Raw genomic sequence first — 243,793 nt, forward strand, 5'->3', positions numbered from 1 at the left:
GTCGCTGGCCTAAATGCACGACCCTTCTTCAACAGCTCAAACCTCCCCGTATGCTTCTTCGCACAAGCACAGCTCCAGTTCAACCATCTCTGTGCGCGATCGCTGAGTTCTGCAATGAGCTCTGCATCTGGTTCATCCTCATGACGAGGAGACGGAAGATTCGCGTCGAAATTCCTCCTCCCACATGCCCAGATAGTCCCATCATTGCGAGCAGCAAACTCTAGCTTCTCACCAACAAGACTGGCAAACGACACGAAAGCAGTGGTGTCCTGAGAAATGGGGCACGGGTTCTTGCAAAGGATCCAATCTCCAGCATCTGTGGTTCGGTGCAGGTCCAACGGTGAAGACGGGAACAGTGTCTCATACACTGACGGGGTCCATGGTCCGCACGCTAGGAGCACTTGCGTACAGGCGAGACCTGTCGTGGTCTGATCGTCGTGTCTCCAGAGAGTCACTCCTCGCACTTCGTTCTTTTCCGAAAGATTGACGGCCACGATTTTAGAATTCGTTTGAATATCGACTCCCATCGTGATGCATTGTTTCTCGACCCATTTGCCGATGCCGGCAGGGTTGCTAGAAGCAAGGTTAACAAAACGTTGGCTGATCAAGCATTGGGTACAGGGACAGAACTAACACTGTTGCAGTTCGAGCTCCAAGAACGCCGGAGTCCACATTCCATGAATCATCCTTGACAACCCAGTCCGGCAGCAAACCAAGCCCTTCGCCGTTGCCCCGGTATATCCCGTAGGAGGACTGGGCCCTATAGCCCGTGGTTGATCTGAAGCCCGGGTGTGCGAGCTCAGCCTCCCACAAATCGAAAGAGTATTTTCCGAGGGGTAGCATCGGTAAGAGAGTCTGGTCTGTGAAAGCATAGTGAAAGCAGCCGGTGCAGTGCAATGAAGACGCCGTGAAACACGCGTCCGAAGCCTCTATGACGATGATTTCCCGTTTGCGAGGAGACTCCAAGCTCTTTTTCGCAAGTTGATAGGCGGTTGAGAGACCGATCACTCCTCCCCCGACAATGACAGTTCGTTCTTCACCTCTCAAATTTGACATTTTAGTGACAGGATGTTGGGACAGTGGAATATTGCTTTATCGACGAAAGATTGCTGGGGTTGTTGGTTGATTACCCCACTTGTTGGCTGTGACTTTTTCTTATAAATACCATTTCTGCTCCCTGTCACGGGGAAAACAGAGGCAAGGCAGCTGTCCTCCATAAATCAACTACAGTTAAGTCGGCGCCACGTTCTATGTCAGGGAGAAGCTCTAGGGGGAAGTGAGAAGAAGACTGAGGGTGAATGGGCCACACTGGATGACCAAAGCAGAAGCCCGTGGGGTCCCCAGTCACCGGAAAACAAAAGTTGCCCCTCCCCCCCACACTCAAGTTTTTTTAAGATATAAATACTACCAACCTAGACAGTTAAGTAACAAATTTATAGTAGGCTCTTTAAAGGGGAGTATTATTAATATAATAATAAAAGGACTCTATTTAAATGAAGATAATAAGTATTTATGGAAGGAGCCTGATCCGGCCTGGCCATACCTGAACCGTTGTGGAATGGTATTCAGGGTTAGGGCTGTATTCGTTCATGATTCTGACACCCATTGAAGGAGCGATTAATATGCTTTGTACTGCCTCACATCCGGGCAAGCCGCAGATATCGCCGCTATACAACATCCGCGGCCAGCCCCCAAAGTACTTAGCCAGCCGGAGATATCTGCTACCGAGTGATTGAGCCCCCAGAGCAAGTTGGAATCGACGCTGGCAAACATGGTACCGGTAGAACTCGGGCGAACCATTCAAGTCCCCAAAGCCCGGGATGACCGACACGATGTGCCAACATCGTTGAACTACTACCCCATTGATGCTGGCCCCCCGATACCTGTTACTGTGGGAAAGTAGGCGATTCCATTGCTTCAAATACCTGAGTGAAGTCTTAGACAGCTTCATATGTTTCGTGGGAGCTGACGTTGCGGGCGCATGTTGAAGGACTAGCGTCAATAACAAGCGGCCGTCCGTATCAGTCGATGTCATTGTGCAGGATGTCTCCGGCCATGAGGACCGATTCACCCTCGACAAGAACGGGTTTCAGTTTGTCCAGCACACTAGCCGAGAGAAGGACTTTGACGACGAAGAACGAATCACCGGGATTTATTATTCTGAAGTGGAACAACTGCTTAAACAAGTGTAAGTGTCAAATGGTCTCTGGGCGGTGTATTCCAACTTGGGTCGCCTCCGTCTATCAGAGGTATAGAGCTGAACTGATCACATGATACAGCACTGGTGCCTCACGAGTTGTTATTTTCAACCATAGAGGACGCAGAGGACCATCAGACTGGGCCAAGGCGGGGCTAGACAACCGCTTGAACGCAGGACCGCTCTTCAAAGTCCACATTGATCAGTCATACGACGGCGCGGAGCTTCAATTGCGGAATGTACTTCCCGATGAAGCGGATGAGCTTTTGAAAGGCAGATACCAGATAATCAACGTTAGTGTGCAAACCTCTGGTCTACGGGAAAGTCGTCTACTGACCGCTGTCTATGATTACCCAACAGGTGTGGCGACCGATCGAGACGGTACTCCGTGATCCTCTTGCGATCGCGGATGCCTCGACTGTATCGGACTCAGACCTTGCCCCGGCTGCTGTAATCAAACCAGACTCGAGATCTGAGACATGGTCTGTGAAGCCCAACGCGGCCCATCAGTGGTTTTATAAATACAGACATGGACCAGACACGGCTGTACTCATCAAGTGCTTCGACTCTGACACGTCTGTGGCAAGGCGTTCGCCACATTCTGCTTTCAGTTTCAAGGACAATGAGAAAGACCCAGATAGGAAGAGCATAGAGGTCCGAGCCTTAGTATTCTACTCCTGATTTAGTAATGTAGATCAGAGCCAGATAATGCCCCGAATCATATATTGAAATCGTCTTCAGTATACATCGAGTTGCTCCGTGCCTGAGGCTTGAAGTTAAATAGTGGAGGCTAAGGCCTATAGGGTTACTAGCGAAACTGCATCTTCTATTCTTAGAATTTAATAAATTACTAATTACCTAGTTAGTGAAGAAGGTAGCTATTTATATAAAGATAGAAGTATTTATATAGTAATAAAATAATTTTAATATTATTATTATCCTTTATTTCTTAAAACATAAAAGTTTAAATATATTAAATACTTATATTAGTGAACCTCCTGCCTAAAGTAGGAGATCCTGTATCCTAGTGTGGGCCCCTTTTTCTTTTAGCCTTGAGACACGGTAGTAATGATAGTTAGTAGGTAGTTATATCTCTGTTACTCCGGTTGGTGGTAGTGCTGGCCCCTGCTTCCATCGACATTTTGCCGAATTACCTTGCATCATACAGTTGGCACAAACAGGTTTGCCGTTAAGTTTTTCGCCCGTTAGAGGCCTCGTATAACACCCCTTCCAGAGGCCAGACCCTTTCTCGCACTTATCACAGGCTTCGGGCGCGGCTGTGCCCGCGATTTGCGTAAGAGCAGCGACAAGATGGTCGATACGTCTTGATGAACCGACGTCATGTATGGTCCACGGTTTACAGCGTGCCCTGCGCATGGGATTGTCCAGCAAAGTGTTGACGGCAGGTAGATCGAGCTGATTCTAAATTAGCTCTGGAATTTGGATAAAGAAGAACTACCAAGGACCTACCATGGCCATGACTTGACGATTCTTTGGGAGCTCTCCCGCTCGAAAAGTCAAAGCAATTTCTTCAGGGTATTTGGCCACAAGAACAGACCAGGCAGTACGCGGGGCGACCCCATTCACAGGGTCCATGGGAGTGTGATTCTCGTGACCGTCTCGGGCTTCGCTTTCACCGTGTCTGGAGTGCATGGATATAGTTCGGTCTGGAGAGGGTGATTGACAATTGGCCTCGACGTAATCCGAGTCGTGCTCACCATCTGCATCAGTATCCTGTTCTTCGACTTGACTATGGGTTCTCTTTCGCCCACGCCGTCGTCGCAAAGAACGCGGAGATGACTGGGGCTGGGCCGGAGCATCCGACGAGCTGTTGGCTGTACGGTCATCATCTATAAACGTGACCTCTGAATCTTGGGCGAATCGAGTCTCAGACTCAGGCGCTGGATCGACATTTTGAGGCTCATCCGCTTGTGCTTGTGCTTCGTCTTGGTTTGGGGTCCTTTTGCTAGAAGTCGCTGCAGACCCGTTCGCCCAAGCCTCTAGATCCTGCTGGGAGATGTTGAAGCCGAGAGTCTTGCACCGTTCACGCAACGCTTCGATCTTGCGGATCTTCTCGTCGCGGATCCTTCTGCGCTCGAGCTCTTCCGCCACGGCCTCAAGCTTGGCTGCGATGATGTCAAGTCCTTGATCGCTGAACATAAAATAAGCACTTCCGTCTCTGCTGTCTGTGTGATTTTCATGGTTTGAACTCGCGGTCGCGTCGCAATGTTCAGTGTTTATTACTGACGGCCCCACGCTCCTGACAGTGTCACGTGGTCGAGCTTCAGCAGCACCACCATTTCTGTGGCCAATTCTTTGTTGACTTCGGAATTGGAAGCTTCGAAGTACCTCATCAGGCAAAGGAGGATGGGGCGACGAGTTTGCTGATGAAGAGGCGGGAGAGTTTGAAAATGACAGCATTCCATCTTGAATCGCCACAGGATCCGGCTCAAACCTTGGGGACATCATGATGTCCTAGAGGGCTCGGTTCGGTTGGAAGAGGCAATCAATGCAACCAAAATGCAGTTTTGAACTGAAGAGGCGTGCCTTCATGATTTGAAAATGATAGAGCTCGTGCATGCTTGTCTTGGCGTGTTGTTCCAAGCTTCTGCTACCGCATGGGAACACTGAAGGAAACAAAATGAGCTACTGCCCAGCAGACAGGGGCACATGCACGTGATTTAAGCTTTGCCCCACCATCAATAGCACGTCCCAAACTTGAAGCACTTTAATGTTAGCTCATACGGAGAACAGACCCATGCGCAAACAGACTGCAAGAGATATTCTGACTGGGAAGCGATAGGTAATCAACCTTGGAATGCAAAGCACGAGTTGCGTAAATTGAAAGCAGTGTCTATGCTCCGCTTTTTCCTCATTATGTGGATCCCATCAGGCACCCATTCCACCATTTAGGACCTCTCTGCAAACATAAGTACATACCTAGACAAGGTAGTTTAGGCAGTCATCTGAGTTGACCTACCGAATACACACCGGCTACACCACAATTATGCAGATATGATAGACGGTACGTATTCATTGGCTGTTGTAATATCCCTAGCTCGGCCCACAGCGACAGGTACAAATACCTCGCTCGTCCAGGCAGGCAGCTCCTAAATTGCGCCTCCTTTCTTAACTCGCCCCCATCGTCGCTGTGCACATCAACATCGCCGAAGGATCAACATGGACCCCTTCATCAAAAGGGACGCCCAAGACCACGTCCTAGACGAGAGTTTTCCCAATTTCAACACTCCAATCTTGCGTCTAACCCCTGCCCTCCGACGCCGCATCTATCTAAGTCCATGGCTGAATGTGCTTGTGCGATATCCGACTCACGACGGAGAGATCCATGACGTTTTGAACCTCAGTGGAAGAAACTATCAGCCCTCACTCTATCAACCAAACAACCCTGCACACAAGCTCGGAATTTATGGCCTCCTCGTCTGCTGCCGAACAATCTATGCTGAGGTCTCAGCCCTGCTTTACAGCTCTAACAGATTTGTCATTAGATACTGGGAGAAGCAGTCACTTTCACCTCTGCTAGCCTTGACCCCATCCTCTCTATCTAGCCTAACACATGTAAAGATTGTCCTCAGACAGGGGTCCTGCCATTCCAGAAGCTCCCCGGCTAAGCAACCTGAGGATTACCGGGGTTTTTGTGATGTCTATAGGAATGCCTCACCAACCGTGCCTGGAAAGGCTGATCCGCCTCTTGATCTCCACCAGGCCAAGTCAAAGGCTTTACTCGACGAATGGAAGTCAGCCGCGGAGCACATTTCTCGCCACATTGGCACTGATAGACTCGAGCTATGTATAGTCTGCGATATGGGCCCAGATGACCTGGAGGGCGCCAAAGAAGTGCTTGAGCCACTCAAGCTCTTTCCACGACTACGCAATTGCCACATCCGACTTTCTCGAGATCCTTCACCTCAACTCCAGCGAATGGCCTACGACATGGTACTCAAATCTCGAGGCCCACTTCTGCCGGATGAAGTGGAGGGGTTCTCTCAGACCAAGCCCCGGATAGGGAGCCGTCTTCTCGCGCTACCTCGCGAGTTACGACTCCATATCTTAAGCTACACCGATCTTATCACGCCATGGAAGGAAGTTGAATGGAGTAGGGAGTGTAATGATGATGGGAAATACCTTGTGATTTCCCCAGGCTGTTCGGCTGTCGAACGAGGGCCTTGTAACCCACGTCTGCACCATGGATGTCAGTTCTGGGAATGCTGGTGGGCCCATAATCGGCTTTCAAAGCCCGGCATTGGTTGCTTTTGCAAACTTAGGCACGCAGCTTCCTCTTCGACCTGTATTTGCTGGACGCCACCGACAGCCTTGTTTCTAGTAAGTCGTTCCTGAAAATTCTTGACGTCTTCACTTGCTATTTCTATTACATAAGTGGATCAATGCAAGCCGCTTTCGACTTGTTCAACCTGTTTTGCGAGCAGACATCATATTGAAACCTCCTTCCTTGTACCGCAACCTTGGAGAGCTAAACATAGACACTACAGGTCAACCGCACTCTCCTTCATGATGCGCAGGTCGTGTTTTTCTCCGGAAACCGCTTTGTTGTACATGACTTCCAATTCAAACTTCCCTGGAGTACACCTGGCCGTTCTACACACGAATGGCAGGAGCTGGAAGAAGACGAGAGCGGGATTCAGCTGGAGGGGCCTGGATTGTCCGAGTACCACTCAGATCAGCTTGCACCGAGCATGTTCCTACGAAAGAAGGTCCCGCATCAAATGCTCCGGGAGCTACGTGAGCTCGAGTTTGTCTTCCCACCATACGTGCCCACCGGCTGGCCCGGGGAAGGCCACCGAGCAATAGCCGACTGGGCTGAGACTCTCTGCTGGGCGAGGGATAAGTTGAACCTCCCCGTCTTAACACTTAGTCTTGTAATGTCAAACGCACAAGATGATAGGGATTCACCACTAGGCCGTAAGGAGATCACAAGCGACCAGGTCGAAGCTATACTGTCGGCGTACCGCCGCATCGCATCGCCAATCACTGTACTGGCTCAGACCAAGCCTAGCAAAGATATTACAAAGCTGCGTGGCTTCTATGCTGATGTCACTTGGCCGTGGCACTCGTACTGGGTAGACACCAACAGGTACATGCAATATGGAACGGGGTGGGTGTGGGATCTTTGTAGGAAAGAACACCGAGAGCTAAGTGAAGGCATTGAGCGCTTGGTTTTGGGTAAACGGGATAATGAAACACACACGAGCAGCAGGGAGAAACCATGGATTAGTGTCTGGCATGACTTGTATATCGACAGACTTTGATGATGAAGATGCCAGAGGGGACAGATAGAACCAAGTGCCAGTGACGACCGGGGACATAAGACCAGAGAGGCCTCAGGAGAGAACCTTATATAGAAAATGAAGGACATCGACTAGAGAGCACTTCAAGTTAGATATGTCGGGAATCTGACGAGAGTACCATTCCTTCTGGGTAAAGAATAAGCACCGGACGGACGCGCGTTTAAGTATCGATAGAATCGCGTGTAATGATATAACTGTCAGTGTCTTTAGCGATACGCACTCTAACCCAGAGCCCCACGTTATTCTCTTCCTCTCCCTGAATCGAAATATAAAGGCACTCATAAATTCTTTTTCAATTTAGCGCGTCAGACTGGCTTGCATATTGAGTGCTAGAATTCTGCTGGTACTTCTATATAGGTAGTGGTAGGTCCAGTAAGTCGGTGGAATGGACAAATACATTCCACGCGTGGTACCACAAGAAACAGCCTAGTTCTCGTACGGTGTTAGTACGCAACGGCGTGCGTGAACAACGGTTCAGCCCAGGCCAATGACAAGATTTTATAAAAGACTGTTATCGCGATTTGTCTTACTGGGAACGACACTAGTCTCGGTGTTGAGGCTGCAGGAGAACGTTGGCAGCAAGCATTCCCCAATTCTAGAACAACATCATGGCCACCACGAGATCTAGGACATTATGTGGTCCTGATACTGGGTTTTAGGAAGATTTTGTCTCCAAGCAATAAACACTAGTGTTACTTTATTTCGTCATGCTTTCACTGCTTGGAACGGTCGTGGGCTAAGCAGCCCGTCAGGGCTGGACTACGCCATTTCCTTCTGCAGCAACAGTGCCTGTCGATCATGAGAGCCTCGGACCCTCCATTCCTGGCAATCAGGATCTTTGGAATGTAACAACCTCTCTACGGTCGCGACATGTCGCGGTCGCGATATCGTACAGTCGCGACATGAGCTCGCGCCGGCAAGCTCGAGAGGCCCTATATCAAGAAGGCCAAGGCTGAGATTATGTTTGGGAACTGCTGAATCTTGGCTGCAGTGTCTGCCTTGATACGAAGACAGAAAATCCAATGGTAATATCCCATATTTATTCAGCAAGCTAGGTCTGATCACCAAATGACTTTGGGTCCCCTGTCCAAGATGCCCTCGGTGGCACTCGCACTTTTGTGCTACTGCGTCGTGCCGGCCTTTACTTCCAAGGTGTCCATCTACCATCAAGGCCCGATTGACGGACAGCTTTACTCCGTCACCAACTACAACCAGCAGATCTGGTCCAGCGACTCCCTGGTCGGCAATGTGACCCTCGGAAATAGCCCAACTGCGGTGGCCTACCAGGGCAACACTTATGTCTTCCACAACACTGCACCAGGCTCTGTCAACATGTCTTACCTGGTCGTTGAGACGGGTGAGCACCTGGTGGTGCCGAACACGACATTTTCCCAGACGCCCTCGGCGGTGATCTACAACGAAAGGCTCTTTCTGTTCCATGCCAGCGGAGAAAACAGCAAAGAGCTGTGGTTCAACGTATACGACGGCGAAGAATGGGCCGAGGATACGGCATTGGGCACCGCGACACTCGCGGGCAGTCCGGGTGCTGTCCTTTACAACAGCTTCATCTACGTCTTCCACCGGCTCAGGAGCCAGCTCTGGTATACCGTATTCGATGGCGAGAACTGGCTGGAGGACAAGCAGGTCCCCAGGAGTAGGTCGACGGCTGCCCCGTCCGGGGTCGTCTACAACAACAAACTCTATGTCTTCCACCAAGGCGGCCCGAACGGCACGACGCTGTGGTACAATGTCTTTGACGGATCAAGCTGGGACAGCGACAAGCAGGTCCCTAATACGTTCTTGTTGGACGGACCGACGCCAATTTCGAATGGGAAGCAGCTTGTTGTCTATTACCAGGGAATAGACGGCTTCCTTCACTACAATACTTTGGACGCTGGCGGTTGGGCCGGAGATCTTGTCGCGCCAAATGTTACGATCGGATCCAAACCGGCTGTGGTAGTTACCTAATAACTTCGAAGGTATAAACAGGGAAGCATAAAGCTTGGAACCTGTGGGGTAATACAGGTGGATTCAGAGGGGGGGCATATCTATTGGAAATTAGAGGGTTCAATATCAGGCGTGGAAACTTTACTGTTGTACTTAACATTTTTCCTCAGGGTCTATATTCGATTCTATGGAGAAGTGCCCCGAGGTATGCCACAGGTCAATTTGTGGCTGCAGGCGCCGGATTATCAAGAGAATTGAAAACAGCTGTTCATGCCCTGTTGACTGAAAGAAGAAGATTTGAGTTTGATAACTTTGGTCGGATCTAAATATCAATTTATAGTTACAGTCTCTCGCCCTATTCCAACAAAGCTCATGAATGCCTGCACACATTGTAAACCCCCTTCGATACCTAGTGCCCGCCTTGTCACGTAGTACCAGTACCGGCATGGAACATTCGAAAGCACTCACCTAATAAGTGCAAATCCACACCTAGAAGCAGCTCTACTCGCACTCTCCCATTTGTTTGATGAATCATTGATCATTCAAGGTTCTCCAGGCGTCAATATTTAAGGCATACTATTTCTCAGCCTGTCGAATCCTCCGTGACTCGGCTCAAAGGCAAATTTAACCATAGAGAGCTCACAATGGAAGAATCAACATCGGTAACTGACGATTCTAAATCGTAGAAACTAGTTTAAAGAAGGATAAGAAACGATTCGCATCTCAGTTTGCCAACAACCCCTCGCGCTCAAGGCCCCTTCCCTGAAAAGAGGCACTCATATCGTTCATCGCATCGCGGGCCCCGTGATACTCGTCCAGCTCGGCAGGAGTCATTACTGCCGTCTCCATTCCAATCATCACGCCGATGCTCGCCAGCCCAAAGCCCTCCCATAGCGGGGTCCAATGGCGGCTGTGAAACAAGTCGCCAGACTCGACCTTATCGCGGGCCGTCTTCGCCCACGCGTCCTCGTCCTTGGGCGCCCATCCCATGGGCATGGGAGGCGAGGCTTGGAAGCAGCGGTAGTAGTACTCCCGCTCCGTCTTCAGAGCGCGATAGTATTTCTTCGCCTCTTCCTTCCCTTTGGCAGTGAATTCCACCTTCAGGCTCATGGCGTTCGGCGCGGGCCACAGTAAGGGTGGGTAGGCGACGTCCTGCGGGCCACTACTCTCGTCTTGTGCGCGAATGTTTGCCCAGTGCTGCTTGAGGGCGGTCGCGCGAGGGCCGATGTTCAGGGTATCGATCTCGGGAGTGTCTTTCACAAAATCCTCGAGGTGGCGGAGGGCGCGCTCGTACTCAGTGTACTCCAGGACGAGCTTCGTGATGTCGTGGCGGGTCTCCAGCGAGGCCAGAAGCTTTGAAATGCAGCTGACATCTCCAGTGCCGTTGTCGGGGGCGGTGGTCTTAGACAGGAGAAGACAGATATAGCCAACTGTCTTGGTGTCAGGACGCATTCATGAGTTGGGACGAGGATCTGTACCAACCTTCCTTGACTGCATCTTCTAGATGCGCCGGGGGTGGGCCATAGCTCGGAGGAATCCGTGGCCAGTAATCCTCGGTGGCATTTTCTGTCCCTGTGGATTCAGACCCGACTAAATTGCCGAGGTCAACTCTGCCGCCCAAAGGAGAGTCAACCACGTATCTCGGAAGACGAGCCATGATTGAGTCTGTCTTTGTTCTTGTATGGATGATTGTGCCTTTTAAAGCAGTCTGTCGCAGCCTCACCGTTGACGTGGCCACGCGTAGAGAGAGAGGATTGAGTCTTCGGAGTGTGCCCTGAAGCATTTTCGACTCGTATATTTTGTATCCCGTGAAGGAAAATCTCACCCGTTTTATCATATACAGAAGGGCAGGCAGTTAGCTTTAAAGGGGAATAGCGCCCAGGCGACCGTGGTGTTTAGTGCAATCTGCCTAAATCCCGCCAGGCAGAATCCCCGTGCCAACAACAGTTTGAACGGATGCCAAGCTAAGCGTTGGCACTATAAGAAAATAGAGTACGTTATCGGGTTCCCAGACACCCCCCCCTTTTAGATATAATATTACCTTTTTTCTCTTTCCTCCCTTTTAATTTTAAATTATTATAACTTTATAAAAGAATTTTTTTATATTACTAAATTAATATTAATAATATTATATAACTTTAAAGAATATTATATTAATTTTATACTTAATAATATTTATATTAAAAAGTTATTTTTATATAAAGTAATTAAATAATATAAAATTAATTAAAATATATTATATAACTATTTTTAAAATAGAAAGTTAATAAATAAAGTTTATAAAAGTATATAAAAGTTATTAATAAGGTTAAAACTATTAATTATATAATAAATTTTTATAAAAAACTTATTAATTATTTACCTTTAAAATTATAAGTTAAAATCTTTATTTTTAATTTTTATAAACTTTTAATAATAATAAATATATTAAAAGTTATAAATTAACTACTTTTTTATAATATTTAAAAGTATAAATAAAAGTTAATATACTTTTAAAGAATAAAAACTTTTATTAATAATAAAACTTATATTAAAAGTTTTTAATTTTTAATTATATAGTTTTAATTAAAAGTCAAAATTATTAATATTATTAATATAAATAAAATTAATATTATTAGATAAAAGATTTATTATTATTAAATATTTAAAATTACTTAATTTATAAAAGTATTTTTAATAAATATTATTTTTAATAATTAGTTTATATACTTTAAGGTTATTATTAATAATAGAAGAAAATTAACTTTAATAATAATATTTAAAAGAGAATTTTTAAATTTAATAGTTTTTAATAAAGTATTTAATTAAAAGTTTTTAAGAATAAAAATAAATAGTTTATTATTTTAATCTTTTATAAATAGTTTATAAAAGTTTATTTATTTAAAATTATATTTATAAATAAATTAAAATAATAATTTTTAATATTTAATAGGTTTTTAATTTATATATTTTAATTAATAATAATATAAGTTTAATATTATAAAGTATTCCTTTTATTTATTTTTATATATTTTATACTTTTATAATTATATAATAAAAGTTTATTTTATCTTTAAAGTATTATTATTAAAAGAAATATAATAAGGTTACTTTTATTTTTAATATAATATTTATTAATAAACAATTAATAATTAATTATTATAAATAAGTTTTTAATAAAGTTTTTTATAAAGAAATATTTTAAATAATTTATTTTTAATTAAAATAATCTTATATAATTTAAAGAAAGTCTTTTAATATTTTTAATTATTTAATAATTTAAAAGAGAACCTTAAAGTTAAAAAAGGTTATAAATATTATTATTTTAATTAAAAATATTAATTAACTTAATTATTAAAACCTTTTAAAAGTTTAAAACTTATTTATAATAAATAATTAAATTATTAATAATATTAATTAAATTTAAAAGTAATTAAAATATTATTAGTTAAAATAAATAAAAAGTTAAATAATTTATTTAAAGAAATAATATAATTTAAAAATAAAAATATTTATTTAAATATTTTTATAAAGAAATTAAACCTTAAAAATATTAATAGATTATAAGGAATTTAAATAAAGCCTTTTATAAAATAAGTAAAGTTATAAATAAAGTATTATTACTATTTTATATTAATAATTTCCTTAAATATAAAAACTATTTATAATAAAGAAAGTTAGTTTAAATATAACTAAATTTTATTAATATAAACTTAAAGAAAAGTTTTATATTTAAATTAAATTTTTAATATAAAAATTAAATATATTATATTTATTTAAAGTTTTATAGTTAAATTAAAAAGTATATTTAATAAAGGGGGGTGTTTAGGAACCTAATAATATACTCTATTTATAAATAAAGCTGGTTAACGCTAATACGAAATTTCGAAATGAGTCAAGGCTATCCTCGCAAAAATTAGCTACAGATGACCTTAGAGGCTTAGACCCAGTCACGCTTCCGATTTCTCTCCCGTCTCGGCCGCAGGTGGCATGACCGCATCCTTGAAAACAGCAAAGCTTGACGGCGTTTCCTCCAAGACGGGAAAATGATATTCACACTGCGGGCACTGCTCCCGAAGCACTTCCTGTTCTCGAGCCAGGTCGTATTTCTTGTCCTGGGTGTGGTTGCACACGGGACAGATACGAAGCAGCCTAGTTCCGACAAGTTCAAAGTTCGTGATCAGGTCCTCCATTATGGCGCCGTTCGCCGCCCAAGTTTTGCAGTACTTGTGGTATGTGTTCTTGTGCCAGTCGTAGAGAGCACCGCGGCTGGTCCAGAAGCTGCACTCATTATACCAGCTCCGGTCGTCAGGGTGTTCCCACCATGTCAGATGCAGAAACCCCGGAAGTGTCATGAGATGGCGGCGTGTGTCGGCAAAAAGGACTTTGAACTTCTCGTAAGCATCTGGGCTCGAAAACCGCACGCGTTGCATGCTCAGGTAGATAGGCATCGTGTTGGGATTGAGACGAAAGTGAGGTTGAAGCTGTCTTGATGGTTTATCAATTCTTGATAGGTGTGAAAAAGAAATAAACAATGAGGGCTGTCTATTGTTCTACACTTATGACACTGACAGCAAGCTTGATACAACTGGCGACGAGAATAAGTAGACTGCTCAACTTCTTCAAAGCCGAGGAATTTCCGTCCCCTCAAACTATGAGGCAGCGGGTGAGCAATACCCGAGCGCCACATCGTCAGCCTTCCTTCTTATCTACAACGACAAGGGCATGATGAGGCACCGGGTGAGCAGTACCCGCCAGATCGTCAGCCTCCCTTCTTATCTATAATGATAAGTCAATAAATAGGCACCCAAGACACGTGGTAGGGTGATATCAAAGATTATCGTACTTGGGTATACTCCCTATCAGAGCGGTCGAGAACCTGTCAAACATGTGGCTTGCATGGATGGAACGAAGCCTCCTAGAGCTGACAATTGGTCCCCGCCTGATACGCGAACTCTATTCATGATCGCCAGCTCAAGTGACCTCTGGAGCTTGTCCCCGCACTCCAAAAGGGACTACTATCTGTTATTGCTACCCTATCCTCACTTGTGTCTCCCTTGAATGGTCCAATGGAAGAAGTCCCGATAATCAAGAGGGGACTAATACGCATACATGAGTTTTCCAGCCTCGGGGTTCTACGAATGCCGTTGGTGATGGAAACCGAGGGAGCTGAAGCTAACTAAGATGAGACCGGGTAATCAGGATAGCTACCTAGGTACTGAGAGTTCATCGGAAGGCTTTCTGGTGTGTACTGAAATCGTCTTAGTGTTGTGATTGTGTGCCTATAAGTAAGGGTCAATCTGTCCTTGAGATCTCGCAATGGATATTTTCAGCAAGCATCCGTTTCTGTCGACTTGGATCATTCAATTACAACACAATGGCTCAGCCTACAACTCACACTGTTCATGGTGGTGTCCAATGCCCACCCCAGAATGAATGGAGCGCCTTCGAATGGACGGAGCCAAAACTTGGACCGCAGACATTTGGCGAAGTGACCTATGCGCGCACATTCGGTGTCAGCGGCAATCTCACATCCGGCTTCTGGCGGATGAGTGCCTCGTCTCCAGGGGCGAACCCGGACGGGTCCGGCAAATTAACGTACTCGTCTCCCCTGGGCGATGAGACGGCCTGTGTTATTGACGGCACGGCAACACTCACCGTCGTGTCAACGGGCAAGAAGTACACCGTGGGCCCTGGATCAATTATCAGCTCTCCGAAGAACCTCGAGGTCCAGTGGGAGATTGACGCCCCTTTCTTCAAGAAGTACTGGTGTATCTGGAACGGGACCAAGCCAGCGCCCTCACCCCCGACAGAACTTCTGGTCAATCACGTCGCCGACGACCCAGAGTGGACTGATTACAACTTCACTGAGCCTAAGGAGGGTGACCTCGTGGCCGGCGAGCTATATTTCATTCGCAACGGCGGATCGACCGGCACAATGCTCAGCGGGGTGTGGAGGTCTGGCAAAGGCATTGCTGGGTCCGATGTTGATGCCAACGGGACAATGACCACTCCGTACACTGGGGTGCTTGGAGATGAGACTATACTACTCCTTCAGGGTCAGGTTGACATAACTGAGACTGAGACTGGAAAGAAGCATACATTCAAGGAGGGCGATGCAATTGGGTTAACATCTGGGATGCACATTACATGGGTCTCCAAGGGTCCGTTTTCAAAGAAGCTCTGGGTGATCACTCGAGACTAGTTGCCTCGGGGCTGATGTATCTACCTGGGTGTCGTGGTGATATTAGCAATTCAACTGTTCTCAACTTCTATATCACACTCCTAGCAAATGTAATGAGAAGTCATCACTTGAGGAGATTCCTCCAATGTTCAGGGTCGAAACGTCTGGAATAATGCCAAGGCTTGGTCAAACCACCTAGGTATCCTTGAGTTACATGGCCTTATACTCATAGAGACCTCAGGCACAGTAAATTTCACCTTCAAACCGAAAAAGGACGTTAAAGATACCCTTGGGCCGGTGTATGCTCCACATGTCCGGTATGGGGAGTGTAGCGCGCTAAAATACTTCAACTTGACAACCATCAGGGCATCATGTGGCCTCCCTTGCAAATGTCTATTCACGCCCCTAGATATTCATTCCGAAGGCTTGAAATCTAGTGGAAGGGACAGTGACGTTTGCTAAGACTCCAAATACCCTAGTTGTTTTGAACAGTAGGTCGCTATCTGGGTATGTGTTGGTTGAGCACAGTCACTATCTTTTCGTATACCGGTCAACGAAGTTGAAGAGCATGTGAAGTGATTTGAAATTTTGAAGAACGTGGCTGGTGCTATTTCCATTTAAGAACTGAACCACGGATCCTCCAGGATCTCCTTTGCCTGCGCCCTAGACGATGGCTCGAATTTCAGCATTCTTGAGATGAGGTATCCGACCCTCTCAATATCCTGCTTAGTGAACCCAGAGTCACGGTCGGGATTGAAATAGACCTCCTCCAACCATTCCTGTAGAGTGCAGGGTGGGTCATCACTGGGCTTGATTTTATTCATCTGCCGCCATTTCTCCAGCCAGAGATCTGGCAAGTCATCCTCGCAGCATTCCATCATTTGTGGAATGAGTGTGTCGGGAGTCACCATTATTGAATCGAAGGGTGGCTGTCCAGTGACCAGTTCAAACAACTAGGAGTGTCAGTACAAGCCGTCTTACACATTTGGGATGATAAATTCACCAAGCAAGCCATGCTCCACAAGTCAACACGATGATCCAGTCGATCGGAGAAGATACACTCCGGTGGCCTCACTACCAGCGGCGTATGAAGTTTTGTGGGTGCATTCGGCATTTGAAATGATTCGCCGAAGTCGATGATTTTGATATATGGATTCATGCGTAAGCCTTCACGGATGTGCTTCGTAAAAGAAGTAGGGCGGACCAAGTAAGGCGGCACATTAGGTCCAGGATCTCCTGATGCCTTGCCGTTTGTTCTTGTCACCAAGGCAGTTTCGGGCTTGCCAATCTTCTCGCGAAAATGTTCCTCGCTTAAATGATCAAGAACAGGTATCTTGAAAGCTAGATTCCCTGTGTGTAGGTCTGGGACGAGCCTTTAGACGGGGTCAAGTAAGCGCAGTTCAGTGGATTAGCTGGACCTACCACCATGTCCGATTTGGTGTGTTGCGAGGAAATCAACTCCTGATAAGGCTTGACGGGCGACTATTTTAGCTAGACGTGCTGGTAATCTCTCGTCGCTGTAGGATGAGTCGATCAGATCGGGTACATTTGGACCTAGCAGTTCCAAAACCAGGCAGTCATGTGTGCCATTGGGCCCTTTTTCTTCGAAATGGTCAAACATCTGCACCACATGGTTACGACCCGGGTGGACTCTGGGAAGCGCTGAAATCGCGCGTAGGATGTGCTGTTCTTGACTGTCACTCTTTTGCGACACCGAGACCTTAACAGCGACGTATCGATCTTCTCTACGGCTTGGATCAGTATAGGTTCCGCAGCGGGTCCTGCAAAATGACGAATATTCTTTCGATGCGTCTTACTTTCGATCCATGGCAGCCCAGGTGGTTGAATAGCCGCCCCATCCGAGTTTGTGCAGGATTTTGTATCTATCTTGCTTGAGAACATCACCAAGCTTGAGTGGGTGGTAGCCTCCTGCACAATAACGATGGAGAGGTTCTGCGTCGATGTCACAGGCATAGGGCTGGGGTGCCGTTTGTGAAACGTTTCGAAGGTATCGAACAGTGGTCCCAGAAACCCCCGGACCCCATCGGGCTGATAGAATAGCACTTCGAGATGTTTTGGAAAACATTGATCCATCGGCTAGGGAGTTTTCAGGATTCGGGATTGATTTGGAGACGCTTTGAAATAGATTGGGCGCGTTGGTGCCTGCAGGGTGCGGCTCGCCGGGAATACAGCGGCAGAGAGCTCACGACGAGAATGCCGCAGTGGGACCACATCGAGTGTGACTCGGCGTCACGTGCAGCAGTTTGCGGATATCATCAAAGTACCCTTATGGCGGCCATCAGATGGCTTTCAAGGACCAAAATACGGGCAACGTACTAGGAAAAAGAATTTCCAGACAGCATGATGGAATTTGATATGAATTTCATTCAAGAATGATCATCGCAGCATATTGGGTTGTCGAGATTATTCTCATGAGAATGACCACCTAATCACTGGTAAACCAGGAACAAGATGATGGCCCAAGTAGGCTTCGCGAATTCGTTCTGTGCAGCAGTACCGGCATGACTTGAATTGATCAGCCATGGGTTTGACGGTGCCAACTCGGAGCTTTGACATCGCAACCTTAGAAATCACCAATGTATTCTATTCACGTAATTCAACCGGTTGAGTAGCAGTGGCTGGTGCTGCCATATGGTCAGGGGTGGCAGACGTGATCCAACTGGGTGTAAATGAGCAGAGGGCCTCGACTGGATCTCATAACAGTCTTCCTGCACAAGAGAACATAAAATCCAGTACCTTTCGATACGCGGTAGTGTTCTTTTCTGAATGAGATGGGTTATTCGCACCCACCAAACCGGCTGGTACACCCAAAAATATACTCCTTCTAACTAGCAAACAAACCATAATTTATGCCACTAATTCACTACATATTCCACTAAAGCACATTTATCAACTATGTATGTCCTTATTCATCCTTATGCTCTTCTTACGAGCAAGGTTCTTAGTAGTTAAATTTACTGACAGTAGCTAGTTTACAGTTTTATAAGCCTTGTTTGGAGTCACCAATGTAATCTCACCCATCCGAGGTCACGCCAACGGGTCCTCGCCATATGGCAAGTTGCCCGCCTGGCTGACGCGCCTCCCGCCGTGAGCCTCGCGGTCCTCGGCCAGCGCCTGCGCAAACTTGCTCTTGCGGCGGATCACAGGGCCCTTCCAGTAGAACACGTAGACGGGGACGACAACCAGGCACGACAGGACGGCGAGGATGGTGCTGGCCCACTCGGTCGGGAACTCGCTGCCGATGCCCTCGTACATGGGCACCGCGAACATGGCCGAGATGCCGGCCAGGAGGTCCCTCGCGAAGGCGTTGCCGCCGCACGCCGACGCCGAGTACGGCCCGTACGCCGCGATCATGTAGTCGACGGTGGAGAAGTAGATGGCGTAGTTGGCGACCCCGATCAGGAGGCTGAAGACCATGGGCGCGGCCCAGTGCACCCCGTACGCGGGGCCGAGCGACGTCCACGCGAACCCGATCAGCCCGGCGGGCTCGAGGGGCGCCAGGAACAGGAGGATCTTCATGCGGCGCTCGGCGGCAAAGTCATCGCCCTTCTTGTGCCGCGTGCGCGTGTAGTGGTGGATCCACGGCAGGTAGGCAGCGTACGCGACCAGGTAGGCAACATTGATGGGGATGACGGCCCACGCGGCCTCGAGGGCCGAGAAGTCCCACGCCTTGTAGACGGCCGCGAAGCCCTCGAGGAAGATGAAGATGAGCGCGTCGGAGAAGCCCGACAGCAGCGAGAGGAACAGCACGATGGGTTCGCGCGCGAACATCTCGAAGGGCCGCGCCCAGATCCTGACGGCCTCCCTGAGCGAGATGCGCGGCGCCTTGAGCTCGTTAGGCCCGTAGATCTCGAGCCCCGGCGCCGCCTTGCGCCGCCGCTTGGCCTCCTTGTCGATGAGGATGGTGCTGCGGCACTCGGGCGTGAAGAAGTGGACCAGCTGGACCGCGGCGCCGAAGATGAGCTGGATGTAGAAGAACCAGTGCCAAGAGAGGTCTGCGGGTGCGGGGAGTAGGCCCGAGTGATTAGTTATTAGTCCATCAAGAGGCTGAACCGAGGATATATGTATGTGTGTATATATATATACTACTGCTCTTGTGCATACAAGGATTGGGACGTATGCTTACATTTTTGGATGGGCCCGCCGATGACGCCGCCGATAGAGGTCCCTATGCAGGACGAGAGCACGATGAAGGCCAGGGGCCACTGCTGGTCGTCTGGCTCGTACAGGTCGGCGATGAGGCCGAGCGTAACACTGCCGCCTGCCGTGGAAAGTCCGCCCTGCATGAATGAAACCGTCAGAGTCCGTTCCGAGATGCCACCGCCAAGATGTCAAGCACCAGCAGCAGCAACGATGACGAAAAAGAAGGAGAAGAAGAGGCCTACCAGCGCCCGACAGACCACAATAGTCCCAAAGTTGGGCGCAAAGGCACACGGCAGCTGCCAGATGTTGATCAGGAACATGCTCAGCTGCAGGACCGGCCAACGCCCAAACTCCTCGCTCCAGGGGGCCCAAAGCTCGCAGCCGAAGCTGTACAGGACCAGGTACACGCACTGCCCCACGCGCGCCGCCTGCTCGCTGATGCCAAAGTGCTCCGACAGCGGCGCCACCGCGCTGGGGAAGACGGACGTGTTGAAGTTCATCGACACCTGGATGGCGGCGATGACGCCCAGGAAGGCCCACTTCTTGCGGCGCGGCCAGCCGTACGCGAGCCTGTCGTAGCAGTCGTCCTCGGTCAGCTCCTTCATCCCGCCGGGGGGTTCCGGGCGGTCCTTCCTGGTGAGCCCTGCGAGCGAGCTGTGCCGGCGGCGGTGTGTCTTGGTGTACGGATCCGAGGAGTCCTCTTGGCCCTCCTGCTGCGCGCCCATGTCGTTCTCCTCGCGTGGGACATCCAGGTGGCCTTGTTCCTTGTCATGCTCGGCCTGGGCGCGGTGGTTGGGCGCCTGTGGGATGTTGAAGGGCGGCTGCTTGTAGGCTTCGGGGTCCATTCCGGGCTGTTGTTGCTCGCCCTTGGCCGGGTTCTGTCCGGCGACCATCTTTGACACGCTGGCTGACTGAGTGACCACCGGAGAGGTGGTAGGGAACTCGTGCAAAAGAACATATATAACACTACAAACTCAACAGCATTTCATGGCTTTACTGCACGGTATTATACCACCCCATATTCACAGTATGACGTATCCGGACCCATGACGAGATGTACAGATATGCTGCAGTTATTAATGCGCGTGCGTGTGGAGGCTCGGATTCGCACCTACTGTGCTACAGCAGAGGGATAAAAAAAAATGGGGAGTTTCCTGCGCTGGACATCGCCGCATCGCCATCCACGGTGTCAATCGAAAAAGGCAGGGCGAGGGAACGGCGAGTGACGCAATGCGGCTGCGGTCTTCTTCCCACGCGCGGCGGACGTCTGCATATTTATGGATCTGGGTAAGAAACTACGCATTGAGCTTTTTCGGTGGAGCGTTAAGTAAGCCAGTGTGGACATGTATGTGGGAGGCGTGGGATAGGGAGTCTCCCGTCGATCTCAAGCCCGGATTGATGCGCATGCAACATCGTCACATCCGGGCGGCCACGCACCAGGCACTCTCACACGGAGATAACATTGAACATGTGCTGGGTGTGGAGCTGTGGCAATTGGCTTTAGTAAAATCAATGTGGTGCCTTTGGTGGATCTATAAGAAGTGGGTTCGAGATCGTCCACATGGATTTTTTCTGTCCACCCACTCTAACCCCACCCATGAATTCATGGCTGCTAATAACCCGGCCTAGACAATTGAGCCTCAACCGAATTGTGTCTGCCGATCCCTCTGCTCCGTATTTTCGGCCTTAACACGGCGAAACATAGCATCGCATTTGGGGCCAGTATCGGCCGATATTACTTCCGCAGGACCGGATTTCTACTCGCTGAGACCAGCATACCCGCAACTTAAATATTTATTAAAATAGCTTTATAGGAAGTAGCAAGGTTTATAATACTTTAGAAAATACTTGAAATATTTATAACCTAGTTTTTATTACTTAAAATAATTAAGTATATATAAGACTTAAATTATAAAAGAGTGTGATACTTTTTTTATAATTTAAGTATATAATATAAATAAAAAGTTATAAAAGATTTATAAGAAATTATAAATTAAAAGATTAAAGGAATATAATAAAGATAATAAAGATAAAGTTTTTAAATAGAAAGATATTATTAACTTTAAGATATAATCTTAATCTCTTTAAGTTAAGTTTTAAAAGATAAGAGAGGTACTGTAGAACATGTGCATAGCTATTATATAAGTTATTATTTACTTTTAACTTTAATCCTAGCATCTTATGTAGAATGATAATACTTGACCTAATATGGAATAATTCGTTTTGGGTCTCTAATTCTTTAACTTTCGTTCCTAAATATTAAACACATTGTTTTTCTCTATAGTTGCATAACCTTTCTTCACAAAACGATAAACCTTTTTGTATCAGCTTGAGTACGAGTGAAGGGGTGTATTGATCTTTCGTAGTATCGTACTACATGTCCGCAGTTCTAGGGCTGACGAGAACAGGAAATGTGGTCTGCCATTTTGACTACATCGCAGATCCATAGTACGTGCTCCGCTGAGGTCAGCAACTGCCGAGGCAAGGCCATCACGGCGTGCGACATTGGTGCTGACATGCCTTGCGGGGTGCAGATGTAAAAGCGAACTTATTATTCTTCGCATTCGAAGTGCGAGGTTACATCGCGTCTACTTACCTCCCGACTCAGAGTGACTTGCCAAATCACAATCCATATGGTGGACTATAAAAGTGTAGTTCGGCATTATAGGAGCCCATAGTCTCTCTGTTCACCTGGGTCCCTTCGTCGAATGCACGAATTCACTGTACATGACAATGTCTACCAACAATGCTGCAACGGCAAACCGGTACAACTTCCTGATAGTGTTCCTCGTCACCTTCGGCTCCCTCACCTACGGCTACAATTCGGCGATCATAGGAGCAGTGCTAGGACTGAACTCGTTCTTCAGGTACTTCGGGATCGACCTGCATGGTCCAAATGCCGCTGAGAGCTCACGAATCACTGGTGCCACGAACGGCGTCTTCGCGGCCGGTGGCCTGCTGGGCTGCATCTTGATGACCTGGCTGGGCGACGCGGCCGGGCGCAAGGTGGCGATCCAGGTGACTTCGGTCTTGTGCATCATCGCCGGGATAATCCAGGCTGCATCTGTGCATATAGCAATGTTCCTTGTGGGGAGATTCCTGATGGGCCTAGGCGTCGGCATGGTCAACGTGATTACTCCATTGTATCAGAGCGAGATTTCACCGGCTCACCTGAGAGGGAGGATGGTGGGGACGCACGGCTTCATACTTTGCGTGGGATATGTGAGTACCTTTTGGCCCCGTCCGGCCGTGGTACTCTGTCTGTTCCGCTGACTGCCTATCAAAGGCTTTGGCTGGTTGGACGGGATTTGGGTGTTTCTATCTCTCGTCGCCAGACGCACAATGGCGCTTATGCCTCGCGCTACAAGTCGTCCCCCCACTATGCTTGCTCGTCGGATCGCTGTGGCTGCCTGAGTCTCCGCGCTATCTCATGCCATGGACCGCTACGACGAAGGCCTTCGGGTTTTGCAGGACTTGCACCGGCTACCTGGCGAGCAAGACGATATTCTGGCCCGGGAGGAGTTTTACCAGATTCGCCAACAGCTTGACCTTGAGAGAAGAGAGGGGTGGAGGCAGGGGTGGCTCAAGGGATGGGTACTAATATTCAAGAGAGAATCTTGCCGCAAACGGCTTCTGTTTGGATTTCTCACACTGTAAGTCCGCGTGATCTGGCGCATTCCTGTTTGTGCTGACAAATTCACAGTGCTCTGGTTCAGTCCACTGGTTGCCTTGTCATCAACAACTACCAGGTGCTTTTGTACAACGGCCTAGGTCTCTATGGCTCTGTACCTCTCTTACTGTACGCTGTCTGGGATAGCTGGGCCGCCTTTATGAATTACATGAACTCCTTGTGGCTTGACAAATTCGGGCGAATACCGACCATGGTAGTGGGGCAGGTATGCAATTCCACAGACAGTTCTCCCGCTACAAACTCATTGGAAGCTCACCATTTCAAACACGCAGATTGGCTGTGCTATCTCAGTCGCCGGCTTTACTGCCTGCTTGGCGAGGTATGGAAGCACGGACAACAAGATTGGCAACGGATTCGATGTTTTCTTTTTATATTTATGTCAGTTGCCTTTGGCTTGCCCCTCCCTCACAAGTCCGGGCTGATTTTGATGCTTCATCGGAATAGTTGTCACCTTCTTTGGTGGCTCTATGGACGCCACGTCTTATGTCTATGCCAGCGAGCTGTTCCCCACCTCCATTCGCACACAGGGCGCCGGCTTCAGCATATCAGCGCTCTTCTGCATGTCCCTCATCTACACCATGTGTGCACCTGTTGCTTTTACCACCATTGGCTGGAAGTACTATATAATATTTATCGTGCTTCCGATTTTCGGGGCGGCGATAATGTATTTGTTTTACCCAGAGACGAAGGGGCTCACACTAGAGGAGATTGGGAAGAAATTTGGAGATGGTGTGGCTATCGATCTCTAGGCCATGAGTGAGAACGAGAGGAAGCAATTCAACAAAAGCTTAGCTCAGGATGACGTTGAGAAATTAACGACATAGACCTGTATCCGAGGGCGAGAAGAAGGGTCTCAATTAGGCGGATGTCACTGATAGAGGGTAGGCCGAAATGAATGTCCGCTTGTTGCAATACGTAAAATCATTTACAAGCTGATTTGGGACTCGGCGTGGCTGTACATGGGGTATGCAACGCCGCCCCGCACGCGCGAATAAAGGTACACTGCTTCAGAGGCATGATCCTAATGGTTATGTGCGGCTAGCGAAAGTTGCCTTGCCATTCTAGGGAACTTACTGTTGTTTCGGCTTTTCAGGCAGGTTTGTGAGGCTAGTCGTCTCGAGTGAAACTGAGAAGTTCGGCTGCAGGCGGGGCCGAAGCAAATACTACGACACCCAGAGGGACAGAAAATATAGAGAACTTCATTGTTGAAAAGTGCTGAGGAGTGCTTGGTCTGTTAAGTCATGGAGAAAGTTGAGCTGGCTGGTTTAGAGAGAGTTTCTTTGAGTTATGATACATCTAGCTGGGTGTGTGTGAGCAGAGGAGCTTGACTGACTCTCAGTGACAGGCATTGGGCCGTCCTGCGCTTGAGAACACAAAATCCGGTGCCTTTCGGCCGTTGATGCGCGGTGGTGTTCGATTCCGAGCTGGGAAACATACACCGACAAACGTGTATGTCTTCGGACGTATGCGGAATAGAAGCGAAACCAGTTGGGCGTGAAGACTTGCTTCTATCCTGCAGCCTGGACACCCAAATGGCTTGAATCGGGCTGTAACGAGTCAATCATTAGTTAAAAAAGGAAAATTTGAAGTAAAAGCCCAGAAATTTCCCGGTGATTTGCAGTGGCAAAACACCCGGTCAGGTGGTGATAGCAGGGCCCAAGGATAAATGCTACGTCTTGGTTCACATGAAGCATCAATGCCAGGCTCATCACTGTCTCAAATCGTAGGACACCTACAGTCAAGGCACACGGATTGATCACACAGCAGCAAAGCACAAGAATTTAGAAGAGTCTATGACCACATGCGCCAACAGAGTCAACTTGTTGAGCGGCGTGAAGATTGATCTGCGGATCTAATTCTGGCTGTATGCATCCGTCGTCTACAATGGGGGTATCTCAGTGTGCAGGACCGTTCCAAATAGAAAAAAACTCATCAAGTGGACCTCGGGTCTCCCCTCCCCACTTGCCTGAACGCCTCCAGAGATGGATACTAAAAATGAAGAGAGAGAACAAAGGCAGGAAGGATATCTTTGAGTTGTCCAAAAGAGAAAAGCACACGCCCGTGCCATCCAGTCCTCGCTGTTAACACCGACCGGTTGGGCACCGCTGAAAAAAATACCCGCCGGAAAACAGTCCAACAACACCCCAAATCAAACAAAATAAGGAAATAAAACTACTCCAGACCCGGTCCCTCAGTCCGCGCTTGACAATGAGACGGATGGAATGGAGGCCATGCGAGCTGCGCCTGCCTTCAGTCCACGAAACCGATATCACCGCGCCAGAACACCACAAGGAAATCAAGCAAGACAGAACCAAAGTACCTCTTCACCAAACACCTTCAATGCAAACCCAAATAAGTCCTCCTCATGACGGTCGACAACAACAAGCAGATTGCAACCCTAATCCCCGTCCCCCATCGCTAGGACGCGGACTGCCAGCCGTTCTGCTCGTCATAGTAAGACAGATCCGTGCAGACCGCGGCGAGGTCCAGCGGCTCCAAGGGATAGTCAGAGTCGGTGGGCTGGAGCGGCGATGCTGCTGCTGAGGGACCAGGGTCCACCTCCAGGTATTCCCGCCGTTTCGGTTGCGGTTGCTGTTGCGGTTGCTGCTGTCGTTGCTGCCGACCGCCGACACCCTGCGCGGCCCCGACATCCTCGAGGCCCCCCTAGAGCTCCGGCGGTTGTGGGAACGTCAGGGTCTGGAGCGTGGGGTTGGCCAGGGCGTTCTGGATGGCCTGGATCTGCGCCTGCATCTCGCTGTTGGCGCGGCTCTTCTCGTCCAGCTGCTGCCGCAGCTCGTCCACCTCCTTGCGCAGCCGCTTGTTCTCGGAGCGCACGTCCTCGTCCGGCCGGTGGTCGTCCGGGTCGTCGCCCATGGCCTCGTCGAAGCTGCGCTTGCGCTTGATGGCGTGGGTGTGGGTGTGGTTGTGGGTGTTGTGGCCCGCTGCGTCCGGGGAGAGGCGGTCCATGTTCGCGGGGCTCATGCCGACGCTGGTTATGACGGCGAGAGCGGCGGACGCAACATCGCTAGTGCTGTCGTCGGTGTTGTTGTCGCCCGGGCTGTCCATCTGCATGGGGCCGGTGGTTGTGTGGACGCGGCGCAGGTGCTCGGCCAAGTTCTCCTGGCGGGAGAAGCCCTTGCCGCTGGACCTCTTGCAGTTCACGTGTGGGCAGAGGAGCTTCTTCTTGGGGCCTCCGTGTTTGCCGTGTACCTCGCGCTCGTGTCGCAGGAGACCGCCGCTGTACGTGAACCCTTGGATCTTCTCGCAACCCTTGGCGGTGCAAACATATGGGCGCTCGTGCTTGTCCATGTGTTTACTAGCAGCATAATCAGCAAACAAGACGGGCTTCGAGAGCAGACTCGGGGGACGAATATCAACTCACCTCCACTCGCACTTCCTCTGGAACTTCTTGACCAGCTCGGCGCAGCCCTCCCACGTGCATATGAACTTGCCATCCTCGCTCTTTGTCACCTCCCGATTTGGCTTCGCTATGGGCTTGATGCGCTGGGGCTGAGGCTGTGCTGAGCCGAAGGCATTTGGAGCCGCTGGCGACAAGTCCCGAACAGAGACATTGGTAGGGTCAACGTTGGGAGGACCGACAGGGTGTAATTCGAGGGCAGGCGAGGGCGACGGGTCGAAGACGGCTGGGGATGACTCGCTGGCAGGCTCGTATGTGGCAGCGGCCAGGTTTGCCATGTCGGCGACATTGGCCTCGTTGATGAACTTGTTCATGTCATGGTCGTTCTCGCCGACGGGGGCATATGGGCTGTCCTCGTGGAACGAGCGCGGCTCGTAGGCGACACTCATCGTGACGCCGGTTGGGTAGGGAGCGTCGCGATGGCTCGCGGGTGGTGGGGTGGGAAAGTCGATCAATCGGATACTTTTGGTCGGTGGCGCAGGGAGCGGATAGCCGCGGAAGAGGACGGGGTGGGTTGGTTGATATTTGTCGGCTTCGGACTCAACCGGGTATCGATGTCGGAAAAAAAGGTAGGAAGGGTGGGGTCTGCTCGTGTGACAGACGCGATATACTAGAGTAATAAATACGTGGGCGGGAGCCGCGGGTCGCAGGAGCTCGTACAAAGGCGGCGTTTGTGAGGTGATGGTGGTGATGCTTCGTCTGGGTCAGGCGGAAACGCAGTCCCAGCACGAAAGTTGTTGTGCTCTGCCGTTCAAGCTCCCAGTCGCGAGCCTTGGCCAACCAGAGTGCGTAGAAAGGACGGTCCCCGCTGAGTCAGTCGGGAAAGGTTGGGGTACCTGGGTACCTGGGTGGTTTGGTACTTCGGTACTTGGGTACGGGGATACCTGCAGCCTTGAGGCGGCGAAGAAGAGCGATAAGACGGCGATAAGAGATGGGGTGGAGAGACAATGCACGACCCCAGAAAATCAAGGCAAGCAACTCTGCCCTTTCTGTTAACAACGATTCTTACAGGCTGCAGCCGTGGTAGCTCTGGTTGTCGTCATCGTCGCAAATTGGTTTCGATGCAACACACAACGGCCCTCGAGAGTTTGGTCCGGCCGGGAACCCCTTTGTTCTTTAATAAGAAGAGGACGAGACAGGGAGAAGGTGACAGAGAGAAAGGGCCGCTAGGCAGAGATGACTCCTTCGAAGGCACTAACTCCGGCGTGGACGGAGTACCTGCTTAGGCACCTGGGCAGTGAGTGCGTGAGTCACTCTGCCTGCCACTCTGCAGTGTGCAGCTGCCAAATGGGCTAAATTATGCCGTCTCCGTAGGCAGAACTCGCGTCCGTATGATCCCTCCACCCGACTGGGGCATTAGCGATCACTGATCCTGCTGGCCCTTCAGCCTTCAGCCCTATACCTTTTTCTGGCATCTTTTATGCAGGGCATAAATCGGGTTGCCTTGGGCGCGCTTCAGAGTCGGGCGCCTTGGGTGCACACACACGCAGGGAGCGAATGCTGACGCTGCACCGCCACGTCGGCTGCCCCTGTGGAGTTTTTATGCCATGTGGCGGGCGGCCTGCACTCGCCGGCCATGGCCTCAGGGGCCTCAGGGGCTTCATTCTGGCGCTTGCCGACGCCCTCGCCGGCTTGTCTGTAAAACAAGCAAGGGACCAACGCAACGTGGCCCACTCCGTGGACCCTCGGAAGGATTGCATCAAGGCTTGTGCCAGGCACGCACATGCTCGGGCCGTGACAGCGGGCAGGGCTTCGGCAGCAAGCCACCACTGACCTCGGGGCCCAGGCCCACCCCCGAGGCATCACCACTCTCCGCAGACACCAACGCGCCGGGTGTTGGGACTGCCAACGGAGCCGCGCTTCGGTCATCGGGACAACAACATGCCGTTGCTCAGCCCGGGCCTGCGTTGGACAAGCGGGCCAGGCCCCAGGCGCACATGAGGCGCTGTCCAGGGCAAAAGTGTCGGCGACAAAGGTGTGCGTGGCAGCCTGGCTCAGCTTTGCCCTTTGGCGCAGCGGTACTGTACCGCAATGTGTGTACTGTACCATAGATATCATGATGTGTGTGCACGTAAAAACTGCACATGTGAGGGTGTGTGTGTGTGTGTGTGCCTTTGCTCGAGCGGGTGGCCACACCGAGTTCCAAACCAAGGACACCCAGGATCTCCGAGCCCCCGAGCCCCATGGTAACAAGGCTGGAGATGGAAGGTCATAAGCCTTGGGAGGCGGACGATTGCTGAAAGAGGCAGATCCAGTGTCAGTCTACCCAGTTTCTTCTGGTTCCAGAAAGATGAGCCCCGTATAGGTTACATTCGCGGGACGGGACGCTCGCCGAAGGGGAGGTGCTCCACCTGGACTGGAACTTGGACTGTGTCGACTCCGGCGCGGTTGACTTGATCTTTGCAGTTCAAGTACTCCTCTTTGGTGTGCCACAGGCGAGGACTCCATCAAGGCAACAGCCACCACAAGGCGTCACACGGACACTGCGCGTTGCTGTGGTGACTCAGCTCTGATGCTCCCGGGGGGCAACAATCACAGGCCAAGAACCTCGTGAAAGGGGGCTGGGCAGGGGCGATTGTCTCGCCGAGGATGTTCGCGAATTGCTGAGATTGGTTCATTGGCAGTGGCAGCTTTCGTAAACTGCCAGCTTGGCCTCGTAAGACGTGCAACGCGCATCTCAGCATCCAAGGGGGATCGACACACATTGCTGCCACGTCGAGAAGTGGTGCACTTCCCATGTTGTCGACACCTTGTGACCTGTACAATTGAGTGGAGTGACACGAGCAGATAGGCCTTGTCCTGCCTCGGTGTGGTCGAAATGGCTTGTGATGGTTGACGAGTCACCGGTGAGACTAATCTGAGTTGAGGACTTCAGGCGGGGAGCTGCAAGCAAACAGATGTTCGGAACCGTGGCCCAGGCATCACTGCGTTGTGTCCTGAAAAGCGAGGTTGTCACATTTCAGCCTTGTAGCCTGAGGCCCGAAACTGGGCAGTTGGATGGGTGCGACAGCAGTGACCTGGCAGTAAATTATATCCTGAAGCTGATGCAGAATTAAGAATCAAACACAATAGTCTCGGTCCATTTTATCTAGATTCGAAGACATTTGAACTAGAACTTGTCACCTCAGCTGGTGACTGATGGATGGAAGCATCTACAGAGTCCCTTACTTGGATCAATGGCAACCTAGACCAGGCCAACCACCTGGGCACCCCTCCCCGAGGTTCCACGACAACCACAACCCCAACCCTTGCGTCGCAACCTCGGATCAGATAAGATGCACACCCATGTCTGGGTACGTACCTACACACGTAAACTCACCTGGGCATTTGCGAGCTCCACGTTCGTCATCCTCTCTTTTGGATGGAAACATTTGAGGGGACCTCGAATCGCACATGATCACACAACTACTTTAAATACCTTTAATATGTGGACAGTAAAGGCATCTTGTTTTACTCTGCAAAGTAGTGTATACGAAAGTCATCCACGCGGCCACAACGTTGACTCGCCGCCCCAAGCCGAACCGAGCAAAGTAGCGAGGACCGAATCGGGCATGGAAATGCTGGGATTGGCATTCTCCACTTTGTCATTCCGATGGCCTAAACTGGCCCTTCCAGACCGTAACCCCGAATCGGCCTAAAGCATGTATGTGGTGAGTGAATAAATCTCATCGTCGTCTGGCCTTTGATCGAATTTTCTGGCCTGAGACTGAGACTGAGACTCACAAAACCCAGGTACATTGCTCTTACTGGAGAGAGCTTCATCAACATCCATCCATTCCAGACACACACATCTGGCTCGCTGAGGTTCCGACGAGACGTCCTCACTGTCTTCGCAAGCGGAGGTCTGGCCTGAAAAAACTGATAGCACGCTCCTCCATTGCTCTCCAGTTCCAGTATGGCCACCGCCACCACCAAGACACCAGGGGCCTCAGCCACAGGTGAAAGCCTTAGTGTCGGCGACGACGAGTACACCAAGAATGCCGTGGAACAGCCTCATGACGCACAGGTCCTGACTGCGCCTCAGCACGAGGACTACCCCGTGGAGAGGGTCGAGGCAGTCTACCGGAAGCTGGACCTGCGCATCATCCCAGGTACGTCCACCCGCCCATGATGGACCGACCTGTTGGCTCAAAGTAGAGTATTAACCATCAATCCAGCCTTCTGGATCCTGTACTTCCTCTGCTCCGCCATCCGCTCCAACATCGGGCTCGCCCAGACCATGAACGCCGCCCAGGGCCACGACCTCATGTCGGTCCTCAACCTGACGGCGCGCGACACGTCCACCGCCCTGGCCCTCTTCTACGTGTCATATGTCATCTTCGACTGCCCCTCCAACCTGGTCATGAGCAGGCTGAGCCCCCGCGTGTGGATGGCCCGCATCGTCTCCGCCGTCGGCCTGATCGGCATGTGCTTCGCCGCCGTGCGCGCAGCCTGGTCCCTCAAGCTGCTGCGCTTCCTGCTCGGCGTCGTCATCGCCGGCATGTGGCCTGGCATGAGCTACTACCTGACCCTCTTCTACCCCCCGAGCCGCACCGGCAAGCGCATCGGCATGTACTTCAGCGCCGCCCAGATCTCAGCCGCCGTCGTGGGGCTCGTCAGCGCTGGCTTCCAGAAGATGGACGGCCTTGGGGGCCTCGTTGGCTTCCAGTGGATGTTCCTCGTCTATGGCGCCTTGGCCGTCATTCTGGGTTTCACCTTGCTCTGGTGGCTGCCGGATAGGCCCCTGCCCCCCGGTCAGAAGCGGGAGAGGTCAAGATTCATGAGGTTTCTGCCTGCGCCGCCCGAGGCTCTGAAGGGCGAGGACGCCCTGGTGCACTACCACGATCTCAAGAGAGTCTACCACCCCAGGCCCTGGACGTGGGCAGACCTGGGCTATGTGCTGATCGACTGGCGCCTCTGGCCGCTGGTCCTGATGTACTTTGGGGTCGTGGGCGTCGGCATCGGCACCCAGCTCTACGGAAACGTCATCATCGCCTCCCTCAACCCGTCATACACCAGCATCCAGGTCAGCCTGCTGTTCGCCCCGATCTGGATCATGGACTTCATCGCCATCCTGATCGTCACGCCCATCTCGGACCGCTTCCACCGCCTGCGGCCCATCTTCTTCTCCTGCGCCGTCCTCATCCAGATCGCGGGTCTCCTGACCGTCACCTTCGCCCTGGGCAACCCCTGGGCCCGCTACGGCGGCCTGCTCATGGTCGGCTTCGGCCTGGGCCCCACGGTGCCCATCTGCATGACCTGGACCAACGAGATCTTCCAGCGCCGCCACGGCGAGGTCGGCGTCGCCGCCGCCGCCGCCCTCGTCTCCGGCCTCGGCAACCTCGGCAGCATCACCACGACGTACGCCCTCTACACCGGCTGGCCCGAGGACGCCGCCCCGGGGCCACACAGGTACCGCCGCAGCAACCTCGCCATGATCGGCATCCTGTGCCTCAGCATCGTCGCCAGCTTCGCCATGACCGTCCTGATCCGGGTCTTTGGCAACGAGCCCAGTCGCAAGATCGCCGGCGGCGATGGCTCCAGTGATGACGACTTCCAGGACGGCGCAGCTCGCCGCGAGCAGGTGCAGCGAGGCTTCGGCAGGCTTCGGCTCGGCCGGCGGGGCTAGGGGCCGGGCGTCCCATTCCCCACCCCTCAGGCGCCCCCGTTCAGTTTGACTACATACGGTCATGCTGTCAAGGGGGAAAACGCCTTGGGCGTTGTGGGCAAAATGCGACAATGTGGTTCCTTTCAGCCTCGGGGTAGCGCAAAGTGCCCCCGAACCACGCCTTACAAAACAGGATGCATCAACTATCCGCACGACGATGTCAGGCGCATGCATTCTTCAACTTTCCATTCTTAGTACACAAAGCCCCACCGAGGCCAGCTTGCCCGGGATTCCTCTTGCGTATTGAACGCCCTCTTGCCAAGCCTCAAAGTCTAAAAGTCACCAAGGCTAAGTAAGTGGGTTTCCTAACCTAACGGCGCGGCTGCGCCACCACTAGGGAGTGTAGCTCTCACGAGGCATACCAAGCGGATGAACGGATCGATATCCGAGGCTCTTTCTGGTTATTCTTTTTTCCTTTTGCATTTCTGGCATTCTTGTTCTTGTTGTTTCCTTTTTCAATATGATACCCCATCCGTGTTCGGATAACGCTGTCTGTGCGAAGGTTCCAAGGTTACGGTTTTTCTTGGCTGGGATAGAGAGCAAATCCATCCCAGGAGGGAGGAGCCACCTCGACAGCGAAAGTGCTTCTACGCCATCGCTGGGACGGCGTAGGTCTGACGCGAGGAACCCCTGGCCGGCGACAATGCTGCTGCGCTATCGCCATTGGCCGGTTCTTCGTGGGCTCGCGTTCGTTTATTTTCTTTGTGGCTTAGTTTATAATGTAGATGGAGAAGACGAGAGAGAGAGAAAGTGGCAAGGATATAATTACATGGGTATTTTTGCACCTGGAGGAATTTGATAAGCGGGTTGGATGGCTGCATCGACTGGTCGGTCCTTTTGCCACTGTTGAAAAGTGGTGCTGCCTGCGGGAGCTGAGGGCTCCCCGTGAGGCTGAAATTTGAGTCGTTTGCGTACCCCCCACCCCCCATCTTCCCTTGAAGTGTTGTCATTTTAGCCTGTGACACTGTGATGAATGACACAAAGTGTTCTGTAGGAATGTGTAAAATGCTAATGGTCTTCCGGATGGGCCGCGCTGCTTACGGCTTCGGAATTTCCCGACATGCAAGTGCAGGCCTCTGAGACTTGTGTGACAACACCGCCTCGGCCGAGAAGTCCGCCAGCAGGCCTCCCCTTGGCCTGGCCACACCAAAGGACCTACCAAGGTACCCAGCATTCCGCGCCTTGAATCTCGACCCAGCCTTGCCCCATCACCAAGGGGACAAGAGCCTCATCCTTGTCGAACCCGCCAGTCTGCTTACCTGGGTACCTGGGCTGCCATTACTCAACCGAGACTCACGGAAAACTTGGACTGATGACAAGTCCGATGGCCTTTTTGTTTCCTACCAGTACAATCACGCAAGCATGAGAGTCGACGCCATCATTATACCTCATCAACAGCCCAACCAACGAACGGACTAAACCTCACAGTCTTGAATTTTACAAAATCTGTCCTTTTTCTCCCGTGTCACAAACATTCTAGCGGAGACCATGGACCTCTCCATCTTGTGAGAAGAATTTAATCTTGTAGATCCAGTGGGGCTTGAACCATTGCCCACAGCCCAAAACCTCATTCCAGTTCTCCTTGAACACGAAAATGTTCACATAGTAATGTCGAAGACCACAGGCGTCGCGATCGAGCCCCTGAAATGACATGCTCAATCTCTCTGCCTCGCCTTCTGTACATAATGTTCCGACGATTTTAAAATGCTTTGTTTTGCACCAGTAGAGACCCAGGTAGCGGTAGTATAGGGAGCTTGCACATATCAACACCAACAGTTGGATATGAATCCGGGATTCCGAAATGCCTCCTCCCCCGCCCACTTGGTTGAGTTGTCCTCACTGGGGGTGAGGTCATTGACAATGTCCAGGACTGTGGCGTTATCGAGACAGACCAGGGTTCTTGTGGTCCGTCGCTGGGCATACGGAGGTGGAGTATGGCTGCTCGTGCGGGTCTGGAGACTCGGGCGGGGGACGTCAGTTTTCCTCTCATCCGCAGTTCTGCCTCTGGGGCCACGAGGGGGCCGAACACATGTGCACGTCGCCTGGGAGGCCTTCATCCCTGAGGCTTGCTCGTCCATGCTTTTCGGCTGCAAGGGAAGGGCACCTTGATGAAAACAGCGGACGCAATGATTCGAGAGTCCACAAAATGCTCTTGATCAGCCAGCAGTGTCTTCTTATCAGAGGCGGCCCACGAGAAAGTCGGTGCGAAGTAGTGACTCAAAGCCCGCCAAGCTTTCACTACGTCCAGAACGATGCCACAACAACAATACCAGTATGGGCAGAAACCTTCCACAAAGCCCCACAACACAAGGGATCTTGAATGCGTGCTTGATTGTCGGCACAGTTGTGCCATCTTGATGGGATTAACCTCCCAGTAACTGAGCGGACAGCCTTGCCCAGCCGTCATCTGTGCGTTTGCACGCTTTCGGCATAGCTCAACGCCAGGAGGATTCCCCTACGATACCGCCACGATGTTACCCAACGGTAGTGTCAGCAAACCCCACAGTAACTATTTAGGCTGCCGGCTGCCTTGTGACGCATGCTCCATCCCTCGCTCCTTTCATTCCATTTCTCACCCTAGAGCGAAGACCTCAGCTATCATGGCAGGTGTAGAGGACGCTCAGCATCATGCGTTTCTCGCTGTAGCGGCCCGGACGACGTTGTTTTTCCTGGCACTTTTCACCGGACTTTGCATTGTTCTCATGGGTCGGACCTTGTTTCAGAGCCTTGATGATGCCTATTTCTTCCCGAAAGACCCGGCTCTCCCCCCAGACTATATTCCTGAAGCCTATCCCGCTGTCGTGCAGTTTATTCCAGTTGTTTTTGCAGCCATGGTTATGTGGATCATTGTCGTTCAATTGAACCACCAGGACCCGCATCCTAAGACCGCCGCGAGATTGGAGATGCTAAAGGGACTGTCTGCCACCGCCGCCTGGTTGTGGCTGCTCCTGGACATAATCAATTTTGTTCCTAGGCATGATCCGTACTGGAAGTATAGGGAAAGGAAGATCGTATTTCGGGCAACGTCTATCATAATCCTATGTCCGTAACGACTTGATAACTAGATGCCGTGTACCTGCTGACAACTTTTGTAGTCATATTCTTTTATCCTCTCATGTTCTGGAGAGCAATACTGGCCCGGCAGGCCAAACAGAAAGCTGGCGTAGTCGAGCAAAGAGCCACGAGAGATGAAAGCACGCCTTTGCTGCAGCACCAATGAACCTCTCGATCCAGGGCATGGGTGGAAAGTGCAAAACCTTCCCTCGAATAAGCCATAAAAAGGATTTCATGAAGAGTGGAAGGGACAATCGAGGAGGAGACCATCTTAGCGCGGGGAGACCTAGTGGACATTCCGATCTAGACCACTTGAGCCAATATGGATGTTTGCGTTTAACACCAGTGATGTTTCGTCCTCGCTTCGATTTCGCTAGAACGCGAAGTATGTCTCGGTACACACGGCCACCAATTATTCGCCATTTATTACTGCTGTCAGACCAGGGGCTGAGAAAGTTTTGATAATCGAGGTGAGAGTCAATGGTAATGCTGTAGTACGTCTGCGTACTACCGGACCGGTGATCTGTGGACTTGCGCAATAGTTGCCCTAGGGGCCAGTGAAAGGCCTAGGCTTAACAGTTCTTCGATATGGAATACTTCCTTCTTTAAATCTTGGCTTTTGATTAGCCCTCTGGCTATAAGAAGGAGGCGGAAGGTATACTACAAGATATTTAAATTCTTGCTTATAAGGAAGTAAAGGAGGTAGGGATTCTAGAAGTATATAAAGAGAGAGACCTAGACTAAGCTTTATCCTAATACTAAGGTTATCTAAATATAATAAAGACGTATAGGGGATTTTCCTCCAGATAGTTTTGCTCCTAAAGCTATTACAGGTGTTTGTTTAAATTCGCAATGAAATTATGCTGGCACTTACATGCTACCCCTCTAATAGCTCCAAAAACACGACCGTTATAAAGGAACCCACCATTCCATCCTGCCCAAATTCATTCCCGGCCGTTCATTACTCCTAAAGTTACTATCTTGATGGCACTCATAGTTCCGGAAGGGGTTTAAGCCTAACTCCGATGTGTAGCCGATACCTTTTCCAATTGCAAGCCACTTGTACGGACGTATGATTCTCGCGTGGGAGGAGAACAAGAATCGGTTGCGTACCTGCCAGACTCGAGGAAAGTCTGTCATCCAAACACGTCGAAGTGTGCAACAAGATCGCACTCGCTCGTCATAGTCACTGTGGCTGCATGTAAGGAGGTGACGGATAAATAAGCTTAGTTACGCCACAGGCGAAGCTTGGCCTGCAATCATAATAGATAACTCGTGATTGTCAGGGTAGGTTGCAGCATCTCTGATCATCTACGGAGTACGACTCTCTTGTCTTGGCGCATTGCTCGACTCCATTTTATGCGGGCAGACGGCTTGGCGCCGTGCTACCCAAGACACCAACCACCTTCCCTTCGGGGCAAAGCGAAGGCGATATAGGTTGATAGTCCGGGCCCGCTCTCCATGGGAAAGACGAGTTTTGGGGCTGCACCACCTCGGAATTCTTATCATTCCTGCTTGGCACAGCGCTGGGGTAAGGCTTAACCTTCCTCATTCAACGATGGTGCCTGCATATGACTTCGTCTATTACTCACTCAAGAAGAGGAGGCCCGGGATGACGGTAAAATAATTAACAATAAGAATCCGCTCATCCCAGGCGTTTGTTCGGTGGACAGTTCCTAGGATCAGCCAACTCCAATTGTTCGCCCATCCACCATGAAGTCGCTCCTGATCTCCTCGCTCCTCCTGCCGCTAGCAACGGCCGTTGCGGTCCCGGAACGGGCTGCTAAGGTTGACTACAGAGGTTACAAGGCCCTGCGTGTCGACGTGGGCTCTGACGAAGCGGTCACGGCGAAGCTGTCGCAGCTCGCAGCCCATGTGCTCAACCCTGGCACCACCGGGCCTATCGATGTCGTAGTCGCCCCTGATTCGGTATCTGCCCTCAAAGAGCTTGGCGTGAGCAGCACCGTGATCGACGAGGATGTTGGTGCGAGTATCGCTGCTGAGGGAGAGCTTTCCCAAGCTCTCGCCGGTAAGTCCTTGTCTTTGTGGCTCCTGAGGTCTTGTTGCCAATTGACTATGTACTGACCGAATGTTCAAGTTCCTGATGCGTCCTGGTTCACGGCCTACCACCCATATGCCTCCCACCTGACCTTCCTAAACGACCTTCAAGCCAGCTTCCCGAACAACTCCGAGATTTACACCATTGGCGCATCGATTGAGGGCCGTGCTCTTACAGGCATTCACCTATGGGGCAGCGGTGGCAAGGGTTCCCAACCCGCCGTTGTCTTTCACGGAAACGTCCACGCTCGCGAATGGATCACATCCAAGACGGCAGAATACATCGCCTACACGTTGCTTACCCAGTACGGGTCAGATGCCGATAGCACGGCCCTGTTGGACAGGTTCGACTTCTACATTACTCCCGTCGTGAACCCTGATGGATTCGTTTACACCCAGACCTCGGACCGCCTGTGGCGCAAGAATCGGCAGACCGTCAGCGGTAACACGTGTGTCGGCCGTGATATCAACCGTAACTGGCCATACCAGTGGGCTGTCACAGGAGGTGCATCAACAAACCCTTGCACCGAGACCTATAAGGGTAAGGTCCCGTCCCGAACCCCGTAATACTGGTGGTGGTTAGCTGACAGAAATGTCTCTCGCAGGCCAAGCGGAAAATGACGCTCCAGAAACCCAGGGGCTTGTTGCTCAGATCCTGGAGCTCAAGGAATCCAGTGGTATCTCTCTGTACATTGACTTGCACTCATACGGCCAATACATTCTGTGGGGTAACTAAGTTTCACAGCCAGATTGCCACGTCCGATTATTTGCTAATCATTGATCTGCAGCTTATGGCTACGATTGCGACGCCATTCCCGAGAACAATGCTGCCCTCTCGTCCGCAGCCACCGCCGCCAAGACTGCCATCTCAGGCGTCTCTGGGACGACGTACACGATAGGACGATCCTGTGACACGCTGTACCCCACCACCGGATCCAGCGTGGACTACGTCGATGCCGTTGGCAACGCAACGCTTAGCTACACCTACGAGCTCAGGGACTTGGGAACATACGGCTTTGTGCTGCCGGCTGACCAGATTCTGCCGACGGCCGTGGAGACCTGGGCTGGGATTGTGGCTATGCTCGAGAGGGCTTGAATCGATTGATCAGTCAAAGATGATGAGGTCGCATTTGACGAGCACCTCTGTCAGTGAAAGGTTAGGCTTCCTGCCTGTCACAGTGCCATATGCCCTTGTAACTTGTTATAATACTGTATAAGATTGACATCGAAGATTCGCACCCGCGAAGTTGGAGGCTACGCCCGAGTGAGGAGCAATCTACGTCAATAAGTATAGCTCATGAGAGCTTGGGGAGGCATAGGACGACTCAGAAATGTTAACAGTACCCTGATCAATAATAAAAATAACATTCTCATAGGAGGTTAACCCATGGGAGGTTGTCACCTTAGAGGTTGGGTGTATTAACTTACCGTCCGTTTTCGCGGGTGCCAATCTCCGATCTCAATTAATTAAGTAATGATATGAGGTCGTGTACCACGAATAGGTCATGTGTTGTGACCTAAATAATACTACACAGTGCTGGCAAATCATTTGAATCAAGTAATCAGTGCTTTAAAAGCACCTCTTTGTTGCACGTCCATACAAGCTGGCTGTCGGTGAGACGCAACACAGATGATCTCGCGCAAGAATATTCGCATTTGGAAATTCCGGAGATATTCTGAATCCGGGTCGATAACAATGTAAAGCCCATGTCTCATTCACAGCTTTCCAAGGTTTGCGGTGATCTCAACCTCGACGGTGGATTCAACAGCACCAGCGCGAGTGGAGAGCACTTGAGTAGACACTGCCTAACACTATCCGTAGAATACTACCTAGGTACCTAGACAGTTTACAGAAGCGAATTGAAAAGCCACTGTCAAATTCTCTGTATGGTGAGACTTACTGTGTTGATCTTGAAAGACGAATTGCCTTGTTCTTCAGGGGCAGTTACCCCGTGGGAGTTAGGATACTGTTGCTCCGGCCTAGTAGAGGAACTTGAAGAAAACAAATAGCCCTAGGAACATCTTTCCATCCCCTTCGCCTGCTAGAGCTCACTTCCAACAGCTACCGCAACAAAGGCCATTCGGACCATACTTTCGATAAATTTCCAAGGGTCAGTATCAGATCACCCCATAAAGAGGCTGCTGGAAATCCGGCTCATTGACATCCGCCTCATTCGTGTACGGACCACTATCAGGCGTGAGACCAGTAAGCCTCGGACAGACATCATTAGCAACAACAGCTTGGCTTAGAAGTGAGACCTGTCGGCCACATGTGAAAACCAGGACCGCAGCGTCGGGCCACTCTGGCTCACCGCAATTGTGCGGGTCCCCGGCGACCTCTCAGGTCGCATCGCTATGTAGTAATCTCCAACAAAGGGTCCACGAGACAGGCAGTGTTGCGCATAATCCTCGATGTCTCGGTTGTTGCTTTGAGTACTGGATTTCTTTTGTTTCTGCGAGTGGCTTAGCAGGCTGAATCAGCGCATTGGCTGGATGGAGCGCTCGGCTGTGCAAAGTATTGTGATCTGGGAAAAGGATGATGGCTATTTCTGCCCTAAAATGCTTAGAATCCCCGAACAAAGTCGAGCTAAAATTTGAAATACTAAATGTCGGGATTCCAAGGTTCCTTCGGGAATCTGTTCAGGTTAGGCTGAATCCTTGTGGCGGCGGGCTGGAATCAATAAGCCAATATTCGGCATCCCCAACTGAAATGCTGTGTGCAGATTGTAATGTGTGTGGTAAGCTCCAGATAAGTGGCTGTTCATGGATTGTAAGATAGCAGTGGTTACATGATGGGTTATGGAATGAGCTACGCGATATCATCATCTGACATCGATATAAATAACATAGAGGTCCTCGGACGGTCTTTTCTGATGACAGATTCCTCGAGCACTTGAGCTGATTGCGAACATTCTCTTGATTGCAACTCACAGCAAAATACCGTCTTCTCTCGGAAGCCTTCGCTGTCTACGGGGAAGATGGCTGAAACTATTCTTGCTAATAAGGACCGAGCTCATGCCACACCGGTCTGGAAGGCTCTCGCGCATGAATGCCTACCCAGCCGCGGTCGCGATTTGGACCACTGGTGGAATATTACAGGATTCCATCTGGCAAATCTCATTGATAGGGCCGGCTATTCAACCGAGAGGCAATATCAAGTTCTCTTGTTCCACTACCACAACATCGTAAGTGACCCCACCACGACCCTGTTCTTAAACCATCTAACGATGACGACAGGTGCCATACTTTGGGCATGCGCCGGACTCGAAGGGCAATGTGGCATGGAAGTCAATAATGTCAACGGATGGTTCGCCCATCGAATACTCCTGGAAGTGGAGCACAAAGCCTGAAGGCAAGCCCGAGATCCGCTACTCTATGGAAGCGATCGGGGACCTCTCTGGCTCGGCCATCGACCCGTTGAACCAGCAACGCGGTCGTGAGCTCATGCAGCATCTCGCGACTGTAGTGCCAACCGCCAATTTCGATTGGGCTCATCATTTCCTGGCGCATCTCTTCGATCATGATACGGCCAAGTACCACAAAGAGAATGTAGAAGGAGGGATGCCTCCCCGTGGAACCCTTGGTCACGGGGTTGAGTACGGCCATTCGGGCATCAGCATCAAAACCTACTTCTCCTCGCGACGATTGGGCTCTAGCGGCCACCCCACCTTGGAGCAATGGGATGAAGCAATACGCCGACTGGACCCAAACAATGCCAATCGCGATGCGTTGCTGGGGTTCCTTAAAGAAAACCCGGAAGGAAAGCTCCTCACCCCATTGTAAGTGCCATCTCGTATATCGCAATCGCAAAAGGACGAGCGCGAAGGGAAAGGTCAGATGTGATGGGTGCCATTGGATCTGCCGGAATCATTTCAGAGCATTCTCTTCGTTGTGAACATCCATCAGAGGCTGACGAGCAGCAATAGCACACTGGCTCCAGATGGAGCCGCAGCAGATAAGGCGCGCCTGAAGCTGTACTTCACATCACCAAACACCAGTTTCACATCTTTGCGTGAGATACTTACGATGGGTGGCTCCATAAAGGTCTCTGAGGAGTCTTTGCAAGACCTCAGATCGCTCATTACGACTGTCCTCTCACTCCCAGATGACTACGCCGAAGATGAAGCCATCCCCAGCAAGCCTTGGACACCCCCGGCCAAGGAGATCTTCAACGACCAGCCAGCTCTCTTGGGTGGCTACTGCTACTACTTTGATATCCCCCCAGGCCTCTCAAAGACACCAGATATCAGATTCTACTTGCCAGTCCGCCAGTACGGTCCGGACGATGGCAGCATTGCTAATAGCGTTGCGAAGTGGATGAAGGCGCACGGCCGCGGTGCCTATGCCAGCAACTTCCTTCAGATGATGGAAGGCTTCGCTGAGCATCGCAAGCTTGATGAGGGCAAGGGTTTGCAGACTTATATTGGATGTATTATTACGAAGAACGGAGATCTGGATGTTACATCTTATTTTGGGCCGGAGATGTACCACCCTGCCCGCTTCGCAAGCACTAACGGCATCAATGGGCACTAGGTCTATCTTTCTCTACGTGTTCCCATTTCATACTTCCATTAATTTGGATGCAAGCTAGAAAATCTACCAGAAGCTGTCACGTTCATCAGCTCCGGAAATCTACGTCAAGCGTGCTGTTCGCAAGACCTCATGTGAATAGAAGCCCCTTCAGATCACGCGACCCAATCGAGTGCAACATAGTATCCAAAACTTCAATATACATATTCTCAGGCTAAATAACTGCCATTGCACGCTATTTTCGCGGTTTTCTGGGTAGGGATCCTTGGGAGAACTTGGCCATTACGCCGAGTTCCAAACGACTGCCACGGTCACTCCAGCATAGTTCAGCTAGGTACAACCACATGTTTTAGAATAGCGTTTCACGTAATTCCAAAGTCATAATCGCAATGCTTAGTATTACCCTTCGACTTATTGGGAAATTATCTCCACGTTGGAGGTGTCGTGTTTGGACCGAAGTCAGCACGGCGTCCACATCTGTTTTGGATCTTGGAAGTCAATAAAGTCGTTCTGACGACGAATAACACTCAAGATCACATGACATAATTGAATTTCCATGATCAACCCGAGATCTTCCACTAGACTTCCTTCGAGGGATAGTCTGTAGGCAGAGGGTTGTTGTATGCAAATGCATTCAAGGGATCCCACTCCTTCTTCAATGCCGCTAGGCGCGGCAGCTTGTCCCTCCCATAAACCTGCTCGATCGTCTCATCACTATGTGCATAGCTCACATAAACGGACAGGTCCGGATACCCCGATGTTTGGGAGAAATCAGCGCGAAGCTCGCGACCTAGCTTGTTCGAAGCATCTGCCAAGACCTCGTCACGATCGGGGCTAGAGCCTGACCAAGAGAATACCATGAGACTTCGGGACCAACGTTAGTAATCTTACGCATACTTGGATGATATTTAAGAAGCCTTGTGCAAGGAGCCGAATGGAAGAAATGACTGACATGTTTCCCTTGGCGTCCCTCCACGGGTACGCAGTGGCCTCAGTTGGCACTGCCATCGCCGCTTGGTTCGGCCAGGTTTCCAGTGCTAGAGCGCTGCCGCGGGCTTCAGGATATTCTCTGTAGAAATTTCTCATCTTTTGAAACACCGAATGATAAGTCGCGGAGTGCAGTTGTCGGACATTGACACCATAAACACTGCGGTTCGCGGCTCCTTGACAGAACGCCACATCCAGCATACCAAACCCCTGCGAGGCTGATATCTTGGACCAGGGCACCATCCTGACCAAGGACTGTGGCTGCTGGAGCTTGAGCAGTGGCTGCATCGCTACACGTCCTTCTGACTCTGGGCCCATGTAGACCCAGTTGATCATGAGCTGGGCCTTGATTGAGGGTTAGAAAAGTTTCAAGGTCGGAATAAGCCGCTTGATGTTCCGAGTGTGGTGGTAAGAGGACACTGACAGACTTACATCATCGTTAGCCTCGCTGTACATGATCATGGAGTATATTGCAAGGTTCTCCGGCATGTAGTCGTTGAATGACTGCAGTAGCTCAAAGTATTCAGCAGCCTGTGCGGCAGGAATCACCATGTCGGCCATCAAGACACGGCCTTGGCTGTGGTTGGCACCGCTGCCAATTCGTTGCAGTTTATAGGTAGCTGATGCGAAAACTCCAAAGTTTCCACCCGCACCGCGGATCCCCCAGAATAGGTCTGGATGTGAGTTTTGAGACACATTCAATAAGCGGCCGTCCGCTGTGACAAGCCGTACGGATAGCAGTGCGTCGATGACGAGGCCAAAGCGGCCTGAGTAGCGTCCTATGCCTCCTCCGAGCGTCACACCGATAACCCCCGGGCAGGAGCATATGCCAGTCTCTGTTTGAAGTGTTTGTGAGTACCGAACTTCTAATACACTAGTGGTTTTGCCGTACCACTGTCTGGAAAATATCGAAACTTACGCATTTCAAAACCAGCATCAAACACAGGATCGAGCACCTGGCTCCAGCGCACCCCTCCCCCGACTGTTAAGGTCTCAGCGGATTCATCCACCTCAACTGTGTTGAGAGCGCTGAGATCGATTGCGAGGCCATTCTGCAGTCGCCCCAGACTGGTAGTGTAGCCATGTCGACCCCCTGTTGCAAGGAAAGGTATTTGGTTCTTCGTTGCCAACAAGACCTACATATGCGCCCAAGTGGTTAGCTTGAAGTTGTCAAATCCCGTTTGGGGTTCTAATTTCTTTTGTTAAAATCATTATGAGTGGATCGACGTACCGTCTTGGCCACGTCGGCTTCAGTGGCGGGGCTGATAGCTGCAGAGTACGTCGGCGCCTCGAAGGTGTTCCATCTCTCAGTCAGCTAGACCATATGCATTAGCGAAATACTCAGGCTCTCTGGGGCAACTCGGGTCGAAGCTTTTCTGTGCCGGAAAAGGTGTGATTACCTTGTGGAATGACTCCTCTCCGGGGAATTGGATAGCGGTACCGTTACACCAATGATTACTTTTATCAAGTAGTATGTGGCGTAGCTCGGGGGTTTTCCACATCCGGAACGGCACGTAAGGTTGATACGACAACCACAGGTAGATCAAGCATGACACCAATCCTATATACAGAGCAGGGGTACCTATCATCTTGAAGTGTTCAATGCTGTTTTTTGGGAGATAACCAATGCAGCGAAAGCCTTTTGTGATGGCCTTGAGGTCGGCACCATGTATATACTGCGATGGTTCCCCCGTTTGGTTAGTGTGTCGGTCATGCATGACATCTTTTAGTAACACCGAAGGTCAGCGAGACACCGAGTGCCCGATGTCAATGTGGTCTGGAACTGCAACGGGCATTGAGCTGTTGTCACGGGACCACACCGTTAGAGGACTTTCTGTCAGTGAAAGTGTTTGCCGTGGGGGACATTATAATTTTTCAATGCGCACGCAAGGGGAATTCAATTTATAAAACAGCAGGACTCATTATGCAGGTTTGTTACACTAAGAAAGACTTCTGAAATAATTTGAAAATCTGACGCTGGCACGTCTATGTAGAATCTAAAGTCTTCTAAAACAATAGGAGAGTCAGAGAGTGACAAAGTACACGTGTACTCCAATCTGTTCTAGCCACGACATGCTCCGCTCCGTCAAGTCGCATATCTGAAGTCTAAATCCGGTGAATCCAAAATGTACCAAAGAAATGAAAATGTGCCCCAAAATGCTTCTGGAGATCGTCGTATGTGAACTAACTTACACACCATTCCTACTACTAACGGATCAAGTGAATCAAGGGTACTTGGTGGGCAGCGGGTTGCTGTATCCAAAGACCTGGCTGGGGTCCCACTTCTTCTTGGTCGCAGCGAGGCGCTTAAGCTTGTTGGCGCCGTACCTCTGCTCGAGCGTCTCGTTCCCGCTGGCATAGTTGACGTAGACGGCGAGGTCGTCGTACCCCGAGGTGGCGACGAAGTCGCGGCGCAGGTCCTGGGCGAGCGCGATGGCGGCGGCCTCGCCCAGGCCGTTGGACCAGGTCAGCTCGAACATCATGTAGGCGATGGAGTCGCGCCAGGCGTAGGCGGTGGCGTCGGCGGGGACGGCGCGCATGGCGTCGCTGTTGAAGATCTCGAGCTCGACCGTCGTCCCCAGCGTGCTGGGGTCCGTGGCCTGCGCCGTCTGGTAGAAGGCCGTCATCTTCTCGAACATGGTGCGCATCGTGGGGGCGTCGAGGCGCTTCGTGTTGGCCGACAGCTGCGTCCACGGGACGGGGCTGGGCTGGCACCACCCCTGGTCGGCGCCAAAGCCGGCGGTTCCGACCAGAGACTTCCACGGCACCACTTTCTTCTCCCATCGGACCGGGTTGAGCGCGAACACCGGGGCCATGAGCTCGAGCCCCTTCTTTTCGGGTCCTGTGTAGACCCAGTTTGCCAGGATCTGGGGCTGTAGGAGGAAAAGGGGGAGACAGTTGTTAGCCAAATTGTGATTTGATCCAGAACATGGTGGTCAGGCAGATTGAATCAAGGAATATGCGCATTGCTTGGCCTGCGCTGGCTCACTCACCTGGTTGACAGTGGCGTTGTACATGACAAATTGGATAGTAGCAAGCTCTGGCGGCATGTTTTCCAGCGTGTGCAGGATGTCAAAGTAGGAGCCGTTGGCAGAGGCCGGGATGATAAAGTCGACATTCAGGATCTTGTTGTTGTTAGGCACTTTCTGAACTTTGAACGTGGCCGACGTGACAATGCCGAAGTTGGCGCCTGCACCACGAAGAGCCCAGAACAGGTCAGGGTTCTTCTTCGCGGAGGCTTCAACCACCTTTCCATTCGCAGTGACGACCCGGGCAGAGACGAGAGCATCGATGACTAGACCGAACATGCCTTGGTACCGTCCAACACCTGCGCCGAGTCCGGCACCTAGCATACCAGGGCAAGATCCGGAACCAGTTTCTAGGCGAACCGTCAGCAATGTTGCCCGGTTGTGAAATATAGCGGAATAGAAAAGGAGGCACCCTCCGGAAGGGGAACAGGAACTCACGTATCATGAAGCCGGCCTTGTCAAGCGGGTCGTAAATATCGCCGAACCTCACACCAGCTCCCACGGTCACCGTTGCAGCCCGCCTATCAACAGAGACAGACTTCAACAGACTCAGATCGATAGACCAGCCGTTCTTAAGTGACTTGAACGAGTAAGCGATCCCGTGGCGTCCGCCTTGAGCCAGAAATCCAATCTTGTTGTCGGTTGCAAGTTGGACCTGTCGTGTGAAGATCATGTTAGCGCTCGCATTTTTACGTGGTCTCCAAGTCATGGAGTCAGGGTCCAACCTACAGCTCTGGCGACGTCATCCTCGGTAGCTGGCGTGATGCCAGCGATAAAGGTCGGCTCAGCATAGGCGGACCACCGGTCAGTTGCGTTTATGAACTCGGGCGTGTCTGGGAACGAGATGACGGTCTTTGGGTTCCATTTGTTCCTGCGGTTGAGAAGGATACTGCGGGACACGTCGCGCGGGGTGACTGCGGCCACCGCAGACCCAATACCGAGCCAGGCACTGATTAGAAGAGAAAGTCTCATGTTTGAAGCGTAGAAAATATTACAAGACAGCCGGAGAAGGTTTCACGGGTCTTCTATGAAGCTCCGAGTACTCAAGAAACACTAGAATGATGGTTGCTCTGCGGTCTACCAAACATGAACAAGTTGTCGACAACACGTTCATTTTATACTTGCCTGGGCTCGTTTACATTCTCAAGTCCACCTTCCTATCACCGCCACATTGTTGCCTATGGTCTAGGCAACTCCCATTCCCAAGTGACTATCGTGTGATGGGCTATGATAATGGTGGTGTCCTCCCGAATGGGTGCCCCCAAATTGAAGTCAGCATCCGTCTATTCTCGTGATGGCCTTGTTGGCGCCACTCCAGGGCAAAAGCATCCTCACAAGACTCCCAGACACCAACATGGGACACCAACACGGAGGCGCAGCGTGGCCTAGAAGGGGGCCCGGCTCATTTGATCCTGCCCCGGAGGAGTGTGATGTGTTAGGGCGGAGGATTTTACCCTCTACTTAGAGTTGGACTGGCGGAAGCGGATTCGTTCACGGCGAGAGCAGAAAGGCAAAGTAGTAGATGACTGTGGGATTTAGCCGCGGCTGGCTGAATGGAAGCTTTGCGAGCAATCCAAGTCTTGCTGAGCACACTTTCCACGTCGCGCTCGCCATTCACAGCCTTGGGCTGTGTTCTTTGAGTAGTGACGTGAAACTACTGGTCACGGGCAACATCAACTTTGATAGGCTGCTACCATCGCTGCTAGGGCTGGGATGAGCCAGGCAGAGTTCTAGGTTCCGCATTTGGGTGAGGCTCATTCATTACTATTCTAGAACGAGATGATGAATCCTTCAAGGCCAATTTTGAGATGGATGAGTGGGTATGAAGAGCTTGGAAGGCCTCCATTACTCATTGGGCACGCCACAAGGACTGCACGTGGCGTAGTGTGGGATCATGTAGGGTGCCACAAGATGTGATAGCTCAAGCGGTTTTATCCAGTGCCCTGGATACTTCGCACGTGGAAGTGATCGCCGAGGTGTGGTTTCAGCTGAGCCTTTGCTCGTCAGCGTCTATGGGGCGAAAGACAACAACGTCAGCTCGAGTCGGGCAGAGCTGTGCTTGGTCACTTTTTTTGCTGACTCGGATCATGGAGGACATCAATTTATGGGTCATTCGCGTTGCCAACGACTGCAACAACTTTGGAGGAGAGGATATAAGGCCACATTGTGACATGATCTACTCATGTCGATCGCATGGAGGGTACGTGGTGACGACTCGGGACAAGTCTCATCCGATCTAACAATCCAATAGCTTGGATAAGATCCTGCAGGGACCAGTTGGTGGCGTATGGCGTAAGATAGTACCAACCAGATCGAAGTTGCTTGACAGGATTCTTAGACCCTGCTGCGCGTTGCGGCAACTCCGGCTTTGAATCCCACATGCCAGTCATTGGGTGTTGTGCCACCCTCCATGGACCTCCAGGGCTGGGCCGCCACGTGGGTTTGTCCCGATCAAAGTAAGCGGGGGCTGAACGGAGCCTCACTGGTGCCTAAAGAAAATTTTCAATTTGGATTCTCCTGTCCCAAGTTTGCAAGGGGCAATCTTGGTTAAGCATGCTAAGCCGAGATCCGTAAGGGAAGACGCTGGGAGCCCGTTGCCCTGTTTTGATGCCAATCGTGTCTGTCACAGTTCTCTATGCATTTTAAACCCCATTCAGCTGTTTTCACCTGGTATTGTGATAGAATCGAATTAGGTGGTCTGTTCTTACAACATGTACATCCTGGACGTGTACAGCCCCGCCACAAAGTCGAAAACAGTCAAAAGCCAAGCACTTGCAAGAAGGCACGATTTGAATGACGGTCGAAGAAGACCCTGCGGCCACGTGGCTTCAACATTGTGAATTTGAGGTGAAAAATGTTATCTGGTACTATTTACTCTCTCATTTTGTTCAGGTCCTCACTGTCGGGTCGCTTCAGGCGTCCTAGGCTTGATGTTGACCCAAAAGTCCCAATGAACAAGTAGTGCCAGATTCTCCTGTCTCCAAATCCGTTTCTCGTCTTGGTGGACGATACTGGGCCTGAAAAGACGGAAGAACTAAGAGTCGAGTCGAGTTAGTCCCTACGTCGTTTCTAGTATTCACAACAAGAAGAATGGGGTGGGTTTTGGTACCTGTATCAGTAGTTTATGCGTCTCCATCAGGGCAATGTTCTTCCCCAGGCAGATACGTGGTCCATAGCCCCATGTAAGGAGGTATTTGTCCATCTCCTGAGCCCTTTCGGGACTCTCGAGCCAGCGCTCGGGGCGAAAGAGGTCGGCGTCCTCACCAAAGACGCTCTTGTCGCGGTGGACAACATATGGGTTCGCCCCGATCTCCGTGCCAGGAGGGACGCGGCGCCCGTACAGCTGCAGTCCCTCCTCGCCGACGTAGCGGGGGATGATCATGGGGGTCGAAGGCTGATAGCGTTGGGTCTCGCGGTGGCACGCCTCGAGATACGGCATGGCCTTGATCTCCTCAAAGGTGGGCACCGGCGACGCTAGCTTACCGCGCCTCTCAAAGTCGTCGATCTCGGCCATGAGCTTGTCGTAGACCCCCGGAGTCTGCAGGACATAGCGCACGAAGCCGCAGAAGAAGGCGGCCGTCGTGTCTGAGGCGGCCACCATCAGGACAAAGCATTCCGTCTTGACCTCCTCGACTGAGATGGGCGTCCCATCTTCGTTCTTGGCAGCCAGGATGTTGTCCAGGAAGTCACCCTTGTGGTGAGCTTTGGGATCCCGGAGTCTTTCGTTCAGTAAATTATCCCGAAACTGAAGCTCACACCGATCAATTAGAAACTGGGACTCAGACCTACGACGCGTGCAAACGAAGCCAAGGATCAGGAGGAGCGAAGGTGGAGGGGAAGGGGAGAGCAAGGATGAGGATGTTGGGACGGACGAACGGCCATGATCTTTCCTGTCCCCGAGCTGTCCCCGGGGCGGGGCATGAACAGCCACTTGGTGATGGGGCTCTGCAGGAAAGGGGCGCAGAGCCAGGGCAGGGCTCCCACGACTGCGGCAAAGGGGGCCATGTCATGAAAATTCTTGATGAGGCTGGACACATCGCGGGCCTCGCGGACAAAGCCCAGCGGCTCGCCAAAGGATAGCTGGCATATGATGTCGTAGGCGAACCACTGCGACCACGCGGCAAAGTCCATGCTGGCGCCGGAGTGGGCGAAGCGCGTGGCTAGAGCCGCCGTCCATTCCTGGACACGGGCGTCGACCTGGCCCTCGAGCTTGACCAGGTTGCTGAGCAGGAAGGAGGACGCCACGCGCTTCCGCTTGCGCGCGTGCTCCCGCCAGTCCAGCTCCTGGAAGGGCGGGGCGAGGTCGCCCAGCACCCCCGTGGTGTAGACGTCGGTCTTATTGGCACGCCTGTGGTAGATGGCGGGCAATAGACGGGGGTCATTGACCGCCAGGAGGTTCGGCGCGGCCCTCACCACGGGGCCGTACCTCTCGTGATACTTCAGGCCGAGCGTGTGCGCCTGCTTGGTGTGCAGGATCCAGAGCTTGAAGAAGTCTGATGCAGCGCCCCAGAAGGGGCCAGGCCAGTGGCGCAGAGGATGGAAAAAGACATTGTAGATGCCCCTGTAAACGGCATAGCACAAGAGAAGACCAGCTGAGATGACAAGGGTGGGGAGGGCAACAGCAGTCACTGGCTCGTGCCTGTTATTACTCACGGCCGGAACGGGTTCCATAATTGCCAAGATGGGCTAAATAAATGCAAGTGGTCAGATGGGGCAATCAGGAAGATTGGGTTGCGGACCGCAACACGAGGCTGTTGGGATCAGGGGCTTGTTTAGTAAGATAAGGGGTCAGTCAGACAACCGGGACGACCTAGCCACTTAGTCCTCACTTGTCTATATAGTCAACCTGAAGTGAAAGGGTGAATAGGATCGGTCTGCCCCGCATGCTTGCGTTGAACGGGCGTGGGATTCCGCCACGGCGATTCTCGGCAAGGCCCGGGGGACCGTTCCTCGATCGGGGACTTGGGAAGACCACTCGGTTGGACATGAATGGCCGAGACTTGCATGCACCCTAGGATATTCTCGCACCCTCATTATCCTGCTTGCTGACAGCCCTATGCCATCCATGGACGGGTGGGACACACCGCTCTCGAGAAGACTGCGGACCAGACCGACATCTGGAGTAGTGTCACGTCACATCCTACGACGAGGTGAAGCAATTGCAGTGACGCGAGGTCTGTTGCGGTTGGCATCCATCCTGCACTCCTATCCGCCCTTCCTCAGAGGCGTAGTAAGCCAGACAACCAACAAAAGATGCACTTTGTGCTTACATGCGAGGATCTCGCCTGCTTGCTTGCCTCTTGAGTGAGGGTCCCAATGGCAGACGCAGATAAGCCAAAGGATGCTGTCTGCATGCATCTCTACTACCGGGGGCACGGCACCTGGGGCGTCTCACTTGTGCTTTGGATCTTTGGCCTCCCGTACGGACTCTTATAAATAGACAGTCCGTTCGGGAAGTAAGATGATGAAGGGGACGGTAATTGGAACTCGACGCTTCCATAATCCGATCCACACATCATCCTTCGAGCTCGTGAGTGTAAGACAAAGATGGATGGAGCCGGGGATCGAGCCCCTGTCAAGTTGCGCGCCTCGTGCAACGCCTGCAACGAGTCCAAGGTGCGTTGTAGCCAGACGAAACCGACGTGCGACCGGTGCAAGAAGACGGGAATGCCGTGTGTGTTTGGCCTGTCACGCCGGAGTCACAAGGACGCGCCTCGCATCATGTCCTCCCACTCGCGATCCGCATCTTCGTCTGTCACTGGCACAGGTGCCGGCGTGCATCTGAAAGGACGCTCAAGGGTGGAAATATTGGATGACTTCAACCTCTTTTCGCAGCACCCAGCCCTGGCGCCAAACAGCGTCATGATACCTCGTTCGGCGGATGGGTTGGCAGGTATAGATGTCGCCGCCTTATGGGCGTTTGACTCCTCAGACCCCATGGACTTTCTCTCGTCCAGCAGCGGTGCCCTTGACCCATCCCTGAACTCGGCCTCCCTTCCGGGGGGCAACTGGGGCAGTGCCGACGATGCTGTCAGCCCTCTTCCTCCGTCGCCGCAGCCGCTGATGCCCCCAAATTCTTCACAAGCGCAGTCACGTCCGAACCAGCACCCGCAGCAGCAGCTGCTGCAACGGCTTCAACACGAGCAGTCATCTTTGCCGCCCCACGACCACCATGGCCCGCAACACGCCCAGGACCCTGGCTCGGGGCCGGAGGACAGTGCCTGCGCCTGTATATCGCGCGTCATACCAGAGGTGGCACGCAAGTCGCAGGCAGCACGTGCCCAGGCGGCAGGAAGGCCGCTGTCGTTCGACGTCGAGCTCTTGCAGCTCAAGCAGGCCATCCTGGCATGCGAGGCGTCCATGGTGTGCCAGTCGCACCCCTCCGACCCCACCGTCATCATGATCACCGGCCTCCTCATCGGCGACATCGTGGACGGGTTCAAGACGCTGCTGGGCGGATCAACACCAGCGACCAACACGTCGCCGTCGTCCTGCTCGACATCCTGGTCCGTCAGCGCCGCAGACAGCGGACCCACCACCACCAGCGACAGCCAGGCCAATAACGTGGGCTCACCGACAGCCCCCGCGCGGGGGTCAACCTGGAACGACCAGAAGGTGGTCAGCCCAGGGACAAGGGTTCGTCCGGGCCCCGGTAATATAGCGGGCGAGCCACGGCTCAGCTGGGGAGTGCTCCAGCTCGAGGACGACGACGAGGTGGAGCTGCGGCACCGCCTGTGCCAGCTCTACTTCCGCCGGCTGCGCAGCCTGCTCAGGAACTTCGAACAGGCCGTCCGCCAGTTCCGGGAGGCGCAAGGCTTGGCCGGATCCTCCACAGCCACCTTTATCATGGCTTGCGACTACCTGCGCATGTGGCTGGAGCAAAAGGTGGACACGGTCAAGGAGCTGTTCAATGATGCGGATAGAGACGAGCTCTAGGATTATGGAAGCATGATAGACGGTGGGTTAGAGGCACAACTTGAAGAGCTACTCCCGTGGTTGCTCGAATAAGATTGTATTATCCCCCAAGGGCCTACAAGTCACTTGAAGCCAGCCGGCGTCGGCTTTCAGGTCAACCCGCCCCGCTCCAGCTGCATGTTCATCTTGTACCTACATTCAATAGAGGAATACATAGTCTCTGAAGGTTCCTTGTTGCTGGGGAGAAAACCCTAGCTGGGTACCCCATGTGATCTTGGTTACTTTTGCAAAAGCCTTGGCCCTCTGCCCAAATTGCGCCCTCTGCCCAAATCGCCGTCTCCATTTCTTGGTACTGCTTAGAAAAGAAAATAGCTTAGTCGGACAGCTGCAGAGTGACTCTTTTTAGCCTGAACAGAGACCTGGGAAGATCGGTTGGTCGGCACTAGCACTTGAAGCGGTGGCCTCCAGACCGCCGAACACGTGCATGCATGCCCGCATTGACCGAGCGGTGGGACCTCAGGAGGGGTGGGCAGGGTGAGATGGAGGGAAGGCTGCGGCACAGCACAAAGCCGGCGCCCTACAACCTTTTGGGTGCTGGAATGCGCAGATGTTACAGGCCCAACCGCGTAATCTCCTGCATAAGACACGCCACCAGATCCAAATACCACCACAACGCGCTAAGAAAAATCCCCTCGTATATCACACAGTTGTGTCAGGACGTTGTACACTAGGCCGGACGTCGGATCTAGGTTCATCGTTCCCGCCGCTACTTGTTTTTTACTTTTGACTTCTAAGGCTTAGATAGTCCCTAGCCAGTCGACTAGTAAATAGCCGAGCCGGATTCCGATACTAGTATGGTGTGGGGGCAGGGGCTTGCCACCACCCACCTGGCAGCAAAAAGAGCCTTGGTTTGAGCAGGTTTAGGCTGGTAGGTAGCAGTATGTAGTCGTAGACATCATGATCGGCCCGGGGACCCTTGGCGGCGAGGCGCAATTGGCTGGTCCTCTGTGTTGGTTGTGGCTCGTCTGAGTGACTAGCACGGCATGTCAGACTGTGGCACAAATCTAGATTCCATGCTGCTGGTGTAGGACCACCTGCAGATCATCGGTTAGGACCGCGTTGGCGCTAATAAATAAGCGTGGTGTGTCCCTCAATACTATTAGCGTCGGGAAGGATGACAGCTGACGCGATGGATTCCCGACTCTTCATGAACCCCGGTCTGGATGTCACCCCCATGCTGCTAGCCCGTGTTGACGTGGGCGTGGCATTGGGATGATTCAGCCATCAGTTCATGCCATGGGGGTTATTCCTTTCTTCCCCGGATCTGTAACAGGTCTTGTGCATATTTTAGGCGACATAAAGACCCAGTCCTAGTACCGGGCTCCACCGCAAACGCGTGCACGGTCTAGGTTACTCTTGGTTACGCGCGTCCTTTGTCTGGGCCTAGCCATTTCTTAATACCGTAGCCTGCTGAGATGTGCTGGGCGTGGATTCCATGTTCTTACAGTGGAAAATGAATAAATAGTAGTTTAAACCACGTTAAATTAAATGTATTCTACATATAACTAAACTAACTTATACTTTAAATATAAAGTATATTTAAATAGTTTATTAGATATTTAATATTATATTTTACTTAGAATATTTATTTTAAAAAATATAAATTAAAAATAATAAAAATATTAATTATTTAAATAAGTTTATTTATAAATAAAACTTTTTAATAAATAAATATATTTAATTTTAAATTATAATAAACTTATATTTAATTATTTTATATATTTATTTTAAAGTATAATAAATTTATAATACTACTTATTTAATTAAAGTTTTAATTACTTTTTTATAATATAATAATATAATAACCTTACTATATATATTATATTATCCTATTTATAACGTGATTAAGATCTATACCCCTATAAGACAGCTATTTAGTAGGAAATGCAGCCTAAATATGCAGTGGCGTTGAATGTCAGTTGGGCCTGTGGTCGCTGCTGGCCATGCTTGCTTATGGAGTAGTATCTGGACAGGTAGCTCCGGCGTTAAAAATACTATAAGGAGCTTGAGATGATTTGAGACCAGATCCTTCTATCTGGCGAGTTTCACGCCGTATTATCAGCAATCTGAAAATTGGTGTGTCAGGGGACTTCAGGACGTATTAATGTTGGAATTGTCAAGACCGGAGAGCGGCTATCCGGGTATATACCAATAAAATACAAATTGATGAATTAGAAGATACCAAATGCCCAAACCAGACTGTCAATGAACTCAAGGATGAAAGACAGACAGAAACATAGAAAACCCGAACCAGCTGCCGCTTCACTTCAACGACTGGAACTTTTCTGCCTGTTGCGCGTTGCCCTCGGCTGCGTACTTGACGGTCCACTCCCACAGGTCATCCTGCTTGCTCTTGTCGTAGCTGTCCTTACTTGACTTGATCTCTTTCGTCCCCTCAAAATACTTGCCCGTGACGCCCTCGACCTCGGGCGACACAGCCAGGCGGGCCAGCGCCGCGGCAGACTCGGCCGGGTGGTGGACATTAGGGTTGAAGATGATGCGGAGGAGGCCCATCACGTGAGGCAGGACCGAGTTCCAGAGCCAGCGCTCGACGGCGTTGCCCTCGCGGGCGAGGCCCGTGCCGGGCATCAGGCCCGGGTCCATGGCGGTGACGGTGATGCGGCGCTCGGGAGCCCGCTCGGCCAGGCGCTGGGACAGGGCGTACGTCCACAGCACGTTGCAGAGCTTGGTGGTCGAGTAGCGCTTGCGGCCGGGGATCTCCAGCTTGGCCTTTGGCGGGTAGGCGAGCTCCTCGGCCGTGGTGTACTCGGCGTCGGGCAGGCCCGACTTTTGCGCGGGGTCGTGCGTGCCGCTCGACGTGAGGACGACGCGGGCGCCCGTGGCGAGGTGGGGGCAGAGGAGGTGGAAGAGGATGGCGTGGCCGACGTGCGAGATGGCGAAGGTCTTCTCCATGCCCTCGTCCGTCAGGTGGAGGGTCGTGGGGAACTGCAGCGCCGCGTTCATGACCAGCGCCTGGATCTGGGGCTTCGTCTTGTCGGCGATCCAGTCGTTGGCGAAGCGCCGCACGTTGGCCGGGTTGCTCAGGTCCAGGGGCATGAAGATGGTGTTGGACTGCCCCAGGGCCTTGTTGATGGCGTCGGCGGCATGGTTCTTGTCAGACCGCGAGGCGACCACGACAAGATAGTCAGGGTGTTCTTTGGCAATCTTTAGGGCTGCATGATAGCCCATGCCATTGGTACCGCCCGTGATGAGTACCGAGTTCTTGTAGGACATTTTGAACGAGGTGGAAGCAACGCGACTAAGCTGGAGTTGTAGTACGACGAGATGAGATGTGGAATGGTGGGTGAGTGAAGGGAGAGAGAAGAGCTGGCATCTTTCCTAGGCTGCATGTCCTTAATAAACGAGTCTCACCTTCTTTGCGTGTGCCGCAATTGTACCATTGGACTGCCCGCTGTGCCGTTGCTTGCATTTGGTGTGTGGCGGAATTGGATTAGGCAACCTGACTTCGCGGGAACTTTACCCAGCCGCCAAGGGATACAAGTAGAACGGTGCACGCCATGGCCTGGGTTTAAGGCATTCCTTGCCAGGGTTAAAGTCAAGTATTGGCCGACGTGAGATGGCAGGGTCACACAGAGTACATGCACCACACCCAGCACTGCCCCGGGATGGAGCGAGGGATGGGTGTAAGATGTCGGCTTTATCTCATCGGGTTTTGGTCTAGTGCCGCCGGCGTTTGGGTGATTAGAATTCTTAATTCCGCAATCACTATTCCTTCTTCTTTGTTCGGCTGGTAATACTTCTCAGCTCATGCCGAAGCGGAATTAGCGCTGCCGCCACATTGCCTAAGTAGAAGAGCCAAGAATCAGGAATCAGACAAGGGTCTAGTGATCTTGTAGCGACATGGACGGATGCTGGCTGCGAAATTCTGTTGACTTTGCAAACTATACTTTTCTGGCTGATACCTACGTACATTGGAGGATGGAATCTAGTTATTCTGGTGAAAGCGTTTCGGACTGCTTGTAAGGCCACATGGGCTGAGAAAACTGTGTGCATAAGCCAAGTGAGTATGGTAGACCTGCCGTGTATCCAGCCAGTCGCTTTATCTGTTCGATTTTGATTTTATTTTAGTTTGGGAGAAAACAAAATGCCCACCTTCATAGACATACGCAGTAAGAAGCCCATATCTCACCAAATAAATAAACTTAATTCCGAACTATTAGCATCAATGATAATGGTTGAAAAATATAAATTCATGGCCTGTGATCCGTTAAGAATCCATTCTGACCTAGTCACAACCAGCTAAGGATAATTCTTCAGGCCTGTCATGATTCCGACGCAGTAAGCCTCTAATAGGCTGTAGAATTGCACAAATCTTTGTCGGAGAATCGATTAAAGCCAGAACCCTCAACATCCACCATGGAGGTAAATGTCGACGACAAAGACATTGCAGGCGACCGACAAGAAAGACCAGGAGGCATGCATGGAAGCTCGGAGGCTGGAAGACTTTTGCGTTTGGTCATGAGAAGCTCAAGTTGAACAGACCCGAATAAGTTCTTCAAGGCCCTGGCCAGCTCATTCCCGTGTCTCTGCTATGGTGAGTTCTGGCAACGTCCGATGACTCAAACTTGGAGTATATCGATATTGCTGACTCGTTTGAATTAAAACTATAGGAAAATACCACTCCAAGACAGGGTTCACATTCCAACAAGGAGTCCACCAAGACTCAACGACACCAGCTTCCCCTACTCCCGAAGTGCGTTGGCTGTCACCCTCGGCGACAAGCATGGTCGCATTGCCATCCTATGCTTCTCGAACGTGGCAAAGCCTACTCATTCCAGGCTTCCAGCCTTGGTTCAATATCATGGTTAATGACAATACGTGTTTGAGTTTCAGCGTATATGAAGTCTAACAGATTGATCTACCACATATCTAGAAAGCGCCACGGTCCTGAGACGGCTTGTGTCGTTCAAAGGCGTCATCTACATTAGTTCGACCGAGGAACCGCTTCTGATAGGAATATAACCATAACTCGCCTGGCTCCAACCCATTGACTCTCTCCGTATGGAACAACCGAAGATTTTTCGGTAATCCCTCCTCGAATTCTGGCTGCTTAACAACATCCAAATAGTCGTAAATGTACTCTATACTAGTAAGAACAGCAAGAACCATACGCAAGCCTTCATCCTGTTCCTCCAACACCATCCACTTTGAGACGAGACTGGTGAATAGCTGTAGAAGTGTTGGATAGCACTCCTGCATTCCAGAATACGTTTCCGGCAGGTTCACAAACCATTCCATAGCAGGGAGTAAGATGACAGGGGGGTAAAGGCGGTTGATGTTGTCCTCGGGATCAAAAAAAGGGTTGTCTCTATCTTCTTCGTTGACCAACTGACTTGGGCTTGGGGCGGGTGGGCCGTAAATATTGCTGAATTGAGGAATCTGATTCAAAGCAAAGGGGAGGTCTCTCTTTTGATAGCCAGCTTTCATCAAGTGGTCTGAGGCCTGTGCCTGGAGCGAGTCGGGGACCACCAGGAACAGGCAGAATGTCTCAGTGGGGACGCCGAGATGCTCCAAAGCATCCTCGCACCAGATGAGGGAAGGAATCCCGGCTGAGCATAGTATGCCGTAAGCTCGATAGCGGGATGGAAGCGTATTGGTGTTGAAGGCAGGTGCCATCTGAGTATCGACAAACTGCTGTTCAATATTTCTGTTGTCGGAGTCCTCCTTTGGCTGACCGCAGAGCTGTCTAAGTAGATGCAGTGAATCAAACATTTCAAGAGGTTCCGCTAGTGTAGTTGCTGCCTTGTGGATGTTGTAGCTGTCGACCCTTGGTAGCACTCTGGCGTTTGAAATAAAGTGTGCCTAGTCTGTAGGTCTTTCAACGTAGACAATAGCTTGAAAGCCTTGCTCACGGTTTCGTGAACCAGAACTGTCGGTAGGAATGCTGACGAGGGAGACCAAAAGGTGGGAGGAGGGTGACAGAAAACGCAGGACGAGGAGGCATTGGGGACCCCGCATGTTAATAATAAGTACTCCAGCGATGAGGGCTTATTACTAAGCAGTCACAGCAAGCTATGTAGGTAATTCCAAACACGTTCAATTGATATAGACACTGGTAGCGGAAGATAGCTACATCTATATGAAGCGATTGCCGATGTTGAACCTCACTCAATCAGGTACGGCTCGTCACCCTGCCTCACAAACGGGCTGAGATCGACCGCGGCCCCAGCCTCCGCCTTGACCTCGAGCTCAGTCCGGCCCCAGCCGCCGAGGAAGGCCCACATGTTGGCCTCGCGGTACCGTATCTCATAGTCCTCCCAGCGCGGCGCCTGGAGGGTCTTCATCATGTGGAGCATGCTGCCGCACCAGAGCATCACCTCGCCGTCCGGCCGCCCGCCGTTCTTATACCACGACCGGCACTCGTCCGCCCAGTGGCTGAACGCCCGGTGCCATGCCGCGTTGTAAGCCATGTACGCGTCCGTCGGCCCGGGCTTGGGGGTAACCGAGTGGAGGCGCTCGGCTGAGATCTTGAGGCAGGCCTGGATGGCGTAATCGACCTGTACCTCGTGCTGCAGAAACGGTCAGAGGAGATGACTTATCAGCGCCCTCCCCCAAACGACACACACTGCTTTGATTGATCGCTCAAGATGACATCCCGCTGTCAAGGGCCCCGGGAGAAACATACAGATGCCAACACGCAGCCAGAACCCCAGTTTCCTGTCGGCCCGCCAACGTGGAAGAAGTTGGGGAAACTCGGGGTGGCCACAGTCAAATACACGCGCGGCTTCTCGGCCCATGCTTGTTGCATTTTGACTCCCCCTAGACCCTCGACCGGGCTACCTCGTCGGCATATCAAATTAGCCCTATCTGCTCAATTTTGCGCCTGTGGTGGGGCTGGGGTGGGGGTAGGAACATATAAAATGGTCCAAATTCGAGAGTAGCGACGCACAAGTGGGGTGTGTACGCAACATCAAAACCGGTACAGCATATGATCATGTCAAATTCGTATTCATGTCCATCATTCGTCGTCAGGCCAGATTCTGTGAACCGTGCAATAGGGTCGCGGACAGTCGTAACATCTGTTTCCGGCGGCTTTAGCGTGAGAATGGCCTCTTCAAATGGACGCCCAGTTCGCATCGGTACAAGCGAGTGGAAGGGGTCTTACTATCACGGAGGAGGGCCTCAATAAAGCCCTCGGCGGGCTGTTGTGGAAACGGGGCGAAACTGTCAGCACCTGCTCTACGTTGACAACTCAACCCAGCCACACGGGCTACTTACCGTGTTGCGACGACAGCCAGGCCCAAACTCGGGGATGAAGGAGTCCGCCAGCTCGCGGCGCTCGGGTCCAAAACGTGCCCGGATGCCCTCGGCCATGGCCTCCGTGGCCGCCTTGGACACGACGCTGTCGCGCAGGAAGACGCCGAACCAGCGCTGCAGTTCTTGGTCCACCTTCTTCCTGTACTCGAGCAGCCCAGCGGGGTCCCCCTTGAGCGCCGCCCGCTCCGCATCGGTATACAGATGCTTGCCCAGCGGACCGGGGGTCTGGGTCTTGTCGGCCTCCACGCCCGGCACGGGTATGTCTTGCAGTCCCAAGGGCGGCGTGAGCCACTGGATCGAACGAGCAAACAAGGTGAGGGACTTGGAGCCTGAGGGATAGTCAAGTCAGCTTGCTGAACTCCAAATACTGAGCTCCACCGCGTTTCTGCGGCGGGTAGGACTCTGTGCGCTTACCGTTGGCGAGTTGCGGCGTCACCTGTACGCCACTGGCTCCAGAACCAATGACTGCTACACGCTTGTCTTTCCAGTCGAATGCCGGATCCCAGTTGGACGAGTGGCAGATTTGTCCCTTGTAGGTCTCTAGTCCAGGAATATCCGGCACTATGGTGTACTTTGAGTCAGCCTAGCAGTCAGGGCGTTTTGGTGCCTTTGGCGCGTTGCGGACGCTCAGAACCGGGGGGCGAAACCACAAGGCAAGATAGACTGGATCATGCTTACTTTTCCACTTGTTCAGAGGACCAGAGCCGTTGATGAGAACGTTGCATCGATCCGTAAACTGGGTGCCATCCCGGCGTTTCAGCTCGACCACCCCTATACGATTAACCGCGGCTGTCAGCATGATCCTGTCTGAACGACATAGCGGGGCCAGTTCAATGCGAGCTCTCACATTCTCCGGTGGCGTCGTCCCACTCGGCGCCCAATACGGTCGTATCCAGCTGGATGAATTGTCGCAGGCCGTACTTGTCCGCGAAGGCTTCCATGTAGGCAAGGATCTCCGGTGCTGGAACGTAGAAGCCTGACCAGTCTGGGTTGGGCTCGAAGGAGAAGGTGTAGGAATGCGCGGGCACGTCGCAGCCGCAACCAGGGTAGCGGTTCTCATACCAAGTACCGCCTATGCCGGCATTCTTCTCGTAGCATACAAGCGAGAAGTTCCGCAACGTTTTCTGTGCCTTGAAGGCAGTAAGAAGTCCAGCTGCTCCTGCGCCGACATGGATGATGCGGACCGGCGTCTGTTGCGAGTGATACTGGTCCTTGAACTCGGCGACATTGGGCTGAATCTCTTTGATAGCCATGGTGTCGTATACTGAAAAGTTTGATATCGGATACGATGTCTTTGTTGTCGATGACTTTGGTAGGTGTTTTTGGTCTACTCAAGGCTTCTGGGGCAAGCGTGAGAAGGGCCGAGCTGTTATGTCACCTTCGTAATTGTGGAAAAGTATCAATGCAATGCGATCCTAGACTCCCTTTCGCGTCTGGTGGATACGGACGCGGCGATTTCAAGCTACCAAGGTACACATGGCCTGATGTCAACTTGATGCGTAGCTACTTACTCGGCTGTTCATAACATAATTCCATGCACGTTTGTGCCCGAATGCCGACGAGCTATTCCCCAATCTAGACTCTATAGGTAATCAATGGCCGAAACATCTTCATAATAATCCAAGTAGCATCATATAGTTTTGGTTGCCGTGCGTCTACGGGCACTCGGCATATAGGGTAGGTTTACTGGTGCACACATAAATACTTACTTGTGTTCCATATTTGTCCGATGACTATCAAACACAAGCCCGCCCGCAGCAGCCTGGATACCATTAGCTTTGAAGACCCAGTTTCGGCCGAATACTCCATTACCTATGGAGGTCTCCGGTTACGCTCTGATCGTGGGTGGAGGTAAGTAGACCCGCTCAGCCCGGTGGTCTGTCGCCGATCAGGCATGGCCGAGGTGCACCAGCTGACAAGCCCATACCCATGGCCGTAGGAAGCGGGATAGGCCGCGCATGTGTGATGGCATTTGCGATCCAAGGCGCCTCGGGCATAATGGTGGCAGACCTGGACCAAGCCGCCGCCAAGGCCGTTACCGACGAGGCCATGCGCGTGGCCGAGAACCCGAGTCTCCGGATCCACTCGCGGGGAATCGACGTGCGAAGCGAGGCGTCGGTCGAGCAAGCCTTCCAGGACATGGCCAGCCTTTTTGGGAGAGTGGATTACTGCGTCAACTGTGCGGGGATCGGGGTTGAGAAGGCTGCTGCTGTCGCCGAGGCAGATGTCAGCGAGTTCGCCCGCTTCCTCGAGGTCAATGTTACCGGGACGTTCCTGGTGACGCGCGCCGCGTCGGCGGTGATGGCGGCACAGGAGCCGCTCCCACAGCTGCAGCGTCGTGGGCCTGGCAAGGAGGCGGTCGGGGGACGCTCGGCCTTTCGAGGCGCCATCGTCAACATGGCGTCGGCATCGTCTTACGTTTCCACTCCGGGCATGGTGCAATACACGACCTCCAAGCACGCGGTGCTGGGCTTGTCGAAGAATGCAGGTCTGTCTTGTCCCGCTTTACCGCCTCCCCGGAAACCATGCAGGAGTGTCTCGGCGACAGGACTGCCACTATACTTGATACGGCCGGTATGCTGACCCGCTCTTTGGGGTTGACTTTAGCACTGGACAATGCTGCCCATGGGATTCGTGTCAACTGCATCTGCGCCTCTTGGGTGCGGACGCCCATGGTGCAGAAAGCCATCGACAACGTGTCGGGCCTCGACAAGATGATCGAAGCAGCTGTGCCGATGGGTCGCATGGCACTCTCCGAGGAGATCGCCGACTCGGTCATCTTCCTGTGCAGCCCGCTGTCCAGTTTCATTACTGGCTGCGGCCTCATCGTTGATGGGGGCACCACGCTTACGTCCAAAGTCTAGAGCAGGCCGGAACTTCTTGGTTCAATTTGGTTCCAAGGTTGTAATGGCGTGCATGAGAGCCCTCGTGCGCCACTTTGGCTGAATTATTGCTGGGGAGGGGTGGGATTGGGTTGAATGGGCCGCAGATCCCTTGAATTACGTGCATGTACTTCGTGCTAGTAGAATGCAACACTGGCAATCGCCAGGGATCTTGATGATTGACAGGGCGCTAGCAATAACACCCTCGGTGCCACAGTGCTACACTGATACTGCGCGATAGGGACGCAATTTTCTGGAACTCACACTTAAGCTAAATTTATAAGTTCACGATAAAGAGAAGTAGAATATTGTAATTAACTTAAACTAAAGACAATTTATTATCTAAAAAATATTAAAATTAGTATTATAATAATATATAAAGAATCTTTATTAATTTATAAAAGTTTATTATATTTTATTTATATAATAATATTTTTAATAATTAAATAATATAGTTATTTGAATTTAATAAATAATAATATTATAAAGTTTAAAAATTTAAAAGTATTTAATAGTTTAAATAATAAATATAAACTATTTTATAATTTTATTTTTATCTTATATTTATAATTAAAAATAATTATAAAATTTTATTATTATTTTTAAAATTAAATAAATAAAGTTAATAAATTTATTATTTATATTTATAATTTATTAATATATAACTTTAATTTATAATATTTATTATTTATTAATAAAAATTTTAAAACTATATATAAAAGTTATAAATATTTAATATAAATTTATTTTAATATACTAACTTTAAAAAGTATTATTTTATATATTAATATTGATATTAAAAATAGTTTTTAAAATATAACTTTATTTTAATTTTTTTATTAAAAGTTTATAATTAAAATTAAAAGATAATTATTTTAATTAAAATATAAGAGAGATAAAGCTTTTAAATATTATTTAAAATTATCAACTTTTAAATAATACTTAACTGATCTAAGAAAAGAAGAAAACTAGAAAGGAAGCCTTTAATAGTTCTAAGTCTAGAAGAGCTTAGGGCCTTGGAGGCTGCAGGTAGCCCATGTGCCTAGTCGCCCACCTTAGCCCCCAGCCCAATGCGGCCATAACAGTGGTCAGAATCTGGGCCGGGGACATCCCTTGATTTTCAGGAGCTCGGGTATGCCGAGCCGGCCATCCTCGATGTAACTAGGTGCTAAGTAGGTACCTAGGTACGTTATTCTTCTGGATATCCCTCTATCCCGGCAAGCAGTGAACTCACATTGCCCGCGTCGCATGCCCGCGTCGCAGTCCAACAAGCACCAATTCTCAGCGGTCGTCACAGCCTTACTCCGAGTCCGTGGTCTTCTTGGCCGAGCATTCGGCTTTGACATAGCACGCAGAAGTGACAACGCCGGCACCGTGCATCGTGGCAGCGTCTCGCCTGTTGCAGGCTGCGTCAACATCATCGGGCTTGCTGCTATCTGTGCGCACTCTTACAATGCATCGGCAAAACGCAGTTTGGTTTGAACTGAATGCCGATTCCATCACAGGAAACTCCCTTCCTTGTAGTCATATATGAAACTATTGGTATTAAAGTGCTGGTAATTCTTAGCGTGGCTCTTCCTTCTCGCCCTCTCAGCCACGACTGGGTATACAACCTTCATCGTGTACTGTCACATAGTCAGCTAAAGACTCAACTCAAACATCATGGCTACTACAACACAGGTGCCTCCGAGCAGAGACGAGGGCCCTCCTACTGGCGCAGAGGGCTTCATCACCGACGGCTTCCCGGCACCCGGCCTCACCAGGACCAGTCGCCACATCACGGGCCATGATGCTGAGGGCAAGTCCGTCTTCCTTGTCACTGACTGCGGCTCTCACCACCGCATCATGGGCGAGAACCAAGCAGTCGCCACCATCCTTTACTCGACCAAGGAGACTCCCATTGAATGCAATGATAACGCGGACATGAAGTTTGCCAAGGAGACCGAGGTAAGCCTTTTTGAGCAAGAGTCATGACCATGTATCGACAACATTCTAACACGGGTTGGATCCTATGACAGCCTCCGCTGCATTACCCTAATGGGTCTGTCGTGCGCATGATCGACTTCGGCCCGGGCATAGAGTCGCCGTTGCACCGGGCTATCTCGGTAGACTACGGTGTCGTCCTGGAGGGAGTCTTCCAGCTGACTCTAGATTCTGGAGAGTCGCGCATCATGCGGCAGGGTGATGTATGCGTCCAGCGAGCCACATCCCACAAGTGGAAGAACATCACTGGCAATGGTACTTTGCCAGGTCGCATGCTCTGGGTCTTGCTGCCATGCAACGATATCATGGTCGGCGGGGAGAAGGTGGAAGGCTTCCTGGGCCATCTTGAGAAGGAGTACGAGCGATAAACCAGCCATCAGATAGCTTGTCAATTGGGACGAATCGTCGTCTCCATACACAAATGCATTGTCCAAGCATCCTATACGAGACTGTCAATTGAAATTGATAAGGCATCAAACTTCAGACTACCTAAATAGAAACTTTCTCTTCTATAAAAATTTCCACAAATACGTTCAAATACCTTGCAAGTTTTATTAAGATAGTCCTTCTGGTCATCCCATCACACTGCCTTGCTTAAAATGTTTAGTTTACTGTCTTTTGGCCCCCGATCGTAGCTAAATTCTCACTACCAGGTAAAGCCGTACGAGAAGATATTGTGGAGCGTGTGCAGTTCGATCTCTGAAAACTGCCTATGTATCAAGCAGACAGAGAATGGGGTCACAAAAGCCAGACATACCAGCCCGTCACTTAGCCGTTACAATACTAGGTACCTAGGTATATAGAGAACTACTGTAATTGAATGGAACGGGATATTTCCGCAATATGTGGCTGTAACTTGTGTGAAACCAAGCGCATGAACAAACCAAATCTTATCATTTTCAAGAAATATCTATATATTTATATGTCCTTTACTAGGTACTATCCGCGACAGGGAGCCAAATCCCATGCTTAGCGGACTTTTTGTGCAGCCTGTAACTTATTGAAATTGAACATGTTCCACATGAATCCATCCTAACGATTTCCATTTCCTAGATTAGCTACCATTTAATCCGGTGGTGTATGGAGGTACGTAGATGTAACGCGGAATAAGACATACCCAAACACTCTGCCATGCGAACGTGTTGAGAAAGCGGACAATCAAAGTCGTCTTGCCGTACCAAAACCAAGCGGAGGGTGCAGGCCGAAGGCTTTCTTGGACGACCTTTGAAGCGTACTGAAAACGATCTGTCGTGTCTTTAATCCATGGTGAGCGAGAAATTCAGGGATTGAAGCGGGAGCTCATGCCCAAGTGAAGTGGGATTGACTCACCAGGAACTCTGTTCACATGATCTTTGAAGTCTTGGGCCAATGGTGCGAAGTAGGACCCTGCTGATTCGTTAATGATGCAACCTCAGCCAAAGCGCAAGCCACTGACCTTTTCGAAGTTCTCTTCCCGCGACTTGGTCGCTCTTGAGTATGTTTGTTCCGATGTTGCCAGAAATCACCTGGAGTTCGAAGCTCAAGTTAGCACGCGCGAGTGACGGGCAGGTCAAGAACTAAATCGCCCTTGGTGGCAAGCTCTTACTGTGACGACCTTCACCCTGCAGCGCCTCCCGGTTAGCCTGTAGTATTTTCCACATTTCTGACAGGTCAAACATACCCCAAAGGCGCCATTTCGACTCTTAATGTATTCGACCAGTGATGCAGGGCGGCTTTCGTGGCATTGTAAGCGGCTACATGCAAGAACGTCAGTAACCAAGAGTACAGGAGACGCGAGGCTCGAATATTGTTTTGAGAACTTGCATCCATAGACGTATGGTACTATGCCACCGACTGACCCGATGCTGACCACTGTGCCGGAAGATTCTACGAGCATGTCGTGGAAGTGATGCACCATACGCATGGGCCCGAAGACGTTCACATTGAACATTTTCGCAACAGCGTCCACATCAGTGTCTATTGCCGTCATGGTATAGCCTATAGTCGGCATCAGCACAGCATCACGCCTTCAACCATATTGTGTCTTACACATTCCCCTGAAAAGTTCCAAAAGTCAGTGGTCTTATTCATTCAACGGATAAAAGCTATAAGCGGGGCAGAAGCCGATAACACTGACGCGTTGTTGACGAGCACGTCCAGGGAACCTCCAGTGAGCTCCAGCAGACGCTTCTTCAAGTCAAGAACCGACTCTTCTTTTGTTACGTCGAGTGGGAACCACTCAATTCCCGCGTCATCTAGATGCTTGCTACTCTCAAACGGGAGCAATGTCGCGATGGGCCGGAGGCCCCGTCGTGCATATTCTACAACGAGCGCCTCGCCTATCCCGCCTTTTCCACATCTACATGAGCCCAGCTACACATTAGCTGGAGGTCCAATAAAAATGATTCATGATAAGATACACACGAACCCTGTTACCAACGCAAATCTTTCCTTGTTCCCCATTGGCTGTTTGGGGGTATACGGGCGATCAACTTTGATTAGATTTCTTTGTCAATGGGGCCTCAACAGAAAGTCCAATAAGACGGATAACTTGTGACTGACTGAACCAGAAGACAGAATGTGTCGCAGCTCATTCAAAGGTCCCAGCAACTAGAGTTCGAACTCGCCATTCAGCCACCTCATCCTGGTCGGAGACTTGTACACCGCTGAAGCGGTTGGCACTACTTTAATTATCCAACGAGGCTGAAGAACGCCAACCAACAAAGACTCATCCTTCACTTAGTGTACGTAAATACAGCCTAGAGGCCGAAATGTGAGCGACATCGAGCAGGATGGATTTGGATGTCTTGAGATTCCCGCGTAAGCCCGATGTTTGGCTCCTCGGGGATGCAGGAAAAGACCGCGTACCCGACATTTGCGGACCAATCACGTGGCAGAACAGCAGGCGATATCCATCTGGGACGGTCACCTTGCCTCTGCAAAATGGTCTGCGCAAGGCTGGTTGGTATCAACGCACATTGGTTTCACAAAGTGGCTGCATCGAAGGATCAGGTGATACACCTCCAACCGCAGAATCAGTGTCTGTATTCCCACGCATTCGCCGTTTCACAGGGAACGTTGAGCCATTCCCACCGCTGTAAGCCGACCGGCATGCCCGTCATCTGGGAAGGACTTGGAGCTGTTTGCTGGGCTAGGTCTCAGTTGCTATCTCGTTCCAATCATGGAGGCCATTCGCCCGGATATTAGTCATGTTTACAGCCAGGAGAACAAGGCCAATCATAACACTCAACTTGAGATATATGCTGAATGCAGCAAAGTTTGGATTTATATAAACCATGGGGCATTCGCTACGCCAATTGTTGACTTTCTAATTGCAGAGCGATAACAATTTCGGATCGCACCTTCGCACCACCGTTGAATTTGCGAGAGAAGATGGAGGCCATAATGCCAGAAAATGGCTTGCACCTCAATGGTGTCAAGCTGCCTGCCAATGGGCCTACGGTGATTAGCCTCAAGGAGATGAAGGCTGCTGAAAGCAGTGAGGAGGCATCTCTCGCCGCGACCGCTGATGGCCGTTTCGATTCGGCGACCGCCAGTCACTCTTCTGGACCGGAATTGGAGTTAGAAGATGATCCTGCGTGCATTATTGGGATTGGTGCGTCTTTTCCTTCCCTTCTTCACAGATCAATGGTCTAACAAACCGCAGCATGCCGGCTCCCAGGAGGCATACGTGCCCCATCCGATCTGTGGAATTTGCTGAAGGCGAAGAAAACCACACAAGGGCGGGTCCCAGCCGAGCGGTTCAACATGGCTGGTTATTATCACCCAGACGGGAAGCGCGCGGGTGCCATGGACGCAGATGGTGGCTACTTCCTCGACGAAGACGTCCGGAAGTTCGATAACGAAATGTTTGGGCTGAATAACCTCGAGGCTACATACATGGATCCTCAACAAAGAAAACTGCTTGAAGTCACATACGAGTGCCTCGAAAATGCGGGCCTCTCGATGGAAGCGGTCATGGGATCGGACACTGCGGTCTACGTGGGCAACTTCACTGTCGACTACCAGACCATGCAGACTCGGGATCCAGATTACCTCCACCGTTACAGCGCGACGGGGTCCGGCACCGCCATCATGTCCAACCGCATCAGCCACGTCTTCGACCTTCGCGGACCGAGCTTCACACTTGATACCGCATGCTCCTCGTCCATATATGGCCTGCACAATGCTGTCATAGCACTGAAAAACGGCGATTGCGAAGCTGCAATCGTCGCTGGAGCGAACCTCATTACGTCTGTCGAGCAACACCTCGGTACTATGAAGGGTGGTGTCCTGTCGCCAACGTCTACGTGCCATACCTTCGATGCCTCAGCCGATGGTTATGGCCGGGCCGAGGCGGTCAACGCCATCTACATCAAACCGCTCTCGCGTGCCCTGCGGGATGGCGACCACATCCGCGCTGTGATCCGTGGCACAGCCGGTAAGTAACCGTCATTTCATTCTAAATGCACCAGATAATTCCCATCACTAACCATTCGGTATCTAGTCAACTCTAATGGAAGGACAAACGGCATTACGCAACCCAGCGCCACCATGCAGGCGGCCGTGATCCGCAAGGCTTACGCCAATGCAGGTCTTCGCATGGACGAGACCGACTACGTCGAGTGCCACGGCACCGGTACCGCTGTCGGAGACCCGATTGAAGTCGAGGGCATCGGGAAGGCCTTTGCCAGAGAGGGAGATTCGCCATTAATGATTGGTGCGGTATGTTTTCGCCCTCACACCCGATGTTCCCTCGTTTCCCTACCCTTTTTAGACCTGATACCACGGACGTTCAGCCCAGTTTCAAATCACTACATGAATTCACCTGAGATTTAACACGTGGAGATTGCGAGTGACTTGCACAGAACTGACGAAAGATAATAGGTCAAAACCAATATCGGCCACAGTGAGGCGGCTAGTGGTTTGTCCGCTATTATCAAGGCAGTCTTAGCCTTTGAAGAGGAGATGATCCCCCCAACATACGGGGTCACAAAATTGAATCCTAAACGTGAGTCACTCTCATACATTTCGGTCCGCCGTTGTGCCCTTTAGTCCCCTCTACGAAAGATAAACCTCATGTGCCGCAAGCCCCAAGCGCTAACTTACCTGCTTGGACACAAAGTCAACCTCGATTTGTACAACCTCCAAGTGGTCAATGAGTTGTCCAAATGGCCCCGACTTCTGCGAAGAGCTAGCATCAACTCCTTCGGTTACGGTGGCGCGAACGCCCACGTGATCTTGGAAGCGCCAGAGAGCTATGTGTCAGGTCTCGAAGGCCATATGCCGGGTCCGGGAACACCTTCATCGTCTTCTGAGTCCGCATCTAATGTGTCCTCGGACTCGGGCAATACTTTCGTACTTCCGGTCACGGCAAAGTCCCAGTGGTCTTTGAATAAGCGCATCGAACAGATCACACAGTACGTCAAGGAGCATCCCGCCAATACGCTCCCGGCCTTGGCCAATACGCTGGCAAAACATCGCTCTCACCACCATTATCGTGCCTGTATCTCCGTCAGCAAGAATGGTGATCAAGAACTAGTCACTGAGGTCTTCAAGTCTGAAGAAAAGCCAGAGGTGTCCCCACCGCCTTTTGCTTTCGTCTTCACTGGGCAAGGAGCACAATACGCGGAGATGGGTCGCGAGCTTCTTCTGAACAATGCCGCTTTCCGCGCCTCAATTCAGCGCCTAGACCTTGTACTCCAGGACCTTCCGGAACAGGACGAAGATGGTGTGGGTTCCAGACCATCCTGGACCCTCGAGCAAACATTGCTGGATCCGCCGGAGACGACCATGATCAACGATGTGACTCGCAGTCAACCCATCTGCACGGCTGTTCAGGTTGCCTTGGTGGACCTTCTGTCAGACTGGAACGTTATGCCCAAAGCCGTCGTCGGCCACTCGTCGGGCGAGATCGCAGCCGCCTACGCCGCGGGTTGGCTTTCAGCAGCTCAAGCCATCAAAGTCGCCTACTTTCGGGGGCAGGCAGTTGGTAGACTACAAAGCAAGGGTGGCATGCTCGCGGCTGGTCTGGCGGAGGAGGAAGCTACCGAACTGATATCCAAGACAGAAGGGTTGGCAGGGCGTGTATGCGTTGCCTGCATCAATGCACCGCAAAGCGTAACGCTAAGCGGCGAGCTGGACGCCATCAATTCACTGGCTAAGATCCTGCAGGAGCAAGGGAAATTCGTTCGAGCCCTGAAGACGGGTGGACGAGCATACCATTCTCACATGATGAAGGAGGTTGGCGCGCTTTACGAAGACATGCTTACGCCGGTATTTGCGGGCGACGACTCGAGCGACGCCGAGAAGGCCAGGCCGTCTCGCCAGGCGACCATGTACTCATCAGTCGGCTCCAGCGCCGAGAATCTCACCGTCCTGGACCACTCGGGGCACGAGAACCCTGCCAGATACTGGCGCGAGAACCTCGAGACCGCGGTCCAGTTCTGCGCGGCTTTGACCAAGCTCACAGCCAGCGCGAAGAAGCTTCATCTCATCGAGGTCGGGCCTCACGCTGCCCTCAAAGGCCCCGTCGAACAGACGCGCAAGAAATCCGGACACGACTTCCGCATCTCACCGACGCTGCTACGCGGAGAAGATGCGGAGGCGTGCATGAGGAGGTTGGCCAGCCAGTTGTTCGTTCTGGGGATCCCGCTGGAATGGTCTGCCGTCAACGGATACCGCGAGCAAGGCACCATGGCTCCGCTCCATGACTTGCCGCCTTACCCATGGGACCACACTGGCTCCCTCCTCTGGAGTGAGCCACGCCCCAGTGTCGAGCAGCGCAACCGTCAGCACATGCGCCACGAGCTTCTCGGAGCCGCCCAGCTGGCCGGGAGCGGCATCGACTTTGCCTGGCGGAACCTGCTCCGACTGTCCGAGGTGCCTTGGGTACGGGACCACAAGCTCGAGTCACAGATAGTCTTCCCGGCTACAGGATACCTGGGAATCGTCATGGAGGCCATGTGCCAAGTCCGTGGTGTACAAATTGGAGACCTGCGGTCTGGCTTTGAGTTCAGAACTGTCAACATCGGCGCAGCGATGGTCGTTCCGGAACAGGAAAACGATGCTGAGATCCACACCACGCTCTCAGCGCGCAAGATCTCGACGGCTTCAACGTCGGGCAAGTGGTTCGACTTCTCGATCTCATCGTGGGACTCTGGCGCATCTACTCTGCACTGCTCCGGCAGTGTGCGGATTCTGGGTGATGAAGATGGAGTCTCGTCCCGATACGGCCTCGTCTCGGTGCAGGATACTGGTGGGTATGAGACCTGGGGATCGATGAACAGGTGGTATGCCAGGCTGGCCGAGGGCGGCCTTTGCTTCGGACCAAACTTCCAGTCCATTACGTCCATGACCACAGATGGAGCCAGGGCCCGGCCTGAAACCATCTCAACCACACGCCTCTTCCAACAGAGCGGCCAGCACCACGCGACCAAGTACCCGCTGCATCCCCTCGTTCTGGACTCCTGTCTCCAGGCCGGTATTTTTGGGGGCACGGCCGGCGATCTCAACAGCCTGCGCGCATACTTGCCCGTCTTCATCAAGTCGTGCCGTATCCGAGCACCGGCAAGTCTTCTTGAACACGACCCCGAAACCGCGGCGATTCATACACGCACTCGCACGACGGGCTTCGGCACAAAGCAGATCGATTGCACACTTGTTCAAAGCAGCACTGGAGACGCGCTTGTTGATATGGAAGGCGTGAGGCTCTCCCTGTACAACAACGGCCCGGTTGCCCCTGTTGGCGACAGTGACGGTGGGGCTCTCGACAGTGGCCCCGTTGACGAGAGCTCCATGAAGCGAGAGCCATGTCTCAGCGTCCGCTGGAAGCCTGATATTCTCCGTCTCCAACCAGAACACACGACCAGGATTAAGGGATATCTTGAACAGGCTGTCGAAGGGTTCCCGGCTGACTTGATTGACCATGCTAGCATGGCCTATATCGTCGCCATGGTCGATTTGGCCAGCTTCAAAAACCCCAAGATGAGCGTGCTTGAGCTTGTTGACGCTGGTGAGCAATGCCAAGTTAAACGCTGGCTCAAGGCGTTGGAAGCCGAGACAACATTCCCCCGCTGTTCGTCCTGGGTTGGAGGCGAGATGGATGCTGAGGGCAAGCTTCGAACGAGTACCACGGAGTCATCCTCTCCTTTTGATACAGTCATAATTCCAGGGGTAAGTCAAAGTTTACAATTGCATCGTTGTCCATGTGGCCTTTCAGCCAAGCCCCCAATCATCGATCATTTCATCTTGCCGAGACTAGTACTGGACCGAACTGACCACGAGATCTTTAGCTCGATGCCTCAGCGGATTATACAAAGCGCACAGCAGCATTTGTCAACCAGATGAGCCCCAATGGTGGTGTTGTCATCATGCGGAAAGTTTCGGGCGCTCAAGAGGCACTGCGAAGTGCTGGACTCTCTGTCATCGACATTGGTCGAGGGGTGCTCGTGGGCCTGCGTCCTATATCCAGTGTCTCGTTGGCCAAGCGCCCCGCAGTCATTCTTGTGCCCTCTGAAGACGCTAAAAGCGCTGATAGTTTCGGCCATGTTCTTGCGAAGCACCTGAAAAGTCACAGTCCGATTTTCGGTGACGTCCGGGTTTCCACGCTCGAGGACATGGAGGAATCAGGACCGGCGCCGTCCCCGTCGGATATCTACATCTCTCTTCTTGAGCTGAAGTCAGAATTTCTGGCCACGATGAGCCCGACCGATATGAACCGATTGCGTCGGGTGACTGACGTCGCAGCTGATCTGATCTGGCTGACGGGGGCCGACATGTTGGGCTCCAGCCCAGACCCAAACCTGACTCTCGCCTCAGGGCTATCTCGAGCGCTCATGCTTGAGCAACCGTCTTTGCGATACACGGTGCTCGATGTGGGATCGCCCATTGCTACCAATGCAGACAAAGCCACACTTGATGCTTTGTGCGCCAACCTAGCCTCTGCGTTGGTGCCTGTGGATGACATGGACGACAAGGAGTTCAGTCAGAGCGACGGTATTCTGCATGTCAGTCGATTTGTGGCCGACAGGACGAATAACAGCCTCTTTCGACGACGCATGGATCCGAGTGAGCCTCTCAAACGCGAGACACTCGGAGAGGCTGGTCTCGCACGCCTGGCCATAGGTAATGTCGGGCAGATGGACACGCTCCATTTCGCACAGGAGACCACGATGCCCGACGGTCAAGCCTCGCCGCCCCCCGGCTTCGTCGACATCCGCACCGCAGCCGTCAGCCTCAACGCCAAGGACATCTACACTGTCAGCGGGCGCGTCGAGACACGCACCGGCACAGCCGCCATCGAGTTCTCCGGCGTCGTCGTCTCGGTCGGCGAGGGGGTGACGCACCTCGCACCCGGCGACCACGCCGTGGTGCTGGCCCCGAACCGCTTTGCCACGGTCGAGCGCGTGCCGGCCTGGGCGGCGCACAAGATGCTGCCGTCTGAGGACCTCTGCGTGATGCCGACCCTGCCCGTGGCATTTGGTACCGCCCTGTATGCCCTGCACGACCGGGCCCACATCCGCGCGGGGGAGTCCATCCTCGTGCACAGCGGCGCGGGGGCCTTCGGGATGGCGACCATCATGCTGGCCCAGCGCCTCGGGGCTGTTGTGTACGCGACTGTCGGGTCGCCGGCCAAGAAGGAGCACCTCGTGCGCGAGCTCAACCTCCCGGCCGAGAACATCTTTAGTTCGAGGGATGCCTCCTTTGTGCCTGGCATACGCGCAGCAACTGGGGGCCGGGGTGTCGACGTTGTCATCAACTCGCTTGTGGGCGACCTCATGCATGACAGCTGGGACTGTATAGCAGACTTTGGGCGTTTTGTCGAGGTCGGCAAGCGTGAGCTTGTTGACGCCGGGAAGCTCGACATGCACGTCTTTACCCGTAACTGCTCCTTTACCGCCTTTGATCTTACCGAACTGTTCTTCCACAAAGACCAGTTCTACCGAGATATCTGGATCAAGTAAGTTGCTTCCTCGGCCTCATCTCGATTCCACTTCCCTCTTGCCGTACCAAGCCTTGGACAGTCTGTGGCAATTCGTTACTGGTGTAGCATCTGAGCTATGACGCTGACTTCACACAGCAAAACAAAGGAGGCGCTTGAGCTGTATCGGACTGGGGAAATCAAACCGGTCCCGATCGCTACATTTGATGTTTCCAAGTTGTCACAGGCCTACCGCTTCTTCTCCGGAAAAGATCGCATTGGTAAGGTTGTGGTATCCATGCAGGACCCAAGTAGCCTCATTCCGGTATGCTGCCCCCAATGATTCCTCCCCATAGTGACTCCAGGCTGTGAATTCCACTCGCATGGTACGGAGGAGCACAAGACGAAGACGCAAACACTGACAGTCAGCAGGTCATGCCCGCTCTGTATCAGACAATCCTGAGCCCCAAAAAGGTCTACCTGCTCGTTGGGTGCTTGGGCGGCCTCGGCCGCAGTCTGAGTCGATGGATGATGTCGCGAGGTGCTCGTCACTTCGTCTTTCTGGGTCGCTCTGGCAGTGACAAGCCCGAAGCCCAGAGCCTAGTGGACCGGCTCCGGGGAGCCGGTGCTTCCGTGGAGGTAGTTCGAGGCGACGTTTCGAATCCAGACCAAGTCGATGCTGCCGTCGACGCCTGTTCCGGCCGTCCCATTGGCGGCGTGGTTCAAGCCGCCATGGGTCTGAGCGAGGCACTCTTCTCGAGCATGACGCACAAGGCCTGGCACACGGGGATCCAGCCGAAGTGGGCAGGTTCGTGGAACCTGGACCGCTCCCTGGCCCGCGGCGGCCGCGACGCGCAGCTGGACTTCTTCCTGCTCACGTCTTCGGTGAGCGGGAGCGTGGGAACGGCAACCGAGAGCAACTACTGCAGCGCCAATGGCTTCCTGGACGCCTTCGCCCGCTATCGTCGCAGCTGTGGCAAGCCCGCGGTTTCGGTAGGCCTGGGCATGATCTCCGAAGTAGGCTACCTGCACGAGAATCCCGAGATCGAGGCTCTTCTTCTCCGCAAGGGCATCCAGCCGCTCAACGAGAATGAGTTCCTGCAGGTCATTGACTTCGCCTTGGCACCAGGGGCCACCGCGCCACATATCCTGACCGGCTTGGAGCCCTTTGGGCTTCGTGAGCTCATCAGAAAGGGCTTTGACGTTGAGAACGGGACCACGCAAGATCCACGGTGCGGTTTCCTTGCCGCTGCCCTCTTCGCCGACCAGGAAGCGAGCAAAGATGCCTCGTCCGCCGGCACTGTCACCTTCACAGCGGCCCCAGCCTGGCTCAAGGCGCTGCCTGCGGGTACCGCGGCCAAGGCTTTGACCGCAGAGGCAGACGCCCCCACTCTGGCCGAGGCCGTGTTGCGCCTGGCTCGCAAGCGCTTCTCAAACCTGATCCTGCTGCCCATCGAGAAGATCGACGATTCCATGGCCCTGCCCCAATTTGGCCTGGACAGTATGATTGCGGCTGAGTACCGCACATGGTTCTGGTCGACTTTCAAGGTCGATGTGCCCTTCTTGGATATCATGAGCCCCAAGAAGTCATTGACGGCACTGGCGAGCTTTCTTGAGGAAAGCATCACTGCTTCTTTGGCTAATGAGGGCGCGTGATGCATGACTTGGAGGTTATGGGACCAGTATGCCAAGAACGCCGACACAACAGACCATGCCAAGTTGAAATGAAGATTTGGAAATCCTACGCATATTCGATCCTCTTGTATTCCTCTTCGTCGTATGTTGGGCAGTGGCACGGGGTCCCTAGCGGAACCGTCTTGATCAGACCTTGTCCACTATGCTGTTCAATGCGGCCCAGTACTTGGCGAATGAACAGTGCGAATCTGTTGGAGCACATCGAGAGGTGTTGTTGGCTGCGGCAGCTGTGATAACAGTGCCCAACAAAGCGGAAAGTGTGGCAGGCAACATAATGTTCAACTTAAAGTCAAGCTGCAATGAAGAATATGTCTGGATGCTTCAAGTCGTTGGATGAAGACTATGATCTATCTCCGGTGGTTTTAGGCTGGGGTATGAGCCCGAGGTGTCTATGTATTTATATTATACACTTCCTTAGTTCAAAGGCATACCAAGATGTCAGGCAATAGACGTCGATCATGACATCCTTCCCTGCCAGGACCTCAGTGTTGTACCTTTGACGATCTCAGTAGCTTGACATCCACGGAGTCGGGAGGTCTCGCTCACTGCTTGCAATGCGGTACTTAGGCATCATCCTTCTGCATTCGATTGAATCAATGACTATACAAAAACAGGGTCATGGGTAGAAATCATTACTTCTAAAAAAAGTACCTGAAGGACACTACAATAGGCTGACCTGTTGACAAGTCACAAAATTCTCCCGCATGCAGTTTGCCGATCCCCGAGCTACATCAGCAGGCATCATTTTCCGAATTTGCAGTACGCAAACATGCATTCAGTCGAGTGACAGGAGGATACGCCGTGTGGCAGCAGATGACTGCACATGTGCGTGCGCCGATTGCTGCGCCATAAGCAAAGAACCTGGCCCTGATTCGTCGCAGGGGACAAATGGGCGGAGCAGGCTTGCTTTATTAGTGTGCCTGAAAATATTAGACTAGTACACGCACGAAGGGGTCTGCTGCGCTAAGCCACCACCCTGATGCAGAGGTGAGTGGACACAGCGCACCTATCGCGGAGGTTGGAGACCAAGTGGTGCTTATATATCCGGAATCATCGAATGTGTAAGCCAAGCCGAGACCCGCAGCTGTCTTTTTAGTCACAGACTGAGAGGCTCACTGCGTGTCGGCGTGAACGAGACTTCCTATAAGACACGGCCAGGTGCATCTGGCCGCTCGATTCCGGGTTTTCTCAGACAACTGTTACAAATTCCCATGCGGTGCGTTCCGTTCTGGGACGGTGGCACAGTCGGGGCTTCCCGACAGTCCAGCCAGGGCCGGCTGCTATAGGAGGAATATTGCTGTTTCAAAGGCTCCTTTTCAATGTGCGCAGGGGCGCCTGTCATTGGTCGAAAATTCAAATGTCTTGACTGCTTCTTCCCATCAGCTGTAAGCCTCAGTGATATAAAACCAATATAAGGATCCTCGTGAGTGCCTCATTGATGCCCAGGTGGTATCTCATGACCACCTCATCGAAGTCACATACATAAGCACCGGGGAACCCTGAACACACTGCAGTACAAAATCAATCGATACCACCAAAATATTCATTACAATACGAATACGACAGGCTCAAGCCATCTTGTTGCGCGAAGAGCGACGACCACCCAACATGTCAACAACGACGACATCAAAGCTAAGGATACGTCCTGCCCTCGCGCATGAAGGGTCAGCCCTGGCAAAAGTCGCCGCAGCAGCCTTTGTAAATGACCCATTCGACTCTTACATGTACCCAGCAAGGAAAGAGCACTACAGATCCTACCAGAGGATATACCAACAAAAGTTGGACGCTCACATCAACCAATCCCTCTGCTGGGTAATGGTCGCCGAGGTCATCACCCAGGTGCACGACAAAGATGGCAAAATTAGCTACGAGGGCTCTGCACCAGCGGCGTACGCGATATGGACGCGGGAGTCATCCAGGAAGCGCAAGCACACGCAGCGGCGGCTGGAGGCACTGGGCCTGCGGGATCCGACCGCTGATGTCTCGTTCACGCAACGACTAAAGAAACGGGTCATGAAGTACGGACTGGCCGAGACCTTTCGTGACACATCATCAAAACCTGTCATGGATAGGAAAGGCTTCGGCACATTCTGGAGGGGCCTCGGTGATTCGGATTCAGACAACAGCAGCGAGCCGGACTCAGACTCGGAGCCAGACGAGTATTGGCATCTTCAGGATCTTGGGGTGGCGCCGGAGTTCCGCCGTCGTGGCGCCGCGAGAGCGCTGTTGAGCTGGGGCCAGGACTGGGCCCGCAAGGAGAATGTGCCAATTCTGCTCGAAGCGACACCGATGGGGAAATCTCTATGTGAAGGAGCTGGGTTTCTTCAGTACGATACCTGGGAGTGGGGTGACAAACCTGACATGGCATGGCATATGATGCGGTGGCAGCCATCGGTGGCAGCTTGAGCATCGCTTAATACATCAGCGACAACAATTGCTTTCGTGGAATTTCAGCATTTTCCTTCTGTTTGTAGTGGGCTGCCCAATACATCCTGAGCCCGGAGGAGATATCCAAGATACCTAATTCATGAGATTGCACAAGGTTCTATTCCACCAGACTTCAACAACGCCAAAATGATATGAAGGCACCAAAAAATTATACACAGAGATTCAGTCTGTGATAGGACAAAAGGGTCACCAGAACTCTTCCAGCAAAGTGGAAGGCCAAGGAGGGTAACACAATACTCGCTTATGCACAAGTATCACCGCATGAGATGCTCCCGGGCTGGCTCAAATCGGGCTCAGCTATCCATCAACCCCTCACACTCTCAGAACCCCTCTCGCTGCCCAACCGGCCCGTCTAAGATCTCTCTTACGTTCCAGTTTTTGAGTCGCTTGCTGTCGAGCAATCGGACCAACTCTGCATAACTAGGCCACCTTCCCAGCCACTTCGATCCAAACGCTGTGGCCGGACTTAGGAAAGGAATTTCGTATACCAGAAGTCAATGGTAGAGCAGGGGCGCATACTGCATCTCCAATCTAGGAAGACATGCAATTGACTCCACACCGCGGTTCTCGACGCACTTTGGGGGCGGATGAGATCCGTCTTCTCATCTACGATGAAGAGACATCGAAGAAGTCTGGCCTTTTAGCATGTCAAACAAGCATTCAGGAACTGTCTGATCTCAAAGCTCCAGCCGTATGTCTTATGCTGCACTCTCATATGTCTGGGGGAATGCAGCCATCACGACACCTCTGATGTGCGATGCAGTCGAGACACAGGCCACGGTGAATATCCAGTATGCGCTCTCGGCTATCTGAAATGCACGCTCGGAGACATGCCTCTGGGCAGATGCACTGAGCATCACACAGGACAATCTTGCTGAGAGAAACCATCAAGTGTCTCTGATGGGAGACATTTTCCGATCTGCACGTCGCGTCTTGGTGTCACTCGGGCCGCCTCTCAAAGGAGATGATTTGTTCTGGCAGTTGCTTCAAAGCTGTTCTTCTCACAGATATAGAGCCAGCCGAAAGTACAGGGAGGAGGTGAACGAGTTAAAGGGGGGTCCGCCCTGCAGACTGGCTTTCAGGGTTGCCGTTCACTACACTCAGTGTAGTAGTGTAGTGTAGTGGGTGTAAATAAGCCCACTACACTCCATTATATTGAGGGTATTTTTAAGTCCACTATATTACACTAAGAAGTCCAGTGTGTGTAATGTAGTGGGTTTAAGTGTAAATAGGGGGGGGGTAGGGGGAGGAGGGTGATAGAGGGAGAGGAAGGGAGGAAAGGGGAGAGGAAAGCTGACTAAGCGACTAAATAAGATAAGATAAGAGGAGGAGGAGAAGAAAAAAAGCTTACTTATTTATTTATTTATTTACCTACTTATTTACCTATTTATTTACCTATTTATTCACCTACTTATTTACCTACTTATTTACCTATTTATTTACCTATTTATTCACCTATTTATTTACTTATTTATTTACCTATTTATTTACCTATTTATTTTATTTATTTATTTATTTTATTTACTTATTTATTTACTTATTTATTTACTTATTTCTTTACCTATTTATTTACTTATTTATTTACTTATTTATTTACCTATTTATTTACCTATTTATTTACCTATTTATTTACCTATTTATTTACTTATTTATTTTATTTACCTATTTATTTTATTTATTTATTTATTTACTTATTTATTTATTTATTTATTTATTTATTTATTTATTTATTTATTTAAATATTTATTTAGGTATTTATTTAAGTATTTATTTAGGTATTTATTTATATATCCCCCCCACCCCCTATTCCCTAGCCCTCCCCCCTGCATTTTAACTCACTACACTACACACACTTATATTGAAGGCCTATATATTATATTATATTTATATTGAGGGTATTTTGAAGTCCACTATACTATATTGACGAGCCTAGTGCGTGTAGTGTAGTGAGCGGCAACCCTGCTGGCTTTGGGGTTAGACGACCTCATCAATCGCGCTTGGTTTCGCAGAGCTTGGGTAAGAGAACCTCCTGAGAACTACTGTCCCGAAATGGTCAGTTTCTGTGACTGTCTGCATATTGAATTCACTGGTATGTGCTAGGACGCTCTTGTTGACTTTCTGCTTGAAAGGCGACACAGAAATTTTCTGTGGAGATTCATCCATGCCATGGCACGGTTTGGTGAAGTCCATGGACCTTTTGAGCTTGACAGGCATCTTTTTAAGCTCATCTTCGTCGCTTCAACCTCTTCGAACCTTCATGAAGAAACAAGTAATCATGTCCAAACGACCCACCTGGGCAGTTTAGCACGAGTTTCAGTGCTCATGTCAGGAGAACGTTTCACCTTCAAGCAGACATGTGGTTTCGTTTTTAATCCCTATATATGTAAAATGTACGTGGCGCCTTCATACAGTGGTAAACGCTCAAGACCCAGCGTTTGAAGAAATATAGTGCCAATCACAGTGGAAAGAGAATGCAGTACATGGGCACATAGCCGAGCCTCGTACCGCACAGACAAGGCTGGAAGGCATCGCTCCCACATACACCAAAAGAAACTTCCTCAAGTCCTTGTGGATGGGTGGCCAAGAAACGCAAAGGATGCGAGAAATAAGATTTATGCATTTACAAGCTAACTTTTTATCACCAAAAAAAAGCCAAAAAGTTTAAAAACATACAGCACCGGGTATTCGCTGGTCGTCACCGACCCAACTACTAATCCAGCGATTAGTGGCTTGACTATGGGAGAGCGGACGGGATCCCGTATTTTCCACTATCTATGGCCGTATGTGCTTAAGTTTGTACAACGGCAAACTATATACCAACCATGCTCGGCTCGGTTGGAGTAACCATCTTAATTGGTGTGATGGGCTGCTAATAAGACTTCTCATAACCAATGAGAATAAATTGGACTTTCTGAATTACGCAAGAGGAGTTGTTGAGCCTACCCCAATCCCCGAAACTGGTCTCCGCGACAAACATCAGTTTGACTGTATCCATTTGAAGGTACAGAATCTACGTGGATGCCATCTGGGTAGATTGGAAGATGAGAATGATCGGGAGAGGCCCTCGGGAATCGAGGATCTGCCGTCGCGGGCCTGTGATTGGTGAAGGCGAGCCTCCCGAGAAAAAGTAAACACGCAGCCTTTCGGGGGAAAGCACTACTTCGCTGCACGTGGAAAAGTCTTGCCATTGCGACAGTCTGTTAACGGCCTCGACAAGCGACTGGTTTTGAGAGGAGCTGCGCTTGCAAGGGTAGAATATCCACCAACGGAAACCGCCGTATCAACCAACGCCGCCCCATCACGCAACAAGCCCCCGAGTCCACGTAATACCTTTTCGAGACTACCAATCTGCGGGCTGCGCAAGGCCAGCAGCAAGTCTACTAATAATCCCATCCCCCAACAGTACGAAATGTGTAAGCACGACATCCAAAGCTGAGAGAAGAACCTGGCAGGCAGTAACGTGGCCATCCTCCTCCTCCAGACCGTGCTCCATGACCAGACTGGTTGTGATTGCCCTGAATTTCCGGGGAAGGACTCACTTAAGGCTCAAACTCCATACATCATGTATCCAAGGTCATGTGTCAGGAATCTGGACTGGCTTTTTCTTCTCGACGGCTTGGCCGAACCAGCCATATTTCGTCCTCATATCACACCAGGCCAGGGACAGTCCAGACGATCGGAGATCGGGTTTAAATTTGTTTCTGTTTGGCCTCTGTTCGTCAGGCAAGAACGGCAAATTAGGGCAGACTCTTTCTTTGCGTATGGCGTAGTTCCATTCCAAGTGTTATTTTCTTACCGTGCCGTTCTTTGGCAGCCCACCTGGAGGGTCAATATTGCCTTCATAAGTCTTTTTAACCACGTCTTCTCCAAATGAGTCTTCCGATACCTGCAATGTAGGGGAGAAACCTCGTTAAACAGGCCATTATTTCACCATTAGGCAGTTCCTTTATTGCTTAATGACCAGTAGACAAGAGTGCTGCAGAAAGAAAAAGCGCTTGTGACGAGGTCAGCCTAACGTCTTTTGACCTGAAGAGAGAAGTACCCCCCCGCCTCCTTACCTCTTTCCTCCATTTTGCAAGCTCAACTCCAAGTCATCCACCATCCTTCCAAGATCAAAAGTTCGTATCAAAGATCAGGATGCGGGACGAGGCTCAGGCCACGTGCACACGTAGTGTACTCTCTCTGTACTGTTAATGGCATTGTTTCCCCCCCCCCCCCCTTTTCAAAAGCTGGGTCTTGAGCGTCTACCGCTGTATGAAGGCGCCATATATGTCTTCGGACGTATGCGGAATAGAAGCTAACCAGGTAATATGCTTCCGTAATAAGGAAGCTTATTACCTGATTCAGTGTAAGTGCAATGGCTGTCGGCACGCCAGAATCTGACGGGGTGGTTATGATGGACTTCAGGAGGGGCTCGGCAGTGATCGAGGCTGGCGCTGCAAGGGCAGGCAGGTATAACGGAGCCTCACTCGCTGCATAACGCGGTGGCTGCTCCAAGCTCGCAGTGTTTTGCCCTCGCGTTTGATGCGCACATCGGCGGGCAAGGGGAGTGGGAGGCCGTTCATGCCGACTTGACTTATTAGTAACACTACTCATCGGAATGACGGACAAAGCAATTGGTGCTGGAGCAAATGCAGCAGCCTTGCGGCGTGGACTGTCTATGCTTCTGTGTTCCTGCTCCGAGCACTTATTGTGCAGTGGTGAATTAGTTAGTCACAATCGATATCCTCACTGACTGCCAAAATTCAAGACGGTTTAGGCCGGGTCCTTGTAGTGTACCAACGCCCGGCTAAATAAGCTCCATCCCTGCGTCGGTTGGACCCTTGACGGCTTATCGAGGAGGGCCTTGGGGGCGGGCGGGATGCTGGGATGCCAGCACCCGGACGGACATGGGCAGGGCTGAGTGGCAGGCCCCTGGTTGGATGGGGGCCGGATGGGTGGAACCGACCGCCTTAAGCAGCGGTTTGTTGAGACTCGAGCTCGACCGCGACCGAGGTGAGACAGGAGATCAACACCAACGGGGCGCGATGGCATTGTTGGTGTAACCCCAAACGACACGCCACCAGGCCACCACTATTCCCACTGCCAGGGGCCATCTGAGGCGTTGTTCGAGATCGCAGGCTGTACCGTACTTGCAGGGCGAGCTGTCAGATGCGGCAAGACACTGAAGTGCGGGATTAGATGGCTTGATTGATGGACAGCCACATGGAGACCAGTCCAGATTAAGCATGCATGCATGCACGCTTATTAGTGTAGATGCATGCAATCCCGCGCTTGTGTGGAATCCCAGCTGTCTGGACGGAGTAGTTGGGGTGGGGGTTTGGGGTGACAAGCAGCCGGCGTGGAAAGAAATTTCTCCACGGGGGCCGACCACTTCAGCCACTCTGGTTTGTGATGCCGAGACGTAAGGATGTCTGATGGACGGCAGCGCCGGACGGTGTCGCGGCTCGCGAGATAGAATGAATACCCACAACCAGAGTCTCCAGCCTCGGGAGCCGTGGGAGCTGAGCAAGCATGCGGAGCAGCAAATAATTGGCATCTGGAGTGGATGAGCAGGATCCAATGGGATCCGCAGGGTCTTGCAGTGTTGTTTGTCCTCCTTGCACCCTGCAGGGAAAATCGGCGGAAAGTACCCCGCCATGAGGGCACCGCCAACCGCGGGGTCGACGAGGGCGCTGAGTGAGCACAACGACGGTAGCTTGAAGATAGAATCTGTAGCTCGAGCAGCGTTGATAAATGATTGGCCAAGCAGGTCCCTAATTCTCTCGTTCTAGAGACGGCGGTAGAGCACATGCAGCGATGTGAGCCTGCGAAATGGTGAATGGCATCGCTCCAAAGCTCGGGCGATAAGCGAGGGGCAATTACTCAGTCGACGATAATTATGGAGATGGTGACGTCTGGCTGGAAGAGACTGACGCTCGCCTCGAGGAGCTGCGGCCGAGCTGGCGGTGACGTCGATCCGATCCGGCCCATCCGCGGGGCAAAACAGCGGCAAAATTTGAGCTTATACCACAGTACCGCGTGGAATAAACGAACGACACAAGGCAGGCAGGCAGTCGTAGCATGGCGTAGTCCAGTCCTTGTGCGAAATTCTTGCATGTAGTTGACTGATGTCGGAAAAGATGCATCGTGGGCAGCGGGTAAATGGCGACAGGCCATGGGGCATTTCCGTTAATGATAGCCCGAGCTAGCTGGCCCGCCGGGAAAATGCATTGGCGCGGCATTGGAGCTCCATCGAGGCGAGCGAGGACTGGCGATGCGAAGCGGTCGAGTCGTCAACAAGCTTGGAGGTCGACGGCGATGGTGTTGATGCAGATCAGATGCTCATGCTGGATCCATGGTATAGTATAGTAGAGCATATGTGATCGTGCTGTAGATGATGTGTAATGCTGCCTCTTCGGGTGGGTCAGCCAAGGCGTGTCAACAAGGTTGCGAGATGTTTGACTGATGGCTGATGACTGATGATTGAGAGGCGTTGCCAGGGTAGAACTGGCCCAAGCGATGGAGCTGGGATGGGGCCACCACCACTCACACGCCCTGAGGCAGGAGCAGGAAGGAGCACGAAGCACGAGCACGAAGCACGAGCACGAGCTCGCATGAGGCAGGAAGTACTGTCAGACTGTGTAGCAGCAGTTCCCGCCCTTCCACGCCTGCCACGCTTGAGCCCTGCTGCACCCCAAGCTCGAGCTCAACCATTTTACTGGGGCCCGCCTGATGGCTTGCCTGCCTGCCCTGCCTGCCTGCCCTTCTTTTCCATTCCCCTCACCCCTCGTTTTGGAACTTGTTCTTTTCCTCGACATCTTCAAACTCCCCTGCCACACCTTCCCAGCCTATCTGTCCATCCATACACCAGACCATTTTTTGTTATCGAAAAACAGTCTGTCAAGATGGGTTACACAAAGACCGACGAGCTCGCCATCAACACCATCCGGGTCCTGGCCGTAAGTCAATTTGTCCCCAAGAGACACTGCTGCTGCAACCTGCAACGGGCCAGCTTGCCCCTCCATCGCCGTTGTCGCTGCCGCCCGTTGAGCAGCTTGTTTCACCACCAAAATCTGCCACAACCACGCCTCGATAGGATCAATCATGCTCACAACTCTCGTCTATAGGCTGATGCGACCGCCCATGCCAACTCTGGCCACCCTGGTGCGCCCATGTACGTTGTTCTCCCTGCCCCTCTTGCGTCACCTCGACTCTCTTTGCCCCTCCACTCAAATGTTGAGGATGGTGGAGCGGTGATGCGCCATATAAAAACCGGTCTGAACCACAGCTGACAGCCGTCTCAATGCAGGGGCATGGCACCCGTGGCCCACGTTCTCTACAGCAAGTTCATGAAGTTCAACCCAAAGAACCCAAAGTGGCTCAACCGTGACCGCTTCGTTCTCTCGTGAGTCCTTGTCCCCAACTTTCCCCGGGCCAGTGTGCCACCGTCAACATGACGTGCCTCTGACCTCGAAATCACTCCAGCAACGGCCACGGCTGCATGCTCCAGTATGCCCTGCTCCACCTGTACGGATACTCCCTGTCCATTGACGACCTGAAGGCCTTCCGTGTAAGTTTCGCGCCACGTTTTGAGAACGAGGGTCAGTGCGAATAATCCGCTGACAATGAGCTTCTAGCACGTTGACAGCATCACTCCTGGCCACCCTGAGGCCCACGACACCCCCGGTGTCGAGGTCACCACTGGTCCTCTGGGCCAGGGTATCAGCAACGCTGTCGGTCTTGCCATTGCCCAGGCCCACACCGCTGCCATCTACAACAAGCCTGGCTTCGACCTGGTCAACAACTACACATACTGCTTCCTCGGCGATGGCTGCCTGATGGAGGGTGTCTCGAGCGAGGCCTGCTCCCTGGCCGGCCACCTGCAGCTCGGCAACCTGATCGCCATCTACGATGACAACCACATCTCCATCGACGGTGACACCAACCAGGCCTTCACCGAGGATGTCAAGAAGCGATACGAGTCCTACGGCTGGCAGGTCCTCGAGGTCGCCGACGGTGACAGCGACCTCGACAGCATCGAGAAGGCCATCAAGGCCGCCCAGGAGGTCAAGGACAAGCCCACCATCATCAAGCTCAAGACCATCATCGGCTTCGGCTCCAAGAACCAGGGCACCCACGGCGTCCACGGCTCCCCCCTCAAGGCCGACGACATCAAGCAGCTCAAGGAGAAGTGGGGCTTCAACCCCGAGGAGAGCTTCGCCGTCCCCCAGGAGGTCTACGACCTGACCGGCAAGGTTGTCTCTGCCGGTGCCGCCGCCGAGGAGGAGTGGAACAAGCTGTTCGCCAGCTACGGCGAGAAGTACAAGTCCGAGCACGACGACCTCGTCCGCCGCCTCAGCGGCAAGCTGCCCGAGGGCTGGGAGAAGTCGCTGCCCGTCTACACTCCCGCCGACTCTGCCGTCGCCTCGCGAAAGCTGTCCGAGATCGTCCTGCAGAAGATCCACTCCGTCATCCCCGAGCTGGTCGGTGGCTCTGCCGATCTGACTGGCTCCAACCTGACCCGGTGGAAGGAGGCCGTCGACTTCCAGCCCCCCGCCACCGGCCTGGGCGACTACACTGGCCGTTACATCCGATACGGTGTGCGTGAGCACGGTATGGGTGCCATCCTCAACGGTCTGGCTGCCTACGGCACCATCATCCCCTACGGTGGTACCTTCCTGAACTTTGTCTCGTACGCCGCCGGTGCCGTCCGTCTGTCCGCCCTGTCCCAGCAGCGCGTCATCTGGGTTGCCACCCACGACTCCATCGGCCTTGGTGAGGACGGCCCCACCCACCAGCCCATCGAGACCCTGGCCCACTTCCGTGCCCTGCCCAACTGCATGGTGTGGCGCCCCGCCGACGGCAACGAGACCAGCGCCGCCTACTACGTCGCCCTCACCTCCCAGCACACCCCCAGCATCCTGGCCCTGTCGCGTCAGAACCTGCCCCAGCTCGAGAACTCCACGATCGAGCGGGCCTCCAAGGGCGGTTACGTCCTGCACGAGGTCGAGGGCGCCCAGGTCACCCTGGTGTCCACCGGTTCCGAGGTGTGCATCTGCATCGACGCCGTCAAGGAGCTGGAGAAGCAGGGCATCAAGGCCCGTGTCGTCTCCATCCCTTGCTTCGAGGTGTTCGACGCCCAGTCCAAGGACTACCGCCTGTCGGTCCTGCCCGACGGCATCCCGTCCCTGTCGGTCGAGGTCATGAGCACCATGGGCTGGGAGAGGTATACCCACGAGCAGTTCGGCCTGAACCGCTTCGGTGCCTCTGGCGCGTACAAGGACGTCTACGCCAAGTTCGAATTCACGCCCGAGGGCATTGCCAAGCGCGCCAAGGCAACCATCGACTTCTGGAAGGACGTGCCCAACATCCGCTCCCCCATCAACAGGGCGTTCCAGCAGCTCATCTAAGGAGGGGAACGTAGTCTGGCAGAAAAGGTTTACGAGGGATGATACAGATATATCCGTAAGAGGTTTAAATAGACGGGTGCACATTTAGCAAGAATTGCACCATAGCACAATGAATGAATTCCGATGTACTTGACTGTTTTGTCCCTGAATAACTGCATCTTGGGGTGTGATGAGCAAATTACGATTAACACTCTAGGTGTTGTAACTTTTACCAGCATATCCGGCAACGACATTTTCTTCAACAAGATGAAAATCACCCTGGCCTCAGATCCACAGATGCTCTCTCTCCCTGTCTGCTGCCATGGGTTTGTCCGTCTGTCAACTTGTCCTTTTTTCCCCTGCCTCCACATCCGGTCATCTGGGCGCTGTATGCCTCATCCTACTACTACCCCTGTAGAACCAGCGCGAATCTCCTGGTTTTGGGTTTTGTTCCATCGACCCCTACACAGGGTGGGACATGAAGGCTTCTCTCTGCTCGCTCGCACCTTTCGCCGGGCGGGCGTGGTTGTCTCGCCCCGCCCCGCCCCGGCTGTCCTCCAGGCAATCAATCAGTTGATCAACAAACCACATGCCAGCACAGCACGCCCTCCCACGGCCGCCCCCCCCCCCCCCCACACCGATATTTTTTCTCGCCTGGCCGTGACGATGTTGTGGTCCACGCCCTGGGCCCAAGGCCCAAGAGCCTCGTGGCAGCCGCCTGCTCTGCGCGTCGTACCTCGCTGACAGGGCAGGTCAGGTAGGTAGGGAGGTAGGTGAATAGAGGGTCGACTTTCACGCCCGCCCTGCCCTCCTTCCCCACCCCCCCTTAACCCCCTCACCACCCCAGGGACCGACAGGCCTCATCACCGCCGCCCCGTGGAAACCCACTCGGCCTGGAACACCCTCGCGACCTTCTCGAGCCGCGCCGCCGCGCGCCGCGCCTCGCGCAGGTCCTCTGCGCGCGGGGCGACCACGGTGCCGGTCAGCATGGGCGGGTCGCGGGGGTCGACGCCCTCCTCCCCGGCCGCGTCGTCGTCGTCATCATCACCAAACCCCCCATCACCACCCCCACCCCCGCCCCCGCCGGCATCGTCCCCCCCGGCGGTGACCAGGCTCTCCTCGCTGCGCCGCCCGGGGGCAGCGCCCAGCGCCAGGCCCATGGGGCACATGTAGCTGTGCAGGACGACGGGCCCCGCGGCGGGGAGCTCGACCATGGTGCGGAGGGGGGCGCCGCGGCCCAGGCGCTTGGCGGCGTCGTAGGAGAGGAGGGCTGTTGCTGTCAGGGAGGTGAGGGCGCGGGACTGGGTTGTTGCTGGGGAGGGGGGGTCTTCTCCTGTGGGGGTGTCGGTGTCGGAGGAGGCGGGGTTGTCGTCTTCTTCTGTTGAGGATGGGGAGGGGGATGTTGAGAAGGTTGTTTGGTGGTTGGTTGTGCGTTTTCTGTGGTTTTGGCTTGGGTCGTGGTGGTGGTGGTGTTGTTGTTGTTGTGAGGAGGTGGGGTGTGAGGTTGGTGTTGAGGCTGACGCTGACGCTGACGAGATCAGGGGCGTGGTGGCCCTGTCTGTCATGTGGATGGCCAGCGAGGGGTGTTTGGCTGGGAGGCTCGCCATGTTTGGTTGGGTGCCTTGGTGCCTGGCTGGCTGGCTTGCCCTTGTTGGTCCGGTCAGGAGGGAGGGGTCCCGTACTGTGGTAGGCTGAGTGACTGATCGATTGGGGGCCGTTTGGGTGTTTGATGGGATCGCAACCCTGGACGGACGGGGGAAGCTTAAAGAGGCCTCGGGTTAGATCTGACGATCCTGACCGGCAGAGGGAGGGAGGAATGTATCGAGGATCGCCCCGGCCCGCGTGTGGGTGTTTGTGTGACTTTGACTGAGGGTACGGTAGCCAGCCAGAGCAGTCAATCGATGTGCGGGGTCTGCCTGTGGTGTGGTCGGCCCAACTTCTAATTCCGCGACTGAGGACGGACTGGAATGAGATGTTGTAAGCGGGGAGACAGAGACCTGATAAGTATCGTGGATCTCCTGGTCTCCTGGTCTCCTGGTCTCCTGGTGAGTCCAATTGACTCGACTGAGTGGGTTTCGTCCCAAGTTATCAGTCTATCTCTGTTCCGTTGACGCGAGGAGATGACTGGAGTGATGTGCTATCACGAGCTCCCCCTAGCTCTGACCCGCTAGTGCCGAGTCTAGCCGCCCCTCCTCTTGGGTCTGGGGTCTGGTGGGCCCGACCTGCGTTATCAGGGATGGGATCTGATAAGATTGCTGTCAGGGTTATTCAGGGTTGTCGCAAGTACGTACATACTCCATCCACTCCATCATATTAGCAACTCCCCTCCCCTACTTCACAAACACACGAACGCCCTTGCTCCCAGCAACAGGACGCGGCACGAACCGGTCCATGGCCAGCTCCACGTCCTCCCTACCAGTCCCACAGACCTCCACCTCGAACCGCCGCAGGAAGCTGGCCAGCCCCACGTACAGCTCGGCCCACGCCAGCTGCATCCCGACACAGGCCCGCGCCCCGCGCCCAAACGTCACCAGGTACCGCGACAGCTGCCGCCCGTCGGGGGCCAGCGCCTGCTGGCTGCTTTCAGTGCCCAGCCACCTGTCCGGGCGGTACGAGAAGCTGTCCGGGAAGAGGGCCTCGTCGTGCGCGACGTCGTACGTGTCCATGCTGATGGTGCTGCCGCGGGGGATGATGTGGTTTTTGTATACCGTGTCCTCGTGCTCGAAGATGCGTGGGCTGCGCTGCGATAGGCCGTATGAGAGGCGCAGGGCTGGGTGAAGTTGCAAGTTGTTAGCAACAGTGGACTAATTTGCGTAGAAGCAGTTGCACGGTTATGAGGTGAGGGGCAGGGCCAGGGGGGGGGTGACAGGTTCACTCACATTCGTGGATGCAGGCCGTCAGGAAGGGGAGCTTCTCCAGCTCGTTCAGGCTGGGCATCTCGTCCGGGTCCGGGATGGCCGCCTCCAGCTCCGCGCGGAGCCGACGGTGGACTGCTGGGTTGTCCGCGATGTGGAACACCGAGAGCGACAGCGAACGCATCGTCGTCTCGACGCCGGCGCCGACGAGCCCGATGGCCTCGTGCTGCAGCCTCTGCACCGTCACCTCTTCCCGGGGGATGTCCGACTGGATGATCGAGGTGAAGATGGTCTCGGGCTGTTCCTTGCTTTCGGCGCCGTTCAGGACCTCCTTGACCTGCGCCGTCATTTCCTAGGGGGGGACACTTTGTCAGAAAAGCCACTTGCGGCCCAAGTTGATCCGCGCGGACTCACATCATCAAAGGCGATGACCCGTCTCATATCCGAGCTCATCCACCCAACAACCGGGCCCGGGAGTCTGTACAACACCCCGAACAGCCACCGAAACTGCGTGACCCAGTGGATCCCATCAAGCATCGAAAAGATAGCCACGACAATCTCAGCCCGGAACCCAGGCTCCCGGACGAAATCACGCCGCCGCCCAAACACATACTCCATGATGATATCCAAAGCCCAGCACCCCCACATGTCATTCACGACCAGCACCTTCTCCTCCCGCCCGCGGAACTCCGCCTCCACCCGCCGGCACAGCGCATCAGCCCGCTCCTGCAGCAGGCCCGCGCGCTCCGCGACGCGGCGCCTCGAGAAGAAGGGGTTGAGCGCCGCCCGCCGCGCGCGGTGCACGTGGTGGTCGGCCGTCGCGAACACCGACGTGGGGTTGTTGAACCTGTCCTCGAGGTGCCGGGGCCGGCTCGCGGGCCGCGCGCCGGCGTACAGCGCCTCGTGGAAGGATGCGTCCCGGATGTGCACCTCGTGCGGGCTGATGCGGACGATGGGGCCGTATGCTTCGTGCCACGCGCGGTAGGCGAAGGGGAACTGCCCGCCGCGGCCCCTGGTCTTGTCGCGGTGGAGCAGCTCGTAGTAGGCTTCTACCCACCCCGTCGCGGCTGCGAGTTTGGGGCCTGGGATGTGCGCGAGGGGGTGCAGGGTGATGCGGTAGAGGGCTAGGAGGATGGCGTAGCTTGTGAGGGCTGCTAGGAGGCTTAGTGCTAGGCGGGGGGTGTCGATGTGTCCCGTCTGGGCGTCATGGAAGAGGTTGTGTAGCGCCATTGTGAGGTTGTGAAGTCCCTTTGAGGTGCCGCGACCTACTATGTGGCCGCGAAGTGATTCTGAATTTGTCGAGAGGGTATAACGTTCGAGGGCACTGGGGAGTAATCATTTCGAAGCGGAGAAGGTCCATGTATTGGGTCATCTCACATGCATGGAGACATGCACTAGCCAGCACTGGTGGGTTGCTCCGGCATGCGACATTGGGAGAGCGCTTGTCTGCCAATGCCTATCTATGCGCAACAAGAAAGAAGCAGTGGGGACGACCAATCCTTCTATCCCGATTGAGATGTTCACGGGTGGAACCTTGGAAATGACCTGCTTTGGCCGTCTATGCCAAGGGCAAAAGTGATAGCACACACCTTGGCAGGCTTTTGCTGCGAGCCTTAGGTGATGATTTCGTTGTCTCCTGGTTCTGAGGGGAAATGCCGGTGTAACTGTGCTCACTGTCCACGATTGGTGTTGCGTCCTCGGCATATGATTCTCGAGCTCTTCACTGCAAATTTCCTGGTAATCGTAATGTTTGAAGGCACCACATGCGTTTTATATGTACGGTGATCAGAAACGAAACTACCTAATAACATTTGAAACTGGATTCGACTATTTTTATTGATTCGGTTCTTGGGGGAGGGGGGATAAGATCAGTTTCTGCCAGGTGGTGTCCATTTGGGTAGCTGGGCACATGCTCTGTGGTTTACCAAAGGCCTTCCGGACTGAATATCTAGGTAACAGAACGTACTGTATTCTCTTTCCACTGTTATTGGCACTGCTAGAGATGACTTATCAGCAGTTTGGTTACTGTGGTATTTTGGCCCGGCGTTTTATAGCGTAGGACCTGGCAGTCGCTCTCCCGTTGTATCTATCAACAAGGTCTGAGATAGTGCCCAAATTGGGTGCGTGTGCCTGCCGGGGTTCACATGCTCTCACATTGTAGATTGATCCTTCATTAGAACAATATGAGAACAAAAATAGTATGATGTGGTGGCCTGGTTGCTTGCGACACCGCTGATCCAGGGGTTGTCGAAGGGGCAGCTTCAGGGCCCACGGGCTCGTCCATTTCCGAGGTTCCGAGGTTCGAACCTTGGAAGCAAAGTTACGAATGTACTTAGTAATCAGTAATAGTCCAAAGTTGACAAACTCAGGACAACGCTGATCAGCCGATTCAGCCCAATCGAGGTGTCAGCTCAAGCTTGTATTTGGGGGGGGGGGCATGAAAATTGTGACTGCCACGTATCAATTCTTGTGCATTTCCTGGTGGTGTGCAACACAAGCCACAATGCGCAGCTGCTGCTCACCGGTGCTGAAGAACACGTCGGATTGGCTGCATGCGAATATACCTACCTGGTAATCGAAGGACGCCTAACTTACTTAAGTAGCTGATTTCGCCCAACACATCTGCACTTATTACACTTACCACATTGTTGTGCTTTTTGTTGGACCGCAGCAGGCTACATCTACAGAAGAACATCTTCTTCCCCCATCGTTATCATCTAGACAACCTTTCTCGGCGAGTGCTCCTTACCGACTCTCGAAGACTGCCAACGAGGCATTTTAACACATTTGGCATCCAGCTTGGCAGTCTCGCCATGTCCAACGACGGCTACGAAGAGATTTGGTCGACAGCCCCATCGGGGCAAGCAGTCCACTGCTGTCTCCCACTCACACACCCAGACAGGCAAATTCGCGTGCTTGTCTTGGATCCAGTCGACTCCGAGTCCCCCAGATCCGATGAGATACTTCAAGGCCGTATAGATGTTCTCGATGAACTCACCGATGGCCAAGAGTATGCGGCTCTATCATACGTCTGGAACCTGACGACCGATCCACCAATCCCGCCGCGCGAGAACCGGCTCATCATTCGATGCGGCGACCACCAACATCAAGCCCGAATCAAGCCCAACTGCTGGTCCGCCCTTTGGCATCTTTGCAAGATTCGAAGACCTTCGATCACAGTTCTCTGGGTTGACTCAATTTGCATTGACCAGAAGAATGATGAAGAGATGAAGCAACAGATATCTATGATGTGCAAAATCTATAACTCGGCTCAAAAAACTTACTTCTGGGTCGGAGAGGCTGGAACCGGCACTGATAAAGCAATGGAATTCCTTTCGAGTGACAGAATCACATCGGGCACAGGCGGGTCCGGATCTGCATTCCCGATTGGCTTCAAGATCTGGTGGCAATTCACAAGATTGAAAGCGAGTGCATACAACAATGACCTCCAACAAATCTTCACACGGGAATGGATCACACGCCTTTGGACTTTACAAGAGTTCTTACTATCAAGAGAAGGTATTCTTGTGTGTGGAGAGAAATCAGTTTCATGGAAGCGCCTGGTTTGTGCTCTGCATTCTATACACTACTTCCACAAGCACCCCGGGTCACTTTTCTTCGATAGCTCACATCTTCGTTGGCTGAACTTAGTCAACCTTGCACAGTGGTTTGCACAGAACAGTTGGATACTAGTGTACAGAGCATCGGAGGACTTTAACCAGTCGCAGGTTGAAGCTCATCTAAACTGTCTCAAGTGGTCTGTGAAGAACGCTTGGTTGATATATGTGCTATGCACAAGCTTTTTGTGTTCACTGTACATGTATTCAATAGTTTTTTTACTCAATTCAAGCCCCTTGGTGGTTCTTTTTGTTAAGTTTGCTTTATTATATTTGATTTTGTTCCTTCTTGTTTCTGTTCCAGGAGTTGTGTTCTGGCGTGTCTGGAAAGGTAAGCTGTTCTTCCCGAGAAACTCGCCTTCAATTTTGGAGGAACTCCGGAATCGGCAGGTGTCGGACCCAAAAGATATTTATAACGGCACTGTAGGAATTCTTGGTGGGGGCGCATCTACCAGTGGAGAGAGTCTATGTGTTCTTTACAGGAAGCTTTGTACCAGCCTGATGTCCAAAACACAATCACTGGATGTTCTATTGTTTGCCAACACTTATGCAAACCGTAGTTATCCATCCTGGATTATCAACTGGGAATCCGAAATCTCGCACGTTTGGGGCAATGCTCTCTCTTATAGCGAGGCAAAATTCTCTGGTGAGTGGGACCTCCAGTTGATGGCACCACCAGATGTGCGCGCATTTTCGAGTTGGTTATCCATCCTGAACACGAGTAATTTATTTCAACGAACCTATACGCGGTTTTTTACTGATCATCAACAGTGTACCTTTCATACCTGCAATCGTTATTTCGTGCGGAGGAGACATTGGGAAAGTACCGAGGGGTAATGCCCGCGAGACAGGCGCGCTGGGATTTCCGTGATCAAGGCCAAAGCCTTTCTGTCTTTGGGCTGGTCTTGACACACATCTCGTCTCACCTTACACCAACAACATACGCAGATGCGGTCACACCATTGCACCTATTTCGCTGGAATCTGCTTTCGATAAAAGCTTGGGTGAACTACACCTCAGCCAAAGCGTCTAGACTCCTGCAAAAGTCGTTCTTTTGCTTCAGTCGATATGTCGCGGAAAGTCCTGTCGAGATGATCAGGCCTCAATACACAATACCTACTACAGGAACCACTCTATCGCAAATTGAACGCAGACGGTTTATTTCTTTAATGCACGCCGAATACACCAGGATGACCACACGGGATCGGAAACGGGCTGCAAAACAGCTCATGGCTTTAATGACAGTTGCCGCGGGAAACAGGCTTCTAGAACGTGAATTGATGATGTGGTGGAAAACCCTAAGTGAGGCGGCAGACACTATTTATTATGGCGATGAATGGATTGAGAAGAAGGTGTTATCAGACGAACGCGTAGAGAATAGCTTCAACGCAGTTATGCATATTCTCCAGGAAGCGAAGCTAGGTGCGGTCGGTTATGAGACCAGCGAAGTGCTGGATGGATTCTCTCGAGGTTTGGCATTTGCTGCAGCAGGTGCTCAAACCGGGGACGCTGTGGCACTGGTATCCGGGATGGCATTTCCTCTTGTGCTTCGTCCGTGCGGTGAGGGCCGTTTTAGACTGGTTGGTCCAATCTTTTTGCCGGGTGCAATGGATGGAGAACTCGAGGACCAGATAACGAGGATGACACTTGACGAGATCATAATAGTATGATGCGTGCAAGGGTGAAGGCAAAGACGTCGAGTCAATCTCAAGCTCAAGGCTCCTGGGCCAATGATTCTGATAGTCTATTGACCTATGGAGAATGGCTCTATATGTGAATTGAATTGAAAGTTTGAAGCTCTAAGGCCATATTTACCATACCTAGGTATATATGTAGAGGACGCTGAGCATAGTGGAAGAGGTTAATAGATTCATACCGGGTACAAACGTCCCAGGAGGCCCAGGCACTGGTAATCAGAAGGCGAGACAGATCATTTACATTCAGCACGAGAGTTGAATCATGGTTGTTGAAGTGCATGCTCATATAAAGGGATGAGGGGTATGTGGCTAAACGGTGGGTGGTGACGAGGAGTGTTAGGAGGCTGATCGAGATATGATTCCATTACCTAGGTGGTCATGATGAAGGATTGTGTCTATTCAACTAAGTCGGAGATTGAGGTTAGTATATTTCTATATTTAAACATTACCACGATGTCAATAATACATACTGTACAGTCAGTCGATTGCGCTCACCTGCCACGAATGTTTTCCAGATCTTCATCCAGAGCTGTATCGAATACTCGACAATTTGTATTAAAGTAAATCGACTGAAACTAGCCTCAAAATCAAGGTGTGAAGCACCCCGTTCACTGCCTAGAAGCTCCACGGAATGGCCGTTTCTGCCTGCAAGACGCGAGACCATCCCCCCAATGTCTTGGAGTATATGTAGCTTTACCCCGGCGAGTTTCCACTACTCCATCTAATATCTCACTCTTCGCTCAGTACCTTTTACGTTGAGTTTGATGTTAGCCACCGGGAATTGGATTACACCAAGAGTAGGGGTTTTCTAGCTCACCAAGCCATGTAACACCTATCGCGAACCAGTAGTGAATATTTTGCATAGCCTTGAGGTTGTCTTCGGGGAGGTTTAGTATGTCTTTGATCCAATGCCCGGGATACCAACGACTTTCAGACATTGCAAACATCATGAAGCTTTGAGGTAGGAACCCAGCCTGGTCGAAATCAATGACACAGAGGCCACCGGAATCAGTGAAGATAAAGTTGCCGGCAAAGAAATCACTGTAATAAAAACATAGGTCTCTCTCAAGGCACACAGTAGGGGAGTCCTTAAACTTTAAGGTAGATACCTAGAAAATATCTGCATTAGTATTTGTTTGAAATGGATTATACTAGTCTGTGGGATTTCTCCATGACTCATTATTAAAGTACTTCTTAATACCTTATTCAAATGTGCCTCAAGTTCATCAACAGAGGAGTACTCAAGATAGGACATATGATCCTTGAATAGGGGATGTCGGATATAGCCCCCACCAACAGGGCCTGGCTTTTGTCCTGAGGGTGGTTTGATAGACATAAGGAGTCTAATTGCCCTTGCAATGCTGTTGCTGAGTGAGGTCTCCTGAGATTCCCAACCAGGCTGCCGTACTAGTTGTGCAAGCGTTCTTCCAGGTATGTACTCCATGACAATGAAAAATCTCTCGCCATACTCAAATGTGCTGTAGATCTCGGGGACGAGGATGCCTTGTGTCTGATTTGGCGGCATCGCCTTGAGAGCTTCGAAAACGTACTCTTGGTTGCGTAGCTCTGCTCTTAGTTCTGATGCCAAGCCGAACTTGACGTAAGCGATGGGGTGGCTTGGGGGGAAAACAAAACCGGTCACAGCACACCCATCTGGTTTGAATTGAGGTGTCTGCTCGAAGGTGGAAATGAGATCCTCTTTGCTCAAGCTCAGAGCAAGCTGCCGTTTGGACAAGGGCTGCCCTCCTCGATCATTCTCTGCAGCCATGCTGTCTCGGGCGTTGTGAAGGTTGAGTGAAGACTGGCCAGGTGATGAACGGTCAGGTCGGGAAGGGCTGGTGCCTGGCGTCAAATAGTATACAAAAAGCGGGGCGGCCAGAAGCCACCGTCCACCAACACATCACTTGCCACCACCTACATCTTTAAGTACCCATCATTTTCTAATAGTATAATGTGGGCAACAGGGGAGGTGAAGACCCATTCTCTATCATACGATCTGCACAGCGACACGTCCATAAATATATTCACTGGGCACACTTCATATTCGCAATGCAATAATAAGCTCGAGACATGTCGTGATTGTTGATTATTCTGAAGGCCATGCATAGATAATCATTCAAGGTTTCTTAATGCCGAAACTTGAATTATCAATTGGTTCCAGAAGGACTCGAAGTGGGGGCCGACTGAGGATATATTTCTCCTACCCTTCTGGGTAAACAACATCCGAGGATTCGGATCCCACAGCTATGGTTTCAACCTGGCAAAGTGCAAGAACTTGGATTACGACGGGGATGCAAGGCTCAAGTTCAGCAACGCCATCAAGCCATCACGATCGTACGGGAGGTGCGAGATGGATTTTGGGCCATATGTTGTCAAAGTCGAGAAAATTGTCGGGAGACAAAGAACCCAACATGGTGAAACTTGATTTCCGCGTAATCGTCGTCGTCAAGCCGTTCGGAAAATATTCATTCTCTCACCGAACGCATGTGGATTTTGAGTCTTATCGTATTTTAACCACTGTACTGACACCGTATTTTTTAAGCGCTGGGTCTTGAGTGCTTACCACCGTATGAAGGCGCCATGTATGTCCTCGGACGTACACGGAATAGAAGCGAAACCACATATACATTACCAAAGACTCTTTTCTACACGTAGGATTATTAATACTTGCATCTAGTCAATGTTTAAGGGGTTAAAAGCGCAGTTGAGGTAGACTGTCTTTTCCCGAACGGTTAAGGATCCACAATTTTAGAGTTGATTTCGGGAGTTTAGGGATCGGATACACCGGGCTTGGCCCAATGTAGTGTACTGCCCCTGCCTTATTTAGCTGGTGCAGGCAGGGTCTTCTACCCGAAACGCGCGGGACGTTATCAAGAGCTAATTGGTGCGTGTGCATGCTATCAATAGCCTGTCACTCAATTTCGGATCTAAAAGTAAAGTTCACTATGACATAGTTCGTCTATAAACGGCATAGACGGCAGATCTCTTTGGCCATACGTGCTGCGGTTCTCTTGGCCCGCCTCCTGAAATTAGGCGCACATCAAATCTATAAGGTCTCCACGTACGGCAGGACAGGCTTCTCAATATCTGTCAATCATCCCACACGTGTTCTGGTGCAGTGGATTCCTATCCTTCGCATATCAGAGAAGAGTCAATCTTCTCAATCCACAGTCTTTACAGATGGCGTTCCGGAATTTCTCGCTTGGCGTGCTCCTTGCATGTGCCCACGCGGCACAGGCAGCCCTGCAATACAAGGGGGCCGATTGGTCATCCGTTGCAGTCCTGGAGCGCGACAACAATATCCAGTATAAGGACCTCAAGGGGACCGTCAAACCACTCGAGACTATCTTGTCTGAAAATGGCATCAACATAGTCCGGCAGAGAGTGGTACGTTTTTCCAGAGGATGTACATAGACCCAGAGGAAGGCTAACGCATGTTTTAATTGCAGTGGGTAACCAACGGCGATTATGGCCTCGACTACAACGTCGCCCTGGCCAAGCGCGCGAAGGCTGCGGGCATGGACGTCCACATCAACCTGCATTTCAGCGAGTCCTGGGCCGACCCGGGCCAGCAGAAGATCCCCGCAAGTTGGCCCACCGACCTTGCAGGCCTCACCACCCAGATTTACGAGTACACGCTCAACGTGAGCAACACGCTCCAGGCCGCGGGTATCCAACCGGCCATCATTGATATCGGAAACGAGATCGCCGACGGGATTCTGTGGCCAGTCGGACGAGGAAGTCAAAACTGGACCAACACGGCGCAGCTCCTCTCGTCTGCCTCGAAGGGCATCAGGGACAGCGACCTCAGCCCGCAGCCCAAGATCAACGTCCACCTGAACGGCGCCGCCGACCAAGGAGTTCAGGACTTCTTCTGGGAGAACGTCTTGAAGGCCGACCCCAACTTCCCCAAGCAGATCGACATGTTCAGCGCGTCTTTCTACCCATTCTAGTATGTGTCCCCTGCCATCCGGCGTCTGCAGGCAGAGCGCCTTGGCACTAACTTGAGCACGTCGCAGTGGCCCCGAGTGGAACTTCACCAGGCTATCAAACACACTTACGCACATGACGACGCTGCTGCCCGGCAAGGAATTCATGGTATCTGAGATGGCGTGGCCCTTTAAGTGCAACCAAGGTGGAAACTTTGCATTCCCACCTGACATGCGACCTAGCATTCCTTTCAATGCCGAGGGTCAGAAGACGTGGGTCACTGAGGTCGCCAAGAGGGTGGATGCGATCGCCGGTGGGGTCGGTGTCGAGTACTGGGAGATCGGATGGGTGAACAATGCTGGTCTCGGTAAGTCTGACTCTTTCTTAGAACGGCTCTACGCCACTCGCATTTTGGAACGGGAATTGACTAATACATCACAGGGCAAACGGGTTGTGAAGACAATATCATGTTTGAATTTGCCGGCAACGCGAGAGACTCGTTGTCTGTGTTTTCCGAGATTTAGAGAATCGAGAATAGATGACTTAGATTCAGACATCAATCATCAGGTAATGCTGTCAGCAGACAGCAGAAATGCCTCCATGCTATCCTATAATAGGCGCCTTTGTGAAAATATGCTCTTGACCTTTCACATCCAAACACAGTCAAGCCACATATGCGCCTCGCGTATCGTGTTTCGAATCATCTCAGTTGGTCCTATTGTGCTATACTAAATGACATATAGATGAGAGGGAACAACTATTCGGCATAAGGACGGTAACGCCCATCGGATCATGTGGGGTTTCTTCCCGAACTGCAACCTAGGCTCACTGTACAGCTCTATTTTACCCGTCCTGCTTACGTCTAGCGGAGGTGGGGAAGCCTGTTCCATAAGGGGAAGGGGAAAGAAAGAACAACATTAAATACAAATCATTGACATCGAATCACCAACCATGACAATAAACACAGATCAGCTGGAGGAAACTGCTCGCACCACACGAGCGAACCTCAAATATCTACTCGATGGGCCAAAGATCAATCGGCGCTTTGTCTCGGCTGGAGTCGAGGTCAACACAGGCCGCTATGGCCCTTACGAGATGACCATACGCGACGGCAGAGACATCAGGGACCACTTCTCATTCGATCGCCACGGCTTCCAGCTCCTCGACGCGCCAACGACGATGGTGGACTTCCACGACAAGACCGAAGTCGAAGACAAGTACCAGGCCGAAGTACGCGACCACGTGCAGCGCGCCTTCGGGGCGAGCTTTGTTGTCCCGACTGGCTGGATGATCCGCACCTCGGGCGACATCCCCAAGCCGAAGGAGTCAGACGGCCCGTACCGCCATCATGGCGGCGTCCAGCCCCCGGCAGGCGAGGTGCACGTCGACACAGAGCCCAGCCGCCAGCTCGCCTATGCGCAGCGGCTCTACGAGAAGGAGAGGCCCGGCGGCCCTGGGTTCAAGCGCTTCATCATCTCGAGCTTCTGGCGGACGTTCTCCCCGCCCCCACAAGCGTGCCCGCTCGCCGTGTGTGATGCGCAGAGCGTGCGGGATGATGAGGGTGTGCCGAATACCCTCTGGATCGTGGACAAGATCCCCGAGGGAGACGAGATGTTTGCGGACATGGATGACGAGAAACAGTTGGCGGCTGCAATCTTTCGTCACAGTCCTGACCACCGGTGGTGGTATTTCTCGGGCATGGTTCGTGATGAGGCGCTTCTTTTAAAATTCCATGACAGCGATCACAGCGTTGGCTGGCGCACGCCGCACACGGCCTTTTGGGATGAGAGCTATGCGGATGCTCATGTGAGGGAGAGTATTGAGTGTAGAAGCATTGCGTTCTTCGAGTGATTGTTATGGATGGTTGCCAGGAAGAAGTAGACGAAATTACACAAACGATTTCGTGTTTTTTTGCTTAAATTGCGAGCACAACTACATTGTATCCGAATTTCTGTAGGGTATCTCGAAGACGCCACCGAGGAGTAATGATACTGGAATCATCCCTGGATGCCCTCCTGATTACCTTGAAGTAGGGGCCTCACTGCCCGGACTCATGAATTGGATGGAAGCACGCGCTCAGGGCTTATCATGAGATTCATTTTGTGCTCGAATAAGGGGACCAGAGAGCTGAACAATCGCTCCTTGGCAGTGCACAACATTCTAAAGCCTTGCAGGTGCACCTAAGTAGTATAATAAAGCAATTTTACTGCTGGCAGGGTCCCAGGTCTACGTGGAGCCTCACGCTGTGCCTTTTCACTTAACAGTTTGTTGCCCTTGGAAACAGTTTTCTGGTACCTAGGTACTCACTCGGTAGGCAAGGTCACATCAGAAATCTCGATCCTGGGAGCATTTCGCTCAGCTTAGCTTGGGGTTCCTACCCATGCCTCAAAGATGCTATGGTAACACACCTGGGCACTGCAGCTCACCAAGGAGGAGCCTGATTCGGATGGATTTCGGACTTGGCTGCATAGGATGGACGCCGGTCTATCCTATCGGCCTCTCGTTTATTCTATCGGCCTCTCGTTTCGCTGATCTTGCCAAGGTGGGTCGGACGACAAGAGTCTGCATTACCCCTCTCTAGCTCGTGTTACCATGTCTTCAATAGTCGATTCTCATTCGTTATACATACCAGACAAATGAATCACTCTGTGCCACATTGCGACTGCGTTTGTAGACTGGCTGTGCTCACATTGACCTTGGCCACATGCCATTACCCCTGCTGACGGCGGGGCTTCCTCAGCTTCCTATTTTTCAAGAGCCTCAAGGACAATCTACCACTCAACATCGTACTTGATATATATCGGGTCTCGGTTGCCTGGAGGCTGTGAAATTTGCTGCCAGGACATCGCGTGGGCTGTTCTCCTCGCAAATTTGGTGCGTTCCTTTAACTGTGGACCATGACTGAGACCAGCGAGTCGACCACCGATACTCGCCTGATCGGCTGGTACGTAACGGATGATGCCAGTAAGTTGTCTAAAATCACCAGACGCCAAAACTTATTCACTTCCCCAGTTATTAATACCATTTAGCTACGAAGATAAATGCTGGTCGTGGATGGAGCACCTCTGGAACGGTCGCCGGTGACTGTGTCCCGCCCAGTACCTGTGTTCTTCCCACGGCTTGTACATCGAACACACTGTTCTTCGATAACGGGAGCTCAGCAACATGGTAAGTTCGCTTATTTCGTGAGCTTCGTGCATGTGACGGGTAAACTGCGGATACCTATAGATAGTAATGCTCTCTTCACGCTTTCAGCAGTAACTCTAATGAAGCGTGCGGCACCATGACGATTTTTGAGGACATATCGTTTCATGGTCCTTCTGCAACAAACTGGGATTGTAGGAATCGGCAATGGCGGTCATATTCTAATCTGTTCAAGACGCCACCGGAAGCTCGCGCGGGTGAGACAGTCTGTAAGTTCTCTTATCAAGCTCCCGCCAGACATGCTGATGTAGTCAGTCACACTGGTAGTATCTAACGTCTAGTGGCTGCAATAATTACAGATAGCACGGTCAGTCTCACGCCGACAGAAGGCCCCCCGGAAATTTTATCACCTACCTCTGTTCCCAGCCCCTCAAACAGCCTTCCAGCCACCGACAACGGCGAGAAAAGTCAGGCCTGGATCGCTGGCGCTGTGATCGGACCTCTTGTCGGCGTCGGGTTGTGTGCGTCAGTATACTTCTTATGGAGGCGGCGTCGTAAACACCACGATCACAGCCGATCTACGAGTCCAAAGCGTGAGGCACCAGCTGAGGTTGCTGATTCGCGTCAAGAAGTACCCCGTTCCGAGTTGATAGGACATCATTTGGAGCCAGCAATGTTACATTCCGACAATGTGGCGGTGAGATCATCTGAACTTCCAGCCTGAATTTGGTGTGACAAGAGACACAGTAATCGTCAGAAGTGACGTGGACATAGACTTTGAAATATAGGGTTGGCCCGCACTTGCATTCTTTGAAAAATAGAAATAGCGGCAGAAGAAGTCAATTTCCTTGATCCGAAGGACTGAACTCATCATGGTTCTCGGCTGTTGAAAGAAAGGAGCTTGGCGGCCGGGAGTCGAGGGTTCTCCGGAACCTGCAAAAGAAACCCTTTTCCCTCAGGAACTTCCCACGGTCGGTCATCGTATTATGATAATGCTAAAATTGCATGCAACACTTAGATTTATCTGAATTGATCAAAAATGTCAGGCCAGAGCCTTAACCAAAGCACCAAAAGCATCCGAAAAGCCACTATCAACGTAGTCTCCAAATTATGAGATGTCATCTGGGCTCGTACTTGGACAAGCTCCTCCGTGTTGGCCCGCTGCCAAGCAGCTTCGTCCTCGAGAAGGCTGCTACGGTGTTGACTTGCCCAACCTTGTAGGACTTTGGCCACAGCAAAGTGGCAGGAGAGTAGGGTTGCGGCATCTATCGCACCATCCAGTCCAGTACTCCCAGGCCGACCGCTCCTCGCTCCAATCTGCAGGAGAAACGAAACCATGTCGAGCCTACCCTCGCAGGCGGCCCAGTCCAGCGGGCGAGTCCGGTGGATTCCCACTGGGTTCCATGTCAACGGGTCGCATCCCATTGCCGATCCCAGAGAATTCACCCTGGCGCCTTGCTCGAGGAGATACTGCGCCATGTTTAACAAACCCGATCCCGCAGCATATTCGAGTGATGTGAGGCCAAAGCCACGAATTGAAGGTGGCTCGTTGACATCAGCGCCTGCTTCTACTAGGAGCCGGATGAACGGCAGAGGGGCCTTTGTAGCACAAGCCTTTTGCAACGCGGTATAATTGTAGCCGAAACGATCCTCGCCTGGTTTCGCGGAAACGTCTGCGCCCCTTTGGATGAGCTCGGCCGCGAAACTCAAACGTCCTCGCGCAATTGCTTGTTGTAGAGGCGTAGTGTGCCTCTTGATACCGCCGCCTCGATCATTGACATCGATACCCGCTTCAATAATCTCAAGGATTAGATCATCTCCGGCATCGGCTTCTAGAAGTAGGTTGATAAGACTGCGCCGTCTTGGACTGGCACGATGTCCTTGGGAAAAGGCAACTGGAGCGCCAATTTTGAACAGCCGTTTGAATACTTCCAGGTACTCTTGCGGTCTCAATGACCTGCCTGAATCGTCGGCTAAAGATGCCTCCAAGATTGTCATGCCGACTCCGTCAACCATATGATCAGCGCTTGCCTGAAGTAGAAGGTCCACCATGGCCGAGCGATCCATAGACTGGGAGAGAAGGGCGCTGTGAAGCATGGTTTGCTCACTTCTCCCACAAGAGCGGGATTGTATTTGGAAACCACGTTGCAGCAGGTTTTTTGCGGTTTGCAGGCTGCACCCATTTCGAATGCTAAGATGAAGCAAATCCAAGCCGTGAATCTGGAAATCCATATTGTCCTCCACGAGACCGGGAATCAGGAGAGCATGAGAACCGTCGATCCTGAAATAGCACAGCCCTTCCCAGAAATTTGAAGGACTCAGGCGTAGATTTTCAGTACTGTAACCCTTTCCGCTGTAAGCGAAAGTGGCGTTTAGTAAATGTGCATCGATGTCGATGCCAAGACTCTTTGCAGCTGAGCGGATGATCTCGATAGCTTCTAAGCGTTCTGCGTCTTCCTTGCGGTGTTTTGCAGAAGTATTGTTCTCATCATCGTGCTGGTTCGAATGCAACGGTTCTGGGGCGAACTTCCCTCGATGTGCCCTGATAGGTGTGCGCAATGGTGTGTCAGAGGTAGCCAACGTAAAGAAAGAACGGATATCGAGTCTGGGACTGGATAGAAGAAGCCTGAGCATCTCCGGCTTTCCAGCCATGGCCGCTCGAGCCACGGGGCTCCACAACAAGGTTTTGTGCCCACGGCTCTCTTCTTGCGACAGGGAGGGAACATTGGGGTTCACCCCAACGTCTAGCAGGCTCGAAGCCGACCTGATCTCCCCTAGATACGCCGCTTCTGATAGGCATCTTTCGAGTATATCGACATCCCCATCATTATCTTGACTCTGATGAGACTTTATGTATGCTTTGAGAACGTCCGGACCGTCTTGAGCGAATGTCAGGACCCCAGCCAGACTTATCCGATCATTCTGCTTGAGAACGACAGCAAGACTATCAAACAGCCTATACAGACGTCTTCGGCCTTCAGGAAAAAAGTCATAGATAACTCGATCAATCGTGAGTCCCTGTATCTCCCATAGGCATAGATGAAGGCCGGTGTCGCCGCCGGGCCATGGGGGCTGGTCGATAAAGAAACCACCCTGGATCAGCAAGTCGAGATAATCCACTACAGTTTGATCTTCTCGTGTTTGCATACTGATTATATTCCGTAAGATTGGGCCAAGTGCGTCTTTGCGATCATCCAGCCGCGCCCTAATGCCGATGCATAGCCGCATCATGGGAACGTCGGCCTGTACTGCTGCTTTGGAGATATTCCAAGATGCGTGCAGTTCTGCGGACCGGGGGAGAGTTGAGTATCGATCAAAAATAAGATCCGGACAGGTCTGCTCAGCAATCTCAAGTATGGAAAGGCTGGCAGCCGATCCAATGCGTACGGCTATTCTGAAAAAGTAATAGCATAGCGTCGGGGTTGTCAGGCTATGGTCCACAGTATGGCGCAATTTGTACAACGATGTGAACAGGGACACGTCTTTGAACTCCCCAGATGCAGTCAGAAGGTGCTCATAAACGGCACACACCGTCTGGGTCCTCATGGAGAAAAAGTCCCGCAGCAACCGGGGATCCGCAGAGGTTCCACACCAATTGAGGAACCAGCGGGCAGCTTGGGATTCCCAGTATTCGCAGCCGTGAATCCTATTTGACAGTATAAATGAGGACCTTGCTATTGCCTCACAAGATGGGTTGTTGCCGAATAGTCGTGGGCGAGGGACGGTGAAGTAATCTCTGAACATGTTGCTAGGGAGGTGATTGCTGGCTAGGTTGTGAGTCAGCAAGATGATTGTATGCTGGGTATTCCATCCGAAGATTTGGAATCTCACCTAGTTCGATCAATTCGGGCAAGAATTGATTGAAGAGGGCTTTTCCACGGAACGCCAGGAGCCTTGAAGCACTGATGTGATCAAACATGCCTGACTGATACGTGGGTTGGTTCTCAGCTCCAGCCGTCACTGCACCAGATGGTAACAGAGCATCGATGGACTCATCATTCCTCGGCGAAAGTGCAGGCGTTCTCAGAATCAATCCATGTGGGAGTCGTGCTGATTCAATGTCAGCGCTCTAAGCTCATCACCACTGGCACAATGGAACGGCGACCAGGGTACCTACATTGGAAATGAAAAGAATGTGTTATCTTGAACGCATGACGGCGATTCCTGAGGACCTCTTTGCGAACCTTCTTTGGATCCATGGGACGATCATTCCACACGACTTCGGTTTCTTTCCCTTCCTTTTTGCGGGCAGCGATTTGCACCCCTATGAAATACCAGTCATCTCTTTTCAGGTTCTTCTTGAGCATCAACTGCTCACGAAGGGCGATCTCGTAGTCACATAGCCTGTAGAATAAAATTTGGTGATATCAGAATCAATGCTATTAGAGGGATGATATTGCTCCATACCTCATCTCTGGGAAGCCATAGTTCGATTCCATAAACCGTTTGACCTTTGCCAAGGTCATATTGTTGGTTATGTAAAGTCGACGAAAAATGTCTCCATACCGAACCCAGAGTTGGTCTGCCTCCATAGCGCGGGTTTGACGCAGACCCAAAACCCCTGTTGCAGCGATAGCACTGGCAGTGGGGATGGCAACGCTGTATCTTGTATAAACCTTTTCTTACCTGTCAGACAATGGGTGATGTGCTTATTTGTCTGCTTGGGCTCAGACGGACGCGGACGAAGGTGACCCTCCCATGGGCGAGGAACGAGCTTTATGAACATAATGACGGCGGTGTTATTGCTGAATATTTGATTTCGACGGGCGATAACTTTTCGCAGGAGTATTTCCAGGTATTCGCCGATGCACCCGACCACAATCTGACGAATTGAAAGGGCCACATCGAATACTCAATGGCGTTGTACAGCATATACGAAGGAGGCAACCGTCTAAATCCCACGTCAGACGAAGCAAGGGGATGCAAGTTGAGGTCCCAATGTGCTGACGCATCATATGTCTCAGGAGACGCCGTCACATATGAGCCCGAGATTGGGGGCCGATTGCAAAACGATGGCATAGGTGTTGTTTCTGAGGGAGAAAGCTGGGGAAAACGTGCTAGGAGGTTTCTCATTACTGTAAATATGTCTTGGGCTATTTCAGGTGATACAGTAGTGAGAGGCACATACACATGTTATCCAGGGGAACTTGACACTGAGTGAGAGGGGCCGAGGGCGGACAACCTATGGGTGGGACAGTAGCATGAAATATTTACCATCAATACTGCGCTTTACAGGAGTCTCGCGTACTACAAGAGACAAATAGGCGTATTCACCAACATGGAATGTATTCATGGCTCCTATTAGGCCCTCGTAGGATGTGTTCCTGGCCCCTAAACGCGAGCTACCTCTATTGTGTGGGGCGATTTGCGCCAAACGACACGTACCGGGCTATGTTTGAAACCACTTACGCTCCAGTATCTCCTCGGCTGAGGGACGATTGGCCGGGTTATACTCGAGAATGCTTCACAATAAAGCCACAATCTGCTACTATTAACTATTAGTTAAATTATTTAGCTTTTTATTAAAATATATACCCTTTAAAGGTATATAATTAAAAAGGAATAAAATAAAGATAATAATAGTTATAATATAAAAGTAATTAAATAAAATTTAAATTATAAAATAATCTTTTTTTAAAATTTATTAAATTAAACTTATTATAAAAATATATTTTTAAATATTTATATATTAAGTTATATCTATTTTTAATATATAGTTAGAAAGTTTATAATTATAATAACTATAATTTTATAATTAATATTTATATAATTATTTTATTATATTATAATTTAATTTAATTTATAACTTTATTTAAACTTTTTAAACTTCATTAAATTTTTACTATTTAAAAGAGTTAATAGTTTAAGTTTTTAAGTTTAAACTTAAGATTCTTATATATTTTAATTTATATTCAATTAAATTTATAATATTTTAACTTTTTAAAAATATATTAATGATTTTAAATATTAATAACTTCTTTTAAAATAATGATCTACTTTTATATAATTATAAATTTAATTATTAATAATTATTTTCTTTTATTTATAATAGAATTATGAAAATAATAAATTTAAATATTATATATAATAATAAAATATAATTACTTTATTTAATTATATTTTAATTTATATAAAAGTTAAGTAACTACTTTTAAATAGTTTTATATAATAAGTATTTTTAAAATAAAATTAAAACCTTTAAAAGAATAATTACTTTATTTTTAATTATTTTAATTAATTTAAAAGTATAAATTATATAATAAATTTAATATTTTTATATTATAACATTTATTAATATTAAATTAAATAGTTTATAATTTATAATAAATTTAATATTTAATATATTAAGAATATTAATTTAAATTAATTAAATATAATTTAATATAATAATATAAAGAGATATATTCTAATAATAAATAATATTATAAATATAAATTATAAATTTATTATATAAATTATAGAAATAGAGTAATTATAATTAGTAGATAGTTTAGGTTATATAATTTTAGTTAGTAGACTATAGTAAGAGATTTATTACTAGCTTTTAAGTTTAGTTTCCTCCTTTTATATAAAAATTAACTAAACTACTCTTTATATATATATATATAATAATCTATATTAATATTAATTAGTAGTTACCTTAGGTAATTATAGATAGTAAGGTATAAAGAAATAGTTAATTATTATAGTAAGTAAAGTAATTATATTAATATTATAAGAATAATTAATATTAATATTAGTCTATTAATTAGGATTATAATAATTATAATAAAAATATAATAATAATTATTATTAATATTAGTTTATTAATTAAAAGTATATAATAAATTATATATATTTATTATACTTTAGGAAGACTTTAATAATCTTTAAAGATTTAAAATTTATCTTTAACTTTTATTAATAACTCTTTATTTATACTTTTAGTAAATACTTTAAAAAGTATAATAATTTTTAAAGACTTAAAATTTATAATCTTTTTTATTAAGTAACTTTATTAGTATTTAAAATAATAACTTAAATAGGAAGTATAGTTTATATAGTTTATAAGTTATTTTTATTAAATAATTAACTTTAATAAATAAGTTAATATTAAATAGTAAACTAAACTTTATTTAATTTTCCTTTTTTTATTTATTTATTAAACTTTATTATTATAAAGAAGGTTAAAATATATTATATTTACTTTTATATTATTAAATAGAATATAGTTATACTTTATTAATTTAATTATAATAGTAACTTTTATTTATATTTTTTATTCTCTTTTTTATATTTATTATATCTTTAATAATATTATTATTATTAAATTTTTATTATTTAGAAATAAATAAATTAATAATGAAAATATTATTATTATTAATATATAATTAAAATTAATTTTAATATTTATTAAAAAACAGGTTCTTTATTTTAATTATAATTATATTAAGAATATTCTTATTAAGTTAATAAAGAGTAAAAAAACTTTAAAGTTAAATTAAATTATTTTTAATATTATTTTAACTTATAACCTTTAAGTTATAAATTTATTAAATAGTTAATATTTATTTAAAATTTATTATTTTTAATTTAATTATTATATTATAATAATCTTTAAAGTAATATTTAATATATAATTACTTAATTTATTAATTATTATTTTAAATATTCTTAATTATTATATATAGTTTATTAAATATATCTATATATTTTATTATATTTTATTTATTTCTTATCTTTATATTATTATATATTTTTATTTTATAATATATAAAGTTTTAATATATATTATTATTATAACTTTATTTTTAATTTTATTTAAAATAATATATTCTTTAATTATATTAATATTAAAATTTACTTTTAATTAATTAAAATAAAGCTTAGTAAAACATCTTTTAAAAATATTTTAATATATAAATTATATATTATATAAGAGGATATATTAATTTAAATATTAAGAAGTTTTTATAAGTTTAAGTTTAATTTTAATAATTAAATAAAAATATATTTAATAAAATTAATAAGAAACTATTTAAAAAATAAAAGATTATATAAATAAAGGAATTTATATTAAATATTATTAAACTTTAAATACTATTATATTTAATAACTTTAAAAGTATTTTATTTATTATTTTATTTTTAAAAGCTTTTTTATTAATAAAAGTAAATAAGTAATTTATAATAATAAAACTATTTATAATTTAAATTATATTAAAATTATAAATAAAAATAGTTTTATAAAGATTAAATAAAAGTAAGAATATATACTTTTTTTTAAATTTTTAAAGTTATTAAGTTTATTTTTAAGCTTTTTTAAATCTTCTAATTCTCTTAGACTTTTAAATTTATTAAATCTTTTAAGATTATTTAATAATAAAGGAGAAGGTTTATTAGGATTTTTAAGTTCTTTAGGATTACCTAGTAGTAGAAATAGTAGAGGACCTTTAGGACTTTTAAAACCTTTAAAACCTTTTAATAGAGGTAAAAGTAATATGGGTTAAAGTCTTTAAAATAAAGAAAAATAATATAACTTATATTATATATTTTTATTATAAAAAATAAGGAATAATTTAATGAATATTAATATTATTATTAACTTTAATAAATATATAAAAATAAAAATATATATATTAAAAATTTATATAATATTTTTAATAATAAAACTTAATTTTCTTTTATTATTTATAAGAATATAAATATTAATATAATATGATTTAAGTTAATATTTTTATATTTTTAAAAGAAGAATAAAAATATATTATATATAGAATATTATATATATAAATTTATTTTACACTATATATTTAAAATTAAAGATTTACTTTAATAATTATATTAATTTTAAAATTATTATATAAATTAAAATATATTTACTTTTATAAAATATTAATAAAAATCTTTAATAAAATTAATTATAAGTTTTATAATTATTATTTAATAAATTAAATATTTATAATTAAGCTTTTAAATATTATAAATATAATAATTTATAAATATAAAATAATATACTTTAAGTAATAAAAGAGTATTAAAGTTTATTATAACTTTATTTAATTTTTTAATTTATAAAATAACTTTATATAAATTTATATATTACTCTTTAAGTATATAAGAGTTAATAATCTAATAATTATTAATTATTCTTTATAAAAGATTATTATTATAATAATAAAATTAATTCTTTTAATTAATATTATTATAAAGAGTATATTAATTATAATAATAGTTTAAACTATTTATATAATAGTTTTTATAATAAAGGAAACTTTTATAGAAATTTTAATAAATATATAAATAATTTAAATAATAGTAATAAGTTTCTTAATTATAATAAATTTAATAACTATAATAATAACTATAATAATTACCTATTTAAATATAGTAATTAATTTAATAAAGGAAACTTTTATTAAAAGTATTATTTAATATATAATTAAAAATTATTAATTAATAAAATATATTTTAATAGAATAATAATAGGTTTATAAATAATACTTTAATATTTAAGTAAATAAAAAAGGAATTAATAAATTTAAATTATATAATATTTATTATTAATATAAAAGGTTTATATATTAATAATAAAAATAAAGATAAAAAAATAGTTTTTAATTAATTTATAGAATAATAGTTAAATATAGTATTTTTAAAGTTAGAACTTTAATTATAAAATATAATATTTTTAATAAATTAAACCTTTCTTATTTTATTAATCTAACCTTAATAAAAATTAAATATAATATTTTTAAAGGATTATTTTAAATTTTAAAATTATAAAATTCTTTATTAATAGTTATAATTAGTTTTTATATTATAAAGATTAATCTTTTATAATACTTAATAGTTTATATAAAGATAAAATAATAATTAAATTTTAAAAATACTCTTTATTTTATTTTATAAAACTATATTTATTAAGATTTTAATAAATAAGATAGTATTTTATATTATAAAAATACTTATTTTATTTTTATTATATATATAAAATATAACTATATTTTATATCTTTTAAAATATAATAAATAAAGTTATCTATACTTTATAAAAATAATTAAAGTAAATATTTTTATTATATAAAAATAGAAATATTCTTAGTTTTAATAAAAATTAAATTTAATAAATATTAAATATTTTATAAAAGTTAAACTTTAATAACTTTATTATTAATTTAAATACCTTTTATTAATTAACTTTTATATTTATTTTTAATATTAAATACTTTATTAAATTTTTACTTTAAAAATTATCTTTAAGTTTTATTATTATTATTAACTTTATAATTTAATATTAAACAAATTTAAGTTTAATTTATAAAATAATTATAACTTTAATTATAAAATTATAATTAATATAATATATTTCCTTTATATTTTTATTTTATATATTATTAATTTAATAACGTTTTTAAATTAGATATTCTTTTATATTTTTATTTATAAAGAATATATAAAAGCTTTATAATTAATATAAATTAATATATATTTAAAATTATTAAATTATTTAATTTATAATATTAAAATTAATTTTACTTTAATAGAATTTAAAAGTATTCCTTAAATTATAAAAATTATTTATAAATAAATATTTATTAAAGTTTATTAATTAATTAATGAAATAAAATAATATTATAATTCTTTTAATATATATTTAAAATATATTATATAAAACTTAATTTAACTTTTAATAAAAGTTTATTTTATAAATAATATTTAAAATAATTAATAATATTATAGAATTTAATAAATTTATATTTATATTCTTTATATTTAAAGTACATTTTTAAATTAATTAGAATTTTTATTAATTATTTTTATTTATAAAATAGTTATTATTTAAAAGGTAATAAAATATTCTATTTTATAAATATAGAATATTAAATAAAATAATATATTAAATTTTAAAATAATTTAAATATATTTAATATTTTATTTATTTTATTTTAAAGGAATATTAATATTTTAAAAAAGTTAATAAAGTTTATATAAATTAATTATAATTAATAAATATAATATAATATTAGATTTCTTTTAATAAATTAATAATATTTTAATTTATATAAGTTTAAAAGTATTTCTATAATATTATAAATAATAATAAAATTTAAATAATAATTTTTAATATAATTATTAATAAATTAAATAATAATAAAACTTATTTATTAAAAGTTATATTAACTTTATAAATACTTTTAATAAAATATATATAAAGATAAAAATATTATTATTACTTTAATTATAATAATAAGGATAACTATATAAATTAAAGAATAAACTTAAAATAATATTTTATATTAATTTAAAAGTTTTAATAAGTTTTATAATAAAAAAGAAAAAAGAATTATATACTTACTTTAAAATTTAAATAAAATAATATAATTAATATATTAAGTAACTCTTTTAAAAATTAAATATATTAAAAATCTTTAATTTAATTAAAATTAATATTTTTATTTTTAAATAATATAATAAAAATATATAATAGAATTTATATCTTTAATATTTATATTATACATAAAATTAAAAGTAAGAATATTAAGTTATATAAAAGTTTAAAGTTATTTTTAAAATATAATAATAAAAGAAAAAAATATTCTTATATAATTATTAATAATATAAAAGTTAATTAATACTTTTATTAATATTTATAATTATATTAATATATTCTTTTAAAATAATAATTATATTTTAAAATATTATATAAATATATTTATAGTTTAAATATAAATAAAAATTAATTTTAATATAATTATTAAAAGATTTAATATAAATATTTTTAAATATTATTATAAAGATTACTAAGCCTTTTATAATATTATAAAATTTAAAGTTTATTAACTTATTATATATTAAAATATTATATTAAAATTTTAATATAAAGATTTTTATATATAATATATATTTATTAATTATTAAATTAAAATATAAATAGAATAATTTTAATATTATAATAATATAAATAAATAATATTTTAAATTTAAATATTTTAAATTTATAAAGTTTTAATAAAAGATTAAAAAGTCTTTAAATATAAATTAAAATAAATATTAATATTTAATATTTTTAACTTTTATAAATTATATATTATTAAGGAAAATAATAATATTTATATATATTAAAAGTTAAAATATTAAGTTAAAATTAATTAATATTAAAATATTAAATTATATATAAAAATATATAGAATAATATATTTAAAAGTATATTTAATTTTATTTATTAATTAAAATAATATTTAACTTTTATAATAATATACTTATAAAATTATTTAAAAGATTATATTAAGTTAAATAAATATTTATAATAGTAAATTAATTATTTTAATTATAGATTTTAGTTTATATTAATAAATATTATTAAAGTTAAGTTTATAATCTTTATAAATAGATTGTTTATTAATAATATAAATTTTAGTTTATAGATTAGTTTTATAATTACTTTTTCTATTAAAAGATTTAATTAAAATAATATTTTTAAAATATAATAGATAATATTATTTATTAGTTCTTTATTAAATATAAAAGTTATTTAAAGTATATTAGTATTTAAGATTTATAATATAGTTAATAGTTTTAATATAAGTATTATATTTTTATTATATTTAAAAGTTATTAATTATTTAGAATTATTATAGGTTTTTATAGTTATTTATATAAATTTATTCTTTTTTATAAATATTTTATTAAATTTAAAATAATTAAAAGAAATAATTAATAATTAATATAATAGTACTTAATTAATTATATAAATATAAGGAGATTAATAAAATCTATTAGATTAATAATAAAAATAATTTAGTAAATATAATAATAAAAGTAATATTAAATAAAATATTAGAAAAGTTTATTTTTAATAATAAATTATAACTTTAAATATAAAGTTATATTAATTGAAAAGTATTAAATTTTATTAAACTTTAAATATAAATAATACTTAATATATTAAGGTATTTATTTTAATAAAATTAAAAGTTATTAGAATTTATAAATAAAATATTAAAAATAATTAAATTTATAAGTTAAAAATAGAAAATAATAATTAAAGAAGTTAATAAAAGATAAAAGTATAGAGTTATAATAAAATAAATTAATAAAAGTTTAGATTTATATTTTATAAGTTATTTATATTTAATAATTTATAAACTATATAATAGGTTTATAATTAGCTTTAAATTCCTTTTAAAAGTAAACTTTATAGTTAATATTTAAATTAATAATTTATATTAATAAGGTTAAAAAGTATATATATTATTTATTATTATATAGGTATTTAAGTTATTAGCTTATATTTTTATAAATATTTTTAGTTAAGTTTTATAATTATAATACTTATAATAATAAAAGAAAGAAAGTTAATTTAGTTTAAAGTTATTAAATTATTAAATTATTATATATTAAAGTTTTTAGATTTTAATTTATTTACTTACTTTATAAATAATAAGAGTTAAACCTATATATATATTTAAAATAAAAGCTTAAATTTTTAAATTAATATTTTTAATTAATAATTTTATTAAAATTAAAAACTTTATATAGGAAAATTAATATATTTATTTTAAATTATTAAATAAATAAACTATTTTAAAATATATAAATTAAATACTATTAATAATAACTTTAATTTTTAATATATACTTTTATTTAATAATATTTTAATAAAGGTAGTTACCCTTTTATTATAAATTAAAAAGATAAAGGTTTAAGTTTAACTTAATTTAAAGGATTTAAAGAAATTAGATTTTTTAAAGTAGTTATTTAACTACTTAATAAAAGATTATTAATATAAAAATAAAGGTAATTATAATTAATAGATAATTTAAGTTATATAACTTTAATTAATAAATTATAGTAAAGAATTTATTATTAGCTTTTTAAGTTTAGCTTCCTTTATTTTATATAAAAACTAATTAAACTACTTTTTATATATATATATATAATAATTTATATTAATATAAATAATAAATAATTATTTTAATTTAATTAATTTTAAAAATATATTTTATTTTATTTATTTAAGTTTTAACTATTTATTTATTATTTTAATATTAAAATTAAAAGAAATATAAATAGTTTATAACTATTATTTTTATAAATATTATTTTTATTATTTAATATATATATATATTAAAGATATTATTATTATTTAATAAAGATTAATTTTAATAATAATATTTAAAGAAGAGAATTATTAAATTTTATAGTTTTAAAATAAATAATTTACTATTTTAAAGTTTTTAAATAATTTATATGAGTTTATTTATTTAAAATTATATTTTTAAATAAGTTAAAATAATATTTTTAATATTTAATAAACTTTTATTTTAATTTACTTTTATATACTTTATACCTTTTTAATTTTATAATTATAACTTATTTTTATCTTTTAAATATTATTATTAATAAAAATATAATAAGGTTATAATTACTTTAAATATAGTATTTATTATTAAAAAAATAGTTTTTAATTATTATAAATAGATTTTAATTAAAGTCTTTTATAAAAATATTTAAAATAGTTTTCTTTTCTTTAAAAGTATTTTATAAAACTTTTAAAAATATTTTAATATATTTAAGTATTTAACTATTTAATAATATAAAAGAAAACTTTAAATATTATTATTTTAATTAAAAATATTATTTAATTTAATTATTAATTTTTTAAAAAAAATTTAAAACTTATTTATAATAAAAAATTAAATTATTAATAATATTAATTAAATTTTATATAATAAAAATACTATTAATTAAACTTTTTATATAAGAATTAAATTTATTATATTTATTTAAACTTTTATAATTATAATTAATAGTATATTTAAAAAGGGGGGGTGCTTAGGAACCTAATAATATACTTTAATACTTTATCGTAGATTACCTGCAATCTACCCTCATTTAGCGCATACATACATAGTGTTGTCGCCCAGTCGAGAACACCTTTCTTACCACCAGGTAGTAAGCCAACATCCACTCACCCAGCAATTATATCCACTCACCTAATTCCCACTAACTGCTCACTTAGTACAAGAATTTACATATAGGGCCCATATAAAACTATATACCTAACCAGGATTCTCTAAATTTTCAATACTTTCAATATAAGCCCCTTCTATATACCTTCTAGCACCCCTTCTAGCCTATATATATTTAGGTATTAACTAAGTATTTAAATATTAACTAAATGCTAAAGGGTTAAAAGTTAAGAAGGTAAAGGTAAAGACTATATACTTTCTAACCTTTTAGCCCTCTTTATAGCCTTCTAGCTCTCTAGACTTCTAGCCTTTTAACGTTTAGTTAGTATTTAAATACTTAGTTAGTACCTAAATATATATAGGTTAGAAGGTATGCTAAAAGGTGTACTAGAATAGGCTTATACTAAAAGTATTAAAATTAGAGAAGAAAATTATACTATAGGGTCTCTTAATACTAACTTAAAAAGTACTTATAAACATAAGGGAGTTGCTTAAAAAAATTAGTACTGGGTGAGCGGTCGGCGGGAACTGGGTGAGTGGATACAATTGCTGGGTGAGTGGACGTTAGCTCCCAGGCAGCCAATTAACCATATGATTCATTCCTGCGTCCCCGAGATCAGGGATGTAAGCGACCCCGATTGCAGACGCTGTGGAACCTCACGGGCGTTTTGCGTTTCCGCTTTGCCGCTAACCCCCAAAGTCGCCGATTACCTAGGTAACTAGATACTTGAATAAGTACTTGGATAGTTGCCCCGCCTCTGAACCTTCCTCCTGGACCGTCGGCTTTCACTTTCTTATTTCAATTTAGGACTGACTCCGCACATAAACCAACACAATTGTTCCACCGAATCAGTCTGTCTACAAACCCACTGCTGTTGCCACCAGGCTGAAACTAGTGTGCGGCAACGAGCTCCGAGTGCTCAATCATTCCCCAAAATTCTTTTGTTAGCGCAGCCTGGGAGTAAATGGCTCCTGTCTTACTAGACGAGGCTCCCGGGATGCCGCCCAGCCAGGGCAAGCAAAAGGAGCCCCCAACAAGGGCAGACCCTAAAGTCGTATCTATAGGTCCAGCTCCACTTGACCCAGTTCCTGCGTTCAATTCTCGGATGTACTTACAAATTGGGATACTCAGCGGCTTGGTGCAGTTAAAATTGGGTTATTGGCGAAATTTTGGTCAAAAAACTCATTGCATTCGGTCGCAAACCGGTGACACACATCACTATCTCAAGGCGGCCGCAAACCTTGCCCAGTTGTTTCCCCCAACGCTAGCGGCCCAGCCTCAGATTGGCGTCGAATCTGAGGACACCATCACGTCCATCTCTGGCAATTCTTACCGCAGACAAGAAGATCGACATCACTTCTCAATGGCTTCTGCCTTTGTATCACGGTCCAGCTCTACTATCAGTGGTTTTCCATATCCCAAAACATTCATGGCTGGCTTGAAGGACCCTGAAACCTCGGCACCTCCCGAAAACTTGGACGATGCTCATTCTGAATCACGGGCCAGCATGCCCATTCAAGATGTTGTGAGAGCCGGGGATCAACAGACTCAAAATCCACCAGAGCCCGAAATTCATTCACCTGAGTGGGAGTTCGGTGACGGGTGCTTCGGAATAGGTTTCAAATACAGGAGACCTGTGGACGCACAGGTCAAAAGTTCAACTCAACAACTCTATGTGAACATCGGTCTATTTCCCCGTGGTCACGTTACCCCTGTTGAGCGGCTTATTTTCGTGAGCAAACCGGAGTACCTATTCTGGAAGCTGCAGTGGGCCGCTTTCCGACTACGGGGGTGGACTGGGGCTTTGTTGTCTCTCAGGCATGTTCAGGAGTTCAAGCTATACCAGGTTCGTGGACTCCGTCCCCACCAGATTGTAAAACCCTTATCCGCGCCGTGGCCGTTCACTTTTGGTTGATAAATTGCTTGTTTTCACAGTGTGACGTACGTAATGGAAGCCATGAACGAGTCCAGATCGACGAGAAGGCCGCGGCCGATTTGCGGCTGCTTCTTTTATTATATCGGTGCTGGCATGTTCCGCCGAGTATCTCGCGGGAATGGGCGCGCTGGATTCATGAAGAGTTTAATTGTGGCTCTAATGACGTCCTACAGGGCCGTTTCTCCATCGAATTAGTGCTGGGCTGGTCATCAACGAGAATAACAATAGTTGTTCTGCTGCCAGTTCTGCTGAGCTTGGTAGTGGGTCTTTGGATGAACTCGCAAAATTGGACGGATTTGGCTACAATTCAGACGGCATGGGGGACTGCCTCGTACATCGTCACCGCAGGGGGCTGTAAGTTCTCTTTTTTCTTTGCTCCCTGTGCTGTGTATATCTTCGCAATTCCATATTAACTTGAAGGCTAATAAACATTAGTGACTGCGGCATTGCTGGGGATTCTTAGCAGCATTGTTGACAAATAGTTATTATTGTGTGCAAAGGATGGATTTTCGTGTGCGATTTGGGTAGCCCACACAGTAATGAGGACACATCGGGGAGGGTAATGCACTGATTTTCACATCTTATGGTGTCTTAGGCGAGTAACAGATTAACGAGAACCCCATTTATGAGTTATGAACTTTAGGAGATAGAAACGATTAGAAACTTCCTACAAGCTCACGAAAAAGAGTGACGTACTTCCTTGAGCTTGATTCACTACATTAGCACGCGGTAAGCCATCATGCAATTCGTAGCTGGCCAGTAACACTAACTCATACAATTGGTACAAGTTTAGCAGAGGCCTCATATCGGTATTTATCCTTATACCCCATATATATCAAGGCCTAACTGGGCTATATATGACTTTGACGGTTCCTGGGAACCTCTCTGCGAACCTTGTTTGCATCCATTGGACGATCGCTCCACATAACTTGGCTTCTTGTTCCATCATTGTTGTAAGCGGCGATCTTTGCACCTCAGAAAGACCAGTGCTCTCTTTTCAGGTTCTTCGAGCCTCAACTGTTCAAGACGAGCGATCTCAGAGTCACATAGCCTAAAGTAAAAAAAGTAAAACTTTATATTTATTATAATTTATTTAATATATTAATTTTATTATTATTATTAAGTTTTATTATAATTTATATTATATATTATATTTAAGAAAAAGAATTTAATATTAATAATTTTTATTTAAAAAATATAAATAATAATAAATAAAAAAAGTTTACTTTTATTATATAAATTATTACTTTTTATTTTAAATTATAACTTTTAAATATATTTAATTTTAAAAATAGAAATTCTTTTAATTATAATTATAAATATAACTTATTTAAAAATATAGTTCTTATAAATTTAACTTTAATATTTATATAATTATTAAATATTATAAAAATAAATATTATTTTATTTAAATAAAATTTTAAAATATAATAATAAGTTTTATAATTATAATTTTAATAGAAACTATTTATTATATAATAATAAGTAATATAAATTATTTAAAAATTATATTTATAAATATTATTATAAAAATTATAATAAATTAAAAGTTATTTTATACTTTATTTTTCTTTTATAAATATTTATTCTTTTATATTTTTAAAGAATAATAAGATATATATTTATCTATTTAAGTTTAAATAAATATAAATAAAATACTATTTTTATTAATAAAAAAGCTTTATAAATAAATTAATATTAATATTATTATAAAATATTTATTATTTAAAAATAAAAACTTTAAGAGTTTTAAAGTAATATATTAATTCTTTTATAAGTATAATTAATTAATAATTAATAAATTATTAAAGTTAAATTAATTAATTATTAATAGTTTATAATATATATAAAAAATAGATATTTATAAAGTAAAAATAGATAGTATAAAGTAACTTTTTAAAAATAAAACTTAATATTATAAGTTTAAAAGATATTTAATTTTAAGTAATAAAAATACTTAATAATATAATAAAAAAGTAAATAATTTAAAAGTATTATTTTTATAGTTTTAAATTTAATATTTATATAATTATATATATTATTATAAAAATATAGTTTTATTAAAATAAATATTAAAATATTATAATAATTTTTAATAACTTTATTTTTAATATATAATATTAATTAAATAATAATAAATAATAAAACTTTATTAAAAGAATATTTATAAATATTATTTATATAAATTAAAATAATTAAAAGTTACTTTATATTATTTATTTTTACTTAATAAATATTTATTTTAATATATAAAAGTAATAATCTTAATTTCTTATTATATAAACTATAAAGTTATAAATTTAAATCTTAATATATTTTTATAAACCTTATAGATAAAAATAATATATATATAATATATATTTATAAAGTTTATAAAATATATTTTTAAATTCTTTATTATTTTAAATATATTTTAATATAGTTTATTTATTATAATATTATTATTAAAAGTTTAATATTTAATAAGATTAATAAATAATATATAGAATTATAATAAATATAAATATAAATTATAAAATATCAAATATAATTATAACTTTAATAATATATAAAATAATAATATAAAATATTTATTATTATATTATACTTTATAAAAATTATATATATTATAAAGAAGAATTAAATAAAATATTTACTACTATAAAATATATTTATTACTCCTATTAACCCTTTATAATATATATTTTTAAGCATTAAATATAAGCTTACACTATTATATTAAACAATATACACTAAGTTATATTTAAAACTCTTTATACCTTAATATAAAGGAGCTAATATCCACTCACCCAGCAATTATATCCACTTACCCAATTCCTACTAACCGCTTACTTAATATTCATTTTTTTAAATAACTCTCTTATATTTATAAATACCTTTTAAATTAATATTAAAAGACTCTATAATATAATTTCCTTCTCTAATTTTCAATACTTTAAATATAAATACCTTCTAGCACACCTTCTAACATACCTTCTAACCTATATATATTTAAATATTAATTAAGTATTTAAATATTAATTAAATACTAAAAGGCTAAAAGTTAAGAAGGTAAAGGTAAAGATTATACTCTTTCTAACCTTCTAATACCCCTTTTAACCCTTTAGTATATTAAATTTCTAACCTTCTAATATTTAGTTAATATTTAAATACTTAATTAATATCTAAATGTATATAGGCTAGAAGGCTTAGAAGGTGAAGGTAAAGGGTTCTAGAAGGTAAAGGTAAAGGGTCTTAAAAGGTAAAGGTAAAGGGTCCTAGAAAGGGTGTTAAAAGGGGTCTAAAAGGGGCTTATATTAAAAGTATTGAAAATTTAGAGAATCCTAGTTAGGTATATAGTTTTATATAGGCCCTATATGTAAATTCTTGTACTAGGTGAGTAGTTAAAAAAACTAGGTGAGTAGATATAATTACTGGGTGAGTGGACATTAGCTCCTTTAATATCTCCTTAATTAAAGAATAATTAGTTAGGTTATAATAAAGAATACTTTTTAATAATACTATAATCTACTGCTCTTCGCTGTTAATTGAATCCTCTAGCCTTTTCTTAAAATACATGGCTTCTAAAGGTATGTTGAGCTGTATACTGGCTAATATATCTTCGGCACTACCAGCATTATTGTCAAATAAGGTAGAATCACTATCACCCAACTCGGAACCCCCGTCGTCGCTGTCGTACGTCTCCCCCGGTGAAGATAGACCTCTGTCCAGGACTTCCTCATCCTCGGCACCATAGATTCTTTTAGAGCTAGATTCAAAATAGCGGGACCCTCGTCTCCAGGCACAGAACATCTCTTCGAGAAGTGGGCCGACTACTTCTGTAAGTTGGATGAGATGCCTATCGTCGAGTGTTTCACCTCCACTGAACATGTGTGATACCGAGAAGAGACTTGAACCAGTCAGAAGCTCAAAGGCTAGACATCCAAAACTCCAGATTTCAATACCTGTCCCAATGGTTTGCAGCCTTAGGATTGTTTCTGGTGCCCTGAGGGCATCCGGAGTAACAATATTTTCTGGTGCCTCCCTAAAGCGAAATGCTGTGTTTCATTATTAGTGTCTTGTTCCTGACTACTTTCATAGATTCGGGGGGCGTTGAATTATACTGACATCCACCAATGTCTGTTAGCTTAGCAACTGGGCCGAACCCACTGAAGATATATGTCCGAAGATCTGACCTAAGCAGATATGGAGGTGGACATATGTCCTTTTTACCATCAAGCCGCCCTAAGGGGCTTCCTTGATCCTCATATTGACGTAATTCAACCCGGGAGTCATACTCAGGAAGGAGGATATTCAGGAGGATGTTTCCCATATGAGGATCTCCATGTACGATCTCGCGGCTATGCAAGAATTGTAAACCATGTAGTGTCGCCCTGAGAACATCTTTTGCGAGGTGCGTTGGCAACCGATGGCAGAAGTCGTCATCAAGAGGATGTCCTACCATAAACTCTTGCGATCGGAGGAGTTCAACTAGGTTGAGGCCCATGACTTCAAGCACGATACATGTGTGCTGGCCGTTGGGGCCGGTCAGTTCAAATGAACTGAGTAGTTCAACGAGATAGGCTACATTCGAATCCTCCGCCGTCGAAGTCGCTAGGGCTTTATATAAACTGATTTCAGACTGCGCGGACTGACTTGCGCGGGCCATGAGTATCTTGATGGCTACGAAAGTTCTTGACCTTCAGGTTGGGTGTTAGTTGTCAGACGACAAGGAAGGTTTCGGTTGAGGGGGTGCACAGAGTGAGCTACTTACCTGCTGTCAGCAGCGAGCCAAACAGTGGAGAACGCGCCGTATCCAAGCTTGCAAAGGATTTCATAACGATCTTCCAAAACGTCACCGATTCGTACTGGGTGCAGTCCCGAGGGACGATACGACTCGCCCCATTCACAAGGAGTGCCATTTTCATGGAAACGAAGCCCTCCATTGCTGCCAGTGGCATCTTTGGGTATCGTTGCAGATGGCATAGGTGGGCGGTCTGACATTCCCAAACTTGTCATTGTGTTCATGGCTGTTGGTGACTACTAGAATGAATTTTAGCTGAATGCCTGGCATGGAGCACCAGACCTGAAAAAGGAGCTCAATATCCTAGATATCATGCTATGGGAACTTTCTATACGTTGTCGCTCCTCATTAGGCAGCAAGGTCCTCGTTCGACTTGTAGGGCATAAGCACGGGTGGGGTGATGAGTAAGTAACTACCTAGGTAGTTAGGTTGTCCGGTTGCCTGTTCTCAAGGCCCTCGGCCAATATCCAGTATGCCAGAAAACAGACGGTGTGTAGTTGAGAATACAGTTTCTAACCTTTCGATTCACCTTGGACAAAAGAGGTCCTTTCCAAAGCATCAACCAGTAACTACGGTCAAATTTGCAGCTTACTGGTACTCATCTACGCCACGTCCCAATGTTTATACAAGTTAAACCGTGGTATACCGGGAATGGTAATATAGTAGAATGAACTTGCCCCTCATGCTAGTAGGTGCAGGATTAACTGAAGGTCCTATCCCCGGGTAGAGGTAGCGGGAACAGATTGCAAAGCTGGGTGACCAAATGTTCAAGCACGTTGAGTTTCTCCTGGACGTTGTTCCCCTTGATAAGATGTTCGGTGGTTTCCCCAAACATCTTCCACACAGGTATGTACTTGTTGTCGGCCCACTGGTCGCTGCGTATGTTATTAAAGGCCCGTTCCATATGTGCTCTAGCCTCTAACATCTCGCGATAGCGCGAGAACTTGGCGTGGCTCGGCGTCCCGGTAGCATGGCACGACTTGACCACCTCGGTGCAGTATATAATGAGGGACGCGAGACCGGCGGCAAGCGCCGTCGCAACCGATGAGCCGTCGTGATAGTCGACCGGCTTGGGCAGCCGGGGGTTCCACAAGTCGGCTACCTGGTTGCCCGGGAAGTAGTAGAGGATGCGAGTCTTGTCCTCGGTCGTGGCGTCCTGCTGGCCGTACTTCATTGCCGCCCCGATTCGGAAGATATGGTCCGGCGCCTGGTTGAATGGCAGCATCTCCATGCTGTTGGCTTCGATATTGTCGCTGGCCGAGCAAAACATTAGCACCTTCTTCTCGGCGGCGAATTTGACGGCATCCTGGAGCTTTTTGATGTCCTGCGCCTTCTTGGTCTCCGGCGCGCTCTTGTTGCCCCCCGGCACGTCTGTCACACTACTCTGGGCCGCCGATTGGGCTGTGGGCTTGCTCGCCAAGTCGGCGATTGTCCATGACATGGAAATGATGTTCACGCCCCTCATGACAGCCGCACGTATTGCCTCGGCGGCGCTCTCGGGGTCGATCACGCGGCCCTTGCCGTCATTGCCGGATCGGAGCCGCATGGAGTATATGGTCGACCAGGGGTTAATGCGCAAGATCATGTTGGCCATGGTCGTACCGTGGTGGTTGCTGGACTGGTACCAGGGCCCCTCGCAGAAGCTCACGCCTCTGACAGTCATGAATTCTCGACCGTTGACTTTGAGGTCCGCGATCTTAGTTGGATCGACACCGTCGTCTATCAAGCCAACCTATGAAATGACAGTGCCGGTCAGTTGCCATTGCTATCTGGTCGGGGGCCACCGCGGGCCAAATACGTACTTTGACGGGAGAAGGACTAGATTTAAATCGTTGATACTGCTCCAATTCTCCGTGAAAGGACATGAGCGCCCCTCTGAATCTGTCCATCTTCTGCACCCAAATATGCTGGTTGGGCTTTTGAGATGTGGTCTCGGAGTCTGTCGTCGTATCGCCACCGTCATCTGGGGCATTCACATGGTTGGACACCCATTTAACGTGAACGTCGAATCCGGTTCCTGTTCGGTTCTGATTTTCGCCAGACGTGGCAGTTTCTTCGCGATGATGAGCCATTACTATCTGCTTTTTGAACTGCTCAATAAGCTCGGTTGCTCGTTCGCGGGTCTCTCCTCCCTGGAACAAATTCCAGTCAGCATTTTGCATTTACACTTTGAAATCCTGCCGAAGAAGGAGTAGAGTAGAAATGGATGATGGAACACAAGTCACGATTGGGACTTATGTGACAGAGTGTGAATTCGTACCGGACAAGCATGGACAACAATCCTTTCCAGACCCACAAGCTCCTTGAGTCGTGTGGCGCAACTCCAAGCCTCCAATATGGTGGAGTTGCCGCTCCAGTAGAGATTGATTTCTTTAACTTCGGGCGCCGCGAATGCAATGACATCAAGACTCAAATCGAGTTTTCGCCAATCCCTAGTAGTATGAATAAAGAAGCCGAGACAGTAAATAAATGTTCTCGTCTCTGGAGTATAATGGGGAGGAGAGAAGGGAAACGAGGTGAGAAACTTTGAATTGGTGGGCCTATCTGACTTACCATTGTTCCACTGATATCGGCCTCCTGATGTGCTTGTCGTTGTTGCAATAGGCCTGTCTTCCGAAAATAGACTGCTCGATGGTGGCATCTGTGTGGGATGGATGCTCCCTGTCCTCCACCTCCAGCCGCACAATGCTGGTGACTTCGAGCTTTGAGAGTTCATCGAACACTTCCAACAGGCCGGTGCGCCCGGCTGCTTGGCTCTCCAACTTGTTGGTGAGGGTGATCTTCTGGTTCATGGGGTATCTTTTCTTAGGCCTAGGATTCGAAGCCTCGGGCTGCGTATGGCTGATAGTGGGAAGCTTGACCAAAGACAGAATTTTGTCGAACCCGCCCGCTTTACCTAGTTTCTGCAATAGGCGGACGATGTTCTGGGAAGTATCGTTTTGGTAGTTCATTGCGTTGAACGACATGTTCGTATCTGAACTCATCAGCTGCAGTTACTCGGAACTTTCTTTTCTTTTTGATTTTTTTTTTGGGGGGGAGGGGGGGGGGGCTGCATAATCTTGAGAACGTGTAGACCTGTGGGTCAACTGCACCAACCTTTCGTCTTCCCATATATCAATTGTCGGGCTCTCATCTCTGATCTCGCTCCCATATAGTGTCGCTTGACAATTTTCGCGACCTCATCGGGAAACCAGTCATCCGGAAGAGAAAAGTGTGGAGATGGAGCCATGAGCGGGTTCGTTGCGGCCTTCGCGGCGGGCGGCTGCGTCCGGGTTTGGTTCATGGCGTTAAATTTAGACTCTGTATAAAATTCAAAAGTTGGAAATTGTTAAAATGCAACGTGGGTATGAGTACGGATCACGGGAAGCGGGCGACACGTACGTGAGGTTGCATGGTCGACGGAAGGAGGCTGGGGAACACGTGCTCCTCCGAGATTCAATCTCGGAGCCGTAGATGGTTTTTGAAATTCCAACTGGGTTGGCTTGCTCTCCTTTTGTGTATGGGATCCATTGTCGCGTCTCATTGCCAGAGCGCCCGAGTCTAATTTTTCGCTTTGAATTTGGGCGTTCTTCGTGGCCAGGTCATCGTCCTTCTTTGGATCCTGCTTCTTCTTTATCACCTCCTCGTTTCTCGCCACTTCTGCCGCCTGGATGTGAGACAGTGACCCCGTCGTCTTTATCGTGGCCCGAACGGAGCTCACGAACTCATCTTTGGTGCGTTGATAGTAGAGGTACGGTGACTCATCCTGTTTGTTGAACTCGCTGTTCTCCTGGTTGAGTTTGTCTGTCTGTTCCAGAATCCATCCAACCATGTTGGTATACATCTGCCGACTTTTCTTGGGTACATCGGAAAGTCGCTTGTAGCTAAGCGCGTAGTGAAGCGGGGTGTTTCCATGGTCGTCCTTTGCCACCAAGGACTCGGGCAATATGGAGTCGTTCAGCGCATGCAAGATTCCGTGCTGGAAAGCCAGGTGCGCGGCGTTGGATCCGGATTTGTCCGTCTCGTGTACTAGTTCAGGATACCCTTTAGACGAGCAACTGCGAATGCACTGGATGAAGGCTAAGTTCTTGTACTGGATCGCGAGGATCAGGACTGGCTTGGGAGCCGGGCTGTCTGGCTCTCTGAAACTCGGCCCTTGGGTGCTATCGGCTTTGTGTTCCAAAATATGGCAGATGACCGGCCTTAGAATCTGCTTCTTGCTGGCCTGGTCGCAGAGACCTGGCTCCCTAGCCAGAGAATGAAGCACTGTGGGAATGCGTTCTTGAGGCCTAGTTAGAGTTAGCCATCCCTTTAGTTGTTCAATGGTGGGCTTTTTGGTGTCGTCGGGCGCTTCGTTCCACTCCCGTCCTCCTTTGATGAAACAATCCATGACCTCCCTGCATCTTTCGTGGACAGACTTCGCAGACATTTCGTTCTCTACATTTTGTCCAGACTGTGCCCTCTCATCCTCCAAGTCGTCGAAGCTGAATCCCCAGGTGACCCCGGTCATGTTCACTGTCGTGGTAGTTACTAGTAGTGAGTGCACCACAGAATCATCACTGACCTTTCTCCAGGTGGACAACAGCGGAGCCTGTCTACCAATGCAGGAATGATATATAAACTGCACCTCGAAGGATGCGGCACCAAAAAGTTTCTGCATAATTATGTCGGCTCGGAGCATCGAATTGAAGTGCAGAGGGCTGCGGTACGGTGAGGTTTTATTCGCTGCTGACATGTACCCCGCCGAAGCCACATTCTGCTGTGTAGCCGCTGCGACTAGGATCGGGACATCTGGAGTGTCAGCTGGGAACCCTCGCGTGCTGCACGGAGTATGTCTCGCGGGCTTTGGATTACGCGAACGGGCTACGCGACACTGGCTGTCACAAAGTGATATCGGGTACATGCAAGTGACATTCGTATAGCTTGACCGACCCACCTCCTCATATGCATCTCTTTAGCCGGACGAATAAAAGGTGGAAGATAAAACAAGGCAACAGAAAGAGAAGGGCGGCAGCCATGCAGCCCATGTGCTACTTCAACCCAAGGAAGGCGGACTGAAAGGGGGCTTATGTTGCCTTGTCTGACCCTGCAGCTTCTCTTGCCACGCTATCGGTTGCCTTGGACGGCTTGATCGGCTGGCCGAAGCGATTGTAAAGAGTGATGTCCCAGAGGGTGTCCAGATCAACCGCGCCAAGGTTCTCGGGGTCGATCTCGACATTGATCTCCTTCTCGTCAATGAACGGCTCATACTCGGGGTCGAACGTGATGGGGTCGTCAGGAGCCTCCGAGGTTAAGACGGCGCAGAGTCTTGACTTGCGATCCACCTTGACCTCAATGGAGGGGACACACACGAACTCGGCCTGGTCGTCTCTCCTAAGCAGTATCACCACGCGCAGGAACGTGGGAATTCCGTTCTCCTGTGAGCTGTTCTCCACCAAGGACCACCTCGTGATCAAGCAGTCGCCGTACTCGTTCGCCGGGGTGCTTCCAACCACGTCCGTGTAGTGGGTGGTGGTTTTCGCGGTAGTTCTGCTGGGAGTAATCTTCGCTCCAATACCTGAGCCCGCGATTTTGGCGTCGAGGGACCCCTCCGCGGCCAAGCCCCTCGTGTTATTCTCCTCCGTGTCCCCCATTTTGTGCGTCCCCATCGGCTTGACCGCGGCTACCAGTGGCCCGGCGCTGTTGCCCTTTCCCGGCTGGAAGAGGAAATCAATATCAGCCCTCATTATGCGAGCCGACGAGCGGTGCGTGGCGAACTCGAAGTCGTATACGAGAAGAGTTGCCGGCTTGCCGGAGGTCTGGTCCAAGGTTCCGTGGACGATGGCTCTGGCCGTCGCATCGATCGAGAATCGGGAGCGCCTCTTGGCCCCGCGACTTGTGACTTTCATTCTCTGTTTCTCGTCCGGCTTGTTGCGGGTATGGAAGTCTGCTGGAGTGTCAAATACGCCATTCTCAAGCAGATTTGACGTAATTTATTAGCGAGCTCGCATACCCCCTGACACTCCCTCGTAGGTTAGTTGGAGCTTGAAAGATGTTCGATCCAGAGGACCATCTTGTCCCTCCTCCTCCTCGCCACCGCTAATCCAGAGATCATTGGCATCGTCCATTTCTGTCAAGTAGTCGCCAATTGATAGCAGCAAAACCAGCAAGATTATATTCCGGGATTCGGATTGAGTACAGGGAGACAGCAACGCAATCCCGCGCTGCTCTCCGATCGGCTTTTAATACCCTGAGTGCTTGGAGGTGTTTGACCGTTGTACACAGGCCCTGCATAAGGAGTGTTCAGCTCTGAACAGAGGCTTAATACTGAGTGGCTACCTTAGGGTATGTTGTGTGACCAAGGCCACTTGAAAATACGAGAATCAGTGGCTTTTCGAACCGAGAAATGGAAGAAAAGTTGCACATGTGGCGATTCAATGCATAAGGCCTGAAGGCTCGGCAATATCCGCTGCACGCAATGCACCATTTGCTCTTCTGATTGGGTGCGTGATACATGTAGAGGTTCACCGCGGTACATCGGAGTTCAGCGCCGAGACAACCTACTTAGCCGAGCATCCATCCAGACGTGCTGTGGATGACCGTGGAGGTTGAAGGTTCCGACAAAAGTGGCCCCACCTGGGCAGCTTTCTTTGAGTTTAACCAAGACGCGTTTACCTGACGCATTCTCCCGGCTTTCTCAGCCTGAAGAACACGAGCAGGTGATCTTTCGGGAACTTCAATGTTCGTTTGAATTAATCGACCTCTTAGTCTCGAATTATTTTTCTGAAAAAGCTGATATTCGCTTTTCGGTCATCCAGGCGTCCAAATGACCGACTCTGTAGACACCAGAGCTCTGGATGCCGCCAGCGCGCTGGACGAAGCTCCCCAAGACGAGGCGGCACCGTCACATAGAGACAATACTGTTCATATACCTGAAGACAATTGGTATGGCGGGCTGAAACTGATTTCCACCTTGGAACTCGATGGCGCTTCCTCAGAAGACGGATATCCGGATATTGAGTATGTGCCGACTGGTGAATCTCAAGTGAGAAGTTGAGGAGACTGACGAGTTCTCAGTGTCGTCCATGTGACCGGAATGTTTGGCGAAGAACAAAAGCTGCGTATCCACTCAATTATCAACTTCAAAACCTTGTGCAGAGAGTTCATGTTTATCTGCAATGTCGCGCATTTTCTTCTTGGGGATTTCACGCGAGAGGCAATTGAGACCGTGGCCCTTCGTCTGCTGGACAGCCTGGTCCGCCTGGAGGATAAAGATACTTCGGTTGGTGTACAGGAGCCATCTATTCAAAAGAATCTAATGATCTCTGATACTTGTACTATGAGTAGGAGAGAACCAGGCCGCCGAACCGTGCCATCGTCTTTGTGGCCTATGATCTCGGGGCCGTGATCCTCAAGAAGGTAAAGTTTTAAGACCAGCAGTAATGAGGAGCTCGTCCTAATGCGAACGGCTGCGCAAGGCCCTTTCTATAGCATCAAGAGACATATATAAATGGCCCGACAGATGTAGAAACTCGGCAAGGGTGGTACGTACAAGACCTATGTAGCCTCCCCGCAGGTGCTCGACGAAGGCATAGGTCTGATTGACAGCGAATTCGCTCAGATTTTCTATGGTGCTCCCCAGCGAAGCGACAGCCTTCGTGTCATGGAGGCCAAGTTGTTCCAGTTTCTGCGCGATCGCGAAGCTGATTCTTGGAGGAACATGCTCACGCCATCATCCATCAGAAGGCTTGCCCAAGCAACGCTGGGATCAACGGAGGAGTTCCTGTCCTCCAAATTCACGCTACGGGGCTCCATAATGAGCTTGTATGCACATGCAGAGAGCCCTCGCAGCATAAACCCTGTAAGCTCGCATGCTCCCTGTTCGTAAGGCACGCACGTGGCGGCTGCTGATGAATTCCTCAAAGGTGTTTGACGAGGCCACGGCCACTTTGGGTGTGCCGCGGGAGATTTCACTACGAGAGCAGGGCCAGGACGACGATGACGCATTCCCTACTCTGGCCACCAAGATGTGTCAGTATGTCGAGTGTAGGTTCACCCTTGCGTTTGGCCGCCGGTACGTCGAGTGCTAACCAGTCCTCCCAAGACTGGGTTGCCAAGCCGGATTGGGTGCGTGTCGAGGAGGCTCTGCTTTCCATGTCGGCCCCTCCTGGCCGGTTCAAAACTATCAAGCGCTTGAATTTCCACCCAACCGTGAACGATAAGCACGATATATGGGTCAAGGAGCGGGGTCATAGCTTAATGTACATCCACGGCACAAACAGAGCTGCTGTAACGAGCGCGGCCGAGCAGCTCATCGCGGTATGGAAAGAGGATCAGAAAGAGAGGTTCAGCAGCCCGTACGACGTGTGGTCCTTCACATTTTCTTCCAAGGATCCTCTGCGCAACTCGGCCTCCTGCATGGCTCTCAGTCTGATCACTCGGGATCTCATCTCCAGCCGCGATGATATCCTCTATCTCCTGGTCGAGGACCAGTTCCGCCTGCAGAATGGGTGGGGCGAACAGGAAGCGCTGAAGTGGCTAATGTGCGGATGGTGGCCGTCCACGAGGGCCGGCGTCTGCGTCCTGCTCCAGGACTTCGACGAGTGCGACGAGCAGAGCCGGGACGCCTTCCTCAAGCTTTTCAAGCTCAAAGCCGAGGGCAGAGAAGACACGCTTAAGCTTCTAGTGACGTCTCGAGTGCCGAGCGCCCTCACGAGCGAGCTGAACGGCTGTGCAGAGCTGAATATTGACCGGACTGACACTGACATTCCAAAGCCTCCAGTGAGTGGAAACGAAGTAGCAAATCCCGGTGCTTCACCACATGACCCGGTCGATTCGCTGGCGTATCTATGCCCGACTAGTACTTACGGGGCAAGACTCACGAAAGCCCTAAAACAGCTGGAAGCAATGGGCGCCGACAGGTCGGGCCACCTTCTGGAGCTCGCCCAGAAGCACTCGGCCTGGAGTGAGGAGCCTTCCACTAGCTCGCTGACCAAGTTTCTGGATCTCATAGAGTGCGTATCCCCGTCAACGACCGGGGCTGACATTGTGGCTCGGATCATGAATACTTTGCCTAACGTTGGGGCTGCACGGTGGATCCTCAAATGGCTGCTGAACAGCCAACGACCCCTGTTGATAGGCGAGCTCGCCACCATTCTCTATCTCCAGCCGAAAGAAGGCACAATTATGTCGTCCGAGACGACGCTTGGAGACATAATCCAAGCCATTGACAATATTTCCGATTGGTTTAGGGGTCTCATCGACATTAACTGCGATCAGGTGCTAGTACGGGATTTTGTCTGGAGCATGTTGAAGGACAACAAAGGCGTGGAGCAGCACTTCTTGACAGATATTGGCGACCAGGCGCACTCGAGCATCCTCGATTTCTGCTTTAATTATCTTGGCGACTCGAATGTGCAAAGACGGGCCATTTCCAACTATGAACCGTACCTCGCGCGGGTTCAAGCAGCAGGCGACAGCATCTACCCCCCCATGATCTCCAACGGGAGAGATCCGCTTTCATACATCGTCATGGCCTTCCCGCATCATTTATCACGCGCTCCCGGGGGCCGGGGCAAGCTCTCAGGGCTGCTACTGAAAGACCAGAATGGGCCTCTGGAACTGTGGTCGAAGCTGTGGTGGGCAATGAGCAGCCCTCTGACAAGACCGAGGAGGCCGTGCCCGTCTGCCTATCTAACACTCGCCGGCCTCGGTCTTGCTGATTACCGCCAGCCGCTTATTTCGAATGAAGAAAGGTGGGGAATCCTTGTGCAGGCCGCGAGGAACAACAACAAGGAGATAGTGATAGACCTGCTTCGCACCGAGAAGGACTGCCCGCTCTCCACACTCACCGATGCCCTTGAGGGGGCAACTAAGGCTGGCTCCGAAGAGATGGCGCTCTCGATCATGGCTAAGGTGCTCCCGCACCGACAACAGGCCGTACAGCAGCAGCCCCTTGAGGCCCGGGTGAATACCCCTTGGCCCCCCTGTCTGCTTTGGAGAGCGACGTGGCTCAACATGACCGATCTTATGGAATCGCTCCTGAACAATGACATGGAGGCAGATCCTAAGGGTATATTCGGGAGGCTTTTTCCTTCGCCGCTGTACATGGCGTCGCGGGTCGGAAACGCCGCCGCCGTCGACATGCTGCTGGAGGCCGGCGCTGACACCGCCGTGCTGAGGGCTGACAAGTACAGCTCCCTGATCGCGGCCGCTGGCCATATAGAAGTTATCAATATACTGGTGCCTAAGGCACGCAAGCTGCTGGAAATGGGACAACTGTATAGGCCGCTCGGAATCGCGACGGTCGACGCCGAGTGGAGGGCGGCAACCGCCCTCCTCGACCTCGGGGCCGATCCGGATGTCGGCATCAAGCCCAACGACGATGTCGAATACGGATTCTGGGCCCCCCTCTGCTCGGCCGCCTCCTGGGGCCATATTAAGACGGTTCAGGCGCTGCTCGAGCACGGCGCCGATGCCAACGTGCAAGGCCCCTGGAACCAGGACACGCCCCTCTGGTTCGCCACCATTGGCTCCGCCAGTGTTCCTTGCTGCCGAGCCCTCCTCGACCACAAGGCAGATCCGAACCACAAGCTATTGAGTCCGCCCCTTATGATCGACCTCGTGAACTCAGAGCGATCTAGCGAGGAGGTCATTGCTGTCTCGGAGCTATTAGTGAGCCACAGGCCCCCCATTGATGTTGAAAAGGCCGACTCGGCTGGCCGGACTGCCCTCATGCACGCGTCGAGGAGCAGCGATCCAGCCCTGGTCAAGTGGTTGCTTGAGCACGGCGCTTACGCCAACTCTGTGGACGACAAAGGGTGGACGCCGCTGTTCCATGCCACTGAAGCTGGGCGGCTCGAGACGGTCGAGGAGCTGCTCCAGTCCAAGTGGAAGCCAAACCTCATGCTCACCGCCCCCAAAGAGGGTGGAAAGTCTCTCCTTCAGGTGGCGTTTGAGGCAGGCAACAACCAGCTAATCAAGAGGCTGCTTGAGGCCGGAGCCGATCCCGAGCTTGAGCTGGTCGACCGCTTGACGCTCATAAACGTCGCCACAAAAGCGGGCGAGACCGAGGTTGTGAAGATGCTGATCGAGCACAAGGTGGATCTCGACCACGCCGACCGGTTCGGGTGGACCCCGATGTGCGAAGTCGTTGGCTACAAGCCCAATGCCAAAATCGCGCGGCTCCTGGTAGACGCCGGTGCCAATGTCGGACATATAATGGAGAATAGCGGCAGGAACCTCATGCACCTCGCCATGGGACAAGGGGATCCTGAGGTTATCCGCATCCTCTTCGAGTTCCCCAAGGCCATCGACATAGACCACTGCGACAACTGGGGCTACACGCCTCTCTTTTGCGGCCAGAAGCCCGAGGCTGTCAGGCTGCTGATTAGGGCTGGGGCTAATTTCAACGCGCAGAACTCGAAGGGGGTGACACCACTGATCTACGCCATAGAAAACAAAGCGCCTCTCGAGACCGTTGACCTCTACCTGTCCCAGCCGCAGTTGGACCTCGCAGTCTGCTCCAAGAGTGTGGGCAGCGCTCTGCACATGGCCTGCCGCATGCTCAACGGCGACGCCGTCAATAAGCTGGTCGCCCAGGGAGCCGACGTCAATCTTCAAGCACCCGTGGTCGGCTCGTCGCCGCTTATTAGCGCCTGCGCACCCGTGTATTGGATGACCGCGGAGCAGCGCGGCAGTGTTGACGAGATCGTGAGCGTCCTGCTCGGGGCCGGCGCCGACGTCAACGCCGTCGCCGCCGGCGCCCGGTACACCTTTTGCACTGCCCTGAGCGCTGCCGCGTTCTGGGCCAAGCCATCGACCATCAAGATGTTGCTGGACCACGGCGCTGACGCCGGCTTGCAAGACCGGCTCGGGAGGCAGGCCATCCACTTCGCCGCCGCCAACGGCGCCGACAACCTGCGAGCGGTGCTGGGCGGCCACCAGGGCAGCGTTGCCGTTGCAGACTGCTTCGGCAAGACGGCTCTGCACTGGGCGGCGCAGCTGGGGCGGCTAAAGGCGCTGGAGATGCTCCTGTTGGCCATGGACAGGCGCGAGCGCCTGCGTTGCGTGGACGAGCCGGATGTTGACGGCTGGACGCCGCTGTGCTGGGCGATGCGAATCTTCACCATTGAGTCGATGAGCTTTGTGGGCAAGGGTTCCGACTATAAGGGCGTGGTGCAGTGCCTGCTCAACAACGGAGCCGACCCGCACGTTCAGTGCCATGTGCGCCAGGGAGAGGAACAAGAAACCTTTACGCTGCTCCAGCTCGCCCATCTGTACAATGTCGACGACTGCATCATGGCCGTGGTCCGGGACAGCTTGAACGGTCAGACGGGGGCTTCCGCTGCCCAGAGCAAGACCGAAGAGGCCGCTACTAAGCAGTACACACGTTCCGACTTGATTTGTGATGTTTGCTTTTGTGTAGGTTTACCGCGCCTAGTTTGGCTTTGTCCTTTTGTTCTTTCATTTCCGTCAAAAAAAGAAAACCATCACTATACCTCTAGCTAATCTCTGCCCCTGTTTTCCCCCGCAGCAAATCTATGGACTTGGGTACGCCTGTAGCGCGTGTGATGATTTCGACGTCTGCAAAAAGTGCTATGGCCGAATCGATGACTATCACGGAAGCTTTGAGGGAGACGAGGGAGCGATGCACACATTCAGCGCCCGTACAGACAGAGATGAGTTTGTGCAGGCATCGGAACTCGCGCCGAAACCAAAGATTGCAGAAGACACGACGGATATCGAGCAAAGGGGCGAGGAAGGAGTTTCCGTGAACCCTGCAGACAGTAGAACCGGGCAACCAGAAAGCACGAAGGAGGGCGACGAAGACAACAACAATGAAGACGACGAAGAGGGTTGGGGGAACCAGGTGGAAGAGGATTTCGACTTCTTCACGCGACCTTAACACAATTAGAAAATTAGCCACGCTTGCTGTCAGGCAGCCGAAAAATCCTACTTTGCCCCTTGGTAACTAGTCCAGTTTGACCGAACATTGCATGTGAAAGTTCCCCGTACAAATCAAACAGTTTAGCGGGTCATTTAATATTTTTAAACTCGCTATTATTTATAAGTACTAGAAAGAATTTAATATTAAATATTTAGTATAGAATAAAAGACTTATAAGTAGAGTTTAAATTCTTATATATTATAGTATAGCCACTTTATATATATTATACCTAATTATAAGATAGTTAGCATCTCCCTTGTCCAACCTATACAGCCTAGTAAGCATGGGTAGGGGGGTGAGTAAGGACCCAGGACCACGCGACGCCGTTTTCCAACATTTGAAGTTATGCATACATGCACCTATGCGGATGTATTGGTGCGATCATGCATTGGGGGGGCCTGTTGGAACGTGCCTCTAGTTGGGTGCCTGGTGCTGCCTATATTGTTTTCCCCCAAGCTGAACGCCACGCGCATTGGAAGATTTAAATGACATCCTCTCTTCCGTGGTCTCTTTGATGAACAGTAACTTGAATTCACAACACAACATCTACCCTTCATGCGTCGGCTGATAAGTTGTGCCCAGACGTTGTTTTGCCTAGCATCACACTCCTCTGCAACCGGTGCCATGCCGCGGGGCACGGAGCGTCGAGGCTCTGGTCCAAAACCAGTCGACACATCTAACGACAGCGAAGCTGCTGCTGTCGAGCAAGGCCCGGTCCAAGGAACAAGCATGAACGACCAGGAGCTCTTGAACGATTTGCTAGGTTTCCTCGACAAGAGAATGCATGAAGACACGCTGAGCCCCAGGCGGCGTGAGAGCATCCAGCTGACTCGCAACTTCGTCAAAGAGCATGGCTACCCTTGGAAGACTACTGCATATATGCATGGGCAACTCATGGTATCGTCAAAGTCTTGTCGGACGATGAGACAGGTTCCCTGCCGAAGACGGTAGAGCATGCCTCGGACAGCTACTTGCTTGTGAGTAGCGACATGCCCGACCCGCTATTGCAACCCTGGGAACGTTTGTCGTTGCTGACGGCTCTCATTATTAGGGCGCACCTGAGATCGACCTGCGGACTTTCATTTAATGTTTGCTGGTGAAGAACCGGGTTGATGAACTTAAAGTTGAACAAAACATGAAATATGGGTGGGTAGTTGGAATTGATGGGGCAGTTGGGCACGACCGAGACAAAGCCATGGGAGAAACGGGATGACGAACAACTTTGCTGAGAAATGGCCAGGAGTAGGACCCTATTGCCAAAGCTAGACCAATCATTCGGTAGGTCCACCTGCCCAGGTCTTAAGCGCTCGTGGTCAATAAGCCGGTTTCAGGCGGTCCTGGATCCGTGTGAAGGATACGGGATGTGCATTCTCTCATTGTAATGGGGATCATAGCCATGAATGTGATTTCACGGGAAATGATGAGCATTTCAAAAAAATTTGTCGTTCTGGAAACTACGGTATATCGTCATATATTTGCATTGCCCTTCCCAGCTCTCAGTCCACTCCTTTGGTCGCACCTCTCAGAGGACGTTGCGGTCGTGGTTTGGTCATGGCCGTGGTTTGGTCATAAAACAGGAGTGATGGAGGTGAGGACGATGAAATGAGTGATATGGAGCCACCATACCGTGTGTTGGTGGGTACTAGAGATAGTCACTATGAATACCTATACCTTTCTAGTAACCTTTTAATTACTATACTACTTCTCTCCCTTTAAGGCTATTACTATAATATTCTTTTTATTATAATAGTTAAGATAGTATATATAGTTATACTTAATTAAATTCTTAGTAATTATAAGGTTATTTTAAAGGCTAATATTAGTTTCTAAAGGTTGAAAATAGTTTTAGAGAAAAAGGGGTTATAAGAGTGGAAATAAATTTATTAGAGAGGCTCCTTCCTTTTAAGTAACTCTTTTTTTATTCCCTTATAGTTGGTTTTCTACTTAAATATACTAATTAGCTAAAAGAGATTCCCTTCCTTTCCCTTTCTATTAAGTCTTTTTTAAGTTTTTAATTTCTATTAGCTTATTTTTAATAGCTCTATTTTTAATAGCTCTATTTTTAAATCTTTAGATATAGGATTCTAATTAATTGACTTAAAGGAGGAAGGTGGAGGAGTTGGTGTTAGAGTTGAAGGAAGGAAGGAAGGAAGGAAGGAAGGAAGGGGAAGGAGAAGGGGAAGGGGAAGTACTCCTCCTCTCTTTATATAGGGGAAGGTACCTCTAGAGTCTATAACCCTTCTCCCTTTTATAAGTCCTTCTATAAGTCTATTTCTTTACTATAAGTCTATTTCTTTTTTATAAGTCTATTATTATTAAAAAGTTATTAAAAAGCTATTTAACTATTTAAAAGTTAATATTCTCTCCTTTTTAAATATACCTAAAGTTGGTCTTATAAATAAGGGGTTTTTAACGTAAATAATAGCCCTAATAACTATCTCTAGTACCCACCAACACACGGTATAGCACGGCACAGAGCTGCCATCGAATCATTTCCCTCCCGTGCGAGGCCATGTTCAAGAAAAGAGCGCTGCCACACTCAGCCCCCAGATGCATAACACAAACAGGCCCACTGGAGGGTTCCTGGTCGAAGCCCCGCTCTTCTCGTGGAATCCCAGAATGCCATGCCTCCATCTGCTGTCATCCCCTTCGTGATTGACGAGGCAGTTCGAGAATTCCTCAAGCGAAGCCAATCCCGGTGGGGCCTCGCACCAGGCAAAACAGCTGTCAGCAACGCTGACTGGATTTGGGTCGCAACAGGCCACAAGGGCCTGGTCGCTGGTGTTGGTGGATGGGACGTAGGCGAAGGTAATGTTGGACGGAATGTTGAGGGTCGAGGACTCCGGTATGCCGTCAGGGCAGTTGGTCGCGTTCCAGGACATGATTTAGTTGCTGCCCAGGGATGGGACCCGGACAGGCCTGTGTTGACCAAAGATAGTTGGATGAAGGCGTCGGGTATGACAGATGCAAGTAACTCTAGATAGGTGGAAAAAAGGGTTGGTGGGTGGGGGAGAGCAGAGTCGATTGAGATTGCTTGCGAGGTATCAGTATTGCTTGATTACCGGAGACTAGTGAAACTCGATGCCTTAGAAGCTTAGGCGCACACACCACTAAGCCTTGTCATACCAGGTCCGGCTGTCACAAGAAGCGATACAGAGAGAAGGAAGCTCTCCTAAACGCTTGGAGTAGGCCAGGGTCAGCTCTTTCTTCTATTCGGGAGAAAGGGAGGAGGGAGGACGGGTTGGATGTGGCCGAGCTTCTCGGCCGAGGTTGTATTCAAATATCCCTATGCCAAGGGACTCATTTTCCACAACCGCGGAGGATCTCCACAAAATTTCCTCGTGAGCTTCCTTATTCAGTAGCAAGCCAAGACGAAGACCAAAAAAGTGCTGCACTAAATAGGGCCCAGCTAGTCTGCCCGTGGATAGCGTTCGACAGCACCGCGGATGCTGCCCCACCAGAACCACTCAATCCTGCCAACAGTGCGGCCTGGCCAACATCAGGTCTATCGTGGCCTGAAAGAAACAGAAGCTGGTCGCCTTTTTGGTTCCCAGGTCGACAGGAATAATACCTAGGCAGTAGGCATGACAGGCCGCGGCCTAGCTACCTTTACCGCAAACGTGATGTCGGCCCCAACACCCTGTGTTGCACCTCCCGACGCGTCCCTCTTTCGGCAGCCAGCTCTCGTGTGACCCTTCTTGGTGTATGAGAATGTCTGAACAACGACTGTAGCGCCGTTCGGATGCCGTGGTGATTTGGCACCATCGTCAGTGCGCCGTGGCACCACGACGGTAAGCGGCATCGATTCAGGGGCCACAGCAGGTTGCGCGTTCCGGATACCCAGAAGCATTGCTTCCTTCAGAGCTTCCTCGTTGGCTTGCCACAAGGCGGCGTGGATGGTGTCGAATTTCAAGTCGGGCCGCGGGAACCTCCGCTTCGCAAACGCCTTCCACAGTCGGAGAATCTCGTAGCTTGATGGGAATAGTTCTTCCTGGGCTGCGTGCTTGACCATTTCATATGACTCGTCAGGAGCTATCTCCATCGTAGCGTTAGGTTTGACGTCGACGCGGCCTAATGTGTGAACTTCGTTGGTGATAGAGATCGCCCCTAGCTTCGTGGTCGTCTCGCGGTCGATTTCAGGTGACGCGGGCTTGTTTTCTGCGGCTAAGCAGACGATGTCGCCAACCGTTGGCGAGTCGCATACGAATGTTCTCGGACGAAGGAGCCAGTACTCAAGATCGTAATGTGTCTGGGTTGTTGACGTTGAGCGGCCAGTGTCCTCGGGCTGGCTCGGCGGCACAGCGCGCTCGCCGCGGTCTTTCTCGAGCCTCGGATCTACCTTGCTTGCTTGCTTGAGCAGATCCGCGATCAGCTGGCCCTCTGCCGCGTTATCAGATTGGGTCATGCCAAAGTGACTATCGTGAATCGCAACGACTTTGGAGCCAGGCAAGATAGCCCACTCGGGGGATATCATCTGCAATCAAACACAATGGGATCAGCCTTCCCGCTGGTAATAAAAAGCGGGTGGGATCATACCAAATTGGAGTTCTCAGAGCGCCTGGGGACGCGGATATGGAGCATCCCGAAACAGCTGACTAAGAGTGACGACTGCTCTTTGTCTGCGGGATGCTGGAAGCGGGTGGGGAATTTCGCGAAGCAACAAACTACCTGAAACGAGACTGTGTCGTCGTCTACCAGGCTCTGGAAGACTCTCTGCATATCAGCCATCTCTCGGAGATCCCTGTAGCATTCGGTCCAGTCTTGTTTTTGCGGAGTTGGCGCAGCATCGATATTGTTCTCCTTTGCACTGAGGATGGCCCACTCTCCTAGGCCGGCCATAGTGTGAGGAGTCCCAAACAATACGACTGCGACGGTACGATCCAGAATCTGGTAGAAGTGCGGGTCGGATTGCGCGAGCACAAGGGCCTGGGGCTGCTATTAGCGGTTCCTCCATTGACCAGATGCTTCTTCTGATGTCCGGGGAGGGGAGCTTGCCTGCTCGCAGACCAGGCCGCCGAAGCCATGGCCGAAAAAGACCAGGCCGTGTTCGCGGGGAATTTTTATGTCCTTGCTTCTGCACTGGAGGAGTCCTCGCGCGAAGCGCTTCAGTCGGCTGGCTGATATCGCGTCCAAGAGGGATGGCCCTGACTTGGCCGTCCGAAATGAGCGACGCGTGGCCTTTCGGGGGTAAAGTTCATACTCGTACTCGAACGTGTGGACCGAGTGGCAGGCCTGAAAGGTGAGATGCCAGGGGTTGCTATTTGGGTTGCTAGCCCACGTATCCTGGGCAGTCTTCCGTATATCCTGCAGGAAAATCGCCCTGGAATTGGGAAGCGGCTGCTCGTCAGAACAGGAACACGTTTACGGACAAGGCTCCGCGGGGTACACAAACGATATTGGTCTTCCCTGTTCCCCTACTTTTCTGCCGACGAAAGGCTTGATGGTATGTATTTTAAAGGGCGGAGGGTTATTCCCGGTCTCAATTCGCTTTGGCGTGATGGCTTCTGGGTTTACAACCAAGGTCTTCGTCCCGGAGCCCGAGGCTGTCGTGCGCTCGTACATTTCAGTTCGCGACGTTGCTGATTCAGCGGACCTGAGACACGTGATGACTGGGGTAACTTTAAAGCAAGCGGCGAGGGGGGAGAAAGGAGGCGACCGATGTAAAACGGCCGGTTCCTCGGCCGAGCGCGATGTAGTATATAAGCTGTGTCAATACCTATATTGCTTCTCCCCTTTCTTCATCTCAGGTAGAGATAGAAGGGGAGATAGACGATGGGAGGGTGTGGGAGGGAGAAGGGGAAAACCCCGTCACGTTCTCGCCTCCTAGTGCATGTGGCGGTGCCCGAAGCTGAACTCACAAATGCATGGTCACACAACCGTGGCGGCTACTAGTGAGTCAGGCGGCGCTGTGCACTAGAAATTGCCGGAAGATCCAAGTATCAACAAAACCCTTCACATTGCTGTCACAATCATTCCTCAAGCACATAATATGTGTTTGCTTCTTATTAAATCTTCATCCTCGGATTAAGCGTATCGATCTAAAAATGTTCAAGCTTTTGCTAGAATTCGTGATTGTGGTGGTAAAATGGGTGCACAAATTGAGCGGTTCTGATTCTGGTACGCAGTTCATGGTGGCGTGTTGTTGGCAGGATCCCATTGGACTAAACCGCCGCCTCCCTGTGTCCAGTCGGATGCCGAAGTCTGCATGGCTGGCATACCTGTCAGGCAATATTGCACATTTGCAACACTTAAGCGGCACAAGTCTGATCATGGCCACATGCTGTGGCGGCGCACTGGGCCTAAATATGGGATGTGGTGGCTTTTCGTTCTTGGGATAGGGATCGTCAGCTCTGCCTAAAGCTGAAACAACCCTCAGCATTTATCGGCCCCATGAAGCTATTCATCTAGGTCGCTATTTAAGTCACGGAAACGCCATGCACGCAAAAGTTTTCATGTGTTTATAATCATCTAATAAGCCGGACTCTCCAGTCTAGAGGCAAGCCCAAGACAGCGTATATTTGGACATTTATTGTGCCCGAGAAGTGTACGCCTCAGTACGGTAGCATAGGTTGTTCGCGTCCATCTGATCACTGGCAGCGTTCTGGTCTTGGCAATGTCCGACAACGCTTCTCAAGGAAGGCACATTGTCGTCGCCGTGGATGGCACTAAGCAGAATGCACGCGGTATTGAACTCAAGGAAACCACAAACGTGTTTAGAGCTACCCGCTGCATCGAGAACTCCAATTCTTCCACGGGTGGAATTCTCTATATTCCAGGTCTAGGTGTTGAGGGCAATGCCTATGAAAATCTAAAGGGGTTGTTTTGGGGGTCTGGTAAGTTTCCCTAGTAGTACCTCCCGCCTCAGTCCTCTTCTAATGCATTCTCCCAGGAATCGATCGGCAGATCTGCAGAGGCTATGAAAAAATATGTCGAGAATACCGGTCTTCCGAAGACACTCTAATACTCATCGGTTACTCGAGAGGGGCCTTCGCGATACGATGTCTGGTAGACCTCATTACCAAGTTTGGCGTTCTCGTAGACGTGTAGTTAGACGACGAGCCAAACTTGCTTGTGATCTTCGAGACCTGGAAAGCCGGGAAACTAGGGAATGAAGTCCCGGACCATATTCGTCGTGAATCAGTAAATCGTGGTAACATCATCTGCATCCTATGGGATACTGTTGGCGCGGTAGGGGACAAACTTCTGCGACTGATCGATTCGGGAACCGAGGGCGGCGGCTTCAACTACCACGCCTTGTCCTTGCACGAGAGGCGGAAGAAGTTCCTGCCGACAGTGATGAGATTCAGGCAACCGGTGCTGCTGAAAGATTCTGAGCAGTGCTGGTTTGTCGGCTACCATGGCGATGTGGGCGGCGGGAGGAAGAAGAACGCTCTGGCAAACCTTGCCCTTGCGTGGGCGCTGGGTAAACTGAGACAACATCTGGAGCCGAACTGGGCACCCCTGGAAGGGATAGAAAACGAGCCAGGAGATGTTTGGAAGATAGAAAGACGGACAGGAAGAGGTAATGATATCGTCTCTTACCCTCCGAATTGAAGATTATCACTTCCACCAACTAACCAAGCATCCAGTGGTATTTGACATAAAAGACACCAAGAAAAGTTGGTCTCGATTGCTCCGGACCCGCGGACGATATCCGAAGCGCGATTTCTGGCGAGGCCCTTCACACGAAACCCTTCCCGTCACCCGCGAGGTGCATGGCCGCCATACCCAAGAAACGATCCACGTTACCGTGCGTGGTTTGGTGGGACACATAGGTCGGCAGGCGCAGGGACTGGAAAACGCTACGCCACCCCAAGGACCTTCGCCCTCGGGAGTCGGACATTGGACATTGTATGGGCAGGACTGGTTCATAGTGGACGAAGCCGTCGTGACACCAGCGGAAAGGAGAGGCTTGACCCGGTGGTTAGATAAGAACCTGAGGGAGTTGTACGCACTTTCAGCGCCGGGGCAGCCGTCACCAGGCACTGCGACAGCTGATTCACTGGCTGCTGTCTGTGCGGCACGAGGATGAGGCCACGTACCCACGTCTTTTATTCTCTCTGCACTGTTATTGGCAGTGTATGTTTTGAACGCTGGGTCTTGGGCGCTTAATGATGTGTTAATGCGCCATGCATTTATTTGCACGTATCTGGAAGAGAAGAGAAACCAGGTGAGATGACAATACAGTCTCCCATGAGATAGCCCCCTGGAGGATAATCTCGTAAAAGGTGTTTTCCTTGAGGGTAACTGATTGATTACTGACCTTAACGGATATTTTGATGTTAGAGATGCGGAGTACCGGTATGGGTGTACCTTGGTATGCTCTGTTTCTGCGGGTGTGAATCTCTGACCTGTACTTCTTCCCATGATTGCGGAGCCGGATCTTGGTCATACTTGCTTTCAGATAATGCCATCATCAACTATGAAGTCATTCCTATAGAGCAAGATCATAGAAAGCATGAACATACGATGATCACGTAGGACTTGAGGCAGTTCTCGAATTTCTAGGCAGGGAATCCCCTAGCTACCGGCGGGAAGAGGAGTTCATGACATGACAGTTTGCCGGCCTATTCAAGTCTGAAGGGTGAAATAATTGAAACGAGTCCATACCTTTGAAGGGACTAAGACCGTACATTTCGGTATAAGAAGATCAATCTACCTATGACGGATTACTTAACTCTGCTCATTAAATCCACTTATGATGCCTGAGCTTAACTTACTTAGGTACCTTCTAACGCAGGTATTAAAGATGGCGTTTGACCGTTCTCGAGCAAACATGGCGTTACTGGAGGTACTATGCTGATTCATTGTGAGGCATTCTCATGTATTCTTGATAGCTTTGGGCGAGTCTTGGTTTATTTGACGGCAATGATGCTTCAATGTTTTCCCCCCCGTACCTGCCATTTTCCTACACAATTTCGATTCCATCATCATTCAGTCCACAACATATGCCCAAGTTGGTACTTTTTACGACCCTGTATTAGTATCCAACCAAATGACCGAGATGTTCGGCAGCATTGCGTTACCGGCTGACTCTATGGATATTACGGGATCGTGGCCGGGCCATGACTGACCCAGGGTGGCTGGGTTGAGCACCCAACGTGGTAGCCTTCAACAACCCACCACAGCCCAGGTGTGAGCCCCTGGAGCCGGATGGTGCGTCGAACCGGTGGCACTTGTTCACGACACGGCCCTAATGTGCATCCCAGTTGCGGTAGATCTGCTAAATGAACCTTGGCTTAATAGGGTTATCTGTTGCTGAAGGGCTGTGCTGAAAGGCCGTGCTGAAATTGCGTCCAAAGGCGTTCAGCAAGGTGGAAATAGAAATGCTGCCATCATCTTCGCATCGCCTCACAGAGTCATATCAGCGGAGATGGTTGGGCACAAATTAATGGGAAGGGATTAATCTATTGATGTGACCTACCCTAGGGTATCTGGATTCCAGTATTTCCGCAAAGGTAGGCTTGGATTTCTCTGTTGAATTCAATGAAAGTTGCTTTCAGAATCACAAGTCTGAGCAACATTGACAACTGTATGTTTAGAAAGGCATCTGACAGGAAATGGAACTTTGGGCATCAGAATCGTCGCGAGGTTGGTTTGAGAAGTTGCTGGTTGACTAATCCTGACGCGGACGATTGTTTCCAAACTTCGGAAGCCATCAAATGTTATTCCAGCGCAGAGGGAAAGGGCATTCTTTAAATCTTGGGCCGTTCTATGCCCAAAACGTCAGCTGTTGGGGAGTGAAGGGAATTGTAAGAATGGTTTCTGTAAACTTGCAGCGGCACCCATGGAAGTCACTCGTCGCGACGCCACGTCGGTCGGGCCTTTGCCACAGCAAAGGTCTCGCAAATGATGTACCTAGGTACCTCTGTGGCGCAGCACCATTTGCCAACCAGGTCCACCAAGACAGCAACCTTTGTGCTTCTTAACAACTGATTTGTGCACAGCCCAGCAAAGATCATTAAGAGTCGCAGACTGAGAAGTGCATGTAGGTTGCTGCTTTCACTTGCCTGGCTACAGTTGGTTTGCCAGTGAACAAAACGGATGTTGTTCAAGCTCTCGACAGTGAAGGCCTGCCGGGATGGGCTTATGTAAGCCGATCTGACGGACCCTGGGAACTCTTTCACTGTCCCCACCGTCCAGCGTCCAGCGTCCCACAAACGGACCCACACCTTATCTTATCGGCTAGTGCTGCAATTGAACGTCGCCTCCCTCGAACTTTTTGTTGCCGCTGACAACGCCAAACTCAGGTTTCCAACATCACCAACACTCACTCTCCACTCCCAACCACATCAGCCACCATGCCTCAGAACGAGTACATGGACCGATGGCGACGCCTTCACGGCCGTCGGTAAGAAGCACCCCTCTCCCCAATTCCCCTCCACCGTGCATCCTTTGGCAGCAGCTAACCATCGCCCTCGACGGGATGATACAGCCTCGACCACGAAGAGCGAGCCCGCAAGCGCACGGCGCGTGAGGGCCACGATGCCTCAGAGAAGGCGCAGAACCTGCGAGGCCTGCGTGCCAAGATGTACGCCGAGAAGCGGCACAAGGAGAAGATCCAGATGCGCAAGCAGATCAAGGCCCACGAGGAGCGCAACGTCAAGGGCGCCGCCCCGGACAACGACCCGGCCAACCCCGTCCCCGCCTACCTGCTCGACCGCAAGGACGCCACCTCGGCCAAGGCCATCAGCTCCGCCATCAAGAACAAGCGCGCCGAGAAGGCCGCCCGCTTCGCCGTGCCCCTGCCCAAGGTCCGCGGCATTTCCGAGGAGGAGATGTTCAAGGTCATCAACACGGGCAAGAAGACCCACAAGAAGGGCTGGAAGCGCATGGTCACCAAGCCCACCTTTGTCGGCCCGGATTTCACGAGCAAGTTTGCCCCCGCCCCCCCCCCCCGCTCTCTCTTACCGCGGGAGGATTGTGTTGGAGCACTGGCTGACTGGTCGTTGGTACACAGGGAGACCGGTCAAGTACGAGCGGTTCATACGTCCTATGGGACTGCGTCACAAATACTGCCATCTCTCACATCCTACTCTGGGAGTGACGATCAAAGCTCCCATCCTCAGTGTGAGTGGAATACACCCTTCCCTTTATGGATGTTCTGGGATGAGAGACTAACTGAGGGGAATTGATCAGGTCAAGAAGAATCCGCAAAACCCTTTATATACCCAGCTAGGCGTGTTGACCAAGGGCACTGTAAGTTTCCTTGTCCCGGAAGTAGGTATCGACGACGTTCGTATACGATCTAACACGTGCCGTAGGTCATAGAGGTGAATGTGAGCGAGCTTGGTATCACGAGCACGTCCGGGAAGGTCGTATGGGGAAAATGGGCCCAGATCACAAACAATCCAGAGGTATGCCGTCAACCACCGCTCAATTTGAAGCAGCCGGAGCTGACAATGTGATAGAACGATGGTTGCGTGAACGCTTTGTTGCTTACCTAGGCATTGGACTTTTGTTGGAGGGTTTGACTGGGAGTTTGGCGAGGCGAGAGGGATACATCACGGGGCAATCACGAGCCCTGCATCTGCACCATAGACAACGTGGCAAAAATACCCAAAAGCATCAATCTTCTCGATTCATTGGTCTCAACACTTCACTGAGACTGTGCACGGTGGATGCCTCTCTTTTGCCGACTTATGAGTAGCTAATGGACTGCAACTCATCTTCCAGCCAAGGCCGTCAGGATCACCGACAATCCCACCTTGAATTCCCAGAGGGTGCTCGTGGCGGGGGCAAGGGAGTCTGGTCACCAGCTTCGGTCTAAGCCACTCCTACGCAGACCGGCTAAGGTCGTGCCCTGTTGAGTTGCTGCGAAGGCCCCAAGCCATACCCGGTTGCCACGGCGAGGCTGCCTTACACACGGGTCGGGGGAGAAAGCCCGGTCAATCGCCGAAGATAATCTATCCGACATCCACTCGTGTTACAACTGGCCCCGAGCGCATGGTAGCGCATGGTAGGTGGATACCTACTTAAGTAGGTATTTTGTGAGCACCTCAGGCTCTTGGCAGCTGATATCATGGATGCCTGTCGGCCATCATGCATCAATAGTTTGCGCCACCACTGCTTGTTCTGCAGTCCACCGGTGACTGTGTAACCTGAGTGTTTTCAGCTCACAGCCCTTGGAAAGATTTGTAAATACACACAGCTGAAGATGTCCAGCCCCTCCCGCCTAAGCAAAGGTACTACATGGGGGAGAGGAAAACTCATTGAATGGGTGCATCGCGCCAATCTCGTAAAATGTGATCAATCGCTCAATTGAAATGCGGTGGGACTGGAGGAGTGAACATTTGAGCATCCTCGAGACCTGGGCAGCACTGAGACCAAGTATATCAGTAGAGATAACTCCCTGTTCAACCCTCTCTGGACTGAATATCTCATGATACATCTTCCAATCTTCCGTACACTGTATATTCACTCTTACTACCAAGATTTCGTTTCGTACTCCAACATGGCCACCAAGAGTCTTCAGCAGGCACCCAACGGTCCAGCTCATGGCCATCGAGACCAAGAGCTCGAAATGAACGACTTGATGAGCAATATCAATGACGTCGTGAGCCGCATGGCAACGAAGAGCAAGAAGCGAGGCCTAGAACTGAGCAAGAATCCTCAGCTCGATGACATTCAAACAGCATTGAGTGAATTGGGGTACACCCATTCTGAATCGTCCGCGGAGGCAACCAGAGGCGACAAGGTTAGACGCGGCCTAGACCGAACCCTTGAATGCATCCAGACTCTGGGAGAGGTTGCGACTGGGACTGCCGTTGTAAGATAACTCACCTCCTCAACACCTTTGACCGAAATTGCGTATTTATAATTCAATTAGGGTGTCAGCGAACCTGCAAAGGCATGCTACAATGCTGTAAACTTTGTCATCAAAGCTTATCAGAATTACAAGCGATCGTTTGAAACACTCGCTCAGCTTTTGGAGATGTGTTTCGCTTCGGTTGAGCAAATCGATGTTGCGTATCGCGAAGTATCGATCAAGCCGAAGCTGAGAAAGGCCGCCTGCAAGCAACTGAAGGTGTTTGTGGACACTTGCGAATATGCTTTCAATCTACGATACAGTCGACGTTCCAAGATGAAGTTGCTCCTTAAGATAACTTTTCTCAACGACAATGAGGTCCAGAAGCTTCTGGAAAAACAAAAGTCTTCGACACAGGATCGGGTTGCAGAGACCATTACGAACATGAGCTTCAATCTCGACACAGTTGTCAAATCTGTTATGGACACGGAAGTCACCACCAAAGAGTATATACGCATGCAGAGAGAAGGTCAGGATAACAGAGATCGGACATCCAGACTTCTCAAAGCCTTTAACTTGCATGGGTCTTTGATCGATTCTGCACAGGGCAAAATACCTAACCCTGTCTGGGAGAAGCCTTTTCGCTCTCATTGCGATCAGATGCTGAAAGACACAGGCTTGTGGCTTCAAGAGCACACTCGATTCTCTGAATGGGCTTACAAACACGATGCTACGGCGCGTATTCTGGGCGTCACTGGTGGTGAAGGCACTGGGAAATCAGCACTGGCAGCCTATATCATCCATTGTTTGCGGCAAAGACGCAGCGACACCAATGTACGGTCTTATGTGTCGTACTATTTCATGAAGAGAGACTCGAAGGAAGAACAAGACAACATCGCATCCACCATCTCAGGAAGCCTGCTGTGGCAGCTCGCTGAGTCCTACCAGCCCTTCTTCAAGTCAGCGTCTAGCAAATGTGACAATATCGACAGCGCATATGATTTATGGACGAATCTTCTTTTCAATAACGAAGAACTCTTCAAGTCGGATTCCGTCTTTTTCTTCGTGTTTGACGGGTTCACGGAGAGCGTGCATTTGAACTTCCTGGGTCAGTTGCTAGACAAGTTGGATCAAGCAAAGTTTCCACCTCATCGGATCCGGCTGCTGATTACGGGAAAAGACCTTGACTTGAAGAATCTGGCAGATTCATATGCCCTCGGAATGCAGACCATCGAACTAGGGCGCGAAAATCTGACCGACATCGAATTGTTCATCGAACATCACATGGCCCGTGCTCAAACCCCGAAGTCTCCTTGGAGACACAACATCGAATTGAAGAAAAGCATCATGAAGGACCTGAGAGAGTCAAATGAGGGAAATTATCGTGATATAATAGCCGGGATTGAGCATATATCCAACATGAAAGACGAAGGAGAGATCGAGAGGTGGCTGACGCGGGAAGACGTGGCGTCTATCCACCCGATCGCTGTAGCCATCGAAGAACTTGACAGGCATTGCAGCCCCAGTGACTTACAAGCTATCACCGAGCTGATTCTTGGGGTCATGAGCGGAAAAGCGTGGTTGAGTCCAATTCAGTTGGAAGCCGCATTGTTGCTCAGATCTCAAGCACTGACTGGAGCAACTCCTGGCGTCTCAAATCGTCAAAAGTCCAGGTCAGGGTATCTGAAGTCAAAGCTCCAGAATCAGTGGCACCAGCTCTTCGACATTGATGACGATGGCGATGTGACGTTCAAGAACACTGGACTTGATACCGCAGGGCGCGTCATTCCGTTAAGACAACGAAACATAGACGACAGAGGCGGACTTGGAAACTCTGCCGACGTCCAGCCAGCCGAGGTGGCACTGCTACAGCACTATCTTAAATCCATGTGCCCAACCGAGACCTACGAAAAATTTGGATTCGCAATGTTCTTCAACGACAAACTTCTTCAACGGGAGAATCGCATCTGTCAAGACCCGCGCAACGCTGAGATTACTCTATCGTTACGTTGCTTGACCTGTCTCGTTGAGACGCGCAATGAAGTCACCCAAGTGCTTTATGATTACGCATTAGAGTATCTGTCGACACATCTCCGTTTCTCAGTCTCTATCGAAGACGACCTTGACGAGCTGGCGCAGGCCAGCGCTCTTTCATCCACGGACAGTAACCTTCGGGCCCAAGTGGGGCCTCTACTGATGAAACTATTCACGGAAGACTATGCCTTGAACTCTTTATTGCAGATTCATCACTCTTTTGACAACGAAGAGGTATCAACTCGACTCATGGCGAGGATGCTACCCCCCAACTGGGAATTTTGGTTGGTAGGGGACAATGGGTTAAAGCTTTTGGAACAGTACTTGACTGATGAGGTGGTTTTGAAGTCTGTTGAGGAGATGCCATTGGCAAAGGTACTGGTGCCTCAAGAGAAACGAGTCATTGCACTGATATAGTCAGCGGTGAAGATGGCTGTCAAGTGCTTCCTTACGAAAGAGGCGACGGATCGTGACGTTGAGATCGCTTTCACATTCTTACTTGTTGCGGAGGCAAGGGTAAGGCCACAATCCCCTCCGAATTCAGGAATAAAACCGGCTGACAGTCCTCACCTAGTCCCAGCAACTGGATCTTAGCGGCGAAAAAACCCTGGAAACATATGTTTGGACCCCGTCTGCGCAACGAGTGCAGGAGGTAGAAGCGTGGTCTTGGCAAATTGCGCCGCCTGAATTGGATAGATCAACCTGGGAGGCCCGCATGGCCTCAGTTGTCCTTCATTTCTATCTCAGTGGGAACGAGTGCATCACGAAAGAATACGTGCAACAACGAGCAAAGTTCGCAAGAGGGCTGAGCAATTCCACTTGGCAAGTGTCACAAACCCTCGCTCGAGCTGTTGAAGATGTCGATGCCGCCGAAGTTCTGGAGGATTTGATCAAGGATCTTACGAAAGACAGGAAGTGGTGCGATGTTCCTTCCAACAGACCCATCTTGGCCGAGATTTATCTGGATCTCGGTGACAGGTATTGGACATTGGGCGATTCTACAAGACAATCAGCCGCCTTCGAGATGCACTTGAAGAGCATCAAAGAAGACACGAGTCATCGTCAACGATATCTTGGAATAATATCCCGTTACGCGGAAGTCAAAGCCTGGGGGCTTATCAAGTCTTTTATCGAGGCACTGTCCAAAAGACCTCATTCGAGCGATGGTACACCAATTGGAAAAATGGTGGTACAAGGTGTTCTCGAAGACCAGGCTTTCAGCACTAGCATCAGCGATGCCGCAGAGAACTTGAACGAATGGGGGTTTTTGAAACATGCCTACGATCAAGCCCTGAGAGAAAGGATGTCCCCTTTCGAAGCATTCTCCATACGCCGCGCATATGGAGAGGCCCTCCAGAACGCAAAGAATGAGGGGGACAAACTGCTGAAGGTTTGGGAGGACATGCTCGAGGCATCAAAGGACCTCGGCTACTTAACACGACCTGCTATCACCTTCTTGGTGCCAAAGCTTATGCCGATATACACAAAACGTGCTATTCTGGCTGCAGCACTCGAGGATTCGCCCATAACTCCCACCTCCACCTCATCCAAAAGGATCGATTTTCTATACGAAGTATTTCGGAATACCACTGATTTCTCGACTTACGTTGTTTTATATTTCACACGGTCTTTTCTTCTTCGCAAAGACCGTACGCGGGCGATAGAGTCGGTGGCGGAGCTGCTGGCGCAGTCTTTGGACATGATGTCCAACGATGACCAGAGCGACGATATTCAATGTTTTATACAACTTCAAGCCATCTTCTCGACATTCAACGATGTACAGAATACGTGCGCTGCTTGGCAAATGGTAGCAGCCGCAAATGAACAGCAATTCGAGGCGCGAATGGATACGTGGAAGTTCCGAACCGGCGCGAAGGACGGTCCCAAATGTGAGTCTAACATCCAAATGTTGAGGAATACTACTTGAGAATGATGCTAATACTTTCTGTATCCGGAAAAGACAACCAATCTCCGCCAGAGACCGAAGATTGGGCTGAGGACCATCAGACGCCCAAGGAGCCCAGTAGAGACCCAGTGGTTTGGTGTGACGATTGCGGCAAAGAATACTCTTCTCCAAGTGGTATTTGGACGTGTATGGATGAAAGTGGCCTGGTTCAGCTGGATCAAGAATGCTACAGATTGCTTAAAGGGGGTAAGAATTATCAGGGAAAGGATGTGTGCGATTCATCCCACCACTTGATGCAAATTCCCAAGTTTACCGTCAAGGAGATAATGGGAAGGATGAAAGATGGAAAGGTGAGAGTCGGCGAGTGCGATATCACCTTGGATGGATGGAAGGAAAGCATCATTGCTGAATATGAGGTACGGGCGCAAACTTGAGTGTTGAATCTCGTGCAGGCTCCCCAGGGCCAACATATTGCTCATCGGATACCCAGCCGAGAAAGTGGGACTGATGGTCGGTCGCGTCCGTAAGCCCTATGTTGCATCTCTTAGCCTAGCTTCGCCTCTTCCCAGCCCCGCCTACGCATGGTGGGTCAACTCGAGTTGATGGATACGATCCTGTTAGCTGCCACGCCTCAGACACTTATCTGTTTGAATTTGTCTTTTAAATGTGAGCATGAAAAGGATCTCTTGCACTTCTCCCGTGCGACCTTCTCCGCCTTCAGTCTCTGGACTTGTGCATGACTACATCTAGATTGCCGGCAAATTGTCCAGAGATTGTCTGCTCCTGGGAACGTGCGCCTCGGTACTTTCGTGTATGAACGTATGTATATGTATGCCAACTCCAATTTGATTAGCACCAATAAGTAGATCGTGCCTACGGTGTGGTGGTTCAATGGAGCACATGAGAGGGCCCCGATTCCTCGAAGGGTATGGCGGTGGGTCCACCGCCGGGAGGATTCGATCCGCGCGTGGTGGTCTGGAAGGGACGAAGCGTTTCTGGGAAGGTCAACTGCACGAAATGACAGTGAGAACATTTGAGGCGGGCTGCTGGCCAGCAAGTACATGTACGATTCGAAGCAGTGGGCCCAGAGGGCAGATATCATATACACTTGCAAACCTATCTGTATGGCGAGAGGGGCAATGGACACGCGAACGTTGTGGTGTCTATCCTCAGCTTGTACATATGATGGCAAAATGAAAGTATTGATCGCTTGATGCGACGGGTGGGCATCGTGCGGTCGGGACTAGGACTGCAACAGCTCACCCCTGGCGATCGACGGTGCTTGGAGCAAGACTTGAGCCTACGTCGACGATGCCGACAACAAAGGCTTCTACACATTCGGCACCGGGAACGACGCCTTCAATATAGGACGATGCTGACGTGACGGGCTGCAGATGAGCCAGCCCCCCTGGCCCGGGAATTGCTGTAGCCGATGAGGCCACCACCCAAAACGGAATACAGACCGGGCAGTGATTGGGCGGTCCACAAGTATGTAGACCCGCCCAATGCCTCTTCCTGTCCTCCTAGACTGCACCTGTGATTTCCTTTCGAATCCCCATTTATATCAAACGTAGTAGGCATCTTCATACACTGGCATGAGTAAGCGCTCAAAACCCAGCGGTTAAGAAAAATACAGCGCCTCCTGAGGTGCACCTGGACGCTTCTCTACTCAACAACGTCCTCGTACGCTCTTCTTCCCGCCAGGAATTGGTTCAACTCGAGCATCTCTCTCGGTATTCGTACCTGGCTGCCATCACAATGTACGCACTGAGGCACCCCCCTATCTTGCGCAACCGCCATTAGCTGACAAAATCAGGAACTCGACTGTTGTTCTACCCACCATGGGTGCGCAGGATACCACGTACTGGGGCTCATTTGAGGATATCTCAAAGCACAATGTCTCGCTCAACTACGGCGAGCGTCTATGGGCCGCTTGGTACGCGTACATGCAGAACGACGTCCTCGCCACGGGCATCATGTCATTTGTCATGCACGAGGCTGTCTACTTTGGTCGCTCGCTTCCGTGGATTCTCGTCGACATGATGCCTTGGTTTAGGCGTTACAAAATCCAGCAGGTACGATACTACGAATCAACCTTCCCAAGACAATGCAATGCTGACGAACGCGATAGAACAAGATCCCGACTGCACAGGAACAATGGCAGTGTGCCCTCCTCGTCCTCCTCTCCCACTTCACCGTCGAGCTCCCGCAGATCTGGTTCTTTCACCCTATGTGCCAATTCTTTGGCCTCAGCATCTCTGTTCCGTTCCCGAGTATCTACAATATGGCGTTCCAGATCGCCATCTTTTTTGTTCTCGAGGATGCGTGGCACTACTGGACCCACCGCGCTATGCACTATGGCTTCCTCTATAAGCACATTCACAAGATCCACCACCAGTACTCTGCACCCTTCGGCCTGGCCGCCGTATACGCCTCTCCCATCGAGGTCATGGTGCTTGGCTTCGGCACCGTCAGCGCGCCCATTCTCTGGTGCGCCATCACGGGCGACCTACACATCTTGACCATGTACCTCTGGATCGTGCTCCGCCTGTTCCAGGCCATCGACGCCCACAGCGGCTACGACTTCCCCTGGTCCCTGCACCACTTCGTCCCTTTCTGGGCCGGTGCCGAGCACCACGATGTACACCACGAGCGCTTTATTGGCAACTACGCGAGCAGCTTCAGGTGGTGGGACTACGTTCTTGACACTGAGGCTGGGCCCGAGGCGTCCAAGAGGCGCAGGGAGAGGAAGGTCGCCGCCATAAAGAAGAAGCAGTAGGGGCGCAAAAGAGCTACCGTGGACTGTACAAGGCGGGTTTAGAAGGCAGTGTACAGTTTATGATGCTTTATTTCGTTCGCGAGCTGTCGGCCGCGGTACGGACGGCGCTACACTATTGGAGATCATAGGATGGGAGCTGCGATAGAAGGTTCACCTCGCCGACCTTGGCTGCTAGCAGCTTATAGAATACCCGATCATCTTGGTAATGGATTGGGGATGTCGACTCGCGATTGGACGTTACATAATTTCATTCATATTGCGCTCGTTCGCAACGCATCATTCCTAGATCCATGATTTCTCTCTAGTCCCTGCAACTTCCTTCCAGGTTGTCAGCTCACTCAACCTCCAGAATCATGTCCACATCTCGGGGCAAGCCTTTCTTTTAACAGGTTCCTGGGATGCATCGCAGCCTTCCAGCCGCGGTTGTGGCCCCTCAGCCCACCGATCTTCAAGTCACTGCGCTAGCAGTAAGTGAAGCAAAGCCGACCACCCACGAGTACATAATAGTACATGGTCATCCTGACGGGGAATTTTGCTCCACCACATTCTGACAGGAGGTTATCAACAAATCGATTGCACTTGTCAAGGTTCCACAATACTGTAATCGACATGCAATTTCCCGAGCCAACTGGGGCATGTGAACTGACGAACACCCCAGGATGAGGTCTCACTGCTGAATGGCGTCAAGTAATCCCAGCCAGCTCAGCAATTGAGGAGGCGCATGAGGAGCTGCTACATGCCGTGTAGAAAAGAACCCCAAAAAGTGGGGACTACACGTAAACTCCATCTCTCCAAGCATTGCGCGGCAAGCCAGGATGTTCGGGGATTTGAAATATATGTGAGAAAAATATGAGAAACGGGGTCTCTTGCGGAAGCAGCAAAGTGGTGGTTGCCTGCTCCTGCCTCGGAATGCTCCCTGTAGTACGGAGCATAAATATCTGGTAACCCACGCTGCACCGATTGCCATCAGTAGAAGACAGTATGTATCCCAGATTGTGATGTATTCGACTGGACCGTACCGAGTTGAATATGAACTCGCTTGCAAGTGATGCTGTAGAAATACATTCAATTCATAGCGAATTTGACACCATCTTTCCCCACATGCCAACGCCACGCAAACATTCCAAGTTCGCGCCCTGCTTCCCAGGAAGCAACCCGTCCGAAAAGCCGACTTCACAAACCAAATTCACGCATCGGGTTTGCCAAACCTATATTGCCCCCAATTCAAACTTGCCTCAGGGAGAGCCCATATTCGTTCCCCGGTGTCTGAACCCGCAGCGCCAGCAGCGATATACATTGGAAGAATGTGCTCGGCGCTGGGATGAGCCTGCCTGGCAAGGCTGGTTCCTAGGAGACTGATCATAGTCTTCTGACGGTCTTCTGGCGTCGTAGTGATGGCTTGTGTCAGTGCTTCCTCGAAAGTGGACGCATACCTAAGCAAGTAGTTAGCCATATGGATAGTCGGGTCAACTCCACAAAAGGGAGGACAGGAGTTAGAAGCATAAGAGAAACAAAAGGACCATACGGCATTGTCCTCCCAGATCCTCTGGTTGCTCTGTAGTCGTGAAGGTTGTGAACAGCCATCCCTGCCCCTATGATGAGGATGCCCTCATCCCGCAGACTTTCTACCGCCTGTCCCAAGCGGTAGTGCTTGGCCGGATCCTCATTGCCATAGAGCGAAACCTGGACCACCGGCACATTCAGTGGGTTCTTTTCTGGGTCAAAAGCTGCATCGGCACCGGTGCGTCAGCGAATGAGACTGATTCTGAGCTCTTCAGGGTGGGAAAAGAAAACTGGTGATTACCAGCAATGAAGCCCACCCAGACGCCGTGGTCGAGGCCCCGTTTCACCTTCTGCACCTCGATTCCGGCGCCCTCGAGGTTGTCGATGACCTTTTGGGCAATCTCTGGGCTTCCCTTATACGGATACTTGTACTCGTAGTAGTGAGGCGGGAAGTTGTAGAAGTCGTAGATGATGCCTGCGTCCTCGGCTACGTTGACGCTCACCCTGCTGGGCCCATCCTGCCAGTGGGCAGAGAAGACGACCACGGCCTTGGGCTTGACCTCTGTCGTGATCTCGCGTCCAGTCTCACCCAATTTTCGGAAGGCAGGGTGTTCTCTATTCTCCATGAAGTTAGGCCCGCCGATGCCTAGGAAGTAGACAGGCGTTCGTCTATGTTGGGCCGAGGAGGGTTCCGCCATCGTGGGGGAATCCTGGATTTTTGCCAAGTCCTGGGGGTTGGTGTCGCTCGTGATGGTGGTCCACGACTGTAGACGTGGAAGAAGGAAGAAAATCGAAAATGCGGCGACTATAATCGACAAAAAGGTCCCATAAGGTCGAATGGGCGCTTGTCTTGGGGGCGATGCTGTGGACATAGAGTCGGCAATCTTATTGCCTTTCTGTCATCTTTCATGAACAACGCGCGGGAGGACAGCATGGAGTATTGATGTATTATCAGCCACTCGAGACTGTAGCGCGCGCGGCATAGGTCAACATACATCCCACGTCCCTACCCTAGGGTAGGTACGTGGACAACAAAGACGCTGCATACTTTGCCGCGCGGGTTGGCATCATGTTCTGGATCACGCAACGTCACGGTCATCACGGTTATAAATGCTTACGGCCAACGAACGAGCCGCCGCATCATTTGTAGTCTTGCAGCCACTTCACGTTGGTCGTAATCTTAATCTTGGAGCCGAAATGAAGGGATGTCTAGGAGTGACAACGTGGCTCCTCGGCGGGTGGAGGGTCAACTGGTGTTCCTGCAAGTGACCGGGGTGCATGTTTTGCAATGCATATGCAGATCGTCAGCCTCGGAAAGCTTTCAAATCTGCTTTGTGGCCTGTTACCAACGCCTCATTTTTGGTCAAGGTGAGGAATAAGTACTACTGAAGTCCATGATCCACCTCAAACTGTTCGGGAACACATCTTTAGTACAAATTCCTAGCCCGCGCGGGTTTGGCTAAGCTGACCACCAATTGTGGGCCACTTGCACGCCCGGGCGGCTTACGTATTGCATGGTATGTGGCGTTTGGGCTTATATTTCCCACCGCGCGGGGCCCCTCGGCCCGTTGTGCGCGCGGATTAAGTCTGAAAGGATGAGGAGCGGCAAGCAGGCTGTGACGTTTGTCATCGTTGGAGAACAAGGTCGCGCTCGCGCTCGCGCGGTGAAATGCTCACCAAGCATGTCTTTGTATCGGACCAAGTATACAGATTTGCGTCGATCAGCTCGCGCGAGGAAGAGATAAAGATGAGGCATATTTCTTGCTGGAAATGCGACTTGTTCCTCTGGCTCTCCACAAGGTCTTCCAATGTGCATAAATCCCATCAAGTCCTTTTTTCCTTCAAACAAAAGAGTTCCCACAGACCGTGACTCCGAGTCCAAACCACATAACAAGATATCCACCATGACTTCCGCACCTGTCGTTCTCATCCTCGGATCCGGGCCCAGAATCGGGGCTTCGGTCGCAGAGACCTTTTCCGGAAAGGGCTACAAGGTCGCCATCGCATCCAGGAAGGGCACCGACAGCAAGACCACCGAGGGCTATCTTTCGCTCAAGGCTGACCTGGCCGACCCGGCCTCCATCCCGGCCCTGTTCCAAAAGGTCACGGGCGAGTTCGGCGCGTCCCCGAGCGTGGTCATCTACAACGCGCCATCCCTTACGCCCCCTCCGGCCCAGGACTCCATCTTCTCCATCCCAACGGCTCGCTTCACCCATGACCTGAACGTGAACACCGTCTCCGCCTACGCCGCCGCGCAGTCGGCCGTCGCCGGCTGGGAGTCCCTGCCCAAGGAGACCAAGAAGACCTTCATATACACCGGCAACATGCTCAACGTGGCCGTCCTTCCCGTGCCGTTGATGGTCGACCTGGGCGTTGGCAAGGCCGGTTCCGCGTACTGGATCGGCGTAGCTGATGCAACGCTCTCCGCCAAGGGGTACAGGTAAGGATATCTTCTCTTGATGTTTTAGATGGTACTAACGACTTTCTAGGTTCTTCTACGCCGATGAGCGCGCGGAGGGTGGTAAAATGAAGGGGATGGAGCTGGATGGGCCCGCTCATGGCGACTTCTACGGCCAGTTGGCAGAGAACCAGAAGGACATTCCGTGGCACGCTACTTTCGTCAAGGGCAAGGGTTATGTCAAATTCTAAGATCGTGCATTGAATATCAATGACACTCGACAGCATCCTAGGGTAGAATAGCCGTTCTGGGATGCCAGGGGATACGATGTCTGCAAGGGTACCCCAGACCGCCAGACGAAGGTCTCGCCAGAACAGCGCTTGCTGAATGGGTTCACCAAGATTACAATAAGCTGAATAGAATAGCTGTCTCCAGCCGTAGCTTCGTTGGCCCTTCTCCCTATGTAAAGAGACCTTTCTCTGATAAGAGAACTGTACCAATCTTCCATAAGTATCGACAATAGTAGCTTCCCGTAATCAAAGTCTTTTAATTGATGACAGTCCCTGCTATAGTACTAGATAATCCCCACCTTCTAGTTAGCTAGCTCAATCAGCGTCTAAAGACCCCCGCATCAGATAAAGACTAGCTATGGAGGAAATTCTGTCTAAATCTTTGTCACAGCTGGATAAACCTAGCCCTCTAATCTCTCTTTCTCCGATCCACTATTTCTTTCCCTTTTCTCATATAAAAGTTTGAACATACTGTAGTATGTATTACCTCTCTTCTCCCTAATTCCTCGATTACATACAAATCAAATGTCAATTAGAAGCTCAGGGTTTAGTTAAGTAAGCATTACGGCTTGGGAAACGGTTACTTCTAAAGCTTTCATTGGACTGCCAGTGCATCTATTGCTGAAGCCTATACCCCCTACCCCTAGTACGGCATACAATCGTTATCTCTCGGAAATATGATTTTCTTGAAGAGTAAGGGCCTTTAGAAATGTGTCCCTTGAATTATAAAGAGAGTTGCATATATTGCGTCCTCCCATGCCAACCCTCCTCCCAGCCATGGCAGCGTCATGTGACCGCGTCCTACGAAGTGACTTAGATACGAATGAAAGCATGGAATCCCGAGCAAAGTACCCAGTGACACCTAGGTAAGTTTCTGGCCCTACCTAATGAGGACCGAGAAATAACGGCAAACCTCAGGGGCCGTTTTCTTCAGCAGCCGCTATGCTATAAATAATGTCATAGAAGAGAGTATTAAGTACTAGTCACTAGTAATCTGTAGCATTGTTTTCTCAGGTTTTGGAGTGTGTCCACTTCCTCTTTTCCAGCTCGTTCAATTTGTATTCTTTCGTGTGTCGACAGACAAACTACCGCTTATACAAGCAATAACAGGCCGCCCTGACTTCTAAAACACGCAGCAAGGTCACGACTCGCACTGTCAACGGCATCCCTACTCTGCCATACACCCTCCATGATCTCCAGTGCCTTACGCAAAGTACCAAAAACAGTCGCAGGCTGCAGTGCCTCTACCATACCACGCAGCTGTTCTTCCTGCTCAGGCGCGGCGAGGCAGCCTGCCACGCAGAACGGCCATACCATCGTGCGCAGCAGACTCGGCGGCGAAAGTCCGCACGCCAGCAGCTCAAGGATCCGGCTGACGTGGTGGCGTACATCTTTGCTCGCTGGCTGCCACCCGGAGACGACGACGGACAGGTAGGCGAGCGCTGCATGAGCCCACACACGAGTGGCTAAGCCGGTCTGGCTGGTAGTTGCGGTCGCGAGTGTGTGCTCCCCTGGGCCCCCGTGGGCCGACGAGAAGATATCGAGAAGACTGGTGCCGACGGCAGCGGGGACGGGCTCCGTGTCTATGTCGAGCTGTCTGAGGTGGGCCTCTAATGTCTCTTTGATAGTTGTGGCGCGGCCGACGAGCTCCATGACGTCCAAGCTTCCGGCATTTTTACACCGCTGCTTCCAGGCATCAAGAGCGGCGACCTGACCGATCTGTAACAAGGCCCAGTTCTGGCAACCCACCACAGCCTCTAGGTCGATCGCCGTCTCAATCATGACATCCCCACAGAGAAGGCTGTGGTGGTACTCAAGAAGCGCAGGCTGCTCCTGGAGAACAGTACTAGCAATTATATCGTCCAGTATCAAGAGCGCGGAGGAGAAGTGAAATGCAGCCTGCTCTGCACTCACGATGGGAAGCTGGGCCGGCTCGATCCAAGACGGCGGCCCCAGCCTGTCCATCACCTCCTTGAAACGCGCACTGGGTTCCAATGACTGGGCCGTGCTTGAACCATCGAGCAGTTGCGTGAACAAGACCCGAGCAGCATTGAGATGTGCCCAGCAGTTGCTGAAGCTCAGAACGGCGACTTCGAAGCGTTGAACTTGCAGGATACTCGACATGATCCTCACTGCGCCGTGGATGTGTTCTATCACCCCTGAGCCCTCAATAACTTGTAACGACTCCCTCAGTACACCAAAGACGTCCCCGGTCTGCTGGAGCATCGCCTCCCAGGCCCGGCTACCATCTTCCGACTCCCGCGCCAGTGAGAAGAAGTAAGAGCTCTGGCAGAGGGCAGCCTGTCGGACGACAGGGCTACTGATCATCATTTCCAGGACCCATGCTCTACCTCCCTCGAGTAGGGAAGGTCTGTAGAAGGGGAACAGGAATGGAAACAGCTGCTCGAGGTAGAACGTGAGAAGCACGGTGTCCGACCGTCCGAAAGCGACCCTCTCGCGAGCATACCTTCCACCCCGGCTGCAATCCTTCCCTCGCTGCTGCTGGGGAGGAGACACCTCTCCTTGGGAGAAACCCCCCTGGGAGAAGGACGGACTCGTCACCGCCCCGCTGCTGTGTGTCTCGGAAGAGGTGCTAATAGTGGATACGTCAGGAACCTCAATATCGTGTAACATTGTCGACGGATCTTCTCGCCCGTCGACGACGAACTCGTGTCCCGCCGTGATGGTTGGCGAGACAGAGTCACCGGAGCTGTGCACCGCGCGGCGCTGTGCCGCCCTGTTCTTGACCTCTTGCCTGAGCCGCTCGGCCATCTCCTCTTGGCGCGGGCCGCCGTCCATCCAACCAGGTCTGGCTTGATCGTAGTGACATGTGATGAGAAGAGATGAGCAAATGTCACACACCGGGCGCCTTTCGTCACACTTTTTGCGCCGCAGGCGACAAGTCCAACACCCATTGGACCTTGTGGCCCTTGGCACTGGCAAATTAGGCCGACCGTGATGTAGGGGCAAGTCCATGGTCAGCAGACATATACATTGACTAGCATGGGTGCACGGCCTGGGCGTTCTTCTCCTGGTTGTTTGGGGAAAGAAGCAGAAGATGAGGTTGCTCGGTCGGTCCAGGCCAAGCCATCACCGCGCGGGCCGTAGACTTGGCCAGCAGAGGGGGCGGGAAGTGAGAAGTCGAGTTACACCAACGCGCGCGGGGTGGTGGCTTGAATTCCAGACCCAGCCATGGGAGGTGGGCCCCGATAAGCTAATAAGCAAAGTCCTTCGGGACAACAGGGGATAGGCAGTAAGCAGGTCGATCCCCGAGAACCAGACTCCTTGATAATACTCCTGTTAGTAATCCAGCAGAGAACATTTCAAACTAGAGGAATAGCGGACATGAATGGTTTCCGGTCCAAAATATGACGTTATTGGCCGCGAGCTGCTGGTTGACCTGTGCCACCGTAATACCTTAGTATCGTGTGAACAATATACCAAATGGCCCAAACCTAGGGGTTTTGTGGGTTGTTTCCATGAAAATGAATATAAACTCTTGGGTGCCATCTGTGTGACTTCTTTCTTCTGAAGACTGTTTGCCATTATCCGTTAAGAGACACGATGTCCTATACCAGTCCCTTTGAAGAGATAAAACAGCTACTGGCAACCGCAGAGGGAGCCTCGCGAGGTTCTGTGCTGCGCCAGCTGCATGAGATAATAGTTTCTGCCGAGACTCCTGCAGAGACTGCTACTCGAATGTGAGTACCCATGTAATAGCCCGTTTCCTAACCCGAGGCCAAGACTTTACTAACTTCATGATGTAGCGCACTCTATGTAGGACCAGCTACTCTAAGTCTCATACGCTGAGCTTGGAAAGTGTTGACTTCTCTCTAGCCATTGCAAACTTCAGCGATAAGGATTAGCCATGACTTGAAGATCTTTGAACTCCTGAATGAGGGACCGAAAAGTCTCGGGCAGCTCGAGAAACTCACAAAGGCACATCCAATTACCCTAGGTGTGTATATAAACTTTGCGAAAACTAATCTAGCGGGGGACTAATGATCAGTACTGACTGTGTCTCTAGGGCGCCTTTTGAGATACATGGCTTCTGTGGGGCTCATTAACGAGCCTCGGGCAAACTGGTTCGAAGCCAACAAGAAAAGCCGCAACTTGGCGACTTCGGAGGCAATGACTATCTCGACGCACTTGTATGTAGCGCAAACACCATCCGAAAAAGACCCTCATCTACACAGCGAAGGAAACTGATACTTCTCCCAAGTTTTGAGAACTGCAGCCCTCTGTTCCAGGAAATGCCAGCTTTCCTGCGCAAGACGAGCTACCAGGATGTCACCGACGCAAAGGCTACGGTCTTTCAGCCTGCCTACAACACTGACATGGACACGTACACATGGTTTTCAGAGAACCCCACAAACAGGGCCGCTTTGATAAAGTACATGGGCCTCGAGGAGAGAACAAGAGGCCGTTGGCTGGACAGCTACCCTTTCGAGCAGATGACCCAGGGCTGGGACCCCAGCTCGCCAGTCTTTGTCGACATCGGTGGTAACGTTGGCCACTACTGTGCCAAGTTCAAGGAATGCTTTCCCAACATTCCCGGCCGTGTAATCTTGCAGGATCTGCCAAGCACCCTGGCGCAAGCGCTACACACACCAGGTGTCGAGGCGCTCCCGCACGACTTCTTTGAACCTCAGCCCATCAAAGGTAGGTGCCACCCATGAGCTACATGTGGGGAGGCACAAACTCTGGCCTGCAATATCCGCTGACAAGCTGTTCCAGGCGCCAAGTTCTACCACCTCGGTTGGGTGCTCCACAACTGGAGCGATGAGAAGTCGGTCCAGATCCTACGCCATATCAAACCAGCCATGAGCCGGGACTCGGTGCTCTTGATCAACGACATGGTACTGCCTGAAGCTGCTATTCCCCCATTTGCGACTTCGCTAGACTTGGTGATGTTGGGTGCATGTGCAAGTCGTGAACGGACATTGGCCGAGTGGAAAGACCTATTTGGCCAAGCTGGCTTGACTATCATCGATTGCAATATGTATGATCAGAAGTTTTGTCATGGTCTTATATCGGTGGGCTTAGCTTAGAGCTTGTCGCGTCGTGTCAGAAGCGCCCCTCGCAGCGCTTGGGAAGACCAACATTCAAGTCGCTGGGAAGCGTAGCTCAGTACCTACCTAGGTAGGTATAGACTCTTTGACAGTATTCAAATACACATTCCAATTTTTCTTCCAATCTTGACAACCATTTCTCGGTTTAACACCGCGATGCCGATATTGACCGTCTCCTATTGTTTCATGAGCCCTTCAGGACTGACTGGGTTTCATCAACAACCCCATCCAACTTAGAACACGTTGCAAAATGACCGACCCCAAATATTGTCCATGCGTGTCGGTAAGGTTGAAATGGTCTCAAGAAGCAACTCGTCGATAGTTGGTTGCCAACACAGAAGGAGTCGGCCATTCCACATTCAGGCCACCCCCTGACTCCGACCACCCCTGCTGTTACGGTGCAACACTAATAATGTACACTGCTGGAAGTAATCAATCTTGTTGGTTGAAAATCAATGTCTTTTGGTGGAAAGGCACCAATCGTCAGGAGTAATTGAGCACACCGCGTCACCTGCACACCAGGCCGACTAGCATTAAAGGATCATTTACTCAGCCAATTGAACAGCTACATTAATAGAAATCTAGACATAGGTATATTACTATATGATATGACTACATGCAATAAAATGTAGTGAGTAGGGGTGGCGAGAATCAGGGGGTAGCATGAATTCGAAATGGCCGACTGATTGGATATCACACGTGAACTTCAGTGTTCGAAGAAAGCACGCGCATGTTCTCACGTGAACCAAATGTCTGAATGGATTTTCCCATCAGGCGGCAAGAGTTGTGTGTGGTGAGTAGAGTAGGAATTCCATCGATACTACGAGTATCTTACTAGATCTTTGCTATTGCTAAGAAACCATCGGCACTGAATCGACTGAGATGCGCTCCTCTGCCAAGGGCGCTGCCTCTTTCCCAAATGTTCCAAACTTGTAATCGGAGTACTTCCCGTAGTCCTCCAACACCGGATTGGACACAGCAGTCGCCCAAGCACCTCTCTTTAGCATATCCTCATTGAAAGCGCTTACGAGACTCTCGTGCTCGAGTCCCTTGGCCCGAGTTTCCTTGACTTGGGCAAGAACTTGTCCGAGCTTGAGTGCATCTGTGAAGGCGCATACCCCTGCTTCCCCACGGACTAAAGACGGTCAGCAATGATACCTCAGTGTATGCAGCAGGAAATTGAAATTGGCTCTTACATGGTGTCATTGAATGGGCTGCATCTCCTATCAGGATAACCTTCCCAGCAGGCAGCTGATGAGGTTGTAGCTGCACATCTTGAAGCTGGAACCCAGGGCTTCGATATCCCTCGACAGGAGTCTTTTCAATGATGGCGCGGAGATGATCCGGGTATGTCTTGGTCTTCTCATGCGCAAACGCCATCAGCTCCTTCTGAGTTGCTGTCACGGTCCAGGAAGGGTTCTTGTCGGTGGTTGCAGGTGCCTCTTTGTCCACCCAGAGGAGCAGGAAGTAATAGTAGCCGGTCTTGCCATCGTCACTGACTCTGTTCAGGGCCGCGAAGACAGCACTTTGGTCGTCGCTCCCCACAGTTGAGTTCATGGTGATGTATCCGGAATGTGCCAGAGATAGCTGGCGAGCAAAGTCGTCACCAACAAGCTCCACCTCGCCGACGAGGGAGCCGAGCGGCAGAGGCTTCATGACATCTTTACCCTGCAGGAGATGTGTGCGGACAACGCTGCGCGTCCCCTCAGCCCCCACGAGGATGTCACCAGATTCTGAAGTCCCATCTTCGAAATGAGCCGTCACTTTGTCGGCGCTCTCCTGAATTCTTATCACGCGCTTCCCGAACTGCACGTCGATTCCCTGGAGTAACCAGTCCCGCAATTTCTTGCGGTTGGACCGGATAATCTTGCCGGTCTCGTCGCTGGCGACTCCAACCCGCATATCAGGCTTGGTGATGTCGTAGAACACGAACTGTGCTGGTAGGTCGAGTGGGCGCAAGTGACTCGTCTGATCGACCGGTCCTAGTTCGTCAGGCATAGAGGTTTCTAGCCCGGACAGTGCCTGACCGAACAATGACAGTGCCCACCCCTGAGCCCGGGCATCGTTGGTAAGATCGCGCTCGAAGATAGAGAAAGAAATGTTGTTCTTCCGGAGTTGGTGCGCCAGAGTCAGACCACTCATACCCGCGCCTATAATGAGGACGTGAGGATAATTATCGGTAGTCATGTTGTCTTTAGGTGATTTGAGGCCCGAAAATGTCTGCTGTCAATTCAGTTTGTAGAGCGATTGTGAGTCACTTGGTGCCAACAAGAATGTTTTCTGGCATCTTCTTCTCTGCTTGATATATAAAAATTCCTCCGGTCCCAAACCATATGAAAGGCACGTAGCTGGGGACCGATCTCAAGACGATCAAATGCCCATCGCCTCTACCGCCGCGGAATCATGTCCTGCACCGAAGCCATCGCAATCGGAATACAGCAGGACCCCGAGATGGACTCACAGCAAAAGCCGCCAATGCTGCCAGAGAGCCTTAAGTCCACAGTTGTGGTACATTGCATGCATTAGCTCATGTTAATTCGCAGTAGTAAACAAAAACGCCATGTAGTGACGTGTTTCTAATCCCGCCTGCTACCGCCTGCGAACGAAGATCGAGCGTGGTTGACCGCCCGCGCTTATCGCAGTTCGGGCACCGAAATGTGGTGACATCGTCATCGGTTGGTTTAAATAAATTTACCTTGTATCACCTACCCATTCCGGAAAGTTTTCGCCGTATGAGGCCAAATATGTGGTACTGCACGTCTGGAAACGGCCGGCTGACACGGCTGACTACATTGTGGTGTCCTGCATGTGTGGGCCGCGTATTTACTCAACCCGCGGGGGTGGCTACCTTGGTACTCAGGCACCCGTACCCGTATCTTTGGGAGGGGGATGATTTCATGAATCTTGATAGGTCATCGAATGAACCTCAATCCGAAGTTGATGTGAGGCCGTAATTCCCGAGATCGATCGAACGCGTTAGCGCCGTTATAGAGTGCTCTACATGATGACCTAGACAACCTCACATGTGGCTCGTGATCAACATGTCTTACGCCGCAATGTCTTGGGCTTCCCGATCTGGTACAAAAGTAGGATGGCTTTGTCCCATACATCCGTCCCTCGAATCCCGATCCCACCCAAACTCGACCTGGTAGTGCGCGCGGGTCGAGGACGACTGCAAATAACAGGATCCATAAAAAGTGATGAGACCTTGTGGGTTGCACGGACCAAAAGGAACAACTCTTCTAAGCTGATGAAATGCAATTGTGATTGGAGACCACGTAGTCATGTCGCGTCCGAGGCTTTGGAAGAGGCTTGTGAAGCCCGGTCAGCTCAAGGCGAGTTGCTCTTGTCAAATTACTATTCGTCAATCCCGTAGTCACGCTAAACAAATCCTTCTTTGCGCGCGCGTCTATGCTACGTATTTACTGCTTCTTCATACACTTCATCCAGCTGCACTTCATCCTCTTCCCCCTATCCATTAGTAATGGCTTCTATAGTATCTGTAAGCACGCGTATAGCACACCGACACTGATCAGCGCCAAATATTTATCTCCGTCGCTCGAAGCTTTAAGCTTTAAAGACAATCAACAGCTAGTAAAGAAGCCAATACACAGCTTGGATTAGCTTCGATACTTCCTCTATTTTGCCCTAGGCTATAACCTTTGAAGAAATAAATTGCTTGTTCAAGAGGCTTTAATGTAGTAAAAGGAACAGGCTGGGTCTAGACTTGTGGATTCTACACATGTAAGCGGACCAAAGCCTGCATCTCCTTCCCAATAGTATTAGCGGTGAGAAGAAATGTGTGAGAGGTGTGAGATAAGACAAATGTTCTAGATGCGAAGAAGGGGCGAATACGCCATGCGGCCGCGCTTCGCATGAGGGCTAGCCATTTTGTTTCCCGAGGGTGTAGGAGCAACGTTTAGGATGTGTAGGTGCGCGTGTGAGGAAGGATCTCGAATGTGTCTGAGAGTGGAGATAGTAATGTGATAAGGGTGGGCACGCCGCTCAGCAATAGCGATATGACTAGACGATGATGATGAATCTGTGGCGCGCTCACGTCAACTGATACGTTCCTTTGACATGAGATTTGCCGCAGGAGATGTTTGCAAATACATCAATTATTACACATCTATATAAATATGATCAGTGTTCTCCGTCAGTATTCTTTTTAAAAGTTTGAGCAAGGCGAAGTCATAACATCGCCTATTCTACTTCCGCATCGGCCGGTTCAGAACATTACCCATCATTCATCATGACACGGGCTAAGGTTCTCTACTTCTCCGGTGAAATACCACAAGGTGACCCGGAAGGAGATCAGCAGGACTTGTTTAGAAAGCTGCACCTGCTAAGCAAGGAGAGAACTCACACTGTTCTGGCCTCCTTCCTCGAATCGGTGACCTCAGCCGTGAGAGACGAGTGCAGCCGCCTGCCTCAGAGTCAGAAAGTCCTCATACCAAGCTTTGAGAGCGTACTGGACTTGACAGACCATGTTCTTGACTTGAGGAAGACTGCATTCGGTGCAGCTATCGAACGGGTCTTGGTCATCGTCTTTCAGCTCGGCAGTTTTATTGCGTAAGATCCATCCATCGCCTGTTCCCACACACTAAACGTATTGGACTATGTGGCAGGCTTGAGGCTAACTGATAGTTAAAGATATCACGAGGCAAAGCCTCTCGAATATGACTTCCAACCTTCCAATACGTTTCTCATCGCGAGAGGCCCAGGCTTGCTTTCAGCTGCGGCCATCAGTCTTTCACCCAGCCTGTCGATGATTCCAAGCATCAGCGAAGATATTGCGAGAATCGCCTTTCGTTTCGGACTTGTCGTTGATCAGGCTTGCCGCTCGCTTGAGGTGTCTCCAGATGAGATCAATTCAGAAGGAGCCTGGATATACTGCGCGTATGGTGTCGAAGAAGACGCTGCTGTCCAAGCAGTGGAGCGTTTCAACTCAGAAAAGGTAACCGACGCGCCTGAGATGTCTCCGTGGTGTCAAACATTCATGAAACTAATATCTACTCAAGGCATACCCCGAAACCAATGCGGCGTCCATCTTCAATGTGGATGGAAAGTCTGTCAGCGTCGGTGGCCCACCGTCGACGCTCAAAGCCCTGTTCTCCGAGTCTGAATATTTCAAGCAAGCCAAGGCCGTGCCCATGAAAAAGGTCCAAGGGATGTGGCACACGGGTCGAGTTTACAGCACGGAACATGTCCAGCAAATAGTACCGGAGATACAAAGTACTCACCACCTGTACCTGGATTTATTCTCTCCAGTTACAGGGTCCCCAATCAAGCAGACACAAGCAACTCCTGCGCTCGAGCAAATCATGGAGGAGATGCTCACTCAGAGGATTCGATGGGACAAGACCATCGAGGGAGTCACTCTTCGACTGAAGCATTTGTCATGTGACACTATCCAGCTGATCGCCATTCAGCCGTCACATTATGTGGAAAGCCTGCTCGACCATTGGCGAGCTGAGATTCCACCAACAGAACCGTCGAGCCAGGATATGATGTCCGCCGTTATGGATCTTCCTTTAGGGCAAAGTCCACCTCGGGACGCCAAGTCGTCCAAGATCGCCGTAGTAGGCATGGCGTGTCGTTTCCCCGACGGTGCGGATGACCCGGAAAAGTTCTGGGAACTATTGGTGCAAGGGCGAGATGCCCACAGTCCGGTGCCCCCCGATCGGTTCGATGTCGACACTCATACCGACCCAGCTGGAAAGAAGCCCAACGCGTCCAAGACCCCGTACGGATGCTTCGTGGACTCCCCTGGCCAGTTTGATGCTATGTTCTTTGGTATGTCTCCCCGAGAGGCGGAGCAGACAGATCCAATGCATAGGCTCGCCCTAGTCACCGCTTATGAAGCCCTGGAGAGCGCCGGCTACGTCCATGGCCGGGGTAGGGTGCATACCCGGCGGGTGGGCACATTCTACGGGCAAGCCAGCGATGACTACCGCGAGGTCAATTCCGGACAAGATATCAAGGCATACTTCATTCCTGGAGGATGCAGGGCCTTTGCTCCAGGGCGCATCAACTACTTCTTCAAATTCTGGGGACCAAGTTTCAGCGTCGACACGGCCTGCTCGTCCAGCTTGGCGGCTATCCAAGCAGCGTGCACCTCCTTATGGAGTGGTGACGTTGATATGGCGCTGACTGGTGGTTTAAATATCATCACAAACTCGGATGTCTATGCTGGGCTGAGCAATGGCCACTTTTTGTCCACCACTGGGAACTGCAAGACTTGGGACGAGAAGGCTGACGGATACTGCCGAGCCGACGGAGTTGGTAGTGTGGTCCTCAAACGGCTGGAGGATGCCGAGGCTGACAACGACAATATCCTTGGAGTCGTATTGGCTGCCGCCACGGACCATTCGGCCGAGGCTGTGTCCATAACTCATCCACACGACGTCGCACAGTCACATTTATATCGCCAAGTGGCCAGGCGTGCTGGGGTGGACCCACTATCGGTCGGTTACGTTGAGAGTAAGTCAATAGTCTTCTGTGCTCGAACAAAGAACTACTTTCGTCTAGAGGATGCTCAAACAGTCAGCTAACTTTGTATCGCGCAGTGCATGGCACAGGTACTCAGGCAGGAGACACCAACGAAATGCGGTCCGTCACGGATGTCTTCGCCCCAGCCAGTCGACGCCGGAGCTCGCCCCTTCACATAGGTGCAGTCAAGGCAAACGTGGGGCATGGTGAGGCCGCTGCTGGAATAATGGGCTTCATGAAGACTATGCTGGTCCTGCAGAAGGGTCTCATACCTCCCCATATCGGTATCAAGACCCGCTTGAACCCAGCCCTACCTGGAGATCTGGCCGAGAGAGGAGTCGTCATCCCGTACAATGCGAGCAGTTGGCAACCGAGAATTGAGCGCAAGAGGCTGGCTATGGTGAATAACTTTGGAGCTGCAGGGGGAAATACCTCCATTATCGTGGAGGAGACCACTCCGCGACCGAGAGCGGCTGAGGACACACGAGAGGCACACCCTATCACCATCTCGGCAAAGACCGCCCTATCCCTGCAGGAGAACATCAAACGCCTCATAGGTTTTGTCGAGTCAAACGTCGACATTTCCGTGGCGGATGTTTCCTATACTTTGACGGCGCGTAAGAGCCATTACAACTATCGTGTCTCTGTCCTCGCCACAACCCTAGCTGATATTGCCACGATGCTTCGACCTCACATCGAAACCGCCATAACCCTAACACCCCATTCCGGGAAACAGCCTCATATGGCTTTTGCCTTTACCGGCCAGGGCACATTTTACTTGGGCATCGGGGCGCAGCTGTACAGAGACTCCGCCCTGTTCCGCCAACAGCTTCTTCAACTGGATCATCTCTCACAGAGGCAGGGTTTCCTCTCGTTCTTGTCAATAGTCACTGGGACCTGCCCCCCTGAACACGTGTCGACTGTCACCATGCACCTGGCAATTGTGTCCGTCGAGATTGCCCTCGCACGTCTATGGGGTTCTTACGGCATCACTCCTGACGTTGTCGTAGGCCACAGTCTCGGCGAATACGCCGCATTGGCCGTTTCCGGTGTTCTTTCTGATAGTGCCACCGTGTTCCTCGTGGGTATGCGGGCTCAGCTGCTGACCTCGGCCTGCACCCCTCGCACACACGCCATGTTGACAGTACGAACTTCGGTCGAGAACGTGACCAAAGCGGCTGCTGGTCTTCCTTTCGAGGTCGCTTGTATCAACGGCCCAAATGAGACAGTTGTTGGCGGCCCGATTTCAGATATGAAGACTATTTCAGACTCTTTGACTGCAGCCGGGCACAGAGCCATAATCCTGGACGTCCCACATGCTTATCATACCAGCCAGATGGACTGTCTCCTGGAGGAATTTGTCGAACGGAGTCAGGGGATAGAGTTCAAGAAGCCTCGAATCCCAATTATTTCTCCGCAACACGGCCGGGTCCTGACAGAGGAAGACACTGTCGATATCTCGTACTTGGCTTCTTCGACTAGAGCAACGGTGAACTTCGCCGGAGCCCTGGAAGGCGCATGGTCTTCTGGAGTGATATCCTCGTCCACAATCTGGCTCGAGGTAGGACATCATCCCACCAATACGGGTTTCATAACCCGCACACTACCTTCGACTCGACTAGCATGTCCCAGCCTCCACCGAGATGCCGACAATTGGAAGACTCTGGCCAAAACGCTCACTGCCTTCTACGCAGCGGGTGTCAACATCGACTGGAACGAATACCACCGACCCTTCGAACCTGGTCTGCGACTGGTCGATGTCCCAACGTATGCATGGAACAATAAGAACTACTGGATTCAGTATCGAGGAGACTGGAACCTCACCAAAGGCCGATCTGATACCGGACTGATCACCAGCTCACCTGTGCAACCGAATCATTCATCCAGCATTCACCGCATCGTGTCCGAGACCTACAGCGTCACCACAGCACAGGTTTCGGCGGAGACCAATATTACCGACCCATCACTCCAAGGCGCGATTGATGGACATGCGATGAACGGACATGGAGTTGTCTCTTCAGTGAGTTGAACGTGCCGCCGACTGGAATTACACCAGTGCTAATACCTCACAGTTCCTGCACGCAGATATGGCGTACACATTAGCCACATATGTCTTGCAAAAGGCGCCCAAGAACCTTCCAACTCCTCTCGGACTCAACGTTACAGACTTCGAGTATCATGAGCCAGTGGTCAAGCAGCGAGACACGAAGTCTGCGCAGCTGATCATGATAAACGCCGAAGCTGACTTTGACCAGATGAGTGTTCACGTCAAGTGGTACAATCCGGCCACGAAGCATTGGTACGCCCACGCCACGGTTCTGTGCCAGGACACTGCAGGCTGGCTTTCGGACTGGACCCGCCAAAAGAAAATCGTATCCAGTCGAATTGACGACCTGAACGCGATGGCGAACACTGGCAGAGCCAACAAGCTCTCCACAGATCTCGCCTACAGCCTCTTTGCCAAGCTTGTGCGGTACTCCGAGATGTATCAGACCATGCAATGGGTGACCCTCAACCAGGATGAAGCCGTTACCGAGGTGCTGTACCCTGAGCACACGAGCGGGGCGTGGACTGTACCGCCGCATTTCATCGATGGTGTGGCGTCACTGCCGGGGTTCATTCTCAACGGCGGAACCCACTATGACAACAAGAACAACTTTTTTGTCACACCATCTTGGAAGTCGATGCGATTCGCCAAGCCACTTTCACCCGGTGGTCGATATCAAGCCTACGTGGCCATGGTACCCGGCGGTGACGGCCACAGCTTTGACGGAGATGTGTATGTCCTCCAGGGTGGCGAGGTAGTCGGGCTCGTGGAGGCTATCAAGTTCCTCCAGTGGCCAAGGTCGATGCTGGACCGCTTCTTCAGCCCGCCAGATTTACCAGCAAAGGCGCCAGCATTGCCCTCGCGCCAGGGTGAGCGGCAACCGCGTCCCGTAGTCTCGTCGACTCCGCCCTACTCAGACGAGGCCGCGTCACCGCTGACGATAGATGTTCACAACGCCAACGGTTCTCAGATGTCGGCCACTAAATCCACGTCTCCGCAAGTCTTGACACCTGGGACTTCGAGTCCTCCCGAGCAGGCGGCAAGGACGGATGTGATTGGTCGTGCCATCGACCTGCTCGCCGAGGAGCTCGCTGTCGACATTGGCCTTCTGACGGACGAGGCACAGGTTTCTGACCTGGGCCTCGACTCCCTCATGTCGCTCGTCATGTCAACGAGATTCCGGGAGGAACTAGGAATCGAGATAAGGGATGCGTTCTTCTTGGAAATCTCCACGATTGGAGATCTCAAGAAAATGCTTGGGTAAATGGATTGAGGGGCAGAGAAAATACCATAGAGTCAGTATCATCGAGGGCGTAGTTAGCTACGCTCATGACAGGATGCGCTCCTACACTGAAAACTTTCCACACGCAGACTGTTGGTGGTGCCAGTGTTGGTCTGACGACAAAGACCTCTGAGTCTTACCTTTCCACAAATAGAACTCTAAAGCTAGACTCTCCTACTAAATAACTAGACAATGAGAACTATATTTTCCTCCGGTCTATTCAAAGTAAGTCTACGCGGGGCCCCCAGATATCATAGAGCTCTAACAACAGCTGAAATTCTCCGCACATGTTTCTGGCCATTGGGGTGTTTGTGTACCTTAGGAATTCCTACGTGAAGGTCATCCCGTAAGACTGGGCCTTAAAAACGCACTCAATGTGCCTTCGTATCTTCAATGAGCTATACTCCGAAACTGTCGAGATTAATGGTAGTGCAAACTGAATCACGTGACAATGTGTCGTTCGAGAGCTATCTACCTAGGTACCTAACTACTCTGCCTGCTTACAACCAGACTTTGGATATTGTTTTTATAGGTGTGGTTACACCATATAGAGAGATGTCGGACTTTAGTACTTAAGTAACCAGTCATGCTAACTCGTTTCACTTCTCTTCCGCATACGTCCGGGGACATACATGGCCCCTTCATAAGGTGCTAAACACTTAAGACATAGTGTTTGAAAACAGATAGTGTCAATGATAGCGGTCAAAATACGATAGGTGGCGCATCTTCCATTCAAACTTCCCAAATGTGATGAACCTCGACTGCCTAGATGATCCAGGAATGTAGCAACCCAAGCAATACCGAACGCTCCATTCGAGTAAGTCAGCGCACCGGTCTGCGCACAACCCCACCAACGCACATCATTTCTAAAATAGATAATATATTATTATTAATTCTACACATATTTTAAAAATCTATATTAAATATATAATAAAAAAATTATTTTATAGATATTAATATTAATAATAATAAATTAAGTTATATAGAATTTATATTTTAATAAATAAATAAATATATTAAATACTTTATAAAAAATAAATTACGTTATTAAAGCCTTTATATTTTATTAATATATAAGGATCTTTTTTATATAAATAATAAAAAGTTAATATTTTTAAAAGAATTATTTAAAATTAGAAATCCTTTTTAAAGTTTCCTTACTAAATATAAGAAATATTTTTATAAACTTTAAATTATTATAAAGAATACTTATTAATAATATATATTATTAACTATATATATTAAATCTATTAAAAATATAAGCGTTTTAATTTTAAATATTCCTATTTATAGAAAATTAATAGAATAAATTATTAAAGATTTAAAAAGTAGAGTAAATTCCCTACTTATTTTACTCTACTTTTCTTAAATCTTTAATAATTAATTCTTATAAATTTCTATAAATATAAATATTTAAAATATAGGTAAATATTATAATAATATATATTTTTATCCCTTTTAAATATAAGGCTAATAGACTTATAATTATAATTTTATAATTAGTTTTTATTTAATTATATTATATTATTATAACTTTATTTAGTTTCTAACCTTATTTAAGCTTTTTTAAGCTTTTTAATATTTTCTCTTTAAAGGAGTTAAATCTAAAAGGAAGCCTTTAAGCTTAAATTTAAAATTTTTATAAATTTTAATTTTCTTTAAATTAAGTTTATAATTCCTTAATTTTTAAAAATATATTAACTATTTTAAATATTAATAACTTTTCTTTAAAGTAAAGGTCTACCTTTATATAATTATAAATCTAATTATTAATAACTATTTCTTCTTTTATTTATAATAAAGCTATTAAAATTATAAACCTAAATACTATATATAATAATAAAGTATAATTACCTTATTTAAAGGTTGTCTTTTAATTTATATAATAAATTAAGTAACTACTTTTAAGTAGTTTTACTTATAATATAATAAAGCTAATAGTCTCTTAAGTTTATTAAATAAATATTTATTTATAAAGTAAAGTTAAAACTTTAATTAAAGGAATAATAGCTTTATCTTTATCTATTTTAACTAACTTATATTTATACTTAAATTATATAGCAACCTTATATATAGTGCTTAATAGCATTAAAATTAGCTTATAGTTCGTAATAGTTTTAACTTTTAATAGATAAATTTATATTAAGGTTAATAGTGCTAGCCTAAACTAGTACGGTTTAGTATATTAATATAAGAAGGTGTCTTCTAATAATAGATAGTATTATAAATAATTATAAAGTTATTATAAAAAGTTTTATATAATAAACTTAGTTAAGTTAATTTTTAAAAGATATATTATATTTTATATTTTTAAAACTTTAATTATTTACTTTTAATTTAGTAGTGAAATTTAAAAATATAAATAGTTTATATATATTTTTATAATAAAACTTAATAATTCATCTATTTAATTAAAGTAAAAATTAAAATTTAATATCTTAATTAATTCCTTAAGAAATTACTAGTTATTTAATTAAAAGAATATTAAAGTTTAATAATTTATTTCTAACTTATAATAGTATTTCTTAGTTATTTAAAAAAATTTCTACTATAAATGAAAAATCTAGTATTTAATAGTATTAAATTTATAATTATAAGAATCTTATAGATTTAAATAAAGTATACTGAAAATCGACCTTTTTGGTGGGAAATGTGTGTGCGTTGGTGGGGATGTGCGCAGACCGGTGCGCTGACTTACATGTGAAACGAGTTGTGTGGCCCACCAGTATGAAATCGATAAATCTCTGAGTTTGTCGGATTCATACGGTGTGGAGAATTCAGTTTTAAAACCAAGTATATGCAGATGATCATCTTAACTAGTTAGGCTGTCCTACTGAGTTGCTCCGAGACAGGAAGTATGCTGAGACTGGCTGGTAAAGGTGCCGGTGTTCGCTCTCCACAAACCGCTCCAGCAACCACTGCTGCTGGCCCTCCATATCTTCCCACTCATTGGGGACCCAACCACCGAATAAATCCCAAAGACACAGGTCAAAAAAGTACTCGCCAGGATTACGGGGCAAACCCTCAGCCTGCTCCAATGGAGATTCTTCAAATGATGCATTATCATAATCGATGAGCACAATTCGCGGTATGGTCAGTCCGCACACTTTTTCGCCCTGCGAATCCGTTGTGACAAGTACGACATTTCGCCCAGCCAGATCGCCGTGGAAAAGACCAGTTTTGAACTGCCTCACATAACCATCCAGAACCCGCGCAAGTATTTCTAATCTGTACCCCTCAGGGTAGTGAAAAGCATCTGTGCCCATACTTTTGTCGTGATTGTTTTGGACGCGCATATCTTCAAGGCTGACCCCATTCAAGTGCTCAATGAGGACTAATCGGATGGGCCTGGTTTGCGGCTTGCCATGGATGGTGATGGGAAGCCAAAAGATCCAGGTGGTAACCTCGAGTATCTCCTTCCATTTTCCAATGTGCTCATAAGCTGCGGCTTCGGCTTTGTAATCTCGGTCCGCCCCATATGCACAGTCTTTCGGGTAGGTGCCAATGTCAGATTGAAAGCAATAGTATAAGGGATCATAGAACTTGGCAACAGCTCGGAATGTCGTGGGGGTCTCCCCGTTCTCTTCTACCAGAGTAACTGTACAGGCGGCAATCTGGGCTCCTCGTGCCTCCCCGACCGCAATTGGGGCAGTTATGGTCAACTGGGCAGTCTCATTCTCGGCGAAGATGGGGTTTCCGTTTGGAGGGTTTGCTACGACAGCTTCACTTTGAGTGACGTTTTCGAGATACCCCATTGAATCAATGAATGGTCTTGATTTCTCTCTTTCAGCATGATGGCGATATATTTTCGTGCTGAATCCCGGTAGGTAGGGGAGGCGCGGCTTATCGGGATCTTCCGGGGGAGACCAGAACTTTAGGGGTGGTGGTCGCTTGGGTCGCAGGAGGACATCTTTCAGCCATTGAGGTATGTGTTCTGCATCACGAATCTGCTGCTCCTCTGTGGCGAGCTCATCCTGTTGGTCCATGGTTGTGTCTTCCGACATGTCGATGCGCGGGTCTGAGGAATCTCAGGGGAATGTTGGGGGATTGGAAGGAGAAGGCAGGGGCAAAAGATGATAGACGGACTCAGAGTATTCAGAACATGTGGTGGGTTAAATTGGCAATTGGACTGACAAATTACTGTCCGACAAGCTGACTTTTACCGTCTACCAAGCAAGGTTTCAAATTGGTAGGCCAGGCAGTGATCTATTGTCGCAGCTTGTTCTGTGTTGGTTGGCAGGGTGTGTTGGACTTGTGGGTTCTTAACTCATTTGCGCCCCACTTGGCCGCATCCTGGTGGATAGAGTATGTTGGTACTTGACATGTTAGTGGAGGTTTGCTCGAATCACATCCAACCGCTTGCCTTGGATTATTGCAGACATACCAATTTTTTATGTCATCCAACGGAAGGTCAATAATATCATATTTGACTGAGCCCAAACGAGGCCGGTTACAACATGAGGTAGTAGCATTGTCGACGGCTGCTCAAGAGCATTATCGTTCGGCCGAAAAAGGATGAGTAGGTGGACGCAAATGATGGGTAGATGAACGTTGGTTGGTGTGAAAGCTGTTCCTGATACTGCAACGTATCTGGCCTGGCCCACTTTAGATAACAATTAAACCTGCAGTGATGATCACTTGCTATATTATGCTAAGCCTGATCCGTTCCAGGCTTACCTCTTCCCTTCCTCTGTTTTGGATCGTGCGGCCTACCTACTTGGTACTCAACACCACAGAATTTGATACTCACTACCCACTATACCAATATCAACATGGCTTCTTCACCCCCACTTCCAGATCTCATTACCTACAAGGCCAATTGTCACTGTAGTCAAATTATGTTCACAGTCACGATGCCTGATATTACCAAAGGCAAAGTCCTACGATGCAACTGTTCCATCTGTGTCAAAAACGGCTACCTTCTCGTCTATCCAAAATGCGAGGACGTTAAATTTGTCTCGGGAGAGGAAAGCCTGTGCGGGTACCGTTTTGGGAGTGCGCAAAAGCCACACCGCTTCTGCCCACGGTGTGGTACCAGCATTCTCATTGACTTCTCAGAGTCGGACAGAGAAATTGAAAGAACGGTCACAGCTGTTAATGTGAGCTCATCTTTCGACCACCCCCTCCTGATTTTATGGCAGCTAATTCCCTAACATTTGTTTAAATCATGACATATGAAGCTAATGGCTTAGCAGATCAGAACATTCATGGACTTCGGGGAACTTGTAAAGGATTTGGAGTTTCGAGACGTTGATGGCAAGCACAAACTCCAGCCGCCTTACAAAGAGCCTTGGTGACTGCGGATGTGCGAGGAATATGTCTTCGTGAAGCTGTACTAAGAATGAGGAAATGACCAGTTGCCGGGTGACCGAATACCAGTGTTACGTGGAGTAGGGTACATTAGCCCATTAGCCCCCAATCGGCGCTGGTGGGGAGCCAATGCGCTAAGGACCAACAGTCTGGAAGGAGATAACAGCCCATTTGACTCTGAAGCGAGGCGCACGGAGTTATCTGGTCTCTAGTCTATTCCGTATACATCCGAGGATATACATGAGACTTTCATATACGTAGACATGTTAGCACAATATGCAAGCTACGTGCCTATAACAATAGCAGATAGCTAGTTATGCGGTATGTGTAATAGTGTGTATCCTACCTGTACCTACTGGTCAACATTTTAGATATTAGGTTGATTCTAAAGACTGACGGTGTAGGCAGATAGGTTGTTGATTCCTCTTAAATGGTGGTTGCCTGCGCCTAACCCGAGGCATTTAGGCCTGGCCCGGGACGTTGGCGGGCGGCTTACTAATCAAGTCTACGGATCCACAATAGTGTAGGTTTTACCTAGCTAAGTGTGAGCAAGACAGCTATACTAGTATATAACTTAGAAAAAGCTACATATTAGAATAAAGGGATGTGTTGGGAAATAGGGATGTGTTGGAAAAATCGGACGTGTATGGGTGGGTAGCAATAACAACTTGCTATAACACACACTGTGAGAAAGTCTGTGGTACCTTTCACGGCCCGTGTCCTGTTTCCCGGCCGGGCGATCGGGATTCCGAGCATTCTGAAACACGAAAGAGGGGTACTTGGTAATTGTTAAAAGGTACAAAAAGGTGTTAACAGTGGCAAAAAATGTACTTGGACGGGAATTGAGCCCGACGTGGGGGTCGAACCCACAACCTTGAGATGTATCTCTGTCAGAATCGTGAGGTTATTCAGAACCAGACGAGGTCCTTAAGAGTCTCACGCTCTACCGATTGAGCTAGCCGGGCGTCGTGAAGACGCCTTGATCGTTGGAGGACGAATGGATTGCGTTCCTATGGAGCGTGGACAAATCAGTAGAGACTCCTTAATATTTAAAATCCTATCTTTAATTCTTAGTTTTAAATATTTATTATTATAGTTAAAATAAAAAAATTAAAATACTTTAACTTTAATAAAAGTATTAATATAATATTTAATAAATATTAAAATAATATAAGAATTAATTAGATATATAACTTTAATCTTATATTATATAAATAAAGTTAAAATAAAGTATATTACTTCTAACGGCACTAATAACTATAATTATTAACACTATTAATCTAAGGGCTAATAGATAGTAAAATAGTTCTATCTCGAGTCTAGAATAGAATTAGAAATTATAAAAGTCATGAAGTACCTTTAAGGCACTAGCTTAGTAGGTTAAAAATGTAGGATATATAAGCTGCATCCTGCGTACGCAGCGACAGGGCTGCCGCTCACTACACTCAGTGTAATCAGTGTAGTGTAGTGCGTGTAAATACGCCCACTACACCCCATTACACTGAGGGGATTTTGAAGTCCACTACATCACACTGAAGCATCCAGTGTGTGTAATGTAGTGGGTTTAGAATTCGAGTGTAAATAGGGGGGGGGGTTGGGGGAGGAGGGAGAGAGAGGGAGAGGAAAGCTGACTAAGCAGATAGATAAGATAAGATAAGATAAGATAAGATGACTTTTACCTACCTATTTACCTATCTATTTACCTACCTATTTACCTACCTATTTACCTACCTATTTATTCTATTTATTTATTCTATTTATTTATTCTATTTATTTATTCTATTTATTTATTCTATTTATTTATTCTATTTATTTATTCTATTTATTTATTCTATTTATTTATTCTATTTATTTATTTTATTTATTTATTTTATTTATTTATTTTATTTTTATTCTATTTATTTATTTATTCTATTTATTCTATTTATTCTATTTATTCTATTTATTCTATTTATTCTATTTATTCTATTTATTCTATTTATTCTATTTATTCTATTTATTCTATTTATTCTATTTATTCTATTTATTCTATTTATTCTATTTATTCTATTTATTCTATTTATTCTATTTATTCTATTTATTCTATTTATTCTATTTATTCTATTTATTCTATTTATTTATTTATTCTATTTATTCTATTTATTCTATTTATTCTATTTATTCTATTTATTCTATTTATTCTATTTATTCTATTTATTCTATTTATTCTATTTATTCTTTATTCTATTTATTCTATTTATTCTATTTATTCTATTTATTCTATTTATTCTATTTATTCTAATAGTTAAATAGGTAGTTAAATAGGAAAGTTAAATAGGAAGTTAAATAGGTAGTTAAATAGGTAGTTAAATAGGTAGTTAAATAGGTAGTTAAATAGGTAGTTAAATAGGTAGTTAAATAAGTAGTTAAATAAGTACCCCCCCCCCTATTTACACTCGAATTTTAAACCTACTACACTACACACACTTACACTAAAGGTCTTTACATTACATTATATTTACACTAAAGGTCGAAGTATTTACATTTACATTCCACTGGTGAGCCCAGTGCGTGTAGTGTAGTGTACGGCAGCCCTGCGCAGCGAGCCCATGTCACCCCCAAAGTGCAGCGACAAGCCTCGTGACAACATTTGAACGCTGGGAAAAATCCTGGTTGTTAAATATGAAACATTAGCCTCTTGCTGTCCGTGGTATAGTTTAAATGCTCTGTCATTATTAGTTTACTGCCATTCACGACTTTGTACTCAACCCGCATCCCAACACACTCTTTCTACAGTCATCTCAGGCTCAGCAGTTAGCAACAGAGGCTACAACAGAGCTCAAGTCAGAGTTGTATAGTTTGGAATGACGATAATAGAATGCATCCGCTGTTTTGAATTAGAGACCGCACCGAAGATCGTCTCCCGTAGTGCTCAGGCTAAAGATACATGGGTCGTGTCAACGAGTCAATAATCTCCTACGCTTATTACTTCCTAACTTATAAAAGCTACAATCCCGGCTCATCCGGCGCGGCGTCTACGCTCGTCTGATTTTTATGGGGCAAAAGGGGCCGCATGAATATTTAGGCAGCCAGAATGGCCCTTTCTTTATCACACATGACTAGTTCTTCATTTAACCTCAAAGCATATAAATACAGCAGGAGCCATATGGGCACACGTATACTGACAAGGTTACCTACTGAACCTTTTTAACCAAATACCATTCTTCCTCTCCTCACCGACTACACCATGCAGCTCAACGCCCTTTTGACTTTGCTCTGTGCGACGGGTGCGATCGCCGCGCGCATAATAGGTTGCCGCATGCCAAACGGGTCCCTTAACCCCAGCGGAAACATTTGTACCTCTGCAGGTGGCAGAGTAACGGGAACGGTAAGACTCCCTTTTTTAACCCGAGTCATACGAAATCATCAGGTGTCTAGATCATCCCTTGCTGACGAAGACTGCACAGGGCCGATGTTGCGGTGACAGTCTTGTCGAAGCTCGTTTCATAACTGGCTGCAATAACAATGGTGGCTTTGTCGGGCCCAGCGAGGTGTTCGGGGGTTGTTAACAAAAGCCTGGATCGAGTTTCTTCATATTAGCAGTGACTACACCCACACATACCAAACAAGCGTTCATGTTGAAATAACGCCAAAAGCATCGTCCGACGATAATGGTATTCTTATTAGCATTCACATACGGAATCAAAGCGTTTGAACGGCCTATTTTTATGCCTGTCACTGCTCACGTCTACAAGGGTGTATCCTGGATCTGTCCCTTTTATCAGCTCCTTTTGTGTGTTTCTATGCTTTACACTTTTCTCAGATGAGAAATTGATCATAGAAATGTCCCTGCCATTCCCCACTACTATTTTTTACATGGATTGCATTCAATATTTAGTACTACAGACGTGTGACATCCTGTTGATTGTCTCGGGTCGAGGTCCAAATAGTTGATGATCCTTAATCACTGCACGACGGGCTCGCAAATGCTTTAGTGTGTATAGACACTGAGAATCAAATCTATGTACCCTCCAGTGCTGACAGGATAACGTCCTTCCTCTTGTGGAACCACGTGCATATGCTTACCTAGGTACGCATTAGCAGGTCCGCGCCAAGTGCACCAGGCCAAGGTGAGATGACAGGACGCCACAGGCGACCTTCGTACATCATCGTAAGCACAGCAGTTGATCTGCTGCCTGTGCCGACTTCCCGTCTCAATCCCGAAGACAAAGTGCACTGCTACAGCCTCTCTGTAACTGTTATCCCGTTGGAGAAATCCGATTGTGTCCACGATGACCCTGGAAGTCCCCAGCAGCAGTGTTTCCGCTTTTGAAGAGTGGTATGCTACGTATATGAGCATGACAGACTTTGACGCCGACGAAGCTCTGCGCTCTCTGAAACTGGACCCAGAGGACCTTGAAGCTTTCGAAGCCGAGGTGGTTGGCATAATGAGGGAAGTGACTCTTGTCGGTGAATTCTGTGTCACCTGCCAAGCCATGCTGGACAACTGGCCAGAGTTTGACCGGAGAAACAGGCCGCGTGAAAACAGTATAGCGCAACTGTCAAAAGCCCTGGAGAGGAAACTTCCAGCATCTCCAGCCTCGCAGGATCATGATGAAGGTCCCAGATACTGGAGACACCGAGACCATGGTAGGACCACAGATTTAACATGCCAGTCAAACCTTGTCAGACGAAGAGCAGCAGCCAAAAGTGGCTGTAGGTGCTGCTTATTGATCGTCGGTAGCATAGAGGACGTTGGGAAATTCGAAGACTATATCAAGGCCGACAGAATCCTTCAAGAGCTTGGCAGATCGTCCGACATCCACATGGCGCTCAGTCTCAAGCGGGAGTACCTGGTGCCAGACAGGTATGGACGCTTGTTCTCTCCCGAGGTCGCAATTAGCCAGTTACCTTCTCTAAAACTCTATGCCCGAATAACTCCACTCGTTCCTATCAGAATCGAGCAGGTTCGACCTTCCAGACTCGTCGTCGTTGAAAGCACAGTCTGAGGCGATGGATTGTTTCGCTAACACTGTTGATAGTGACGCAAGACCAGAAACGTACACCCTGCAGATTAGCCTCCCAGGACGGCGGTGCGTAGAGTCCAACTCTACAAGCCAACCCTTGATCCACAGCTTCCCCGTTAGTCACGATTGTAAGTACCTAGATACAATGAGCGACACACACTGATATCATGATCCACTTTAACACGAGATTTCATTAAGTGCAACGCCATCTCTCTCTGCGAAACAACGAAGTTCCGTCTGTGCCAGTCTCCTGCACAGAGCTTGTCAAGCAATGGACAACAGTTTGTCTGGAATTTCACAAAGACTGTAAATCAAATCGGCCATCACAATACCCGAAACGACTTCTGTCAATATCAACAGACTCCGTTCGACTTGTATCAACCAGCGGGTGGACTGGAACTCCTCACTATGCAACGCTCAGCCACTGCTGGGGTGGGCAGGGGTTCGAGACCCTGCTCTCGAACAATCTTGAGCAGATGCATGTTTGCATACCGGGAAACCTGCTCACCAAGACGTTTTCAGATGCAATTGAAATTTCTCGGGGAGTGGGTCTTCATTACCTGTGGATTGATTCGTGGTGCATCGTGCAAGACGACGACCAAGACTGGGAAATCGAATCCGCCAGGATGACTTCGGTGTACGGCGGCTCAGCTCTGAACATCGCGGCCTCATCCGCAAAGGACGGAACCCAGGGATGCTTTCCACGTCCCACCGACCATTCTGGCGGCTTCGAAGCCGAGGTTTGCACCGGTGGCCGAAAAGAAACGCATCATTTTATGCCATCTGGCTTGTATAGGAGGTCTGTCAGTAACAACCCCCTTGCGTCGCGGGCATGGGCCCTGCAGGAAAAGGCTCTCGCCCCGCGCACTCTACACTGCCTCGACCAGGGCATGTTCTGGGAGTGCAGGACGACCATGGCCTCCGAGGACTTCCCAGATGGCTTCGGCGGGAGCGCCGCCGAGTCCCATTTCGCCAGGCAGAGTCAGCTGCTACACCCGGAGCGGATGGTTCGGTTCTCGTGGGCCTCGCTTGTGACTCAGTATTCCGGATGCGAGTTGACCTATCCCAGGGACAAGTTGGTCGCCCTTTCGGGGATCGCCCGCTTCGTAGGGGATATCAATGAAGACCAATACCTTGTCGGGTTGTTCAGGAAGACGCTTGAGGCCGATTTGTGCTGGAAACCAGTTGTCCCGCAACGTAGACCTCATTACCGCGCACCCTCGTGGTCTTGGGCAGCGGTTGATGGACGTGTTGACTACCCACTAAAGCCTACCTTTGACCACAGCCCCTACATCCATGTGCACGCCATCGCACTTGAAACCACAGGTCCAGACCCCTTTGGCCCGGTAACGGGTGCAAGTCTCACGCTTGGTTGCGACAGAATTCGACGAGGCACTGTGACAGCTACGCAGCCGAGGTCAGCTAGCAGCCAAGGAGGTCTTGCAACTGAAAATCTGCTATATGTCGACTTAGGCCACGAGGATATACTGTTTCCTTTTCATTTGGATTTCGCAGAGGAACAAGACAAACGGCTGGGTGAAGCGTTATTCTACTTGCCCATCCTAGCAGGAAAGAATTGGCACTTCCACCCTGGTGTACACAATGAGAGTGGTTACATGGATGAGGTCCAGACAATATTTGGCTTGGTCATACAAGTGGCTGGTGATTCCGGGGATTAGTACAACCGAATCGGTTCTTTTATATACAATTCATGTGGCGGGTGCGAGAAGGAGTTGTACCACTCAACTCGGACTTTCTTTCCGGGGTTTCAAAGGCTAATATCAACCAGCAATTCGGAAGCCAGCAGGGTCAAGTTAGTCTAATGCTGTTCAGGGTAGTGGTATCATAGCTCAAAAAGATATCGAAATGAATCTCGAAAGCTCTAGATTGATTGCTAAATCATTTGCAGACAGTATCACGTCTTCGTGCTTTGTCCGCCCGGCGTTCCCCTCTCTTAACTGACGGCTCTACACCACTAATAATTCCACGATAAAGCGTCTGGGACTGGAACATGAAAAGTCCTGAAGCCATTATATAAGCCATTTTCTGTGATGCATGAGATAGAGTGTATTGAATAGATGTGAATTTCCTACGCCAACATCGTGATACTGTATTTTACTCTTTCACTTGTACAGACTTTTGTAAGTTGCCTTCATCCCGTCCGCCCACCTGACACGACTGCAATGACTACTTGCCTAAAGGACTGTGCGGTTGAGAGACCAGGAGTTCTAGTCGAAGATTTAATGCCCCAAGTATTGTAAAACGCCTACGGTGCCGTACCGTCACATCTGTCTTTTCCCTCATTATCTCCTTGATGGTTGGGTAGAGGTCAATTATTTGCACATTCTCAAAGTTGTAATGAAGTACCTAGGTAATCATATGTCTTGTCTGTGGAACTCATAGAATCACATCTTCTATTTAATTTCAAAACCAGCCTCCAAAAAGCATTCTCGCTGTGAAATGACTTCCAGCTACCTACCTAGGTACGTACACAGGGCCACTAAATTAAAACTGGCTCTCTCTCGAGTGCCATCTCCCCCCTTTTCATTGCTTTTTCTTTCCGTTCTGGTCGGCGTACCCTTTGGTGAGATGTTCCCCATTGCTGCGTGATATAGGCGCACTCATCTGCTCCCTTGCTGTTGCAACTGTCAAAACAAGCAGAGAAGCTGCTGAGGCCACGTTTCCGATGAAGGACACCACTGAACTCCAACCCGTGGTCGCTAACGGGTAAATGACCACAGCAAGCACAGCTGAGAAGAGCCCCATCGCCGAAAAGACCCAGAAAAAGATCGAAGGACCCGAGGTGGGCCCTGATTGGAGCAGAGGCAATGCTGTAGCAAAATTGCCCAAGACAGACATTATACTGCTTTGGATGAGGTAATAGAAATCCGAATCGCTCGTGGCCCCTATCTCATGCCTCTGTGTTGAAATGGCGAAGCCTTGATAGCCGGGAATAAAGGCGAGAATGACGAAAAGTATAAAAAGTGCTAGTTGTAATGAGACATTCTGAGATATATATTAGCAATCAAACTCAGAGCAAATTTTGTATCTGAACACCCCATAGAAAATGTATACACTCACATGTTTCGTAGGAAGGCGTGCTGTGCATGTTCCCGATTCGGGCTCTGGATGAGGACCTGAGATGCCAGGAAAGATTGCAGCCTTAATTTCCATGCCTTCATCTAGCATCACAACTTCCACAGCTTTATGAAGAACATCCAGCCTTTTCTGAATACTTCTTCTCATAATGGCGATCTCCCGTCCATCTTCCCCATTTGGCACGGTCATTTGAGTCATGTCTTCGACTTTCTTCGTGCAGGACAGTGCCTTGTATTGTAGCATGTACAGGATCGCAGTTCCGAGAGTATTGGATGTGTTGCTTTCCCTCCAATCTAGGAGGAGATCAATAATGAGCTGCCAGTATGGGACTTCGAGGGTGTCTCGCAAATAGACCAGGTATTCCTCGCCGTACTTGAGTCCATTTTTGTAGGCCTTAACATTGTGACTAGAAGCGGGCTCTACCCAGGAAGCGAAGACATTCTCGCAGAATTGTCCAAGAGACCCAATGTAAACAGTCTCGTTTTTACTTGGACCAGAGCTCTGGTTTTGGTATTTGGCGAGGTCATTTCGTATGCGTGATAGATCTTCGCGGATCTTAATGTGATTAGACGCTTTCTCAAATGCTCCAAAACAGTCGGCGAAAAAATGGTCGAGAAAACTGAATTCCTGGGCGATTTTAATCAGACTTTTCGTCACGGCCTGATCTGAGATGTGTACCCGAGGTACATAGCAGTCAGATTGTTCGACTGTTGGAAATTTCTAGTGAAATCATGTTAGTCAATAGACAGGGGGCTTACTGCGTGCGGGCACACAAGAACGTACAGATTTGTGTTTGATATACTCTCTCCTCTGTTCCGAAGGAACATGGTCTACGCCAGTGGCGTTGAAAGAAAACCCACCAAGCGCTGCAGTTCTGCGATGAGAGAACCGATCACTCAAATACACACCTCCAAGATTGGCGCGGCCGACTTCAACACCAAAATGAAAGTGGCTATTTGCCTTGGAGAGGGGCTCCTCGGTATCTGGACGGCGGCGCTTGACTTTCTGATTCATACGGCGAGGTTCGGTACCACTTATCGACCCAGGCGAGTGAGAGGGGCTAGATGTGGAATCCGGGAGCAACTTGATCTCATCTCGACAATTCGGATTAGGCGCGGGACTCGAACGCTCCAACGAGTCTGCCATAGGAGAATCGTTCACAATTTCATCAACAGCGACGAGTTTCGTTTGCCTTCTGGATCAGGTCGAGATGGTACAGCAGTCCAGTTGATCCAGACGTCTAGTATATGAAAGCGGCCCAGAACATTCATTATACGATTCCAACTTTGAATGTTTTACGAACACAGCCTCTTGATTTCATGCGCGTGAATGCAAGTCAGCATCCTGAGCAGGCCAAGGCTATGTCTCCACCAATGTGATTCGCTGCTGAGCCGCCGTGGCTATTTACCGGAAGGCGCAGTGCCAAGGTAGTTTTTCCACATGCACGCCGTCCACGCTAAGATTTCCCAAGGATTCTGTGGCCGCCCCGAGCCTGACGTACAGTACACCCGCCAGAGTGGAGTGAAAGGTCCGCATTGCTATGCAGTGGTCGTGGCAATTTTGTTAGTTGACTGACTGACCCAGGAAGTAACGCACTATATAGACTGTGCCACTGACTGTATTGACAGCCGCTGTAATTCCTTGGGACTCCACTGTGACTGCTAACATATACATGAACTTGCCATGCAATTTGATGAGTGAAGTTTGGGCGACTACATCACAGCTATGCAGATGGTGGTAAGATCAACTTCTACGTGCAGGTAGGCAATAGAACATGCGTGTAATTCAAATCAGCGACCGCTAGAGTGGTAGCAACACTTAGGGTCCGATTAGGGAGCGATATAAGTCTTTAAAAGTGAGAACGGAAATTCGCGTACCCTCAATCGGAAGGCACGTACCCTCCCACTTATTCAGCCAATCAGAGGATAGGACCTCAAAGTCCTCACGACTTTCACAAATAAGTCTTCACGATTTTAGGGACCACAAACAGGGCGGGTTGGTCCTCTAGGAACTCGGGTCGTGCCTACCGGCCCTACTCACGGCCCTCCGCTATGCTTCGCACTCCGGGGCTCGCCCCCTTCGCCCCAGCCGGCCCTTTCGAAAAGAAGTCGTCTTGTATAGAATACTTCTTAGTCAGCAAATGGGTACGCGCCTTCCGATTGAGGGTACGCGAATTTCCGTTCTCTTAAAAGTAGAGGGCGAAACTATGATGGCTTGCACGCGCCTACATAGGTCATAAGATCTATAAAAAAGAACTATTTTATCTACTATTAAGGGATAACTATACCGCTTTTAAAACTATTAAAAAGAAACTATATTTATTTAATATTTTATTATAAAGTATATTTAAGATTTTTAAAGAAAGATATAAAGTAAAGTTAATTTATTTAAATACTTATATTATTATTAATAATATTATAAGTGTATGTATATAGGTGCCTAAAGGCCTTAACTAGCTTCCTACTTAGTTATCTAGTAGTGGCCTAGTTACCCACCCACTTTAAAACCTTAGTATTTCTTTTATAATCCCTTTAAACCTTCCCTTTTATATAGAAGTTAGCGTTAACTTAACTATAATTAATATATTTAAAATAGCTACTTTATTTTTATTTCCTCTCTTATAATAACTATTATTAATATTACTATTTATTTATTAAGATTAGGCTTTAAGTTTTTATAAATATTAAATTTATATATTTTATAATTTTAAAAATAAGTAATAAAATACTTAATAAAAGGGTTAGAAAGCACTTAGAATGTTAAAACACATCCTTTAAAATATTAGATTGCCATGGATTTAAGTACTAAATCACCTTGTTAATTATAGATAGTTGAGTGACAGAGAGCACTCAATAGGAATTCTAGTAAGCTTACCCACTCCCGTATAGAAACTCTTCACAGTGGGCAATATGGGGTCAATTAAAGTAACCATATCAACTAGTACTTTCCCTACTCCCCACCTCCCCATTGTCCTCACATGCATCACCAGCACCCTCAACCTGAACATCCTCATCAGAGCCAATGACCCTCCTCCACTCACCATCCCACTCCCCATCACCCGGCCAGCCAAAACCGCCATCACCACCCTCATCCCCATCCACACTAACCACCTTCCGCAAGTCCACAGAATACATCCCCTCAAGCCTGTCCAGCGCGGCGAGGACGTCGTCCTCGTTCCGGACCTGCACCTCGTGCCGCCGCCCCTCGATGTCCCGGCTGTCCTCCCCACCACCACCACCACCACCACCACCCCGGAACTCATCAGCCCACACCCCCGGGTCAAGAATAGCCATCATCCGCGGGCCCTCCTCCCCCGCACCAACACCAGCAAACAGCCCATCATCAAGCGCCCACCGGTCCGAGACCCCGATGGGACCCCCCCCGGCGTCGTCGTCAACAAGCGGCGCGAGGTCACCGGCCCCGACCTCCGCGGGCCCCCGCCGCGCCCGCAGCGGCAGCACGCAGGCGGCCCCAGCCTCAACCCAGGCCGGCACCCCTACCCCCGTTGTCGTGTCCTTCTCCTTCTTCCTCCCCCGCACGGCACCAAGACACTCCAGGTCCCGCAGCACAGCCTGCGCGAGCACCTCCCCCAGCGCGACCGCCGGCCCGGCATCCCCAAACGCCTCGGGCCAGCACCGGGCCGCCAGCACCCCCAGCTCGGAGGCGTGGCGCCCCTCGCCGAGGCGCCTGACCCGCGCCAGGGCGCGCGCCCCGCCGCCCGCGAGGTCGCGCGCCAGCGCCTCGCCGCCCAGCTGCGCGTACGCCGCGGCGGAGATGTCGTGGACCGTCTTCTCGTCGCCGTCGCGTTTGTGTGTTCTGCTGCTGCGGTGCCGCTGCGGCCGCGCCGGCGGCCCGCGGATCAGCCCGGCGACCCGCTGCCGCATGCGCCACGTCGTCAGGCGCGCGAGGCACGCGTACCGCCACACGATCCCCACGGCGCACCGCAGGCGCGCGCGCCACGCGATGTCGAAGAGCAGCTCGAAGGTGTCGCGGCCGGGCTGCGCGGCGGCCCCCGCGCGCTTCATCCTGCGGGCGGCGTTGACGGCGGCGGGGACCCTGCCCTGCGTGCGGGCGTGGGAGATGATGGTGTTGTAGCTCGCCGTGTCGGGCTTGTACGGGATGCGGTCCGTGTCGGCCCGCTCGGGGGGCATGGCGGCGAGGTAGCGCTTCATGCGGTCCAGGAGGGCGAAGGCGTCGGCGAACCGCCCGTGGCGGCAGAGGACGTCGAGGACGGGGTTCGCGGCGTCGCGGGTGAGCCAGTCGGCGCCGTAGCGCTCGTCCTGCTCGGCCAGGAAGGCGGCGAGGTCCTTCCCCTGGCCCATGGCGTGCTCGGCGTCGAAGCGCGCCATCTCCTCCGCGACGCGGCGGACGGCCTCGGGCGTGGCGAGCAGGTTCTTGTCGTTCATGGCGCGGAGGACGTGGCTCTTGACCTCGACGGACTCGAACATGCGCAGGAAGAGGATCCACGTGTCGAGGTTGGGGTGCAGGCCCTTGCGCCGCATGCTGATGACGGTGCGGCGGAACTTGCGCAGGTTCCGCGCCGCCGCGGGCGCCCTCAGCAGCAGGTTGAAGACGTCCGCGTCCATGCGGAGCCCGAAGCGGTCCATGCTGTTGTAGACGCCGCGCGCCTCGGGCAGGAACTTGTCGCCGCTGCGGCAGAGGAACGACAGCGCGAGCTTGAGCGCCGCGCACGAGATCCACGGCTTGGCGTCACGGTTCGTGAAGGCGCGCTGCAGCCGGCGGGCGACGGCGCGCTCGTGGTCGAGCAGCACGGCGTGCTTGGTCGGGTTGTAGAGGGGCGAGTTGAGGTGCGGCAGCATCGCCGAGTCGGTCAAGGACGCCACGTACCGCTCAAAGGACGCGAACGACATGTGCACCGGCCACGCCGTCTTGTAGGCGCTGTAGTCGACCTTGACCCGCTGCCAGAGGCCGCCCTCCTCCCGGGCCAGCGGCGGCACGAAGAAGTCGTCCTCGCTGAAGGACTCTGTCCTGGCCTCGCCGGGCCCCAGGTCGGCCCAGAGACGGGTGATGGTGATGCGCCCCGCGATCCTCCTGAACTCGGCGGTGGCGGCGTTGATGGCGGCGCGAGTGCCCGACACCAAGAGCGACGAGGGCGCGCCCGGGGCGTCGGCGCTCGAGACCTTGATAGAAGCCCCCGTCCGCCGTCTGATGGATCCGATCTTCTCGTCGCCGCCGTCCTCCATGATGGCGTCGAACTTGTCCTTGGCCAGCTCGATCTTCATGCCATCCTCGATCCACTCGTCCGACGCCACCGGTGTATTCCTGTATAGTACCGCCAGGGCATCGCGCCAGTCGGTGGAGGCTGGGTTGACCTCGATGCCTGCTTCCGTGAGGTTCTGGAAGTTCCGATCGTAATAGACCTGGGTCGAGACAGACGCCTGGTGGGCCCTCCAGCTCTTGCGCGTCTCCTTTTTGTTCGGGTAGGTTCGGGCGGGCTTGACGAAGACGGACTGAGCCAGCTTGCTGCGCTCCAGCTCCCTCTCCAGCTCCCTCTCCAGAATCTCCTCGGGGTCGAGGTGTGAGGGGCCCTTCTCCTTCTTTCTCTCCCGCTTGGGTGCCTCGGAGAGCCAGTCCCTCAGCTCTCTGGCCTCTTCAGTCTGGCCGACAACTTCTGGCGGCCGCACCGGACGGCGTTCGCTGGGTTCGCTGGGTTCGTCCACATCGTCCTGCTGCCTTTCACCCTCCTCTGTGCCTGTAAAGGCGGTGCCTGCATCCTTGGCTGATGTTTCGGGCAATCTGAGGTGCGCCCGAGTCGAGAATAAGGAGCTCGTCACAGGGACAGCGAGGCAGATGCGAGGCGGGCGCTGGCGCGGGCGCAAGACGAGGGGCCACTCCCTGGGAATCAGAAGGCCGAGCGTTCGCTGAGGTCGGGCCCTCCATATTGCATTGATCCCCAGGGACATTTGCTATGAAGGTATCATTCTGTGTGGTGGGTTTTGTGTGCGCCGAACTCGAGTGGCAGGAGGCGCATGCGGTTTGTTGGAGGGTTTGCAGTTGCAGAGTCGAGGCCGACGGCGGTTGAAGCTGCAGGCCGATTGAGATTTTTCGGCGCCGGGTCGCACCCCAGCACCAGCTCTGCCTTATCGATAACAAACTCGATAAGTGCCCGGGGACGGTCACCCCGAAGTACCTAGGTACCTCGACGCGATCAACGCGCATTGCAAGCCTAATTACTATTGTCGCTCAAAGAAATACATATTGAGGTGGTTGATGCGATGGTGCAATGCACGGTAAAATTGTCGTGTAAACCCTTACTACTTTTTTTTCCCTTTTGACCATGTCCAGTAATTATTATGTGGTTTTGCTCGGCTCACATGGGCCACTCTGGTCGACGCCGCGCCAGTCCTCGGTCCATCCCTCGCACTTGTCTGTCGCCGTCGTCGACTGCCCTTCCCTAACGAGCTTCTTGACGTCGCTCCAGTACTCCAGCCGCCTGCATTCCTCGTCCGCGTGCCCTATAGCACCTTTCAAATTGTTACTTCTGCGCTGCAGCGTGCCCGTGTCGTTCTCCTTGAGTTCCTGCTGCGTCTGCTCAAAGACCTCGTTCAGCTTGGCCAGCAGGACCCTCCTCGAGGCCTGGAACACAAAAATGGCCATGATATCGTGCATCCTGTGCTGCAGATGGACCAGCTCGTCCCCTCCGTGCTGCAGGAAGTTCTCCACCGCCTCGATCTTCTCGCGGTCGATCCGTGACCTGGTGAGTATGGCCATCAGGGTATCGATATCCTCGATGTCGGGCTTCGCTCCGGCCTCGGCCGACACCCACGAGATCACGCTTGGGCTGTGCCGGCTGTTGCGGCTGCTTGCCCTCCCGGCGGTGCGCTCCGTCTCCATGCTCCGGCGGACGGTGAAATACTCCGAGTTGAGCATGTGGGGGTCGTTGGACTCGGGGTCCCTCTTGACCCTTTGGCGAGTCCATGCCCGCCGCCGCACGCACGAGTTGTACCACCTAGGCAGGTGCCAGGAGAACATCTTGGCAAACATGAAGCTGTACTCCCAGCCGTTCTCGTCGACGCCCTCGTCCCTGTTGATGTGCCATTCGGGCCACGACCACACCCAGCTCGGGTCCGGGACCTGTGCGGTGTGGATGCTGGTCGGGCTCGGCTTGTGGGCGAAGTTGGTCCAGTTTGGAGGGTCTAGCTGGCCTAGGGCCTTCGGGGAGAAGAGGGGGATCCCACAGAACATGCCGCCTCGCTCATTCTCGTATAGGATGTCGATGGCCGTCTCGGGGGTTGGCTTGCGGCGCTGGGTGCCGTTTGCATCTGAATGGGTACGCTGTGGCCCAACGAGCGGCGTAGGCTCTGCTGCGTGTCAGAAAGATGGGGTCTTTGCCTCGCGCACTCGCTCGTGTCCGTCCGTGTAGATTCTCACCTGTTATTTGGAGTTCAGGGAGGGCTGCATTGCGGGCCAAGCTCTCTTGTGACGCAGCCTTTTTGGAGGCCTTTCTGGAGCGCCTGGAGGTCGAGGAGGCACCACTGGTTCTACGCCGTGCTGGGCTGTGCTGCAGCGGGGCCCTCTGCGAGGCGGACGGGCCCTCCCCAGAGTCGTCAGCAGCCTCCCGATCCTGTTCTGCTGCTGCTACCCCTTGCTGTGATTCTGATTGTGCGGTAGATGTCGGGCGCTGTTCTGCAGACTGCCCTGGCTGGTCTGGCTGCTGCCCCTGCCCCGGTTCTGGGGACAGGGCCTGGGGGGTCACGGCCTCTGCAGCATGGTCGACGAGGTTGATCTCGTGGTCATAGTCGCTGTCCTTCAGGGGCGGGGCTCGGCGCGAGCGATGCGCAGTGGAGGGCTTTCGCATGGCCAGAGGTCGACCCGAAACATGACGAACGGGAGAGAAGAGCCCGGCTGGGGTTTCAGGCCCAGGCGCAGGAGAGCAGAGATAGGTGGTGGTGGTCTGGTGACGGGTGGCTGAGCGGAGACGATCCCAGCGCTACTGATGGGGACTTCCAGGTCCTCAGGGCCCGCCCAGATGGTGGATGGTTTGGTTGGCTGGCAGGCTGGTCGGGAGCCAGAGGCGTCGACTGGTTTGGTTTGGTTCGGTTCTTGGACGGGAACGGCCCTCAGCCAGCCGCAACGCACCAGTGGCGATTTGGTGGCGCCTAGAGGAGTGACACCAAGTCCATAGCTTTGTCGAACGGGCTGAGCCAGTATAATATCACAACTTTGGAAAAGCTGGCTGCTGAGAACGGGATGAATATGAGGATATTTCTAGGAAAGAGGATGGGAGAAGTAGGATGGTCCACATTGTGGATTACCCGTGGGTTCGGCAGGACGTCTCGAGCTTGCTGGGTGCTGCTGTTGCTGCTGCTGTATGATGTAATAATAGCTCTCCAGACTGGGAAGGACCGCTCTAGAAGCCGCCCGCCTGCAGAGCATCCGTCGCACCTCCCCCAAGCTAAGCTGCATCAAGCTTCCTGCAGGGTTGGCTGTCGTCGTGCCCAGGAGAGCTCCACAGACATGCTCCCAATACGCTACCGAATACTTTGTTGTTGTGGCCGTTGTTGCTATGCAATTCATGTCCACCCATCTCTCCTGTCAATTCCTCTCATCCAGACCTGTGTCCCGGGAGCTGCTCAAGATCGAGGTACCCAAGTACTTAGGCACCTAGGTACTTTGGTACCTTGGAACATCCAAAACTGCACCCACAAAAGGGGAACCTTGGAAGCTACACCGTAGTACTGGGTACATAGCGTGCAGGCCACACCCATGTCTGCTGGGCCATCCTTGCCGGGTTGCTTGTGGGGAAGAAAACCATCGTGGTCGAAGCAACCGCATCGGCAACCGCATCTGCTTCGTGTGCACACAGAGTCTTGTACCATGTCAGACAGCCATGCTATGACCGGATAACAGACATCTTCCTGGACCATCCCAAGCCAGCATTCTCGTCACCTCGAGTCTTCGTCTCCATCGTCGTCCACTCAGCAGAGTCAGCCTCGATGCAAAGCAGCAGGAAGATGAAGATGCAGGCAGATACGTGCAGCATACGGCCGGAACCGCGAGCATTACGGCACAGCAACCTCTTGAGCGATACAGCCCATCCGGAATCAAAGGAGCGTGGCACATCAGACGGCCCGCAAGGTAAAGCCAGCAGGGTTGGTGAGGCTGACGAACCAGCTAAACACCTCGCCGGCCTGGCTGCTGTTGAGGACAGTGTAGATGCGCAGCTCATTCTCCAGGCAGCGTGTAAAGACCTCGGGCGCATTCCCTGATACCGCGAGGCATTAAAACGGCCGACTCGACAAGTAGAGGTACGGATCGCCCGGAGATCGTGCACTGAGAAGAATGTCGGCGTTGGTGATCGACGGGCGCGCCACGCCCGTGATACCAGCGTTCCTGATGACGATGACCCGCGGTCAAAGCATTTACATCGCGCGTGCCTGAGAGCAGGCTTGGGTCCTCTGAGTCGCAGATGGCACCGATGGCCGGGGCCTTGGAGCCCTACTAGCACGTAGAAGACGGTTAAGCGGTACAAGGAGCGGGCAAGTAGGCACTAGCCACACAGAACACTTGGGAAGTTCCTGGGTTATATATTGATTTCTTCTTTCGTTCCTAGAACTTATTATTGTGGTACCTACATTAGTTTGTATAGAGATATAAGTTAGAAATAATAGACTGCAAGGTCTTGGGCGTTTACCACTGTATGAAGGCCACATACATTTTACATGTGTGGGGATTAGAAACGAAACCACCACCTAAGGGATTGCACCGTTTGAACACATCTATCACAACTACTCCCCCTTAGAGCAAATATATTCTAGGATTCCCTACCTACAAACAAGCTTCTATCACTATATGAAACCTAAATTTCTCTCATCTAAGTAGTTTCATTTTTAATCCCTATATATATAAAATATATATAATACCTTTATATAGTAGTAAATACTTAAAATTTAATATTTAAAGAAATATAATATTAATAATAGTAAAAAGAGAATATAATATATAAATATATAGCTAAGCTTTATATTATATAGATAAAGTTAGAAGGTATTACTTTTAATAATACTATATTAAAATTATGAATATAAGTAATCTAAGAGCTAATAGTTAGTAAAGTAGTTATATAATAAGATTAAAATAGTTTTAAAATAGCTTTTATAAAAGAAGAATTTTATAATATAAAACTCAGTAAGCTAGTTTTCTCTATTAATATACTTAATAGTTTCTTTAAATTTACCCTTATTAAATAAGTTAATATAATCCCTATTATAAATATATAATTAATAGAATAATAATATTATAATAGTAAACCTATTTAAAAATCTTTTATATAAAGTTTATAAAAATTAAAACTTTTAAAAAGTTAAATAGAGTTTATTTATTATATATTAAATAAATACTATATAAAGAAAGTAAAAGTTTAAATATTTAAGAATTAAATCTTCCTCCTTTAAATATATTACTTTATTATTAAGAATTTATCTATTTCTATATAATATATAAGGAATATAATAGAAGAGAGAGTTCTATAAAGAAAGTTAATAACTCTATATATAAATAAGTTTAAAAATATATATTAAGTAATTATTAACTTTATATTTAAGGTATAAGTTAATAGTTAGTTTAAAAGTTGAGAAGATAATGAATAGATAAATAGTTAAATAAAAAATATAATGTGGCTGAAGTTTTTTTTTATCTAAGTTGCTTGTAGTATGTTGCTATTAATCTGCGTTGGTGATCACCTCCTTTTCCATGCTAGAGAAGCACGTTCGGGGTGCAACATCTGAAGCAACAGGACAGGTCCAGAATCCTCTTTGATCAAGTTCAGCACCCTCCTCCGCGCATCATCCGGGCTCTCCCCATCCAGCTGCACCGGATCGACCCTCCAGTCCCGCAGCAAGGTCGCCACCGTAGCCACGAACTCGACCTGTGAAAACTTACGGGCGGGGCAGTCCCTCCCCCCCTCAGACCAACCCAGAAAGGTTCCCTTCTTTGGGCTGATTACTTCTTCCTGGCCGGGTGCCGCCGCGCCCTCCTGAATCCAGCGCGACGGCCTCCACACGAGCGGGTCCGAGCCCCAGTACTTGGGCTCCGTGTGAACAGCCGCGTAGCTGGGGATGACCATGGTGTTGGGCGGGACAACGATCGTCTTCCCCCCGACATCCAGCGACGCCGTGCCCTTGTCCGTCCACTTGGCCACGGGGACGGGCGTGTACAGGCGGAGCGTCTCGAGCATGACGGCGAAGCAGCGCCTGAGGCGCGGGAAGTGGGCCGCATAGTCCCACCCGCCGCGGTCCTCGCCGCCGAGCACGGCGCGGACCTCCTCCGAGACCCAGTCCTGCACGGCCGGGTTCGCGGCCAGGAAGTGGATGGCGAAGGTGAAGGTGTGCGCGGTGGTGTCGTGGCCGGCAAAGTTGAGCATGAACATGTTGCCGTAGATCTCGCTCTCCGTCAGCCCGGCGCCGCTCCTGGCCCCCTCCTCCTGCGACGCGCGGACCAGCGAGCTCATCAGCGTCTTGGGGGCGGCCGCCGCCGAGCCCGCCTGTAGCCGGGCCTGGGACTTCTCTTCCTCGTAGACCTGCGTCATGTAGCGCTGGAAGACGGCGCACCTGTCGGCCAGGATCCCGAGCTTCCATGACTTTGGGAGCCAGGGCCTCGCCTTGGATAGGAACTTTGGTCCGATGGCCATGATGAGAATGCAATTCTCTAGAATGAGTTCTGTGATAGGTCAGTAAAATTGCATCATATCACGGCGGCCAAGGGAAATCTTTGTAGTCTCTTCCCGCCGTTGGGATGGGATGAAGATCGAGGAAAGAGATTTTTCACTTACGGAGAGAATCCTTGTAGTCGCCAGAAACACTATTCTTGGTTCTCTCTTCTGGGCTTTCCCACTTCGTTGATTTTCCAAAACCAGCCGAAGCGAGAATGTGCAGAGAAAGCGAACGGAGATCATCGGCAGAAGTTGTGATGGACGGTCTCCCAGTCCAGTACTTCAGCATATCACGAGCGAGCGTCAGGCTTTCAGACCAGACGATCTCATTGTTTGGCTCGTTGAAACAAGTAGCGATCATCGTGCGCTGGGTCTTCCACTGCTGGCCCTCCACCTGTGAAAGTGCATCCGTTAGTTGATGATTCGGTACGTCTCAGCTAAGCCAGGCATCTGAACTCACGGTGCCCAGATTCTTCCCGAAGACATCGAGCATTTCAGTAAGCTCGATGCACTGTGGAAACTCGGATCGTCGCCGGAACATTTCCATGATGACATCGGGATTACCCAGGTAGAGCCAGTTCCGTCTCGGCGTCACGATCATGAAGGCATCACCCATCTCATGATGTGAGTCGCAACGGTCGTACATCTCGAATGTCCGAAAATTATACCGTGTAAAGCTATTGTTGCCCAAGGGGCCCGGGACCTTCTTAATAAGTGACAGGACCTTCTTGTCCACCAGCATCCACAGGGGGTTGATATGGTCAATAGGAATGACGCGCACAGGTACGCCGATCTTGCGAGCTATCAGATAGTTTTGCAAGAGGCAGAAGTTGCAGTACAGCGTCCAGGCCAGGAGGCCGAAGGCCGGCCACATGAGCATGGACAGCATTGTTATCGTGTTGGTGATTTCAGTGGGGGGCAGTCTTGGCGTCCGCGGCGACAGCCAACATATCGCACAGAGTAGCAACTGAAGAGCAACCCAGAAATGTCTGTCTACGCACACGATCTGTAGGTGCAAAGGAAGAAAGACTCGAGTCACTCTGAGCACATCAAGGAGAGAGCAGGAAGGAAGTCTTTTATCATTGACGCTTTGCTGTGGAGACAGCCCAATCCCTGCGAACCTGCTAACCATTGGCCCAATCGACTACCAACGGGCGTTACAACCAACGGCATGATACGACCCTAGGAAGAGACCGCAAATGGGGCAATAAGGGTCCGTGTATCCACCATCAAGCCAGCTCAAAATATTTCCAACACAGCGTTCTGGAACCAACCGAGCCAAGATTCAACGGATCTGGTGCCATCTCCGGTGGCGCTAGCGTGCACTAGATTGGCATGCATTCATTGCACGATCAGAAATGCAATGGTGCGTCGCTCGACAGGTCCTGCTTGTTACCCAAACTAAGTTAGGTGTAAGCTACCCAAGGAACGAGATACACTGTCGCTGCACAGTGGCCGGCCAGATTCATTTTTCTTGCTTTCTTCCCATAATCGCCCCCCAAGGAATTCACCTTCAATATGCCGGGTATCGACTGCAGTCATCAAGAACGTGCAATGACCAGTCTGCGTTTAAATGTTGCTTCGTGTGGTTCCCTCACATTATCGGCTACTTCCAACCTTGGACAGGGCTGATTCAAGGTAAAAAGAAAAAAGGGCAACATGAACATACATCTCATGCTTGAGATCTTCAGGGGCTTCTTCCACCGTACTTGTGATAGTACGGATAAAAAACTTGTAAAGATTTCCCTCGAGCCAGTTGAAAAAGATTGGACAGCAGAGAGGATAGTAAGGCGGCGCTGAGACGTGCGAAATTGGAACCATCCATTGGGCAAACCAGGGGAGTCCACTCCAGGAATCCTTTCATGCCGGCACAGGGTATCAAATCCAAACACTGAGCATCATATCCGCAGCCTAATATGTGAATCAGTCAGACTGTTTGCTTGAACTGTATGAGAAAAAGAGATGCCACACCTTCTCGGCCATGGCATATACGGTGCCCTGCATATGAGCGGCCGGGAGTATTGGCATGACACTGGCGTCAAGAACTCGTAGGTTATCGACACCATATACCTTCAACTCCGCATCAACAACTCCGCCGATCTCCCGAGGCATCATCGCACAAGTACCCGATGGGTGCCAGACTGTGTTGATCCTATTCCTCAGCGAGTTGAGAATGGCCTCGTCAGAGGTGACGTTGCCCCCCGGGAATGTCTCCGCCGCACCAGTCCGCTGCAGCGCCTCCGTCGCGATGATTTTCCGGTTGTATCTGACAGCCTCGACAAAGAGTTGCCTATCTGACGGGTGGCTTAGGTATCGCGGGTCTACTAGTGGGTCATCGAAGGGGTCCGTGGAATTGAGCCGTACCCATCCGCGGCTGAGAGGGTGCATCAGGATGCTACTCAGGCCTGTGCCGCCGCCCACGTACATAAGCTCTTGTCCTGCGGTGCTGCGTTCCTTGTGCATCTTGACGATCCGTTCCAGCTGTGCTTCGTACCCTGCCTTTACGGACGGGTCGATATCGTCTGGCAGATAACTCGTCGAGATGTCCACGGCCATTCCGTCTAGTATTCTTTCGCCGTACTCGGTGTAGTTGAGGAGAGGAAGAAACAATACGGAGGACAGAGGCCCGGTTGTCCAACGGCCTTGTTTGATATATCAGATTTCTGAGTCATATTTCAGCCGCGGCAATACGTACCTTTCCTTTCCGAGTAGTAAAGCTCGCCTTGTTCGTGATCAAATGTGGCATTGTTGAGATCGGCGGCCTGGTCGAGATTCGGATTGACTGTAAGATTGATTTAGCCTACTTGTCCAAACAGCTTTCCAGTTATCAAACCAAAACCAAGTAAATGAATTGCTTACTCCTCATGAGCGTAGGTGCAGCGCAATGGTCCTGGAGATTTTGTCCCACTCCAGGCAAGTCAACCACCGAGCTAATCCCGAGTTTCCCCAGTTGAATCGCTTTTCCAATACCGGACAGCTGGAGTATCTGCGGAGAGTGAAAGGCCCCTGCTGAGAGCACAGCCTCTTTATGGACGCCAACAATTTGCTTGGCCGCGTTACGGGACGCCGCAAACTGGTTTGGTCATTGCGTCAATCTGTGTTCTAGGGAAGGGAGTGAAAATTACCCACCTCGACGCCAGTGACTTTCACGATTCCATCAACCTTGTGAGTAACAATTCTCGTCGCTTGGTGCTCGATCAGCACGTGGAGATTAGCCCTGTCAACTGTAGGGTCGAAATGAGCTACGCGCGGATATGACCTCGACCGGTTTACAGGATGGATTGAATGGGTCGTGAAATAAGCGCCGAGCGTATCGCCACAGGACTGATCCAAAGGTCTCCGGACGCCCAAAGAATCCATAGCATCCATGAATTCATCTTCAGAGGATGGTCAGTCGCGGTCGAGAATTATCTTGGCACACACGGCAATCAACTCACTATGCTGCGGGTACACCCATTCCGCGTAGCTTGACTGAATCGGTCCCTCGAAGCCGTGGCATTCGGGATTATATGTGATCTTGAACTCTTTTGCTTGCTCCTCGGGCGGCGGCGTGAAGGTCTCGGCCTATCTTCGTAAGCCTGCTGCCTAGATCGACTGAGGCCAAAGTACTCTTTCACCTTTTTGAAATATGGGAGCAAGCTGGCAGCATTCCACCCCTCAGACCCGATAATGTCAGCCCAGGAGTCGTAATCAGCTGCTCGGCCGCGGTCGTAGACCATCGCATTGATGGAACTTCCACCTCCGATCAGTTTTCCCTGGGCGATGGTAATACTGCGGTTGCCCAGTTCGGCCTGCGGGGCTGTTTTGATATGCCATGCATATTGAAAGGTCTCAGGAACTCCACTCAACGTCCCAACGTAGAAGCGGGGAACTACAATCTCCCTTTCGCCTTTGTCTCTAGTACCAAAGAAATCAGGCAAACGGATAATCAAAAGAAGAGGGGGAAAGGGGGAATCTCAGTCTTACAGTGAACCTGCCTCAATAAGGAGGACAGTGTCTATAATGTGGTCAGCCTCGAAGCATTTTGGGTTCTCAAAAACGGGGGATCACGACATACTCGTGCCGTCCTCAGACAGCCTGCTGGCGAGGGTCATCCCACCGGTGCCACCACCAACGATGACATAGTCGTAGGTGTCGAGCATGTCAGCGCGGGACACGAGCGAGGGTAAAGCTGACACAGCCCTCAGAGCCAGAACGAGCAGACATGAGGCAATAGAGCCCTTCATTTTCTCATAACAGGAGGAGGGACGTGGCAGATGAATTCACTTTGCGGTTGAAGAAAAAGAACATCGTGGATCAGGACACCCATATTTATATTGCCGCTCTTCCGAACGAACTGTGTGCGCCGAAGCCAACGTCTAGCCTGTTGGCTTCCCCTCCTAGACTTGGTGAAGCGCAATGCAGCAAGTGCTCAATGCGTCAGACTCTAGATGGCAATCGGGAAGCTGGATGAGTAATGTAGATAGAGAACTGCATCTTCCCTGACGAAAAAGATTGTTACTACCTATATCGTCACTAAAACAACATAATGCGGCGTGTATCGACAAACAGGACTATTAGGGAGCTTCACATCAAGCTTGGCAGAGATCAGTTTCACCAGCCGACGTTACTCCGCATCTGCAGTCATACTTGTCAATGCAGTTCAACCCACATCAAATTGTACAATTCCGTTCATGCACGTGTGGGTTTTAAGATCGTATTCGTAATACGAGAGGTGAAAAATGAGGCTTTTTGGTGAGAAACACGCGTGCGCGAGGGGGGAAGTGTGTGAAGCTATCTACTGATTTAAAATTTCTATAGAAAGTTTGCTTGGTGGTGATAAATTGTGATCTGTGGCTCTCCACAGTGTGCAAAGTCAGCATGACCATAGTGTCCACGAGGATGGGCCCTGCAATGATGGCGTGGATGAATGGTATCCACAGCCAAAGACGGCCTTGAACCATTCAAATCTGTCTTCTCAACCTATTTCATGCATCTCAATTTCCCCTGGTCTGAATGACCATTGAAATCAAGATACTGACATGCTCGGCACCACGGGTCAAGACAAGCCGAGGTGAGCTGGGCTGCATAACAGAACAGCGCTGCTGATCGCGCTATGCTGTACCAATGCAAATGAGAACGGCAATTATGCCTTAGCCTCTATTGTTTCTGCATCAGTTCTTCTTGGGGTGAGTCCTCTTCGGATTGAGTCGTCCTCTCCTTTTTTCTCTGAGCTTCCCGAGCTTGTCTCCATCGCATTCCGAACTTCCAATTTAGCCAGAGCAACGGGTAGGCGGTCGCGCAGAGTCCCCCAAGTAGTGTAAAAGTCCAGCCAGTCTTGAGGTGACTCAAGAGCACTTGAATGACGGAAACGCCGACGGCAGCGAACGTGCCTCGGATTATGTTGATCGTGGCACTAGCTGTGGCGGGATTGTCCGGATGAATGTCGATGACCAAGGTGCGCAGGATCTAGGATATGTGAGCCATGTGGTCCTCATGGTTTCTAGGGAAGAAGAGTATATGCCTGCATTGAATGTTCCAGTGACACCTATTCCACTGAGGAACTGAAGTACTAAGGGTACAGCCATATGCTGCATCCGAGTTAGTGATGTCAGAGTTACTCCCGGCGTGAAGTATCTTCTATGGCTTCTCTCACGGTCTTGGTTTCCACCGACCACCCATAACCCACTGTGCATGCAATCAGTAGGCCCATGAAGTACCATATGCTTCGCAACCTTGCCTTCTCAATAGGGAATTTCCGAAGGTCGTCTCCTGATTTCTTGTTGATCGTAAAGCCAACAGCCGCAGCGGTGACGCGATAGTCTCGATCGATGACCATGCCTTAATAATTAGCCGAAGAATGCATAAAGGGTCGATTTTGCATCATTGCCAACGTACCAGTCAAGAAGGTCCCTGCAGTACAAGCGATTCCATAAGGTAGATAGCAGAGTCCTGCCTGGAGCGCATTGAGACCGTAAGTGGCCATAAACAATGAGGAAAGTGAGGCCTGCGTGCACTGGTAATTTATGTAGAAGACACCGTTGGCGTACATCAATAGTGCCACGTCCTTCTTGAACAGTATCTTCAGCGCAAGGAGAGGATTTGGAATGCGTAATCTTGGCTTCTCAAGAGGATCGGACGTGCTGACGCTTGGCTGGCGTGGTGACTTCACGCACGAAATTGGACTGCGATTGATACCAGTCGCACGGAAAGACCCGTTTCCAACAATAGCACGCCCAGTCTCAGGGAGAAATATTGTGATCAGAACAAGGTTGAGCCCCGAAAGGATGCACAGGAAGCGGAAGATCCATTGCCAGCCTGCTTTTTCTACAAGGACGCCGCCTAGTACAGGCCCAATGCTCGGGGCTGCATTCGGTCTGCGACAGATGTCAGTGTCCACAAAATGTATCGTTATGGGATCCACGTTGCGTACCCTGTCATCGCCGCCCCCATATACTTGCCTCTCTCATGCGGCGCGGCTATGTCGTGTATGACGCTGAGACATAGAGCTATTGTCCCAGACGCACCCATGCTTTGTATCATCCGCAGCACAAGCAGACCTGCATACGTCCTCTGCAAGCTTAGTCCCAGGTTTGCACCGAAGTAAACCGTCAAAACCAATAAATAGACTGGCCGTCGGCCTATCATGTCCGCCAGGTCACCCGTGATAGATGGTGTAATACACTGGCAAATCAAGTATGCCGTGATGGTCAAATTGACAAGCTCAAGTGAGACTCGTAGGTCTTCTGAGATATTGGTGATAGCCGGAAAATAGATGTTCGCGCTGAGAGGCGAGAAGAAGCCGGACAAGCCTACCAAAAAGGCAATCCATGCTTTGGAGGGTTTCGAGAACGTGGAGTAAACGTCTTCATTTGATTGTTCCGAGGCGGATTGATCGGGCTGGTCATTTGAATCATGTGCCATAGTCGAAATGTGGACAGGTACTGCATGTCATATGGCGGCCGGGGACTGCGTGAAGGTTGAGAAGCCTGGGAAGATATGTTGGTCCGCTTTGCCTACATATAGGGCGACAGTCTATTTGCGGGGAGCCGCGGAGGCTCTTGAAGTGGAGTGTTGGTTGTTGGCTTGCATGATTCTTCAGAAAATCTGACAGGGGTTCCTGCAGCACGTCCGAGTGGTCTTGACTGGTTACATTCTGAGGCTGGGAGTGGTTTCCGGTCCGCCGTTGCGCGAGCCAACTTCTGACCGGGAATGTGACGGCCACAGGCATGTTTCTTCAAAGAATTAGGCACTCAAAAGTTAACCACATGCCGCCGAAATTTCTCTTGAGCGCAGATTCCGCCAGGAAATCAAATATTATCCATCCATCAAACCAAATTGTGATTCTAGGTGTGAGATCCTACGGCCGCCTCTAATAAACGTCACTTTCCTCTTCACTTAGGTAGCCGCACTGGCTATAAATGCTGTCTAGCACTTGTCAATGTTAACAATGCTACCTTTCCAAATCATGAGCACCAGTCCGTGCGAAGGTATTCGTCTTCGGTCGAGTCACAGTACATCAATTGTCAATCACGGAGATCAAGTCGAAGCGGCGACGCCTAATGGAAGAACTGTTTTTGTACGGGCCGTGGGCTATAATTGACAACGACTTTTGGGCGGATATTTGTTTACAAGTGCCAGCATATCGGCCAGGATCCTAAACCCGGGGCAGTCAGCAGAGTGAACAATCAGTGATGAGTCGAGGGAATTTCCAGCACGAACTGTTCGCGGACCAAAGGCAAGCCTGGTCTATGTAGGCAGTAGTCCAAATCAAACTTCAAACAGTACAGCGCGTTCCTGTCGTTGAATTGATCCGCAGGCTCGCTGACAGGGAAATTGCAAAAGTAGTGGGAGAAATAGGGATGGTCGAACTTGACCATGTCACGCCTCCAAATGCCTAGCTCGTATTCATTGTGTGCGTAGAAGGCAGCTGCGTCGAATATCATGGGCTCTCCTGTGTCGAGGTTGGTGGTGGTGTTCCCTTCCCATAAATCACCATGAACGAGGCACGGCTTGATGATTCTGCCTTCTTCGGTCAGAGGATCTAAAATTTGAGGAATGGCATGCTTCACGAGCAGGGCAAATGTCTTTTCATATTCGGGCCATGGACCATTGGATACAAGGTCTTTCTCAAAGCCCTGGGTACCAGTCAGAATCCAAGTCCTCCGTATAATAATAATAAGACAAGTCAGGACATTCCAGCGCTGACGTACGTAGCTGATCAGTCTTGTGAAATAGCGCGTCCAACTTGCTTCCCATTCTATCGGCTGGGGTGTTTTCCCCTTGCAGTTCTTGACGTGAAAACCAAACTTGCCAGTTGGTGAGATACTTTCGCGATGAAGTTGCGCAATTCGAGCACAGAACATCACCGGGTCAGGCAATTCTGAAGACATGTTGACAAAATCGCACAGGAAGAAATACGTGTCGATTTTCGAATTGAGGAATTTACCCCAAGCCACAGGCCGGGGAGTGAGTGTTGGAATCAGCTTGTAAATCTCCGAGATAGAATGGAATTCTCCCTCCGTCATTACAGCCCCGGCTTCTGTAGCACACTGGAAGATATTGTCAGAGGCTTCCTTTCAGAGGCCGTGGACTCTCGTCTAACCTTCAAGAAGTAGTCCTTCTTTTCCCCATTGACAATTGTGTCCACTCGGGCAGTGCGTGTCCAGAGAGAGGTGCCATAGCTGCTTGCAGAAAGAACTTGGGTTCCTTTAGGAAGCTCTGATATACTTAGTCCAGATTTCTTAGTCGGGTCATTCAGGTGCTTGGAATCCTTACTTTCGATTACAGCCGGGTCCAGCTGAAAGTTTCCTCCAATTTCAGGAATCACGTCCCTCACGCTACTCAGAGTATTCTTGGTGTTGTTCATCGCCCCTCTACCTAATCCGAAGAGAGTCAAATATGTCGGCACCGGAGAGACAAATCTGCAGGCTCAGGGTAGTGTCGATACATCTGTGAGCGAGTGGGCCCTGGCTTTCTTTCTATCCGTGTCGCCCCCCAAAGGGTACCCCGCACGATATTCAGGGGTATATGAAGGAGTCGAATGCGAGTTCGGCGCTCAAAAACAGCCACAAGGCACAACTACGGTTTCGAAGCAAGTGTTGGTTCGTATGGACCACTCAGCTGCTGCTGAACGTACCAGGGTTTAGGCTCCTCTCATGTACATGGCCAGGTTGGCGCCCCCTCGGCCGCCTGGCATGCAACCTGTTTACAGGGGGATTCTCTGTACCATATTTCGCGGCGGCAATGCAAGCTTATCAAAAGCTAGGGTTTTCTGGGAACCCCGCTCCCTCAATGGTACGATATCTTTAACTTGCAGGTCGACTGCGCGACGAGCATGTCAGCGTGGGGTTAGCAGGGTCTGCACAAGCCCCTGCTGAACGAAGCCTACTCGGGCCCAGGTGCCTCTGGGCAAGCATTTCGGGCTCAATCTCTTCCCCGTTAGCACGCTGCCTGGCTGCTTGGAAGATCAATCTCTTCGCGCAACCAAGGATTTCATGTATGGCACGGTGCGGGGGTCCTGTTCTTGTGTTCTCGTTGATTACTCGGATCCAGCGCTATCTTGATGTCGAGCTAATGCGTATCATCCCGCGGCGATCTAATGAAATCCTGGCTTTCAATCCTGCCCCTCCCCTGCCTTAGACGGTGATCGAAAAAGGACACACTTTCCGTCCGATTCGGCTGGTCCAAGATGGTAAGATGCGCCTATACTGCCGCTTCAGTCCTAAGCTAAATCACGTTCCTGTAGTTAAAATGGCTCCCGCGCAGGAAGAAGGCTGATTGGAGTTCGGAAACGCCATTGACCATTCCCCGATCTGTTGGTTCCGGGCGATCTGAGGCGTCAGCTCTTTCAACGACCCCGGCATCTTTCAATTCACGTGACTCTACGAGCACTGCAAGCCATGCTCCGAATGATCCTCTTGGACTGAACGTTATTCACGTACCAGACGCCCCTCACACGATAGACATTATTTTCGTCCATGGACTGGGTGGAACGAGCAAGCAGACATGGTCCAAGAACAAGGATCCGAATCTGTTCTGGCCGAAGGAATGGCTGCCGCTCGAGCCAGACATATCTACCGCGCGTGTGCTGTCCTTCGGGTACAATGCACACTTCGCTGCCCCGGGCAAAAGCATCTTGAACATATCGGACTTCGCTCGAGAGCTCCTGTTTGCAATGAAGTTCGGGACAGATGAGCAGTCGAAGGCTTTGGACATTGGCCATGTGAGTGCTCCGGAACTGGGCGAAATCAGTATCAAAATCAAGGACACCGGGGATGAAGTAAAACGATGTCAATACTGTAACTCGTGCACGACTGATATATGCCACATAGGTTCCCATCATATTTGTCGTGCGCTCGATGGGAGGACTCGTAGTTAAGAAGGTTGGTCATCTGTTTAGACGTCAGAAACCCTCGTGCAAGGCCAACATACTCACGACGGATCCAGGCATTCATATTGGGGCAAAATGACGCACAGTTCAAGGACATCATCCAGTCTATATCCGGAATCATATTTCTGGGCACGCCACATCGCGGGAGCAACCTCGCTCAGGTACTCAATAGAGTGCTGCAAGCTTCGGTCTTTAACCACTCTGCGAAGGAATACATCACTGAGCTTCAACGCAACTCCTCCACACTCCAGGATATCAACGACCAATTTAGAAATTTCGCGGCAGACCTCAGCATTGTGTCTTTTTTCGAAACCAGGCCGACTGCAGTTGGCCCGAGAAAAATGGTATGTACGAAGAGTTTGATCCCAGTAACGACCACCGCTAATACGCTGTTTGTAGATGATAGTGGAGAGGGACTCGGCTACCTTGGGGTATGTGGGCGAGATCACGAAGGCCCTGGATGCCGATCATCATGATCTGTCCAAATATTTTAGTCGGGAGGACCCTAAATATAGAAGCGTGAGGGATGTCATCAAGTCGATGGTGTGCCAATTCAGACCGACAGGTAAACTCAAAGCAGCCACCTAAGTTTGGCTGCCGCACTATTAATCATCGAATAGTTTTGAGTCAACGCGATCCCAACGAACACGGTGAAATGAGGAAAGTGCAATCACTCTTAGCAACTTTCGAGGCTCCCGAGGATGACCTCGCGCACTTAACCGATAGGCGAGTCTCGGGATCATGTAAATGGATACTCGATGAGCCTGTATTCCAACAGTTTCTGGGCAACACAACACGCATTCCACAAATCCTATGGGTTAAAGGACCACCCGGGGCTGGAAAATCGGTGCTTTCTGCCTTCATCGTCCAACACCTTCGCTCTATCGAAGCTAAGTGTCAATTTTACTTTTTCAGGCACGGTAACCCAGACACAAGATCGGTCAGTGGACTGCTCAAATCGCTCACATTCCAACTCGCATCTCAGCTTCCGGATTATCGTCACCGTCTGACAGGCCTGGCTGAAACCGGGTTCAGTGCGCAAAAGGTCGAGAGCCGAGTATTATGGCAAAAACTGTTTGTTCAAATGCTTTTTGAAATGGACGTTTCGTTTCCCCTTTTCTGGGTCATCGATGGCCTGGACGAAGCCGAATCACCACAGGTGTTTCTGAATTTTTTGGTGGCGCTTTCGAACTCAGACCTGCCACTCCGCCTCATTGTCATGAGTCGAGAGACCCAACCCCTTACCGCATCCATTCATCGACTTACAGCGACGATAAATGTTCAAAAGATACCGCTAGATGCTTCTGTTCAGGATGTACGACTCTACATTGAGCAAGAGATTGAGTTAGTGCACGCTCCATGCGAGCTTAAAGCTCAGATATCCAACACCATCATGACAATGGCGGCTGGTAATTTCCTTTGGGTGCACCTCGTGCTGAAGGAAATTATGATTTGCATCTCAGAAGTCGACATCGAAAGGGCGTTGAAGGGTCTCCCGCCAGAGCTGGAGCCGCTCTATGCTCGGATCGATGAGAGTGTCGCAGGCCAGATTCGAGCTGGTGATTTGAATTTGGCCAAGACAATCCTCGCTTGGGTCATATGTTCGCGCCGGCCACTTGTGCTTGAAGAACTGTCACGAGCTTTGCATCCTGAGTATCGACCCATTGATCTCTCCCACACAGTCAAACGGGTCTGTGGGGAGTTCATCCGCATCACTTCCAAAGGAAACGTCACAATGATCCACGACACCGCTCGCGAATATCTGACTAAGACACCAGAAGCTCATTTGCACATCTCCACGCCTGAGGCACATTCTGCAATTTTTCGGAAATGCATATCAAATCTTCTGACTACAAGCCCAAGGATCAGAGCCAACTTCGCTGACTCTCAGCCGTTTTTACTCTACACTGCAACGTCTTGGCCTTACCATCTGGATTTCAGCACGGCATATTGCGATAGAGTCGCCCTGGTCCAATTGGAAAAGTTCCTCCTTTCTCGCTCCGTCTTGGCATGGATCGAATGCCTGGCAATTGTTGGCGAGCTTCGGGTGCTGGTTCATGCATCAGAAGCCTTGACAAGGTTGCTTGAGAAGAGTTTTGTTGTAGTTGACTCGGAACAAAGCCGACCGGCACAACAGCTGCAGGGAAAGGATCTCCTGAAGCAATGGGCGGTTGACTTAATGAAGATCGTGGGCAAATTTGGGTCGCATCTCGCAGCGTATCCAAGATCGATATACAAACTTATCCCTTCTTTCTGCCCTCACGACTCCATTCTGCGCCGGTGCTTTGCTCAATGGGATCGGAACACACCCGGTTCAACACTGCGGCTTTCTGGCTTTTCCAACAAGTCGTGGGACGACAACCTTGCCACTTTCTCCGTCCGCCATGATTCCCAACCCATTGTCGTCAGAGCACTGGACAACCATTTCGCAATACTGATCGCGGACGGAATGGTGATTTTGTATCATGCTCTGACTTTTCAGGAGGCTATCAGATTTCGGCATGGAGAAAGGGTGCTTCACATGGAATTCAATGAGGCTGGGGACAAATTGGTAACACATGGCTACCGGACGACCAAGGTCTGGAATGTGGCTTCAGCCTCAGAAGTGGGTTGCGTTGGGAATCCTCCAGATACTAAGGCTCTGGCAGTCACCTTTGACATTAAATCCAGGGCAATAATCGCGTGCTTCGAAGACAGGACAGTCAGGCAATGGCTTTTCGTCCCAGGCCCTGGGACGTCGAACCAGTGGGACGATGTGGTTGGAGAGGCACATTTCCGCGACTATCACCACAATTCTCCGAAGAGTGCTTCATTCAACCAAGGGGGAACGCAGGTTGCACTTGCATACAGAGGGTTCCCGTTGTGCGTATGGGACGTCGACTTCCCTGGCTTCGTGGGCAGATGCGAGAGGCCCGGTCATGGTGGTGAGCTGATCTGGACAGAAGTCGACAAGGTAGGGTGGAACCCAATCACTGGGCACGTCTTTGGCACGTATACAGACAGCCATCTCTTCAAGTGGCATCCGATCGATCACGACTATCACGAACTCAGTGTTCCAGCCCTGAACATTGCGTGTAGCCGAGATGGCAACCTTCTCCTAACCACCAGTGGCGACGGCACCCTGCGAGTTTGGAACTTTCATCAGTTCGCCATGATATACCAGTTGTCGTGTAATACACCGATGACGGACATATCCTTTGACCCAGAGGGTCGAAGAATTTACGACTTGCGGGACTCTTATTGCAACGTCTGGGAGCCAAACTGCCTTGTCAAGTACGCGGAGACCGACGGTGGGGCGACCGAAACCTCCAGCTTCGAGCGAATCACAGGAAATAGTTCGATGGTATCCGAGATGTCTTCAGAAATGCTCGAGCCCATCACCGCTCTCGCACTGAACAGAGTAAGCTCAGCATATTGTGCAGGCAATGATGGAGGCCTGGTGACATTCTCGGCTGCTGGCTCAGAGGAGCCTGTTGAGCTCTGCCAGGGATTCATGTCTGTGGAACACATCGTGTGGAGTGCAGATGGGAAGAGTCTCGCAACTAGCGATCTCAGTGCTAGGGTGACGGTGAAAGTGTTTGAGGGGCCTTCCATGCCGACAGCGAGGACCGTATTGCAGACTTCGCCGCATGATGGAATCCAGCAGATACTTCTCAGCCCGTCGGGAAGTCATTTACTAGTATACACGCGACAGTCTGCGCAGCTGTGGTCTGTGGATACCAAAAGCGTGGTCGCAAGTGTTCCGCGCCCGAACAGGTTCATCCGGTGGGTCGACCACGACCAGCCCGACCTTCTTCTGTGTTTCGGGTTCAGCGACGTCCGGCTGTTTAGATGGAACAACCTTGAGGAGATAAACTCATTTTCGATCAACCGGTCATTGGTCGACGACGAACACCAATCTCCGGTCGGCGACCGACCAGGTCCGTTCAGGCTGGACTCACTTGACTGGGTGCTCGAAGCGAGTGATGTCGACAGCTCTGTTGACAAGATATTCCGGACACCTGATGGATCTGCGTTGCTGGTTCAGACCTCGCAGGTGTGTGATCACCACAGACGGCGTAAGCAATTCATGGTCTTGAAAATGAATGCGCTCGCCGCGGACAACCCAGTGAATGAAATCACTGCATCACCCCTCCCACTGCATATGCGAGAACGAATCGAGATACCCCTAGGTTTCTTGGGAAGCCAGGGTATCCAAGGGGTTGGAATGTTCTCGCACGGTCATCCCGAGGCTCCAGTACTTGCATTTCTCGACAAGGACTTCTGGGTCTGTACCGGGCTGCTTAACAACCAGGGCGAGGTGCATGTCAAGAAGTTCTTTTTCTTGCCGAGAGACTGGCTCAACATCGAGTCGTTGGAGCTGGCAGCGGTTACTAGAGAAGGTGTTTTGATATGCCCGAGGAACGGTGAGATCGGGGTAGTCACAGGTGGTCTTAAGGATGAGTGGATAGAGTAAGTAGTATTGAGGATACACATAGACTTCTATATCAACATGCCGAATGCTCAATTTAGACTCCTTGATCCACATTAAATCGGATATATTCTGAAAAGTCATTCATTCGACAATCTGAAATGTACCTAGTTTACACGTAATACGATGTCATAGCTCTCCTGGATCATTGATGGCATTCCATCTTCCTACTAACCCTAAACTCCCCGAGTCCATTTCATTGTCCAAGTGCAGCGAGAAGTCTCTCGTATCTCGTTCATGTCACTCGGGGGCAAGTTTCCATTGCAACACCTTCACTTGTTTCCTCTGCGAGCCTGCTCATTTCTATGCTATTGGTTCATAGTCATTTCCCTCACTCGTCTTCGTCGAACTCCAGTTTGACCGGAATTGGTGCGTAGAGCGCCCGCGCTTCGTCAGTTCCAAACCTCCGTAGTAGCCATTCTTGCTTAAGCTTGGGTCTCTCGAACCATTCATGGGGTATCCATCCAACGAAGCCCCGCAATTCCATGTTCCAAAAATGCCAAATGGGGTTGCATGGAGCTGACAGCACTATATGCCCAGTGTCACCTAGAATACTGTAAACGTACGAGATGTTGTAGTCAATGAGGACCACACGTGGCAGCGGGATGCCTGCGACTTTCTCATCATCACACTCTGCGTTTGTGACAATCATTACGTTCCTGTCGGCAAAATCTGCCTGATCAACACCAATGTGTTGCTGTTTGACAAAGCCGTCCATCGCACGTGCAAGGACTTCTAGCCTCCATTCTTCTGGGTAATGAAACGCATCCTTGACTCTGCTGGAGTCATTCCGAATGAGCGCATCGAGAAGTGTAGTCCCGTCGAGGCGTTCTATGAGAATCATGCGAATTGGTCGCAGGCGGGATTCTCCTTTGTAAGTAATCGGAAGGTCAAAAGTCCAGGATCCGAAATAATCTGGAACGAATTTTGGATGGCCCGTCTGCTCTGCATTTCGGAGGAATTCATAGGCAGCAGCTTCTCGGCTATAATCCTCGTCGGCTGCCATCACAACATCGCGGGGTACATTGCCGATTGATTGGGCGAATCGATAGTAGAGGGCATCGTAAATCTTTGCAACCGCCTGGAAGAGCTTGGACCCGTCCTGTACAACCGTGCAGGCAACTACTTGTGCACCGTGTGCACTACCAATTCTGATTGGCGTAGTGATAGTCATACGTGCCGTATCGGATCCGGTGTACGAAGGCGGCTCCGTCTCAAGCGGAGGGTTCGTAATGACTAGCTCACTCTGGGGCATGTCGTGAAAGTGGTCTGTGGGAAGGCATGTCCTGGTTCCGGGGCCGTAGGCGTTGCCGAACGGGGGAGGGGCCGTATGGCGATATATTTGGACCGTGAAGCCGGGTATGTATGGCAGTCTCGGCTTTGCGGGATCCTCTGGGGGCGTCCACGGGCGAAATATGAATTCAGGCCGATCCAACCACTCGGTGCCAGGGGCCGCCATGGTGAGGTTTGAGTTCGAGTGGTGAAGGCAAGAGAAAATTGTGTGGGACGTCTGTGATATGAGGCTGGCACGACTGTAAGTATGGCAAAGGGCAAATCTGGGTGGGAAAATGTTATGAACGCAAACATTCCGTTCGTCCCAATACCAAGTTGTAAGGCACTAGGCAGTGGGAATCTCGTAATGATAAAGGTTTGCTGCCTTGGGGCATACCTCAAGGGAAAGCGGTCAACCAACACGCAAGATCTTTGAAAAAGGCATTGATGCATATAGGCCATATTGTGTAGGATATAAGATGCTTTATTGCATAACTTGCATTTCGCCGTGAATATGTTTTCTTATCCTAGTCACACATTCGTTCCTCCACATTAAACCCACAGGCTCCATCGGTGTTATCAACTCTTTCTTACTTCTGAGTCTTTCCTTAACGACTCGGATGATACGCCTTGTAAACCTGGATGGCCCCTTCGATGCACTGAATAAGCCCAAACAAGATAGTCAGAGCGAGGACGAGCACAGCTACCCAAAACGTGTACCACTGCACACCATTTCGGCGATCAAACCACCACTGAGAGAGATTGTTAGGGGTCGCCTCGTCATAAGCTTGTTTAAGCACTACCAGCCGGTCCCTCCAGAATTTGAAGTTCTGAACCTGGCGCTCACTTGTATTCAGATTTCCACACCTGGTGAGTCTTTTGTCCACGAGGCAGTTGGTCTTCTCGTATTTCTCATAGAGTTTATTTAGCCACGTTGTTTTGGCATGCGCAGATCGCAGTGTCCTAGAGAATTCCGCTTGTGGGAATAGAAGCGCGAGTGTCCGCAGTGTCTCTTCAGGGAGGCCGGTGGGTAACATAGAGCTGCACCAAGAAAATGCATAACATTAGTTTCAGCGACCGTGGTATGAAGACAAAGAGGTACAGCAGGGTACATCGTGGACTCTAATATCATATTGCATGAATGGCTTACCTCGCGTTTTGGAATTCTAAGAATGAGGCATGGTGAAATATGAGCACTTTGGTGTCGTCTTCAACCAGGAGTAGATGATCCGCGAGATTGTCTGTCAGCCTGATCTCGATCCCCCCGACTGACTCGATGCTCCATGCGTTGAAAGTCTTTGGAAGTTTGATGCTTTCACAACTCATCTTGGGAGACTCGGAGAAAAAGTCGTGCAGGCAACCCCTAAGCGAGCTAGAACCCCACAGGATATTCCTACGAAGATGTGCCTCACTCATGAAGCGCCCCACGTTGGTCATGACCAAGAGCCGCGCAGTAAAGCACACGATCTCCTGACAATATTCAACTGCCATCTGGCTTTTGAGCCGCTCTTCGACAAGAGATACTGTCTCCGGCAGTGATAAGTTGTCTCGAAGCAGGTTCGCGACATCACGCATGAACTCATCATCCTGAGCCTTGTCTTGAACCCCAAGCTCGTGAGTTAGGTAGCTTTGCTGTGGGAGACAGTATCTCGTGTACGCGGCGCAATGAAGACTCGTGGCCGGTTCGCCGTTGCAAAGTCGATTGGCCGATTCACGAGGGCGCGCCCAGAGAGTATCCATTATCTCGAGCATGGCGAATGTTGAACTTCCACTGTTTCACATGCGCTGTTACCGTAATCAGCGCCATACATTCAAAGTTTCGTATGGTATCGTCTCAGTTCATACACAAGATAAGGAAAATTGATAGGACGTTGTCTCATACCAACCTGGGATCCGTTTCTCGCTAAGGATACCATGGAAGGTCAGGTGGGACGGATGGCATTGAAGAAATGCTTATCAGTTGCATGAAATCCAAGTGCGAGGAGTATGAGAATCGGCATAGTTAATGAAGGAGTGAAGCGCAAAGAAAGAGATATCTCCATTCACTGAGGCGGCCCTGGAGGGGATCGGGAAAATCCCGAGGAGTGAGAATAGACGGCCAATAAGGCTGTGTGGCCTCCGAGACAATCGAGCGTTGGTGCAGCCTGAGCCGCAGACCCGCAGCTGACCGCATGCTGCATACCACCAGGCCTTACAGTGATTCCTCCTAGGGTTGCCACCCACTACACTACACACACTAGGCTTATAAGTATAGTATAATAGACTTTAAAATGCTATTAATATAAATATAATATAGTAGATTAAAATATAAAAAGATAAGTTTTAAAAAAGTAAATAAATAAATAAATTATATTATATAAATTAAATAAGGAAAGAAAGAAAGAAAGAAAGGAGGAAAGAAAAAAGAAAAGAAAGAAGGATAGAAAGAAGGAAACAAAGAAGGAAAGAAAGAAATAAGGGTTAGAGGGTTAGGAGGTTAGGAGGTTAGGAGGTTAGGAGGTTAGGAGGTTAGGAGGTTAGGAGGTTAGGAGGTTAGGAGGTTAGGAGGTTGTTTAGGTACTAAGGTAAGTAGGGTTTTAGAAAGTTGCCCCTGTCGCGCACTATAGCAGCTGACTGCATGCTGTATACCACCAGGCCTTGCAGTGATTCCTCCTGTATAATTCGCCAGCTTTGGCGACACCTGAGCCTGCTCCGCAGATAGAATGCGTACTCAGCCCCTTCCGAACCCAATTATATCTATCTCTCTGGTCTTGGAATCCTACAGACGCAGAAAAATGTCGCAAAATCCTACACGGCAGCCTGGAGCCGAGCGGCCCATGATTTGACCGGTTGCCCATTCTTCCTGGGTACTGTCTGGGATTGGCTCCACTACGCATGGGAAACTCAATTCAACCATGCCCAGCATCACTCGTGAGAGGATCTTCCCTCACGTTTCTGTTCCGGTCCTTGATTTCTTTTCAGCGCCACCATATTGTTTGAGTCCCCGTGGCTGGAGTGATAACATCCACATTGAAATCCTTTGAGAGATAAGCTTTCAACATTTACGGCAGTCAACCTACCAAGCAAAGTATTGCGAGTTATACCTCGTGGACATTACCAGATATGGAGCGCCTGCGCCGCAAGACGCTGCCAGCCTGGCCTGACCCGACAGACTCGCTGGGCCAAAAGGTAAACACGCGCACGAGGAGGATCGGCGGGTCCTCGGTGTGGTTCCCCCGCGGCCCGGCGCTGGAGAGATACAACGCGACGATCCGCCCCGAGGTCGAGCGCATCCTGAACAATGTCGAGCTGCCCGAGGGGGAGAAGATGATACTGAAGATGTACATGATCGGGCGCAGCGAGCAGCGGGCCAACCCCGTCGTGATGATCTGCTGCCCCGACAAGGCAACGCGCAAGAGGGCCGAGGCGATGGTCCGGGAGAGCGACCTCTTCGAGCGGCAGGAGAGCTGTGGCTTTGGGCTGGGCTCGGCTGGGTTCCCTCTGGAAGCTACATTCCTCCCCCGTCCTCTGGGCAATGGTATATACTTGAACGCCGACGCGACTATGGAAGCTGCGTTGAAAGTCGACGTTTATGGGTTGACAGGGCCGGGGATCGGGAGGAAGCTTGGCTTTGTGACTTCAAGTCAGAGCACACGGAGCGTCCAATATGCTACCGGGGGACCGGTCGTGCAGCTCGGAGACAAACTCTACCAATTGACGGTTGCTCATGCTGCGCAGCCCAGCCACCGTGGGCCGAAGGACCCACAGGAGCAGTATTCGGATCTCGACGAGTGCGACTTTGACGGGCAGTCCGATGAGGAGGAGGACGAGCACATGATTCTGAGCAGAGGAAGCATCAGCCCCGGATGGCCCATGAGGGATGCGGATATTGACTCGGACCAGACACGATCACAGCAGTCCTCGGCGTATTCGGATTCATATGCCGAGACCCCAGACACGCCACATTTTCATAGCCCCACAATGATGTTGTCCCCCAAGTCGGTGGAGGTGGCCGAGGAGCATGACGACTGGAAGTCGTCTACCCTGCTGGGCTCGTTCCCCATGCCGGACGGGTATGGCGGGGAGCTGGACTACCTGCTGGTCCACCTGCCAGGGGACTATTCCGTGCCATCAAAGGACCCCAACCAGGTTGTGATTGCGCGATTCGGACCTCGGAGCGTCCAGGTACGTGACATTGCAAGCACAAACAACGTGGATGTCAGCATATTGGCCGTGACTTCGAGGGGAGTAATCCGTGGGAACATATTGGCAGATACAGTATCATTCAAAACGAACAGGTCATGCTCCTTTCAACAGCTGCTCACTGTGGTCCTCTCGGAGGGGCTGAGGGAGGGAGACTCCGGCTCGGCTCTGATTGACGCCCGAACCGGGGACTTCTACGGCTACGTGATTCTCGGGACTGATGGGGATTGTGTGGCGTATGCGCTGCCTTCACCGATGATCATGGCCAAGATCACCACCCAGTTCCAGCATCTCCCCTCGTTCCACCACCCCATGGAGAACCCACCAAGACAGAGGCGCGCAGCTTCGTCCGGCAGCAGTATGCCTTCGATCCTGGAGGACATGACCTGGTCCGGCAACCAGAAAGTACCCCTGAATGACCACATGGTTGCCCTCCAAAGAAATCTGTCGTACGCAGAGGTGGAGGTGGAGAGGTTGAACGAAGAGCTGCGAAGCATGCGGTCGGAGCTCGAGGTCAGCCGCGAGGTATCCCTCGACCCTGCCCTGGCGCGAGACATTCAAGCCGCCATGGCGGACCAGGGGTTCCAGGAGCAGCTGAGATCCCTGGAGCAGTGGTTCTGTGTCGTGAGCGCGGGACAGCAACGCGTGGCACTGCACACCCTGCTCCAGAACGCCAATCCGGCACATGTGGACTCTGTCAGGCACGTCCTGCGCCGCTGGGGACCTGTTGTGCCTCTTTCTGAGCTGTTTGGGACAGACGTCATTGTTCCGGACAAAGACAGGCCATTTCCTGAACAACAAGGGTGAGACTTCCAAGTTGCGTCTTGAGAACGCCCCTCCACGGCAGTCAGCCCAGCCCAGACATAAGCACGAAAACGTGTCCTTCAATCCCAGAAATTCAAAGATGAGACAGTCTGAGGGTAGTGATGAGAAGTATGCCTATCTCGGAAAATACAGTCGGTGACAGGACTTGCTTGATATCTGCGGGCTGAGCGCCGAGGTTGCTTCACAGTTCTCTTGAACTGACCAGGAGAACTCAGCGTATGCTGACGAGGAGCATAGTAATAAGTGGTAGATGGTGGGTGTTTTGAAAGCGGGTTCAAAAACCTCAAGAGGAAAGGGATAGACAAGAAACAGCATTGACATGCACTTCAAGTCCCCTCATGTTAGTGGTGGCTATCTGCGGAACTTTGGATCCTTTAGCTGTGAGACGTCCATAACAGCAACTGCAAACACGGCGCCAAGAGAATACTGAACCAGATGCACCCTAGGGTCGGAGTATTGCCAGTTGACGTAAGGACTCTGAGTCTGAGAGTGGAGGCGGGCGGCTCGCTCGAGAGCACGGGGCAGCGGTGCAAAGACACAATGCAAGAAGAACCTTGGGCACTAATAGAGCACAGCGTAAAGATTGAACCTGTCGACGAACTCAATTGAGCCCCCTCTTGGTTGTGCTTGATTTCCAAGGCTGTTGCTTGGCAACAGGCTGGGCAGGGAAGGAAGAAGCCGAGACTGTGGGGAAGGATGATCGACGAGTGGATCCGACCGGGGGGGTTATTCAGCACGGACCATGCCGCGTCTAGCCCGATCCATGCTGCCCCGTCAGATGTCATTGCCGCATCTGGACGGGGCGTCGCAGTCGTCGATATGACGTAGATGGGAACAACCAGACAACACCCAGTCCAGCTAACCAGATTCCCCAACCACAGAAACCAGGGCAGAGCTGCCTCGGAGCGGCTAAGAAACGGTGACACCATAGCTCGCTCAGGAGGAGCAACGCCAGGTTTGGGCAGGGGACGGCCCCGGCTGTGCGGGCGTATATAATATCAGCTAGCAGAGGCCAATCAATCCCGTCTCTCGTCCCCCTCCTCCAGCTGTGACACACCTGCCCCCCCAAAACACCCAACCCCTCTCCTCAATCACACCAGAGCTCATCAGCTTCCTTCGAGGTCTGATCCGAATTGATTGCCATTGCCATCCAACGCAGTCCGACAAGTCCATACACACCCAGTCGCACTCAGGCCAACGACCTCTTCACCCATCCCGCAAAAACACCACATCCACATCCACATCCAATCAAAAGCAACAATGTCCCGATCAAGAGCCCCCCTCCTCCTCGGCCTGACCGCCGCCGGCGGCGTCGGCTACTACCTCTACGGAGCCGGAGGCAACGCCAAGGTGGCCGAGAAGCAGTTCGAGGGTAAGCAGCACCGCCGCCGCCCTGATGATGGGCCCCCACTCTCAATGTCCGCGACAGGCTTAAGAGGCTTCAACTTTGGCTGACACCCTGCCCGCCCCAAAAAAACAGCCGACGTCCACAAGGCCTCCGCAAAGGTCAAGGCCGAGCTGCCCGGCCGCGGCAAGCAGTACGAGAAGGAGGCCGAGGCGACGGGCAAGCAGGCCGGCGCCAAGTTCGACGAGGCTGTATGTTGTTTGTTCTCTCTTTCCCCCTCCCTTCACCCCCCCCTCCCCTTCCCTGATCAATGCTGCCCTCTTCCCCACCTCACTGACATTACGATTCACTGACTAACCCCGGGAAAACAGCTCGCCAAGACCCAGGCCGAGCTCCAGAAGGGCAAGCAGGAGGCCGCCGCCTACGCGCGCGACGCCAAGAACGCCACCCTCCAGGAGATCGACAAGTTCGACAAGAAGGTCGAGGAGAAGGCCAGCCAGGCCAAGTCGGGCGTGTCGAGCTGGTTCGGCGGGAAGTAAGGGACGCAGACAGTCGGTCTCATGGGGAGAAGAAGCTGCTGGCGTGGAGGAGACGAGTTTACTTGTTGTCTGTGAAAGGATGATTTGAGCCAAGGGGGCTTTTCTTCCCCCCCCCCCCCCTTTTCTCTTTTGACGATTCTATACTTGACATGACCGGCGTGCGACGGCATAATGGAATTCACGATACTTTAATGGCAATTGCATTTTATATCCTCCGCCTGTCTGTCTTGGGGTGTTCTGTCTCTGCTGTGGTGATGTTCACAAGAACCCCGCCATTCGAGGCCCCCAACGCCGCCCGCCTTGTCGTTCGTTGTTGTCACCCACCGCCTCACGACACGCCGTCCGCAGCCTAAGCCGGCAGGGAGGCGGTGACGAGCTCGAGGATCTTGTCGACGCCCGCCCTCGCGTTCCGCGGGTCCTTGGCGACGGGCTGCCAGTACTCGCCGTGCCGGGGGTCGCTGGCGACGCACTTGCCCACGACCTCGCCCCTCTTCTCGTCGGTGCCGTGCTGCAGCAGGAACTTGTAGTACCACGCCCAGCTGTCGCCGACGTCCCCGTCCAGCACGATGGCCTTCTCGAACCAGCTCTGCGCCCGGTCCAGCCGCCGCTCCAGCCAGAAGATGCGCGCCACGGCGACGAACAGCACCGGGTCGTCCTCGACCTCCTTGATGGCCTGCAGCGCCAGCGGCTTGCGCTGCGTGCGCGCCTCGAGGTGCCAGATGCGCTCCGACCACAGCAGCCCGCTCTTGGGCATCTCCTTGAGCGCGGTGGCCATCAGGTTCTTGGCCTGCGCCGTGTTGCCCGCCCGCCGCTCCACGCGGATCAGCTCGCACCACAGCTCCGGCGACCTGGGGACCGCCGTCCGCGCCCGGTCCAGCACGCTGCGCGCCTTGACCGTCGCCCCGGCCTTCTCCTCGAGCCGCGAGTACAGGATCCACAGCGGCACGCTCTTGGGGCACGCCTTGACGCCGACGCCGTACGCCCCGCGCGCGCGGGCCACGTCGCCCCCGTCCTCGTAGATCTGGCCCTTGAGCATGTGCAGCTTCGGGCTGGCCGGGAACAGCTGCAGCGCGTCGCCCACGAGCGCGAGCGCCGCCTCGTTGTCGCCCTGCTGCCGCTCGAACACGACGCTGCGCACGAACACGCGGTCCGTCGGCGCCTGCTGCCGCGCCGTCTTGAGCAGCTCGCGCGCCTGCTCGGGGAAGTCGTGGTCCGACTCGAGCTTCACCGCCGCCAGCCAGATGTCCTCGTTGTTGGGGTTCTGCTGGAACGCCTCGCCCAGCACCTTGCGCGCCTCGTCCAGCTCGCCCGCCAGCAGCTTCTCCTTGGCCCGCATCAGCCACAGCACCTCGGACGTCGGGCACGCCTCCGTCGCCTTCTTGAGCACGTTCCACAGCGCCTCCTTGCTGCCGTGGTTCCGCTCCAGGTCCACCGCCTCCTTCCACACCGTCCTGCTCGTCGGGAACACGCGCAGCGTGTAGGCGTAGATGGCGCGCGCCGTCTCGTATTTGCCCCGGGCGATACTCATCTTGGCGTCTTCCATCCATGTGTCCCTGCGGTCGTCGTCCTCGTCTAGGCCCCAGCCAAGCGTCTCCTGGATGATGTTTGCGCACGTCAGGATCGCGCCCTCGCCCTCGCACTTCTCTGCCTCTGTGATCCACTCCTCGCGCTTGGGCATGGCCCCCTCCTTTGCGAGGGCGAGGACAGCTCGCTTCATCATGTTGACCTTGGAGTCGCCCAGTTGTTCCATCAGGCGTGCACCGGCAATCCAAATCTCGTGGCTCTGCGGGTTCGCCTTCTGGGCCTTCTGGATGACCTTCCTTGCGTTTTGTGGTTTCCCGAGGTGAGCCAGGGCAAGCCACAACTCGACACTGTTGGGTATCTCGTCTACCGCCTTGGCCAGTAGCAGCCTCGCGTCTTCTGGGTCCTCCTCCAGGTTGACCGCCTCCTTCCATAGCATCTCACTCTTGGGTATGTGTAGCAGCGCTTGCCTGATGACCTTCTTCTTCGACCGCGGGTCTGTCTCCAGCTTCATCGCTTCCACCCACAGCCTGACTGACTTATTGTTCGCCTTGATGGCGTCGGCAGCAATAATCTTTGCATTGCGAGCCTCGTTCAGTCTGATGTTCTCCAGCCACAGATCCTCCGAGCGAGGGTTCTTGGCACATCCCTTGGCTATCAGGTTCCTCGCCGCCACGGTCTTACCTGCCAGTTCCTCGACTCGGGCTGCCGCGATCCAGGCGGGTGGGTGCAGAGGGTTAGACTCGTATGCCGACTTTAGCAGCTTCCGCGCAAAGTCGACGTCCCCGACGCTGACCTCTGGGATCTCCCCAGCCCTGGCCATGGACGTGAGGTAGCCCTTCGCATCCACGCTTGTCGACGACCCTAGTGACGTCGCTGTGCCACTGCTCTGTGACGCCTGGTCGAGCCTCGCCTGGAGCACCTTGTCCCTCGCAGCACCGATCTTGGCGAAGTTGGTCATGGAGCCGTCCTTGGCGTCGCCGCCGTCGTCAGCCACGGTCGTGCCCATCTCGCCCACATCGCGCGCAGCTGCCAGCACGGAGTCGGGGACGGCGTAGAACCGCTGCCGCCGGGCCTCTCGCTCCCGCTTCGTCTTGCCGGTCATGTCCTTGACGTCGGGCAGGTTGGCCCACTCCTCGTCGGTGACGGAGCCGAGGGCCCGCTTCAGGTCGGCGAACTGCTGCTGGATCTTGGGGTTCTTGCGCTCGTATTCTTCGACCTCTTCGCGCTCGCGGGCTTCCCTGTGTGGAGAGAGAATGTTGTGTCGGTACTCTGCTCATCTATCATCACAAACGATAAACCTTTTGCTTGAAGAAGGTCAAGTGGTATGGAGGGGGGAGGGGGGGGGGAGGAGTGTGGGTAAAGGGGATATACAAGAAGGACGAACCTTTGCTTCTGGCGACGCTTTGCCATCTTCTCGTCTACCTCCTGCCATATGCGATCGGCCTCCTCGTCATCCTTCTCGTAGATGCCGCCGGCGAACAGGCCAACCTCGTTGTCCGGGTCCTGATAGCGGTTCCCATCGCCGCCACCGCCGGCGTCGTCATCGCCACCATCCTTAGCCTCGGTGAGACCAAGCTGCTCGGAGCGCTTCTTGATGGCGGACGAGATCTGCTCCTCGCTGGGGCCGTCGCGCGCAGGGCCCAGGTCGGACCGGGTGGTGAAGCCAACAGCACCTCGACCGATACCTGCGACGTAGTTCTCGGGTGCCGGTTGGCTGAGAAAGTCCCGACGACTGGCCATTGTGTCGATGGTGTGTGGTCAAATTCGCATTGTTTTGGGCAGGTGGGAAGAGAGGGCTGCGAATGCGACGGGCCTGGCCCAGGCCCCAAAAGCTGGAGCGGCTTGGCGGGAGCTTGGCCCCACGCTGATTGGCTGGGTCGGAGCCGACCCGGCAATCGTCGACAGCTGCAGTGCTAAAAGTGGCCACTTCCAGACATGCGACTGCACAGCTTTGACCTCTTCCAGTCATGCAGGATGCACTATCCTACGAGACATGCTCGCCTCTCGTCCCGATCAGCATGCGCCCAGGCTTGCTCACTCGATGTGGACGGTGTGTTTTATTCTTCGCATGCGGGGACCAAACAAATCCCTCTTCATTTACTCCAAAAATTCAAGATATTCATCAAACATGAGCGATACCTCGCAAATTTCTGCTAGACTTTCCTTTTAGCCAACAGCATGGCTTGAGTTTCTTGGTGATGTAGGACGAGTCTCTCGCCTGCATGTGGTCCCTATTGCTCCTGCTGCTCCTGTTGGTAGGACTAGAACGCACCTTCATCGATACCTAGGTAATTGTGTGTATTCGTGGCGGTTGTTGTTGTAGCTAAGTTCTAAAATGGTCTCTCCACGGAAGACGAACCCGTCTACTTGCCTAGGTACCCACCTTGGTAGGTAGGTAGTCCTAAGCCTACCTCGGTAACTTTCCTCCCACCCAACGAGAGCTCCTCCTCCTGACCCCCCCCCCTGCTCCTCCAGCTCCTCCCCCTTCCTCCTGTCTCTCCCGCAGACCTCCCGAGAAGAACTCCTTGTGGTCTATCAGCTGTGGGAAACTCTGGTCCAACCTCCCGTCCGCTTGATGGTGAGCAGGTTCCAGTATGACAGCGACAGTAGCTCCTCCTACAGCACCGATGTTCCCCAGGTGAGCAAAATGGCGTAGAACCCCTCGTCCACGTCCGTGAAGATGTCGTCATCCTGGCTGGGGCTGCTCAAACAATGCTCCAACTTGTCGATGATCGCAAGCGTCTCTGGGTTCACCACGGAGTGTTGCCATAAAATCCGCAAATTTGCGGTATTTCTCTGTGTGGCTCTTGCATGCTAAACAAAGGACTGCCACATCATCTCGGACGGCCAGAGTTTGTCGGCGTCCAAGTTCGTGTCTCGGTCCTTCATGATATCAAGGAGGACCATTGTTCCCGACTTCGCGTGAACTTCAAGTTGTGTACGACATATAGTGTCGGATCAATCCAAGACGCACGCGCCGGCTGGTGACCTCCGCCCATGCGGGACTCCCGCTCTGAACAAGTGCTGTGTGCAACCGTTGCCTGCCTCGCCGCCGTCGCCGCCCTCATCGGATGGGGGTTGGATCTTCAGTCGCGATGACATGTACGCGTATAGGCCGCACGGCGATATTGCAGCTTGTAGGTGGGGAAGTCCGCGAAATGCTCGTGCTCGTCGGACATGCTCATCGTGTGATTCTCTGAGGAAAGAAATACGTTCAACTGAGAATCCGTGGAGGGCTGAGACGCGAAGGTGGATATAAGGTCGTGACGGAAGACGAAGAGTAAACAAAGCAAAACGGGAGGCGATAATAAAAGTCAACAAATTCAGGGGTGCTTTGGAATTGGCAAGAGCATGCAGTTCCGTCATTGCCCGGCATCGGGGGCACGAGAATGGCCGTACGGAAGGCGCCCCGATCTAGATACACTGTCCCTTCATTCATGACTACCTAGGTACCTAGGTACCTGCCAGCAGCACGAAGAGAGACACCCGGTTGCCGCTCCCCGAAGGCAGAACGGAACCACCGAGGTCGTCTGAATGGTGGGGCACCAGGCCAGGCAGGTGAAGACTACTTGCGCACCTAGAAGAGTACTTTCCTATCCTATACCCGAGCCCTAAGGGATAACCTCTCATAGGATAACGTCCTATAGGATAGCCTCCTATAGGAAAACCTCCTATAGGAAAACATCTTATGGGATAATTGCTTGTATTTTGGTGCTGAACTAGCTTTGATCTCTGAGTTCACTGGTAAGGGTGTACCCTTCGTTTTGGTGGGTGCGAATATCTGATCTCTCTTAGGATGAGGATATGAATAAGGAGACTTGCTGCAGGAGGAACAAGATGAGGGCTTTGGATGATAAGGCTGTCCCTATAACCCGTGTGTGACTGGCTTATGCGTGAGGGTTAGAGTTAAATAATGAGAGGAAAAGGGCCAGGTTGAGAGTGGAATGGGGTGTAAGACTAGCCATGCTGTGTAACAAGAGGAACATCAATATTCCCAGCCGGGGGCAGTGAGCTGACAGGAGGGAGGAGCCTGGGTAAGAGATGCGCTTTATGCTGGCAAACACATTTCGCCATTTCAACCTTAATCACTTCTCGGGCGAATGTAACGACCAGCCAAGTCACGTTGAAATGCATCTCATCCATGTCAGTACGCTTCGCTTGCATGAATTCTACGATGATGCGGGACCCAAGTACGCAATACTCTCCCACACCTGGGAAGACGATGAGGTCAGCTTCAAGGACATGCAGTCGCTCGAGCTCAGTCAGCTGCGCCAAAAGCGGGGTTTCCAGAAGATCCAATATACGTGTGATGAAGCACACAAACGTGGGCTGCGCTGGGCGTGGGTCGACACTTGCTGTATTGACAAATCGAGCAGTGCCGAGCTTTCCGAGGCTATCAACTCGATGTATGCCTGGTATCAAAGAAGCGAAATTTGTTTCGCTTATCTGTCCGATGTGCCCCATGATGCACGTCCTCAGCCCATGCGGTCGAGTTTCAGACTAAGCAGGTGGTTTTCTCGGGGCTGGACCCTCCAAGAATTAATTGCCCCTGCCCAGGTGGTCTTTTATGGCGCGAATTGGACATTTATCGGAGACAAACTTCTGCTTTGCATGGTTCTGGAAGAGACCATCGGGATACCATGCGACCTGCTCCTGGGACAGGAAAGGATCGAGTCCTTCAGTATTGCACAAAGAATGGCATGGGCATCCAGACGTCAGACCACGAGAGTGGAGGACACAGCCTACTGCTTGCTCGGCTTGTGCGAGATCAACATGCCCCTGCTCTATGGGGAGGGTGGAAAAGCATTTCGGCGCCTACAGGAAGAGATTATTAAGCAAACGGACGACCAGTCACTCTTGGCTTGGACGGTCGACTCTGACAGTCCGATGGCATGGACACTCAGCAGCGTCCTCGCCACCTCCCCGGCCAACTTCGCGAAAAGTTCCCAAGTCCAAAATACACATGAGGAGCGAGGCGATCCTTCAATCGTCACCAAGAAGGGGGTACAGGTTCACGCGCCGTTGCTACCAATCCAGGACTACCCCATTGACAGAATCCTCTACAAGTACTGCGATCGCTCAACTGTGCATGGTCTCACTCTGTACAGAGTTCCACTGAATTGTGGGTTCCACTCATTGCGAGTCTGTCTGACGATTATGCAGATTGATTGGGACACCGTAGCGTCCAATAGGTTATGGGCACACAGTGGCCATAGGTCGTTCGAGGGAAATCTGTTCGTGCGCGTCCTTCTGCCTATGTGGGACACCGTACAGGATGAGTACACATTTCTTGATCCGGACTCTTTCGACAAATTCTTCCTGCGTACGAACATGGCGTCGTTACCCGAGACGCAGAATATCTTCAAGAGCAAGGGCGGTTCTTTCCATTTCCACGGTATCAAATTGACATATGGCAAGGCTGCACTTGATCACCGATTCGGCGAGAATCTAGGGAGCTGGCATCTCCGGGAGACGGTTGGTCACTTCAGAGAGGAGCAGACGGTTATTAAGACATTGGGTCCCATGAATGCATTCGGTTTCCTTTTTCTTCCGCGAATCCCTTGGAAACTGCCTTCAGATCAGGTATACTTGGGTAAGCATGGGTCAAAAGGATACCGCTTCAAGCCCCTGGCCAGAGACTGCCCCGCCAGTATGAAGTTCTTTATCATCGAAGGACCCACGGATTGTCCACCACTCTATCTAGTCTGTGGGACAACTCTAGACCCAGATGCGGGAGATTACAGAGGCAACCGACCTCGAAGGGTGCCTCGAGGGGGCGTGCTGGCCGAGCCATACATCTTTTGCAACCTGTTGCCGGAGCTGAGTGCAAAGCTCTTTCCGAGATGTAGTCTCATATTTTTCCAACCAAAGGGGCGTGTTGGCCCTCTTATTGCCCTCGAAGCCCGGCACGGCAGGACCGCCGTGTCGGTCGACCTGCACCGCGACAAAGGGTTCGACCCGCCAGGGGTCAAGAACAGGACTGGATTCGGGGCTCAGAGCCCACACTTCATCTTCGAGATTCATGCGAGGGCGATAGATGATTCAGCGACCAACTCCGATGAAGATGATTCAGCCACAGGCTCCGATGAATCAGCCCTAAGTTCCGATGAGTCTTCAGGTTCGCGCCAAATTTTCCTCGACAACAGTGAAGTGGATTCTGATCAAGGCATTGGTGGACGCGAAAGTGCAGAGGGGGGGGCCATATCCAGGCAGGTCTCGAAACCTCCACTCGCGCTTTCCTCGGGCTTCCGATCCCAAGCCTCTAGTCATACTCCATGTGCTACAAAGTATCAGTTTGAGGATTATTGGTGTGACATATACACGCGTGATCATGATGGCACACTGCAGTTTCGACAGCAGTACCGTTTATAGGGTAGTCAGGATTATAATGGACTATGAGCCGTTTACATACGGAATAGAAGCGAAACCAGGCAGATCAAGTGGACTAGTAAGCACCACGGCTGACGTGGCCAAGCGCCAAAGCAGGCGCGAATTCGGATTATTCAATCATTTAGCTTCAAGACATCAATGCGTCATATTGATAGGCCTCCAAATAATATCCCAAACTCATATGTACTCATATAATTTCATGTAATTCCTTCTTTGATTGTATTCACCGCAGAAGATCTTGTTAAGAGAATATAATCTAACCCGGTGCTATGCCCGTGGGAATACTTCCGCAGAAGAATGCCCAGGTAGGGTGATTTCGTTTTTGATCCCCATACATGTAAAATGTACGTGGTGCCTTTATATAGTGGTAAACGCTCAAGACCCAGTATTTGAAGAAATATAGTGCCAATAACGGTGGAAAGAGAATACAGTACGTGGGCACGTGGCTGAGCCTTAATGCCCAGGTAATATTGCGTGGACCATGTATGGCTTCGGAAACATACGGGTTAGAAACGAACGAGTTATTCGTGATGCGAATCTGTTCTAGTAGGGATTATTTGAAAAGAAGTAAGGATGAGTGACGAGGTCAAAGCTGCCCAGGTGTCGATATGGAGCCAGGAGCACTGCACCTTGGGCCAGAAAGACTGCATGGATACCTAGGTTCGGACATTTGAAAGAAGATGCTCTGGAATCTGCCGAGCCGACACACCGATTCCACCAGACAATGGGAGTCATGCGGTTATAGTGGTTACTAAAAGATGAGACAACGTGGTTATTTCGCCGTAAAGCCGTAGGGTGCGAGAGTGCTACAACCAGTTGCCCAGGTGATCGGGCTATCAAACCATTGACACCAGGGCAGATTTACTTACTTAGTAAGTGCCTAGGTACTTGAGTACCCACTAAACTAGGCCATCTACTCATTCATATACCATAGTGGCATCGACTACCAAGGTGACTCTTATAAGTGGGTTCGGCGACTTGCCTCGAGCCAATTTGGGTAACTGAGGCTACCTACCTAAATACACTAAGTAGCTAGGTAGGCAATCAAGTACCTAGTTATGTAAAAGCGCAACTGGACTTCTCTACACACAAATATAAATTACCCTGACTGAGATTCTCGCTCTGCTGAAACAACAACCGCTTTAAAAAATCGACTGATTACCCCATCCTTCTTCTTACGCCTTTTCGAAAGTCACCATTCAGCCGAGACAATAGGTAGCCTTCCAGCCAAGCCCTGACCGGTGCACAGGTCTGGTAACTTTGGAAGCCAACCACACTCGACTGTCATGGAACCCTGTGAAATTAGTTGTGCATTGTGCCTTTCAATAAACCTCGCTGATTGTCTGAGACCCGGGCATAGCGTTCTTTTCTACTTGGCAAAATTCAACAACCGGCAAACGAACCTTGTTCTTGCAAGGCTTTCTTCACAACAGAATACCCTTCGCAATCATGGGGGTATTCAATTCAAAGCTCGACAATGGTAACCAGAGTACCGGCCCGGGATCCGAGACGAGTCGATCGAAAACATCAAAGGCTGCTGTCTTCCAGCAGGAACTCATCTACTGGGAGAAGGTCTATCAAGAACGCTTCGCTAGGAAATTCATCTATTCACATTATACCCAGGACCCACTTTTCCTGCCTCATGGCGGAGGGCCTACGGTAAAAGCATCACCGTGGACAGAGCATCTTGACCCCGATAGTCACTCGAGTCGATGCAACCCTCGTTACAAAGACACTACGCCGGAGCCGCTGTCAAAGAAGCTGGCCGATCAAACAAGAGATGAGCTTAGGAAGATTTACTATGACCTCCTTCTACATGGCTCGCTGCGGCAGTGGATGAGGTTAGCTTGGATGACCGAATGTTGGCTATTGCCCCGTATCCCTTATTTGACAGACAAACTCATCTCTCCTCCTGCGAGCCAAATCCGGAATGGGCATATTTTACCCTCACGTGTCCGATCATACATCTCGGGTGAGGCTGAGGAAACACCCCTCGACCGAGATGCCTTTTCGAAGCAGAGGCTCGGCGACATTACGCTGTGGCCAAATATTAACGACCTTTCTCAACTTCCCGACGACAACATGCTTCTGACACGATGTTCATGGCTCAATCAGACGACTGCCATGTATTTTGAACCGGAGTTTGAGAATCTTAGACGACTCTATTTGGGTGTCCCGTACATTGGACGTGGCCTCTTTGCAGCCTGGCACAAGGCTGACGTAGAGAGAGGAAGGGAACCCAATCTGCAGCAGATGCGTTATTTCGCACACCCTATAATGCTGCTGGGCGGACCTGAACAAAGACCAATTGCGGATGTCATCGCCACACATAGACGGATGTGCAACGCCTTGGCGGATGCGCAAAACAAGCCCGTCGGTCCAAAGGATCCCTTCTCCTGGGTCGAACACGGAGCTGAGATGGGAGTGGTTTACCCATCTATCATTATTGTCGTCGACGATGCACGAGACGGCCAGCTATGGAGGGGCGGTTCCGAGGCCGAGGCTCGTGCAAATATGTTTGAGCACTTCAGCGTGTTGCTGGTGCGCACGGGGAATGAAGAACACTTGAGCGAGCCGATCGACCTCTCCGGTATCGGTGATGCCATGCTAGCTCTGGGCCGAGATGAGGTGTTGCAAGACAACCAGCAAGTGGTCCGGGTCTGCTTGGACACGGCTGTTCGCTTTGTTATGGACCTCGAGCACCGCGAGCAGGACCGCTGCCCCCGTCTTACGGCGATCAAGAAGATACTGGATCGAGAAACTTTCATTGCTGCTGATAAATTTGCCGCGGATTCGCTGGCGATGGCTTATGGAAATGGAAGCATTGACCGAAATTATGATACCTGGGTGGCGGTCCGCAGGGCCAGGGCTTGCCTTGATGGGGACTCCTTTCATGTCGACCCGAAGTTGGTTGAGCTAGACAAGAAGATGGACTATTGCGCTATTCGTACTCCGATGTGACAGGCTGGTGGTAACAACTGTAAGAGTTTGGACAGCAAGATCTACTCCCGGGTGTGCGACTGCAATGGGATTTGATTTGGGTTGTTTGCAGTCTCATTTCTAATATTATCCATTCATAAAGTGTATGCGGCGTCTTCATACAGTGCCCAGGTGGTCAACACTCAGAGACAGATTCAATTTACAACTTTCCGCTAAATACATCCCAGCTCTACCACTCATTCACCAACCTTTTCCATCCAGAGTACCTTGGAGGATAATCGGCTGTCTCCATAAGGGCTTCTTGTCGATTTTCTTTAATCGAACGTCGTAAAACCGCTATTCGGCGTTTTGGGTATTCATGCTGTGGCACAGTCAACGAATACCACCCCTGAATTGAACCTACACGCCACTAGATGATCGACATAATCTTCCGACGAATATCGAGACCCAATTCTCTTTATACAAGAATATTCGTGAAATGTCGCTCTCGTCGAGACCCTTCAGCCTCGAGGGATGGATGCGATGTAGCACGCTACGGTCATCAGATTGACCTTTGTATCGAGAATCTGTACGATACTACCAGAACGAATGTGAAACCATGCCATTTGAATAATTTGGAACTTCATTCGCTATCATTAAATGTGGTTCCTCCAAATCCTATATGATAGCCCTTTGGACGTGAAGCAGGCTGCAGGACCCATACCCACCGCCGACCGACTGCAGACTCCTCATTCATGGTTTGCCGGCGTACGTCTCAATGGGAGGCTGCGCCGTGGGAGGTTACGCCGTAGGAGGTTCTCCTGTGGTGAATTATCTTCTAGGTAGTCGGACCAAAAGATTCAAGTGTTTCTGGGCTGTTTGAGCAATTTTCTTGCCCTGCAGTGTCTTTGACTCGACTACAATGGCCCCATTGCTCCTGGAGATCTACAGACAGCTAGATACCTCGTCGAATGGGGAAATATACAGCATATTTAATGTCTCAACACGATACATAACATGATTATTCTAGCTTATGAGCCTGCCGAAAAAACCGCAGGCAACAGTGATGTTTACCGCACTAGGTCATAAGTGGACGTATCAGTATTTACGCCATTTCATGGTTTCATTGTACACGACACTTGAAATTTAGAAGTCAGTTCTCTTCTTTGTCTGCTTTCCCCCCAAATACTGCAGGACCTTTATCTCCTAATCGAAATTTAGATAATGGGGGTACTCGTAGCCTTTCAAGAAGACGGCTAGTGCCTGTTGTCTCAGCCTGGAAAGTGGTTCTTGACGCTGTACAGGAGCAATTGGTTGTTTGTTACTATGGACGGTCCGAGTACAGCCGCGGGCCCAATGTGATGACCAGACCATGAGGTCTCTTTAAGCTAAATACAAGCTTAACTCCGTCGTGTGCCAGCCAAGGAAGTCGCCCAGGGGTTCCATGTCATGACATGGTATGTCGCATCTGGCACGTGCCTGTGGGCATGGAAGGGAATAAACGCGGATCTGAACGAGGACGAACTCAGCCCGGTAAAGTCGTTTCGTTTCAGGAAAATTATCCTACAGGTGGATCTTGGCAAGTGCCGGCAGTAACGAATGACCCGCGTGGCCCGCTTCCCCACTGTGAACCCATGCTTAACATGAAATTAATAGGGATTACTGTGGACTGTTTGAATCAGGGAAATAGGGCGAATATCACCATTATAGCAGTGATCTACCACTGACACTATTCAGGGGTCAATGTGCCTTACAAAAACCTTGGCTGTGCCGGTTTGTTAACAATTGTGTAATATTGGCACTACACATCTTTACACTTGACCAACTCACCGTCGAAGCAGGGTCTTCACTTTCGTTCATTACAAAAACACACACTCGTTCAATACAAATCCGACCATATGTTCTTCAGCAAGTCCCAATTCGCAGCCCTTCTGCTGTCGGCATCTTCGGCCACGGCCAAGGCAGTCCTCGACAGCCGCCAGGCCGGAGTCGAGGATCTTGGTTGGGGCCCTATCTGTGGACTGCAGCCCACCAGGTCAGAGATCATCAGTACAACGAGCACAATCTACCCGGGAAAGATGCCGCAGGGTCAAAAGGGATACCTTTTTGCATGGATCGGGATCCAGGGAACGTCGAAATCAGGACAGCAGGAGGGAGACCTGGTTCAGAGCATCGTCGGCTCGTACCCTGCGGGATCGAGCGAGTGCTCCGGCCCTGACGCCGATTCCACTTGGTGCATCTCTTCCGAGGTCTACGGCAACGATGGGTCGGGCAACACAATCCAATTCGTGGGCGAAAAGAGGACGGCTGGCGTCAACTACGAGAACGGCATCGTCTTCAACTACACTCTGGTCGACAAGTCGACCTACATGTGGAAGCAGACCATGACTGATGCGGTCACGGGCGAAGTCCTTGCCACCTACAAGAAGACTTCCGGCCCCATGACGCTGTGGAACACTGCCATTGAGAAGCAGGACGCCAACGGCAACGACCCCACCGGCACGAACGAGCCCCAATACTACGTCAACACGACTATCGCCCTTGCTGAGGCCGACAGCTCATACGCGGACGGCATTTACGGCCAGAACGGTGCTACCTTCACTGACATGACCACGTCCGACAATGGCAAGACAGTAAGTTGTAGTCTTTTGCGGTTTCTCTGATCGACTTATTCCATGCGACGACTTATGGAGCACAGAGTGGTAGAAGAAATGGACGCTAATCAAGGTTCCGGCAGTGGTTTATCGAGAAGATCACCATCCCCGCCATGAACTGAAGGATGAGTCGAACAGTACGCGAGGTGTATCGCCATCATCCTATGATTCTTTGAGCCCACAAATATCCGCCAGTGTAAATATTGTGACGGTACGGGCTTATAAGTGTTGAATTCCAAGTCTAGACAACTTGGAATTGTGGTCTTTTGGCCGGGACGCCTATCGCGTAACAATCTATCGATCCGTCTCAAATATTAGCTTTCTGGCCGGGTTTAATATGCACTGGTAGATAAGAACGCATATATAGTTTCGCTTCTATTCCATATACATCTAAGGATATACTTAGCACCTTTATATAATAGTAAGTACTTAAAACCTAATACTTAAAAAGAATATAATACTAATAATAATAATTATAATATAATAGGTACTTATAACCTTAACTTTATAATATATAGATAAGGTTAAAGGATACTATTTTAATAATAACGTTAACTAAAATATTATAAAAAAGTTATATAATAAAATTAAATCTCTAAAAATAATCGCTATATAAATAAATCACACTAAGAAAAGCCTAACTAAAAATCATCCCTCTAAACATATATATATATATATATATATATACCTTATAATAAGACCCTCACTAGGTAAGCTAACACTATAACCCCTATTTAAATATATAGCTAACTTTAAAAGAACTTAAAATAAAGAAATAATTTATAATATACTACCTTTAAAACTTTTATAATAAAGTATTAAAATTTCTAAAAAAAATCCTAAAAGTAATTTATAAAAAAATAAAGGGAGGGTATAATAAACTTATTCTCCTTTAAGTTTATACTTTTATTATTAATAACTATTAACTTTTTAATAATATAGAAAAGTATAATAAAAATAAAGAAAAAGGTGGATTTAAAGTTCCTTTTTAAAAGAACTATAAAGATATATATAAAGTTATTAAAGACTTTATATATAAGCTTTAAATTAAGGAAGAAATAAGTAGTTGAATTAAAAAATAGTTATATAGTATAAAGGAAAAATATAGTGTGGCTAAAGCTTAAGAACGTATATATATAGAGAAACCCTTGCATTCCTAGTATAATTCCGCCTTCTTCATACTATTAATAAAATTACCTATAGCCTAGCCTACCTAAGTAGGTGCAATGGTATAGTTTTTTTTAAAAAAATCTCTATTTATAGAAATTTTAAATACTATTTATATAGAAGGATATAACTTATATAATAAATAATTAATACTTTTATATAAATACTTTATATATATATTATATATTAAAATTTATATATATTTTTACTTTTATTTATATTATTTTACTTTTATTTTATATAAATTTAAAAATATATAAAATATCTTTATATAATAATAAATATTTAAAACTTAATAATTAAAAAGTATATAATTATATAAAGGTTAACCTTTATTTTAAAAATAGAATAAAGATTTATAAAGTAAAAAACGGAGAGTATAAAGTAACGTATACCCTTAGTGCGCCAACCTTAATTTAGACTACTAATCTACTATATAAAATAATAATATATAATTATTAACTATTTATATATCTATCACTTTATATAAATACTACTTTTATTACTTCTACTTACCCTTATTACTTCTACTTACCTCTATTACTTCTACTTACCCCTATTACTTCTACTTACCTTTATTACTTCTACTTACCCCTATCGCTTCTTCTATATTAATAGTTTACTACTACTTTCCTTATCGTCGCTTAGAGCGCTCTAGCAAGTCTTTAAATACTTAAATCTCCTCCTAAATCTCCTCTTATAAATTAATAAGTTTATAGGTTAGAATATACACTTAGTGTAAGTATTAAAGTGTAAAAAGTACTTAGTTAGGGTGGTATAGGTAGTAAAGTAAGGTTGAATAAAACTCTTTAATTAGCTAGTAGTACTTCTTACTTTATACCCTTTATTTTTAACTCTTTAAATCTCTATTCTCTTTTAAAAAAGTTAATTAATATTAAAATAATTAATATATTTTTAAAAAAGTTAAAAGATTATAAACTTAGTTTAAAGTATATTAAAATCTATAAAAATCTTAAAGTTAAACTTAAAAATATTCACTTAAAGTTTTTATTTATAAAATAAAAGTATAAATAAAGGTTAAAATAAATTGAAAAATAAATTGAAAAATAAATTAAATTATAATATAATATAATAATTAAATAAAAGTTAATTAAAAATTATAATTATAATTCTTTTAATTTTATATTAAAATAAGTTAATTATAAATATTAATATAAAATATTATTAAAAATTAAAATAAATTATTAATTATATTAAAAATTAAATATTAAAATTATATTTTTAAATAAAATTAATTAAAAGAAAATAAAAAAGTAATTTTAATAAAAAATTATAATTAAAATAAAATAAAATAATTATAATAATTAAAATTAAAGTTATTAAAATATAAATAACTTATATAAAGATTATTAATAATTAAAATTAATAATTTTATAACGTAAATAAATATTATTAAAAAATAAACTTTAAAATTATAAATTATAAATAATTATCTTATAAAAATATTAATTAATTATTTTATTCTATTACAAAATTTATTAAGTTATTAGATAGCACTTTGTTCTAATAGTAGGGGTGTTCTACTAGTAGGGGTTGGATAGTATGGTGTAGGCACTTGGTATCTCCACGGAATCCCCCTCGGAGCATAGGGATTCGCACAAGAGAATCAATTGGTCCTTGACCGCATGAGCCTGTTTTGCTTCCTTTGTGTCGGTTGAAACGAACAGCAAGGTTTGCATCTCCCATATTAAGCTAAGGCCTCTCGATGGAGGTGAGTCTCAGTAGAGTCGCGGCCATGATTTTGAATGATAGTAACCACCATGGCGAGGGTTTCAACCCTGTTATTTGTGTTTACTCTGCCATTCAAAATCTGTTTCTTGACCTTTTCCCAGCCTGGTTTGCCGTGTGCAATCCGAGCGGCAGGGGAGGTCGCAGAACATAACATTATGCCAGCTAAATTCAAGACTCCTCTGCCCACGCAAGGGCAAGAAGGTCCAAGGATCCCATGGATCTGACAATAAGGTCCCATCGTGCCACGGCCCTTTCGTCAGCTTGTGGCTTTCTATGTACCTCGTAGCTATGAATATCTAGCCTAGACCCGAGATTGACTCGTCTCTGGTACCCAGAATCAGAGTGTCGCCTGCGCGTAATCACTCGAAAATGTAGTACGTCGTTTCCGAGATTTATCGATAGACAATAGAGGGGTATAGCGTCACATCGCTACCGAACCGATTCCGCCGGGCCTTCGCCCGGCTCACGCCGGGTCTAAAGGGACATTAAACTTTGTCGTGCAAGAAGACGGACATCTGGACGAGTGGAAAATTGGTAGAGCTTGCGCATTAGTGGCAAACCATCTGACTCGTACCCTAGGGTACACTTCTCAAAGCTCTCGAGCTAAATATTTGGGTTCGGTGCCACCCGCCCGCACATTTACAAGTCCTCCAAATGTTTCTCCACACCAGCCCCGGACAGAGAACACCATCTCATGGAATAAGATTCCCGAGTTCTACGGTGCTGATCTGCAGGATCGAACAGCACGCGTCGTCAGACAGTATATGGAGCTTCAGGGTAGGGTGCCGCGGGAGGGAGCCGGTGCTCCGCCGCTGGGGGAGGTGGCTGACACGCGCAATCCTGAAGATGTCTTGCATAGCGTCAGCATCGCTGTGATGATCATTGTACTGTGTCTCACAACGCCTCTATTCCTTTTGCGAGTCTATGTTAGATCGATTGTTCTACGAGACCTGGGAAGAGAAGAATGTAAGTCACAGCCGACTATGGGCTCATTTCCGAGCATGGGTTAATGCCGCACTTGTGCGAAGGAGTTGGCTAACAGACAATGTTCTTGTAGGGAGTTGCCTCATGGGATACGTATGATGGGTTTGATTAGACATCGACCAACTTGTCGCAGATATGCTGACCGGAGCAGGTGTCTTTGCTCTCTTATTGGGTTAACTCAATATTCAGTGAGTCCAGTCGCACACATCATGAAGGATAATGATCATTTGAGTCTCACACATGAAAGTGTATCGACATGGACTAGGTATTTGCAATCTCAAAAATATTTCACGAAAAGTTGCGGAACTTGTGAGCTGACGATGAACGAGGCTATCATCTGTGGGACGTATCGCCAGAAGATCTGGTTCAATTTCAAATGGTGAGAGGGATGACACTCAGACTGGGCAAGGATATTAACCACTGCATCTAGTACGCATTTATCGCTTCTATCTGCTACAGTGTTGCAAGCTTCTGGACCAAACTGGCCCTTCTCCTCTTACTCGGACGGGTCTTGAAGCAATTCAGCAAAACAACCCTGCTCATCTGGGCGACGATCGCCTTCCAAGTCGCATTCTGCATAGCCATCACCGTCGTCAAGATCGTGATTTGCCTTCCCATCGAGGGGGTCTGGGACAAGTCTGTGCGGTCCCAGTGCCTCGACAGGAAGGGAATCTTCATAGCCGACACAGCAGTCGCGTCGGTTTCTGACCTTGTGATACTCTTCCCGCCCATAATTCTGACATGTTCCCTTACTTTTTCACCGATGAAAAAAATCAGGATCATGCTGATGCTGGGGGCTGGGGGTCTGGCCACCGCGACAAGCTTCGCGAGGCTTGGAATGATGCTTCAGGAAGACAGCTTTGACGATCCCACGGTGAATTTTGCGAAGTTCAATCTGCTTGGGTAAGGGTTCTATCCCTCTACCTCATTACCGAGGCATCCGACCAGGCTAAGGGGACAGCATAGCTGACCACCATGTTTGACCATAGGATGTCTGAGATATGCATTGGTCTCATCTGTGCCGTGAGTATATTTCAAGTCCTTGCAGGTCTCGGGAACGCAGAATTTCTGCCTATCCATTGGACTGACCAGATTGTCTGTCAGTGTCTCCCGTCTTTGAGTATACTTGTAGAAAAGTGCAAAGCGACGGCAGGGCCGCAAGCTGGTCGATACGTGTTCCCGTCGATTCTCAGGAAT

The 243,793-nt window shown here is 49.0% G+C and overlaps 69 protein-coding genes across 69 annotated transcripts; 35 read left to right on the forward strand and 34 right to left on the reverse strand.

The window, feature by feature from the left end:
• Positions 1–1,654: 1,654 nt before the first annotated feature.
• Positions 1,655–2,878, forward strand: KVR01_011591 (uncharacterized protein; the record flags this gene model as incomplete). Its single annotated transcript, XM_044792481.1, has 4 exons — positions 1,655–1,899; positions 1,991–2,188; positions 2,280–2,490; positions 2,558–2,878. Exons 1-4 carry the CDS (start codon positions 1,772–1,774, stop codon positions 2,876–2,878), a joined length of 858 nt encoding a protein of 285 aa, XP_044639300.1. The 5' UTR covers positions 1,655–1,771.
• A 341-nt stretch (positions 2,879–3,219) lies between these two features.
• On the reverse strand, positions 3,220–4,790 carry KVR01_011665 (uncharacterized protein). Its single transcript, XM_044783629.1, has 2 exons — positions 3,668–4,790; positions 3,220–3,613 (listed from the first exon to the last, which is right to left on the reverse strand). The coding sequence occupies exons 1-2, from the start codon at positions 4,664–4,666 to the stop codon at positions 3,284–3,286; spliced, it is 1,329 nt and encodes a 442-aa protein (XP_044639374.1). The 5' UTR covers positions 4,667–4,790; the 3' UTR covers positions 3,220–3,283.
• Positions 4,791–5,342: 552 nt separating this feature from the next.
• KVR01_011616 (uncharacterized protein) lies at positions 5,343–7,563 on the forward strand. Its single transcript, XM_044792492.1, has 2 exons — positions 5,343–6,538; positions 6,706–7,563. The coding sequence occupies exons 1-2, from the start codon at positions 5,378–5,380 to the stop codon at positions 7,480–7,482; spliced, it is 1,938 nt and encodes a 645-aa protein (XP_044639325.1). The 5' UTR covers positions 5,343–5,377; the 3' UTR covers positions 7,483–7,563.
• Positions 7,564–8,613: 1,050 nt separating this feature from the next.
• KVR01_011652 (uncharacterized protein) lies at positions 8,614–9,489 on the forward strand (the record flags this gene model as incomplete). Its single annotated transcript, XM_044785357.1, has 2 exons — positions 8,614–8,673; positions 8,710–9,489. The coding sequence occupies 2 exons, from the start codon at positions 8,614–8,616 to the stop codon at positions 9,487–9,489; spliced, it is 840 nt and encodes a 279-aa protein (XP_044639361.1).
• A 497-nt stretch (positions 9,490–9,986) lies between these two features.
• On the reverse strand, positions 9,987–11,429 carry KVR01_011759 (uncharacterized protein). The gene is made up of 2 exons (XM_044790180.1): positions 10,951–11,429; positions 9,987–10,898 (listed from the first exon to the last, which is right to left on the reverse strand). The coding sequence occupies exons 1-2, from the start codon at positions 11,303–11,305 to the stop codon at positions 10,192–10,194; spliced, it is 1,062 nt and encodes a 353-aa protein (XP_044639468.1). The 5' UTR covers positions 11,306–11,429; the 3' UTR covers positions 9,987–10,191.
• A 1,878-nt stretch (positions 11,430–13,307) lies between these two features.
• Positions 13,308–14,031, reverse strand: KVR01_011543 (uncharacterized protein). The gene has a single exon (XM_044784596.1). It carries the CDS (start codon positions 13,896–13,898, stop codon positions 13,398–13,400), a length of 501 nt encoding a protein of 166 aa, XP_044639252.1. The 5' UTR covers positions 13,899–14,031; the 3' UTR covers positions 13,308–13,397.
• Positions 14,032–14,824: 793 nt separating this feature from the next.
• KVR01_011588 (uncharacterized protein) lies at positions 14,825–15,652 on the forward strand (the record flags this gene model as incomplete). The annotated part of the gene is made up of 1 exon (XM_044790161.1): positions 14,825–15,652. One exon carries the CDS (start codon positions 14,825–14,827, stop codon positions 15,650–15,652), a length of 828 nt encoding a protein of 275 aa, XP_044639297.1.
• A 596-nt stretch (positions 15,653–16,248) lies between these two features.
• On the reverse strand, positions 16,249–17,729 carry KVR01_011783 (uncharacterized protein; the record flags this gene model as incomplete). Its single annotated transcript, XM_044789619.1, has 4 exons — positions 17,449–17,729; positions 17,054–17,376; positions 16,635–16,993; positions 16,249–16,584 (listed from the first exon to the last, which is right to left on the reverse strand). Exons 1-4 carry the CDS (start codon positions 17,715–17,717, stop codon positions 16,249–16,251), a joined length of 1,287 nt encoding a protein of 428 aa, XP_044639492.1. The 5' UTR covers positions 17,718–17,729.
• A 950-nt stretch (positions 17,730–18,679) lies between these two features.
• On the reverse strand, positions 18,680–20,688 carry KVR01_011694 (uncharacterized protein; the record flags this gene model as incomplete). Its single annotated transcript, XM_044794360.1, has 3 exons — positions 18,680–19,647; positions 19,779–19,932; positions 20,038–20,688. The coding sequence occupies 3 exons, from the start codon at positions 20,686–20,688 to the stop codon at positions 18,680–18,682; spliced, it is 1,773 nt and encodes a 590-aa protein (XP_044639403.1).
• A 1,840-nt stretch (positions 20,689–22,528) lies between these two features.
• KVR01_011574 (uncharacterized protein) lies at positions 22,529–24,235 on the forward strand (the record flags this gene model as incomplete). Its single annotated transcript, XM_044789617.1, has 5 exons — positions 22,529–23,017; positions 23,267–23,448; positions 23,499–23,691; positions 23,759–23,864; positions 23,931–24,235. 5 exons carry the CDS (start codon positions 22,529–22,531, stop codon positions 24,233–24,235), a joined length of 1,275 nt encoding a protein of 424 aa, XP_044639283.1.
• A 1,031-nt stretch (positions 24,236–25,266) lies between these two features.
• Positions 25,267–29,811, reverse strand: KVR01_011529 (uncharacterized protein). The gene is made up of 2 exons (XM_044783087.1): positions 26,869–29,811; positions 25,267–26,802 (listed from the first exon to the last, which is right to left on the reverse strand). The coding sequence occupies exons 1-2, from the start codon at positions 27,291–27,293 to the stop codon at positions 26,151–26,153; spliced, it is 1,077 nt and encodes a 358-aa protein (XP_044639238.1). The 5' UTR covers positions 27,294–29,811; the 3' UTR covers positions 25,267–26,150.
• Positions 29,812–30,387: 576 nt separating this feature from the next.
• KVR01_011682 (uncharacterized protein) lies at positions 30,388–34,152 on the forward strand. Its single transcript, XM_044790456.1, has 2 exons — positions 30,388–30,995; positions 31,062–34,152. The coding sequence occupies exons 1-2, from the start codon at positions 30,800–30,802 to the stop codon at positions 32,510–32,512; spliced, it is 1,647 nt and encodes a 548-aa protein (XP_044639391.1). The 5' UTR covers positions 30,388–30,799; the 3' UTR covers positions 32,513–34,152.
• Positions 34,153–35,022: 870 nt separating this feature from the next.
• KVR01_011805 (uncharacterized protein) lies at positions 35,023–36,044 on the forward strand (the record flags this gene model as incomplete). The annotated part of the gene is made up of 2 exons (XM_044791040.1): positions 35,023–35,593; positions 35,647–36,044. The coding sequence occupies 2 exons, from the start codon at positions 35,023–35,025 to the stop codon at positions 35,769–35,771; spliced, it is 696 nt and encodes a 231-aa protein (XP_044639514.1). The 3' UTR covers positions 35,772–36,044.
• Positions 36,045–37,318: 1,274 nt separating this feature from the next.
• KVR01_011547 (uncharacterized protein) lies at positions 37,319–38,759 on the forward strand (the record flags this gene model as incomplete). Its single annotated transcript, XM_044787762.1, has 4 exons — positions 37,319–37,634; positions 37,704–38,204; positions 38,269–38,391; positions 38,452–38,759. The coding sequence occupies 4 exons, from the start codon at positions 37,319–37,321 to the stop codon at positions 38,757–38,759; spliced, it is 1,248 nt and encodes a 415-aa protein (XP_044639256.1).
• Positions 38,760–40,561: 1,802 nt separating this feature from the next.
• On the forward strand, positions 40,562–42,350 carry KVR01_011566 (uncharacterized protein). The gene is made up of 3 exons (XM_044790725.1): positions 40,562–40,848; positions 40,901–41,442; positions 41,590–42,350. Exons 1-3 carry the CDS (start codon positions 40,642–40,644, stop codon positions 42,194–42,196), a joined length of 1,356 nt encoding a protein of 451 aa, XP_044639275.1. The 5' UTR covers positions 40,562–40,641; the 3' UTR covers positions 42,197–42,350.
• Positions 42,351–42,727: 377 nt separating this feature from the next.
• Positions 42,728–44,682, reverse strand: KVR01_011551 (uncharacterized protein; the record flags this gene model as incomplete). Its single annotated transcript, XM_044785533.1, has 6 exons — positions 42,728–43,057; positions 43,146–43,525; positions 43,613–44,016; positions 44,100–44,316; positions 44,412–44,495; positions 44,581–44,682. 6 exons carry the CDS (start codon positions 44,680–44,682, stop codon positions 42,772–42,774), a joined length of 1,473 nt encoding a protein of 490 aa, XP_044639260.1. The 3' UTR covers positions 42,728–42,771.
• A 508-nt stretch (positions 44,683–45,190) lies between these two features.
• Positions 45,191–47,951, reverse strand: KVR01_011649 (uncharacterized protein). Its single transcript, XM_044792455.1, has 4 exons — positions 46,939–47,951; positions 46,648–46,864; positions 46,174–46,559; positions 45,191–46,053 (listed from the first exon to the last, which is right to left on the reverse strand). Exons 1-4 carry the CDS (start codon positions 47,179–47,181, stop codon positions 45,406–45,408), a joined length of 1,494 nt encoding a protein of 497 aa, XP_044639358.1. The 5' UTR covers positions 47,182–47,951; the 3' UTR covers positions 45,191–45,405.
• A 1,081-nt stretch (positions 47,952–49,032) lies between these two features.
• KVR01_011622 (uncharacterized protein) lies at positions 49,033–51,073 on the reverse strand. Its single transcript, XM_044792171.1, has 3 exons — positions 50,086–51,073; positions 49,319–49,954; positions 49,033–49,243 (listed from the first exon to the last, which is right to left on the reverse strand). Exons 1-3 carry the CDS (start codon positions 50,878–50,880, stop codon positions 49,106–49,108), a joined length of 1,569 nt encoding a protein of 522 aa, XP_044639331.1. The 5' UTR covers positions 50,881–51,073; the 3' UTR covers positions 49,033–49,105.
• A 115-nt stretch (positions 51,074–51,188) lies between these two features.
• Positions 51,189–53,460, forward strand: KVR01_011804 (uncharacterized protein). Its single transcript, XM_044791490.1, has one exon. It carries the CDS (start codon positions 51,757–51,759, stop codon positions 53,143–53,145), a length of 1,389 nt encoding a protein of 462 aa, XP_044639513.1. The 5' UTR covers positions 51,189–51,756; the 3' UTR covers positions 53,146–53,460.
• Positions 53,461–55,276: 1,816 nt separating this feature from the next.
• On the reverse strand, positions 55,277–56,785 carry KVR01_011808 (uncharacterized protein). Its single transcript, XM_044784815.1, has one exon. It carries the CDS (start codon positions 56,416–56,418, stop codon positions 55,447–55,449), a length of 972 nt encoding a protein of 323 aa, XP_044639517.1. The 5' UTR covers positions 56,419–56,785; the 3' UTR covers positions 55,277–55,446.
• Positions 56,786–58,074: 1,289 nt separating this feature from the next.
• Positions 58,075–59,109, reverse strand: KVR01_011541 (uncharacterized protein; the record flags this gene model as incomplete). Its single annotated transcript, XM_044785758.1, has 1 exon — positions 58,075–59,109. The coding sequence occupies exon 1, from the start codon at positions 58,915–58,917 to the stop codon at positions 58,075–58,077; it is 843 nt and encodes a 280-aa protein (XP_044639250.1). The 5' UTR covers positions 58,918–59,109.
• Positions 59,110–59,226: 117 nt separating this feature from the next.
• On the reverse strand, positions 59,227–61,932 carry KVR01_011784 (uncharacterized protein). Its single transcript, XM_044782348.1, has 8 exons — positions 61,310–61,932; positions 61,141–61,233; positions 60,877–61,023; positions 60,424–60,791; positions 60,311–60,347; positions 60,095–60,224; positions 59,831–59,981; positions 59,227–59,714 (listed from the first exon to the last, which is right to left on the reverse strand). Exons 1-8 carry the CDS (start codon positions 61,713–61,715, stop codon positions 59,310–59,312), a joined length of 1,737 nt encoding a protein of 578 aa, XP_044639493.1. The 5' UTR covers positions 61,716–61,932; the 3' UTR covers positions 59,227–59,309.
• Positions 61,933–62,222: 290 nt separating this feature from the next.
• On the forward strand, positions 62,223–63,407 carry KVR01_011712 (uncharacterized protein). Its single transcript, XM_044791567.1, has 3 exons — positions 62,223–62,313; positions 62,402–62,950; positions 63,070–63,407. Exons 1-3 carry the CDS (start codon positions 62,277–62,279, stop codon positions 63,324–63,326), a joined length of 843 nt encoding a protein of 280 aa, XP_044639421.1. The 5' UTR covers positions 62,223–62,276; the 3' UTR covers positions 63,327–63,407.
• Positions 63,408–64,589: 1,182 nt separating this feature from the next.
• KVR01_011643 (uncharacterized protein) lies at positions 64,590–65,867 on the forward strand. The gene is made up of 2 exons (XM_044783476.1): positions 64,590–65,291; positions 65,363–65,867. Exons 1-2 carry the CDS (start codon positions 65,007–65,009, stop codon positions 65,693–65,695), a joined length of 618 nt encoding a protein of 205 aa, XP_044639352.1. The 5' UTR covers positions 64,590–65,006; the 3' UTR covers positions 65,696–65,867.
• Positions 65,868–68,665: 2,798 nt separating this feature from the next.
• On the forward strand, positions 68,666–77,499 carry KVR01_011533 (uncharacterized protein). The gene is made up of 8 exons (XM_044785627.1): positions 68,666–68,922; positions 68,974–69,747; positions 69,814–70,031; positions 70,194–70,317; positions 70,432–73,481; positions 73,601–75,267; positions 75,388–75,553; positions 75,661–77,499. The coding sequence occupies exons 1-8, from the start codon at positions 68,700–68,702 to the stop codon at positions 76,882–76,884; spliced, it is 7,446 nt and encodes a 2,481-aa protein (XP_044639242.1). The 5' UTR covers positions 68,666–68,699; the 3' UTR covers positions 76,885–77,499.
• A 532-nt stretch (positions 77,500–78,031) lies between these two features.
• On the forward strand, positions 78,032–79,465 carry KVR01_011653 (uncharacterized protein). Its single transcript, XM_044793762.1, has one exon. It carries the CDS (start codon positions 78,532–78,534, stop codon positions 79,327–79,329), a length of 798 nt encoding a protein of 265 aa, XP_044639362.1. The 5' UTR covers positions 78,032–78,531; the 3' UTR covers positions 79,330–79,465.
• A 3,209-nt stretch (positions 79,466–82,674) lies between these two features.
• Positions 82,675–85,987, reverse strand: KVR01_011697 (uncharacterized protein). Its single transcript, XM_044781363.1, has 2 exons — positions 83,430–85,987; positions 82,675–83,365 (listed from the first exon to the last, which is right to left on the reverse strand). Exon 1 carries the CDS (start codon positions 85,010–85,012, stop codon positions 84,380–84,382), a length of 633 nt encoding a protein of 210 aa, XP_044639406.1. The 5' UTR covers positions 85,013–85,987; the 3' UTR covers positions 82,675–83,365; positions 83,430–84,379.
• Positions 85,988–86,131: 144 nt separating this feature from the next.
• KVR01_011596 (uncharacterized protein) lies at positions 86,132–90,789 on the forward strand. The gene is made up of 5 exons (XM_044784602.1): positions 86,132–86,312; positions 86,481–86,527; positions 86,663–86,758; positions 86,839–86,923; positions 86,991–90,789. The coding sequence occupies exons 1-5, from the start codon at positions 86,259–86,261 to the stop codon at positions 88,761–88,763; spliced, it is 2,055 nt and encodes a 684-aa protein (XP_044639305.1). The 5' UTR covers positions 86,132–86,258; the 3' UTR covers positions 88,764–90,789.
• Positions 89,606–90,349, reverse strand: KVR01_011581 (uncharacterized protein; the record flags this gene model as incomplete). Its single annotated transcript, XM_044791888.1, has 1 exon — positions 89,606–90,349. One exon carries the CDS (start codon positions 90,347–90,349, stop codon positions 89,606–89,608), a length of 744 nt encoding a protein of 247 aa, XP_044639290.1.
• Positions 90,790–91,072: 283 nt separating the features above from the next.
• On the reverse strand, positions 91,073–92,827 carry KVR01_011514 (uncharacterized protein; the record flags this gene model as incomplete). The annotated part of the gene is made up of 3 exons (XM_044791352.1): positions 91,073–91,512; positions 91,622–91,949; positions 92,012–92,827. 3 exons carry the CDS (start codon positions 92,825–92,827, stop codon positions 91,073–91,075), a joined length of 1,584 nt encoding a protein of 527 aa, XP_044639223.1.
• Positions 92,828–94,234: 1,407 nt separating this feature from the next.
• Positions 94,235–97,018, forward strand: KVR01_011688 (uncharacterized protein). Its single transcript, XM_044784457.1, has 2 exons — positions 94,235–95,860; positions 95,986–97,018. The coding sequence occupies exons 1-2, from the start codon at positions 94,411–94,413 to the stop codon at positions 96,882–96,884; spliced, it is 2,349 nt and encodes a 782-aa protein (XP_044639397.1). The 5' UTR covers positions 94,235–94,410; the 3' UTR covers positions 96,885–97,018.
• A 423-nt stretch (positions 97,019–97,441) lies between these two features.
• Positions 97,442–98,697, reverse strand: KVR01_011753 (uncharacterized protein). The gene is made up of 3 exons (XM_044792215.1): positions 98,113–98,697; positions 97,729–98,020; positions 97,442–97,658 (listed from the first exon to the last, which is right to left on the reverse strand). The coding sequence occupies exons 1-3, from the start codon at positions 98,677–98,679 to the stop codon at positions 97,633–97,635; spliced, it is 885 nt and encodes a 294-aa protein (XP_044639462.1). The 5' UTR covers positions 98,680–98,697; the 3' UTR covers positions 97,442–97,632.
• Positions 98,698–99,968: 1,271 nt separating this feature from the next.
• Positions 99,969–101,438, forward strand: KVR01_011499 (uncharacterized protein). The gene is made up of 4 exons (XM_044788421.1): positions 99,969–100,298; positions 100,361–100,863; positions 100,931–101,208; positions 101,283–101,438. The coding sequence occupies exons 1-4, from the start codon at positions 100,092–100,094 to the stop codon at positions 101,363–101,365; spliced, it is 1,071 nt and encodes a 356-aa protein (XP_044639208.1). The 5' UTR covers positions 99,969–100,091; the 3' UTR covers positions 101,366–101,438.
• Positions 101,439–101,792: 354 nt separating this feature from the next.
• Positions 101,793–102,692, forward strand: KVR01_011613 (uncharacterized protein; the record flags this gene model as incomplete). The annotated part of the gene is made up of 1 exon (XM_044790939.1): positions 101,793–102,692. One exon carries the CDS (start codon positions 101,793–101,795, stop codon positions 102,690–102,692), a length of 900 nt encoding a protein of 299 aa, XP_044639322.1.
• Positions 102,693–103,520: 828 nt separating this feature from the next.
• On the forward strand, positions 103,521–104,991 carry KVR01_011686 (uncharacterized protein). The gene is made up of 4 exons (XM_044789104.1): positions 103,521–103,805; positions 103,871–104,009; positions 104,140–104,254; positions 104,345–104,991. The coding sequence occupies exons 2-4, from the start codon at positions 104,007–104,009 to the stop codon at positions 104,707–104,709; spliced, it is 483 nt and encodes a 160-aa protein (XP_044639395.1). The 5' UTR covers positions 103,521–103,805; positions 103,871–104,006; the 3' UTR covers positions 104,710–104,991.
• Positions 104,992–119,725: 14,734 nt separating this feature from the next.
• KVR01_011718 (uncharacterized protein) lies at positions 119,726–121,512 on the forward strand. Its single transcript, XM_044782349.1, has 3 exons — positions 119,726–120,783; positions 120,873–121,227; positions 121,309–121,512. Exons 1-3 carry the CDS (start codon positions 119,902–119,904, stop codon positions 121,353–121,355), a joined length of 1,284 nt encoding a protein of 427 aa, XP_044639427.1. The 5' UTR covers positions 119,726–119,901; the 3' UTR covers positions 121,356–121,512.
• Positions 121,513–124,380: 2,868 nt separating this feature from the next.
• On the reverse strand, positions 124,381–124,743 carry KVR01_011539 (uncharacterized protein; the record flags this gene model as incomplete). The annotated part of the gene is made up of 1 exon (XM_044781932.1): positions 124,381–124,743. The coding sequence occupies one exon, from the start codon at positions 124,741–124,743 to the stop codon at positions 124,381–124,383; it is 363 nt and encodes a 120-aa protein (XP_044639248.1).
• A 792-nt stretch (positions 124,744–125,535) lies between these two features.
• KVR01_011549 (uncharacterized protein) lies at positions 125,536–125,813 on the reverse strand (the record flags this gene model as incomplete). The annotated part of the gene is made up of 2 exons (XM_044794326.1): positions 125,536–125,552; positions 125,627–125,813. 2 exons carry the CDS (start codon positions 125,811–125,813, stop codon positions 125,536–125,538), a joined length of 204 nt encoding a protein of 67 aa, XP_044639258.1.
• A 543-nt stretch (positions 125,814–126,356) lies between these two features.
• KVR01_011520 (uncharacterized protein) lies at positions 126,357–130,145 on the reverse strand (the record flags this gene model as incomplete). The annotated part of the gene is made up of 6 exons (XM_044787038.1): positions 126,357–127,388; positions 127,459–127,788; positions 127,917–128,088; positions 128,210–128,630; positions 128,753–128,956; positions 129,038–130,145. 6 exons carry the CDS (start codon positions 130,143–130,145, stop codon positions 126,357–126,359), a joined length of 3,267 nt encoding a protein of 1,088 aa, XP_044639229.1.
• Positions 130,146–130,701: 556 nt separating this feature from the next.
• KVR01_011726 (uncharacterized protein) lies at positions 130,702–131,742 on the reverse strand (the record flags this gene model as incomplete). The annotated part of the gene is made up of 2 exons (XM_044792561.1): positions 130,702–131,561; positions 131,628–131,742. 2 exons carry the CDS (start codon positions 131,740–131,742, stop codon positions 130,702–130,704), a joined length of 975 nt encoding a protein of 324 aa, XP_044639435.1.
• A 497-nt stretch (positions 131,743–132,239) lies between these two features.
• KVR01_011577 (uncharacterized protein) lies at positions 132,240–138,591 on the forward strand. The gene is made up of 8 exons (XM_044784395.1): positions 132,240–132,634; positions 132,692–132,896; positions 132,962–133,033; positions 133,093–133,158; positions 133,236–133,475; positions 133,540–133,660; positions 133,719–138,037; positions 138,150–138,591. The coding sequence occupies exons 1-8, from the start codon at positions 132,441–132,443 to the stop codon at positions 138,519–138,521; spliced, it is 5,589 nt and encodes a 1,862-aa protein (XP_044639286.1). The 5' UTR covers positions 132,240–132,440; the 3' UTR covers positions 138,522–138,591.
• Positions 138,592–139,118: 527 nt separating this feature from the next.
• On the forward strand, positions 139,119–139,650 carry KVR01_011720 (uncharacterized protein; the record flags this gene model as incomplete). Its single annotated transcript, XM_044790639.1, has 3 exons — positions 139,119–139,374; positions 139,413–139,540; positions 139,615–139,650. 3 exons carry the CDS (start codon positions 139,119–139,121, stop codon positions 139,648–139,650), a joined length of 420 nt encoding a protein of 139 aa, XP_044639429.1.
• Positions 139,651–141,079: 1,429 nt separating this feature from the next.
• Positions 141,080–141,445, reverse strand: KVR01_011777 (uncharacterized protein; the record flags this gene model as incomplete). Its single annotated transcript, XM_044794788.1, has 1 exon — positions 141,080–141,445. One exon carries the CDS (start codon positions 141,443–141,445, stop codon positions 141,080–141,082), a length of 366 nt encoding a protein of 121 aa, XP_044639486.1.
• Positions 141,446–142,134: 689 nt separating this feature from the next.
• KVR01_011579 (uncharacterized protein) lies at positions 142,135–143,402 on the reverse strand (the record flags this gene model as incomplete). Its single annotated transcript, XM_044781695.1, has 2 exons — positions 142,135–143,037; positions 143,100–143,402. The coding sequence occupies 2 exons, from the start codon at positions 143,400–143,402 to the stop codon at positions 142,135–142,137; spliced, it is 1,206 nt and encodes a 401-aa protein (XP_044639288.1).
• A 1,518-nt stretch (positions 143,403–144,920) lies between these two features.
• On the forward strand, positions 144,921–146,495 carry KVR01_011692 (uncharacterized protein; the record flags this gene model as incomplete). Its single annotated transcript, XM_044790300.1, has 4 exons — positions 144,921–145,396; positions 145,453–145,604; positions 145,647–146,085; positions 146,353–146,495. Exons 1-4 carry the CDS (start codon positions 145,177–145,179, stop codon positions 146,493–146,495), a joined length of 954 nt encoding a protein of 317 aa, XP_044639401.1. The 5' UTR covers positions 144,921–145,176.
• Positions 146,496–148,644: 2,149 nt separating this feature from the next.
• Positions 148,645–150,010, forward strand: KVR01_011715 (rRNA-processing protein NSA2; the record flags this gene model as incomplete). The annotated part of the gene is made up of 7 exons (XM_044794466.1): positions 148,645–148,648; positions 148,860–148,914; positions 148,999–149,435; positions 149,524–149,633; positions 149,703–149,762; positions 149,828–149,920; positions 149,975–150,010. The coding sequence occupies 7 exons, from the start codon at positions 148,645–148,647 to the stop codon at positions 150,008–150,010; spliced, it is 795 nt and encodes a 264-aa protein (XP_044639424.1).
• Positions 150,011–151,017: 1,007 nt separating this feature from the next.
• On the forward strand, positions 151,018–155,685 carry KVR01_011518 (uncharacterized protein; the record flags this gene model as incomplete). The annotated part of the gene is made up of 5 exons (XM_044791272.1): positions 151,018–151,332; positions 151,393–153,579; positions 153,763–153,861; positions 153,920–155,234; positions 155,306–155,685. 5 exons carry the CDS (start codon positions 151,018–151,020, stop codon positions 155,683–155,685), a joined length of 4,296 nt encoding a protein of 1,431 aa, XP_044639227.1.
• Positions 155,686–156,797: 1,112 nt separating this feature from the next.
• On the forward strand, positions 156,798–158,309 carry KVR01_011723 (uncharacterized protein). Its single transcript, XM_044792434.1, has 3 exons — positions 156,798–157,011; positions 157,068–157,326; positions 157,383–158,309. Coding segments are annotated over exons 1-3 (909 nt in total). The 5' UTR covers positions 156,798–157,009; the 3' UTR covers positions 158,031–158,309.
• Positions 158,310–159,014: 705 nt separating this feature from the next.
• On the reverse strand, positions 159,015–160,422 carry KVR01_011778 (uncharacterized protein). The gene is made up of 3 exons (XM_044786501.1): positions 159,835–160,422; positions 159,556–159,757; positions 159,015–159,463 (listed from the first exon to the last, which is right to left on the reverse strand). Exons 1-3 carry the CDS (start codon positions 160,403–160,405, stop codon positions 159,217–159,219), a joined length of 1,020 nt encoding a protein of 339 aa, XP_044639487.1. The 5' UTR covers positions 160,406–160,422; the 3' UTR covers positions 159,015–159,216.
• A 924-nt stretch (positions 160,423–161,346) lies between these two features.
• Positions 161,347–162,451, forward strand: KVR01_011553 (uncharacterized protein). Its single transcript, XM_044789366.1, has 2 exons — positions 161,347–161,973; positions 162,023–162,451. Exons 1-2 carry the CDS (start codon positions 161,438–161,440, stop codon positions 162,180–162,182), a joined length of 696 nt encoding a protein of 231 aa, XP_044639262.1. The 5' UTR covers positions 161,347–161,437; the 3' UTR covers positions 162,183–162,451.
• A 1,130-nt stretch (positions 162,452–163,581) lies between these two features.
• On the reverse strand, positions 163,582–164,993 carry KVR01_011639 (uncharacterized protein; the record flags this gene model as incomplete). The annotated part of the gene is given in 2 exon segments (XM_044791147.1): positions 163,582–163,593; positions 163,611–164,993. The coding sequence occupies 2 exon segments, from the start codon at positions 164,991–164,993 to the stop codon at positions 163,582–163,584; spliced, it is 1,395 nt and encodes a 464-aa protein (XP_044639348.1).
• A 3,151-nt stretch (positions 164,994–168,144) lies between these two features.
• On the reverse strand, positions 168,145–169,480 carry KVR01_011586 (uncharacterized protein; the record flags this gene model as incomplete). The annotated part of the gene is made up of 2 exons (XM_044793051.1): positions 168,145–168,428; positions 168,490–169,480. The coding sequence occupies 2 exons, from the start codon at positions 169,478–169,480 to the stop codon at positions 168,145–168,147; spliced, it is 1,275 nt and encodes a 424-aa protein (XP_044639295.1).
• Positions 169,481–171,545: 2,065 nt separating this feature from the next.
• KVR01_011797 (uncharacterized protein) lies at positions 171,546–177,096 on the forward strand (the record flags this gene model as incomplete). Its single annotated transcript, XM_044794246.1, has 5 exons — positions 171,546–171,865; positions 171,947–172,250; positions 172,315–173,776; positions 173,863–175,805; positions 175,858–177,096. The coding sequence occupies 5 exons, from the start codon at positions 171,546–171,548 to the stop codon at positions 177,094–177,096; spliced, it is 5,268 nt and encodes a 1,755-aa protein (XP_044639506.1).
• A 9,599-nt stretch (positions 177,097–186,695) lies between these two features.
• KVR01_011677 (uncharacterized protein) lies at positions 186,696–189,109 on the forward strand (the record flags this gene model as incomplete). The annotated part of the gene is made up of 3 exons (XM_044794624.1): positions 186,696–187,270; positions 187,371–187,558; positions 187,791–189,109. 3 exons carry the CDS (start codon positions 186,696–186,698, stop codon positions 189,107–189,109), a joined length of 2,082 nt encoding a protein of 693 aa, XP_044639386.1.
• A 580-nt stretch (positions 189,110–189,689) lies between these two features.
• On the reverse strand, positions 189,690–191,756 carry KVR01_011538 (uncharacterized protein). Its single transcript, XM_044784678.1, has 3 exons — positions 191,313–191,756; positions 190,512–191,249; positions 189,690–190,436 (listed from the first exon to the last, which is right to left on the reverse strand). The coding sequence occupies exons 1-3, from the start codon at positions 191,673–191,675 to the stop codon at positions 189,975–189,977; spliced, it is 1,563 nt and encodes a 520-aa protein (XP_044639247.1). The 5' UTR covers positions 191,676–191,756; the 3' UTR covers positions 189,690–189,974.
• A 1,667-nt stretch (positions 191,757–193,423) lies between these two features.
• On the reverse strand, positions 193,424–196,453 carry KVR01_011540 (uncharacterized protein; the record flags this gene model as incomplete). Its single annotated transcript, XM_044787129.1, has 1 exon — positions 193,424–196,453. One exon carries the CDS (start codon positions 196,451–196,453, stop codon positions 193,463–193,465), a length of 2,991 nt encoding a protein of 996 aa, XP_044639249.1. The 3' UTR covers positions 193,424–193,462.
• A 388-nt stretch (positions 196,454–196,841) lies between these two features.
• Positions 196,842–198,348, reverse strand: KVR01_011517 (uncharacterized protein; the record flags this gene model as incomplete). The annotated part of the gene is made up of 2 exons (XM_044789406.1): positions 196,842–197,851; positions 197,922–198,348. The coding sequence occupies 2 exons, from the start codon at positions 198,346–198,348 to the stop codon at positions 196,842–196,844; spliced, it is 1,437 nt and encodes a 478-aa protein (XP_044639226.1).
• Positions 198,349–201,228: 2,880 nt separating this feature from the next.
• Positions 201,229–203,089, reverse strand: KVR01_011684 (uncharacterized protein; the record flags this gene model as incomplete). The annotated part of the gene is made up of 3 exons (XM_044785534.1): positions 201,229–202,208; positions 202,321–202,594; positions 202,661–203,089. The coding sequence occupies 3 exons, from the start codon at positions 203,087–203,089 to the stop codon at positions 201,229–201,231; spliced, it is 1,683 nt and encodes a 560-aa protein (XP_044639393.1).
• Positions 203,090–204,078: 989 nt separating this feature from the next.
• KVR01_011693 (uncharacterized protein) lies at positions 204,079–206,502 on the reverse strand (the record flags this gene model as incomplete). The annotated part of the gene is made up of 9 exons (XM_044794399.1): positions 206,258–206,502; positions 206,167–206,197; positions 205,818–206,097; positions 205,638–205,764; positions 205,330–205,577; positions 205,060–205,273; positions 204,896–204,982; positions 204,172–204,842; positions 204,079–204,111 (listed from the first exon to the last, which is right to left on the reverse strand). Exons 1-9 carry the CDS (start codon positions 206,424–206,426, stop codon positions 204,079–204,081), a joined length of 1,860 nt encoding a protein of 619 aa, XP_044639402.1. The 5' UTR covers positions 206,427–206,502.
• Positions 206,503–207,796: 1,294 nt separating this feature from the next.
• On the reverse strand, positions 207,797–209,103 carry KVR01_011642 (uncharacterized protein; the record flags this gene model as incomplete). The annotated part of the gene is made up of 3 exons (XM_044794286.1): positions 207,797–208,020; positions 208,078–208,556; positions 208,613–209,103. The coding sequence occupies 3 exons, from the start codon at positions 209,101–209,103 to the stop codon at positions 207,797–207,799; spliced, it is 1,194 nt and encodes a 397-aa protein (XP_044639351.1).
• Positions 209,104–209,867: 764 nt separating this feature from the next.
• Positions 209,868–211,048, reverse strand: KVR01_011571 (uncharacterized protein; the record flags this gene model as incomplete). Its single annotated transcript, XM_044789079.1, has 2 exons — positions 209,868–210,731; positions 210,785–211,048. 2 exons carry the CDS (start codon positions 211,046–211,048, stop codon positions 209,868–209,870), a joined length of 1,128 nt encoding a protein of 375 aa, XP_044639280.1.
• Positions 211,049–212,122: 1,074 nt separating this feature from the next.
• Positions 212,123–217,028, forward strand: KVR01_011679 (uncharacterized protein; the record flags this gene model as incomplete). Its single annotated transcript, XM_044782476.1, has 6 exons — positions 212,123–212,404; positions 212,514–212,564; positions 212,629–212,916; positions 212,972–213,091; positions 213,351–215,057; positions 215,319–217,028. The coding sequence occupies exons 1-6, from the start codon at positions 212,357–212,359 to the stop codon at positions 217,026–217,028; spliced, it is 3,924 nt and encodes a 1,307-aa protein (XP_044639388.1). The 5' UTR covers positions 212,123–212,356.
• Positions 217,029–217,374: 346 nt separating this feature from the next.
• KVR01_011606 (uncharacterized protein) lies at positions 217,375–218,502 on the reverse strand (the record flags this gene model as incomplete). Its single annotated transcript, XM_044793479.1, has 1 exon — positions 217,375–218,502. One exon carries the CDS (start codon positions 218,500–218,502, stop codon positions 217,375–217,377), a length of 1,128 nt encoding a protein of 375 aa, XP_044639315.1.
• A 2,915-nt stretch (positions 218,503–221,417) lies between these two features.
• KVR01_011770 (uncharacterized protein) lies at positions 221,418–223,304 on the forward strand (the record flags this gene model as incomplete). The annotated part of the gene is made up of 2 exons (XM_044787114.1): positions 221,418–222,479; positions 222,612–223,304. 2 exons carry the CDS (start codon positions 221,418–221,420, stop codon positions 223,302–223,304), a joined length of 1,755 nt encoding a protein of 584 aa, XP_044639479.1.
• A 754-nt stretch (positions 223,305–224,058) lies between these two features.
• Positions 224,059–225,423, forward strand: KVR01_011623 (uncharacterized protein). Its single transcript, XM_044792597.1, has 3 exons — positions 224,059–224,694; positions 224,803–224,918; positions 225,039–225,423. Exons 1-3 carry the CDS (start codon positions 224,583–224,585, stop codon positions 225,204–225,206), a joined length of 396 nt encoding a protein of 131 aa, XP_044639332.1. The 5' UTR covers positions 224,059–224,582; the 3' UTR covers positions 225,207–225,423.
• KVR01_011592 (U4/U6-U5 snRNP complex subunit PRP6) lies at positions 225,400–228,498 on the reverse strand. Its single transcript, XM_044786849.1, has 2 exons — positions 228,115–228,498; positions 225,400–227,968 (listed from the first exon to the last, which is right to left on the reverse strand). The coding sequence occupies exons 1-2, from the start codon at positions 228,468–228,470 to the stop codon at positions 225,556–225,558; spliced, it is 2,769 nt and encodes a 922-aa protein (XP_044639301.1). The 5' UTR covers positions 228,471–228,498; the 3' UTR covers positions 225,400–225,555.
• A 2,301-nt stretch (positions 228,499–230,799) lies between these two features.
• Positions 230,800–233,102, forward strand: KVR01_011554 (uncharacterized protein; the record flags this gene model as incomplete). The annotated part of the gene is made up of 1 exon (XM_044787782.1): positions 230,800–233,102. The coding sequence occupies exon 1, from the start codon at positions 230,859–230,861 to the stop codon at positions 233,100–233,102; it is 2,244 nt and encodes a 747-aa protein (XP_044639263.1). The 5' UTR covers positions 230,800–230,858.
• Positions 233,103–234,569: 1,467 nt separating this feature from the next.
• On the forward strand, positions 234,570–236,081 carry KVR01_011791 (uncharacterized protein; the record flags this gene model as incomplete). The annotated part of the gene is made up of 1 exon (XM_044793990.1): positions 234,570–236,081. One exon carries the CDS (start codon positions 234,570–234,572, stop codon positions 236,079–236,081), a length of 1,512 nt encoding a protein of 503 aa, XP_044639500.1.
• Positions 236,082–237,937: 1,856 nt separating this feature from the next.
• On the forward strand, positions 237,938–238,815 carry KVR01_011681 (uncharacterized protein; the record flags this gene model as incomplete). The annotated part of the gene is made up of 2 exons (XM_044792563.1): positions 237,938–238,672; positions 238,777–238,815. 2 exons carry the CDS (start codon positions 237,938–237,940, stop codon positions 238,813–238,815), a joined length of 774 nt encoding a protein of 257 aa, XP_044639390.1.
• Between the last annotated feature and the right edge of the window lie 4,978 nt (positions 238,816–243,793).

This window comes from Diaporthe batatas (assembly GCF_019321695.1).
Source record: "Diaporthe batatas strain CRI 302-4 chromosome Unknown Contig00016, whole genome shotgun sequence".
Classification (NCBI taxonomy): Eukaryota; Fungi; Ascomycota; class Sordariomycetes; order Diaporthales; family Diaporthaceae; genus Diaporthe; species Diaporthe batatas.

Bases quoted from the DNA above. Each gene is read 5' to 3' on its own strand.
- KVR01_011533 (XM_044785627.1), top strand. From the start codon at position 68,700: ATGGAGGCCATAATGCCAGAAAATGGCTTGCACCTCAATGGTGTCAAG. The intron at 70,318-70,431 runs GTGAGTCACTCT...TTGGACACAAAG, and splicing joins CACAAAATTGAATCCTAAAC to TCAACCTCGATTTGTACAAC. The intron at 75,268-75,387 runs GTAAGTTGCTTC...GACTTCACACAG, and splicing joins TACCGAGATATCTGGATCAA to CAAAACAAAGGAGGCGCTTG.
- KVR01_011723 (XM_044792434.1), top strand. The intron at 157,327-157,382 runs GTACGATACTAC...CGAACGCGATAG, and splicing joins GGCGTTACAAAATCCAGCAG to AACAAGATCCCGACTGCACA.
- KVR01_011784 (XM_044782348.1), bottom strand. From the start codon at position 61,715: ATGGCTATCAAAGAGATTCAGCCCAATGTCGCCGAGTTCAAGGACCAG. The intron at 61,234-61,309 runs GTGAGAGCTCGC...TTAATCGTATAG, and splicing joins GGACGACGCCACCGGAGAAT to GGGTGGTCGAGCTGAAACGC. The intron at 60,792-60,876 runs GTAAGCGCACAG...ACTATCCCTCAG, and splicing joins GACGCCGCAACTCGCCAACG to GCTCCAAGTCCCTCACCTTG.
- KVR01_011622 (XM_044792171.1), bottom strand. From the start codon at position 50,880: ATGGAACCCGTTCCGGCCGTGAGTAATAACAGGCACGAGCCAGTGACT. The intron at 49,955-50,085 runs GTTCGTCCGTCC...TGTGAGCTTCAG, and splicing joins GGACAGGAAAGATCATGGCC to TTTCGGGATAATTTACTGAA. The intron at 49,244-49,318 runs GTACCAAAACCC...CTCGACTCTTAG, and splicing joins CGCATAAACTACTGATACAG to TTCTTCCGTCTTTTCAGGCC.
- KVR01_011665 (XM_044783629.1), bottom strand. From the start codon at position 4,666: ATGATGTCCCCAAGGTTTGAGCCGGATCCTGTGGCGATTCAAGATGGA. The intron at 3,614-3,667 runs GTAGGTCCTTGG...ATTTAGAATCAG, and splicing joins ATCGTCAAGTCATGGCCATG to CTCGATCTACCTGCCGTCAA.
- KVR01_011688 (XM_044784457.1), top strand. From the start codon at position 94,411: ATGTCCAACGACGGCTACGAAGAGATTTGGTCGACAGCCCCATCGGGG. The intron at 95,861-95,985 runs GTGAGTGGGACC...GATCATCAACAG, and splicing joins TAGCGAGGCAAAATTCTCTG to TGTACCTTTCATACCTGCAA.
- KVR01_011538 (XM_044784678.1), bottom strand. From the start codon at position 191,675: ATGGCAGACTCGTTGGAGCGTTCGAGTCCCGCGCCTAATCCGAATTGT. The intron at 191,250-191,312 runs GTACGTTCTTGT...TGATTTCACTAG, and splicing joins AGTATATCAAACACAAATCT to AAATTTCCAACAGTCGAACA. The intron at 190,437-190,511 runs GTGAGTGTATAC...TATATATCTCAG, and splicing joins CACGCCTTCCTACGAAACAT to AATGTCTCATTACAACTAGC.
- KVR01_011682 (XM_044790456.1), top strand. From the start codon at position 30,800: ATGGCCACCGCCACCACCAAGACACCAGGGGCCTCAGCCACAGGTGAA. The intron at 30,996-31,061 runs GTACGTCCACCC...CCATCAATCCAG, and splicing joins GGACCTGCGCATCATCCCAG to CCTTCTGGATCCTGTACTTC.
- KVR01_011592 (XM_044786849.1), bottom strand. From the start codon at position 228,470: ATGGCCAGTCGTCGGGACTTTCTCAGCCAACCGGCACCCGAGAACTAC. The intron at 227,969-228,114 runs GTTCGTCCTTCT...CTCTCCACACAG, and splicing joins AAGCGTCGCCAGAAGCAAAG to GGAAGCCCGCGAGCGCGAAG.
- KVR01_011577 (XM_044784395.1), top strand. From the start codon at position 132,441: ATGACCGACTCTGTAGACACCAGAGCTCTGGATGCCGCCAGCGCGCTG. The intron at 132,897-132,961 runs GTTGGTGTACAG...TACTATGAGTAG, and splicing joins TGGAGGATAAAGATACTTCG to GAGAGAACCAGGCCGCCGAA. The intron at 133,034-133,092 runs GTAAAGTTTTAA...CGGCTGCGCAAG, and splicing joins GGGCCGTGATCCTCAAGAAG to GCCCTTTCTATAGCATCAAG.
- KVR01_011697 (XM_044781363.1), bottom strand. From the start codon at position 85,012: ATGGCGGGGTACTTTCCGCCGATTTTCCCTGCAGGGTGCAAGGAGGAC.
- KVR01_011808 (XM_044784815.1), bottom strand. From the start codon at position 56,418: ATGTCCTACAAGAACTCGGTACTCATCACGGGCGGTACCAATGGCATG.
- KVR01_011623 (XM_044792597.1), top strand. From the start codon at position 224,583: ATGTCCCGATCAAGAGCCCCCCTCCTCCTCGGCCTGACCGCCGCCGGC. The intron at 224,695-224,802 runs GTAAGCAGCACC...CCAAAAAAACAG, and splicing joins GGCCGAGAAGCAGTTCGAGG to CCGACGTCCACAAGGCCTCC. The intron at 224,919-225,038 runs GTATGTTGTTTG...CCGGGAAAACAG, and splicing joins GCGCCAAGTTCGACGAGGCT to CTCGCCAAGACCCAGGCCGA.
- KVR01_011759 (XM_044790180.1), bottom strand. From the start codon at position 11,305: ATGATAAAACGGGTGAGATTTTCCTTCACGGGATACAAAATATACGAG. The intron at 10,899-10,950 runs GTTGGTACAGAT...ACACCAAGACAG, and splicing joins AGAAGATGCAGTCAAGGAAG to TTGGCTATATCTGTCTTCTC.
- KVR01_011718 (XM_044782349.1), top strand. From the start codon at position 119,902: ATGGCTCCTGTCTTACTAGACGAGGCTCCCGGGATGCCGCCCAGCCAG. The intron at 120,784-120,872 runs GTTCGTGGACTC...TTGTTTTCACAG, and splicing joins AGGAGTTCAAGCTATACCAG to TGTGACGTACGTAATGGAAG. The intron at 121,228-121,308 runs GTAAGTTCTCTT...AATAAACATTAG, and splicing joins CATCGTCACCGCAGGGGGCT to TGACTGCGGCATTGCTGGGG.
- KVR01_011543 (XM_044784596.1), bottom strand. From the start codon at position 13,898: ATGCCTATCTACCTGAGCATGCAACGCGTGCGGTTTTCGAGCCCAGAT.
- KVR01_011804 (XM_044791490.1), top strand. From the start codon at position 51,757: ATGGATGGAGCCGGGGATCGAGCCCCTGTCAAGTTGCGCGCCTCGTGC.
- KVR01_011616 (XM_044792492.1), top strand. From the start codon at position 5,378: ATGGACCCCTTCATCAAAAGGGACGCCCAAGACCACGTCCTAGACGAG. The intron at 6,539-6,705 runs GTAAGTCGTTCC...TAGACACTACAG, and splicing joins CACCGACAGCCTTGTTTCTA to GTCAACCGCACTCTCCTTCA.
- KVR01_011643 (XM_044783476.1), top strand. From the start codon at position 65,007: ATGGCTACTACAACACAGGTGCCTCCGAGCAGAGACGAGGGCCCTCCT. The intron at 65,292-65,362 runs GTAAGCCTTTTT...ATCCTATGACAG, and splicing joins AGTTTGCCAAGGAGACCGAG to CCTCCGCTGCATTACCCTAA.
- KVR01_011566 (XM_044790725.1), top strand. From the start codon at position 40,642: ATGGCTGAAACTATTCTTGCTAATAAGGACCGAGCTCATGCCACACCG. The intron at 40,849-40,900 runs GTAAGTGACCCC...CGATGACGACAG, and splicing joins TGTTCCACTACCACAACATC to GTGCCATACTTTGGGCATGC. The intron at 41,443-41,589 runs GTAAGTGCCATC...GAGCAGCAATAG, and splicing joins GGAAAGCTCCTCACCCCATT to CACACTGGCTCCAGATGGAG.
- KVR01_011553 (XM_044789366.1), top strand. From the start codon at position 161,438: ATGACTTCCGCACCTGTCGTTCTCATCCTCGGATCCGGGCCCAGAATC. The intron at 161,974-162,022 runs GTAAGGATATCT...ACGACTTTCTAG, and splicing joins CTCTCCGCCAAGGGGTACAG to GTTCTTCTACGCCGATGAGC.
- KVR01_011653 (XM_044793762.1), top strand. From the start codon at position 78,532: ATGTCAACAACGACGACATCAAAGCTAAGGATACGTCCTGCCCTCGCG.
- KVR01_011649 (XM_044792455.1), bottom strand. From the start codon at position 47,181: ATGAGACTTTCTCTTCTAATCAGTGCCTGGCTCGGTATTGGGTCTGCG. The intron at 46,865-46,938 runs GTAGGTTGGACC...TTCACACGACAG, and splicing joins AGGATGACGTCGCCAGAGCT to GTCCAACTTGCAACCGACAA. The intron at 46,560-46,647 runs GTGAGTTCCTGT...CGGTTCGCCTAG, and splicing joins CAAGGCCGGCTTCATGATAC to AAACTGGTTCCGGATCTTGC.
- KVR01_011753 (XM_044792215.1), bottom strand. From the start codon at position 98,679: ATGGCTGCAGAGAATGATCGAGGAGGGCAGCCCTTGTCCAAACGGCAG. The intron at 98,021-98,112 runs GTATTAAGAAGT...GATATTTTCTAG, and splicing joins TTGAGGCACATTTGAATAAG to GTATCTACCTTAAAGTTTAA. The intron at 97,659-97,728 runs GTGAGCTAGAAA...TCAACGTAAAAG, and splicing joins GATAGGTGTTACATGGCTTG to GTACTGAGCGAAGAGTGAGA.
- KVR01_011499 (XM_044788421.1), top strand. From the start codon at position 100,092: ATGGCGTTCCGGAATTTCTCGCTTGGCGTGCTCCTTGCATGTGCCCAC. The intron at 100,299-100,360 runs GTACGTTTTTCC...TTTTAATTGCAG, and splicing joins ACATAGTCCGGCAGAGAGTG to TGGGTAACCAACGGCGATTA. The intron at 100,864-100,930 runs GTATGTGTCCCC...AGCACGTCGCAG, and splicing joins GCGTCTTTCTACCCATTCTA to TGGCCCCGAGTGGAACTTCA.
- KVR01_011686 (XM_044789104.1), top strand. The intron at 104,255-104,344 runs GTAAGTTCTCTT...CAATAATTACAG, and splicing joins TCGCGCGGGTGAGACAGTCT to ATAGCACGGTCAGTCTCACG.
- KVR01_011778 (XM_044786501.1), bottom strand. From the start codon at position 160,405: ATGTCCACAGCATCGCCCCCAAGACAAGCGCCCATTCGACCTTATGGG. The intron at 159,758-159,834 runs GTAATCACCAGT...GTGCCGATGCAG, and splicing joins CTGGGTGGGCTTCATTGCTG to CTTTTGACCCAGAAAAGAAC. The intron at 159,464-159,555 runs GTATGGTCCTTT...CTACTTGCTTAG, and splicing joins GGATCTGGGAGGACAATGCC to GTATGCGTCCACTTTCGAGG.
- KVR01_011596 (XM_044784602.1), top strand. From the start codon at position 86,259: ATGGGTTACACAAAGACCGACGAGCTCGCCATCAACACCATCCGGGTC. The intron at 86,313-86,480 runs GTAAGTCAATTT...TCTCGTCTATAG, and splicing joins ACACCATCCGGGTCCTGGCC to GCTGATGCGACCGCCCATGC. The intron at 86,924-86,990 runs GTAAGTTTCGCG...ATGAGCTTCTAG, and splicing joins ACGACCTGAAGGCCTTCCGT to CACGTTGACAGCATCACTCC.
- KVR01_011529 (XM_044783087.1), bottom strand. From the start codon at position 27,293: ATGAGTGTCGCCTACGAGCCGCGCTCGTTCCACGAGGACAGCCCATAT. The intron at 26,803-26,868 runs GTGAGTTGATAT...TTATGCTGCTAG, and splicing joins CAGAGGAAGTGCGAGTGGAG to TAAACACATGGACAAGCACG.
- KVR01_011712 (XM_044791567.1), top strand. From the start codon at position 62,277: ATGGAGGTCTCCGGTTACGCTCTGATCGTGGGTGGAG. The intron at 62,314-62,401 runs GTAAGTAGACCC...CCATGGCCGTAG, and splicing joins CGCTCTGATCGTGGGTGGAG to GAAGCGGGATAGGCCGCGCA. The intron at 62,951-63,069 runs GTCTGTCTTGTC...GGTTGACTTTAG, and splicing joins GGGCTTGTCGAAGAATGCAG to CACTGGACAATGCTGCCCAT.